Raw genomic sequence first — 277376 nt, 5'->3', positions numbered from 1 at the left:
TTCGGCAGCTCAGTGAGGGCGCCGGGTTTCCTGGCTGGGAGCAGACACTGATGCCAGGACACTAGGCACACCAAGCAGGGGCTAGGGCTTCTGCTGCATGAGACAAATTCAAACCCCCCACCCCCCCCACACACACACGACCCCAGGGCCCGTGACCATTCAGCAGCATAGGCCAACCCAGCTCCACGGGAGGGAAATCTAGGGCCCAGCTAGTGACAGATCCCATGGCACCAGCTACGTGGGATAAAACCCCAATGGAACCCCCCAGGACAGGTTCTTTGAACAACCTGCTGTGGGCCCAGGGATCCCAACATGAGCGGCCACTGAGCAGGACCGAGCCGGTTCCCCCTCTCATTGAGGAATGGGCCTGCTCCGCCCACTCATCCAGTGCAGAACAGAACGGTCAACTCCAGCCACCTCGACACCCACAGCGGCAAACAGCACGGCACTGCCCAGCACCAGTGAGTCAGCAATGAACCCAAACGGAAACCCAATTCACCCCTTTCCATCCTCGCTGCTCAGGAGCAAACTAGCTCCAGGGATGCTCCCGCTGACAGGCCAGCAGGTGCTCCCAGTCGACGGGGCCCTGGGAAGAACAAGCTGGATCCTGCCCAGAAGGAGACAGTCGCAGCGACCTGCCCACAATACTGGGTGTCAAGCTAGTGTAAGCGGAGGACAGTCCCGCTATTGTAGGGAACTTTCCTGGCTTATACATGATCCCAGGGAAATGGGCTAGCGAAAGGATCTGAGTCCTCGCTCCCCCTTCCTTTACCCAGAGCCCAGCCTGATCTTGAGGGCTCCCCTTCCACTCTCCTGTGTGGCAGAGTCCTCGTAACCCCGACAAGGCTGGACCCAGGATTCCTGGGGGGCTCAACCCCCAACCTTGCCGTGGTCACTTAGGGCAGGGGCTAGGGTGTCCCCACTCCAGAGTGCTGTCTCCTCACTGGACGCTTCCCTGACCCACTGATCATTACCTACAGTTCAAAGCAAATACAATTTATTAAACAGCAACTAACTAAAAAAGGAAAAAATGGGAAAGGTTGAAGGAAAACCTATCACCCCACTCTGTGGGCACAGTGGAACCATGTGACAAAGTGGGACTGTTCTTAATGTTTCCTCTGAATAGTGTGGGGGTGCCTCAGTTTGCCCTAGGCAGTTCTTAAGTATCTAGGGGGTGGGATAAGGGTGTGTGATCACTGCAGAGCCCTAGAGGGCAGGTGTGTGCAGGGGTCTGGACACAGAGAGAAAAGGAGTACTTGTGGCACCTTAGAGACTAACCAATTTATTTGTCTCTGGAGTGCCACAAGTACTCCTTTTCTTTTTGCGAATACAGACTAACACGGCTGCTACTCTGAAACCTGGACACAGAGAATGGCCGACACCCTGTTTCCTGGCCACTGATGGCCTGGGCCCTTCCCCCCTGCAAGGTGAGAGCTAAAGGGTTGGAGAACAAAGGAACCAGGTGCCTTCCTGACCCGGGAAAGGGACAAAGCCCAGAGGAGGAGGGGCTGGGGGGAGTTTCAGTTTGGGGCTGGCTGGGGACATGGAGTGAAGTGCAGACGGGGTTGTCTGACTCACTGCCCCCCAAAATGGACCCAGCTGAGGGGTCCGGTTCTCTGCACCTACAAGCTCTGTGTTAGAACATGTTCCTGTCCTCTAATAAACCTTCTGTGTTACTGGCTGGCTGAGAGTCACGTCTGACTGCGGAGTTGGGAGGCAGGACCCTCTGGCTTCCCCAGGACCCCGCCTGGGCGGACTCGCTGTGGGAAGCGCAGGGAGGGGCAGAGGAGGCTGAAGGCTCCGAGGTCAGACCCAGGAAGGTGGAGCCGGGTGAGCTGTGTGTCCTGCAGACGGGCTGCTCCCAGAGAGGAGACTGCCCCAGAGTCCTGCCTGGCTTCATGGGGAGCAGTTCCAGAGCATCTCCCAGGGACTCCATGACAAACCCCAAACAGCCGGGGCTGGAATGTCAGGGAAGTTCACGGTCTGTCCCTCACACAGCCCAGGCCTCCTGCCCAGGCCCTGGCTGTGCTTCAGGGATGCTGCAGGCTGGACAGTTGCAAGGAGACAAGGGAGGCTGCTGGGTGCTGGAGAGCTGGCAGAATGCCTTGTGGGCACCAGAATGGCCCAGCTGCAGGGACTGCTGTGGGCAGAGGGAGGGAGTGGGGAGGAGTCAGAGCAAAGCTGCACACTTCCACAGAACGCAGGCAGCAGGAGGCTAGTGTCACTGTCTTCACGTGACAGCTGGGGAAACTGAGGCATAGAGAGGGGAAAGCTTGCCTGGGCATCCTGCAGAGACAGCAGTGACTAGCTTCAAGGAGCCCGTTCCCTGCCTGCGTTAGCCTCTCGACCAGTCTCCCTGCAGTGTAGTATAGACTCGCCTGTGCACCCTGGAGGGTAGAGCTCCTGTTCCGAGGTGGGGCCAGCCCCTCCCTCCTGTGCCCCCCAGGGTACTGGACAGATCCTGCTGAGGGGGCAAGGGGGCTAGTGCATTGGAGCAGCTCCAGCTGGTACCTCAGCTGAGAGGCACCGCCTCTTCTCTTTCACCAACACCTGCCCCACTAGTTCTTCGCATCATGATTTGCTCTGAGTCTCGGCTGCACAAATTAGATGCTGCAGCAGCTTTAATCTGACCAGTCAGGGTTCCTGGCTGCGGGACAGATGGGACCAAATTAATCTAAGCCTCAGGAACCAGCTGCCCAGCCCTCCAGCCTGCTCTGCATGATTATGTGTGAGTGCTTCCTATTATCCTCCGGCAGCCACTTCCGGACCCGGGAGCTGGGGGGGCCAGAGCCAGAGGGCTGGGGGAAGGGCAGTCTGCGCCCATACAAACAGTGTCAGTGCGAGGCCAGCTCTGCAAGCCATACCTGGGACAGCCCCACAGAATCGCTGTCTGTGTGGGGCCAACAGGGGCCAGAGCATGCGGTCTGACTGGCCTCCCCCAGGGACTGGGCGGGAACAACATTAGTGCCCACAGGGACCCTGTAGCACCAGCGCTTGTCCTAGCTGACTCCCCCCCCGTCCCAAGACCCATGGTCACATGCACTGTGCCTGGCCCCAGGGGGCAGGCCTGGGAGCCTGCTTGAGAGCTCCTGGCATCAGTGGGGCGGAGGGGCCAAGCACAGCCTGGGGAGGCCGGGCCACCCATGGAGGGAGTGCTCCTTGCTCAGCTGCACCTGCCCTGCACCGTGCCCCCGTCAAACACCCTCAGCTGCCGGGGGTATTTTTAGAAGCAAAGTGCTGTTTAATTGTGAACTGCAAAAGACCAGCCATGAAGGGAAATGGGGCAAGGGCCTATAGGGGAGTTAATTCCTGGAAGCACCTCTCTCCCTCCCTGTGGATGAGCAGGGCACCACGGAGCCAGCTCTGACCACGGGGCCAAGGAGCAAGGCTCTTCCAGCTGCACAGAAGGAAGGGTGCAGGGCATGCCACGCCAGTGCCATGCAGGGGAAGAGGCTGTGGGCTGCAAGCAGGGCCAGAAGTGTCAGCACAAGCCCCCCTGCCCCCTCTACGCCATCCCAAATGGCCTGGCTCCCTCTCCCACTGACCTTTCTCTGCCACTCAGGCCCGGGGCAGCCATGGCCCAGGCTTTGGCCGGGACCCAGCGGGGCTCACCAGCTGTGCAGGGACTGGACAGTGCTTGGATTGCACTGGGGAGGCAGCTGGGGCCCTGCACTCACCCCCAGGGCTCCCCAAGGGCCAGGCCACAGCAGAGGGAACATCCCCTCCCTGCCCCCTACCCATCCATGCCCTAGCTTACCCCTTCCATGCCTGGGGATTGGCCCAGGGAAGATGCTTCTACAGGAGAGTGGGGAGGGGGAGCGGCGACCCTGCAGATGGGAATGTAAGACTGGGGGGCACTGGGGAAAGACCCTGACAAGGAATGAATACAAATGTGGGATCAAAACACTCCAGAAACATGACCAGTCAGGAAGGCTGCAGGAGGTGCCAGGTCCCTGGGCCAGGGGACTGGAGGGGGGCCAGGTCCCTGGACCAGGTGATGGATGGTGCCAGGTCCCCGGGCCGGAGGGCTGCAGAGGGCCCAGTCCCTGGGCACTGCATCTGGGTAATGTCCATGGTGCACTCCCCCAGCTAGTGGCCCAGGCAGGATCCAGGTTCAGTACTGGGTGGGGGCTCTGCTGTGCCCAGGGTGAGCTCTTTTGGAGACGCTAGAGAAGTGTGGTGGGTTTTCAGTGCTGATGCTGCAGTGGCCTGGAGGCAGCCCCACCCAGGCTCCTGCCTCCAACAGAGGCTGGAGCAAGGGTGGTGCCAGGAGCTCTGTAACAAGCAGCCCCCGGGAAGTTTGCTTCCAGCTGGCTGGTCAATGGGTGGCTCGGGCCTGGCAGGATGGGCCCTATCCCGCTCCAGGGCAGCGGTGCATTGCTGGAAGGCAGGCCTCAGCCAGCCTGGCCCTGCAGAACGGCTCTGAGCTATGGCCTCTCTGTGCTTGGCAGGGGAAGCCGGCCGAGAACATCGCAGACCCCAGGAGGACCTCGCCCCCCCAGCTAACAGCTCAGTGGCCGTGCTGTGCGTGGCGGGGGCGGAGGTCCAGTACCTGGTGCTGCCCATCATCTACTGCACGGTGTGTGTGCTGAGCCTGGCCGGGAACGGGCTGGCCCTCTGCAGCTGCCTGGACAGCAGGGCCCAGGCACTGCCGGGCCGTGTCTTCATCTACACCCTGATCCTCATCAACCTGCTCTTTGCACTGTCACTGCCACTGCAGACCATGTACCATGCCCACCGCAATGACTTGCTGTCACGGGGTCCCCGGGCGATGCTCGGGAACTGCTCCCCACGAAGACAGGCAGGACTCTGGGGCAGTCTCCTCTCTGGGAGCAGCCTGTCTGCAGGACACACAGCTCACCCACCTTCCACCTTCCTGGGTCTGACTCGGAGCATTCAGCATCCTCTGCCCCTTCGTGCGCTTCCCACAGCGAGTCCGCCCAGGCGGGGTCTTGGGGAAGCCAGAGGGTCCTGCCCCCCAACTCCGTAGTGAGACGGGACTCTCAGCCAGCCAGTAAAACAGAAGGTTTATTAGACGACAGGAACATGGTCTAACACAGAGCTTGTAGGTGCAGAGAACAGGACCCCTCAGCTGGGTCCATTTTGGGGGGCAGTGAGCCAGACAACCAAGTCTGCACTTCACTCCATGTCTCCAGCCAGCCCCAAACTGAAACTCCCTCCAGCCCCTCCTCATCTGGGCTTTGTCCATTTCCCGGGTCAGGAGGTCACCTGGTTCCTTTGTTCTCCAACCCTTTAGCTCTCACCTTGTAGGGGAGAAGGGCCAGGCCATCAGTTGCCAGGAGACAGAGTGTCGGCCATTTATGTACCTGGCCCTTTGCTCTGCAACAATTACACCCCCTGCCTTATCCCACCACCTAGAGACGTAAGAACTGCCTAGGGGAAACTGAGGCACCCCCACACTATTCAGAGGAAACATTAAGAACAGCCCCGCTTCGTCACACCTGCCTTTCGAGGATGGCCTGTGCAAAGCCACCAATGCCCTCTTCCTGGCCAACACGTGCAGCTGCACCCTCTTGCTGCTCTGCATGTGCCTGGAACGCTACCTGGCCGTGCTGCACCCTGCCCACTACCTGCAGCCCAGAGGCCGCTGGGCCGGGTGGCTCTGTCCCTCGCCATCTGGCCACTGATTGGGGTCAGGCTGTTGACTGTCTTCTCCTCTGGCTCCGTGACCAACCGCTTCCCAGATGCGTGCACAGACGGCATGGAAAACTTCCCTGCCCGCGTATGGAGCAGGCAGCTGGCAGCCACGGCCCTGGCTTCCGCCGCACTGGGCTTCTTCCTCTTCCTCATCATCCTGGCCTGCTACATGGCCATCGTCTGGCACATCCTCAACCTGAGCGACTCCTTGGCCAGGGCCCGGGCCCTGAAACAACGTTCCCTCTGCTCCATCCTGCTGGTGCCTGGCCTCTTGGCCCTCTGCTTCCTGCCCTTCCACCTCGTCCATGCCCTGCACACCTTGGGCAGATCGACGTCATCCCAGCGCCCGGGCTCCTGCGCTTCACCGGCACCGCTCAGCATGCGGGCATGGCCCTCGCCAGCCTCAACTGCTTCCTCAACCCGCTGCTCTAGGACTTCAGCATGGGGAGCGTCCAGTGTCGGCTGCCCTGCCAGAGCAGAGCCTCCATGGGCCTCGGGGCTGGGCTGCAGCCAGGCAGGGAATGCGATGCAGCAGCCCAGACCGGGAGGCCCCCTCAGGCCCAGACCGCTGAGGGTTCTGGGGTGGCAGAGGGGCTTAATAGCTTCCCAGAGAACCGTCTGGCATGAGTGGGAGAAGGCTGAGGCTCGCCGGGGCCCCGCTCCACCGAGCACAGGGGCAAGCAGACAGGCAAGAGGCCAGTGACGGCAGGTAGGGCCGCAGGGAGGCCGAGCACAGGAGGACCAGCTCACGTGAGGGGGGTTGTAGCAGCTGTGCCAACGGGGCTCTGTGTGTGCAGCGCTGGGGGGCTGGGCCGGGCCTGCAGCCCCACCTCCCCACCCAGCACCCACAGAGCACTGCTGAATAAGACTCTTCTTCCTGCTCACTGGCTCCCGCGCTGCCTCCTGCTCAGGGCCGGGGGGGAGGGGAGTCACTTGGCACCTCCCTCACACCAGGCTGGCCTGGGCAAGTCCTCTGCTCTTTCCAGGAGCAGCAGTGACGGGCACGGGCACAGAAGGCAGGGGGCACAGGGGCTGCAGCACAATGGACAGCCAGACATGAAGGGCAGGGCATGCCCTCCGGGGTATGCTTGGTGCCCAGCATGGGACAGCCTAGCCCTGCCTTGGGTGCCCAGGGGCAGGGGCTTCCTTCCCTGGGGCAATGGAGCACTGGCCCTCCTTGCTGCTGACCCCACTGTCTGCGTGAGGCTGCAGTTCCCGCGGCTTGCAGAGCTGCCTCCCCAAGGACAGGCTCTAGCTCAGCCAGGCGCATGTCAGACAAGCCCTGAGCCTTGCCCTGCCCCAGGTGTGGCGCTAGGGTGATCTGCTGGCGTCACTTGTGGGGCAAGTGGGCCTTGGCACTGCAGTCTGCTTCTATGGCTGCATATTCCAGCCAGGCAAGAGCAGGAGCCAGGCAGATGCTGGCCCTGGCCAGGGCAGGGCAGTGCCCTTTCCCCATGCCATAGCCTAGCACCCCGACAGCAGCAAGCCGGTCTCGGCCGGCAAGGGGCATCTCCCAGGAGCTGCCAGCTCCAGGGCAAGGGGAAGGCCAGCCCGGCCCTGCCAGTTGCCTTGTAGCCCCTCGCTATGCTGGTGGGGTGAGTCCTTGTTTGGTTGCTGGGCAGTGGGCAAAGAGAGGGTCACAGCGCCCCAGGGCTGGCCCTCTGTGGCGGTGCAGTGCAGACTGCTCTCCCAACCCAGGGCTGGCGGGAGCTGGGACCATTCCTCAGCCCTTCGTGAACATTCACCAGCTCATCCCCCAGGCCCAGCACTCTCATTTTACAGGTGGGGAAACTGAGGCAGCGAAAGGGGAAGGAACTGGTGCAGTGCACGGGGGCAATGGGATTGGGGCGCAGGACTTCCTGTCTCTCAGGCCCCTGCTGTCACCCTGGACCACACCCAGACACAGCCCCCCCATCCCTGCCCCCCAGCAGCCCTGGTTAAATCCCACCCTGCCACAGAGACCCTGGGCAATGCTCTAGAACTGCTCCCCATGAAGCCAGTCAGGACTCTGGGGAAGTCTCCTTTCTGTGAGCAGCCTGTCTGCAGGACACACAGCTCACACTGCTTCCACCTTCCTGGGTCTAACCTCGGAGCATTCAGCATCCTCTGCCCCTCCGTGCGCTTCCCACAGCGAGTCCGCCCAGGCGGGCTCCTGGGGAAGCCAGAGGGTCCTGCCCCCCAACTCCGCAGTCACACAGGACTCTCAGCCAGCCAGTAAAACAGAAGGTTTATTAGACGACAAGAACATGGTCTAAAACAGAGCTTGTAGGTGCAGAGAACCGGACCCCTCAGCCGGGTCCATTTTGGGGGGCAGTGAGCCAGACAACCCCGTCTGCCCTTCACTCCATGTCCCAGCCAGCCCCAAACTGAAACTCTCTCCAGCCCCCCCTCCTCTGGGCTTTGTCCCTTTCCTGGGCCAGGAGGTCACCTGATTCCTTTGTTCTCCAACCCTTTAGCTCTCACCTTGCAGGGGGGAAGGGCCCAGGCCATCAGTGGCCAGGAAACAGGGTGTTGGCCATTCTCTGTGTCCAGACCCCTGCACACACCTGCCCTCTAGGGCTCTGCAAGGATCATACACCCTTCTCCCACCACCTAGATACTTAAGAACTGCCTAGGGGAAACTGAGGCACCCCCACACTATTCAGAGAAACCATTAAGAACAGTCCCACTTCGTCACACCCCTATTCTCACAGGGGTTCGGCTTGCAGGGATCTGCAGACAGAGAGCGGAGTCAGCTGTGCTGGATGTGACGAAGTGGGAATGTTCTTAATGTTTTCTCTGAATACTGTGTGAGTGCCTCAGTTTCCCCTATGCCTTTCTTAAGTATCTAGGTGGTGGGATAAGGGGGTGTGATTGTTGCAGAGCAGAGGGCCAGTGTGATGGTGTCTGCACAGAGAATGAACTGTCTCCTGGTAACTGATGGCCTGGGCCCCTCCTCTGCAAAGGTGCCAACTGAAGGGGTTGGAGAACAAAAAGATCAGGTGGCCTCCTGGCCCGGGAAAGAGACAAAGGCCAGAGGAAGGGTGGGAGAGTTTCAGTTTGGAGCTGGCTGGGGAAATGGAGAGAGGGCCAGATGGGGCTCTAGCCTCCCTGCCCCCCAAGATGGACCTGACTGAGGGGTCCTGTTTCCTGTACCTACAAGCTCTGTGTTAGATCATGGTCCTGTCGTCTAATACACCTTCTGTTTTACTGGCTGGCTGAGAGTCACGTCTGACTGCGGAGTTGGGGTGCAGGACCCTCTGGCTTCCCCAGGAGCCCCGCCTGAGCAGACTCACTGTGGGAAGCGCACGGAGGGGCAGAGGAGGCTGAATGCTCCGAGGTCAGACCCAGGAAGGTGGAAGTTGTGTGAGCTGTGTGTCCTGCGGACAGGCTGCTCCCAGAGAGGAGACTTCCCCAGAGTCCTGCCTGGCTTCGTGGGGAGCAGTTCCAGAGCTTCGCCCAGGGACTCCGTGACACTGGAGGCCCCAGAGGGCCCAGGTACAAAGGCTCCAGGCTGGGGGGGCGCCAGCGCCAGGATCACCAGGCCCTGCCGGGACTTAGCCCTGAGGCCTGGACGAGTGCCTGGGAGGGAGCTGGTCTGGGTAGAACAGTGGGAGGGGCCGGTGGAGCCTGTTGTGGGTCCAGGGCTGTCTTAGGGTTGGGCGACCCCGGGTGACCGCCCAGGGACACCATAGCCAAGGGGGCGCTGTCAGCGTAAAGACAGAAACTGCTCCCGGCTGGCAGGGGAGCGCCGCGGGGGGAGAGTGCCCAGATTTCTCCCTGCTTCCTCCCGGCGGAGGAACATGGGGTGGGGGTGGGGGGGGTGAGTGGTGACGCACAGATGCTGCTTGTCCCACCGCCAACATTCCTCTGTGCCCCCCAGGGGGCTGGGGGTGGGGCGGAGCAACACCAAGCGCTCTGGCCATCCAGCTCACTTTTCCCACCTGGGCTGGGCTGAGGCATCAGGACCTGCTGTTCTCTGCCCTGCCCTCACGCGGCCCAGGCAGGGAAAGTGACCTGGCTGCAGGGAGCCCTGACAGCACTCCTCACTCCCCCCCTCACAGCCCCCTAGGGGCGCGTGGGCTGGAGGAGCAGCATTTGGGGATGAGGGAGTGAGCAGCAATGCCAGCAGATCCGTCTGTGCGTCCAAGTCACTTTCCCCACATGGGTGCAGGGATTAGGGGTTCAGGGGGGTGGGGCACCCCCAGGGGCAATGGGGGGCATCATGCCCACAGGGGGACAATGGGGGGCACCATGCCCGTGGGGGCTAGGGGTGCAGAGGTGCCAAAATACAAGTTCACTCAGGATGCCATTTTCCCTAAGCCCGGTCCTGGGTGGGTTAGCGAAGGGCAGTGGGATATGTGGCTGGAGCAGGGAAATCTTATTCCCCTCCCACCCCCCGCAGGGGTCACTTGGGCTTGCATTGGCCACCGCACCAGTCAGTCTCTTGTCCTCCCCACAGAGCGTCCACTTGTGGTCCCGGTCGGTCGTAGTTCTTGGTGGTGGCGCACCTGCCGTGGGAGGCGACAGTGAGGGGGAGCGACGGTGTGCGGCCAGGGTGCTTGGCCTGGTCCCTGGCTAGACCGGAGCTCTCTGGGCATTGTGTGGAACATGCTGCCCAAGGGGCCTGTGGTGGTGCCAGGCACTGTGCCCTTGCCCGGGGGCCGAAGCCCTACCCCAAGGACGTGAATCCCAGCTCCCCAGAGGGCTCTGGTCTCCCTGCCTCTCCCGCCTGGGGCTGGTCGTGGGCATGGAGAGGGCAGCTGTCCTGCCTGCCCCCACACTCTGCCCAAGAGCGCTCTGTCGGGATGTCACCCTCCTGCAGATGAGGGCCGAAGCAGGGCCCTTCTTTGGCGTTTGGGGTGCAAGGACGGGGCAGAAGGCTCTTACCAGGACTGGCGGCCATGCAGGCCGTCCCGGAGGCAGGAATGGGGCATCTTGCGCTGGTAGCAGAAGGAGAAGTGGCAGGGCTCCCCACTGGCTGCTGTCAATGCAAGGCAAGGGCAGAAGGAGAGCTGCCCTGAAACAGTCCCCCGTGGGGGGCTTCAGGCCCCTTCTCTCCCCCACCCCTGGCAGGAGGGAGGGATGGACAGTCTCCCCCTGCCCCCATCTCACCTAGTGGAAACCAGTTCCCAGCCCCGCCCCAGCCCCGAGGGGAACTGCTCCCAGGGGCTGCCTCTGCTGCCCTGTGCTCGTGCCAGTGACCTCCCCCCAGGGCAGCCCCTCTAGCCCCAGCCCCTCTAGCCCCCAGCGTGGGCAGGCCCAGGCAGCAGCGGGCACGTGCTCTGGGATCCAGGACCCCCAGGCGCCAGGCTGGAGCTGCTCTCACCCATGACAGACACTCACCTCGCCCTTCATCCTCGGCGGGGGCTTGGCACCCCGGTCCTGCGGGACATAACCCAGTGAGCACGTGCAGCGAGCCGTGGCCGCGGGGGCCCCTGTCCTGTGTGCCCCTGGGGACAGGGCCTAGCACGCGCCTGGCTCTGAGGTGCTGCTGCTCTCTGTGGCCGCCCAGCCCTTCCCCCTGGGGGCCTCATGCCCCCTTCTCGGGGGGAAAGCAGGGGCCGTCCCTGGCCAGAGAGGCGTTGAGAGCAGGAGCCAGGGCCAGCGGCTGCCTGGACTGTCCCTCTCCAGCTGGAGCCAGGTCAGAGCATCCCTCTGGGCTGGGCCCCCACGTAGCACCGGGTCGCACCAGGGCCCCCAGTCTCACAGGGGCTGGCAAGGAAGGAAGCCGGGGTCGGCATGCAGGGCCAGCCCTGGGGGGGCACAGCAGAGAGAGCTTTAGCGGGCGGCAGGCTCTGGGGTGCATCTGCGCTGGGAAGGGCAGACCCAGGAGAGCAGCCTCCTGCCATGGCTGGGGGCCCAAGTGGGGGACGCGCCTTATGAAGGGCAGTGCCTTGGCTCAGAGGGGTCGGGGGAGATGTTCATGCTCAGCGGGGGAGGGGAGGGGAGATTCCGAAGACTCACACTTAGCGGGGGAGGGGAGGGTCCCTTGGGCTCACGCTTAGCGGGGGAGGGGAGGGTCCCTTGGGCTCACACTTAGCGGGGGAGGGGAGGGTCCCTTGGGCTCACGCTTAGCGGGGGAGGGGAGGGTCCCTTGGGCTCACACTTAGCGGCGGAGTGTCCCATGGGCTCACACACTCACTGTGCTCCACAGAGTTGATGTGAATTGCCCCAGCGAGCCGGGGGTGGCGCTGGGACTAGAACCCGTGCCTGGATCCTAGCCCCACACTCAGCGAGCCAGGCCACAGGCCTGACCTGGGCACTGTGAGCCAGGACTAGCCAGGGTCCAGTGGGACGCTTTGGGGATTAAGGTTGCATGGGGCAGGGAGGGACTGGGGGTCATGGTCAGAGGGGGCTGGGGGTCAGCAGCTTGGGGGCGCTGGGCATGTGGGAGGGTTGAAGCCAGAGTGAAATGTTGTGATCCTCGGGGGGAACCTTGCCGGGACGGTTGCCCCCGGACTCAGCAGCAGAACCAGCAGCAGGGACATCATGGCGCTGTGCAGGGCAGGGGCTGCGCCCGCTCCCAGGCGGAGCAAACAGTCCCCAGTCGATCCAGCCCAAAGCAAAGGCATCCCGACACGCAGACCTCCCCGCCCAGCCCCCCGAGAGACCCCCCACTGCCCAGCATCCCGACACGCAGACCTCCCCCCCACCCCCCCCGCGGAGACCCCCCACTGCCCGGCGTCCTGACACACAGACCTACCCCCTGCAGAGACCCCCCACTGCCCGGCGTCCCAACACGCAGACCTCCCCCCCGCTCCCCGCAGAGACCCCCCACTGCCCGGCGTCCTGACACGCAGACCTACCCCCCGCAGAGACCCCCCACTGCCCGGCGTCCCAACACGCAGACCTCCCCCCCGCCCCCCGCAGAGACCCCCCACTGCCCGGCGTCCCGACACGCAGACCTCCCCCCCACGGAGACCCCCCAGTGCCCGGCGTCCCGACACGCAGACCTCCCCCCCGTGGAGACCCCCCACTGACCGGCGTCCCGACACGCAGACCGCCCACCAGCCCCCCCAAGAAACCCCCCACTGCCCGGCGTCCCGACACGCAGACCTCCCCCCCGCCCCCCGCAGAGACCCCCCCACTGCCCGGCGTCCCGACACGCAGACCTCCCCCCGCCCCCCCACAGAGACCCCCCACTGCCCGGCATCCCGACTCGCAGACCTCCCCCCCGCCCCCCGCAGAGACCCCCCCACTGCCCGGCGTCCCGACACGCAGACCTCCCCCCCGCCCCCCGCAGAGACCCCCCACTGCCCGGCGTCCCTGTCACGGAGTGTGGGGGAGTCCAGGCCCTGCACCCCTCTTCCTGGGATTCACTGAGACTCTCAGTGAGCCAGTAAAACAGAAGGTTTATTGGACAACAGGAACACAGTCCAAAACAGAGCTTGTGGGTACACCCAGGACCCCTCAGTGAAGTCCTTCTGGGGGAGCAGGGAGCTTAGACCCCAGCCCTGGGGTTCCCTGTGTTCCTCCACCCAGCCCCAAACTGAAACTAAACCCACCCAGCAGGTTCCCTGCTGCAGCCTCCGTCCACATTCCTGGGCAGAGGTGTCACCTCCCCCTCCCCCTCCTGGCTCAGGTGACAGGCTCTCAGGTCTCCCGTCCCCAGGGCACATTCCCAGGTCAACACTCCCCCCTCCCTGCTGCGTCACATCGTCACATCTCTCCCCCCTTCGAGACTGAACTGAGCGGGGTCACTGTGACCAGTGACCTGGGGAAGTTCGGGGCCCCCTCTCTGGGACAGCGCATCCGCTATCAGGATGGCACTTCCCTTCACGTGGACCACGTCCATGTCGTAATCCTGCAGGAGCAGGCTCCACCTCAGGAGCTTGGCGTTGGCTCCTTTCATCTGGTGCAGCCAGGTCAGGGGAGAGTGGTCGGTGTACACGGTGAAGTGTCGCCCGAAGAGATAGGGCTCTAGTTTCTTGAGGGCCCACACCATGGCCAGGCACTCCTTCTCGATGGCCGCGTAGTGTTGCTCCCGGGGTAGCAACTTCTTGCTCAGGTACACGATGGGGTGTCTCTCCCCCTTTTCATCCTCCTGCATTAACACCGCCCCCAGTCCCGTGTCGGAGGCGTCGGTGAACACCACAAAGGGCTTGTCAAAGTCTGGGTTTGCTAGAACTGGGCCACTGACCAGAGCCTCCTTCAGCGCCCGGAAAGCCTCCTGGCACTGCTCGGTCCAGACCACCTTGTCTGGCTTCCCCTTCTTGCATAGCTCAGTGATGGGGGTGGCTATGGCGCTAAAGTGGGGCACAAATCTTCGGTAGTATCCTGCCATCCCAATAAAGGCTTGGACCTGCTTTTTGGTGTGGGGAGCGGGCCAGTCTCTGATCACCTCCACCTTGGCCGGTTCCGGCTTTAGGCGGCCGCTCCCCACCCGATGGCCCAGGTAAGATACTTCAGCCATCCCCACCTTGCACTTCTCCGCTTTGACAGTCAGCCCAGCCCCCTGGAGTCGGTCCAGCACTTGTCTAACCTGGGACACGTGGTCCTCCCAGGTCTGGCTAAAGACACAGATGTCGTCAATATACGCCACGGCAAAACTCTCCATCCCCCTCAGGAGCTGGTCCACCAGGCGCTGGAAGGTGGCCGGCGCTCCCTTGAGGCCGAAAGGCAGGGTCAGAAACTCATAGAGCCCCAGAGGGGTGATAAAGGCCGATTTCAGCCGGGCATCTGCATCCAGCGGCACTTGCCAGTAGCCCTTTGTAAGGTCCATGGTGGTAAGGTACCGAGCTCCTCCCAGCTTGTCTAGGAGCTCGTCTGGCCTGGGCATGGGGTAGGCATCCGATACAGTGATGGCATTGAGCTTCCGATAGTCCACACAGAACCGGACTGACCCATCCTTTTTGGGGACCAGCACCACCGGCGAGGCCCAAGGGCTGGCCGATGGCTGGATCACCCCCAAAGCCAGCATGTCCCGGACCTCTCTTTCCAGGTCCTGAGCAGTTTTCCCTGTGACTCGGAAGGGGGAGCATCTTATCGGCGGGTGCGACCCTGTCTGCACCCGGTGGACAGTCAGATTAGTGCGTCCAGGCTGGTTGGAAAACAGCTGTCGGTACGGATGCAGCACCCCCCTGACCTCAGCTTGCTGGGCAGGGGTGAGCTGATCCGAGAGGGGGATTGTTTCCAGGGGGGAACCAGCTCTGGTCCCAGGGAATAGATCTACTAAAGGGTCATCTCCCTGCTCCTCCCACTGACCACACACAGCTAACACCACATTCCCCCTGGCATAATATGGCTTCATCATATTCACATGGTACACCCGGCGGTGGTGGGCCCGGTTCGACAGCTCCACCACATAGTTTACCTCATTGAGCTGCTTGACGACCTTGAACGGGCCCTCCCAGGCGGCCTGTAGTTTGTTCTTTCTCACGGGGATGAGAACCATCACCTGATCCCCGGTGGCGTAGGCCCGGGCCCGCGCCGTGCGGTCATACCAGACCTTCTGCTTCCTCTGGGCTCTGGCCAGATTCTCCCTGGCCAGGCCCATGAGTTCAGCCAGTCTCTCTCGGAAGGTCAGGACATACTCCACCACTGACTCTCCATCGGGAGTGGCCTTCCCCTCCCACTCGTCTCTCATCAGGTCCAGGGGGCCCCTCACCCTCCTTCCATATAACAGTTCGAAAGGCGAAAATCCGGTAGACTCCTGGGGCACCTCCCTGTACGCGAACAGCAGGTGAGGTAAGTACTTGTCCCAATCCTGCGGGTGCTGGTTCATAAAGGTTTTCAGCATCATCTTTAGCGTCCCGTTAAACCTCTCCACCAGCCCATTGGACTGGGGGTGATACACTGAGGCCCAGTCATGCCGGACCCCACATTTCTCCCACAAGCACCGGAGCAGGGCCGACATGAAGTTGGAGCCTTGGTCTGTCAAGACTTCCCTGGGGAACCCCACTCGGCTGAAAATGGTCAGGAGCGCATCTGCCACGGTGTCTGCTTCAATGGAAGCTAAGGGCACTGCCTCGGGGTAGCGGGTGGCGAAATCTACCACCACCAGAATGTATTTCTTCCCCGACCGGGTCGTCTTGCTGAGAGGCCCCACGATGTCCATGGCCACCTTCTGGAAAGGCTCCTCTATGATGGGCAAAGGTCTCAACGCCGCTTTCCCCTTGTCCCGGGCCTTCCCCACCCTCTGACAGGGGTCACAGGATCGGCAATACTGCCGGACGGTGGTAAAGACCCCGGGCCAGTAAAAGTTCTGTAGCAACCTCTGCCGGGTGCGCCGGATTCCCTGGTGCCCTGCGAGGGGGATGTCATGGGCCAGGGACAGGAGCTTGCGGCGGTACTTCTGGGGGACCACCAGCTGCCTCCTGACCCCACAGGACTCCCCTTCCCCTGGGGGAGCCCATTCTCGGTACAGGAACCCCTTCTCCCACAGGAACCTCTCCTGGCAGCCTCTCCTCATGGTCCGTCCCTCACTGAGGTCGGCCAGGTCCCTGAGCTTCTGCAAGGAGGGATCTTTCCTCAACTCGGCCTGGAACTCAGCGGCTGGGGAAGGGATGGGGCCCGGTTCCCCCTCCGTGGCCAGGTCTGAGGCCGCAGCCTCTCTGAGCCGTGCCCCTCGGCGCTCCCTCCCCACCCGAGTAGGGTCTCGCGCCTCCAGTGTGGTACCCTCCCCAGGGTCAGGTCGCAGTGCCCCTCGCCGGCTCTGGCTACGGGTCACAACCAGGGCGGTCTGGGGGTCGTTTGGCCAGTCCTCTAGGTCTCCCCCCATCAAAACTTCAGTGGGCAAATGGTGGTGTACCCCCACATCCTTGGGGCCCTCCTTGGTCCCCCATTTCAGGTGTACCCTTGCCACGGGCACCTTAAATGGGGTCCCGCCCACCCCCGTCAGGGTCAGGTAGGTGTTGGGCACCACCCGATCTGGGGCCACCACCTCGGGCCGGGCCAGCGTCACCTCCGCGCCCGTATCCCAGTATCCATTGACCTTCCTCCCATCCACCTCCAGGGGAACAAGGCACTCTCTCCGGAGGGACAGCCCCGCACCCACCCTGTAAACCGAGCACCCTGAGTCCAGAGCCTCCAGCCCTCTGGCGGGGCTGGCTGGGGGTACTCTTCCCTCCTGAGCAGGTGGCAAACTGGTAGCCCCCCTTTCCTGGGTCGCCTGCCCCTCGTCCAGCTGAGTCCCTACCCAGTTAACCCTGGGTAGGTTGGGTCTGCTCAGTTTGTCCCGGAGCCCGGGGCACTGGGCCCGTACGTGGCCTCTCTGGCCACAGTGATAGCAGCTCAGGTCACGTTGGTCCCCTCGAACGGGTCGGAGGGGCCCGACACCAGGCGTTCCCCTTTGGAGGGGGTTCTCCCTATTTCCCCGCTGGGAGGCCCCATGGTGACTCTCTCTCTGCATCGGGGGGGGCCTGTTCTTTTGGGACTCCTCCCGGCTACCCCCTGACCGACTGTTCACAAACTCGTCGGCCAGCTGCCCTGCATGCTGGGGGTTCGCGAGCTTTTTGTCCACCAGCCACAGCCTCAGGTCGGAAGGGCACTGTTCATACAGGTGCTCCAGTACAAACAGGTCAAGCAGGTCCTCTTTAGTTTGGGCCCCCGCTGTCCACTTGCGGGCATATCCCTGCATCCTGTTGACCAGTTGTAGGTAGGTGACCTCAGGCGTTTTACGCTGACCCCGGAACCTTCTCCGGTACATCTCGGGGGTCAGCCCAAACTCACGGAGCAGGGCCTGTTTGAACAGTTCATAGTCCCCTGCCTCTGCCCCTGTCATCCGGCTGTAGACCTCCACGGCTTTGGGGTCCAGTAAGGGGGTGAGGAACTGGAGCCTGTCTGCAGGGTCAACCCTGTGCAGCTCGCAGGCATTCTCAAAGGCCGTCAGGAAGCTATCCATGTCCTCCCCCTCCCTCCGCCGGGCCAGGAAGCACTTATCAAAGCTCCTTGCAGTCTTGGGTCCCCCCTCACTCACCGCAGCCGGGGCCCCACTGCTCCTCAGCCTGGCCAGCTCCAGTTCATGCTGTCTTTGTTTCTCCTTCTCCTGCTGCTCATGTTGACGTTCCCTCTCCTTCTCCTGACGCTCCCTCTCCTTCTCCTGACGCTCCCTCTCCTTCTCCTCCTGCTCATGTTGACGTTGTTTCTCCTTCTCCTCCTGCTCATGTTGACGTTGTTTCTCCTCATGTTGACGTTGTTTTTCATGATCCTCCAGCTCCCTCATTTTCCTCTCCCTCTCCATTCCAGCCGCATCCGCTCCAGGGATGGGGAGCTCCGCTGGGAGGATCCCCTGCTGGCTGCTGGGGTCAGGGGGCCCTCGGTATTCGCTGGGCTTCCCACAACCCCTCCCCCAGGCATAGGTAGGAAGGGTCTCGGGGTGTCCTGGGCAGCAGTCTGACCCCTCCCAGCCTGGGCAGGCCCCAGGGCCCACGCTGCGTCTGCCGGGCGGCTTCCCTCAGGGACAGGGATCGGGTCATCCAAGCGATCCCTCTCCTCCAGCTGGGCAATCAGCTGTTCCTTGGTGGACCTCCCGACGCGCAGCCCCCTCTGCCTGCACAGCTCCACCAGGTCGCTCTTAAGGCGTCTAGCGTACATCTCCCGGCTGGCCACTCGCAGGCTGGGCAGCTGTCCACGGTTTCCAGGAAAAGCCCCTAGTGTGCCAGTCCTTCTTGAGGTCACCACCTCTTTGCCAGGGTCGAGCTGCAGACTCCTCCGCCCCTGGGACCGCTCGCTGCAATCCCCCGGGGGACCCTGTTAGTGCAAAAGTTCTTCTCTCTGGTCACATACTCCCAGGGGTTAGCCGCCCCCTGAAACCGTCTCTCTCTAAATCTTCAGCACACCTGGTCCCCGTCAATCCCCCTTCGTTTTACTGTTCCCCAGTCACTTACTGCAGGAAGCGCCGTTCACGGGGTGCAGTAGATCCCACCACTGCCACCAGTTGTCACGGAGTGTGGGGGAGTCCAGGCCCTGCACCCCTCTTCCTGGGATTCACTGAGACTCTCAGTGAGCCAGTAAAACAGAAGGTTTATTGGACAACAGGAACACAGTCCAAAACAGAGCTTGTGGGTACACCCAGGACCCCTCAGTCAAGTCCTTCTGGGGGAGCAGGGAGCTTAGACCCCAGCCCTGGGGTTCCCTGTGTTCCTCCACCCAGCCCCAAACTGAAACTAAACCCACCGAGCAGGTTCCCTGCTGCAGCCTCCGTCCACATTCCTGGGCAGAGGTGTCACCTCCCCCTCCCCCTCCTGGCTCAGGTGACAGGCTCTCAGGTCTCCCGTCCCCAGGGCACATTCCCAGGTCAACACTCCCCCCTCCCTGCTGCGTCACATCGTCAGATCCCCGACACGCAGACCTCCCCCCCGCCCCCCGCAGAGACCCCCCACTGCCCGGCGTCCCGACTCGCAGACCTCCCCCCCGCCCCCCCGAGAGACCCCCCCCACTGCCCGGCGTCCCGACACGCAGACCTCCCCCCCGCCCCCCCGAGAGACCCCCCCCACTGTCCGGCGTCCCGACTCGCAGACCTCCCCCCCGCCCCCCGCAGAGACCCCCCAGTGCCCGGCGTCCCGACACAGCTCCCGGGCAGGGGCTGGGGTGCTCTCCGAGTACCTGCAGGAAGCTGTGCTCCCCATTATCCCCCACGAGCAGTGCTGCTCCCCCGGGCTGCATGGGGCCAGGGTCACCGTGGACATTTTATGTGCCGGCTACCTGGAGGGGGGCACCGACGCCTGCCAGGTGAGACAGCTGGGCAAGAGGTGCCGGGGGTGGGTCAGCTCCGATCTGGCTGCAATTCAGGAAGGGGCAGCCTCTCCAGCAGCCCCTTTGTGAGCTGAGACACCGCTTTGTCACGCTACCCTGAGCACCCCCACCCAGTGCTGGGCACCCCCATGCCAGGGGGAGGAGCCCTGGGCACCCCCATGAGACAGACCACCCTCTGCACCTGATTCACACAAGCGGGCCTTGCTCTCCAACTCGCTGCCGGTGACTGGCAGCGTGCGGCAGGGTGGCACTGGCTCATCCTTGGGGAATCCACCTCAAAGGGGAGAGCCAGGGGCTGATTTCCCAAGGGCACTGGTATGCCCTCTCTCTCTCTGCTGTGCCCACCCTAAAGCCATCGGGGCCCCCGTCTGCCGCGCCCACCCCCAGTGCCAGCAGGGCTCCTGTCTGCCGCGCCTACCCCCAGTGCCATTAGCCCCCTTTGACTGCACTGCAGGGTTCCCCAATGCCATGGTGCCCATGGGGAGGGGCCAGCCCCAGGCCTGCCAGCTGCTCTGAGTGATGGAGCAGGGCCTGCCTCCTCTGACTGGTCCCCTTGTGCTACAGGGAGACTCTGGCGGGCCGTTGGTGTGTGAGGAGCAGGGCCGGGCCACGCTGCGCGGGATTGTCAGCTGAGGCATGGGCCGTGGCGAGCAGGACAAGCCCGGCGTCTACACCGACGTGGCCCGCTACCTCGCCTGGATACAGGGCCACGTGGGCTAGGGCGGCCCAGAGCAGGATCTGCCCCCCATGCCCACCCAATAAATCCCCTGCCTGGGGGCTGTCACACCCTCGCTTGGCCTCTGCATCTCTGGGGGCGCACCCCATCAGCTGCCCAGGTGCCAGAACCTGGTGATGACTCGCTCCCTGCTTAGCGCCCGAGCCCTGGAGCAGCTGGTGCTGGGAGCTGGAGCTCAGGGAGGGACTGAGCAGCTGGAGGGAGCCACCTCTGCCCTTTCAGAGCAGCAGGGGCTGCGGGACCAACGGATGCTTGGTCTTCACACTGTGGGGGCTGCCGGGCCCATCGGGGCAGGATGCTCTCAGGGAGCCGAATGGGGAAGAGCTGGACGCGCAGGTGCAAAGTTCCCCAAGCTCCAGCCAGGATCGAGACTTGGCCCCTCCACGCACGCCCAGCCTGGGAGGTCTCTGGGTGTGCCTGGCTGGGCGGGCAGCGTGGGGGGACACTGGAGGCTGTGGAGGAAGCTGATCCTGCTCCCCGTGGGACAAGGGATTGTTCCCTGGCGCCGAGCCCACCCTGCCGCACCACAGGGCCTGGGAACTGGAGCAGCCGGGATCTTGGAGCTGGGCCTGTTTCCACGGGATCCAAACTCCCGCGCTGGCAGCTGGTTTTAGCCAGAGGAAGGTTTGATGCTTGGGGATTTTCTATTTTGAGCTACGAAGCTGGAGAAGCTGGACGGTGACTGACCCCTGCATGTCTGAGCTGAGCGGCCCGGCCGGGCCCTGATTGCAGCCTAGCCCCCGACTAGCCCGGCCTGGCCCCGATCTCAGACCAGCCCCCAACCAGCCTGGCCACGATTGCAGCCCAGCCCCTAACTGACCCAGCCCAGCTTCAATCCTAGCCTTGGGTTCAGCCCTGGCCTGCACAGTGTAGGCTTAGTGCAGACCCTGTCCTGGCCCAGTTCAGACCCGGGGGGTGAGTGGTAGGGGTAGGGTTTAGGGCTGGGCATGTGGGAGGTAGGGGCAGGGAAGTCCTACAGAGCAATCTCCTGAGCAAACCTTGCACTGATGTCACATGCTGCCCCTGGCGGGCACAGTCCCAGGCATCACTACCCCAGCTTCCTCAGGCCCCACTCCCCTGGCCTGCCTGGGCTGACCCCTCCCTGCACCCTCAGGGGCTGGCACCTGCTCAGAGACTTTCCCTTTGAGATGTTTACAGGATACACGTTTCAGCTATTGCCAGAACCCCGTCCCCGGGGAGACAGGGCCTTCCAGAGAGGGGACCTGGGGGCATGGTCATCTGCCCCCCACGCACTCACACTTTGGGGAAGCAGAACTCCCCAGGAAGCTACCCTGCTGAGCGATGGGAAACAGCCCAGGTGGGTGAGCCATGGAGCCAGAGTGGCTGACTCCTTGCCGCCCGGAGGCTGGGGAGGGGGTCACCTGGCCTCCTGCTGCTCAGAGATGGGGGGGTATCCCAGCCCCACGCCGCTATTTAGGGTCTCAGGAGAGCCCCAGGTGCTAGGTTGTTGACAGGCCCCAGCAGTGGCGCCATCACTCCAGCCCAGCTCCCTCTCTGGAAGCACTTGTGGTGTGCGCCCCGTTCCAGGCCCTGTTCTCTGTCCAGAGCCCAAAAATGGCTGTTGAGCTGGACCCAAGGCCAGAAAACGGGGCCATGCATCTGCGAGCTGCTGCCCCTGTTCCCCCAGGCCTGAGGGACTTCTCCTGAAGCCCCCTTCTGCCCCACCATGCCTCAGCCACTCCTGTGCCCCCCGCCCAGCCCCCCACTCTCAGCCGCTCCTGGCAGCTCTGAACTCCTGCAGAGAGGCTGTGGCACAGCGAGCTGGGGCCTGGGGTTCCCGTATTTCGGATTCCCCCAGAGAGGACACTGCCTCGGGGAGGGGGGAGCTGGGGGCATAGCTGGGGGGTATCTGTGGTGGGGTGACTCGCTGGAGGCGGAGGCCAGTGTCACTCCCTGTCACGGTGGCAGGGCGGCTGGTGCAAGCCCGGGGTGCAGCACCAGCTGTCAGTCAGCGCCTCCTTGCCGGGACCTCCCTCCCCAGGGCTGGGAGCTGGGCCCTGGGTGGGCGGAGCTGGCAGCTGTGGCGGCAGGGAAATGGACCAATCAGCCGCAGAGGCAGGGGAGGGACCAATCGGCACTCTGCTCTGTAGAAAGCCCGGACATTGCCCGTTATTTGACAAACCTGCCAGCCAGAGAAAAGGGGCCGTGTCTGGAAGCCCAGACGTGGGGTAACCCTGCCTCTGGGCAGCTGGGTAATTTGGGCTAAGCTCTGCCCAAGCCCATGAGGTGGGCAGGGAACAGCTCCTGGGGCCTTCTTCCCACCTGGGGGGCAGCACAGTTTATGCCACACACCGTTAGCCTGTGGAACTCCCTGCCACAAGAGAGCATTGGGGCCAAGAGAAAAGTAGGCTTCAGGGCAGACTCAGCTGTTGCCCTGGCCAATGAGAACAGCCATGGACATTAGAGAGTAAAAACAGAAAGGCCATGTTTTTACTCTGTAATGACCAGCTCCAGGGCACGAGCCCGCTGCTAACTCTGTGGGCAGGTTCCCCCTCCCTGTCAGCTGCAGGGGTCTGGCACCTCCCTCTGCAGCAGCTGGTGCTGGTCTCTGTCAGTGACAGGACCCAGGACTGGGTGTTCCTGTGTCCCTCTGGAACAGCCCGCAGGAATCCCTAGGGCTTAGGACCCCCTCCCCCTCCTGTAGGAGGGGCTGGCCAGGGCAGGCTCAGGCCTGGCTCCAACCTGCCGAGATAATTGCCCCACACCGGAGGGGCTGGACACTCCAGAGCTCCCCGAGCCGCTGGACGTGTCCCTCCCTGCGCCAAGCCCTCCCCACACTGCAGAGCACTCGGGCCGAGTCCAAGCGCACGGCCATTCTCTGCAGAGCAGAGCCTGCTGCAGAGAGAACAGGGCCTTTGGGGCAGATGGAGGGGACACCCGCGGGGGCCATTGGTCCCCTAGGCCAAGCACAGGACCAGTCTGCTGCCTGATCTCCAGGGCCAGGCTGGGCCCAAACACCTCCACCCTAGGACTGTGAGACCCCCACACCCTCCCCACCAGGGCTCAGATTCAGGCTTCTCCCTGTGTGTCCCTGGATGCCAGGGTAGAGAGAGCTCCTGCTCCCAGTGCTGCCTCTGCTGACTGGGCAGGGGCACCCTTCCCCCAGGGGTGCTCATGCCAGTGCTCAGCTGCTGCCTGGGACCCCATGGGCCCAGCCTGGACCAGGAACCAGAAACGGAGCCCCAGCCCAGCCCAAGAGCCAGCCGGTGGAGTCCTGGCCCGGCCCAGGAGCCGGATGCTGGGGCCCGGCCCTGCCCAAGAGCCAGACACTGGGGCCTGGCCTGTGATTCAGTCTCTTTTATTAAAATACCCAAAATCTGCATTTTTGAAAATACCTGAAAACTAAAATTGGCAGCTAGAGTTTCCAGCCCCCCTCCGCTCACAGCCTGGGCCACCCAACCCATAATTGCAGAACTCCTAAACCCCAGGCCAGGACACCAGCCCCACACCCAGGCTTGTCTCCTGTGTCATATAGCCCAGGACAGGGAACCCCAGCACGGGGGCTGGAGGCCAAGAGCAGTTTGGTGCCCCCCTGGAAATGGTCTCAGCCCAGCACGGGGCAGCGGTGCAGGGGCCTTGCTGGGGTCTGGTCCGGCGGGGGAGCAGTGCCAGGGTCCAGCCCAGGGCGGGGACAGTGCGGGGCCTTGGAGAGGAGCCTGCGGAAGGCTCTGCGGAAGGCTCTGCGGAAGTCCCTGTTGAAGACTGTGTAGATGACTGGGTTGAGGCAGCTGTTGCAGTAGCCAATCCAGAAGAAGAAGCTGAAGAGGGGCTTGGAGATGCGGCAGCCGTCCCCGCACAGCGACCCCAGGCTGTAGGTGAAGAAGAAGGGGAACCAGCACAGGACAAAGGCACCGATCACCAGGGCCAGGACAAAGGTGAACCTGCGCTCCCGCGCCTGCACCAGCCGGCTCCTGGAGATGGACATGCTCTGCTGCTCACTCCACCGCCGGGGCCCTCGAGCCAGTGCCCAGGAAGGCCTCCTGGGCCTTCTCGGGCTGGCACTGGCGCCATTGGCCTCCTCCTCCGCCCACTGCCTGGAGAGACGAGCTGGCCCCAGCGTGTGGGCACAGTGGCTGCCCTGCTCTGTGCTTGCGTCCTGCTCTGCAGGGCTCCGGGTGGCAGTGGGCAAGCAGGAGCTGGCGCGGGAGGGGCGCTGGGCCATGCCAGGCCTGGCGGAGATGATGCCGGAGCACCTGTGCTTGGTGATGTAGTAAATCCTGCAGTACACAGCGAGCATGATGAGGCAGGGGGCGAAGAAGGAGGCGGTGCAGGAGGCCAGCACGTACCAGGTGTCGTCATTCAGCAGGCACTCCTTGGCCTGTGGCTGGGTCGTGAACAGGGCCGGCAGGGAGACCAGGCCAGCGATGGCCCACACGGCACCGATCATGCCCTTGACTCTGCTACGGCTCCTCTGGAGGTTGAACCTGGCGGCCCTGGTGACGGCCCAGTAGCGGTCCAGGCTGATGGCGCACAGGTGCAGGATGGAGGAGGTGCAGAAGAGCACGTCCAGCGCCAGGTAGAGGCTGCACCAGAGGCTGCCGAAGCCCCAGGAGCCCAGCAGCTCGTTGGCCAAGGAGAAGGGGATGATGAGGGTGGCCACGAAGATGTCAGCCGAAGCCAGGGACACCAGGAAGAGGTTCTGCGGGGCCTTGAGGGCCCGGCTGGTGCAGACGGCCACCACCACCAGCGTGTTGCCCAGCAGCGTGGCCAGGATGACAGAGAGCACGGCCAGCAGGATGAGCGCCGAGGCCAGGGGGGAGTGTGGGGCCACCCCCAGCTGCCCTCTGCTGCCGTTTCCAGATGTGTTGAGAGGAGCAGGGGGGGTGCTGGCCTTCTCCATCCCAGCTACATTCCCAGGCCAGGCCGGACCCTCCATGCAGGGAGCTGCCCGTGGGAGGGGGCAGCACAGCCCATGCCCGCCTGGCAGGCCGCAGTGTCCTCACCTGCCGACAGCCCCGTGTACGCCAGAGGAGCGGGGCCCGCCCAGTACTGCCTTGCCTGGCCTGGGTGCCCAGATGGCACGGTGCCGTGGTCAGATGTCTCCAGTGCCCAAGGGGGAGGGGGTGGTCCCAGCACGCGGCAGAGCCAGTGGGGGTCTCACCCAGGTGCTGGAAAGGTCTGTCCTCCCAAAGGCTGCTGCCCTCTTCCTTCCCGTCCCCTCCTGCTGGGGGAGCCGGCGTGCAGCGGGCCAGGGGCATGTGGATCTCGGCAGCACTGCTCCAGCACTGAGCAGCCTGGGCCCAGCCCCAGGACGGGAGGGAGGGGCTGACATGACTGGCTGGAGACCAAGCAGCTGCCGGCAATGGGGAGGAAGTTTGCTGCCAACATTTAAAGGGGCCGGGAGTTCCTGCCGTGCACCCTGCCCCCAGCCCCAAGGGGGGCAATAATGGGGGGAGGGGCAGAGCAGGAGGATGATACTGGGGCCTGGGCAAAACTGGTGGGGGGGAACAATACTTGAGGGGAGGGACTGGGGAGCTACAGATGGGGGATGATACCAAGGGGATTGCAGTGGGGGGCTAATACCTGAGGTGTGGGGGAGGGGCCCAGTTAGGTGGATGATACTGGGGGAGCACAATAGGGGGACAATATGCAAGGGGGGGGCCCCAGTGGGGGGCGATACTGGGGGTGCGCAGTGGGGGGGACAATACCTGAGGGGGAGGGGCCCAGTGGGGGGATGATACTGGGGGTGCAGCACAGCAGGAAAGGGCCCCAACGTGGGATTCTGCCTGGCTGACCCCCCCATCCCACACATTGGTGGAGGGTTGCCCAAATTGGGGGCTGGGGGCAGCTGGTTTGGGCTAGGAGGAGTGCACACTGCCAGGCCTCGGGGGACCCTGGGCACTGCCAGGGCTGTCTGCAGCTCTTTGCTGGACAACCCCCTCAGCCATTGGCACGAATGGGAATGCAGCAGCCACAGCTCTGGGTCCCTGCACTCTGGGGGGCATTTGGGGGTTGGCCTGGGGCAGTGGGTCTGGGGTCTGAGCTCTGCCCAGCCCTGGGGCCCTGCTGGGGGTGGGGGCCACATGGGGAACAGCCCTGGGGCTCCTCTGCATCCATCCCAGCCTGAGATGGGACACAGGGCTCAGAGAACTGGGTGGGGGGCCCTGGGAGCTGGATGGGGGTGCAGGGAGCTGGGCGGGGGCACCAGGAGCTGGGGAGGGGGGCACGGGGAGCTGGATAGGGGGGTTCAGGGAGCTGGGTGGGAGCACTGGGAGCTGGGGAGGGGGCACAGGGAGCTGGATGGGGGGCACTGGGAGTTGGGGAGGTGGGGTGCAGGGAGCTGGGGGGGGGCACGAGGAGCTGGGGAGGGGGCACCGGATGCTGGGGAGGGGGGCGCAGGGAGCTGGACGGGGGGCACAGGGAGCTGGGGAGAGGAGTGCAGGGAGTTGGGCAGGGGGCACCAGGAGCTGGGGATGGGACGTGAGGAGCTGGGCAGGGGGCACCGGATGCTGGGGAGGGGAGCACAGGGCAGGGGGCGTGGGGAGCTGGGCGGGGGGCACGGGGAGCTGGGGAGGGGAGTGCAAAGAGCTGGGCGGGGGGCATGGGGAGCTGGGCGGGGGGCACCAGGAGTTGGGGAGGGGAGCGCTGGGAGCTGGGGAGGGGCCCTTTCTGTGACACTGTGGAGTGGGGAGGGCTCAAACTGTTTCCAGGGCACCTCTCTGGCCGGCCGGGGGGGCTGCTGAGGTCCCAGTGTGCGCAGGGCAGGGTGGACAGGGCTCTGTGTGGCAGCCATACCCACCATGCCAGGCATGGCAGGATGGCAGGGAGTGGCGGGAGGGCGGAAAGGGTTGAAAAGCAGAGGGGAAAGCCCAGCCCCCCAGTGGGCGAGGGGGCAGAGCCCCAGCACCCCCTCTGCACTGATTGCCCTGGCAGGGAGTGAATAGCGAGGGGGGGACACTGCCAGACAGGATGGACAGACAGACAGACATTGCCCTGGCAACACATGCACCGCGGGCGCCAAGACTCTAGCTCTAGCTAGGGACCACGTCCTGCCACCAGCATGGGGGCAGCTCCTGCCCCCAAGTCTGCTCTGGCTGGGCGGCGCGAGGCACAGACGTGTCCTAGGGGCGCAGAGGAAACAGGCTAAGGGCTGACACAGTCACCTCCATGGGGCAGGCACCCCACCCTGGCCACTGCCCACTGTCCTGCCACCCTCAGCCCCCACCCGGGCACTGCCCAGCCACCCTCAGCCCCCGCTTGGGCACTGCCCGGCCACCCTCAGCCCCCGCCCATGGCACTGCCCAGCCACCCTGATCCCCTGCCCAGGCACGGCTCTGCCACCCTCAGCCCAGCCCACCCAGGCACTGCCTGGCCACCCTCAGCCCCCACCCATGGCTCTGTCCTGCCACCCTCAGCCCCTGCCCGGGCACAGCCCAGCCACCCTCAGCCCCCACCCATGGCACTGGCCAGCCACCCTCAGCCCCCGACTGGGCACTGCCCTGCCACCCTCAGCCCCCACCCATGGCACTGCCCGGCCATCCTCAGCCCAGGCCCCTCTAGAAGGTCCTGGCCCCTTTCTGGGCTCGGGGTCCTTGTGGGTGCATCCAGACCCACCTGAGGCTTGCCAGGCACATGGCCCAGGAGCAGGGTCCACCTGGTTCCTGGCCAGGGCAGGCTCCTCGGGACTAAGAGGCAGCGAAGGAGACGGCAGGTACCTGGGAGCCGCTGGCATCCTCCTGGCTGGGGAGAGACTTCTGGGGCGTGTGGAACGCCTGGGAAGAGAGCACAGAGTGCACAGCACGGGCCGCAGAGCCAGAGCCCCACCAGCCCCAACCCACGGGAGGGGAGAACCAGCCCAGCCCGGTATGGGTCCTCAGAGCCCCCCGCCCCCCGCCAAGGAGAACCAGCCCGGCCCAGTGTGGGTCCTCAGAGCCTCCCGCTATGGAGAACCAGCCTGGCCCGGTGTGGGTCCTCAGAGCCCCCCGCCCCACCATGGAGAACCAGCCCAGCTCGGTGTGGGTCCTCAGAGCCCCCACCCTGCCATGGAGAACCAGCCCAGCCCGGTGTGGGTTATTAGAGGTCCTCCCCCCCCCCCGCCATGGAGAACCAGCCCGGCCCAGTGTGGGTCCTCAGAGCCCCCCACCCTCGCCATGGAGAACCAGCCCAGTCCGGTGTGGGTCCTCAGAGCCCCCCCACCCCATGGAGAACCAGCCTGGCTCGGTGTGGGTCCTCACTCAGAGGCCCCCCCCACCCACGGAGAACAAGCTCTGGCTGGGCATGGAGTCCCTGCTCAGAACCCCTCCCACCTCTCCCGGCACTGAGCATCCCGTGGGGGCTGATTACCTTCTTAGCGGCCTGGATCTCCTCCATGGACTTGGAACGGCCTTTCCCGGTGTCACAGTCAGATTCAAGACCCACTGAATTTGTCAGACCACTCTGTTTATTAGCAAAGCGCTTTGCCAATGCACCCAGATAGATGTGAGCCCCCTGCAAAAGCTCAACTAACTTATTTATACAAAGAAGCCAAAGCCAATAGGAGACAAAAGGAAGCAGAAACTGACAAATATACATACATATCTTATTTGCATACTAACGTTTACCAATCTCCTAGCTCAGTAGGAGCTCTAAGTTAATTAGTTTGAGGACCCATTGTCTCACACTCCTTAATGTTTCTCTTCCTGACAACTATATTTCAACAAACTCTTCAAGAAGCATTTCTTTTATAATTTCAAAATAATTCATTCTACTTTCACACCGCTCTGCCTCTGTGGGGAGCTGGGTGGCTGCTGGGGACACAGGAAGGGCCCGTGTCTTACAGAGGGGAACACTCACGCCACAGGACCCTCGGCCGGCTCTGGCTGGCCCAGCCCAAGCGTCACTGGCCACATGGCGGAATCAGCAGCTGGCTCCAGGTGCAGGTGGTTCGGGCGGGCACCAGCTGCCAGGACCCCTTGCAGCCAGCACTGTTGCTCCTGCAGCCACATTGGGCTGGGCGCCGTGTACAGAGCGTTGTGGAGCACTCTGCAGCCATCCCATAATGTGCCCGCAGCAGCTGGCAGCACCAGGGATAAGCAGAGTGCACTGCAGGGCATTGGGGTCAGCACTGACTCCGCGGGGCACTGCTCCTTTCTGCAGGAGTCCCCTGTGATGCGACACCCCATATTCTTCAGAGACATCTTGTTATGATATGAATAGGGCACACTAAGATCTGTTTTATACTAGATGGGTCATGTGAGGTGTCACTGAAAAATTATGATTTACTGAATATGTTTATCCAATTTGTATGCATGTATCATTTCTGTATCTAAAGTCAGGAATATTTTCTAGGTACCAATTACAACTGCGTGCTTGGGAAACCAGACAGTAAGCAATCAGCCTTAATGGGCCATTAGGAAAAGACAACGAGTCTTCAAAGATGTGGATCCCCCATCTTCCCAGGAGTTCCTTCCTGTGGACCTTGCAAATAAACATCGTCTCATGGTTGCTCTGACACCTTGGACACTGCTGGTACTTTTCCACTGGAAAGAAAGGCTTCCCGCCTTATGTAAATTATCTTTAAAGCTGGGAAGCAAGGCATTCAGCGTTCTCCATTTACCTCCCCATCCAAGAAGGGAGATGGTTGAAAGCACTTGCAGAAACCAAGGAACTAAGCTACGGGAAGGCAAGGGCTGAGTCCAGGCTGAGACCAGGGGTTTAGCCTGTAAAGAGACATAACTGGAACTGTGAGCTGCAAAAAGTCTACAACCTTTCTAAACAACGTTTAGGGTGAGAAATTACGATGTGTGACCCGTTTCTGTAGTGTATGAAGCTTAGTTTGTGTGCTTTGTTTTATTTGCTCAGTAAACTGCTTTGTTCTGTTTGCTATCCCTTATAACCACTTAAAATTTACCTTCTGTAGTTAATAAACTTATTTCTTGTTCATTTCAAAACCCAGTTTGTGCAATTCACACCTGGGGAGGCAAAAAGCTGTGCATCTCTCCACCTTGAGGGAGGGGGAGATTTTTATGAGCTTGCATTGTGCAAATCTCTCTGAACAGTGCAAGACAATATTATTTTGGGTTTACACCCCAGAGGAGATGTGCACATGAGTGCTGGATACATCCCTGAGCTGACTCTTCCCACAGAGTTGATTTCAGTCTGCGTCTGCAGCTGGCTGTGGCCTTACCTGTGTGCGCTAGGGAAGGCTTGAGGGCCTGGCACAGCAAGGACAGGGTGAGGAAAGCCAGGCTGGTGGAACAGGCGGACGCAGTGGGACCCCAACACATCAGGTAGCACCCTGGATGGGGGTCCTACCAGTCACACCCCCTCTGCTGCAGCTTGGCTGCACTGATGCCAGAACCCCCTGCTCCTTCCCCCGCGAAAGCCCAGCCTGGGTCCAGGGCCTGACGGGTGCTGCAGTGACAGGCTTAGCACCTCTGCCCGGCTGCAGGCCCCCCCCCAGCCTGTGGTACCTTTATGCTGGGCTCCATGGCTCTCTGCTCCCCAGCTGCACTGAGGGCTCACTCTGGCGCAGCAGAAGGCACTGGCCTGGGGTCCTGCAGGAGAAAGGCCTGTCATGGGACTGCCAGCGACTGCCGGCTCTCCCTGCTCACAGCTGTCTGCCCGTCTGGCCTTGTGGGCCAGGAACCGGGTCGGGCTCAGGGACCCAGTTCAGTTCTCAGCTCCACCATAGATTGCGCGACCTTGCAGTGTCTGGGCTGAGCTCCTGTCCTGTGACAGCGAGATGATAACCAGCTCATGTGTCTCGACTGCAGGGCAATGCTGCCAGGGCAGGGCCTGCTTCCCTGTATCCAGGCACCGCCACAATCCAAGCAGCAGGACAGCCCAGCCGCTGAAGGGTTCCAGTGAATGCACCTGGCCTGGAGGCCAGCACCTCCAAGGGAGCCCAGCTTTGGGGCTGGGCAGAGCTGCTCGGACCACAGGGTGGGGAGGAGCTGTTTCTGATCAGCCTTGAGGGGGTCAGGAACGCCCAGCCAGCCCTGCCCCCCGCTCCACCCACCTGGCAGTGTAGCCGGGAGTAACCATGCAGCGTCCCTTGCCCGCTTCCTTGGTCCTACCCGGCCCCATGTCCACTGGCTTCCAGCCAGGGCTGTTCACTGCGGGTGAGCCTGGCCCAGGGACAGCTGCCGCGTGGTACCTTGGAGGCCATCTCCATGGGGATAAGGAGAACTCACCAGGGTAACTCTGCCTGGTACCTGGGCAGGGCCAGCAGGTCTGATGGCATCTACACCTTGGGGGCACAACAGGACAGGGCGAACCCAGACCCCACGGTGGGGGAACCAGACCCCACCAGGCCCCTGCAGCCTGCGCAGCTAGTGGGATTCCCAGGATGTTAATCCCTCCCTCCCCCATTTACCCAGCCTTTGGCACTAGGGTACAGGCTCCCTGGGGCACTGCTGTGCTACCCTCACTGGCTCGCAGACCTGCCCCACAAGTGCCCGGGGGAGGTGGGTGGATCGGATGCCCCCAGGATCCCAGGAATATCACTATCCAGACTGGCAGCAGCATCCCCCCAAACTAATGCCCCCCCCCCGCCAGCTCCACGGGGAAAACTGAGCTGCCCCAGGACCTGCCCAGAGTAGGCGGGTCCTGCCCTGCACAGAGCGAGGGGGAGGCAGCCTCGGAACCAGGGCACAGCTCACTGAGAAAACAGGTTCCTCGCCCATCTCCGAGCCATGGTGTCCTCCCCACGCACTCACCCCCTGCTGGGTGCCTTTTCCACAGCTGCTCCAGGCTGGCAGGGCAGCCCGACCCCCCCTGCCTACACCCCCCACCGGCCAGCATAGCCAGCCTCTCAAAAGCTCCCTGCGGCCTGGTGCCCGCTGTGCAGGGTGGGGCATGTTGGCTGGGGGGCTCAGCAAAGAGCAGCACCGTCGGTCAGCGACTATAGGATCCACCCAGACTCTTTCTCCTGCTTCTCTGGGGCAGAGCAAAGGGTCAGTATGCAGCCCCTGCCCCAGGAATGAGGCTGCAGCTGCCTCTGGGCTGAAACACAGCGGCTACTGGTTAGCACATGGGAACATGCTCAGCCACTTAGGCTGGAAGTGAAGTAGAAAGCTACAGGGAGAAGGGACAGTAGAATAAGCACCCACCTCCTGCAAACTCCTTCACCACCCCTGGCCAGGCACCACAGCGCCCCCTAGCAACGCCCTGGGACACTGGGACAGATCTCGCCCTACTCCCTGCAGCACAGGGCCCCCTAGCGCCGCCCTGGGACAGACCTCGCCCCGCTCCCGACAGCACAGCGCCCCCTAGCGCAGCCTTGGGGCCCTGGGACAGACCTCGCCCCGCTCCCTGCGGCACAGCGCCCCCTAGCGCCGCCCTGGGACAGACCTCGCCCCGCTCCCTGCAGCACAGCGCCCCCTAGCGCCGCCCTGGGACAGACCTCGCCCCGCTCCCTGCGGCACAGCGCCCCCTAGCGCCGCCCTGGGACAGACCTCGCCCCGCTCCCTGCAGCACAGCGCCCCCTAGCGCCGCCCTGGGACAGACCTCGCCCCGCTCCCTGCGGCACAGCGCCCCCTAGCGCCGCCCTGGGACAGACCTCGCCCCGCTCCCGACAGCACAGCGCCCCCTAGCGCCGCCCTGGGACAGACCTCGCCCCGCTCCCGACAGCACAGCGCCCCCTAGCGCCGCCCTGGGACAGACCTCGCCCCGCTCCCTGCGGCACAGCGCCCCCTAGCGCCGCCCTGGGACAGACCTCGCCCCGCTCCCTGCGGCACAGCGCCCCCTAGCGCCGCCCTGGGGCAGACCTCGCCCCGCTCCCTGCGGCACAGCGCCCCCTAGCGCCGCCCTGGGACAGACCTCGCCCCGCTCCCTGCGGCACAGCGCCCCCTAGTACCGCCCTGGGGCCCTGGGACAGACCTCGCCCCGCTCCCTGCGGCACAGCGCCCCCTAGCGCCGCCCTGGGACAGACCTCGCCCCGCTCCCTGCGGCACAGCGCCCCCTAGCGCCGCCCTGGGACAGACCTCGCCCCGCTCCCTGCGGCACAGCGCCCCCTAGCGCCGCCCTGGGGCAGACCTCGCCCCGCTCCCTGCGGCACAGCGCCCCCTAGCGCCGCCCTGGGACAGACCTCGCCCCGCTCCCTGCGGCACAGCGCCCCCTAGCGCCGCCCTGGGACAGACCTCGCCCCGCTCCCTGCGGCACAGCGCCCCCTAGCGCCGCCCTGGGGCAGACCTCGCCCCGCTCCCTGCGGCACAGCGCCCCCTAGCGCCGCCCTGGGACAGACCTCGCCCCGCTCCCTGCGGCACAGCGCCCCCTAGCGCCGCCCTGGGACAGACCTCGCCCCGCTCCCTGCGGCACAGCGCCCCCTAGCGCCGCCCTGGGACAGACCTCGCCCCGCTCCCTGCGGCACAGCGCCCCCTAGCGCCGCCCTGGGGCAGACCTCGCCCCGCTCCCTGCGGCACAGCGCCCCCTAGCGCCGCCCTGGGGCAAAGCTCGCCCCGCTCCCTGCGGCACAGCGCCCCCTAGCGCCGCCCTGGGGCATTGGGACAGACCTCGCCCCGCTCCCTGTGGCACAGCGCCCCCTAGCGCCGCCCTGGGACAGACCTCGCCCCGCTCCCTGCGGCACAGCGCCCCCTAGCGCCGCCCTGGGACAGACCTCGCCCCGCTCCCTGCGGCACAGGGCCCCCTAGCGCCGCCCTGGGACAGACCTCGCCCCGCTCCCTGCGGCACAGCGTCCCCTAGCGCCGCCCTGGGACAGACCTCGCCCCGCTCCCTGCGGCACAGCGCCCCCTAGTACCGCCCTGGGGCATTGGGACAGACCTCGCCCCGCTCCCTGCGGCACAGCGCCCCCTAGCGCCGCCCTGGGACAGACCTCGCCCCGCCCCCTGCGGCACAGTGCCCCCTAGCGCCGCCCTGGGACAGACCTCGCCCCGCTCCCTGCGGCACAGCGCCCCCTAAGGCCGCCCTGGGGCAGAGCTCGCCCCGCTCCCTGCGGCACAGCGCCCCCTAGCGCCGCCCTGGGACAGACCTCGCCCCGCTCCCTGCGGCACAGCGCCCCCTAGCGCCGCCCTGGGGCAGAGCTCGCCCCGCTCCCTGCGGCACAGCGCCCCCTAGCGCCGCCCTGGGGCAAAGCTCGCCCCGCTCCCTGCGGCACAGCGCCCCCTAGCGCCGCCCTGGGGCATTGGGACAGACCTCGCCCCGCTCCCTGTGGCACAGCGCCCCCTAGCGCCGCCCTGGGACAGACCTCGCCCCGCTCCCTGCGGCACAGCGCCCCCTAGCGCCGCCCTGGGGCATTGGGACAGACCTCGCCCCGCTCCCTGTGGCACAGCGCCCCCTAGCGCCGCCCTGGGACAGACCTCGCCCCGCTCCCTGCGGCACAGCGCCCCCTAGCGCCGCCCTGGGACAGACCTCGCCCCGCTCCCTGCGGCACAGTGCCCCCTAGCGCCGCCCTGGGACAGACCTCGCCCCGCTCCCTGCGGCACAGCGCCCCCTAGCGCCGCCCTGGGGCAAAGCTCGCCCCGCTCCCTGCGGCACAGCGCCCCCTAGCGCCGCCCTGGGGCATTGGGACAGACCTCGCCCCGCTCCCTGTGGCACAGCGCCCCCTAGCGCCGCCCTGGGACAGACCTCGCCCCGCTCCCTGCGGCACAGCGCCCCCTAGCGCCGCCCTGGGGCATTGGGACAGACCTCGCCCCGCTCCCTGTGGCACAGCGCCCCCTAGCGCCGCCCTGGGACAGACCTCGCCCCGCTCCCTGCGGCACAGCGCCCCCTAGCGCCGCCCTGGGACAGACCTCGCCCCGCTCCCTGCGGCACAGTGCCCCCTAGCGCCGCCCTGGGACAGACCTCGCCCCGCTCCCTGCGGCACAGCGCCCCCTAAGGCCGCCCTGGGGCAGAGCTCGCCCCGCTCCCTGCGGCACAGCGCCCCCTAGCGCCGCCCTGGGACAGACCTCGCCCCGCTCCCTGCGGCACAGCGCCCCCTAGCGCCGCCCTGGGGCAGAGCTCGCCCCGCTCCCTGCGGCACAGCGCCCCCTAGCGCCGCCCTGGGGCAAAGCTCGCCCCGCTCCCTGCGGCACAGCGCCCCCTAGCGCCGCCCTGGGGCATTGGGACAGACCTCGCCCCGCTCCCTGTGGCACAGCGCCCCCTAGCGCCGCCCTGGGACAGACCTCGCCCCGCTCCCTGCGGCACAGCGCCCCCTAGCGCCGCCCTGGGACAGACCTCGCCCCGCTCCCTGCGGCACAGCGTCCCCTAGCGCCGCCCTGGGGCAGACCTCGCCCCGCTCCCTGCGGCACAGCGCCCCCTAGCGCCGCCCTGGGACAGACCTCGCCCCGCTCCCTGTGGCACAGCGCCCCCTAGCGCCGCCCTGGGACAGACCTCGCCCCGCTCCCTGCGGCACAGCGCCCCCTAGCGCCGCCCTGGGACAGACCTCGCCCCGCTCCCTGTGGCACAGCGTCCCCTAGCGCCGCCCTGGGACAGACCTCGCCCCGCTCCCTGCGGCACAGCGCCCCCTAGCGCCGCCCTGGGACAGACCTCGCCCCGCTCCCTGCGGCACAGCGCCCCCTAGCGCCGCCCTGGGGCAGACCTCGCCCCGCTCCCTGCGGCACAGCGCCCCCTAGCGCCGCCCTGGGGCAAAGCTCGCCCCGCTCCCTGCGGCACAGCGCCCCCTAGCGCCGCCCTGGGGCATTGGGACAGACCTCGCCCCGCTCCCTGTGGCACAGCGCCCCCTAGCGCCGCCCTGGGACAGACCTCGCCCCGCTCCCTGCGGCACAGCGCCCCCTAGCGCCGCCCTGGGACAGACCTCGCCCCGCTCCCTGCGGCACAGGGCCCCCTAGCGCCGCCCTGGGACAGACCTCGCCCCGCTCCCTGCGGCACAGCGTCCCCTAGCGCCGCCCTGGGACAGACCTCGCCCCGCTCCCTGCGGCACAGCGCCCCCTAGTACCGCCCTGGGGCATTGGGACAGACCTCGCCCCGCTCCCTGCGGCACAGCGCCCCCTAGCGCCGCCCTGGGACAGACCTCGCCCCGCCCCCTGCGGCACAGCGCCCCCTAGCGCCGCCCTGGGACAGACCTCGCCCCGCTCCCTGCGGCACAGCGCCCCCTAGCGCCGCCCTGGGACAGACCTCGCCCCGCTCCCTGCGGCACAGCGCCCCCTAGCGCCGCCCTGGGGCAGACCTCGCCCCGCTCCCTGCGGCACAGCGCCCCCTAGCGCCGCCCTGGGGCATTGGGACAGACCTCGCCCCGCTCCCTGTGGCACAGCGCCCCCTAGCGCCGCCCTGGGACAGACCTCGCCCCGCTCCCTGCGGCACAGCGCCCCCTAGCGCCGCCCTGGGACAGACCTCGCCCCGCTCCCTGCGGCACAGTGCCCCCTAGCGCCGCCCTGGGACAGACCTCGCCCCGCTCCCTGCGGCACAGCGCCCCCTAAGGCCGCCCTGGGGCAGAGCTCGCCCCGCTCCCTGCGGCACAGCGCCCCCTAGCGCCGCCCTGGGACAGACCTCGCCCCGCTCCCTGCGGCACAGCGCCCCCTAGCGCCGCCCTGGGGCAGAGCTCGCCCCGCTCCCTGCGGCACAGCGCCCCCTAGCGCCGCCCTGGGGCAAAGCTCGCCCCGCTCCCTGCGGCACAGCGCCCCCTAGCGCCGCCCTGGGGCATTGGGACAGACCTCGCCCCGCTCCCTGTGGCACAGCGCCCCCTAGCGCCGCCCTGGGACAGACCTCGCCCCGCTCCCTGCGGCACAGCGCCCCCTAGCGCCGCCCTGGGACAGACCTCGCCCCGCTCCCTGCGGCACAGCGTCCCCTAGCGCCGCCCTGGGACAGACCTCGCCCCGCTCCCTGCGGCACAGCGCCCCCTAGCGCCGCCCTGGGGCATTGGGACAGACCTCGCCCCGCTCCCTGCGGCACAGCGCCCCCTAGCGCCGCCCTGGGACAGACCTCGCCCCGCTCCCTGCGGCACAGCGCCCCCTAGCGCCGCCTTGGGGCATTGGGACAGACCTCGCCCCGCTCCCTGCGGCACAGCGCCCCCTAGGGACAGACCTCGCCCCGCTCTCTGCGGCACAGCGCCCCCTAGCGCCGCCTTGGGGCATTGGGACAGACCTCGCCCCGCTCCCTGTGGCACAGCGCCCCCTAGCGCCGCCCTGGGACAGACCTCGCCCCGCTCCCTGCGGCACAGCGCCCCCTAAGGCCGCCCTGGGGCAGAGCTCGCCCCGCTCCCTGCGGCACAGCGCCCCCTAGCGCCGCCCTGGGACAGACCTCGCCCCGCTCCCTGCGGCACAGCGCCCCCTAGCGCCGCCCTGGGGCAGAGCTCGCCCCGCTCCCTGCGGCACAGCGCCCCCTAGCGCCGCCCTGGGGCAAAGCTCGCCCCGCTCCCTGCGGCACAGCGCCCCCTAGCGCCGCCCTGGGGCATTGGGACAGACCTCGCCCCGCTCCCTGTGGCACAGCGCCCCCTAGCGCCGCCCTGGGACAGACCTCGCCCCGCTCCCTGCGGCACAGCGCCCCCTAGCGCCGCCCTGGGACAGACCTCGCCCCGCTCCCTGCGGCACAGGGCCCCCTAGCGCCGCCCTGGGACAGACCTCGCCCCGCTCCCTGCGGCACAGCGCCCCCTAGCGCCGCCCTGGGACAGACCTCGCCCCGCTCCCTGCGGCACAGCGCCCCCTAGCGCCGCCCTGGGACAGACCTCGCCCCGCTCCCTGCGGCACAGCGCCCCCTAGCGCCGCCTTGGGGCATTGGGACAGACCTCGCCCCGCTCCCTGCGGCACAGCGCCCCCTAGGGACAGACCTCGCCCCGCTCTCTGCGGCACAGCGCCCCCTAGCGCCGCCTTGGGGCATTGGGACAGACCTCGCCCCGCTCCCTGTGGCACAGTGCCCCCTAGCGCCGCCCTGGGACAGACCTCGCCCCGCTCCCTGTGGCACAGCGCCCCCTAGCGCCGCCCTGGGACAGACCTCGCCCCGCTCCCTGCGGCACAGCGCCCCCTAGCGCCGCCCTGGGACAGACCTCGTCCCGCTCCCTGCGGCACAGCGCCCCCTAGTGCCGCCTTGGGGCATTGGGACAGACCTCGCCCCGCTCCCTGCGGCACAGCGCCCCCTAGCGCCGCCCTGGGACAGACCTCGCCCCGCTCCCTGCGGCACAGCGCCCCCTAGCGCCGCCCTGGGACAGACCTCGCCCCGCTCCCTGCGGCACAGCGCCCCCTAGCGCCGCCCTGGGGCAGACCTCGCCCCGCTCCCTGCGGCACAGCGCCCCCTAGCGCCGCCCTGGGGCAGACCTCGCCCCGCTCCCTGCAGCACAGCGCCCCCTAGTACCGCCCTGGGGCCCTGGGACAGACCTCGCCCCGCTCCCTGCGGCACAGCGCCCCCTAGCGCCGCCTTGGGGCATTGGGACAGACCTCGCCCCGCTCCCTGCGGCACAGCGCCCCCTAGGGACAGACCTCGCCCCGCTCTCTGCGGCACAGCGCCCCCTAGCGCCGCCTTGGGGCATTGGGACAGACCTCGCCCCGCTCCCTGTGGCACAGCGCCCCCTAGCGCCGCCCTGGGACAGACCTCGCCCCGCTCCCTGCGGCACAGCGCCCCCTAGCGCCGCCCTGGGACAGACCTCGCCCCGCTCCCTGCGGCACAGCGCCCCCTAGCGCCGCCCTGGGACAGACCTCGTCCCGCTCCCTGCGGCACAGCGCCCCCTAGCGCCGCCCTGGGACAGACCTCGCCCCGCTCCCTGCGGCACAGCGCCCCCTAGCGCCGCCCTGGGGCAGACCTCGCCCCGCTCCCTGCAGCACAGCGCCCCCTAGTACCGCCCTGGGGCCCTGGGACAGACCTCGCCCCGCTCCCTGTGGCACAGCGCCCCCTAGCGCCGCCCTGGGGCAGACCTCGCCCCGCTCCCTGCGGCACAGCGCCCCCTAGCGCCGCCCTGGGACAGACCTCGCCCCGCTCCCTGCGGCACAGCGCCCCCTAGCGCCGCCCTGGGGCATTGGGACAGACCTCGCCCCGCTCCCTGTGGCACAGCGCCCCCTAGCGCCGCCCTGGGACAGACCTCGCCCCGCTCCCTGCGGCACAGCGCCCCCTAGCGCCGCCCTGGGACAGACCTCGCCCCGCTCCCTGCGGCACAGGGCCCCCTAGCGCCGCCCTGGGACAGACCTCGCCCCGCTCCCTGCGGCACAGCGCCCCCTAGCGCCGCCCTGGGACAGACCTCGCCCCGCTCCCTGCGGCACAGCGCCCCCTAGCGCCGCCTTGGGGCATTGGGACAGACCTCGCCCCGCTCCCTGCGGCACAGCGCCCCCTAGCGCCGCCCTGGGACAGACCTCGTCCCGCTCCCTGCGGCACAGCGCCCCCTAGCGCCGCCCTGGGACAGACCTCGCCCCGCTCTCTGCGGCACAGCGCCCCCTAGCGCCGCCTTGGGGCATTGGGACAGACCTCGCCCCGCTCCCTGTGGCACAGCGCCCCCTAGCGCCGCCCTGGGACAGACCTCGCCCCGCTCCCTGCGGCACAGCGCCCCCTAGCGCCGCCCTGGGACAGACCTCGCCCCGCTCCCTGCGGCACAGCGCCCCCTAGCGCCGCCCTGGGACAGACCTCGTCCCGCTCCCTGCGGCACAGCGCCCCCTAGCGCCGCCCTGGGACAGACCTCGCCCCGCTCTCTGCGGCACAGCGCCCCCTAGCGCCGCCTTGGGGCATTGGGACAGACCTCGCCCCGCTCCCTGTGGCACAGCGCCCCCTAGCGCCGCCCTGGGACAGACCTCGCCCCGCTCCCTGCGGCACAGCGCCCCCTAGCGCCGCCCTGGGACAGACCTCGCCCCGCTCCCTGCGGCACAGCGGCCCCTAGCGCCGCCCTGGGGCAGACCTCGCCCCGCTCCCTGCAGCACAGCGCCCCCTAGTACCGCCCTGGGGCCCTGGGACAGACCTCGCCCCGCTCCCTGTGGCACAGCGCCCCCTAGCGCCGCCCTGGGACAGACCTCGCCCCGCTCTCTGCGGCACAGCGCCCCCTAGCGCCGCCTTGGGGCATTGGGACAGACCTCGCCCCGCTCCCTGTGGCACAGCGCCCCCTAGCGCCGCCCTGGGACAGACCTCGCCCCGCTCCCTGCGGCACAGCGCCCCCTAGCGCCGCCCTGGGACAGACCTCGCCCCGCTCCCTGCGGCACAGCGCCCCCTAGCGCCGCCCTGGGACAGACCTCGCCCCGCTCCCTGCGGCACAGCGCCCCCTAGCGCCGCCCTGGGGCAGACCTCGCCCCGCTCCCTGCGGCACAGCGCCCTCTAGCGCCGCCCTGGGACAGACCTCGCCCCGCTCCCTGCGGCACAGCGCCCCCTAGCGCCGCCCTGGGGCATTGGGACAGACCTCGCCCCGCTCCCTGCGGCACAGCGCCCCCTAGCGCCGCCCTGGGACAGACCTCGCCCCGCTCTCTGCGGCACAGCGCCCCCTAGCGCCGCCTTGGGGCATTGGGACAGACCTCGCCCCGCTCCCTGTGGCACAGCGCCCCCTAGCGCCGCCCTGGGACAGACCTCGCCCCGCTCCCTGCGGCACAGCGCCCCCTAGCGCCGCCCTGGGACAGACCTCGCCCCGCTCCCTGCGGCACAGCGCCCCCTAGCGCCGCCCTGGGACAGACCTCGCCCCGCTCCCTGCGGCACAGCGCCCCCTAGCGCCGCCCTGGGGCAGACCTCGCCCCGCTCCCTGCGGCACAGCGCCCCCTAGCGCCGCCCTGGGGCATTGGGACAGACCTCGCCCCGCTCCCTGCGGCACAGCGCCCCCTAGCGCCGCCCTGGGACAGACCTCGTCCCGCTCCCTGCGGCACAGCGCCCCCTAGCGCCGCCCTGGGACAGACCTCGCCCCGCTCTCTGCGGCACAGCGCCCCCTAGCGCCGCCTTGGGGCATTGGGACAGACCTCGCCCCGCTCCCTGTGGCACAGCGCCCCCTAGCGCCGCCCTGGGACAGACCTCGCCCCGCTCCCTGCGGCACAGCGCCCCCTAGCGCCGCCCTGGGACAGACCTCGCCCCGCTCCCTGCGGCACAGCGCCCCCTAGCGCCGCCTTGGGGCATTGGGACAGACCTCGCCCCGCTCCCTGTGGCACAGCGCCCCCTAGCGCCGCCCTGGGACAGACCTCGCCCCGCTCCCTGCGGCACAGCGCCCCCTAGCGCCGCCCTGGGACAGACCTCGCCCCGCTCCCTGCGGCACAGCGCCCCCTAGCGCCGCCCTGGGGCATTGGGACAGACCTCGCCCCGCTCCCTGTGGCACAGCGCCCCCTAGCGCCGCCTTGGGGCCCTGGGACAGACCTCGCCCCGCTCCCTGCGGCACAGCGCCCCCTAGCGCCGCCTTGGGGCCCTGGGACAGACCTCGCCCCGCTCCCTGCAGCACAGCGCCCCCTAGCGCCGCCCTGGGGCCCTGTGACAGACCTCGCCCCGCTCCCTGCGGCACAGCGCCCCCTAGCGCCGCCTTGGGGCCCTGGGACAGACCTCGCCCTGCTCCCTGCGGCACAGCGCCCCCTAGCGCCGCCCTGGGGCCCTGGGACAGACCTCGCCCCGCTCCCTGCAGCACAGCACCCCCTAGTGCCACCCTGGGGCCCTGGGACAGACCTCGCCCCGCTCCCTGCGGCACAGCGCCCCCTAGCGCCGCCTTGGGGCCCTGTGACAGACCTCGCCCCGCTCCCTGCGGCACAGCGCCCCCTAGCGCCGCCTTGGGGCCCTGGGACAGACCTCGCCCTGCTCCCTGCGGCACAGCGCCCCCTAGCGCCGCCCTGGGGCCCTGGGACAGACCTCGCCCCGCTCCCTGCAGCACAGCACCCCCTAGTGCCACCCTGGGGCCCTGGGACAGACCTCGCCCCGCTCCCTGCGGCACAGCGCCCCCTAGCGCCGCCCTGGGGCATTGGGACAGACCTCGCCCCGCTCCCTGCGGCACAGCGCCCCCTAGCGCCGCCCTGGGACAGACCTCGCCCCGCTCCCTGTGGCACAGCGCCCCCTAGTGCCGCCTTGGGGCTCTGGGACCGACCTCGCCCCGCTCCCTGTGGCACAGAGCCCCCTAGCGCCGCCCTGGGACAGACCTCGCCCCACTCCCTGTGGCACAGCGCCCCCTAGCGCCGCCCTGGGGCAGACCTCGCCCCGCTCCCTGCGGCACAGCGCCCCGCAGCGCCCCCTGGCGCCGCACTGGGTCACTAGAGATGCCTGATGAGGGGAGTGTGCCCTCTCGTGAAACCCCCTACAGCCAGCTCTTTGCAGTATCACCTGCCATGGTCTCTGCTGCCCCTTGCCCCTCTGCATGGCCAATCATGCCCCCACCCCTGCCTACCGGCCTGGTCCGTAATCCCTGGGCTGTGCAGCAGGCTGCAGGCAGCTGGTTGCCTCTCCTACTCCCCATTCACACGCAGCCCGATGAGGTGCTGTCACATGCAGACGAGGCAGCCAATGCGGAGCAGCCACCTCCACAGCTGCCCTTAGCATGCAAAGCAGCACCACAGCCAGCAAGCTGATGTGGCCTGGGGGGCTCTGGGCTCCCCTCGCAGCCCCATAGCTACCCCCAATGGGCATGGGGTCTGGCTCCCAGGAGATGCAGCCTGTCCAGCCAGCCTGGGCACTGGGGACTCCTGTACCCTGGAGCTAGCGCACGGGCTCTCACTTGCTGGGAACAGCCAGGCCCTGCTGCAGCCCTGTAGCAGCCGAGGGTTTGGGGTTTGCTTGCCCGCACTTCTGGAGCTAAACAGGGGCAGGTGTCTGGCCGAGACCCCAGTGAGACGCACCTAAGGGCCACCCTAGGGAGCTGCTCCTGCCCTCGACACCACGCCAAAGTGCCTCCCCATCCTCCTCGTCCTGATGCGCCACCATCCCCCTCCCCACTGGCAGGTTACCCCAGGGAGCCTCCTCCCCCAGGCAGCTGCCAACTCTCCATGGCCCCCTCTGTGCAGACATAGGCAACGCTGATCTGGGGGCTGCAGGCTCCCATCCCCTGTTGTCCCCATGGCAAGGACTGGTGACAGAAGCACAGAGGCGCTGGGCCACGCAGGTTGTTAATCAGGCATATCTTACATCGCAAAGTGCTTTACAAACAACTGACATTCAAACTATATACAGGCTCACTTCACTTGCCACTGAGATGCAGCCACCTCTAGCGTGGAACGTGGCAGCTGTTTAACAACTCACTGCAACACTACACAACAGTTTAGGACAGGAAGTGGAGAATACTGTAGTTTCCTGAAACCGCCAGAGCAGTTTAGGGAGGCAGGATTTGGCCAGGGCACTGGGACTGACCCCAACTCAGCGCTAGCTCTGAAGAAAGTGCAGCATGGGGCTCAGTGCAGTTCAGAATGGACAGGTGGCTGCACCAGTGCAGGATCCAGGGGGCAAGGGGCACCAGCCCCCTTTGGGGTGGGGCTGGCATCGCAGGGGCCATGCTGCTGCTCAGAGCTCTTGCTGGGGCCAGCATCCTGTCCCGGCAGCTGCAGGAAGTCGGGCAGGACCAGGACCTCTTTAGAGAGCAGCCCACGCTGGTCGTTGGCCCTGCAGCTCTGGGCCCGGTTCAGCAGCTCCACCAGCCCTGGGGGAAGGAGGGGAGAGTGAAGTCATTGGGCAGAGCCAGACTTCCCCAGAACACCCCCAGACCCCTCCCGTGCCCCAGAGCCCCCATCCTGCCTCAAACTCCCCTCCCCTGCCCAGAGTCCCCCTCCCACGCTCAGACTCCCCTCCCCCACCCCAGAGCCCCCATCCTGCACTCAGACTCCCCCTCCCAGTCCCCATTTGCCCCTGCACTTCCCCACCTCCCACGTTTCCTTCTGACACTGAACATACCACAGACGCCCTCTGCCCCCAGCACCCCAGATATGCCCCGTGTCCCTGCCCCCTGCACATGGGGCTGGTTTAAGAGCGTGCCAGATGCCAGGGCTGCCCACCTTCCAGGTCATACGTGCACCGGTTCACGCCCCTCGGGGCTGCTGGCCTGGACCTGGTGAAGGATGGGGGCACTTCTGACAGCATGTCTGCTTCCACCTCTGTGTCTGTGGGGGCGCCCTCCTGGGAGTGGGGGACAGAGCATGTGAGGAGCAGGAAGAGTGAGCTGGCAACCCCAGCCCAGCCCGGCAGGGAGACCTGCCTCCCCTTCATGGCACAGAGATGCCCCAAAGCCAGCCTGGCCCAGAACTGCACCCTGCTCCAGCCACGGGGCTCACCGCCCAAGTGAGCCAGAGAGCTGCACTCCCAGGGACTCCCAGCCCAGCCCAGCCTCAGCGACAGCCTGGGCCTAATCTAGTGCTGCCCCCCTTTGCTGGGGCACCCCCTCAGCCCTCCTGCCTGGGCCCCTCTTGGTGCTCAGGACTCACCTTGCACCGAAGGGGGGAAGTGGCCACGGCAGCATCACTGGCACCCGTCACTTTCACTTCTGCAACACAAGCACCGCAGCAAGTCAGGCCCAGAGCCTTCTGCCCACGGGACAGGGCAGGAGCAGACACCTGCCATCACAGGAGCCCGGGCCCACCAGGGAAGAACGCACCACCACGATAACTGTGGAACTCACTGCTGTGGGATTTCACGGCAGCCAATAGCCAAGGCACATGGCACCCCACTGGTGCAGAAACTGGGGCTGACTGGGGAGGAGGAAGATACCCGACTGCTCGGGCCCACGCAGTGCTGTGCGGGGCCCACAGGGCCCTGGGCCGGACACAGACTTAGTGCTGGCCTGGACAGGCGGCGGGACCATGGGGGTGCTCCAGCCTGGCTGCTCTGCCCTGCGGGCCATACCTGTTGCAGCTTCCAGGATGAGCTTCTGTGCAGCCACGGTGCTGACCAGCTTCTTGAGGTCCAGGGCTCCCGGCTCCCCCTGCTGCAGCAGAACAGAGTCGGGGAGGGTTGCATGGGATGGTGCATAGTGGGGAGCAAGAGCAGGCTCTGGCCATGGTGTGAGGGGCAGTGAGGGCACAGGCCACACAATGGCTGGAGGTGTGGTCCCCTGGGGTAGGAGCTCTGCCCACAGGAGGGCAGACAGCCCAGTCCCTGGGGTAGGAGCTCTGCCCACAGGCGGGCAGGCAGGCAGCCTCTGGGGAAAGCCATGTAGCCAGCTCCAGGCTCCATGGGTGGGGCACTGCCTGCAGGACAAGGCACAGTCTGGCCTCTCCTACCTGAGCAGGGCTGAGTTCTGCATGGGGGCAAAGGACTCCCTAAGATCTACCCCTGCAGCCCCAGGTGGGTGCTTATGCCCAGCACTGAAAGACAGCAGCCCCCTTCTGCAGGTTCCTAGGACTCCACCAGTGCGGGGGAAGGCAGCCCCCTGCCCAGGCTGCGGGCCAGCTCTCACCCGCCGCAGCAGTGCCCGCTCCACGTCCACACCATACTTCCCCAGCACGGGCTGCAGCGCCTCCCGTAGGCACTTGTTCGACTTTGCGGTGATTCGCACAGTTTTACTGAGGGGGGAAATTTCCAACCTAGGAAGACAGAGATGAAGGAAACACATGGGCCATGCATGGCAGGATGTGGCAAGACCTGAGACAGCATCTGGAATGATGGGGCAGGGCTGAGCCTGGCAAGGCGGGGCGGGGCAGGCAGGAGCTGAGGAGGTGGGGCTGGGCCGAGCAGGGTGGGGCAGGCCAGAGTGAGCCTGGTGGAGCTGCACTGGGCACTGGTGAGCCCAGGCTGCCAGATGCCCGCTCCAGGCATGTTCATCCTGGGGTGAAGCCGCCTTCGCTGGCCAGTCAGGACGAGTGCTGCCAACACCCTGCGGCGCCCAGGCCAGCGTGTGCAGGGGCGGGACAGAGCCATGCTCCCATCTGCTCTTCTGAGGGCCCGCCCCAGAGTCGGGGAGGATTGCCACCCCAACGAGCCCCACTGCACTTAGCACCAGAGCCGCTGCCTCCTTCCCATGGCCATGGTGCTGGTGCCATGGGGAGCCGAGGCATGGAGCACAGGGAAGGTTTGGCAGAGGCAGGGATATTGCAGAGCCAGTCCTGCAGGCGCTGGCCCCACGTTCACAGGGTGCAGCAGCGTCTGTCTTTCCAGCAGCTCCTACTCACTCGAAGCTGATTCTGTTCTCCAGCTTCACCTCCTGGTCCATCAGAACCACGCTGTCCTGGTCCAGCACCAGCGCCTTCTGGGAAGAACCAAGCCAAGAGGAGACACGTCAGAATCAGGAACATGGCTCCACCTGAGACACAGACCCTTCCACGGCCCTGGCTCCGCCCCCAAAGCCCTGCCTCATGGAATTCCTGTCTGCAGGGAGGTGCCTCAGGTGGGCAGCGCCTGTCAGTGCGGGGCCCTGGGGTCCCTCGGGCGAGGCAGCTCCAGGGCCTGCTCCTGATGCAGCCCCCAGGCCGTCCTTGGCCTGCTCAGCTCTCTCCTCCCCACGCCAGGACTGTCCCTACCTGTTCGTTCCCAACCAGGTAGACCTTGATGTCAGGGAGGCTGAAGCCGCGCTTCTCACAGAGGCCTGCCAGCATGTCGCGGATGGAGACGCCAGCCCGCACCGAGGCCAGCGAGGCCGTGCCATCTGGCAGGTACACACAGCAGTACTTGCTGGGCCTGGCCTGCGGGTCAGGCTCTGCGCCTCCCAGGCTCTTCCTGTGGCTCTGCAGGGGAAGAGGCGGTGTCAGCCCGGTGGGCGGCGTGGCTACGCAGCAGGCCCCGCGGTAGGGCACTTACCTCTGCCCGGGAGCTGCTGGCCGTGCTGCTGCTGCTGCAGGATGATGAGAGGAAGCCCAGGTCCAGGCTCGCAGAGGAATTCAAGGAGCCCTGGGACTCACGCCACAAGGACAAGCCCCCATTGCTGTCTCCCACCTCTAGGACAGACAGACAGATGGACGGACATCAGGAAAAGAGGCCAGCTCCAGGGCCCTTTGGGAAGGGACAGCCACAGGCCTGAGGGGCTAGTGAGATGGCAGCCAGGTGGGGCCCAGCGTGGGGTTTACCTGTCCACGAGGGCTCTCTCCGCTCCCCTCTTCTGAAGGACCTCTGGGGGCTCCTGCCAGCACAGCTGCCGGCCACCTCCACCCCCAGCGGCAGGGACTTCCCCGGCTTCAGCTTCACCTTCTAGGGGACAAGAGAGGCAGATCTCAGCTCAGGGAGCTTCTGGGGCTCCCCCCTAAGAAGGGGAACCCCCCATGAGAGGAGGGCATTGCCTCCCCACTTTTGAGCCCCCCTTGGCTCCTGAGCAGAGCTGGGTGATGAATGGGGGAGCCCTTCCCTGCTGGCATGCTGGAGGAGCAGCCAGGTGTCAAGACCCCAGGTGCCAGGTGTGACGCAGCAGGGAGGGGGGAGTGTTGACCTGGGAATGTGGCAGGGGAGTTTCACTGGGGATGGGAGACCTGAGAGCCTGTAACCTGAGCCAGGAGGGGGAGGGGGAGGTAACACCTCTGCCCGGGAAACTGGACAAAGGCTGCAGGAGAGAGCCTGCTGGGGGGGTTTTGGTTTCAGTTTGGTGCTGGGTGGAGGAACACAGGGAACCCCAGGGCTGGGGTCTAAGCTCCCTGCCCCCCAGAAGGACTTGACTGAGGGGTCCTGGTTGTACCCACAAGCTCTGTTTTAGACTGTGTTCCTATTGTCCAATAAACCTTCTGTTTTACTGGCTGGCTGAGAGTCACAGTGAATCCCAGGAAGAGGGGTGCAGGCCCCGGACTCCCCCACACTCCATGACAACTGGTGGCAGAGGTGGGATGTACTGCACCCTGTGAACAGCGCTTCCTGAAGTAAGTGACTGGGGAACAGTAAAACGAAGGGGGATTGACGGGGACCAGGTGTGCTGAAGATTTAGAGAGAGACGGTTTCAGGGGGCGGCTAACCCCTGGGAGTATGTGACCAGAGAGAAGAACTTTTGCACTAACAGGGTCCCCCGGGGGATTGCAGCGAGCGGTCCCAGGGGCGGAGGAGTCTGCAGCTCGACCCTGGCAAAGAGGTGGTGACCTCAAGAAGGACTGGGACCCTCGGGGTTCTTCCTGGAAACCGTGGAAAGTTGCACAGGCCTGCGAGTGGCCAGCAGGGAGATGTACGCTAAACGCCTTAAGAGCGACCTGGTGGAGCTGTGCAGGCAGAGGGGGCTGCGCATTGGGAGGTCCACCAAGAAACAGCTGATTGCCCAGTTGGAGGAGAGGGATCGCTTGGATGACCCGATCCCTGTCCCTGAGGGAAGCCGCTCGGCGGACGCAGCATGGGCCCTGGGGCCTGACCGGGCTGGGAGGGGTCAGACTGCTGCCGAAGACATCCTGAGACCCTTCCTACCTATGCCTAGGGGAGGGGGAGGGGTAGGGGGAAGCCCAGCGAATACTGAGGGCCCCCTGACCCCAGCAGCCAGCAGGGGATCCTCCCAGCGGAACTCCCCATCCCTGGAGCGGATGCGGCTGGAATGGGAGAGGGAGATGAAAATAAGGGAGCTGGAGGATCATGAAAAGCAGCTTCAGCATGAGGAGAAGCAACGTAAGCATGAGCAGGAGGAGAAGATGAAACAGAGGTAGCATGAAGAGAAGCAGAGACAGCATGAGCTGGAGCTGGCCAGGTTGAGGAGCAGTGGGGCCCTGGCTGCAGTGAGGGAGGGGGACCCAAGACTGCAAGGAGCTTTGATAGGTGCTTCCTGGCCCAGCGTAAGGAGGGGGAGGACATAGATAGCTTCCTGACGGCCTTTGAGAATGCCTGCGAGATGCACAGGGTTGACCCTGCAGACAGGCTCCACTTTCTCACCCCCTTACTGGACCCCAAATCCGTGGAGGTGTACAGCCGAATGACAGGGGCGGAGGCAGGGAACTACGAACTGTTCAAAAAGGCCCTGCTCCATGAGTTTGGGCTGGCCCCCGAGATGTTCCGGAGAAGGTTCCGGAGTCAGCGTAAAACGCCTGAGGTCACATTCCTACAACTGGTCAACCGGATGCAGGGATATGCCCACAAGTGGACAGATGGGGCCCAAGCTAAAGAGGACCTGCTTGACCTAATTGTACTGGGGCAACTGTATGAACAGTGCCCTTCCGACCTGAGGCTGTGGCTGGTGGACAAAAAGCTCGAGAACCCCCAGCACGCAGGGCAGCTGGCCGACGAGTTTGTGAACAGTCGGTCAGGGGGTGGCAGGGAGGAGTCCCAAAGGAACAGGCCCCCCACGATGCAAAGAGAGAGTCACCATGGGACCTCCCAGCGGGGAAATATGGAGAACCCCCTCCCAAAGGGAACACCTGGCGTCAGGACCATCCGACCCGCTCGAGGGGAGCAACGTGACCTGAGCTGCTATCACTGTGGCCAGAGAGGCCACGTACGGACCCAGTGCCCCAGGCTCAGGGACAGACTGAGCAGACCCACCCTACCCAGGGTTAACTGGGTAGGGACCCAGCTGGAAGAGGGGCAGATGGCCCAGGCAAGGGGGGCTGCCAGCTTACCACCTGCTCAGGAGGGAAGAATACCCCAGGCCAGCTCCTCCAGAGGGCTGGATGCTCTGGACTCAGGGTTCTCGGTTTACAGGGTGGGCACGGGGCTGTCCCTCCGGAGAGAGTGCCTTGTTCCCCTGGAGGTGGATGGGAGGAAGATCAATGGATACTGGGATACGGGTGCGGAGGTAACGCTGGCCCAGCCCGAGGTGGTGGCCCCAGATCGGGTGGTGCCCAACACCTACCTGACCCTGACGGGTGCCCGTGGCAAGGGTACACCTGAAATGGGGGGCCAAGGAGGGCCCCAAGGACGTGGGGGTGCACCACCATTTCCCCACTGAGGTTTTGATGCAGGGGACCTACAGGACTGGCCAAGCAACCCCCAGACTGCCCTGGTTGTGACCCGTAGCCAGAGCCGGCGAGGGGCACTGCACCCCGACCTTGGGGTGGGTACCACACCGGAGGCGCAGGACCCTACCCTGGTGGGGAGGGAGCGCCGAGGGGCACGGCTCAGAGAGGCTGAGGCCTCAGACCCTGCCAGTGAGAGGGAGCCGGTCCCCATCCCTTCCCCAGCCGCTGAGTTCCAGGCCGAGTTGCAGAAAGATCCCTCCTTGCGGAAGCTCAGGGACCTGACCAACCTCAGTGTGGTACGGACCATGAGGAGAGGCTGCCAGGAGAGGTTCCTGTGGGAGAAGGGGTTCCTGTACTGAGAATGGGCTCCCCCAGGGGAAGGGGAGTCCTGTGGGATCAGGAGGCAGCTGGGGGTCCCCCAGAAGTATTGCCGCAAGCTCCTGTCCCTGGCCCATGACATCCCCCTCTCAGGGCACCAGGGAATCCGGCGCACCCGGCAGAGGTTGCTACAGAACTTTTACTGGCCCGGGGTCTTTACCACCGTCCGGCAGTATTGCCGATCCTGTGACCCCTGTCAGAGGGTGGGGAAGGCCCAGGACAAGGGGAAAGCGGCTTTGAGACCTTTGCCCATCATAGAGGAGCCTTTCCAGAAGGTGGCCATGGACATAGTGGGACCTCTCAGCAAGACGATCCGGTCGGGGAAGAAACATTCTGGTGGTGGTAGATTTCGCCACCCGCTACCCCGAGGCAGTGCCCTTAGCTCCATTGAAGCAGACATCGTGGCGGATGCGCTCCTGACCATTTTCAGCCGAGTGGGGTTCCCCAAGGAAGTCTTGACAGACCAAGGCTCCAACTTCATGTCGGCCCTGCTCCGGTGCTTGTGGGAGAAATGTGGGGTCCGGCACGACTGGGCCTCAGCGTATCACCCCCAGTCCAATGGGCTGGTGGAGAGGTTCAATGGGACGCTAAAGATGATGCTGAAAACCTTTATGAACCAGCACCCGCAGGACTGGGACAAGTACTTACCTCACCTGCTGTTCGCATGCAGGGAGGTACCCCAGGAGTCTACCGGATTTTCACCTTTCAAACTGTTATATGGAAGGAGGGTAAGGGTCCCCCTGGACCTGATGAGAGACGAATGGGAGGGGAAGGCCACTCCCAATGGAGAGTCAGTGGTGGAGTATGTCCTGATCTTCCGAGAGAGACTGAACTCATGGGCCTGGCCAGGGAGAATCTGGCCAGAGCCCAGAAGAAGCAGAAGGTCTGGTGTGACAGCATGGCACGGGCCCGTGCCTACGCCACCGGGGATCTGGTGATGGTTCTCATCCCCATGAGAAAGAACAAACTACAGGCCGCCTGGGAAGGCCCTTTCAAGGATGTCCAGCAGCTAAATGAGGTAAACGATGTGGTGGAGCTGTCGAACCGGGTGCACCACCGCCGTGTGTACCATGTGAATATGATGAAGCCATATTACACCAGGGGGAACGTGGTTTTGGCCGTGTGTGGACATTAGGCGGAGCACAGAGATGACCCTTTAGTAGATCTATTCCCTGGGACCAAAGCTGGCTCCCCCCTGGAAACAATTCCCCTCTCGGATCAGCTAACCCCTGCCCAGCAAGCTGAGGTCAGGGGGGTGCTGCATCCGTACCGACAGCTGTTTTCCAACCAGCCTGGACGCACTAATCTCACTGTCCACCGGGTGCAGACAGGGTCGCACCTGCCGATAAGATGCTCCCCCTTCTGAGTCACAGGGAAAACTGCTCAGGACCTGGAAAGAGAGGTCAGGGACATGCCGGCTTTGGGGGTGATCCAGCCATCTGCCAGCCCTTGGGCCTCGCCGGTGGTGCTGGTCCCCAAAGAGGACGGGTCGGTCCGGTTCTGTGTGGACTATCGGAAGCTCAGTGCCATCACTGTATCTGATGCCTACCCCATGCCCAGACCTGACAAGCTCCTAAACAAATTGGGAGGAGCTCGATACCTTATCACCATGGACCTTACAAAGGGCTACTGGCAAGTGCTGCTGGATGCAGAGGCCCAGCTGAAATCGGCCTTTATCACCCCTCTGGGGCTGTACAAGTTTCTGACCCTGCCTTTCGGCCTCAAGGGAGCGCCGGCCACCTTCCAGCGCCTGGTGGATCAGCTACTGAAGGGAATGGAGAGTTTTACCGTGGCGTATATTGATGACATCTGTGTCTTTAGCCAGACCTGGGAGCACAACATGTCCCAGGTTAGACAAGTGCTGGACCGACTCCAGGGGGCTGGGCTGACTGTAAAAGCGGAGAAGTGCAAGGTGGAGATGGCGGAAGTATCTTACCTGGGCCATCGGGTGGGGAGCGGCCGCCTAAAGCCGGAACCAGCTAAGGTGGAGTGATCAGAGACTGGCCTGCTCCCCACACCAAAAAGCAGGTCCAAGCCTTTATTGGGTTGGCAGGATACTATTGAAGGTTTGTGCCCCGCTTTAGCACCATAGCCACCCCCAATCACCAAGCTATGCAAGAAGGGGAAGCCAGACAAGGTGGTCTGGACCAAGCAGTGCCAGGAGGCTTTCCGGGCGCTGAAGGAGGCTCTGGTCTGTGGCCCAGTTCTGGCAAACCCAGACTTTGACAAGCCCTTTATGGTGTTCACCGATGCCTCAGACACGGGACTGGAGGCGGTGTTAATGCAGGAGGATGAAAAGGGGGAGACACACCCCATTGTGTACCTGAGCAAGAAGTTGCTACCTCGGGAGCAACATTACGTGGCCATCAAGAAGGAGTGCCTGGCCATGGTGGGGGCCCTCAAGAAACTAGAGCCCTATCTCTTCGGGCGACACTTCACCGTCTACACCGACCACTCTCCCCTGACCTGGCTGCACCAGATGAAAGGAGACAACGCCAAACTCCTGAGGTGGAGCCTGCTCCTGCAGGATTATGACATGGATGTGGTCCATGTGAAGGGAAGTGCCATGTCCCGGAGAGGGGGCCCTGAACTTCCCCAGGTCACTGGTCAGAGTGACCCGCTCAGTTCAGTCTCGAAGGGGGGAGAGATGTGACGCAGCAGGGAACGGGGAGTGTTGACCTGGGAATGTGGCAGGGGAGTTTCACTGGGGATGGGAGACCTGAGAGCCTGTAACCTGAGCCAGGACGGGGAGGGGGAGGTAACACCTCTGCCCGGAAACTGGACAAAGACTGCAGGAGGGAGCCTGCTGGGGGGGTTTTGGTTTCAGTTTGGTGCTGGGTGGTGGAACGCAGGGAACCCCAGGGCTGGGGTCTAAGCTCCCTGGCCCCCAGAAGGACTTGACTGAGGGGTCCTGGTTGTACCCACAAGCTCTGTTTTAGACTGTGTTCCTATTGCTCAATAAACCTTCTGTTTTACTGGCTGGCTGAGAGTCACAGTGAAACCCAGGAAGAGGGGTGCAGGCCCTGGACTCCCCCACACTCCGTGACACCGGGTCACACTGCCACTCAAATCTGGCCCATTTTGGTTGTATGGTGCCCACAATTGCAGTCCTTCCAGCAACCCCACCCCTGGGCCCCACCGCTGGGCTGGGGAGCTGGACCTGGTACCTTGCCAAGGTCGGGTGGGGGGCTGCTGTTCCGGGAGTGAGCCCACAGGTCGGGGAGCGGCTGTCCCTCATTCTCGGCCCTCACACATGCCTGGTACAGCAGGGACTTCACGAAGCGTGCGTAGCTGTCAAACTTCATCAGGTTAAAGATCTGAACGAGGAGAGGGATGCGCTTAGTGCCGTGCCTGTCCCGTGCCCAGCGCCTGGCACGGCCCCTGGGCACAGACCTGGTTAGCCCCTCCCCCCGCCCAGCACGGTCCCTGGGCACAGACCTGGTTAGCCCCTCCCCCCGCCCGGCACGGTCCCTGGGCACAGACCTGGTTAGCCCCTCCTCCCGTCCAGCGCCTGGCACGGTCCCCAGAGACAGACCTGGTTAGCCTCTTCCCCTGCCCAGCGCCTGGCACGGCCCCCGGGCACAGACCTGGCTAGCCCCTCTCCCACCAAGAGCCTGGCACGGCCCCTGGGCACAGACCTGGTTAGCCCCTCCCCCCGTCCAGCACCCCAGCACAACCCCTGGAGACAGATCTGGTTAGCGCCCTCCCCCCGCCCAGTGCCCCAGGACGGCCTGGGCCTCCTCATATTCTCAGAGGCAGAGGGACAAGTTCTAGAATCAGGAGCTCTGGAATACTGCCCACTATTCCCAGCTGAGAGTTGGGGGAGGGGATATGTCCCCAGCTCGTCCATCCTGAGTCTTGGGGGATGGCTCCATGGCCCCTCTCACCTGGCTGGGGAGCTGGGCAGGGGCAATGCTCACCTGGAGCTGTTGGACTCGGAACATGTCAGGGGTGGGCATGGCCAGCATTTCCTCCCTGATCCAGGCCTGCCGGTCGATGTTAACAGGGCTGACTGAGTGGCTAGACAGGAACTCGTCATAGATCCGCCGGGCCTCCTGGGCCAGCTGGGGAGACAGAGTTATCGCAGGGGAGGCCGAGCCCCCTTGCCAGTGTGCATGGAAGCACACGCAGAGCAGGGTCACCAGCCAGTCTCCAAGCGCTGGCACCACCTTGCACCGACACCTGGGAAACCCAGTGTGATGTCGCATGCCATAATGCTTTTTAGAAATATGCTTGTGAGTGAGAATATGACATAACTGGAATATGTTTTATGCTAGATATGCCATGTAACATATCTTTGCAAAGGTTATGTTCTACTGAATGTATTCATCCTATTCATATGCATGTATCACCTTTATATCTGGAGTTATAAGCGTTGGCTCTACGCTTGTATTTAAAGTGTTTGCTGTAGAAAGCACCTAAGGCAGATTTGGTCAACATAGTGTGAAGGGGTTACTCAAGTAAATGGAAGTACTTGGCTAACAATGGACCTTGATAGACGCCAATCCACATCTGAGCTTTCCTGGGAACATTCAGGCTAACATATGGGCAATGGCTCGGCCTGTAGAGAACTGAGTCATGCATGGACATGTGACTTGCCCATGTGACTCCAAAACTCCATCTTGTAACTGTGATTGTACAGGGGGGGGTTTCCACCCACGAGAGGAGCTATATAAGCCCTGCATTTTGTCTTCAGCTGGCACAAGAGATAGCCTCTCTACCCCAAAGAAATGCCTGAAATAAACTGGAACAAAGGACAATAATTGCAGGGGTGTGAGTGATTCCTGGACCCAGACTTGGAGGAAGTCTAGTCTGTCAAAGAAGTTTATTGGAACATCTTTGAGGGTGAGATTTACCTGCATTTAGTTTCTTAGTGTATTAGGCTTAGACTTGTGTGTTTTATTTTATTTTGCTTGGTAATTCACTTTGTTCTGTCTGTTATTACTTGGAACCACTTAAATCCTACTCTTTATATTTAATAAAATCACTTTTTAGTTATTAATTAACCCAGAGCAAGTAATGCAAGTAATTAATTCCTGGGAGAGCAAACAGCTGTGCATGCCTCTCTATCAGTGCTATAGAGGGCAAACAATTTATGAGTTTACCCTGTATAAGCTTTATACAGAGTAAAATGGATTTATTTGGGGTTTGGATCCCATTGGGAACTGGGTATCTGGGTGTTGGAGACAGGAGCACTTCTCAAGCTGTCTTCAGTTAAGCCTGAAGCTTGTGTGGATGTGGTTCAGACCTGGGTCTGTGTTTGTAGCAGGCGAGTGTGTCTGGCTCAAACAAGGCAGGGCACTGAAGTCCCAAGCTGCCTGGGAAAATGGGCTCAGAGGTAGTCCCAGCACATTAGGTGGCAGTTCCCAAGGGGGTTTCTGTGACCCAACCCATCACACCCAGGAACGGCCAGACTGGGCCAGTCCTGCGGTCCCAGCAGCCATTGCCTGCCGCACCCAGCACCAGATGCTCAGAGGAAGGTGTAGGACCCCTGCTCCTGACCCCTAACAGTCAGAGACTGGCCTAAGCCCCAAGGCAGGAGGTTTTAGCCCTTCCAAATGCCATCTGTACTGTTATAGCTCTGCATACCTGTTATCCATTCACATGGCCAGCTCCTCTTAGGCTCTCACTAGTTCTTGGCCTCACTGACAACCTGTGGCAATGAGTTCCACTGGCAATTTACACGTGGGGGTGGGGGGAGGATTACCTTTGATCAGTTTTGAATTTCCCCTTGTTCTTGTGTACTTGACAAATGGTCCCGAGGTTCCATCTCTAGACCATGACCCCATTTCCTCATCTTGCTAAGGGAACAACCCCCATCTGTTCTGTCTCTCTCCAGCCCTTGATCATTGGCATTGTCCTTCTCTTAGAGCCCATCAGTTCTGCACGGCCCGCAGGGGTGATCGGTGCAGCACACAATGGCCAAGGGAGCTCCGTGCTGTTCTCCATCCCCTCACCCCGTTAGCTATTGGCTGCAGCTCCCCTCAGGGTCTCCATTGAGCTTCCTACTGATGCCCAGGTCCCTTCGGATGCCCTGGCATGTGCTTCCCTGCGGGGGGCAACCCAGGTCCAAGCCTCAGCCTATGCTTTGTGTCAGAAGTGGGGCATGGCCAAGCCCCTAGCCCTCCCCTGGGCCTGGTACCTGCTGTGTGTTCCTGGCTGGGATCTGCTGGAATCGCTCACACGCCTGCCAGAAGTAAACGTTCTCAGCGCTGAACTCCTTCTTCAGGAACTCCTGGGGAGCAGGAGAGGAGCACGGTGGTATCAGCCTCACCAATGCCACTACCCTACAGGGGGGCCATCCCAGCCCATGCCCGGGGGGGCCAGCCCAACCCTCCCCCAGGGTGCCAGCCCAGGCCCTGCCCTCTGCCCCCCGGCCTCACGCTGTCTGGAGTCCCTGCACAAGCCAGCAGATGGAGAATGGGGGGAACTGAGGAGGGTGGGATGGGAGGGCCCGGCGGGGTCTGACAAACCCTGGCACTCACAGTGAAGTAGGTGACGGCCACCCGGTCCTGCAGCAGCGTCTCAAAGGATTCGGCCCAGCTAGCCACGGGCAGCTCTGCAGCGCAGCCTGCGTTCTGGGCACCAGGCAGGCTGTGTACACTGTGGCTACTGCCACGGGCCCCGGAGCTGTTTAACTCTGAGATGCAGAGAGAGAGGTCAGGCCCTGCCCCGCTCCCTGGAGCCAGGCCTGCTCCCCGCCCAGCCGGAGGGGACAGCATGGGGAGGCGCTGTCCGGGCAGGGCAGGGCCGGGAGCCCTAAAGCCAGGCACTCCAGAGCAGGGGCACCAGATCTAGGGCCCACGGGCCACACTGGACCTGTCTGACACGTCAGAACCACCAGGACGCTGGCAGACAGGGCAAGAGACTCTGCCAAACATGACCTGAGCAGGAGCACGGCAGCTGCAGAGAGCCTGGGACAGCTTGGAGAGGGCGCATGACGTTCAGTGGGCTTGGGCTCAGGTACGGGCGAGTCTCCCTGTCAGGAGAGGGGCATCAGCCTTTGCCAACAGCCCAGGGGTCCAGAGGGAGGTAGGCAGACACTGGGCAGGGGGCCGGGCACTGCCAGAGGAGCAGCCAGGCTAGTGCCTGTGCATCCAGGCATCTCCTGGGTGATGCAGGAGGGGAAGGATAGGAGGGAGCTCTGCCCCTCACAGGGAGTCCCACCTCGCCCCCCATGGCCCCCGGTGCTGTGGGTGAGCCAGGCAGGGGCTCTGTACCATCCAGCTGAGCAGCCATAAGGGTTCCTGGTCCTGTCCCACTGGGGCCGGGCACTGAGTCAAGCTGGTTACCACTCTCGGGCTCCTCCTAACGCCACCCCCACATCTCCCAGGCAGGGTGTGACTCACCTCCATCTGACACAGCCAGGCCCTGCAAGGACAGGAGGAGGAGAGGTCAGCCAGGATCCCAGGCCCTGTAGCTATGGGGAGCAGGGAGGCCAGCCCAGGCAGCCCTTGGGGCGAGGGATGAGTCAGCCAAGGAGAGTGCAAGGACACCGGCTGCCAGGTGTCTCCCCACCAGGGTGCTTGGTCTGTGCAGGAGCCATTCAGTGCTTGCATGGAGCTGGGATCCTGCAGGGCTGGGGCGGGAGTCAGCTGGCAGGCTGGGCGCTCTGTGACCTGCCCTCCTGGCTCAGCTCAGCGAGGTGATTGAGAAAGGGCTGATGCTATCAGCTGCGACACTGCAGCTACCGGGGGAGGAGAAGTGTAGCAGCCTCCAGGGCACAGGAAGGGGAGGGAGGGCAGGAAAAGGGAGAGGAAGCCACAGCCTCCAGCAGGCCAACAACTGCAGGCCACCTCCCAGCTCTGGGGCTGGGGGAGACCCCAAACCCCTTAATGTGGGCGTTTCTATGGGGCAGCACCCAGCCAGTCGGCTAGGGCAGAGCTCCCAGATGGGGCTCATGGCACAGACCAGGGGGAGTGCTGTACGCTCTCTCCTGGCTAATGTCTGGAGATGCCGCCCCCGGCAGGCCAGGCCCAGCCACAGCCCTGCCAGCCCCAGGGCACCCCTGGGCTCCTAGCTCTGGGGACAAGGCTGCCAGGCACCCCTTTTAAAGCCGGGCTCACGTCCCAGCAGCAACAGAGAACTGCTCCCCTCCTGGGTGCTGAGGAGAAGGGCTTTGCACAGCATAGGGGGCTGCCTGTGATGGGGTGATTAGGTCCTATGATTAGGTAACAGATCTTGGGAGACAGGCCAGTCCTTGCTTACAGACAGCCCCCCAACCTGAAGCAAATACTCACCAGCAACCACACAACAAAAACAGGTTTCAGAGTAACAGCCGTGTTAGTCTGTATTCGCAAAAAGAAAAGGAGGACTTGTGGCACCTTAGAGACTAACCAATTTATTTGAGCATGAGCTTTCGTGAGCTACAGCTCAAAACACTAACCCAGGAACCTATCCTTGCAACAAAGCCATTGCCAACTCTGTCCACATATCTATTCTAGGGACACCATCACAGGGCCTAATCACATCAGCCACACCATCAGGGGCTCGTTCACCTGCACATCCACCAATGTGATATGTGCCAGCAATGCCCCTCTGCCATGTACATTGGCCACACCAGACAGTCACTACGTAAAAGAATGGACACAAATCAGACGTCAAGAATTATAACACTCAAAAACCAGTCTGAGAACACGTCAATCTCCCCGGTCACTCGATTACAGACCTAAAAGTCGCAATATTACAACAAAAAAAACTTCAGAAACAGACTCCAACGAGAGACTGCTGAATTGGAATTAATTTGCAAACTGGATACAATTAACTTAGGTTTGAATAAAGACTGGGAGTGGATGGGTCATTACACAAAGTACAACTATTTCCCCTTGCTAATTTTTCCCCTACTGTTACTCTCACCTTCTGGTCAACTGTTGGAAATGGGCCATTATGATTATCACTACAAAAGGTTTTTTTTTTCCTCCTGCTGATGATAGCTCACCTTAATTAATTAGTCTCGTTATAGTTGACATGGCAACACCCATTGTTTCATGTTCTCTATGTATATAAATCTCCCCACTGTATTTTCCACTGCATCCGATGAAGTGCATTTTAGCCCACGAAAGCTTATGCTCATATAAATTTGTTCATCTCTAAGGTGCCACAAGGACTCCTCGTTCTTTTTGCTGATACAGACTAAGACGGCTGCCACTCTGAAACCTGTTAGACATTGGACCCCCAGCTCTGCCCTGCCCTGCCCGCCTGCTACCCCCGCCCCAGACTCCCCACCCAGCTCTACCCCGCCCGCCTGCTACCCCCGCCCCAGGCTCCCCACCCAGCTCTACCCCGCCCGCCTGCTACCCCCGCCCCAGGCTCCCCACCCAGCTCTGCCCTGCCTGTCTGTTACTCCCGCCCCAGACTCCCCACCCCAGCTCTGCCCCACTTGCCTGCTACCCCCGCCCCAGACTCCCCACCCAGCTCTGCCCCACTTGCCTGCTACCCCCGCCCCAGACTCCCCACCCCAGCTCTGCCCCGCCAGCTACCCCCGCCCCAGACTCCCCACCACAGCTCTGCCTCGCCCGCCTGCTACCCCCGCCCCAGGCTCCCCACCCAGCTCTGCCCTGCCCGTCTGTTACTCCCGCCCCAGACTCCCCACCCAGCTCTGCCCCGCCCGCCTGCTACCCCCGCCCCAGACTCCCCACCACAGCTCTGCCTCGCCCGCCTGCTACCCCCGCCCCAGGCTCCCCACCCAGCTCTGCCCTGCCCGTCTGTTACTCCCGCCCCAGACTCCCCACCCAGCTCTGCCCCGCCCGCCTGCTACCCCCGCCCCAGACTCCCCACCCAGCTCTGCCCCGCCCGCCTGCTACCCCCGCCCCAGACTCCCCACCCAGCTCTGCCCCGCCCGCCTGCTACCCCTGCCCCAGGCTCCCCACCCAGCTCTGCCCTGCCCGCCTGCTACCCCCGCCCCAGACTCCCCGCCCGCCTGCTACCCCCGCCCCAGACTCCCCGCCCGCCTGCTACCCCCGCCCCAGACTCCCCACCCCAGCTCTGCCCCGCCCGCCTGCTACCCCCGCCCCAGACTCCCCACCCCAGCTCTGCCCCGCCCGCCTGCTACCCCCGCCCCAGACTCCCCACCCCAGCTCTGCCCCGCCAGCTACCCCCGCCCCAGACTCCCCACCACAGCTCTGCCTCGCCCGCCTGCTACCCCCACCCCAGGCTCCCCACCCAGCTCTGCCCTGCCCGTCTGTTACTCCCGTCCCAGACTCCCCACCCCAGCTCTGCCCCACTTGCCTGCTACCCCCGCCCCAGACTCCCCACCCCAGCTCTGCCCTGCCCGCCTGCTACCCCTGCCCCAGGCTCCCCACCCAGCTCTGCCCCACTTGCCTGCTACCCCCGCCCCAGACTCCCCACCCCAGCTCTGCCCCGCCCGCCTGCTACCCCCGCCCCAGACTCCCCACCCCAGCTCTGCCCCGCCAGCTACCCCCGCCCCAGACTCCCCACCACAGCTCTGCCTCGCCCGCCTGCTACCCCCGCCCCAGACTCCCCACCCAGCTCTGCCCTGCCCGTCTGTTACTCCCGCCCCAGACTCCCCACCCCAGCTCTGCCCCGCCCGCCTGCTACCCCCGCCCCAGACTCCCCACCCCAGCTCTGCCCCGCCAGCTACCCCCGCCCCGCCAGCTACCCCCGCCCCAGACTCCCCACCACAGCTCTGCCTCGCCCGCCTGCTACCCCCGCCCCAGACTCCCCACCCAGCTCTGCCCCACTTGCCTGCTACCCCCGCCCCAGACTCCCCACCCAGCTCTGCCCTGCCCGTCTGCTACTCCCGCCCCAGACTCCCCACCCAGCTCTGCCCCACTTGCCTGCTACCCCCGCCCCAGACTCCCCACCCCAGCTCTGCCCTGCCCGCCTGCTACCCCCGCCCCAGACTCCCCACCCCACCTCTCTCCCGCTCGCCTGCTACCCCCGCCCCAGACTCCCCACCCCAGCTCTGCCCCACCTGCCTGCTACCCCCGCCCCAGACTCCCCACCCAGCTCTGCCCTGCCCGCCTGCTACCCCCGCCCCAGACTCCCCACCACAGCTCTGCCTCGCCCGTCTGCTACTCCCGCCCCCAGCTCTGCCCCGCCCGCCTGCTACCCCCGCCCCAGACTCCCCACCCCAGCTCTGCCCCGCCCGCCTGCTACCCCCGCCCAGACTCCCCACCCCAGCTCTGCCCCGCCCGCCTGCTACCCCCGCCCAGACTCCCCACCCCAGCTCTGCCCCGCCTGCCTGCTACCCCCGCCCCAGACTCCCCACCCAGCTCTGCCCTGCCCGCCTGCTACCCCCAACCCAGACTCCCCACCCAGCTCTGCCCCGCCCGCCTGCTACCCCCGGCCCCCACCCAGCTCTCTCCTGCCCACCTGCTATCCCCGCCCTAGACTCCCCACCCCAGCTCTGCCCTGCCCGCCTGCTACCTCTGCCCCGGACTCCCAACCCCAGACTCTGCTGGTGCACCATGATCACAACCTGCAGCCACCCCCACCCCTATTATTCCATGCCCCCCCAGCTGTGCTAATGCCCCTCAATCCCAACCCACAGACTCCTCCCACCCCTCCACTATTTCAGCCCTGGGTTCTGCACACACCCAGTGTTGCCAGGGAATCCCACTGGGGCTGCAGCCCTATGGCCCCAGCCTTCTTGGCCTAGTCCCTACCCAGCATGCCGAATTGTGCAACAGGCTGGTCGGGACCTGGCTCAGACTGACAATGCTGCTTCTGCCTGGAGCGGGTGGCTCTGAGCTGCTGGTGTCTCTGGAAGGCTGCCAACACCTGGCACAGACCCCACAGGTCCCAGCAGCCACCCCAGCCAGCCCATGGGCAGGCCGAGGACCTCACTGTCTCTGGGCCCATGGCTCAGTGCCTTCTGAAGGCAGGCAGAGCAATGTAGGGGAGGGAGGATGGGCTGCACCGAGCCATCCTTGGGGCAGGGGAGCCCGAGACAGCATCTCCCCAAGGGGCAGGGTCCCTGCTCGCCATTCCCGCTCTCTGGAGCAGAGTGGCCCAGGGTGGGGGCAGAACCCTGGGGCTGGGGCCTCCTCGTGACCCAGCACCAGCAGCCTCCAGCCAGGAGCAGATCCGCTGGAGGGGGGGTGCAGCCCCCCTTGTCCCTGGGGGAGCCTTGCCGGCCAGGGCGAGCCAAGGATCACAGAGACTGGGTGTGGCTCGGTCGCACCTCCAGAGCAGCTGAACTCCGTTCCCGCCCACACGCCCCCCGCAGGCCGGGCACTCACCATGTGGCTGCTTTGAACACCCAGGTGCTTTGCTTTCCCAGGCATGCCTCAGTGGGGGGCTGTGCAGGCAGGGAGCATGGGGCTCGGCGGGCAGGCCCCGCGCAGGCCAGCAGGCTGCGGGCGTCCCCGGCGGGAGGAGCGGCACGGCACGCTCACTGCCAGGATCACAGGGCTGCTCACTACCTCTTTTTGCTACCGCAGGAAGTGTCACTATGGAAACCAAACCGCAGCTAGAACTGGGGTTTGCAGAGGAGCCTCCCTCCCTGCAGAACAGCCCCCCCCCCGAGCAAGGCCAGCCCCCCGCCCCAGGGCCGCACGCCCCGGGGCCCGGCTCTGAACCCCAGCACCGCCGCTCCCGCAGCAGATGGGGCCTGGGCGCTCAGTGGTGGCAGCTGGCCCTGGCCGAGGCCCCTGCAATCGAGGAAAGGAGAGCCACAAATGCAGGACAAAGCCACGGGGCTCACGGGAACATCCTGCTGACGGGCATGGGGGCAACTCAAGTGATGAGAACCTGGAGAGACCAGATCCCTCTAAGGTACGGCACTGTCAGAGCCCCTCACCGCAGCATCTGAGCCCCTCACAGCCAGTACCGCATCCCCTCGCCCCCGTCGCTCCCCCAGGCAGCAGGGCTGGGCCCTCGCCCCCGTCGCTCTGCCGACGCCCCGGGCAGCAGGGCGTGGGTGCTCAGGACCATAACCTCCTGGCTTCTCTCGCAGTCTGCTGACCAGCTCAGTCTGGGCCCAGGATGGTCAACTCGTCCAGAGGCTCCACCACTTCACCGGGACTGTCACTGCGTTCTGCTGTGTAGCACCTGTGCACACCTCCAGCATGTCCTCCAGCCCCACTGCCTTCCAGGGCTCTGGCGCCGTACCCAGTGCACCTGCTCCCTGCTGGCATGGGCCCTGCCTGGGGGCTGCTGCTCTCACCTCTGTCCCATAGGGCGTGGCAGATGGGCTTGGGTGACCTGCCTGGAAGGCTGGTCCGGGCAGCCAAGGCCCCTTGATGCTGGGGGGAGTTCACCTGCCGTGGGTCTGGGCTGGCTCCTCCCCTCAACTGGAACACAGTGGTATCACCAGTGGGGCTCTGAGCCTCACGGACCCCGCAAGGGTGGGAAAGGGGCTTTGCCCCAGGCTGTTCTCCTTCCCCTGTGGCTCAGGGCTGGGCCGCTGGGAGGGGCTGGCAAGCTGGGCGACAGCTGGCTGGGGGATTTTCCTAGGGAGGTATTTAATGCTGTGGGTAAATGGAGGAACAGCAGCTAATTCTGGAGCTTTAATCCTCTTGACCATGCTGGCGAAGGGACGTGTGTCAGGCACGCAGCCGCGGGACGGGACCTGGCCCCGAGCCCAGAGGAGCAGCCAGCGCCCTGCACCCTACAGAGGATGTAGAGTCTCCCAGACCATGGGTGAAGTACAGAAGGTAAGTGGGGCCGGCTCCCAGCTAGGTCCCTGTGGGGCTGCCTCACAAGAGGGTGGGTGCTCAGTGTGACTGTTCCAGCACTGGGAGCTGGGAACCCCAAACCCTCCCCACTGAGATGGCAGACCCGGGGCCTGGTACTCCCAAGAGTGGGACTTGTCAGTGTGTGTGGGATGGGGGGGCACTGGAAAGCTGCCCCAATTTAATCTCTCCAGAGCGAAGCAGCAACTGGAGGGCAGGGCCTAGGCAAAAGGGGGCAGAGCCTGGCTCACAGTCGGCAAGGGGGGCAGGGCTGGGATCAGCAAAGTGGTGGGAGGCCAGGAACTGGAATTGCCCTGGGTGCACCAGGATGGAGTCAAAATACACCATGAGGCCAGAGGCTGAGAGCTGGGATGGGGCCAGGTGGCTGGGGGCCTGAATCAGGCTGGGATTAGCCCAGGGCTCTCATGGGGCCTGGCTTGAATTGCAGATGAAAAACCTGCCGAGCAGCAGTCCCAAGGGATGGGGGCAGCAGCAGCCCTTGGCTTGGTCCCATGAGGTTCTGGGGCCAGCCCCAATTGTCTCCACAATTTCCTACAAGCCTCCCCGCCTCCATTACTGCCACGTTTCTGTGCCAGCTATGGACTGGCTCCAGAGATTCACTCTTAGCACAACACGGCCGCTGTGCTACTCATGAGACCCTCTAACGTGCCGCCCCGTCTGCCCGAGGGCGGCTTGAGAAAGGTGCATTACAGCTGAACAGTAAGGGACAGTACCCCTCCCCCTTTCAGTGCTACATTCCTACCATGTCCAGGATTTACAGTGGCGCGCTGTCTCTGAAGTGCTGTATGGATCACTCTGTTAAGTGTCCAGGTGGCATACTGGCGCTCTAATTACGTGACCTGAATGTGTAACAACTTGGTCCTCTGCCTGTCTGTTAGTTTCACCGACTGGCTGTAGCAGGTTTGGAATCTCTGAATCTTCTTATTCTGCACCCACCATCTGTAGAGTTTGCTCCATTGATGGCTCTTTCCAAGGAACAAACTGTAGATGTTGATGGTTTCTGTTGAACTCTCCCCAGTCAGTCTGGATCACATGTGGTCTGGGCGATGAATTCTTTTTCTTTACAAGAGCTGGAGTTGTCAGGTTTTTTTCCTCCATCAAGTTTGCCAAGAACATGGTCCCCAGGTGCTAGACCCAGCAGTTCTCTGAGTGATGTCTGTTGCAAAGCTGTTCATAAGCTCTTTAGCCTTCTGATCCGGTTGGGCTGCTCTCTTCATGTATGGCCATGCTGGAGATTGTTCCAACTTTGGAACGAAACCTGTCGCTCTGAGTTGTCTTCCCATCAGGAGTTGTGTGGGGCTATCTCCAGGAGCTGCTATCGGTGTTGATCTGTAACTCGGAAGAGCCAGGAATGGATCTTCCTCCTGTGGGATTTTCTTGGCTGCCTGTACAGCTCTCTCAGCCTCTCCATTTGCTTGTGAGTAATGTGGGCTGCTAGGAATTTAATTGATTTAATTGGGGATTGGCCCTGCTTTGAGCAGGGGGTTGGACTAGATGACCTCCTGAGGTCCCTTCCAACCCTGATATTCTATGATTCTATGAATGAGAGCAAAGTTGTGTTTTCTACAGAATGACTGAAATTCTGCAGCAGTCAGATGGGGTCCGTCATCCATCACTAGTTGCTCTGGAATATGGAAATGAGCAAAAATGCACTTCAGTTTCTTGATAACACTGCAGTATGTTATTTCTGTACACCTGGAAAAACTGTCAGTGACAATAAGATAATGCTGTCCTCTGAACTGGCATAAATCTGCAGCTAGTCTCTTCCAAGATCTGTCTGGCAGGGGTGTTGTTGTTAAAGATTCTACGTGTTGTATTAGTCCACATGCTCTACTCTATTCTTTATGTCCTTGCTGATACCTGGCACCGACACCGACTGGATGGCCCATTCATGGCATTTAGTTAGTCCTTTATGTCCTTCCTGGGTGAGGTTTAGGATTTCTCCTCTCCTTTTGTTGGAATTACAGTGCAGTTGCTTTTAACCATGAGTCCATTTGACTCACTTTAACTGTCCGTGTGTTACGAAGCGTGGGGGAGTCAGGGCCCTGTACCCTTGTTTCCTGCGATTCACATTCACCGTGACTCCCAGCCAGCCGGTAGAACAGCAGGTTTATTAGAGACAACAGGAACACAATCCAACCCAGAGCTTGTAGGCACGAACAGGACCCCTTAGTCAGGTCCTTCTGAGGGGTAGGGAGATTAGACCCCCGCTCTGGGGCTCTCCCCTAACCCATTCCAAACTGAAAGAAAAACCCTTCAGTGTCTCACCCAGAATCCCCCCAGCTCCTCCTCCAGCCTTTGTCCAGTTTCCCTGGCAAAGGTGTCACCTGGCCCCAACCCCCTCCTGGCTCAGGTGACAGGCTCTCAGGTCTCCCATCCCCAATGAAACTCCCCTGCCACATTCCCAGGTCAACACTCCCCGTTCCCTGCTGCGTCACATCTCTCCCTGCTTCGAGACTGAACTGAGCGGGGTCACTCTGACCAGTGACCTGGGGAAGTTCAGGGCCCCCTCTCCGGGACAGCGCATCCGCTATCAGGTTGGCACTTCCCTTCACGTGGACCACATCCATGTCATAATCCTGCAGGAGCAGGCTCCACCTCAGGAGCTTGGCATTGGCTCCTTTCATCTGGTGCAGCCAGGTCAGGGGAGAGTGGTCGGTGTACACGGTGAAGTGTCGCCCGAAGAGATAGGGCTCTAGTTTCTTGAGGGCCCACACCATGGCCAGGCACTCCTTCTCGATGGCTGCTTTGTTCTGCTCTCCGGGTAGCAACTTCTTGCTCAGGTACACGATGGGGTGTCTCTCCCCCTTTTCATCCTCCTGCATTAACACCGCCCCCAGCCCCGTGTCTGAGGCATCGGTGAACACCATAAAGGGCTTGTCAAAGTCTGGGTTTGCCAGAACCGGGCCCCTGACCAGAGCCTCCTTCAGCGCCTGACCAGAACCTCTGGGGCTCTGAGTTCCTGACCCTGCCTTTCGGCCTCAAGGGAGTGCCAGCCACCTTCCAGCGCCTGGTGGACCAGCTACTGAGGGGGATGGAGAGTTTTGCCGTGGCATACATTGATGACATCTGTGTCTTTAGCCAGACCTGGGAGGACCATGTGTCCCAGGTTAGACAAGTGCTGGACCAACTCCAGGGGGCCTGGCTGACCGTAAAAGCAGAGAAGTGCAAGGTGGGGATGGCTGAAGTGTCTTACCTGGGCCATCAGGTGGGGAGCAGCTGCCTAAAACCAGAACCAGCTAAGGTGGAGGTGATCCAGGACTGGCCCGCTCCCCACACCAAAAAGCAGGTACAAGCCTTTATTGGGATGGCGGGGTACTATTGAAGATTTGTGCCCCACTTTAGCACCATAGCTGCCCCCATCAAATCTTCGATAGTACCCCGCCACCCCAATAAAGGCTTGTACCTGCTTTTTGGTTTGGGGAGCGGGCCATGTCCCTCAGCACTCCCTCCCCTCCAGGGCAGGGTCTCACGCCTCTGGCAAGGTACCCTCCCCAAGGTCAGGGCGCAGTGCCCCTCACCGGTTCTGGCTACGGGTCATGACCAGGGCACCCTGGGGGTTGCTGGGCCAGTCCTCTCGGGTCCCCCCCCCCCATCAACACCTCAGTAGGCAAATGGTGGTGCACCCCCACATCCTTGGGGCCCTTCTTGGCCCCCCATTGCAGATATACCCTCACCACAGGCACCTTGAATGGGGTCCCGTCCACCCCCGTCAGGGTCAGGTAGGTGTTGGGCACCACCCAATCTGGGGCCACCACCTCGGGCCGGGCCAGCGTCACCTCCGCCCCCATATCCCTGGACCTTCCTCCCATCCACCTCCAGGGGAACAAGGCACTCACTTCGCAGGGACAGTCCTGCGCCCACCCTGTAAAGTGAGAATTTAGAGTCTGGAGCATCCAGCCCCCGAGAGGTGCTGGTCTTCCTCCCTCCTGAGCAGTTGGACAGCTGCCAGCCCCCCTTGCATGAGCAGCCTGGCCCTCGTCCGGCTGGGTCCCTACCCAGTTAACCCTGAGTGGGTACAGTCTGCTCAGTCTGTCCCTGAGCTTGGGGCGCTGGGTCCGTACGTGTCCTCTCCGGCCACAGTGATAGCAGCTCATTTCCCGTTGATCCCCTCGAGCAGATCGGTTGGACCTGACGCCAGATGTTCCCCTTGGGAGGGGGTTTTCTATATTTCCCCTTTGGGAGGTCCTATGGTGACTCTCTCTTTGCATCGTGGGGGGCCTGTTCCTTTGGGACTCCTCCCTGCCACTCCCTGACCAACTGTTCACAAACTCATCGGCCAGCTGCCCTGCATGTTGCGGGTTCTCTGGCTTTTTGTCCACCAACCATAGCCTCAGGTCGGATGGGCACTGTTCATACAGTTGCTCCAGTACGATTAGGTCGAGCAGGTCCTCCTTAGTTTGGGCCCCATCCACCCACTTGCAGGCATATCCCTGCATCCGGATAGTCAGTTGTAGATATGTGCCCTCAGGGGTTTTACACTGACTCCAGAACCTTCTCCAGTTCACCTTGGGAGTCAAACTCGCGTAGCAGGGCTTTTTTGAATAGTTTGTAGTCCCCTACCTCCACCCCTGTCATTCGGCTGTACACCTCCACGCCTTTGGGGTCCAGTAAGGGGGTGAGAAACTGGAGCCTGACTGCAGGGTCAACCCTGTGCAGCTCGCAGGCGTTCTCAAAGGTATTCAGGAAGTCATCTATGTCCTCCCCTTCCTTACGCTGGGCCAGGAGGCCCTTATCAAAGCTCAGTGCCGTCTTGGGTCCCCCCTCACTCACTGCAGCCGGAGGCTTGCTGATCCTCAGCCTGGCCAGCTCCAGCTTATGCTGCTGCTGCTTTTCCCATTCTGCTCACTCCTTCAGCTCATCCTGTCGCTCCTTCTCTCAATCTTCCAACTCTCTCAGTCTCATCTCCCTCTCCCATTCCAGCCGCCTCAGCTCCAGGGATCGGGAGCTCCACCGGGAGGATCCCCAGCTGGCTGCCGGGGTCAGGGTGCCCTCGGTATTCACTGGGCTCCTCTCAGCCCCTACCCTAGGCATAGGCACGAGGAGTCTCGGGATGCCCTCGGCAGCCATCTGACCCCTCCCAGCCGGGTCAGGCACCGGGGCCCACGCTGCCTCTGCTGGGCTGCTTCCCTCAGAGACAGGGATCGGTGCATCCAAGTGATCCTTTTCTTCCAGCTGGGCAATCAGCTGCTCTTTGGTGAACCTCTCAGTGCGCAGCCCCCTCTGCCTGCTTAGCTCCACCAGGTCACTCTTAAGGCATTTAGCATACATCTTCCTGCTGGCCACTCGCAGGCCTGTGTGCTCTCAGCTCCCCACGGCTTCCAGGAGGAACCCCTAGTGTGCCAGCCCTTCTCCAGGTCACCAACTCTCTCCCCGGGTCAAGCCGCAGACTCCTCCGCCCCCGAGACTGCTCGCTGCAGTCCCCAGGGGGACCCTGTTATTGCAACAGTCCTTCTCACTGGTCACACACTCCCAGGGGTTAAGCGTAGCTCCTCCGCCCGCCGAAACCGCTCCTCTCTGAATCTTCAGCACGCCTGGTCCTCATTAACTCCCCTTCATTTTACTGCTCCCCAGTCACTTACTGCAGGAAGCGCCGTCCACGGGGTGCAGTAGATCCCACCTCTGCCACCAGTTATTACGAAGCGTGGGGGAGTCAGGGTCCTGTATCCCCGCTTCCTCTGCGATTCACATTCACCGTGATCTCTCAGCCAGCCAGTAGAACAGAAGGTTTATTAGAGATGACAGGAATACAATCCAACCCAGAGCTTGTAGGCATGAATGGGACCGCTTAGTCCGGTCCTTCTGGGGGATAGAGAGCTTAGATCCCCTGCTCTGGGCTCTTCCCTAGCCCACTCCAAACTGAAAGAAAACCCTCCAGTGTCCCAACCAGCCTCCCCGCAGCTCCTCCTCCAGCCTTTGTCCAGTTTCCCAGGCAAAGGTGTCACCTGGCCCCAACCCCCCTCCTGGCTCAGGCTCTCAGGTCTCCCATCCCCTATTAAACTCCCCAGCCACGTTCCCAGGTCAACACTCCCCCCTCCCTGCTGCGTCACACAATGTACCACAAAGTAGTGTCTTGTAATGTCCTTCGTGTCCTTTAGATACTTGGGCCAGCCGGCCCTCAGGGAGCATAGAGCTGCCTGAAGTTGCAAGTCTGCTGAGGTTGGTTTTCTGTAGCAGGTCTAGCCTCTTTTGTGACGCTGGTCTATGTGTGCGCACAGCATCCACGTAGGCCTTTGCAGCATCTGTGAGCTCGGGTGGTTCGTGCAATGCTGGCTCTCTCACAGAGTGTCTGCAACCAACCGATTTTTCCCAGGAACATACTCCGCAATCGGGTTACATTGTATTAACCTTAGCAAGAGATGCTGGCACCTCCGCAGTGCTTGATCCAGGTCTTTTCCGTTGAGGAGGGTAAGACAGAGTTCACTCATGACTGCGGCGCCTCCTGCTGGCTGTCCTGGGGATTAGCTCTGCTAGCCGGTGCATCCTCTTCTGGTGGTGTCTCGCTGCTGTCACTCCCGCCCCAGGACTCATGTCACTCCCAGGAGCATGGCACCCTCTTCATGACCCAGCTCTCTGGACGTGTCATGCTCTGATCTCCCTGCTTCCGGGGGCCTGCAGTCTGCTGACGTCCAGCCACTTCCCTCAGTGGCTACCGCAGCCAATTTTCTGGCCACTTCTTCAGTGGCAATCGGCCGGGGGGGGACCTGGGCCCACCTACTACTCTGAGTCCCAGCCCAGGGACCCTGTAAATGGCAGCCACGTGCTGCATCCCCTCAACCTCTCAGTACCTTTCCCTGAGCCATTTCCCCATGGCCCCCAGCACCCTCTTTGCCCTTCCCTCAGGGCATCAGCCTGCAAATTCCCACAGCCAACCCAGAGCTGTCTTTAGCTCCCCCTGGTCACTGCTAGTAGCACTGCTCTGTCCAGGGTCCTGGCTCTCCTTCCTCTGCTAGGAGCCTGGCCTGACCTTCCCTCCTCAAGCTCCAGGCAGCTGTGGAAGCTGCTCTGCCCTGCAGCTCTTCTTCTATGGGCCTGCCAGGCCCTGATTGGCTGCTCCTCACAGCCCCTCTCTAATTGGCTGCCTCCTGCGTAGACTCCCTAGGGCTCTATTAACCCCTTTGGGGCCAGTGTGGGGCAGTCACCCCATCACAGAGGGCTACAAGTGGTTTATGGTCTGTTATCAGTGTAAGTGAATACACCTAGATCTCTGCAAAGTTCTCATGTGCTTGCCAGCCACTCCTTTTCAATCTGTGCCAATCGTTTTTCCACTTCTGTGAATGTGCAAGAGCAAAATGCAGCTGACTTCTACTCAGAGCCACGTTGTTGCAACAATTCACCACCTAGGCCAGAGCTCCTTGTGTCTCCACTGGTCCCGATTGTGGGTTTATTCCCATAGAACTTGAGAGCTAGAGCTATTGAGGTCATTTATTTTACCCTTTGAAGACAATTTCTTGATTTGGCCCCATAGCCAAGATGTGTTGGACTTCAATAGTTTATTCAGTGGTTTTGTCACTGCAGAAAGGTCGTGTGGGTACCAACCAACGTAATTCATGAGCACCAGCAGGTGTCTCAGTTCTGGTACATTCAATTCTCAAATTACTTTTCTTTCTCAGGTCTAGGACTGATTCCATCTTTGTTTATTGTCTCAGTTTGGGGTAGTCAGAAAACAAACTTCTCCTTGTTTAGCTTTAGTCCAGACTAAATGATTAGCCTTGGGACCTCGACAGTTTTGGTGTGTTCTTCCCTCAAAGACCCATATATCAGAATATTGTCCATGCAAATGACAACTCCATTTGTGTTCATTAACAGTTCTGCCATCTTTCTTTGGAAAATTTCAGGCACACTGGTAATCTCAAAGGTAATATTGGAAATCAAAATCTACCAAAGGGTGTGATAAATGTAGTCAGTTTAACACTTTCTTTGGCTACTGGAATTTGCCAGAGTCTCCTTGAGGCACCCAGCTTGGAGAATCCTGTACTTCCTTTCACTTTGGGGAGGAAATCAGCCAGTGCTGGGAGGACATATTTTTTTCCCTTACAACTGCTTCACCGAGTCTTAAGATCCACACCGATTTGTATTTTCCTATTTTTCTTTATAGCCAGTACCATTGGGGCACACCGTGCTGTTGGCTCGGAGATTTTTCTCGGTTATGCCAATCCATTTAATTCTGTTTAACTCAGTTTCCACTCTATGAAGTAAGTGGATAGGAATCCTGAGAGGGGTATGTATGCTCTATGGTGCAGCATTGTGTTTTAGGATTATCTGTACTGGATCTCCTTTCAAAAGTCCAATATCATGAAATATCCCATCGAGTTCTTCCACCTTTCTCACTAGGCCATCCTGGCTGCCATGCTGCGGCTGAGGAGGCTGTTGGTCTGTGGTCCTTTCATCACATACACACTGAGTGCTCAGCTTGTGTCTTTGAAAGCTATTTCTGTGGTGAACTGGCCCACGCAGCTCAGAGTACCTCCAGGGCTAGTCAGAGTGGGTTGGGTGACTTCAGCTCTGGGAGGGGTTGAAGGTGATCATAAATCACTTCTGAGATGGCTGATGTCAGCTCTTCAGTCAATTTTCAAGTCCAATTGTCTTGCCATAAATATTCAGTTTCACTCTCCAGGCAGGTTCTATGTCATCACATGTGATAGATCCCAGAAACAATGGCTCTTGGTTGTCTGGTATCAGTCAACTCCCTGACTGCACCCCCAGCATGTCTTCTGAACCAGCTCAGACCCACCCAGCCAAGGATTCTGCAGCACCCGAGGCATACCTGGGGGGCTCTGGGATGCAGCCCCATCCACACAGGGTCCCCATGTCCTTGCAGGGGCTGCTCGCTGTCATCCAAAAGCTCAAGGGCTCCGTGGAGCAGGAACTGCGGATCGTCCTGCTGGGGCTGGACAATGCCGGAAAAACCACACTCCTGAAGTGCTTGGCATCGGAGGAGGTCAGCACCATCACCCCCACGCAGGTAGGTGCAGAACCCCAGACCCAGCGCACAGTGGATGAGGTGGGCTCTCCTTCCCTGACTGGACTTACAGCCTGGTTTGCTTCCCTGTGCAGGGGTTCAACATAAAAAGTGTGCACTCGCATGGCTTCAGGCTGACTGTCTGGGACATCGGTGGGCAGCGTGCCATCCGCCCCTACTGGAAGAAGTACCTGGGCCACACAGACATGCTGGTGAGCATGGGGCCCAGCCCCCAGGTAGGCAGGGCTGGCCCAAGGGGTGAGTGAGCCCCACGGTCCCATTCACAAGGCAGTGTTGGATGCTGGGCCAGCTGGGGTCTAATACTGGGGTTCCACAGCAAGAGCCGTTGTCCCACCTGCAAAGGGAGAACTGGTGGACGCCCACCCTGGGGTGCCTGGGGGACAGGGTGCCCATAAAGGTGGGACTGGCAGGGTGCCAGGGGAGCAAGAAGTGCACGGATGACTTTCCCTTTTGTTCCTGTGGCAGATTTACGTCATTGACAGCGCTGACAAGAAACGCTTTGAGGAGACCGGGCAGGTACAATGCGGCTGTGCCCCCGATCAAATTTCAGGGGCCTCCCTGAAAATACACTGACTGTGGGCAGATTGCTCTCTTGACAGTGCATGTGCTGAGGCAGGTCACAGATGTGCGTGCTTCTGGGGGTCTTTGGGACCAAGCCTTAGCCATGCTGCTGGAGCAGCTGCTTTGCCCAGTATAACAGTGTGTACTGGCCATTTAAGACTTTTCTGGGGAGAGGGCAGTGGTGAGCTGGAGCCGGTTCGCACAACCGGTTGTTAAATTTTGAAGCCGGTTTAGAACCGGTTGTTAAAGGGGTGGCCAAACTCCGGCCCACGGGCCACATCCGGCCTGCAGGACTGTCCTGTCCAGCCTGCCTGAGCTCCTGGCTGGGGAGGCTCCCCTGGCTGAGAATCCCTATTTAATTTTCACTCACCTGGCGGCGCTCCAGGTCTTCGGCAGCACTTCGGCGGCAGGCCCTTACTTGCTCCAGGTCTTCGGCGGCACTTTGACGGCAGGTACTCCAGTGCCGCCGAAGACCTGGAGTGAGTGAAAGACCCGCTGCCGAAAAGACCCAGAGCGACTGAAGGAACCGGTTCTTCAGATTTTGGCAGCTTATCACTGGGAGAGGGAGGTATATCTATGGGGTGCAGAGAGAACCAGGGTTGTTAACTACTCATTTCTGAGAATAAGCTGGGCTGGATCCCTACGCCTGCTGAACCTCCCCCAGTCCCCCACAGAGGGATTGCTGGGAAATGTATCTGAGTGGTAGCCGTGTTAGTCTGTATCAGCAAAAAGAACAAGGAGTACTTGTGGCACCTTAGAGACTCACAAATTTATATTTAAGTCTCTAAGGTGCCACGAGTATTCCTTGTTCTTTTTGCTGGGAAATGTAGTTCCCTGGCAGCCAGTTGTATCCTGAGCTGAAGGAAGGCATGGCAGGCAGCAAAGGGGCTCGTGGTGAGGAATGTTTCCTCCCCAGCTCGTGAGCCCCATGACGCTGATGGGACCTGAGGCCCAGACCAGAACACACCTGAGGTCACAGAGTCCAGGACAGAGCCAGGACCTTAACCCACATCCCAGGCCATAGTCAGAGGCCGGGGTAAAGGCTACCCACTGTCACGGAATCCCCAGGCGATGCTGTGGAAATGCTCCCTGCGAAGCCAGTCAGGACTCTGGGGCAGTCGCCTTTCTCTGAGCTGACTGTCTTCAGGACACACAGCTCACACAGCTTCCACCTTCCTGGGTCTGACCTCGGAGCATTCAGCATCCTCTGCCCCTCCATGCGCTTCCCACAGCGAGTCCGCTCAGGCAGGGCTCCTGGGGAAGCCAGAGGGTCCTGCACCCCAACTCCGCAGTCAGACGCGACTCTCAGCCAGCCAGTAAAACAGGTTTATTAGACGACAGGAACATGGTCTAAAACAGAGCTTGTAGGTGCAGAGAACGGGACCCCTCTGCTGGGTCCATTTTGGGGGGCAGTGAGCCAGACAACCACGTCTGCACTTCACTCCATGTCCCAGCCAGCCCCAAACTGAAAACTCCCTCCAGCCCTTCCTCCTCTGGGCTTTGTTCCTTTCCGGGGCCAGGAGGTCACCTGATTCCTTTGTTCTCCAACCCTTTAGCTCTCACCTTGCAGGGGGGAAGGGCCCAGGCCGTCAGTGGCCAGGAAACAGGGTGTCAGCCATTCTCTGTGTCCAAAGACCCCTGCACACACCTGCCCTCTAGGGCTCTGCAATGATCATACACCCTTACCCCACCCCCTAGATACTTAAGAACTGCCTAGGGGAAACTGAGGAACCCCCACACTATTCAGAGGAAACATTAAGAACAGTCCCACTTTGTCACACCCACCGGTTACACATGCTGGGCTTTCCCTTTGGAAGGGGACTGATGTCAGGAAGGGCTGTGCCAATTCCAGTCAGCCTCAGGGAGGGTGAAACTCCCTGCCCTTAGGGGTTTGGCCTCTGGCCCCCAGAATCCTGCTGGGTTGACAGTGTCCCTGGGATCCTTGCAGAGAAAGTGCCAGCTCAGTGACACTTGGTGTGGGATCTGGATAATGAGTTGTGGGGACATCCCTCAAGGTGACAAGGTGGGTGCAAGCTCAAGGTGACAAGGTGGGTGCAAGCGAATGAGGCTCGGGCAGCAGAGCCCGGCAGCTGTCTGCGCTCAGGGCCGACGGCTCGCGCTGTCTCTCGGCAGGAGCTGGCGGAGCTGATTGAGGACGAGAGTCTCACCGGGGTCCCTTTGCTGGTGTTTGCCAACAAGCAGGATCTGGCAAGTGCAGCACCAGCTGCGGAGATCGCAGAGGGACTGAACCTACTTACGTACCGGGACCGCCAATGGCAAATCCAGGCCTGCTCAGCCCTATCTGGGGAAGGAGTCCAGGTATTGGGGTGAGGGCCAGAGGGGCAGAGGAAGTCCCAGGGTTGGGGAGGTCAGCGAAGAAGCCTAGGGGCCAGTGATGTGGCAAAGAGACCCCCGCAAGGAATCAAGCCAGGGGACGCTGAGAGGGGCCAGTGCTCACACAGGTCTCTTGTTTTTAATAGGATGGGATGAACTGGATTTGCAGCCAGATCACAAGCCGGAAGAAGTGACTGAATCAAATTGCAGTTCGCACAGCCACGCTCACCAGCTCCCAGAGATTCCCAGTAGTAGGCCCTCCCTGTGCCCCTAGCCCCAGGCTGCTGAGCTCAAAGGGCCTTTCTCGGCCAAGCTCTCATTGCTCATCAGCTTCTCTGCAATGCCTCATCCTCCTGGGTTTCATTTGGTCACTGGTGTATCTGCAGTTCCTGAATTGTGGAGGGCACTGGCAAGCCTCTAGACCAGCGTTTTTCAAAGTTCGGGTTGCGACCCAGCACTGGGTCGCTCTGGCCAGCACGGCCAACTGTGACGTTAAAAGTCCCGTCGGCGGTGCTGCCCAGCAAGGCAGCCGTGTGTCTACCTGGTCCGACACCCCGGAAGCAGCCAGCAGGTCTGGCTTCTAGGCAGGGGGCCACGAGGCTCTGCGCGCTGCCCCCATCCTGACTCTGTACTCCCATTGGCCAGGAGCTGGGGCACTGCCTGCAGCCGAGAGCCACGCGAAGCCAGACCTGCTGCTGGCCACTTCAGGCACAGCATGGTCCACAGAGCTAGGACAGGTGGGAAGCCTGCCTCTGCACACCCGCCGTGCCCCAAACCCCTCATCCCCAGCCCCACCCCAGAGCCTGCACCCCCAGCCCAAAACCCTGACCCCCTCCTGCACCCCAATCCTCTGCCCCAGCCCTGAGCCCCTCTCACAGCCTAAACCCCTTATCTCCAGCTCCGTTGGATCACGGGCATCAACAATTTTCTTCAACGGGGTCGCCGGAAAAAAAGTTTGAAAATGACTGGTCTAGACCTGCAGTTCTCAAATTGTAGGTCGGGACCCCAAAGTGGGTCACAACCCTGTTTCCATGGGGTTGCCAGGGCTGGCATTAGGCTTGCTGGGGCCTGGGGCTGAAGTCAAAGCCTGAGCCCCACCACCTGGGGCCAAAGCTGAAGCGCATGGGTCTCAGGCTTCAGCTTCATCCCTGGGCGGCAGGGCTCACATTACAGGTCCCCCTGCCCAGGGTTGATGTCCTTTGGCTGTAGGCCCCCTCCCCACACAGGGCAGTAGGGCTTGGGTGGTCTCAAGCTTCAGTCCCCGCTTTGGGATCATATAGTAATATTTGTTGTCAAAAGGGAGTCACGGTGCAGTGAAGTTTGAGAACCCCTGATCTAGACCTAAAGTCCAGCCAGGCTCTCCGTAGTGTGGTGTGCAATTGTTAGGAAGGCTGCAATTTTATGCATGTGTGCACAGCATGCAAAGTCACACAGGGCGGAGGATGTCATTTTGTAGAGCAAGATGGCATCCTCCATGCATTTCTGGGGGGCGGCCGGAACCATCCCCTGGGCACACAGTCAGGAAGTCAGAGTCAGCACGTAGCCACACAGGCGGCACGCTACTGCAGCGGCTTAACCCGCAGGCTGCGTTACTTATCTGTACCCCTGCAGCATCCCGGCAAGCCGATCCCACAAGGCAACGCTGCCTGAGAGTAGTTACTGGGAACCGGCCAGTTCAGAGCTTCTGAAAGGCCGGACCCGAGGGGCCGCCTGAAGCCGGACAGTCCCATGCCGAGCCCACTGGCTCTGCACAGTGACATGACACCCGCCGGGCACGGGCGTGCGGGGGCTGCAGCCTGCACCGCAGCGAGAGGGGGCCAGGGAGACACTGCCCCAGCCCCCAGCCGCCCTCCCGCTCCCCCCACCCAGCCCCGGCCCCGCCCCTCCCGCTGCCCCTGCCCCCGCCCCCACCCAGCCCTTGCCCCGGCCCCTCCTGCTGCCCCTGCCCCCACCCAGCCCTTGCCCTTGCCCTTGCCCTTGCCCCTGCCCCGGCCTCAGCCCTGGCCCCGCCCCAGCCCCGCCCCTCCTGGCCCCAGCCCCGGCCCCTCCCACTGCCCCTGCCCCTGCCCCTCCCGCTGCCCCAGCCCCCACCCAGCCCTTGCCCTTGCCCCTGCCCCTGCCCCTGCCCCGGCCTCAGCCTCTGCCCCGCCCCGGCCCCAGCCTCAGCCCCAGCCCCGGCCCCTCCCGCGGCCCCGCCCCAGCCCCAGCCTCTCCCGCTGCCCCTCCCACTCCCCCCACCCGGCCCCGGCCCCGGCCCCAGCCTCTGCCCTGGCCCCGCCCCGGCCCTGGCCCCTCCCGCTGCCCCCGCCCCTCCCGTTCCCGCTGCCGGGGGGCGCTTGCAGCTCCGCGGGGCCGGCCAGGCAGGCGCCCAGAGCCCACGCGGGTCGCCCCCGGGCCAGGGCTGGGGCCGCGGCCGACACCCCCAGCTCCGCGCGGCCCGGGCTCTCTCGGCACCGCCAATAAAGCTGGCTGGGCTCCGGCGGCGGCTCTGGCTGAGTCATTGGCGCGCGGGGACCCGGGCGGGGCGGGGCGGGGCGCTGCCGGGGGAGGGGCGGGGTCACTCGCGGTCCGTGGGGAGGGGCGGGGTCAATGGCGCGGGAGCCGAGCCGACGCCGAAGAGATGCGGCCCGACAGGCCTAGCCCAAGTGCATGCCGGGAGTTGTAGTCCCCCGGGCGAGTGCCTGCTGGGAGAAGCTATTCACGCCCCACCGTCCCAAGTGCATGCTGGGAGCGGTATGAGCCTCGTTAGCCCCGCCTCTCGGCTGCCATGGATACCGAGCGTGACGTGCGGCTCTCGCGCTAGCTGCGCTGCGTGGGGGCGGGGTCTCCTCCGGAAGCCCCGGCAGGCCGGGCTCTAATTGGAGGGCTGGCGCGGCCCTTGCTGGGAGTTTCCGGGCGGCTGGTGCGTTCCGGTTCCGGCCGGAAGCAGGGGGAGAGGGATGGCGGCGGGTCCGGGCGGAGGCGGCTGCGCGCGCCGCGGGCGGTGGGGCCGAGGCTGCCCCGTGCGCGGCCTCCTGTGCGGGGCGCTGCTGCTGCTGGCGTCCGGGCTGCGGCGCGGGGCCGCCGAGCTCACCGACGGGAACAACGAGCACCTGAAGCGGGAGCACTCGCTGACCAAGCCCTACCAGGGTGAGGGGCAGGGGCCTGGGGGGAGCGGGGCTGGGGACGCCCCTCTGGGACAGGCCCCACCCTGCTCCGGCCGCTTCTCCCCTACCAGGGTGAGGGGCAGGGGCCTGGGGGCAGCGGGGCTGGGGACGCCCCCCTGGGACAGGCCCCGCCCCGCTCCAGCCGCTTCTCCCCTACCAGGGTGAGGGGCAGGGGCCTGGGGGGTGCGGGGCTGGGGATGCCCCTCTGGGACAGGCCCCGCCCCGCTCCGGCCGCTTCTCCCCCTCCGGGAGCAGGGCAGAGATGTTGGGAGGCTCGCTGGCCCCACCTTCCCATTGGGTCCCCACAGGCCTTTCTCTGGCGTTTGTCCAGCTTGGCCTGCCCCCAGCACGGTCATTCTCTGCGGCTCCCAGAGCCATTGCAGCCCTTCCCTCTCGGCTTAGCTTGTGATCTCCATTGTACTCGTTCTCTCTGCTCTAGGGGTTGGTTCCAGTTCAATGCCCCTCTGGGACTTCCAGGGGAGCACAATGCTCACCAGCCAGTATGTCCGCTTGACTCCTGATGAGCGTAGCAAAGAGGGCTCCATTTGGAACCGTGTGGTGAGTGCAGCCTTGAGATGGAGGGGATTCCATTTGGGTAACTCGGGAGCTGGAGTTCCAAGCCCTGAATGAGGGTGAATGCTGCAGCTTCTGTGGGGACTATAGCTGATGTCCCTGAAAGGAAAGAGAGAGGGTGCAGTGGCTAAGAAGTTCTTTCTTGGAGTCCCCATGGGGGGGGGGAGGTGTCCATGAAATGCTATCCATGGTACTGAGTGTGATTCCTTCTCACAGCCCTGCTTCCTCAAGGACTGGGAGCTCCATGTCCACTTCAAGATCCATGGAGCAGGCAAGAAGAACCTACACGGGGATGGCTTTGCCCTGTGGTACACCCGGGAACGCCTCATGCCAGGTACATAGTAGGGGATGGTGCATGCACTCCTAGAGAGAGAGGTGTCTCTCCCACTGCGGGGGTGGGGTGGGCAAGTTTCCTGTCATAATGGATTCTACACTTCATCCTTTCAGTAATTGCCAGCAGCAGCTCAGGAGGGGGAAATGTAACTAGTGTGCCACAGAGCACTGGGGTGCTCCCTTTTGAGTCTACTTCTAGGGCGCAAAGAGTGGGGGTTGCCAGTCCACTCTGCCGAGTATCTCTATCCAAAGTCGGAGAGACAAGGTGGGTGAGGCAATATCTTGTATTGGACCAACTGCTGTTGGTGAGAGAGAGAAGCTTTCAAGCTACACACAGCCCTTTTTCAGGTCTGGGAAGCTAACTCCAAAGTAAAAACAACGAGGAGTTCTTGTGGCACCTTAGAGACTAACAAAATTATTTGGGCATAAGCATTTGTGGGCTAGAACCCAATTCATCAGATGCATGGAGTGGAAGATACAGGAGCAGGTATAAATACGTGAAAGGACAGGAGTTTCCTTACCAAATGAGGGGTCAGTCTAACGAGACAATTCACTTAGCAGCAGGATACCAAGGGAGGAAAAATAACTTTTGAAGTGGTAATGGGAGTGGCCCATTTCAGATACAGATACATGATCCAGTTCTGCGGTGACCTGGAATCCTACTTTCGGCGTCTCTGACTCAAGGAATATTTCCAGCACACCTCTGAACAGCACACTAATCCACAGAAACCTTCCCACCAACACTACAAAAAGAAGGATTCTGCGTGGACTCCTCCTGAAGGTCGAAAAAACAGACTGGACTTCTACATAGAGTGCTTTCACCGATGTACACGGGCTGAAATTGTGGAAAAGCAGCATCACTTGCCCCATAACCTCAGCCATGCAGAGCACAACGCCATCCACAGCCTCAGGAACAACTCTGACATCATAATCAAAAAGGCTGACAAAGGAGGTGCTGTTGTCGTCATGAATAGGTTGGAATATGAACGAGAGGCTGCTAGGCAGCTCTCCAACACCACATTCTACTGGCCATTGCCCTCTGGTCCCACTGAGGATTACCAAAAGAAACTACACCATTTGCTCAAGAAACTCCCTGAAAAAGCACAGGAACAAATCTGCACAGACACATCCCTAGAACCACAATCAGGGGTATTCTATCTGCTACCCAAGATCCATAAACCTGGAAATCCTGGACGCCCCATCATCTTGGGCATTGGCACCCTGACAGCAGGATTGTCTGGCTGTGTAGACTCTCTCCTCAGACCCTGCGCTACCAGCACTCCTAGCTATCTTCAAGACACCACTGACTTCCTGAGGAAACTACAATCCATTGGTGATCTTCCAGAAAACGCCATCCTGGCCACTATGGATGTAGAAGCCCTCTACACCAGCATTCCACACAAAGATGGACTACAAGCCGACAGGAACAGTATCCCTGATAATGTCACGGCAAACCTGGTGGCTGAACTTTGACTTTGTCCTCACCCACAGCTATTTCACATTTGGGGACAATGTATACCTTCAAGTCAGCAGCACTGCTGTGGGTACCCGCTTGGCCCCATAGTATACCAACATTTTTATGGCTGACTTAGAACAACGCTTTCTCAGCTCTCGTCTCCTAATACCTCTACTCTGCTTACAATACATTGATGACATCTTCATCATCTGGACCCATGGAAAAGAAGCCCTTGAGGAATTCCACCATGATTTCAACAGTTTCCATCCCACCATCAACCTCAGCCTGGACCAGTCCACATAAGAGATCCACTTCCTGGACACTACAGTGCTAATAAGTGATGGCCACATAAACACCACCCTATACCGGAAACCTACTGACTGGTATACTTACCTACATGCCTCCAGCTTTCATCCAGACCACATCACACGATCCATTGTCTACATCCAAGCTCTGCGGTACAACCGCATTTGCTCCAACCCCTCAGACAGAGACAAACACCTACAATATCTCTGTCAAGTGTTCTTAAAACTACCATACCCCACCTGCTGATGTGAAGAAACAGATTGACAGAGCCAGAAGAATATCCAGAAGTCACCTACTCCAGGACAGGCCCAACAAAGAAAGTAACTAGCCGTCACCTTCAGCCCCGAACTAAAACCCCTCCAGAGCATCATCAAAGATCTACAACCTATCCCGAAGGACAGTCCCTCACTCTCACAGATCTTGGGAGACAAGCCCCCAACCTGAAGCAAATACTCACCAGCAACCACACAACAAAAACACTAACCCAGGAACCTATCCTTGCAACAAAGCCATTGCCAACTCTGTCCACATCTATTCAGGGGACACCATCATAGGACCTAATCACATCAGCCACACCATAAGAGGCTCGTTCACCTGCACACCTACCAATGTAATATATGCCATCGTGCCAGCAATGCCCCTCTGCCATGTACATTGGCCAAACCGGACAGTCTCTACACAAAAGAATAAATGGACACAAATCTGACATCAGGAATCATAACATTCAAAAAGCAGTAGGAGCACACTCTGGTCACTCAATAACAGACCTAAAAGTGGCAATTCTTCAACAGAAAAACTTCCAAAACAGATTCCAATGTGAAACTGCAGAACTGGAATTAATCTGCAAACTGGACTCCATCAGATTAGGCCTGAATAAAGACTGGGAGTGGTTGGGTCATTACAAAACCTAAACCTAATTTTCCCCAATACTAATTTCCCCCTACTGTTACTCACACCTTCTTGTCAACTGTCTGAAATGGGCCACTCTCATTACCACTTCAAGTTATTTTTCTTCCCTTGGTATCCTGCTGTTAAGTAACTTGTGTCGTTAGACTGACCTCACACTTGGTAAGGGAACTCCTGTCCTTTCATGTATTTATACCTGCTCCTGTATCTTCCAGTCCATGCATCTGGTTAAGTGGGTTCTAGCCCACGAAAGCTTATGCCCAAATAAATTTGTTAGTCTCTGAGGTGCCACAAGGACTCCTCCATTGTTTTTGCTGGTACAGACAAACACGGCTACCACTCTGAAACCTAACTCCAAAGTGTGTGTCAAGATTCGCCTCTATTTGCTATCTATGCCAAGCTAGGGTTCTGAGCTCTGAGCCATGCCTCACTTCATGACTTACCCTGACAAAAGCTGGGCTGGTTTGTCCCTGTTGTATAACACGTGGCTTTCGCTGCTTCTTCTTGGTATCAGTCTTACTAGTCTCTAGCACCTAAGATCTCCAGTAGCGCTTTCCTCTATAGAAGTTACTTGTAACAATGAATTAAAGACTACTTATTCACGTTGCTTGGGTAGAAGCGGCTTGAAAGGTGTGATTTTTCTGTGTGGGAGCATTTCATAAAACCCAACTGGCGGATTTGATAGCTACCTTAGTCTGTTCATTAAAAGCGTAGCCAAATGTTTGACTACACTTGCTGATTGCTCTTAAAAATGTTCAAGAGCCCAAATAATAAACTTAACCAAATTTATTTTCTAAAGACCAAGCATTACAGTACGAAAAGTAAACATTTCCCTCCTTTTGGGAAGCAATTCTTGTCTTGTAGCATGTTCATCTTACACAGAATGTGCGCTTCAGGGATACACCCCCAAAACCACTTCTACGTAGAGAACAGTTGCTGACAAGTAACAAAGCATTTTATGAGGTACCTAAGATTCAACCCACCAACTTGTACCAGTTCCTGAACTTGTTGTTCTGTACCTTTATTTTGTCTTTGTTTTGGACATTAACATTCCAGTTATTGATCCATGAAGTTAGCTGCCCAGCTCATACCAGGGCAGAATATTAATGGATTTTGCCTTTGACAGTATTTCTATCCACTTAGGCCAAATGCTGAGTTGTCCTGTTCAAAGGTATTGTGCAATATACCAGTGAATAAGAGTGAACAGCATTGTTGGGAAAAACAAGTACAAGTCAGTTGGCATAAATAGCCAACATTTATACACAGAGTATTCATAACATGCACTTCATAGATAGTGGTATCAGTAATATGTATAACACACGTTGGCTAACAGTGGGGTGAGACGTTCACCAGAGACTGGTCACTGCAATGCAGAGTTGGAGGGTCCTTAGTGCCCTTTTTCCTCCATCTCATGTCGAGTTGGAAAAGTGAATCTGCCTTGTGTATCATGAGTGGTAGGTGTGATTTGAAGATCTGCGTAGCCCCTCTGTCAGAGCACTATTAACCTGTGCTGCTTTGCTTCTCTAGGCCCTGTCTTTGGTAGCAAGGATAATTTCCATGGCTTGGCCATTTTCCTGGACACATACCCCAATGATGAAGCAACAGAGGTAAGTGGTGACAGGAAGCCTGGGGAGGTCTCAGGCTCCTGGCAGCATGGACAGGGCTCATTGTGACTAGCACCAAGGAGCCATCTTTTCTTGCTGTGTGGTCTTAGCACATCACCTGTTGTGGGGGCAAGGGGCTGTGGCTAGCCTGACTGTACTTCCTGCAGTGGAAGGGAGAGGAAGAGATGTATGTAGTAGGAAAAAGGGGAGGGTAAGGACATGTTGAGGCACTAGCACAGGCCAGATTTCCTAGCTAGAAAGAACCTATTTTCAGGGTCGCTGATTCCTGCTGACCTGGGGGAGAGATGCAAGGAAGAAACACGACCCTCGCGCCACTTACTAAATATATAAAGGAAAAACTTAAAATTGCAGATCAAAGAAAACCTGCCCTGAGTTCCCCCACTTCATCCAGGTCTCTCAGGGAGCTTTCAGCCCTTATGACGATTTAGTAAATGTCCGTTGCTAGATCATAGGTTAATCCTGCCAGATTAGTCCTGCCCTTGGTTGCAAACACACACAATGGAAATGGAAAAGAATAGTAAAAGGAAAACTTTTGTCTAATCGTTCCTGTACTAACTCTTAAGCCCACAGCTCAGCTTGGCAGAAAGCCATCCAAAACGTGCTCACCAGGGGGTGTATCTTTGTTGTTGATTCTCCTCCTTTCTCCCATGTGTGTGCAAGTCTTGTTACATCTTCTGGCTGCCATGGTAACTTTCATCTAACAAGATCCACTGGCTCCATCTTCTCTGTCTCATCAAACACAAGCTGCTTGTCTTCACTTTCAAGGCCCTTCGTGGCCTCTCCCCACTACCTGTCCTCCACTAATGATCTTTGGATGCTCGCATCTGAGTGATTCATGATGCCCACTTCCACTGCTCGTTTGTCTACATTTTCAAATGAACACCTTTGTGCTTTCTCCCATGCTGCCCCTCATATTTGGGAGGAGCTTTTCCTGAGCATCCGCAAAGCTCCTTCAGCATTCTCCCAAAGGCTCTCTTTTTCTGTGATGTCTGCCAAAAAAAAAAAAAAAAAAAAAGCTTGACAATGGTTAAGCCACTAGTGTGCAGAGACCGCTGCCTTTTATGCCAACCAGTATTATCTTGTTTGCTTGTACTTCCACATCTGTCTATGACCATCTGGTGTTTCTTGTTTTATACTTCAATTGTAAACTCTTTGGAACTGTGCTTGTACAGTGTGATCCTGGTCTCCTAGGTGCTACTGGAATCCAAGTAATAAATATAATCAAGATCTGAGGCGGCCCATCCTGTATCAAAGGGGTCAGAAGCATGTTAGGGAGGAGGAAAATGCTAGGAGGGAGGTTTATTTCTCAGTACAAACCTGATGGAGCTGGTCATTGTCTGTGCTCAGGATGGGCAGGCAGAAAGAACTGCTCCCTTGCTTGGAGCCTTCCTAATTCTGTGCTCATCTGATCGTTTTGTGTGCTCCAACTGAGACACTTGGGAAATGAATGGCCTAAGGACTGGATAGAAGGATCTCTCTATATCTGTTTCCCTCAACAAAATACATCCTGACGTCAACCTAGAAAAGAACCTTTGACTTATTTGCTGCTCTTCTTCATTAGGCCCCTTTAGGCAAAGCCATAGCTTCAGTGCCACAGGGGATGGTAGGTCTGTGCCCCGGTTAGGTGCCTAGTCCTATGGGGTATGCACACGGGCCCTGTTAGGTGGAGGCTCAGGCTTGTGGGACACATCTGTCCCGAATGCAGATCTCTCCCAGCTTGTAGAAGGCTCAGAGTAATGTTCTCCTTCTCCGCACCTACAGCGTGTGTTCCCATACATCTCTGCCATGGTGAACAACGGCTCCCTGGCCTATGATCACAGTAAGGATGGGCGCTGGACAGAGCTAGCTGGCTGCACGGCTGATCTTCGAAATCAGAACCATGACACTTTCCTGGCAGTTCGTTACTCCAGGGGCCGGCTGACGGTGAGATGTGTTTGGAGATGGCGCTGAGCTTCATGCCTGTTGTAGGCTTTCTGAGCCGTGCAGTTGAGTTTGTGCTGGGAAGGACAGTGGTGGGAATGGCAGCGCTGCCAAGGCCAAGGGGTGATATGCTGAGAAAGGGCTGTCCTCCCAACACCTGGATCAGCCAACCTGCCCTCTTGCCACTGCGCCTCTAGAGAGGATGAGGCTGGGCTGGGCAGGGCTCTGCACCGTGGTGCTAGAACAGAAGGGGCCAAGGCTGTCCCACTTTTTCAAAGTAGACTTTTGCTGGGGCAGACCCACCCCCTTCCCCTCCTCTTCCCCCTCCCCCACCCCAGGACCCACCACCACCACCAGGCTACCATGGAGTCCAGCCGGGGAGGGGAGCCCGGGCAGTTGTGGGAGCCGTGCATGTGGACCCTCCACCTGCCTGCATGGGGCCGGGGGCTGACAGCAGCCCCTGGCCTGTCCCCCAGGCTCCCAGCCCGCTGGAAGTAGATGGTCCATGACTCTGTGCCGGCTCACCACAGCCGCTCATGTCTCCCCCTGACCTGGCTGGGTGGGGCAGGCCTCAGAGCCACAGCCCGGCCATGCTAAGAGCCGCACAGACCGCTGTGGGGAGCTGCAGCCTGGACCTTCTGCCTGCCCTGGGGGGCTGGGACAAAGGCCAGGGGCTTCTGTTGGTGGACACCTGACACCACCGGCAGGTGGAGGATCCGTGCCGTGCCTCCCCACAACTGCCTGGGCTGCAGCTCTAAGGCCCCTGCTGGAGCTGGGTCAGGGAGAGCCACACGGGTGGCTGTGAGGAGCCAATACAAACCCTCCACCTACGCTTACGATGGGCCGGACATGGAGCCAGGGCAGGGGGCTGCTTTTGGCCCCGGATGGGAGGTGAGGTGGGCTCCCTGGCCCCACTCCTGCTTCCGGCTTCAGAAGGCTCTGATGCCCTTGGTTCTACGCCCTGAACTGACATTGCCTTTTCCTGGCAGGTGATGACCGATGTGGAGGACAAGAATGAGTGGAAGAACTGCATTGACATTGCAGGAGTCCGACTGCCCACTGGCTACTTCTTTGGGGCTTCTGCTGGCACAGGGGACCTGTCTGGTGAGAGCACCTTTTGAATTGGAGTATGTTCTCAACCCAAGCCAGCTCTGGGGGCTGGGGCATGGTGCTGTGGGTGGAGTGGCTTTCCAGTGCTTTCTTGCAGCGGGCTGAGCACTTGGAGTTCTTAACCATGCAGGAGAGGAGACAAGCAGCCTGGGAAAGAGAGCAGGCTCTTTGGTTAGGCAGTGGGGGAAAGCCTCCCCAATGGAAGCCAGGTCTCTGAGTCAGGGAGGGTGGGCCTGAGGGAGACCAGGGCATGGCAGAGCACGAGAGGAATCTTTTCATGTGTCTTTGAAGGCATGCAGCTCAGAAAGGGCTGTGCCATCATCTAATAATTGATGCTTGTTTCCTAGACAATCATGACATCATCTCAATGAAGCTATTTCAGCTGATGGTACAGCATCCACCAGAGGAAGAGAACATCGACTGGACAAAGATTGAGCCCAGTGTCAGCCTCCTTAAGTCACCAAAAGGTGAATCTTCTGGGCTCTGGAGACCCATGATAAATGCTTCCTGTGTCATTCATTCCTTCAGGCCTGCTGAGCGCTGACCTAAATAGACCAATGCTGGGCCCTTGGCCACAAGCAGTGTGAGATCCAACACTGCATAGCATCGCTGGTGGGAGGGCATTTCTTACATACAGCTTGGGGGTGTATGTGGATTTTTCTACCCCAGCCTGCGCAATGGGATCTCCCTGCCTGCTCTTAACACAGTAATGATAGACATTGACTTGTCCAAAAGCCACTCTCTTGGGAGGGGGATTTGGCAGGTCAGCATTAGCCCGTTTGTTAACTATGAGAGATCCCAAGCTCAAGGTGGAATAGGAGACTTGGTGGAGGTAAATCTCTCTGCTCTAAGCCTTGTTCTTTCCTGCCCACAGACAACGTGGATGACCCGACAGGGAATTTCCGAAGTGGGCCCCTGACTGGCTGGAAGGTGTTCCAGCTGCTGCTCTGCGCCCTGCTGGGCATCATTGTGTGTGCTGTGGTGGGGGCTGTGGTCTTCCAGAGACGGCAGGAGCGGAACAAGCGTTTTTACTAGTGGAGGAGCTGGCCCGGCCCCGGCCGGGACCTTTTCTATGGGGGATTGTACAAAACTCTGGTTTCTAAAAAGCTGTTTTTGGAGAAATAACAGTTCTGGTATCTTGTTTCTGCCTTAGCTCCTCCAAGGTAGCCTGTGTCAAACAAGCGGCAGGGGTGAGCGAGCCCTGCCCCTGGCTCTGCGGGGTGGGCGGGGGGCACAGACACGGGCGGGTTCTCCCCCGCGGCTCCGGCCTGCCCTTGGCTCGTGCCGTGCTGGCCGGTGCCGCCCCCAGAGCGGCCCGGGAGGGCGGTGAAGGTCCGCGGCCAGCCGAGCCTGGGCGGGGGCCGCGCGAGGACTGTTGCCGGGCTCGCGCCGCGCGGGGCCGCCGGGAGTTGTAGTCCCGTCCGATGAGCTGCGCGCGGCCTGACGTGGCGTTCGGCGGGGAAGATGGCGGCTCCCGGCGGACCGGTGGGCCTGGGCCTGCTGCTGCTCGCTGGCGCCGTGTCCCGCGGTTTCGGCCTCTACTTCCACCTGGGCGAGACTGAGCGCCGCTGCTTCATTGAGGAGATCCCGGACGAGACCATGGTGATAGGTGCGGGGGGCGCATCGCCGGGGGGAGGGGGTAGGTGCCGCGGGCGGGGACAGCATGGGGGTAGGTGCCATGGCGGGGGAGGGACAGCATGGGGTTACGTGCCCGGGGGGGGGAGGGACAGCATGGGGTTACGTGCCCGGGGGGGGGAGGGGACAGCATGGGGTTAGGTGCCATGGCGGGGGGGGGGAGGGGGTAGGTGCCGCGGGCGGGGACAGCAGGGGGGTAGGTGCCATGGCGGGGGAGGGACAGGAGGGGGTAGGTGCCATGGCGGGGGAGGGACAGCATGGGGTTACGTGCCGGGGGGGGAGGGGGGAGGTGCCATGGCGAGAGAGGGACAGCATGGGGTTACGTGCCGGGGGGGGGAGGGGACAGCATGGGGTTACGTGCCGCATGGGGGCGGGTATGGAGATAGGTGCTGTGGGGAGACTACTGGGGACTCTGTAGTGGGGAATAGGAGGAAAGTTCGGGGGGGGGGGGTACACGGGCATGGTGCTGGGGGCTATGTGTTTGACCAGGGTGGTTCTCCTAGTGTTGCCCTCCCCTGCAGGGAATTACCGTACCCAGCTATATGATAAGCAACGGGAGGATTACATGCCTGCCACACCTGGGCTTGGCATGTTCGTGGAGGTGAAGGACCCTGATGATAAGGTACCTGGGTTGGGGGAGAGAACATACTGGTACATCTTTCAGCCCAGGATCAGAATAGGTGCTCTGGTTCCCCAACCTGAATATGTTCTCCTACCCATCCCATGGGGCCCAAAAGCTACAGCATCACGGTAATGGGACTGAGCAGCCCAGAGCCAGTGCCCATGGTGAGGGGCACCCCTTCTGCATCTGCTTGCAGTTCCACTGAATTGTCTTACTTAGGCTCTAACTTTGATTCTATGAAACAGAGCAACCATAGGATGGAAAGGACTTTGAGAGGTCATCTTAGACCAGTGCCCTGCATTCCTGGCAGGACTTAGTATTATTCTAGACCACCCCTGACAGGTGTTTGTGTAACCTGCTCTTAAAAATCTTCAGTGATGGAGATTCCAGAACCTCCCTGGGCAGGTGCCACATCCAGACCATTAAGGCTTTGTCCATGTATCCTGTTGACTTGAGACACGACATTTCCCTGGTTTGAAATCACCATAGATACTGGTGATTCTGCCTTGGCTGTCTTTGCGGCACGTGGGCAAGCTGTGGTTTTAGGTCCATCTGCCTGATTTTTCTATTGCTGCCTGGTTCTGAGAGGTTTTTAGCAACATGATGCTGAATCTAGAAAAAAATCTAGAAAAGAAGCCCTTGAGGAATTCCACCATGATTTCAACAATTTCCATCCCACCATCAACCTCAGCCTGGACCAGTCCACACAAGAGATCCACGTCCTGGACACTACAGTGCTAATAAGCAATGGTCACATAAACACCACCCTATACCGGAAACCTACTGACTGCTATTCCTACCTACATGCCTCCAGCTTTCACCCAGACCACACCACACGATCCATTGTCTACAGCCAAGCTCTACGATACAACCGCATTTGCTCCAGCCCCTCAGGCAGAGACAAACACCTACAAGATCTCTATCAAGCATTCTTACAACTACAAAACCCACCTGCTGAAGTGAAGAAACAGATTGACAGAGCCAGAAAAGTACCAAGAAGTCACCTACTACAGGACAGGCCCAACAAAGAAAATAACAGAACGCCACTAGCCGTCACCTTCAGCCCCCAACTAAAACCTCTCCAACGCATTATCAAGGATCTACAACCTATCCTGAAGGATGACCCATCACTCTCACAGATCTTGGGAGACAGGCCAGTCCTTGCCTACAGACAGCCCCCCAACCTGAAGCGATTACTCACCAGCAACCACATACCACACAACAGAACCACTAACCCAGGAACCTATCCTTGCAACAAAGCCCGTTGCCAACTGTGCCCACATATCTATTCAGGGGACACCATCATAGGGCCTAATAATATCAGCCACACTATCAGAGGCTCGTTCACCTGCACATCTACCAATGTGATATATGCCATCATGTGCCAGCAATGCCCCTCTGCCATGTATATTGGTCAAACTGGACAGTCTCTACATAAAAGAATAAATGGACACAAATCAGATGTCAAGAATTATAACATTCATAAACCAGTGGAGAACACTTCAATCTCTCTGGTCACTCGATTTCTGATCTAAAAGTGACTATTCAACAAAAAAACTTTGAAAACAGATTCCAACGAGAGACTGCTGAATTGGAATTAATTTGCAAATTGGATACGATTAACTTAGGCTTGAATAGAGACTGGGAGTGGTTGAGTCATTATATAAAGTAAAACTATTTCCCCTTGTTCACCCCTCCCACCCCCCCCACTGTTCCTCAGATGTTCTTGTTAACTCCTGGAAATGTGCTGCAAATGGCCCACCTTGATTATCACTTCAAAAGGTTTTCTCTCCCCCCACCCCACTCTCCTGCTGGTAATAGCTCATCTTAAGTGATCACTCTCCTTACAATGTGTATGATAAACACCCATTTTTTTCATGGTCTGTGTGTATATAAATCTCCTCACTGTATTTTCCACTTTATGCATCCGATGAAGTGAGCTGTAGCTCACGAAAGCTTATGCTCAAATAAATTGATTAGTCTCTAAGGTGCCACAAGTACTCCTTTTCGTAGTTCAAAACTGAAATTAGAAAAATCTCGTTTTTAGCTGCTTCTCTGCAAAGTCAGCTACTCTAAGCAGTGCAGTGACTGCTGACCCCTCTGGTACATAGTGCCCACTCACTTCCAGTCATAAGAACAGCCATACTGGGTCAGACCAAAGGTCCATCTAGCCCAGTATCCTGTCTTCCGACAGTGGCCAATACCAGGTCCTTCAGAGGGAATGAACAGAACAGGTAATCAAGTGATCCATCCCCTGTCGCCCATTTCCCAGCTTCTGGCAAACAGAGGCTAGGGCCACCATCCCTGCCCAGTCTAGTTAAACTTCATGATCTAAGATCTTAGACTTATTGATGGTCTGGTCCTGAACATAGAGCTCCATCTAAGACCAACCTTCCTTATCTGGCAGTTCCCATCTCCTCCTCCCCAGTGCATTTGGTTGGAGCCCCGCTTGTTTTGAAATTGCTAATGAACAGATTCTAAGGTTCAGTAGAATGGAATCTCAGGAGAGCAACTAACTGAAATGCTGATCTGGCTCTATGCTCTTGGCCCGATATGATGCTTTAACTGTCACCTGGGCAGACAGCACAGGGGATTTGAAGACTGTCTCTACCCCTGTAAATCTGCCTTGCTACCTAGATCTCACCACTAAACCATTTGCTTTGGGCAGACAGACCCTTTAGCTGTAGTACCAAGTGTTCTGCCAGAAAGCTTGATGCACCCTGCTGTCAGACCCACAGACATACTGCATTCAAATTCTCCTGGATTGGCTGTACTCTGGAGCCTGCCATTACTGCCCTGTCCTTCTCTTCCAGGTCATCTTGTCGAGGCAGTACGGCTCTGAGGGCAGATTCACCTTCACCTCGCACACTCCTGGAGAGCATCAGATCTGCCTGCATTCTAACTCCACCAAATTCTCCCTCTTTGCAGGGGGTATGCTGGTAAGGGGGGCCCATGCGGGACAGAGAGGGGAGGGGTGGCCCAGTCCATGTAGCATTGTGCTGGGGCAGAACACCTGATTGTGTTCACTTGTCTTGCTGCAGAGGGTACATCTGGATATCCAGGTGGGGGAACATGCGAATGACTATGCTGAGATTGCTGCCAAGGACAAGCTGAGTGAGCTGCAGCTCCGGGTGCGGCAGCTCATTGAGCAGGTGGAGCAAATCCAGAAGGAGCAGAACTACCAGCGGGTGAGGAACCTGAAACAGCCTGGCCAGCCCAGTGCAGCGCTCTACACGGGAGATGCAGCAGGGGCTGTGTTCATGGTTTGGGAAGGAGGTTCCTGGGAGGGGGGGCCTACCCGGCTGGACAGTGACTATTAGAGAGTTCTGAGGGCCGTGGGAAGCCACTGGTCTCTGGGGCCTGGGAGGATCAGTCTGTATTTGATTCTCTGACCTGTTGTTGTTTCCTTGCTGCAGTGGCGAGAGGAGCGGTTCCGCCAGACCAGTGAGAGCACCAACCAGCGGGTTCTCTGGTGGTCCATTGTCCAGACCCTCATTCTCGTTGCCATTGGTGTATGGCAGATGAGGCACCTCAAGAGTTTCTTTGAAGCCAAGAAACTGGTATAAAGAGGGCACACAGCATGAGCAAACAGCCCTCTCTTAACAGAGCCAAATATCTGAGTTTCAGCAGCTTGGACTGGTCACGCCCACCTTCCCCCAACTGTCCAGCTGACTGGGCTGAGTGTCACCTGCCTCTACCACTTCCCTCACTTCTAGTTTGGGTGGGATTTCCTTGTATTGGTTTGTTATGGCGTTTCAGTCACTCACATTCAATCTGTGGTGCTTACATGGCCCCATTGGTGTACTATCTGAGAGCCTCCCAGTCTTTAATATATTTATCCTCAGCACCCCTGGGAGGCAGGCATGGCTGCTATTGTCATGTTACAGATGGGAACTGAGCCCTAGAGACTAAGTTACTTGCCTCAGGTTCTGCACAAAGTTTCTGGCAGAGCAAGAACTTGAATCCAAGTCTCAGGCTAGCACCCTAACTACTGGACCGTCTTTCCTGGGAATAAGGGGTAGAGTGTTTATCCTGCATGGATTCCTCTGAGGGCACACTAACCTTCTCCAGGAGGTCTGGGCCTTCCTTCCTCTGAGTGGCATTTGAACTCTCTCTGGGAATGTAGGTGGAGTCTGTCTGTCTGCCTGTGGATTTCCTCCTGTCCCAAGGCTCACCCCCTACAATGAGCTGTGCTCCCCTTTCCAAGAAGGCTGGAATCCTCATCCCTTCAACGAGAACCACAAGTATTTTCTTCCAGCCAAGAAGCTGGTATAAAGAGAGGCAAAAGCTCCCTTGTACACAGAACCTTCAGCCAGGTGCTGAAATCTGCATGACTGTGTCCTGAACTGGCTGCTCTATGCTACCATTGGATCACCCTAGAGAGGACAGAACTGATTGTGATGGCACGGGGGGCTCTGCGCTACCACGCCACCCTGAGGCTCCTGGTCTGTCCCAGCACTGAGTGTTTATTAATCTGTGTAAAATGCATAATGTGAAGGGACTGTACAGGGGTTGGAACTAGCTGCCTTGGGGCTGAGGCAACAGCGTTGTGTATCTGCTGTGGGTATTTCCAAGGTGCTGATCACTGTGGAATAGGAGGACTGTGGGATTAGAACCCCACAAGTTTCTGTGCAGGGATGGCTGCATATTTTAGTGTAGTATTTGTTTTCCTATTTTGTTAGCAGGGATCTGGGCACACAAGGCAAAGCTGTCCTATCTTCCCACTTCAGCAGTCATTCCTTTTCCAGGTGGTGTAAGTGTGCCACTTAGCACCATTCTCTGCTGCTCCTAGGGGAATGGTGAGGGGTCATACTCAGCTTCCTGTTCCCCAGCGCTGCAGCCAGCTTTCCCCTTCCACGGGGCTGCGGGGCATCCCTGGCCCCAGCGTGGTGCGCGTGCAGCAGTGAAGTAGATGGGTTGGTGCATCCTTTCTCCGTACAGCGGGGCGGCAAAGGGGGTGTTGGGTCACTTGCTTACTGACTTTTGAGTACTGTCTTGTATCATGGATTCTTAATAAAGAGCGCTCTGAGGACGGGCTTGTGTGTGGCCCCAGCTTCTTGCTTTCTGAGCCTGCTTGGTGGAAAAGGGAGAGGGAAGTCTTTCTCCTCGGGCCTGGCAAGCTGCCCCGTGTAGGGGGTGGCGGCGGGCAGCCCTTCTCTCGGGTCCCTGTAACGGCACGTGGCCCTCCCGGGGCACGCCCGGCCCGGGCCGCTGACGTGGCGGCAGGTCGCGCCTCCCCGCCGCCTGGGAGCCCCTGGAGGCGGAACGGCGGGGCCGGGCCGTGTTGCCGGGGGACCCCGCTCGGCGCCGGACCTGGTGCCTGAGCCAGCGTGCCGGGCAGCCCCGGGCCCGGGGGAGGGAGACGGGAGCCGCCCCCGGCGCCGCCTGGGAGCATGTTCCCGTCCCGCAGGAAGCCGGCGGTGTATGGCCGGGAGGGAGCCGGGTGAGAGCGGGGCGGGGCAGGCGCCGGGGGGCGGGACGGGGTCTCTGGGGGGGTAGGGAGGGGATTGAGGAGAGCGGGGGGGGGCAGGGAGGGCGTTGAGGGGATCGGGGCAGGCGCCGGGGGGGGTTGAGGAGAGCGGGACGGGGTCTGTGGGGGGGCAGGGAGGGGGTTATGGGGATCGGGGCAGGCGCTGGGGGGCAGGGAGGGGGTTGAGGAGAGCGGGACGGGGTCTGTGGGCGGGCAGGGAGGGGGTTATGGGGATCGGGGCAGGCGCCGGGGGGCAGGGAGGGGGTTGAGGAGAGCGGGATGGGGTCTGTGGGGGGGGCAGGGAGGGGGTTGAGGAGAGTGGGACGGGGTCTGTGGGGGGGGGATCGGGGCAGGGAGGGGGTTGAGGAGAGCGGGACGGGGTCTGTGGGGGGGGCAGGGAGGGGGTTGAGGGGATCGGGGCAGGCGCTGGGGGGCAGGGAGGGGGTTGAGGAGAGTGGGACGGGGTCTGTGGGGGGGGGTCTGTGGATGGAGGAGTAGGACGGGTCAGACTCTGGGGGTCTGGGAGGAGGTCTGAGAGCGGCGGGGGGCAGCGCACTCTGGGCCTGGGCTCTGACTCCCCCTTGCCCCAGGTCCCGCCGGCTGCTGGCCCTCCTGCCACGGAAATGCTCCGTCTTCCAGCTCTTCTTTGTCACGCTACTTCTGGGCTTTGCCTCACTGCTGTGGCTGCAGCTCAGCTGCTCGGGCGACGTGGCCCGTCGGGGCCGTGGGGCAGCTGCCCCCGACCCCCTGAAGCCCTGCCTCCCGGAGTCCCGGGCCCCATGGGCTGAGGACCTGTCGTGGGGCCCCCACCGCCTGGCGCTGCTGATCCCATTCCGGGAACGCTTCGAGGAGCTGTTGGCTTTTGTGCCTCACATGCATCACTTCCTCAGCAGGAAGAGGATCCGCCACCACATCTTCGTGCTCAACCAGGTGGATCATTACAGGTATGGTCCTTTGCCACCCACAGAGCTAAGCTCTGCCCCAGGTTCTATCCCTGTGCTGCCAGAGCACTTTGGAGGCCCAAGGTACCAGGCTTGGGGCAGCCCCTTCCCCAGGGCATTGTTTGTACTACGGAGGGTTCTAGACTCGCTCTGTGACCCCGAGCAACTCACTTTGCACCCATATCCCAGATTTCTCAGCTATAAAATGGGGATCACACTCTCCTCGGATGGGGGAATTTTGACCTTCAGGGCTTAGTGAGGACCATTTCTTTTCTCTTTGCTGGTCTGAGCATGTGGGGACTGGGGAGAGCTGGGGTGTGAGCAGCTGGAATTTCAGCTACTCTGAGCCTGGAGGTGTCGTGTTGGGCCCAGTTTTGGAGACGGTGAAGAGTTATGATAGTCTGTGTGGAAGAGCCTGTAGAAAGGTAAAGGGTTATTTTCCTTCTCCATCGTCCTTTCCCAGGGCCAGACCTGAGCAGGAGAGGAAAATTTAACTGTAGGCCACTAGACTTTCTTCCTGACTATGAGCGCTGTGAGGCTGGAGCTCTGAGGACCAGGGGAAAGCTGCAAGACGCAATATTCGCTAGTGTCCTCAGAACAGCCTTAATACTCCCCCATATGCCCACCCATCTGGGTCATCCCTTCCAAGAGCCCACTTTACCTGGATGGTGGTACCAGTGTTTAGCCCTCCCTGCTGGCCACACCATGTTGGCTTTGCCTGTCCTCCAGGTGGCCCTTACAACATGCCAGCCACACTAATGCTTTGTCTCTTACATGTCATCTCCTTGCTGAACATCTCTCCAGTCTCCAGCCCACTTTCCCAAAGGGCTTCCCTTAGAACAGGCACTGACTGTTAGTTGCTTTAGCCCCTTACTAGCCATAGTGGCCAGGTGCTACTGTCCCCCCTGCATGGGTGTAATTTCAGTGTTGAGGTGCAGCACCTGGGGCCTGAGATCCCAGCTGTGAAGCCAGGAGAGACTGCCGGTGCATAGGGTGGGCTGGGTAATGATGTAACGGTGACTAAGCCTGTCTGGAGGATGACTGAGCCGCCTGCTGCTGCTGCGTCTACGGAAGGCCTGATGCTCCTGGTGCTGGGACAAGATTTTCCTGGTGTCTTGAGCAGGTTTAACAGAGCATCTCTGATCAACGTCGGCTTCCTGGAGAGCGGCAATGACACTGATTACATTGCCATGCACGACGTCGACCTCCTGCCCCGCAATGAGGCGCTGGACTACGGCTTCCCGGAGGCAGGGCCCTTCCATGTGGCATCCCCAGAGCTGCACCCACTGTACCACTACAAAACCTACGTGGGCGGCATCCTCCTGCTCACCAAGCAGCACTATGAGATGGTAAGTCCCGGCGCACAGTGGGGTGACGTCCTCGTCTGTTTGGGGGAGGATTCCTTGTTCACGGATCACTTTTCTCAACCCTGGAAATATGAAAGGGGCGACACGAAAGGGAGGGAGCTACAGGGTGTGTTAGGAATGGGGGCTCATGGGCTGAGCTGGTTGGGCTCTGTCTGTGGTTCCCTGTGCTCTGGCCATGGCTCTCCCCCATGGGACTGCTCTCCTGCCTGGCTGCAGAGGTTAGGCTGGGTGTGTGCATCAGGCAGATGCTGAGGGAGGGGGACATCACAAGCTTCTACCCCTGTGACACTCTCTCATTTCAGTGCAATGGGATGTCCAACCGCTTCTGGGGCTGGGGGCGAGAGGATGATGAGTTCTATCGCCGGATCAAAGGAGCTGGCCTCCAGGTAGGGATGCTCTCCAGGCTCCTGGCCAGAGAAAACACCCTGTTCCCCAGGCATGGCCACCAGGATCTTTGCCAGTGCCTGGGAGAGGACAGCCTAGCTCCCTGCTGGCCCCTCTGCCTAGCCTCCCACAGGTCCTGCTGAGCCCAGGGGAGGAGGTGATGGGGTGCAGGAAGCTTTGGGCCTGGGCACCTGGCTTAGGGCAGGGGCTCCAGTGACTAATGCACGCTCTGCTCTCCCCCCAGCTTTTCCGCCCCTCGGGAATAAAGACTGGATACAAGACCTTCCAGCACCTGCATGACCCAGCCTGGAGGAAGCGAGACCAGAAGCGCATTGCTACCCAGAAGCAGGTGTGAGCTGCTCCCTTGGGGCGGGGCAGGGGCCCTTCTGACCTCTGCACTGGAGGGGAGGGGAGAAGGGGCGCCCAGGGAAGTGGTGTCTCTCTGTGACCTGCATGCGGCTGCATGGGTCTGAGCCAGCCCAGCTTGTTGCTCTAGCCCTGTCCCTGCTGGCTCTATGCACTGTCCTTTCTGCTGTGTGTGAACTGAATGCCGTGTTGTCTTCCTCAGGAGCAGTTCAAGGTGGATCGGGATGGGGGGCTGAACAATGTGAGGTATCAGATCGAGTCCCGGACGGCGCTGAGTGTGGCTGGAGCTCCCTGCACTGTCCTCAATATCCTGCTGGACTGTGATGCCAGCAAGACCCCCTGGTGCACATTCAGCTGAGCAGCCTGCCTGAGGCCCCAGTCATGCCTGCCATGCTGAGATGCTCAGGGACTGCAGCGGGGCCATTCGGTGCAGGGCAGGTTCACTGCAGCAGCTGAGCGCGAGGGCTGGGGCATGGAGGCGACAGGCTGGAAGAGGGCTAAGGAGCCAGCCCAGCTCCTCGGTCAGTACAGCTGGGAGGGCAGAACTGAGACCAAGACACTGTGGCCCCCAGCACAGGTGCTGGCATCACCGCAGGAAGGCCGCTCCCTCCTTGCGCTGGCCATGGCAGAGCCGCCTCCGTACTCCCAGGGGACAATAAAGACACATCAGGACCATGTGATGTCAATGCACCTAGCCACGCCCTACTTTCCATACCAGTGCCCATATGCCAGCCTCGGGCAGGCACCATCCCTGCTCCTCCTGCTCCTCGCTCCCCTACTGCTCTGTGATTCGAAGAGGAAGCAGAGATGGAAACTGGGCTGTGAGTGTCTGACAGTGCCCCAGCTCCTTGGCAGGCCCACTGGAACTGCAGCCGTCAGGGCAGGGGGCCAGTCACTCAGGAGGCTCACAAGAGAGGTTTGGTTGATGCAGTGGGGCCCTGGGGCCTAGAACCCCATTAACACGGGCTGGGATTTCAGCAGAGAATGGGACGTATTGGCTACAATACTGCCCAGAACTTCCCATTCCCCTTCATGCGGCTTCTAGGGCCTGCTGCCCACCCCTGCTTTCTGTGGCGTAAGGTCATGTTTCTGTTGAACCCCAGCTAGTGAGCATGTCACTGCTCACCTGCTGCATCCCCCAGAGCACAGCAGTGCCAGTGCCACTTCCCACAGTACAGACCATACCCCAACCTTCTCCATGGGACTTGAGTGAGTATCTGGTGCCTTGGCCTCTAGTGCCCCCTGGCCCTGAAGGGACCGAGCCTGGGCCCTGCCCTCTCCCAGCTCTGGTTAGGAAATCCTGTACTGTGTGTTCCCCTGGAATGTAATGGCTGCTAATTCACAGCAGTGGTGGCATTAAAGCCAGTGAAGCCATGGATGGTGTCTGTGCAAGAATCCAGCCCAGGGCTCCTCCCCAGCATCTAGAGACGGGGCTTCCTGTACTGCAGGGGGCAAGGTTCTGAGACTGCCTACCCCAGGGAACAGCACAGGCCAGTGAATGTTTCTGGTTAGAGAAGGACCAGAGGGGTGGTGTTTGTGTGTAATTAACCACAGGAACAACTTCTCCGGGGCCCTGGGGGACTCTCCACCACTGACCATTTTTAAATCCCAGTTGGATGTTTTTCTAACAGCTCTGCTCCAGGAATGGTTTGGGGATAGGTCTCTGGCCCGTGCTATACAGTAGGGTTGACTAGACGATCACTAAGGTCCCTCCTGACCTTGGAATCTCTGAACTGAGCCTCCTTCTTGGACCGAGAGATTGGCCAGCCCCTCCAGCTGCAGCCAACAGCAGCTGCTCAGTAGGCTGGGTTCTGCTAGCCCAAGAACCTGCAGCCCTATAACTGCCAGCCCCATGGCTTGTAGAGCCAGGACTGCTGGGCTTCACTCCTGCAGCCTCTGGAGGCTCAGTGCTGCAGAAGGTGGCTTCTTCTGCTGGGTCTAAACCTCTCACCCCCAACCTGTTTTCATTGTTATGAGACGGGGGGAGGAAGCAAAGCTAGCTCTTCCAGCCCGCAGAAGGGTTTCACTCCTTCCTTCCATGCAGCCATCAGACCAGGCATGACAGTGTCCTGCTGGGTGCATCACACAATGCTGAATGCAACAGCAACCTTGCAGCTGGAGGTCTTGGACCAGCTGTGGGGCCTGCCCACCCTCCTGCCAGGCTCTGCTTTGGTGGAAAAGCCCACTTAGCTCAGGGCCTGATATCAGCTCTTAGAGAAGGGCCATGTTCTGCTCAGAGTGGGGGGCTGCACGTGGTGGGGGTGGGGTTGGTACTACAAGGCTCAGCCCATGGGCTAGGCCCCCACAAGCTGGACTGGCCCCTGGTAATACCCCCTAAAGCAGGGATCTGCTGCCCTCCTGCAATCCCCTGCAGGAGCATAAGGGAGCAGCTCCAGGGAACAGGACGGATCTGTCGCTTCATGGCAAACTCAAAAGGTTTTTTCTGCGCATCTGAACTGGCACCTGGGGTAGTTGCTGTGAGGGGGCGGGGTTCCTTCCCTGGGATGGGGCAGGTGGGGGAGGAGAGCTCAGGGGGTGAAGTGCTTAGCTCCACCCTGAGGAATGCATAACCATCATGGGACTGGTGGGGTGGGGTGATGGGACACGCCTGTCTGGGTTGGATAGAGGGGAAAGCTCTGGGTCCAGGAGGGAGTTAAGGGCTCAGAGGGTCAGCTCTAGCTCTGGCTGGGCAGAAAGCCTCCTGCCTGGGTCCATGCCATCAGTGCTGAGGGCTGGGGTGACTGATTGGTAGAGCTTTGGGTGGGGGTATCTCATGCACTATGGAATCACCAGTCTTGCCAGCACTTCCTGCTCCAAATAGTATGAATTTGTAAAGCTCCCAGGAGTGGGAACGGCGGGAAGCCACAGCACTCGGGTCAGGGCTTGAGTCTCAAGCCAAAGCATCTCAAGCAGACGTGGCAGCCTCTGAGCAACTGTAGCTGGCACCTCTGGGTGCAGCTGTGCCCAGAGCCTGCAGCAGCGGTGCCCAGCAACTTAGTGCTGGTAGGGTGGGAAAGGCTCATCGTGAAGGCATGTAGGGTTTGTGACCTCTGTGGGGAGCTGCCACCCTCCTGTGTCCCACGAAGGGGTGGGCTAGTGGTCTGAGGTGTCTCGGGGGAGTTGCCCAATGACTCTGTGTTCCCCTCCTCCAGCAGCTGGGATTTCTTAGGGTGCTGCTGCAGGGTGACCCACTGGTCAGGCTGGCTGTGGGAGGAAGCTGGGTGCTTAGCTGCGGCAGAGGGGGCCTGGTAGGCTCTCTCTTTGGAGAGGTAGGTCCTTAGCTGCAGCTCAGTGCACGGGGAGGGAGCCATCAGAGCAGGAGCTGCTGGAGAGGAGAGAACACAGGGGTTACATTGGGCGTGTGTCTGGGAGGACAGAGGGGAAAGAGACTCGAGCTGGTCACTGTGTTTTGGAGCTGCATGTGCAGAAGCACTGGATGGGAAGGGAAAGCCTGTATTAGGGCTGGGACCGTACCTGGAATGCTGTGCTCCTTTCCCTCTGTGTCATTATACTGTGCCCATCACTGAGGTATCTGGGTACCACGTTACCAAAGACACCTATGACTAGAGGCAGCGCCAAGAAGGGGGTGCTGGAGAGACCAATTCCCAGAGCTGGATGCCCATCTTGGCATAGCAATGGATAAATGCAGGATAAATCTACACACCTCACAAGGGGGTGAACCCCTTGGGAGAAGAGGGATTAGTTACGTGGGTGCCTGGAGCTGAGACAAGGAACAAAGGGTTGGAAATGAGTGAAGGAAAAGCTGCCCAGTAGTCCATGAATGCAGCCATGGAGGTGTGACAGAAAGGGTAGGAACCCATTGCATGGACAGATCCCTGTACAGGTGTGAACCTGCCCTAGCTGTGCTGAGGGTGTACGGTGCTCAGCATGAGCCTCTAGGCAGTACCATAATACAGAGGGGACTTACTATGACTTTCCCCTGAGGTCTGAGGATCCCAGGAGCAAGTCATCTGTGGAGCCAAGTCCAGGGCTGCCTGATCCCATCGGCCAGCTCACTCGTCCAGCCATGTCAGGCTCTCCCAAAGCACTCAGGGCAGAAGGCGGGGAGCACAGGCAGCACGGGGGCAGGAGTCTGCCCTAGAGAGTCCCATCAGCTATGCGGTTCCCAAGGCCAAATTTAATCTCTGAGCTCTGAGGGGGCTGGTGACATGCCAGAGAGGCACTCGCCTGTGAAAAAATCGGGCAGTGACCCAAATTCTGACCCTCTGCTATTGGTTTTGGGGTCTGTGCAGAATTAACTGTCTTGGGGCTGTTCCCAGAGGGCAGGTGTCCACTGGCCCCCTTGTTCCCAGGGGCTGAACTCCTCTGTCTTGGTGTGGGGGCAAGTTGTTTGGCAGAAGGGAAGCTCCCGGTGCTGGCTGTGCTACATGTGTTGGGAGGACAAAGGTCTGCAGGGCTCTCATCGGCCCATCCTGGGATCCCCCAAGGAGCTGAGGGATCAAGGCTAGTTCTAGTGAGAAGGCCCTGCCTGGCAGTGCTAAAGGCCCATCTTGAGGGCTGCTCCTACAGCTGCCACATCTGGGAAAGGGAGGTTCTTTGGGGGTCTCCCCATTACCAGATCAGACAGCCATTGGGTCTCTGCATTCACATAGTTGTCTGGCTCTGGACATAGCCAAATCCCTATCTCAGGGCCTATTGAGCCGACAGTGAGGGTGAGAGACCACATCCACTGGGAACAGACTGAGCCCTTGTCTGCTCCCTGCGCCCGTGGAGCTACTCACCTCCAGTTGCATGTGTGAGGCCCACAGTGCTGCCCCTGGCCATCAGTGCTGATAGATCCGGTTCAATGGGCATGCTGGAGGAGGAAGAGGAGTCCTCATCATTGGTCTGCCCAGAGGGAACAAACAGGGTCAGCACAGCAGAGTCAGATGCCGCGAGCTTTGTCTCCCTAAGCCTGTTCCTTGAGGAATGCTCTTAGCACTGCTGTGTCCCTGGGGCCACATGATCCTAAGCTTCTGTGGCCACCATGCCCTTGTCCAATGGCTGTGTGCAGTCCTGGCAGGCTGGGCACTATCCCCCATACCCCTCTCACCTCCTGGCTCCATAATTTCAGTGCCCACTTCAAATCGTGCTGCTAAATTGCTTTCTCTGAGAAGCTCATGGGGCAGCCAGGGTCACCCTTGGAAGCCCGGTAGCCTCCAGGATTGCAGGGAGATGTGCCCGTAGTCGAGAGGGAGGCAGGGAGTTCTGTTCTTCTCCACAGCCACTTGCCAGACTCCACAGGTCAAAGTCTCCAGAGACACGTTCCAGGATAAAATGCCTATTGCTCCTGTCCCCCAGGCTGAGATTCTGCCCCCGACACTGAGGTGAGCTGTTTAACTCCCCAAGGAGCCCACTTGCTACCTCCGGGTAAGCAACGTGGTGCTAACAACAGCCACGCTCAGAGGCCCAAGATGAGGGGAGTGAAACTCCCGGCTGGCCAGAGAGATGCCACGTACCGAAGACAAGGAACGTGATTGGGCCTCATGATAAACCTTGTTTCTTCTGCCCTTCATGCTGCTGCGGAACTTAGTGAAGAGGGACTGTGGTCCTTGGGTGCTGAATGCTGGCTCGCTGCCAGGAGACAGGATCTGCACGAACTGGAGGTCGAGCTGCAGCTGCCCTCGCACCTTGTCAGGTCTGCCGCGTCTGGATTGCAGCCTGAACCATCTGCGCCAGACAACGCCATGAACCATGGAGGAAACTGCTTGAGCCTTCACTGCTCTATTTGTCCTGAACTCACAGAGCTCAGCCCACTAAGGACTGGGGCTGCGGGCAAAGGGAGCTAAATATTGTGCTGAGTCCTGCTCTTAAAAGTTGTATCTTGTGGCTACACCTCACTGCCCCGCGGAAAAGCCCCCCGGCCCCTGGCCACACAGGCTCCCCAGTCATGTGCAGAGGAATTTGTGCCTTCCAAGTCCCCTGCCTGGAGGGCTATTTACTTCTAGGCCAGCATGGGATCCTCCCATTTCAGAACTAGGGCCGGGAAAGCCCATCCTGTGTGGTGCAGCAGCTCTGCTCTCACCCACCCCTGGTTCTGGTCTCTAGCTCCCTGAGCCACTTTCTTCTGCCCTCTCCTTTCCCTCCAGCCCTTCTCCTTTCCCCTGGTCACAGCCTTTCTGCACCCGAGCTAAGACAGCGCTTTCTAGGGGTCTTTTACCAGCTAGTCGGAAAGGCCCACACCCACCGCACACCTGGCCAGGTGCATTTATGGCAGGCTTCGGCTTCCTCTTGACCAGTCCTTGGACCCTGCCAGAGAGGAGATTCCAGAGCCCCCATTCCTCTGTATGTTGGCACCAGAGAGCCCAGCCCCACACGGTAAAGCTCCCTGTAGAGTAGCTCTGTGCTCTGGGGCACCAGGGGTCATGAGAAGCCCTGCTGCACCGCACACAGACCCCAGGAGAAAGTGCAGGAGGAAGAGGTGACTGAGTCCTGGTAATGTGTCTGGCTCATAGGTCAACCACAGAAGGGCAGGAGGTGCATGGTTCCCCAGGACACCTCCATTCCCTGGCCCCAGGTCTCAGCCCCATGGATGGGGGGCCCTGTGACACTCACTCATTCTTCCTCCTTGCCTTGTTGCAGAACAGCTGTGCCAGGGGAAGGCAGAGCCGGCCCAGGAATTGGTCGGGGCGATGGAGAGAGTGGTGCATGGCGGTGAGGATGAGACTGTGCTCTTTCGTGTCATCCAGCCGGCTGGGCAGCTGGAGTGTGCACTCCTCCCTCCACTCAGGGGTCAGGCTGTGGGGTACCACTGACGTCATGTATTTCTGCTTTTGCAGCTGGATGACCACGTAGGGGCTGCTGGAGCCAGCACCCCCCTTGGCCCGCAGCGACCGGGCACTCAGGACGGCCACGCGAAGGTGAGTTGGATGCCACTCCTCCGCCTCGGCCACCCTGCAGGACACGAGCCCATGTCAGTCCCCAGTGACCCCTCGCCCACCACGGGCTGAGAATCTGCATGAGCCAGCAGGGATGTGGGGGGAGTGCCCCCACAGCCCCTGCCCATGCCCCGAACGCAGACAAACTGGAGATTGGTGTCAGGAGGTGGCGGAGGGCAAGACCCTGGTGAGGGATGGGGGGGAGAGTGGGGCTAGTCAGTGAGGAGTAGGCCAAGCTGCCCTGTAGGGGTGGTGGTGGGGGCTAGTCAGCGAGGGGATGGGCCAGTCAGTGCGGGGGCGGGCCAAGCTGCCCTGGAGGGGTGGCGGGGGGGGGGGGCTAGTCAGCAAGGGGGTGGGCCAAGCTGCCCTGGAGGGGGGGGGCTCCTCAGCGAGGGGGTGGGCCAAGCTGCCCTGGAGGAGTGGCGGGGGGGGGCTAGTTAGCAAGGGGATGGGCCAAGCTGCCCTGGAGGGGTGGCGGGGGGGGGCTAGTCAGCGAGGGGGCGGGCCAAGCTGCCCTGGAGGGGTGGCGGGGGGGGGCCAGTCAGCGAGGGGGCGGGCCAAGCTGCCCTGGAGGGGTGCCGGGGGGGGGCCAGTCAGCGAGGGGGCGGGCCAAGCTGCCCTGGAGGGGTGGCGGGGGGGGGCTAGTTAGCAAGGGGATGGGCCAAGCTGCCCTGGAGGGGTGGCGGGGGGGGCTAGTCAGCGAGGGGGCGGGCCAAGCTCCCCTGGAGGGGTGGCGGGGGGGGGGCTCTTTACCCCGGGCGGGGGCTCTGGGCTCCGTGCTCCGCCTCCATGGGGGCTCCCCGGCCCGCCCACGTGTCACCGACACGCCCCCTGCGAACGTCACAGAGCCACGGGAGGCGGGGCCTGCACAGGCCTGAAGATCCTGGGGCCGGAGTCTTCCAGGAGGCGGGGCCAAATCGGGCCATTGGCCCCGCCCACGGACCTCTTGAGCCTGCGCGAGGCCTGCCAAGGGGGGCGGGGCAGAGCCGGCGAATGGCGGAGAGAGCTGGTGAGGGGCGGGGCCCGGGAGGGGGGGCAGAGGGCCTCGCTGACTAGCCCCCCGCCACCCGTCCAGGGCAGCTTGGCCCACCCCCTCGCTGACTAGGGCAGGGCGGGGCGGGGCGGGGCGGGGCCAGGGACGGGGGGGGGGCAGAGCCGGCGGGGCGGGGCGGGGCGGGGCCAGGGACGGGGGGGGCAGAGCCGGCGGGGCGGGGCGGGGCCAGGGACGGGGGGGGGGCAGAGCCGGCGGGGCGGGGCCAGGGACGGGGGGGGCAGAGCCGGCGGGGCGGGGCCAGGGACGGGGGGGCAGAGCCGGCGGGGCGGGGCCAGGGACGGGGGGGGGCAGAGCCGGCGGGGCGGGGCGGGGCCCGGGACGGGGGGGGCAGAGCCGGCGGGGCGGGGCGGGACCGGGAGGGGGCGGTGTCCGAGCCGTGGGCCGTAGGGACCGGCCGGGCACCGGGGCGCGGTGGGAACAGCCGCCCGCCCCGCCGCCCCGGGCACAGACTCCCGCTCCCAGCCGGCTGCGGGCTCACGCGGGCGTTTGTCATTTATCGTTTTCCTGCGTGAGGGACACGGACAGCGCAGTGGCTGTCTAGTTGCACTTGCCGCTGGGACATGCAGGGTACTGGCTGGGGTACACCACGCGCTGTGACGGGCGTGTGTAGGACCCGTGGGTCCTGAGTGCTGTGTTGTGGGGGGGCTGCTCACTGTAGCATTAGAGACTTGTCTGCAGGCTTTGCATCTGTTGCCTGGAAGGGTTTGGTGCTGTTTTGGGGTGTGCTGGTCTGTAGGCAGCTTGTTTCTGATGATGAGCTCGGGAAGTTGTTTGAAGGCCAGAAAAGGGGGTTTGGGAAAGGTTTCTTTTGGGATGGGGTCCCCATTGAGAATGGGGTGTAGTTATTTGATACCCCATGTGGGTTCCATGTGGGGTGGTAGGTGGCAACGTGGGGTGTGCCGTTAGAGGTGTTCTGTATTGAAGCAGGTTCTCTCAGGGTATTTGGGAGGCTCGTTCCATGGGGTGCAGGCAGAATCCTCTGCTGATTGAACCCTAGTATTACGGGCTCTTATGCCTCAGCCCAGCCCTGGACAGAAGAAGGAAGGGATGGACTGGGCCAGGGGCAGGGAGACAGGCCCATACAGCTCCCCATTGCCTGGGGAAAACTCCCATTTGACTGCTGTAGGGCAGGGGTAAGTCTGCAGCATTCCTCAGCAAATCACTGGCTATTGCACTAGCTCAGGTTTCCCCCAGGGGGGGCTGAGGTGCCAGTGAAATCTGCTGTAAGAGCTTCAGGGACCAGCCAGGTCAAGTCCTGGCAGCTGAGAGATGGGCTGACTGCAGAGTTCTACCGTGTATTCTGGTCCGTCCTCAGCCTGGCCCTTGCCACCATCTGGGCTGAGTCCTTAGGGAGCAGGGTGCCTCCCTGTCGCGCAGGCAAGCTGTGCTCACCCTGCTGCCGAAGAAGGGGAAACTCTGAGCTAAGGAACTGGCACCCAGTTTCGCTCCTCAGCATGGACTACAAGGTCGTAGTGAAAGCCATCTCACTGCTCCACCTCAGCCACTCTTACGCTGTCCCGGCCAGACCGTCTTCAATAACCTCCAAGAGAGGAGACCTAAAGGACCTGTAGCAGCAGGGTCCCAAGTACGACTAGCTCTTTCTACCTGCGCCCCCCAAACCTGCCCAGGCTGAGGCAGTGGGGCTGACGGCATTACCACTTGCTCCAGTACGTACCCATCCATCCTGGCCTGGGAAGCTGAGGGATACCAAGTGGGCGTGTGACTAATGCCCGTTCTGTGTGCACACATGGGGCTCTAGACTGTGCTGCCAGGGGAATTTAACCTACTCTGAGACTTTACTATTATTGATCCTACAACACCCCAAACTGGGGCTGCATGTCACATAACGAGGCAGATCCATGTCCCAAGGGATCACAATTGAAATAGACAACCCACTGATGAAGGCAGGGAGGGGAAGAGATGGCCTTTGGGCCAGAAGATGCATTGGACAGACTGCCCTGCTTTCCAGACAAACTGCTGTGCTACTCAGGTGTCTGCGCAAGGTGTAATCAGCACGGGGGTGTGAGAGTGTGTGTGTGTCTGTGAGCACTACCTAGTGCAGGTTTAAATTGTGTAAAGGGGCTTGTGCAAACTGGGTCTCTCAACATGTTATGGCATCCACCCCAGAAAACTATAGTCACACAGAGAGCCAAGACGGGGGGGGGGAGAGGAGTGAAGACGCATTTTACTGAGATTTTAAAAGAGATGGGGAGTTGCTGAGGCAAATTATATATGCACACGGTTGCAAGTGAGTGTGTGTTAAGAGGCTTACCGGCCATTTCAGGGCTGCAGAATCAGCAGGATGTAAGAACACTTTGGCTAGACCTCCTTCCACCCCAGATCCATCCCTCCCTCCTCTGGCTCTTCCAGCCCCAGTTGCTTCCTGCACTGGGGAAGAGGGGATACTGTGGACCTTGGTGGCAGGGCAGTTCAGAGCCTATGGGACTGGGGTATTCCTCAGGGAAGCTCACGCCTTCATTTTGCCCCTTGCTGCAGGGCAATGTTGATGTGCCCCTCCCTGGTGCCTAATTGAGCATTAGCAACCCCAACCGTTTAAAAACCAAGTCAGGCCCCAGTAAATCAGGCTCTTGGCTTCAAAATGGTGAGCTTCTCAGAACCAGTAGCCATGGTCTCTGCCTGGAGGCATGCATGTGTTGCGTAGTGCATGTAATTACTGAGTTAGAAGGTGCTGGTGCTTTGCTTGGGTCCCTGTTTCGGAATGAGCTCGGCTGGTGCTTGCATCCTTGTCTCTGCTGCAACCATCATCATGTCCCAGAATCCTGACTCCCTGAATGGTGACAGCTGGGGAGGGGACACAAAGTAGCAAAACCAGGCAGGGGCTGGGAGGGAGCAGGTCTGATTCAGAGGCATTGATTGTATCATGTCTCATGACTAAAGCAGGCAGGTGCGGCAAGGAGAGAGCTCATCTCTGTGCTGTGCTCTGTGTAACTGACAATGGAAGCAGTAGAGGCTCCCTGGGATTCCCTTTGAAACACCTCAGCTGCCCTCCCCTTTGAGCTGGTGAAACCCAGTGAGCCCGGAGCCACGCTGGCTGCATGCTGAAGAATGTTTAGCAAAAACCCTTATGCTGCTCTGCTCCTACCCCACCCCCGTCCAGCACAATCAGGGCTCTGCATGCAGCCTCCTCTCAGGCAAGGCCACATTCTAAAATTACTGCTGCTGATTAAAGGGCTGTCACTGATCTCGCCCACGTGTTCTCAGCAATCAAGACTTCCATGGAGAAGTGAGAGAGGTGCCACTGAGTCTGGTGTTGACAACATGGTCTTTATAAACGGGGCAAAGGAGGGAGCCCCTGCAGTTCCATTACCACTGAGCCCATAGCACAGCAGCTCAGTAATGTGTGAACAGGAATGCTAGGTGTGCTTCCAGGCTCTGAACTGTGCATGGCTGGAAATTCTGGATGCTTCATACAATCAGATGTTTCATCCCTGGCCAGTTCTGTTTCCTGTCATCAACTTGAATGGGTTTCACAATACAAATCCCAATGATACATGTCCAGTGCCAAGCCCCAGGGCTGTGCAGCGAACAAGTTCTGGCAGCACTGAACTCCTCACGTAGACCTTCTCTGGAGAGCCAGGGCCTGTCACCATGCTCCACCAGGGCCAAGCATACATGCAGGTGGCTCCTATTGCAGCAAGGTGAGCCAGGCTCTCCCCACAGTGCTGTATGCTCTTTGGGTTTCCTAACTGTGGGACAGGGCACCTGCTGATTACTGAAACAGATCACAGTTTCCTGCTTGTGAGCTCCCTTCCCCTTTTAAGCTGCAGATTTTCTCCTTTAGGGAGTGGGCTGTGAGGCCAAGCATAATTTCACCTTGGAACAAACTGACCCTTAGGGACACAGGCTCCCTGCTGCTATGGCTGTAATAAAGGACACAGATGTGCAAGGACACACACTGCCCACGAGTGGATGTGGTGACGCTGCCCCTGTAAACAGCTGAAGGCATGGTTTGAAGCAGCCTACAGTACATGTGTCCCTGCCTAGCTCTGCCTGTACCCTTGCAACCTTCTGTGGGGACAGGGCTTGTTCATGGCAGAAATTCCAGTGCCTGGAGGGCATGGGAGCAGATCTGTCTAACTCCTCTAGTAATAGTACTTGCCCTCTACCCATCTCTACCACCTGCCAGCCAAGGGCTCCAAGCACATCGGGGATGTCTATTCGTAAAGCTTCATAATCACCGCCCCCTCCCCTGGAGGGAAGGATTGTTATCTCCTTTGTGCAAAGGGGGAAACTGAGGCACAGGGAGGGGATGAGATTTGCTCCACCAAGGTGAAGCAGAGTTGGGAACAGAACCCCCTGTACCTTCTTTCTGGGAATAGTAGTGGCATGGAGGGATGGATCAGACATTTGTAATGGGGGGTTCTGGGTGACCTGTTCCAGGACTCCCTAGCCTGGTCCAGCTGGAGCCCTAGTCTTTAGGTTGTCTTGAGTCCTGGTGCTGTTTGTGAAATGGGGACCTAGACAGCTGTGAAGGGCAATAATCAAAACAGGCCCCATCAGCCAGCTGGAATCACACCACCCTTCCAGAGGACCCCCCCATGACAGAGCCCAGTGTTCTGGTGCAGGGTGTGAGCATGGGGCTGGCAGAGAGGCCAAGGGGGCACTAAGACTGAATACTTGTTTTGCTCCTGAGTCCCTGACATATAGGGCAGGGGCTCATAGCATGGAGCACATGTGGATGCAGCCAGTATCCGGGGGGCTGCCTCTGCTCCCAGTCAAGACCCCCAGCACCTTTGCACCAACAGCAGCAGTCCGCTAGTAGCAGAGCAGTGCTGCCCAGCGTTAGTGCATTTCTAGCTGCCTTGCATGTGCTGGAGCGGCTGGAAAGAGGGAGCGGGTGCTCTGGGGCCGGCAGCTCGCTGCAGACCCTGGCAAGGACGGGTTAGGCGAGGCTTTCCAGTGACTGAGGCAGTTAAAAGTTAACTGGCATACATTGCAAGGCTGGGCAGTAGGGGCTGCGCAGGGCTCTGTGGATCGGAGCCTCCATGTGCCTCCCCGGGGGTGCCTGCGGGCAGAGGCCGTGCTAACGGGGAGGGGCACTAAACAGGATTACCCCTCCCCCCAATAAAAAGCGAATAGGGGCCCCCTGAGCTGCTGGGGCTCTAAGGAATTGCTTAATCTGCTCCGGCCCGCAGGGCTACGCGGCTGTAGGAGCCAGCGGCTACTTCCCTGCGGAGGGGTCCAGGTGCCGGCCGAGCCCCCCTCGCACGTGCCGGCCCCTTTGCAAACCGCGGCGGCCCCGAGGGGAGGGGCGGGGCGGGCAGCGCAGGGCCCCGCCCCCGGGCTGCGATCCAGGCCGGGCTTTGCCGCCCCGGGTTAGGTTCCCAGAGCGGCCGCGATGCGGCTGCGGGCGGGAGCGGCATCCAGGCCGGGTTTTGCCTCTGCCCCGGCTGAGCTGCAGCCGCTGCGCCGAGGCCGCGCCGCGAGCATGGTGAGTCCCGGGGCGCCCGCCGGGCACGTGTCCCGCCGAGCCTCGGGCCCGGTCCGCGGCGCCCGGCCCGGCCCGGCCGGAAACTGGCTTTGTTCGGGGTGCGCTGAACCCCCTGCCCCGCCAGCTCCGGGCCGGCCAGGGCGTGGGGGCCCGGGGCCGAGCAGGGTGGGAGGCTGAGCAGTCGGGTCGGCCCGGGAGAGGAGCCGGCGCGGGGCTGGAACAGCTGCCGGGCGGCGGGGGGAGCCCGGCCGGCCGGGGCAGGCAGGGCGGGCCGGGCCCGGGCTGCGGAGCGGCTCGAAGGCAGGGGTCTCTGCCTCGCTTACCCCGGCGCTGGGGGTCTCCGGGCCGATTTGGCTCGGCCACGCGTTGCTGGGCTCCCGAGCGGGAAATCTGGTCCCCGCAGCCTGCGGGAATCCGGGTGAAGCGCTGGGCTCCGGCCTGCAGCCGGGGAGCTGGGCTGCCCCAGGACGGGTAGCCGAGAAACGGCCTTTCTCCGTCACCATGGCTAGTGCCGGGACTCCGGACCGGAGGGCGCTCCTGCTCGGCAGCCGCCCGCCTCCTGCCCAGCCTGTCTGCTCCGGCTGGAGGGACCCGCCCCCGTTAAAAGGCTGCTCTGGGCTTGAGCTGTGAGTCAGAACTCCGGACCTGCGGCCCCCGGGCCCCACCTGGCTCCGGGTTCCTCCGCATGCCCAGAGCCCCGCGCTGCGGCGGCCCCCACGCCGGCCCGGTGCTGCCCTCTTCAGCTCAGGGTCTCTGGGGCCGCAGCTCTGTGATTGCCGAGTTTAAGACTTAGATTTTCAAAACAGGTTCTTTCCTCTCCGGCCACGTGAAAGACCCTGTAAATGGGGGAAAAACAACAACTGGACGGGGGAGACAGGGGAACAGGCTGTACCAGGTGCTGTCAAGCACACAGAGACCACACAACAGGAATGTCTCCTCCTCCTCCAGTCCTTGTGTTCTGAGCTGTTACTTGCGGGGATAGGACATGAGCAGTGTTCAGACAGGAGTGTGGGTCTGGAGCTAAAGGTGACCCCCTTCAGCACGATGCGTCCGTATTTCAGCCTGGATTGCTTCACAGAAATCCCCAGGCCTCCTGCGGCTGTTCTGTGGTGCGGGGGAACCAGGGAAGAACACCAGCCCTTCCTGCCTCTTTGCATGGGGTCTTCACACCAGGCGCCTTACGCGGGATGCTCAGGGTTTATGGTGTTGGGCAGTGAGGGTTTGCTGACTTGGACTCTTGGCTTATACAGCATGTGTTGGATTTTCCTGGGATTTTACGCTTGCAGATCCCCCACCTGTCCCCGCAGATATGTCCCTCGTTCTGAGCGCTGCTGGTCATTTTAGAGCTAGGGTGATCAGGCTGATGGGGAACGCAGGTGTTGTCTCCCCGTCACCGTTGAGAAGTGGTGTGTCTGTGGGACTCAGGTTACAGAACCTGCTAGCATGTCTCTGTTGCATATGGAGTCTGACAGCAAGGCTTTGGCGAGTGGGGGTGCAGGGTAGTGGCAGGAGTCATCCCTGGGCCGTGTGGGAAGGGTATGGGTGGCTGAATGCCTTGTCCGGCGCTTGAACAGTTCCTAGGCTGTGCTGTGCTCTGGGACTCCGTGTGGGATAGTAGCTGGGGTGCTTAGGTGGGGGTCCCAAGTGGTGCTGTTCACCTGCCCTGGGGATTTCACAACCCACAAGATCTGGCTGAAGAAACCAGGAGACGCCTGCCGTTTTCATGGTCTGGAGCTACTGCCTCTGCTTGCCACAGGCATCTTGTGGCTGCCCATGGAAGTGCCCATCTTCCTTTGGGGTTGATGATGTTGCGGGTTCCTAGTCCTTCCAGTTGGAGTCAGAAGGAATGGGTGGCCCTGTGCTGAGCATCATGTCGCCGCTCGGCACCTGGGGCTGGTAAATAGCTCGTGGCTCCCAGGGAGCTTGCCCAGGGTAGGGAGATGGAGCAGCAACTGTCTAGAGCAGGGGATTCTCAAACTTCATTGCACCGAGACCCCCTTCTGTCAACAAAAATTACTACATGACCCAGGAGGGGGGACTGAAGCCTGAGCCTGCCTGAATCCCGCTGCTGCTGCTGGGAAGCCAAAGGAGAAGCCCAAGGGCTTCAGTCTCAGGCAGGGGGCCTGTAATCTGAGTCTTGCCACCCAGTGCTGAAGCTCTTGGGCTATGGCCCTGGGTGGTGGGGCTTGGGCTTTGGCTTCTGTCCCAGGTCCCAGTAAGTCTAAGCCAGCCCTGTCAACCCTATTAAAACGGGGTTACGTCTCACAGTTTGAGAACCACTGGTCTAGTGTTTCCAGCCAGTGCTGAGATTCCTGTCAGGTTTTGGAGAATAACCCCCAGCCACCCTGCCTGGGGCTGCTGGATTCTTGCTGTTCATTGTGGCTCCAGGGTATGGGGAGGAAGCCTGGCAAAGCCAGTCTTCAGGAGCCAACAAAGCCCAGCTCCCTGGGGTCTGCAGGACTCAGGGGATTGGGCCATTTCCTTCCAGGTTGCTGGCATGAATGCAGCCCAGACTGCAGGCTTGGTGGCCTGCGTGAAGAGCTGTGGGAGGGGGTGTCAGGATAGTCCCCTAAGGCCTGAAAGCTGAATCTACTTTTAAAAACTCCATCTTAAGCGTGGGTTGCAGAGCCTGCCCCTGTGGGTACAGCCACTGATTGGGCCCTGGTCTGGGCTTTTTGCTGGCCAGCTCTAAGTCCCAAGCTATGCTGTACTGGCCTCGGCAGCATCTTCCCAGCTCGAATGTTCCCTCTGCAGATGCCACCGGGCTGAAGTGTTCCAGCTGTGTGGCCGTGGGATGGTGCTGCTCTCTCACCCTGCCTCAACGCTTCCCACCCCACTCCCATGCTGCTCCAGGGCAGCTTGTGTCATCACATGGCTGGTCCCTGTTTGTCCCTGCCCCTCAAGCACAGCACTGCTGGGTGGATGGGCCCCTTCCCTTGGAATGCAGCCCCAGCTTCAATGCGCCTCCGTGAGTCGTGCTGTGGCCATGACCCTGGGGAGGTGTCTGTGGTTTAATTCCACCCAGGGTCTCTCCTGCAGTCCCGGTGCCTGTCCCTTTTGTTCCTGAAGAGACAGGCTCTGCTGATGCCTGCCTCTCCAAAGCTAGGGCAGGGTACCAGGGCCCTGCCTGCTCCTGATGAAGTTGTGGCCAAGCTCCTATTGAATCAAGCCCGCAAGCTCTGCTGCATTGCACGAGCCCTTCCCCAGGCTTGCTCTGCAGAATGCGTGTGCACCTGCTGCACGGACCTGCCCAGTCCGGAAGGGCCCTTCGAGCCCAGTGGGATTGGAGCCCGGCAAGTCCCAGACACTGATTTGAAAGGAACTTCCAGACCAATCGGGATACAGGCCCAGGTCCTGGCAAGACTCTGTGGACTCCAGAGGGATTGGGGCGTGTCCCATTGGCACCTGGAGGGAGTGGATATCCTTGCTTTGTGGCTGCCAGGGCAGGGCTCTGATGGCTATGCAGTGTTTTGTGCAATGGACAAACCTCACTAACCTGCTGCCACCCAAGGAAGGGGCTGGGGAGTCACTCACTGAGCATTCCCTGTTCCCAGGAGCAGGTGAGACTGTTCCTCAGGTCCGTGTGTCATGGATACCTTCAGGCTGCTCCCTGTCTGCGTCTGCAGCGGGGGCTGGGAGTTAGCCAGGCCTCCTGAGCCTGTGATCTCTGAAGTGCTAAGCAGGACCAGTGCAGCTCACCTGCCAGGAACAGCCAGGTGCTTCGGGACAGTACGGGATGTTCTCCCTTCGCAGTAAGTGCTGACCCCACTGCCCCAGAGTGACGTTAGGGAGTGATGTCAAATGGCACCTGACCGCTTGGGATCATTGTATCCGTAGCCCAAATCACAAGAAGCTGGCTGGACAAAGCCGGCTCAGAGGTTCTCTGTGCTGCAGGATTGAGCGAAGCCATGAAGGAACGGGACGCAGTGCCGGTCCGTCCCCTGGCAAAAGGGGGCTGCCTCTGGGCCAGCTGCCCCATGGAGCCAGGGGCTCCTCACAGCCCCAGGTGCTGTGGTTACAGCTGTCTGTCCTAAGGCATCACAAGGTGGGGTGTGTGAGGGACAGAGCCTGACCTCTGCCTCCCCTCTGGGGTTCGGGGCTCAGCTGAGTCCCCCGGAGGGTAGCTCCGTACCGCTGGCTCAGCTCTGGGAGCGCATGGAGCTGTAGAAGGGAGAGTGCCTGACAGGGGGGATTCGTAGAGTTTAAGGCCAGAGGGATCATTCTGACCATGCAGGCGGAACCTCTGTGGAGCACAGACCATGCAGCCCCTCATGGTTCCCGCAGCCAGCCCAGAACTGGCTGAGCTAGAGTTGGGCTTTTACAAAAAGACACTCAGTCTTGATTTAGAGCCTACAATGATGGAGAATTAACCCTGCAAGTTGCATCAATGGCTAATTCCCCTCCCTGTAAAAAGCTTGTGCCCTGTGTTCAGTCTGAAGTGTGTTATTCCTGTGTGAAAGTGTGTGGGGTTACCCTAGGGCCCAAGGAGGGCAGCTGTGTCCCGGCTGGGGCTGAGAGTTACTTTCCAGTGCAACATACCTGGAAATCCAGCTCAGGGCCCATCCCCTCAATGGTGGTGTGTACAGGGTTGTTCTGGGGTGGGCCACCCCACTGACATGGCTCACCCAGAGAGGCTGCTGCAGGAGGGAGCAAGGGGCCAGTGGGCTGAGAGGCCTGGAACTGCATGGTGCCTGCCCCTGCCATGTGCTCCTCAGGCAGCCAAAAAGCCCCTTCTAAGAAGGGGAAGGGGAGGAGGCAGTGCGCTGGCACCTGGGTACCACTTGCCTTGGTCTCCCAGAGCAGTGCCCTCACAGGGAGATGACCACTGGGCACAGGTGTCAGTGGCATCTCGGGTACAGGGAGGAGATCGGGCCCAGGAGCTCCTGCAGGCTGAGCTGCTCCGCAGACCATCCCTGGCCCACAGAGGCAGTCTACCCCTTCTTGGGCTGCTTGTGTGGTTCTTAGGGGGAATTGGCTGTGGGGTCTGGTCCCAGCAGCTTTCTCAGGATGTGGGGTCTGCTGCTGGAGAATCTGGTGCTTGAGGTGCAGGGAGCCCTGCCCAGCCTCTGAGGAGCGAGAACCCTTGCAGACCCCTCTGAGCTCCCAGCGGCATCCAGGGTGGCCCAGCTCCCCTGAGGAGCGTGGGTCCCTCCTCCCCAGGTTGAAAGCCGTATGTAGGCAGCTCGTGGGAGCAGATGCTGGGTTCCCTAGGAGGGAGATGACCTTGCAGGGCAGGAGCTGTCAGACAGGTTTGTGCGTGGCAGTGATTAAAGGGGAGTTGTGTGTTTACACAGTGCCTGGTGCAGAGAGCTGGGGCGTTACACCGGAGCTGGCAGCTCCTGACCCAGGGCCCCCAGCAGGGATCTGTCGGGCACTGGCAGTGCTGGGCTTGGAGCAGGCTGAGATCCCTGCTCTTGTCTCCCAAGCTTCAGCGGTGCAGAGACTTGTAACAGGTTCCCAGCTGCGGGCCTTGGACAGCTTCATCTTCTCACCCCCACACTTGGGTGTCCTGGTCTCACTGGGGCTCTGAAGGGAAGATCCCCACCCTCCGGATGCTCGGGGATCCAGGGCTGAGTGTTGGAGAACCCGGGGGTGAGACTCATGGCACAGTCTGTGCTCTCCTGGCACAGGCAGTTCTGCCACATGGGCAGCCTGGCAGCTGTGCTGTTTCCGTGGGAGCCTTCGCTCCCAGCTTAGCCTGTTCATTTTTGGCTGTCGTGACGTTATTCCCGGGCTGGTTGGTCTTTGCTGGGCAAGTCATTTAACTGCTTTGCCCCACTTTCCCCGTCTGTAAAATGGGGCCTCTAGCGAACTGTGCCCCCGCTGGCTCTGCAGTCTTTGGCAAGGGGAGGGTGTTGGAGGCAAGCCCCTGGAGACTGTCTTTGCCAGTGGAGATGCCACTGCTGATTTGGGTGCCCAAGGCAAAGCATGAGCCTGCAGTGAGTGGGCAATGGCCTTCGGGGGCATTGGGCTGAGTTCCGCAGTCCGGGCAGGTGGAAATGCTGCCCAGAGCGAGGAGCTCTCCCAGCTGGGCACTTGTGGGCATCATGCCGGTTCTTAGGTTGGGCTGGGTTACCTGTGCTCCCTCCTGGTGCGGCAGCAGGCCCTAGAACTGGCTGGTCTCGCTGCACCCGCTGCTGCCCAGGGTTGAAGGGCAGGGCACTGAGAGGGGAACAGGCAGCTGCTCCCTCGGCGGTGGAGCCAGCCTGGGGAGTGGACCAAGTTGGGGGTGATGCTAGGGTCGGTAGCCCTATGCACTGAGGGGGAGGCCTGACCGCTGCTCTGGGCTGGGTAGCACTGGGGAGGTAAGGGCTGTTCCTGCCTGCTGCGCCTCAGGGGAAGGGTGAGGGGCTTGTCAGTTGCTAGCAGCATTGTCCGTTTCCTCCTGGGCTTCCTCCCAGGCCCAGCAGGGCCCAGAGTGTGCAGCCCGGAACCTGCTCAGGAAACTGCCACTTCCTGCCTCATGTCCTTCCTGTTCCTGCCTCCCCCGCTTGTGCCATCTGGCCTGTGCCCCACAGCCCCCATGCCACAGCATCTACTTCTGTTCGCTGCCTGAAATGGAGTGTCTTAGCCCTTCCCCTCCTCGGGGCTGGGGCAGGACTCTCCGGAGGAGCTGGACGCCTAGCCCCTGTGTCCATCCTCGAGAGGATGGAGTGCGGGGGCGGGGGGGATCACAGGGAGTGCAGGCCATGGGGCCTTGGCAGCCCAGGCCTCCATGTACCCATTTGCCTTGCTCCTCTTGGTGCAGCTGGTCAGGCCCAGAAGGTCGAGGTGGGGTAGGAACCCTGTTCTGAGCCCATGGGACTTGGCAAGAGTTTGTCCATTAAGTGCAGTGGGGGCAGGATCAGGTCCGAATGGAAAAAGAGTTTCTGGCTCATGTGCGGAGCTTCTCCCCAGCCAGACTTTCCATCCCAGCCGCAGCAGTGCCCTGCTGCCCTGAGGGACAGTCTGGGGGCACCTTGCATCTGCCACCTGTGGGCTCTGGCATTGTGCTGTCGTTAGGGAAGCACTCGGCATGATCAGTGGCCCAGCCTCCAGCAAAGGGCCATGTTTCCCCTGTGGGGGATTCCCCTGGTACCTTGCACTTGCACCTCAAGGCTGAAAGGTGCTGGGCTTCTTTCCCCCAGCCCCAGCTCCTGAGCTGGGTTCTGGCCCTTCCTCTGAAGGGAAAGGAACTGCACTAATGGGGAGGTGAGGTGCTGGCCTGACAACCCTGGGGGAGCCAGTCATGCCCACAGCAGGCACAGCTCAGAGAGGAACACTGCCCCCCTCCTTGGGAGCCAGGGGGTAGCAGTCTCTGTAGCCCAGCCAGCCCTTGGCCCCTCTGCTGCAGCTGCCAACAGGGAGCTAAGCTGGATGCTGGATTTTGTGCTACTGGGACCCCAGTTTGCTGGTCCCAGGCCTCAGAACAGCCATGGAGGGGTGTTGTCTGCTCAGCTGGGCTGGATCCCCTGCACCCCTCTTGACTGCTCTCCCCTGAGCCGGTCTGAGGAGCCCCACCCCAACTCAGTGCTGCGGCCTGGGTCTGCAAAGGCTCCTGGAAGCACCATTGGCTGCTGGGTGTGTGCACGCGCACAGTACATGAAAGGTCATGCTGCTGGCCCAGGGTCCCGTCTGAGCTCTGAGAGGGCAGCCGCAGCCCCGTGCGGACCAATTGTCCAGGAATCAGCCTGGGGACGCAGCCCAGGCAGGTGACAGGAGCTCTGGAGCTTGCCTGCCTGGCTGGGTGGCATGTGCTTGTTTTGGTTTCCCTCCCCAGCCCCCCAGGCGGGAGGAGGAGCTGGGTGTGGGAACCACCACGTCAGATAGGAACGAGCAGTTCAGCCTTGGCTGGGTGGCAGGGCAGATCGACTTCCAGCCGGATCCTCCCGGCGTGCTGCTCCCCGGGGCTCGGCTCTGGCTGCCTGGGGGGAGCAGGTGAGTGGTAGAGTGGCTTTATCTCTGGGGAACATGCTGGTGTCCAGCTGGCTCCTATTGGGGTTCCCAGCTCCAGAAGTTGAAAGAAGGCACCTGCGTCCTCAGTTTGTAGGCCTGAAGGGAGCAGCTGGCTCGGTACAGACCCACTTCCGCCAGAGGCTGCTTGTAAGCAGGGGGCGGGGTGGGGCTAGGATTATGGTCACATGGACACTGACTCCCCTCCCTGCAAGGGGACCCTGGATGATTCTTTGGGGCCCTGCTGTAAATGCTGGGGTGATCAGGGACTTGTCAGGGGGGAGCAGTAGTGGGCGCTGCGTGACACAGGGAGATGTGGCTGCTCTGCCTTCCCTCTGGCTGGCTGGGCATCCATGGGGATGGGGGGGAGGGAGCACGGCTCTCCCTCTCAGGGTGGGGCTGGTGGACATAGGGTGGCCCCAGCCACTCACACCCCTTTGCTGATTGTCTGTTCCCTCCTTTGGCAGTGCTGGTACCACGTGCTGGTCTAATTCTCCATGGCAACAGCACAGGTCCCTCATGTGACCTGTGACCCTGGCAACTGCTTCCTTGACTCTTCCCTAGCCTCTGCGCCCGGGAGCTACGGCTGCGGCATGGGCAGCGTGGGCAGCCTGGTGGAGAAACAGGACTTGACGCCTGTGGAGCTGAGGGCGGTGCTGGGGGGCTCGCGGGGGTTCCGGCAGCCGGACGGCCTGCTCCGGAAGGGCCCAAGCCAGCGGGAGCTCTTCAGCTACCTGCACAGCGCCAGGAAGGAGCCCCGGGCCGAGAGGAAGCACCAGGCGCCGGGGGCGTCTCGGGACTACGAGAGCGACCGTGAGAACTGGTCCCCTGACCGCTACTCCCGTGAGCACCACCGGGGGGCAGACTTCTCCAAGAGCTCGCTGCCGGAGCGGGGCCGCTTTGACAAGGTGAGGCCCCTGGGTGCTGGGCTGGGGCAGGCAATGTGGCTAGGGATCCACATGACTAGTTGTAGGGATGTTTTCCAGGTGTGCATCCCACCAACCGCCCCTGAAATGCAGCTGCCTCCAGAGTGGAGAGCAGCCACCAAATGGGAGCTGGCTGGCGCAGAGCATGGGAGGAGGGGGCCCTTGCGGACAGCCCCCTAGCTCTTGGCAGGCCAGGTGGTGATGGGGCCCATGTAACTGCTGTGACAGATGGAAGCTGGGAGGTCCTCGTACATAAGCCTCATATCTGTGTCCAGGGCAAAGGGGTGGGGCAGCGCTGAGCCATCCTGCAGCTGGGGACACAGACTGGGGATCCCCAGCTCTTCTCCCTGCTGAGCGGCTCTGCTGAGACCAGGTTGATCCTTGGCTCCCTTGTCTTTCAGTGTCGGATCAGGCCATCGGCCTTCAAGGCAGTGGCTGGGAAAGGCCTGGTGTCCATGCAGGGCCTGGCCTCATCCAAAGGGCAGAAGCTGTCGAAGAGCAACGGGAGCCTGCACACCCTCCTGTCTCAGAGCAGCACCAGCACCGGTCCCTCCTCCCAGCATGGCCCCCTGCGCACCCACCTGCTGCACGCCATCAGCTTAGACGAGGCCTCCAATTCCAGCCACAACTCCATCCAGAGCTTCCCCATCTACCCTCCCCACTTCAAACCTGCCCAGGGCCAGTTCAGCGCCTCCATGGGCCAGATCAACCACATTGGGGGCTCCCTTGACAGGGCCTCCTGGGGCCCCAGAGACCCCCTGGCAGTGGAGAAAGCGCCTCTGTCCTGCAAGAGCATGGCCACGCTAAGCCGGCTGCAAAGCTCTGGGGAGCCCCCACCCCCCTATGAGTTCACCTGCTCCCTGGAGGACATGGTGAAGCAGCTAGAGGACCGGCTGCACGAGAAGAGTGGGGGGCTGTGGCAGTTGAAGAGGAGCCTTAGTGAGACTGAAGACCCCTTCACACAGGTGAGTGCAGTGGGGCTGGCCTGAGGGTGCAGGGCCCTGGGCCTGCTTCTCACCCCATCCCAGTGCCCCCTCCGCCCCCCAAACAGGGAGGCTAGTGTCTCATGCATTGCGGGAGCCTGGGCTCTGCTGCTCCCAGTGCCAGAGCATCAGGCTTGCTCCAGAGCGATCGGACTGGGAAATCTCCATGCACGAGGAACCTTTTCCCCTTGCACCAAGGTGGTGGTGGGAGGAGGCTGGGGTGGCCAATAGGAGCAGCTGCCCAGCCTGAATCTGCTCTCTGAGAAAATGGAGACATTTAGTCTCTGGACTACATTTCAGAAGCACGTACTAGTGTGAAAATGGTCCAGTGCTGTCCTGGCTGAATCCTTCTTGGAGATGGATTGTGTGTTGCTGGGGGGTGGCTCTTAGAGCTGCTGCTTCCCATTCCAGGGTCATGGGGGCCAGGCTGCTCCCTTTGAGGCCCTGGGGCTGTAAGGAGTGATGGGATCCTTCACCCTAGACCTTGAGCTGCTGGAGGGGGCTGGGCTGCCTGGCACTTTGTCCCAGGAGCTGGGCACAGACTTTTCCTTGTGCCAGCAGGTTTTTGAGGACAAACAGCATCTGTGGATGGATGCGCTGGACGAGCTGAAGCAGATGTATGTCGCCAAGCTGCAGCAGGTGACCCAGCAGGCCCAGCGCAGCCAGCGGGCACTGCAGCTGCAGCTCTACAAAGCGCAGCAGGAGAAGAAGCGGCTGCAGGAGGAGCTGAGCCTGCACCAGGGCCAGTGTGAGGAGCTGAGGCAGTGGCAGCAGCAGTGTGAACGTGTCAGCCCCAAACTAGAAGAGACCAGGTGGGAGGTGAGTAAAGGAGAGCTCTGCAGCTCTCCTCCACCCTTCTGCCCCAGCAGCTGTCCCAGTGCCCCTCAATCCCAACCCGCAGCCTCAGCCCTGGGCACAGGCTCCAATTGTACCGTGCTCCGGGGTTTTTGTGGGGGAACTTTCTCTCAGGATGAAGCAGAGAGAGGTTGAGCCACTGTCATCCATGGCTTAATGCAGCTATGGACCCGGCTCTAGAGCCAAAAGCCTAGTGGACCCCCTGCATATCCTCCCGCCCCGCCCCATCCCTTCTCATTCTTCACACCCCTGCAAAGCCTCCATTTCCTGCCTGTGGAAATCCTGAGAGTGCTGTCTGGTAATGGCTGCCACATGGCAGGTTTAATGCTCTATGCCCCTGCCTGGCAGAGTTGGGATTGAATGGGGGTTTCCTATCTAGATGCACCCAACAACTCTAAACCCCACCCCAACTTTTCCTGTGCATCTTATTTCTTGCTCTGTCCCTCCCCACCCTTTCTCTGCATCTCCTGCAGGTTTGTCAGAAGGCAGCTGAGATCTCACTGCTCAAGCAGCAGCTTCGAGACTCCCAGGAGGAGATGGCTCAGAAACTCAGTGAGATCTTCAGCTTGAAGACCCAGCTGCGGGAGGCCCGGGCGGAGGTGCAAGCCAAGGACTCGCAGCTGGCCCAGCTAGGGGACTCCTTCCAGGCCCCACCAGAGCCCAGCCCCTCCCTCCCTTTGGGGGATGCTCCCATGCCAGTCTGCCAGGACTTCTCTGGCTGTGAAACTGACGACTCCAAGTGTTGGGGTCTTCACAGCGAGAGTGGGGAGCCCCCGGAGAGGCAGGTGGAGTGGCTGTGGACAGAGCTGCTGCGCGAGCGGCGCCAGGGCCAGCTGCAGGCTGTGAACTTTGAGCTGGAGCGGAAAACCTGGCAGGAGGAGAAGGAGAAAGTGCTGCGCTACCAGAGGGAGATCCAGGCAAGCTACATGGAGATGTACCAGCGCAGCCAGGCTTTGGAAAGGGAGCTGCGGCACCTGCGGGCTGAGCCCAGAGATGCTGACGCCGACTCACCCTGGATCGAGAGAGTCGAGTCTTCAAAAATCTGAATAGGAAGCCAGCAGCCTGGACTGGGAAGGGGCAAGAGCTCTTGGGATGGTACCCAGGCTGCACCATGGACTGACTGGGTTAGCTAAGGGGGCTTCTCCATCTCAGACTGATGAATCTGTGACCACTGCAGGGCCATCCCTGTGGGAGTCTCAAGAGCAAGTATTACTTCTGCCTCTGCAGCAGGGGCATGTGCTCCAACAGCTGCCTTTGGCAGGGCGAGTTTGCACCATGATTCTTACTGTCCAGCAAACAGAAGCCCAGCATCAAGTGGGATTTCCTGTTCCTCCTCCCCCATCCCCTGCTGCTTCCTACCCCAGTGAGGGCTCTGGTCCTGCTAGGGAAATGCCCAACTTCGTCTCCTTACGCTGTCCAAGCTGCATGCCTGCCAGTCTTGCTCCATGCCCTTCACACTGTGCTGGGGCCAGTGGGCAGTCCAGCCTGAGAGCTGCAGGCAGAGTGAACCTGCCCTGCTGTGCCTGTGCTGGGTGCCCATGCAGGTAGCCTGGCCTTGGGCTTGAGGCCTGGGAAATGTGAAACATGGATGCTGGGAGCACTTCCTGCCAGGGCTAGAGCTGCCCTGGCACCTGGCTCTGCTGGAGTATCTGCAGCAGGAGAAAAGGAGTGACTATAGGGCTCATGTCACGGGGGACAGGTGCAGGGGCTTTGCATGCCACCCAGGGCTGTGGCCTCTGTGCTGGGGCTTCTCGTGCTGCTTCAGAGATGGAGAAGAGCTGGGTCGGTATCCTGCCATAGAGAAGGGGAGAAGGAAAGCAGCTCCTGCCAGAGAGCATGCACCATCACTCAGGCCTATCCTCACCCCCTGCCCAGCCGACATCTGGGTATGAAGCTTGCCTCGCAGAGCCTTCTTTCACCAGGAGGCAGGCTGTGGGTTGGTGCTGAGGGGTGGGCAAGGGCTGGCTAGCACCATGGGGTGGGGCGGGGAGCTGGGTGCTCTGGATATGAAGGTCCAGGCCTGGCAAGGCTCTCCTCAGCCTCTCCTGGAATAAATCTGAATTTGGTACTTCTGGCTCCTGTGGCTGCTTCTTTCTCTCCCTCCATGGGGGTGACCCCAGCAGCTGTCCTTGGATGCTCACGTGGGTGAGTTACAGGCCTCCCAGCTGACAGTATAAGGCAGCAGTGAAGCTGGTATTTGCTCTGCACTCCAGGAGGTTGCTGGAGCCAAAGTTCCATTTGCTGCTGACCAGGGAGGTTGAGCAAAAGGCAGGAGAGTCTGGGAAGGGGAGCAGTGCTCCCAGCGTGGGGACCAGGGGCCCAGTTTCTGAGGATGATGCAGACAGGGCTCCACATGGCCTGGCCCCTGGCTGCCCATGCTGGGCCCCACCTACAGGAGCTGCCTGCTCCATTGTCCATGTTGCTGCTGCAGTGTGGGGCTCTGGTTTGTCTCTAATGGCCTGGCAGTGACATGCTGCTCTTTAAGGTCAGACACAAGCCCCCACGAGCAGTCCTGGTGCAGCACCACTTGCCTCTCCCACCTGCAGGTTATTTGATGGGTGGAGAGGAACCAAACGGGCTTCCTCGAGTTGATCTACTCAGTTCTGCTGGGCACAGGTGCTGCTGGGCTGGCAGGGTCAATCTCTCTGGCCTTGTCCTGGCAGCACCCTCTCAACTCTGTTTGGAACTGAAATACACAAGATGCCAACAGCTCTAGTACCCTCAACCACTGGCCAGGGTCTCCTTTTAAATCACCTCTTGTCATGGTGGTGCCTGGCACCTGTCTATGCCATAGACCTGGCTTGGCCCTGCAGTGACTGAGGCTGTGTGCACACAGAGCAGTGCTCCCAGCTGCTAGCCCAGTGGGGCTTGGCTCTGAGGAGCTGGAGCTGGAACTCGGGATCTGTTGAAGGTTTGTTGTTCTGGGCCAGCTGGCTGTTGAAATCTCATTTGTTTGCTGGTGCCCACATCAGGCCAGGGCTCTGTGGTGCCGGGCTCTGATCCTTGCAGCAGGTTTACACCCAACAATTAGAGCCGTGGGGAGGTGAGGTGAGACCCAGGAGAGGGCGGCACCAAAACTTGGCAGGGAAGCCAGAAACCAAGCTCCTGCTGCAGATGCCACAGGGCAGAGTTGTGGCGTCTCAGGAAGAACCGAGTGTTTAGATTATTGGGTTGGTGGTGAAACCGGTTTACTGAATTCCACAACATTGATTCACCCTCTGTGAGAGATGGGGGCCCTGCTGCAGGGGCCCTTCTCCAATAGCACTGCAGAGCAGCTTGCCCTTGCTTGGGACCCTCAGGCTACGCCAGCCCTTCCTCCACATGCTTCTAGCCGGTGCAGACACCCTCATGCTACCACCATCTCTCTTTGACCCAAGCACCATCACTGAACCAAAGGGCACCTGTGGAATCCTTTCCAACCCACCCTAGCAAAATGCTCTCTTCTTAGGGCACTAGGAAGAGAGGCATGAATGCAGCTGGTGTGGCCAGGGCAGCAGTGCCTTCTACAGGGCTTGGTCCAAAGTCAACTGAAACAGGCCGGTGCTGCAGGAGCTTGATCAAGCGCAGGGGCAGTTTTTCCTGCTATTCAGCCTGCCAGCTCCATTGCCTGATTCCAGCCCCTCACTCCTAGTTACACCCCCATCTAGCTCCTGTACAACTCCCCTCCCCCCTCAGGTAGGGTTATGGCCAGTGGAAACGTGAAGTCCTAACCTGCTCCCTCCACCCTGGATGCTGCATGTCTCCTCTCTGAAAACAGATCCAGATCTGCATATGCCACTCCCTGTCTGCTCCTGGCCGGGAGGGTCAGTGCTGGCCCTGGGGCCCCTCATTGGTCTGGCGCTCAGACCGTGGTATGCGCAGCACTGCTCAAGGTGTGCATGCCTCCAGAGGAGCCAGAAGTGCTTCCTTGGCCTGGCCTGGCAGCCCAAAGCTCTGAGCTGAGGGCTGGGCCCACTGAAGAATCCTGGGCCCCTTACCAGCTCCTGTATTCACCTGGGCCCAGGGAACGCTGGTCACTGTCTCACCCTTCCCCAGGGCCTGGCACGAGGCGGGAGCCCCAGAGTGCAGCTGCAGCACCTGTGCTGTGGGCGTGAGGCAGGGAGCACAGGGGAGGGTGGGGGGGCAGGGACGCCCACTCCAGGCCCTTGGGGCTGGTGGGGCCAGGATGAAGGTCAGGAGATCACAAATGGTATTATGGGTTCCCTGCTAGGTTGCTGACCCACCAGGTTTTGTTCCCTCCACAGGAGCAGAGCTGGTCTGGGCCTTGATACCCTCCCCCCAGCACTGACCCCTCCCCTCCCCTGTTCCCTCCCCCCAACACTGAAACCCCCCCCCCCCGGCACCATTCCCTGCCCCCAGGACTGAAACCCCCCCCTCCAGCACTGACCCCCCCCCCACCGGCACCATTCCCTCCCCCCAACACTGAACCCCCCTGGCACCGTTCCCTGCCCCCAGGACTGAAACCCCCCCCCAGCACCGTTCCCTCCCGCCAGAACTGAACCCCCCCGGCACCGTTCCCTGCCCCCAGGACTGAAACCCCCCCCCCCAGCACTGACCCCCCCCCGGCACCGTTCCCTCCCGCCAGAACTGACCCCCCCCCCGGCACCGTTCCCTCCCCCCAACACTGAACCCCCCCGGCACCATTCCCTGCCCCCAGGACTGAACCCACCCCCCCCAGCACTGACCCCCCCCGGCACCGTTCCCTCCCCCAAGCACAGGACCCCCCCCCCCAGCACCGTTCCCTCCCGCCAGAACTGACCCCCCCGGCACCGTTCCCTCCACCCCTTGCCCGCCCCCGCCAGGAGCCGTGCGCTGCGCGGCAGCTTGGTCGCCCGGACTGTCGGGTTAAACACCCGGGAAATGGTACGTTCCAGCGCCCTCCCCTTCCCCCCGCCCGGTGAGGATGGTTTGCCCGCACTGTGGACGGGCGGTACCAAGCTCGGGAGACAGAGGGCCGGTCTCTAGGTGAGCCCCTCCCGTAGGAATGGGCCAGTCTCGCCCCCTCCCACGCCGGCTGCCGTAGGAACCTACCACTGCGCGCCTCCCGGGGAGGGGGATCCCGCCGCGCAGTAGGACAGTCCGGCCCCCGCACTCGGCAGCTGCCGGAAGCGCTGAAGCTGCCCAGGCGCCGGGTGAGCGGAGCGGGCCGGGCCCGGCGGGCCTCGGCGCTGGAGCCCCCCGCTCGGCGGGGTCTGGGCGGGGCAGCGCGCGCTGACGGGGGCCGGGCTGCGGGGGGGCCGGCGGCGGCGGCGGCGGCGGCGGGGGAGTTCGTCGGGGGGGCGCGCGCTTGGTGGTGGTTTGCTTCCCCCCGTGGGCTCCGTCGGATGATGGAGCCTCGCGCCTGCGCCGTGCGCTTCCCCCCCGTGGGCTCCGTCGGATGATGGAGCCTCGCGCCTGCGCCGTGCGCTCCCCCCCCCCCCGTGGGTCCGTCGGATGATGGAACCTCGCGCCTGCGCCATGCGCTTCCCCCCCCCCCGTGGGTCCGTCGGATGATGGAACCTCGCGCCTGCGCCGTGCGCTTCCCCCCCGTGGGCTCCGTCGGATGATGGAGCCTCGCGCCTGCGCCGTGCGCTCCCCCCCCCCGTGGGTCCGTCGGATGATGGAACCTCGCGCCTGCGCCATGCGCTTCCCCCCCCCCCCGTGGGTCCCTCGGATGATGGAGCCTCGCGCCTGCGCCGTGCGCTTCCCCCCCGTGGGCTCCGTCGGATGATGGAGCCTCGCGCCTGCGCCGTGCGCTCCCCCCCCCCGTGGGCTCCGTCGGATGATGGAGCCTCGCGCCTGCGCCGTGCGCTTCCCCCCCGTGGGCTCCGTCGGATGATGGAGCCTCGCGCCTGCGCCGTGCGCTCCCCCCCCCCCGTGGGTCCGTCGGATGATGGAGCCTCGCGCCTGCGCCGTGCGCTCCCCCCCCCCGTGGGTCCGTCGGATGATGGAACCTCGCGCCTGCGCCGTGCGCTTCCCCCCCGTGGGCTCCGTCGGATGATGGAGCCTCGCGCCTGCGCCGTGCGCTCCCCCCCCCCCGTGGGTCCGTCGGATGATGGAACCTCGCGCCTGCGCCATGCGCTTCCCCCCCCCCCCGTGGGTCCGTCGGATGATGGAGCCCTGCACCGTGCGCTTCCCCCCGCCCCGTGGGGTCCGTCGGATGATGGAGCCTCGCGCCTGCGCTCCCCCCCCCGTGGGTCCGTCGGATGATGGAGCCCTGCGCCGTGCGCTCCCCCCCCCGTGGGTCCGTCGGATGATGGAGCCCTGCGCCGTGCGCTCCCCCCCCCCGTGGGTCCGTCGGATGATGGAGCCCTGCGCCGTGCGCTCCCCCCCCCCGTGGGTCCGTCAGATGATGGAGCCCTGTGCCATGCGCTTCCCCCCCCGTGGGTCCGTTGGATGATGGAGCTCTGTGCCATGCGCTTTGCCCCCGTGGGTCCGTTGGATGATGGAGCCTCGCGCCTGCGCTGTGCACTCCCCCCCCCACGGGTCTGTCGCATGATGGAGCTGCACGCCTGCGCCGTGCGCTTCCCCCCCGTGGGTCCGTCGGATGATGGAGCCCTGCGCCGTGCGCTTCCCCCCCGTGGGTCCGTCGGATGATGGAGCCCTGCGCCGTGCGCTCCCCCCCCCGTGGGTCCGTCGGCTGATGGAGCCCTGCGCCATGCGCTTCCCCCCCGTGGGTCCGTCGGATGATGGAGCCCTGCGCCATGCGCTTTGCCCCCGTGGGTCCGTCGGATGATGGAGCCCTGTGCCATGCGCTTTGCCCCCGTGGGTCCGTCGGATGATGGAGCCTCGTGCCTGCGCCGTGCGCTCCCCCCCCATGGGGTCCGTTGGATGATGGAGCAGTGCCCCTGTGCGGTGTGCTTCCCTCTGTAGGGTCTGTCGGATGTCTCCCTGTGGGGTCCGTCGGATGATGGAGCTGTGCGCCTGTGTGTTGTGCTTCTCCCTGTAGGGTCCGTCGGATGATGGAGCTGTGCGCCTTTGTGGAGCGAGAGCTGGACAAAGTGCTGCACAAGTTCCTGAGCTACGGGCAGCACTGTGAGCGGAGCCTGGAGGAGCTGCTCTGTTACGTGAGCCAACTGCGCCAGGAGCTCAGCAGCACAGGTACCACCCAGCCCGCCAGAGTGAGGCCGTGACACAGCACTGTGCTCCTCCTGCAGCCGGGCCTGTTCCCAAGCCGTAGCATGGTGCTCAGGGGCAGAGCGCCGGGTCCAGGTGGGGTGGTCACTGACCACAGATCTATGGATGGAGACTGACCTCCACTTCCATCTGCTGAGCAGACAGCGCTGTGGCTCAGCCCTGCTTCTGGCTGGGGTGGCTGTAGGCCAGTGCGGGGACACACCAGCTCTTGGGGGGTGAAATCCTGGCAGAGCTTTCTGTCAGGGCGTGAGCTTGTGAGGCATCTGCCTGCAGAGGGTGATACTGAGTATCTGAGGCTGTTGCTCTAGACCAGCACTGGTCAAAGTCCTCGGCTGCACCAGCCATTTCCAGCTGCTCCCAATCAGTTCTGCGTTATCTGGCCCCCGGACGCTCAGGCTGCTCCTGACCCCAGTCCTGCAGCGGGGAGCAGTTGCCCAAACTTCATGGTGGATTAGAGTGGTGCTTAGTTAAACAGAAGTCACACTGAAGCCTAGCCTAGTGGCTTATTGTTCTGGCGGGGGAGGGGGAGTTCTGGTGCATGGTGCAGTGTTTGGCAGATGTAGCTCAAAGCTGCTGCTTTTCTGGTGCAAAGCCTTGGCAGTAAGGGACTTGCACTTCCTGGAATAGGCTCCTGGCTAGTCCCCGCAGCTAGGTCTGAAGACCCTTTCTGCTGCAGCCCTGCAGGGGGCACCGCTGTCTGCCACACTCTCCCTGATGATGGCCCAGTGCTGTCGAAAGATCAAGGACACGGTGCAGAAACTGGCCTCGGACCATAAAGATATTCACAGCAGTGTCTCCAGGGTGGGCAAAGCCATCGATAGGGTGAGTACCCCCTTTTGTCTAGAATCCAGGGGTTGGACCTGGGGGCCCAGATGGGAATCCCTGCCTTAGTGATGGCTTTCACTTCCATTGGTTCTTTGGCCCTCTGCAGGCTGGAGTATGGGGAGAAGATATCCCGCAAGGTCTCCCTCATCTGCTGGTGCCCAGTGGCATCATGGTGGGAGCCAGTTCTCATGGTGTTGGGCTTTCTGTGGTCCTGAGTGCCTCCTGCTCCTGTGGGTTCATGCCTGTTTTATGTGCTGCAGTCAGGATCGGGGCCCTCCTGTGCTGATGTGTTCTTGGCCCTAAGGAGCTCACGTTTCACCTCTGTGAAGGACTCCCCAGGGTACAACTTGGAACTGGGGTACTGCTGTGCCCCCTTAGCTCTCCAAACTGGGCTGTCTCTCACAATGCTTTGCTAGTGAAAAGCAGCAAACCCCTTCAGGCGCTGTTATCACTCAGTACCCTAACAGTATGTGGACACCACACCTAGCTAAATTGCATGAATGCTCCCTGAACCACTCATGAACCACTCATGAATCAGTAAATCTTCCAAGCTCCCAGCCTTGCACCCCAAAGCTGTTCCGTCTTGCCCTGATTAGAAGCCTGACCAGTGTATGTTTATTACCCAGTCTGCCCCTCCCTCGATGTGGAGAGGACAGTCACTAGCCTTTGTAAACTGAGCTGAGATTTACGAAGCACTTCAATTGAAACACACTGCTTTAGGTAAAATATAAAACAGATTTATTAACTACAGAGAGATTTTAAGTGATTAGAAGTGGTAGCCACAAAAGGTCAGAGATAGTTACCAAAGGAAATAAAAGATAAGTGTGCAGTCTAAATCTTAAACCTTATTACATTAGGCAGTATTTGGATCAAGCAATTTTTCTCACCCCACTGGATGTTGCAAGTAGGTTATAGTTCTTAATACATAGGCTTCCTCTTTAAGCCTGGGACCAGTCTCCTCAGTTCAAATCTTTGTCTTCCCAGTGTTCTTGTTGCTTCCAGCATAGGTGGGGGAGGAGAAAGGCCAAAGCATGAGTCCACTGTCCTCTATTTTATATCCTCAGTCCATGTGCATGGAAAACATTAGCCCAGGTGGGCTTTGCTGAGTCACAGAGTTGAGCAATCCCCCTTTGTGTGATGCTTGTGCAGCCCTCTTACTGCATTGTAAATCCCTTGTTTACAACTCCTCTGCTGTTTAATGGACACTTAACACCCTCCTGGGTGGGGATCACCTCCTTTGTTGTCACTAGAGAACTAGCAACATATTTCAGTAAAAACCATATAGCAAAATCTCACAACTTCATACACAATAACGGCATACATATTTGGACAGAACAATGGGTTTCTGCGGATCATGACCTTTCATATGATTCCTTACGTGACATACTTTGTATGAAATAGATCATACTTATATGATGGGGTGTATATGGGGGGTCCAGGGTGCTGCTTTGAGGTACAGAGTGTCACGACTTTCTACTACTATGCCACCCAGAAATGAGATGTTGTGGCTCTGAGGCTGTGATCCAGTCAGCCAATTGAATGCAGCTCAGTGCAGGGGCTGTAGTGGTTTGGGTGGGAGCGTGCTGTTGTGGGGTGGCTTTGCAGGAAGCTGCAGGGGGTTTGTTTGTGAGCATGTGATCAGGCCGGAAGGTGATAGATGGGGGGGCATCCCCTCATTCTCAGGGGCACCACTGACTCCTCTCATTCATCTCCCAGAACTTTGATGCCGAGCTCTGCAGCGTGGTCTCGGATTCGGTGTGGGAGTCGCGGGAGAAGCAGCAGCAGCAGCAGATTCTGCAGATGGCGATTGTGGAGCACTTGTACCAGCAGGGCATGCTGAGCGTGGCAGAGGAGCTGTCCCAGGTACCAGGGCTGCTGGTCACGACACTGGCGCTAGCTTGCCACACAGCAGCATTGTGTGAGGGAGGGTTGTGGCCTCCCTGGGGCAGGGGGCACCAGCAGTGTTGTGGGCCTGCTCTCTGGTGAGTGGGCCTTACTCAGCATTCGCCACTGGCAAGGTTCGCTCCAGGCCAGCACCTCTAGCCGACCCAGGCCCGTTGGTATGAGGCCCTCCCCAGCTCTGCAGGGACCGAATTGCGGCTGCCAAGTCTGCTGCTCCCCTGCATGTGTTCTGTGCTGCAAGGAGGAGGGCCTCTCTCCATCATGCAGGGTAGGAAATCTCGCCCATCTCTGGCTGGGGAGCCTCTCCTGGCACCACCCCTCTGCCCCGGTGCTGCCTGCTGTATGCCGCCCTCCCCAAGAGGCTGGTGGGATGTGACCACTGGCTCTCATTCTCCACAGGAGTCCACCCTGAATGTGGACTTGGACTTCAAGCAGCCGTTCTTGGAGCTGAACCGGATCCTGGAAGCGCTGCACAAGCAGGACCTGCGTCCAGCTCTGGAGTAAGAACCAATCATCTGGGAGCGCTGAGCATCCCAGTGCTCCTCCTTGCCCACAGCCTCCGCATCCTTACTGAAAGTGGCCCCTCCCCTTCTGCTTGACTCATGCACCGAGTCTGGGTTGGGGTATGAGGTGCTTTGGCTAGTCAAGGGGGAGCACGGTGCACCCCAGCTAACATGATGATTGCACTCACCCTGCCTGCTGGAGCATGCTCCTAGCACCTTGCATCCCAGTCAGAACGAGGCCTACAAGCACAATGCTCCTTAACACCCCAACCAGCCCTCCTGGGGCAGCGCCATCTGCAGGGCCTGACACGCACCCTCTTGCCCATGAGCCACTTACGTTCCTTTTTTCACCCCAGCTGACTCTGGTGCTACCTGGGTAGTCCCTGGAATTACAGACACTGGAGGGAAAGGAGCCCTCTAGGCCAGCCCGGCCAGGGGCATTTCACACAGAACAGTCTCCAGGAAAGGGAACAACCCCACCCTCGTCTTGTCAGGTTGGGCATCAGCGAGAACTTCCTGGCTGTCCTGGCCCACCTTCCCCGGACAGTCAGGCCTTAGCTGCCCCCTGTTCTTTCCTATCCAGCTGGGCAATCTCAAACAGGCAGCATCTGCTGGAGCTGAACAGCTCCCTGGAATTCAAGCTGCATCGTCTCCACTTCATCCGGCTCCTGGCTGGCGGCCCTGACAAGCAGCTGGAGGCCCTGAGCTACGCTCGCCACTTCCAGCCCTTTGCCCGCCTGCACCAGCGAGGTGAGACTGTGCCAGGTGGGGCCCTGCCACTGGCCTCCCGAGTGGGGCACGGAATTGTCCGCTGGGTAGCCCCGTTCCCAGGCTATAGGGGGCCCCATCACTAGCCCCGTACTGGAGGCACTGGCAGGACAGGGTGGGGGGCTGTGGCCATGTTGCTTCTTGAGGCCAACCAGGGTGTTGTTTTGTTCAGAGATCCAGGTCATGATGGGCAGCCTGGTGTACCTGCCTCTGGGCATTGAGAACTCCCCGTACTGCCACCTGCTGGATGCCCGGCACTGGACAGAGATCTGCGAGACCTTCACCCGCGATGCCTGTGCCTTGCTGGGACTCTCGGTGGAATCCCCTCTCAGTGTCAGGTAAGCCCCAGGCCAGGGCCTGCGGGGCCCCCCTTAGCAGTACCACCAAGTTCTAAGGCGTCTCCCTCTCATGCAGCTTTGCGTCCGGATGTGTGGCACTGCCCGTGCTGATGAACATCAAGGCGGTGATTGAGCAGAGACAGTGCACAGGTGTCTGGAGCCACAAGGACGAGCTGCCTGTAAGTGCCATCTCGTGGGGCAGCGGGGTGTGGTGGGGCAGTGGGGCTGACCTCCCTGTGCTCTCTTGGCAGATTGAAATTGAGCTGGGCATGAAGTGCTGGTACCACTCAGTGTTTGCCTGCCCCATCCTTCGCCAGCAGACAACTGACTCCAATCCACCTATCAAACTCATCTGTGGGCATGTCATCTCCCGGGACGCGCTCAACAAGCTCATCAATGGGGGGAAGTAAGTTTGGTTTCTTGATGCTCACGCCGTGGACCCTGACCCACCTCTGCCCTGCAGCCCCCGTCCCGCAGGCTGGGCCTTCGCCTGGCATCACTTTGTGTGATGCAGCCTGGTGCCATGGGAGTGTGAGTGCTCTGAAGATCCCTTGGCCTGTGCCCTGTACTGCCAGGGTTCCTGGCTGGCCTTGTGCTAGTCTGGGCCAGATCACCTTCCCCAGCCCCCCTGCTCTCCTGCAGCTGGGTGCTGCAGGTAGCAGTGAGCCTGAACAGGCTGGGTGCCGTGGATGCTGATAAGCAGGGCTTGTTATCTCTGGTGCTGGGAAGTAGGGTGCACAAGCAGTGCTGCTGCCTGCCCATGGCCAACCCTGTGCCCCTGGGGGATGCCAGGCCTTCCTTAGACTGAGCCTTGGGGACTGGGCTATGACGGGAGGGGCAGACTTCTGCTGCCGTCGGCCCTGCAGTGCCCCAGAGCTCTGCCATTTTCTCTGTGTTCCCCGGCCTTCCCACCTGATGCCTTTGTCTCTGGACCTCTCCTCAGGCTGAAGTGTCCCTACTGCCCCATGGAGCAGAACCCGGCTGATGGGAAGCGCATCATCTTCTGACGCTGGTGCGGTTGGAAGGGCTGTGGCAACAGGTCACTGCTCTTCCCCTTAGGTGGCCTGTCCCACCCTCGCAGTGCGAGAGGCGGTGGTGCTGCCCACGGCAGGGCGTGGGCTGCCTCTTAGGCTGTGGGTCTGAGAGCAGCTCTGTCCACTGCAGCCCCATTGGGGTCCCTTCCTCCTGCAGAGCTAGGGCAAAGTCCAGAGCAGTGGACCTGAGCCTGACCGCCGCCTGAGAAAGGGAGCTGAAATGGACAGAGCAGCAGTGTGACGTGCTTGCTGCGGTGAGCTGCGGGAAGCCTCAGTGTGTGCTCTCCTAGTCATCTGGCTTACGCTGCCCTGCTCACTCTGTGCTCCCATCCTGTCGGTCTGGCCTGCTGGGCAGCTGTCTTTCTGCTCAGTAATAGGCAGAGCCCCTCCTGGCCTCAGGCATGGCTACAGGAGCATTCCTAGCCCTCTGCCAGTGCAATGGCCATGCTGTACAGTCCCTTGTGCATTTACTGATATTTTTTGCATTGTAAATATTAAAGCGGGAGCTGCCTGGAGCCATTTTATAAATTCCAGAAAATAAAGCCTGTTAGTCTTTCCCCCTTGCTCTCTGAGCGCCTTGGGAGAAAGGAGGGCTGGGTCCTTAACAGCTTGGGGCCAAAGATGACATGAACCCCACTGTAAGAGGGGGCCCACTTTCTGATGTGGGGGCTGGGGCTAGCTGTCCCTCTGGGACTGTTCTCCCGCCTCCCCTGCATCAGCCTATGAAATAGGGCACAGAAGTGAGGGGGAAGAGCTGCTGTTAGATCTGAAAAATGGAGGGGTGAGGTGGGGGGCATGTAGAGGGGGTATAAGGAGACAGAATGGGAGGGGGCACATAGGGGCTCCAGGACACTAAGTCTGGGGGTGGGGTAGCAGCTTTATGACAAGCAGACCAGTGTTGAGATAAACCCTTTATTCTAAACAGAACCAGGTAACAAACGTTCTACTGTGACTGCCCTGTCCTAGGCTCCTTTGGTTCTTCCCCAGCCGGAGGGATCACGGGGAAACCAAAGACTGGATAAAGTGTACAGGAGTGTGGCATGGCTAGCCGTCCTGGCAAACTTATTCTCTAGCATGTGGTCCCTCTTTTAGATCTCTTTACTGAACTAAAACACTGTTATCTTTAAACTATAAACAATACAGTACTGATGTAACCACCTTCAGGTTGCTTTAACGCTTAATATGTCTCACTCTGTCCCTGAGGGCATTTCAGCAGTCTTCCCCATCTGCAACCTCTCTTTGGGCAAGCCCTGGTCTGTAAGGCTGGTCCACCTCATGGTCAGTTTGTGGCTTGTTTCCATCTTGTGTCTGCTCTCACTTCACTTGTCGTGGCCACGTTGTTGGGTATCATGGCAGATGCTTACAATTCCAGGGTAAGATTTTGCTTTGACTGTACTCACTGAATCTAAGGTGACTCCTCTTTGGTCACTGCTGCTTTGACTGGCCAGTGCCCATCTTGCCACTCTCTCTCCAATCTTTGTGTTTAAGTGGGGCAGGCTTTGCCTCACTTTCCCAGACTCCTTAGTCGTCCTTTGTTTGTCCTATAGCTGCTAATTGAGTATTCCGAAGAATCAGAGAAATGTGGGGCTGGAAGGGACTTTGAGGCCATCAAGTCTAGCCCCCTGCATTGAGACAGGCCCAAGTAAATCTGGACCATTCCTGGCAGGTGTTTGTCCAACCTGGTTTTAAAACCCTCCAATGCCGGGGATTCCACAACCTTCTCACGAAGCCTAGTTAGGAAGTTTTTCCTAATATCTAACCTAAATCTCCCTTGCTGCAGATTATGCCATTTCTTGTGGTCCTACCTTAGGTGGACATGGAGAACAACTGATCCCTGTCCTGTTTATAACAGCCTTTCACAGCTTTGAAGCGTGCTTGGGTCCCCCCTCAGGGTTCAGTATCCTTGGTGATGCTTTTCAAGTCTCTTTATGTGTATTGCAATCAGTGATTTGTGGTCAGTTTTTACTTTGAAGCTACAACACTAGAGAAAGTAGTGAAATATGCCAGACCTAGTGGCTCTGTGTGTGTATACAGCCTCTCTGCGGCTGTCATACCCCTGGATGCATAAAAGACTGGCAACCAGTCAGTCCCCTGATACACCCAGCCTTCCTTTTGAAGCATCTCTGCAGATGGGGCAAAATATCACAGCACTGAAGCTGAAGTCTGAATGGGCTTTAAATCATTGACCAAGTGCCTGAATCCTGGCCATTTCTTTTACTCATGCTGGTTTCCAAATCACTGACGTCGTTTTCTGCTTCCATTTTTCTGTCCCCGCCCAATTTTAATTTCTGTGACCTTTTGCCTTGCTGATTTCACTATGGTATTCAGTCACATGCTCTGTGCCTTTCCTTCGGCATCTTTTGTGTACGTTCTGCTGCTTGGCATGTCAGAGCCATCATACTTAGTAATCGTTCAGACTCACTTTTTGTTACAAGCGGGACGATCTAGTCTTTGAGCGTTTATTCACAGGACTAACCTAAAATTAGTCTTGTGACAAATCCCTCTGTTTTCCCTTTGCTGCGTTCTTAGCCTGAACAGCTCTTTCCCAAGTAACACGTTTTCTAGGGAGACACTGATCCTCAAATATTTTCATTATTTATGCACCCCTTTCCTGCCTGCCCCACCATCTGCATGGGATGCAGTGTGTACAGCTGGGGCTTCTGGGCCTGCCACTGCTGAGTGCAGAGCAATCGTTTCCTCAGCCTCCAGTGGCTTTCCTGCTTCCAGGCACACAGCATTTCCACGCATGCTTAGGGCTGCAGGGGCGTTACCTGCAGGTGCCCAGGCACTGTAGCTGCCATTGTAATACTACCTCTCCCTGGGTCTTCCAGCTCACGGTGACTTCCCTGCTGGTACTTACTACTGCCCTGTTGATGAGCAGATACTCAAGGGCTGTGGTGCCATAACATAAGCACTTTCTACAGCAATGGCGGGTCTTTCTGTGCCTAATTTACCTCCCCGAGCAGCAGGAATTAGGTTAATGGAACAATTCTTCTGTTGTCCGAGCTGCATCTTGACTGAGGGTTTCGTTCGTCTGAGCGCTGCAGCTGCACTGAGCTATGCACAGAAATGATTTACTGCCTTGTGTAGCTGCAGCCGGAGTGTGCCCTGGCTTGGGCACCTTTGGTTCTGCCCCAGAGGCAGTATCAAAGGCTGCAGAGTGTACAGAAGTGGGGCATGGCTATACCTGGCAGATTTAGTCTAGAGCTCGGGGCGCTGGGGCTGTTCTTGGGGCAAGGCTGGCCTGGCCAGCAGAGACTGGGCTGGGAGCCTGGCGTTGACTCTGCAGCATGAGCATGAGGACAGCAGTAGCTCTGCAGCCCTGTCTCCCATCACCCAAACCTGGTGGTGAAGGATGGAGTCCAGTAGTGGTGAGGGTCCAGCCTGTACATCCAGGATAGCTGCCAGTACCTGCTGCTAACAGCAGAGCAGTCAGTTTCTCAGAGTGCAGAGAGTGCTGCTCCCTGGTACAAGGTGCCCAGTAGTTGGTCAGTACCTCACCCCTGGGTTCTGCTGCTCTTTGGACCCAGCTGAATCAGAGGCTGGGGTGGTTCATAAATTGTTGTCATTCCAGTTTGCCCCTAGACCCAGCCAGCACTGCAGTGGGGCACACTGGGGCAACGGCAGGAAAGGATGGAGGGGTTTTTTTTTGCACCAACTAGGATAGAATCAATACGTGTCACAATGCTGCACAGTCACATCATGCGTGGCTGACTGCAGCGCTGAGATCCCAGCCCCACTGCCTGGCAGACACCCCACATGCTGGAGCCATCTCCCCACCAGTGGTGAGGAGGGAGAAGAAATGTGTCCGAGACTTCAATACATCTCCACCCCCCTCAGCAGGCTGGGCATAGCCAAGGGTTGTGGGGACTGGTCATAAGCAGCGGCCCGCAAGGACATGAGTCCAAATTCCTCTCCCCCCCGTGATCCTGCAAGAGGCTGATATTTTTGATGCAGAGAGGCCACCAGGCAGCCATGTGCCATGGTTGGGGAGTGCATGGTGCAGTAGCTAGGCACAGGTGCTGCCTTACATTCATTTAGCCAATTTCACTGTAGCCTTTTGTTCACTGAGCCCAGGCTCCACTTTGCCTCCTAACACAGGCCCCAAACACAATGGTTCCCACCTAGCTGGGGCTGGACTGAACTGAACTGAACGGGACACCAACCCTCTCCAGCCCCTTCTGCACCCAGAATGGCCTCTATTTATTCCAGGGCAAACGCTGGTGGGCCAGAAAGAAAGTGGTTTCTGTGCTGTCAATGTCACTTCTACACAGTCACCCCTGTTCCTCCCCCATTATCCAGCCTTCAGGCCCAGCCCTGCTGATGCTGGAGCATCGGCCTCATGCTCTGATGTAGCCTTAAAGCCAGGGTGCCACTGACACTGGCCTAGCTGCTTTACTAAAACCCACAGCAAACAGCTGTACAAATACATTTATTTCATCCACCACAGAACAGGTCTGACTTGCTGCTCATGGCATGGACTCTTCCCCCACAGGAATGCTAGCCTGTCCAGTAAGCCTGCTGTCCCCCTCCCTTCAAGGGGGAGGTCAGTCACCATCTGCCCCCACCCTCAGCAGCTGCTACTCAATTATTTCAGAACAGGTTTTTTTTGGTTAAAGGTAAAAAGCCCAGGGTCCATGCAGCCCCCTCTCCCGCACACTGAGCACCCAGCAAGTAGCTGCAGGACCAGCTCACGTTTCATTTTGTAAAGTCCTCGGAGGCCACCGAATATTGCTGGGGCAGTGCAGGCCCAGCCTTCCAGAAGCTCCAGAGCAGGCACTCCCCATGTCCTTCACAGGGGGATAGGAAGAGACACAACCTCCTCCCAACACTCCTTATATGCCTCCTGGTACTCCTCATGTGGCTTGATCATTATCACACAGGTTGGGCGCTTTGAGCCTCCAGCTGCTCCCAGATCCTGAACAAGAGGAAGAGGATATCAGAGATGCCCAGGAAAGCTGCTGGTGACCTCCACCCACTGGGGGGAGTGCGAATCCTACCACTCCTCTGTGGAGGAGAGCAGACCCCTGCACTCCACCCCACAGGGGAAAGTACAGCTCCCCTGACCCTACAGTCACCCCCACCGCTAAGTGACTGAACCAAATTGTAAAGCAACCTTCCCACAACTGAGCAGTCTCTCACCCTCCCACCCCCCTAGATTAGAGCAAGGGGTCCCAAACTTTTTGTGGGACAACCCCATTTGAATTATTTCCTTCTGGGACCTCAGAGGGTACAGAGTACCTAATTCTGAAGCACAAAATGGCATCCTCCACACAGCGTGACCTCGTAGCTGTGTGGCATGTGAGGTCATGCTGTGCTTAGCATGCCATTTCATAGAACAAAATGGCATTATCCATCTGCCGTGACCTTGCACACACCAGAGGAGAGGTCACGCTGTGTAGAGCAAGACAGCATCCGTTGCACAGTAGGGACTGCCAGGCCCCATCTGCTCAGGGCACGACCCCATTTGGGAACGGCTGCCTTAGAGGGACTTCTTATCTTCCCCAACTCCTCCCACAGCCTGTCCTTACTGATCCAGAAACATCCAGCACCTGGCCTGATGGGGCCCAGCAGTACTCTGCAAGGATGGCATGAAGTCAGCAGGGCCAATGTCTTGCCAGGTTGGAGGAATATTAAAGCCCTAAGGATGCCAGCTGGAGACACCCTCTTAGAGAAGATTGTGCAGGGCTCCCCTTGGGGTTAACAGAACATCGATATCTCCTGGCTGCAGTGGGGAAAACTGGATGCTTTAGGAACAAAGGTGAAAGCTCTTTGACTAGAACGCACTTCACAGTATTACCCCAGGCAGCTCAAAGCATTTGCCTGGCTGTGTTACCTCTGGCAAAATAACAGCTTCAGTGGTAGGCAGCGTCCTGCCTTCAGCGCCACCCTTGAAGCAGGATGACAAACAGCCCGTAGAGTGTCACTGCTAGAGATCCCTTAGCTCAAATGGGCGATTTTAGGGAGTTGTGCAGGAGGCCAAGCAACACCCGTGTGTTCAGTCTGACTTTGGGAATGGGGGAGGAGCAGCAGAGACCTGGGTTTTATGCCCTGGGCAAGAGCTTCTTAGCACCAAAAAGAGAAAGGGGGGTGTGGGGGGGAGGTAGGAGGCACCACCTAAGCCACAGCTTGTTATCCTGCTGGAATGTTTCATGCCCTCTTGCTGCCCACGAAGGGGAGATTCCCCCAACCCCTGAGAGCCCCCCGACCTTACCGACTTGGAGGGGATGTAAGCGTAGGGGAGGGACCTGTCTTCACACATGACGGGGATGTGGCAATAAACTTCAATGGGCAGCGTGTCTCCAGCAAGGACTATGATCCTGAAACAGCAGAGAGAGAGACGACTTATCAGTAGCGGTAGACAGGGAGATGGGAACCGGAACGTGACAGTCGAGAAGCACTGAGGAGGTGGTGACTGGTCACAAAGGGGGCCAGGGCCAGCACTGCTGGTGCCCCAGCAAAGCATATCCGGCCATGGGACGCAGCCTACCCGGGACGATGCCACAGGCCTGTGCTGTCGGAGCGGAGTACCCACGGGTCTGGTCCTTCGGCCCCGGACAGCGCCTGTCTTGCCGTCAGATACCACAGCAGCGCAGGGCCCAGCTTTGGGGTGGCTGCAGCTGGGCTGCTGGGTTCTTACCCCTTCTCGCCCTTGTTGACGAATTTCTGAACTTCCTTTACTCCCCGCCGGATCTGCTTGTGTTTCGCCGCTGGAAGAGAAATAAGCGGCCATCAGATTCAGCACGGGCTCCGCGGGGCTCCCCCTCCGGCCCCGCTCCCCAGGGCCGTGCACGGGGCTCTGTCTCGTTCCCGCGGCGGGTCTCTCCAGCGCCCGGCCCCGCTCCCCAGGGCCCGGCCCCGGCCCCGGCCCCGCTCCCCAGGGCCGTGCACGGGGCTCTGTCTCGTTCTCGCGGCGGGTCTCTCCAGGGCCCGGCCCCGGCCCCGGCCCCGCTCCCCAAGCCCGTGCACGGGACTCTGTCTCGTTCCCGCGGCGGGTCTCTCCAGCGCCCGGCCCCGCTCCCCAGGGCCCGGCCCCGGCCCCGGCCCCGCTCCCCAAGCCCGTGCACGGGACTCTGTCTCGTTCCCGCGGCGGGTCTCTCCAGCGCCCAGCCCCCCCCAGGGCCCGGCCCCGGCCCCCCCCCGGGCCGTGCACGGGACTCTGTCTCGTTCCCGCGGCGGGTCTCTCCAGCGCCCGGCCCCGCTCCCCAGGGCCCGGCCCCGGCCCCGCTCCCCAGGGCCGTGCACGGGGCTCTGTCTCGTTCCCGCGGCGGGTCTCTCCAGCGCCCGGCCCCGCTCCCCAGGGCCCGGCCCCGGCCCCGGCCCCGGCCCCGCTCCCCAGGGCCGTGCACGGGGCTCTGTCTCGTTCTCGCGGCGGGTCTCTCCAGGGCCCGGCCCCGGCCCCGGCCCCGCTCCCCAAGCCCGTGCACGGGACTCTGTCTCGTTCCCGCGGCGGGTCTCTCCAGCGCCCGGCCCCGCTCCCCAGGGCCCGGCCCCGGCCCCGCTCCCCAAGCCCGTGCACGGGACTCTGTCTCGTTCCCGCGGCGGGTCTCTCCAGCGCCCGGCCCCGCTCCCCAGGGCCCGGCCCCGGCCCCCCCCCGGGCCGTGCACGGGACTCTGTCTCGTTCCCGCGGCGGGTCTCTCCAGCGCCCGGCCCCCCCCAGGGCCCGGCCCCACCTTTCTTGATGCACTTGTAGAGCTTGCGGGTGAGCCTGCGGGAGGCCAGCGGCCGCGCGATCGGGTTCAGGTTCCCCAGCAGCTCCTGGTACGATCGCTCCGGCGCCACTTCGGGCTCCGGCGCCGCCTCCGGCTCCAGCGACTTCTCCCGGGCCATGATCGACAGACACGTGGCCCGCCCCGGGCTCCACTTCCGCACGCGCGCAGGGCGCCCTGGGAAGGGCCTGGTTACAGACTCCGCCCGCCTCCACGCCAGCCAATAACAGCCCTCCCTGCGGTGCCCCGCCCCTCGCGGCGGCGGCCTGGCGGCGCGGTCCCACGTGCCCCGCCTGCGGGAAGAAGGGACGCGCGTGACCGCCCCGCGCGTCAGAGACACGCGCCTGCTGGAGCCACGTCCGTGCGCGTGCCCCGGGTCTCCCCGGGCCGGGCTCTGGCTGCAAGCCCGCAGCTGCAGCCCGGGCTACCAGCGCCCCGCCGCAACCGGGCCACGCACCCGGCGGGGAGGCGCCAGGCCCGGCGGGGATGGCAGGGAGCGGGCCCGGGTGGGGGGTGCCAGGGAGCGGCCCAGGGCGAATCCAGATCGGGACCAGATTCCCTAACCTCTGGACACCAGCCAGGCTTTTCACCAGAACGGAATTCAGGCATCAAGTCTGGACTCCAGCTCGTCCCCCCAGCCCAGTCTCTCTGGCTCCTCAGCACCGGCAGGGAACAAGCCCTGGAGCACTGCACAGCCTCTCTCCCTGGGAAGTTTCACGGCAGCAGCTGGCTGGGATAGGACCGCTGGGCTGAGACTGGGCACGTGCGAGTTCCAGAAACTTCCCCCGGTAGCAGTCACGGAGTTCTTTCTGGGGACAACTGTGTGAGACTACCACAACTTCACACACCGCAGATTTATTAAAAGCAGAGAAAATGGAGATAAAAGCAGAGGCTTTACCCTGTTTACAAGCTGACTTAGATTCCAAGCCAAAAATGCAGTTAAAAGCAAGCACACGTATTAGTGCTGGAAGGGTAAAAACATTTACAGAGCTGTTGTAATGATCCCAAACCAAACATTACAAACTCAGGAAATTCAAGTTTAGATTACACTTAAATCCAAACGTGTTAAGGGATGGAAATGCACCATTAAACAACCTTAACTCTGGCCTGTGGTGACATCCTGCAGTAGCCATATGATTATGATTAAGGCACTTCAGTGTGTGAGACCTCAGGTTAAACAGATTTTTAAAGGCCTTGTAGTTTTTTCCCCTCATGTCCTCATTACAGGGATTACACTGTAGAAACAAAGAGCTGTAACAGCCACCTTTCAAAGGCTTAAATGACCTTACTCAGAGCCTGCATTTCACGAACAGTCTGCATAGCTCTGCCTCTGCCAATTTTGGTATTGTCCTTTCAACTATGCAGACTGACAGAGTCTTCCAATACACCCTTCCTTCCTCATTCTCCACTGTGTTAAACGATGAATCAGGGACAGAAGTACAGACACACATCACAGGAACTCTTAAAGGGACCAAGGGCTATACAGCTCATTTCTTTGGGGACAGCATCTTTCTTTACTGGCCTGGGAAAGGTCCCCAACCCTTGGGAACATCACCACCACCCTAGCCAAGGAAGGAGGCATCCAGCTCAGGGAGTGTGTGCTCGGCCCCACCCCAAGCCAAGGAAGGGGATGTCCTTTCCAGGGCAGAGGAGGCCCCAGGAATCTAGAAATTGCATTTAGTTTTTTTAATCCATCTTCCTGGGCTGTGAGAAATGGTTGCTAGTGCAGGGCAGGGGAACAGGGTCTGGAAGAGTGCTGGGGGAGGGTACTACCCCCCAAAACTGGCCCCTCATCTGACCGTCTTCCTACATCCTCCCAAAGCCCAGCCTCTCCTCTGAGCACAGGAGAGCCTCACCCAGTAGCTGAAGCTGCTCCAGGACATCTCGTTGCATCTCCACAGCCATGCGGTGCACGTGATGGTCAGAGCTGTTATACATCACTGCATTCTGGAACATCAGCATGAGGTCCCGCTGGAATTGGGCTGTGGTCCAGATCTGGCCCTTGGACAGGCGCCTCTTTATGTTGGTTAAATCCATGGGTCTGGAAGGAGGCATGAAACTCAACTGTACATACCTAAGGACTCCCCTAACCTTGCCTGGATGGGGGTGGGCACCCTCTCCCTGAGATGGAGGTCTCATTTTTGTCTCCCTGCAGCCCCAAACACTGGAATGCTTAGGCCCAGTTCTCAAGAGGAAAATGGCAAAAGCTTAAGAAAGCCAGAAAGAAACTGCGGATTTGGGTGATCTATATCACACAGCTAATTAACTTGCCAAGCCACTAGCAATTATTTCTGAAAAGCCAAATGTGACACTGAGCAGAAAATGAAAGAGGTGTGATCCTGGTAATTAGCACCTGTCAAATCAACCCCAATTCCCTTGTGATTGAAAATGGCACATGTTAAGAAAAATATCTATAAAGAACGAGAATCTAATGGTCCCAAGGGAAAAAGCAGTGGTGGTGAGGGGGTGTGTTATAAGGACTAAATCTTATTTACTTTCTTTTGAAATCATTACAGAATTGATGGGTGAAGCAGGAGGTGGAAGAGGATGACCGTGATTAGAAACACGGGCCAGAAATAGAATGAACATCATCTTTAAAAAATGTACTTAATCCATCTGGGGGAAAAAGGATCTGAAACTCAGATCCTCAGTTTGCAAGGTTTCAGAGTAACAGCCGTGTTAGTCTGTATTCGCAAAAAGAAAAGGAGTCCTTGTGGCACCTCAGAGACTAACCAATTTATTTGAGCATAAGCTTTCATGAGCTACAGCTCAAGAAAGCTTATGCTCAAATAAATTGGTTAGTCTCTGAGGTGCCACAAGTACTCCTTTTCCTTTTTCACTTTGCAAGGGGAACCTTGCAAAACGGGAGTGATTGGGAGACTAAGGAGAGGAGAACTGCAAATGAGACAAGTTTACAACACAATATGATGATACAACAACATCAGTGCAATTCCAGGGTAGCCTGTACCTGGCCCTCCCCATACAGCCCTGGAGCCTGCACTTGGAGTACTGCTGTCAGTGCTCGGCACACATTACTAGAACCCCAGACAAACTGGAGGGAGCACAGAGAAGCGCAACCATATGGTGAAGCAGTGAGGGGGCGAGAGAGTGTAAAACAAGTCCTGGACAAAAGGCTAGATTCACAAAGGGACTTTGGGTGCCTAAGTCCAACACCTAGGCACCACTGAATGTCACAAGAAAAGAGGTCACTCACTCTGTGCAGTAATTGTTGTTCTTTGAGATATGTCCCCCTATGTGTGTGCCTCTTCAGCTATGCCCGAGCCTTGCAAACCCTTGATCAGAGCTTTTCCATTAGCAGTGTATGGTCGGCCCACACATGCACTCTGTACAACCTTGTGCTGCACACTGAGGGACTATAGGGCTGCACGGGTGAACTGCCCCCAGTTCCTTCTCTATCTGACTGCCCAAGAAAGAGGGGAAGGAGGGTGGGTAGTGGAGCACCCACAGGGGGACACATCTCACAGAACTACCATTACTGCACAGGCACTACTCTCCTTCTCTGAGTAGTGTCCCCACGGGTGCCCCACTTCAGGTGCTTCCTGAGCAGCACCCCACAGGGAAGAGGGCGCTTCAGAAGGGAGTCCAAGGCTGAAGCAGTACTGGGGGACCAAGTGCCACATCAGCTCTGATGCTGTGGACCAAGTGTTTAGACAAAGTATACACTGAAGCCCAGTAGCAGCTGGGCATATCTCAGAGTGTTTTTGAGCCAAGTGGTGGAAGTTGCCTGTGATTGGCCAGAGGGTGCTTTTATCCTTTGGGGTAGGAGGCAGACCACCATCTGCATTGTAGCAAGCGACTACACACCCGAAGCGCCATCTCAACAGTCTCTGCGTAAAGATTGTGAACCACTTGGTCTTTCTGTGCTGGAGTCAGTCTAGGTGATTTCCAAAATAGCTTGGTCCTATCTAGATAAAAGGCCAGTGCCCGTCTAACATCTAAAGTATGAACAGATGTTTCATGCTGAGGTTTACATCGTTTGGGGAAAACACTGGTAGACGAATCCCTTGGTTAAGATGAAAATCCAACAATACTTTAGGTAAGAATTTAGGGTGCAACCATAAAGGGACCCAGATTTGAATATCCTGTGAAGAATTTGAGAGTCCAGCTCCCATTTGTAGTCCTGGGAGAAGTGCCTGCTGATCATATTGTCTGTGACATTCTGGATTCCAGGAAGGTAAACGACTGAGATATGAAGAAGTTACTCACCTTGTGCAGCAGCGATGGTTCTTTGAGATGTGTGTCCCTATGTGAGTAACTTCCTCTTCTTCGTCAAGTAGTGTCCCTGTGGATGCTCCACTGAGGTGACTCCTGAGCAGTATCCCGCACTGGAGGCTGGGGCTTCAGAGTTGAGTCTGCTATAGCTAATAGCACCATGGCACCAAATCTGGCATCTGACTGCAGCAGAGTCCCTCAGGATGGCATAGTGTTCTGCAAAGGAATGTGCTCAGGTAGCTGCTCTGCATATTTTGGATATAGGGATACCCTTGGAGAAGGCGACAGACGAGGAAACCGATGTCATAGCGTGTGTGTGGATTGTGGATGGAGGTGCTAAATTATGAATCTGATAACAGAGTTTGATCCAGTTTGAGACCCATTTGGAGAGTCGTTGAGCTGAAATTGCTGTGCCCTTAGACCTGTCCATGATAGAGAGGAAAAGTCTCGGAGATTTTATAAAGTTTTTGTCCTGTCCAAATAGAAGTCCAAGGGTCTCTTTATGTCAAGTGTATGGAGGATGGCTTCCCTATTATCCTGATGAGATTTGGGATAAAAGGTCGGAAGGGGAATGAGCTGGTTTATGTGAAATGCTCAAGTCGCTTTGGGGGTGAACTTCAGATGTGGTCTGAGGGTGACTTTGCCATGGAAGAACACTGTGAAGGGTGGATGCGCCATCAGATCCACTATCTCCCCAATCCTTCTTGCTGAGGTGATGGCGATCAGGAACACCGTCTTCAAGAAAAGGTGAGTCAGAGAACAAGTGTCCATGGGTTCAAAGGGCAGTATAGTCCTTTTAAAAGTAGACTGAGATCCCATTGTGGGGTAGGAAGCCTGGGTTGGGGAAAGAGGTTCGCTAGGCCTTTGAGAAACCTCTTTGTTGTCAGGTGGGAGAAAATTGAGTCCCTTCTATTTGCTGGAAGGTTGCTACTGCTGTTAAGTGTACTTATAGTGAGCTAATAGAGTCCCAATATCTTGAGATTCAGCAAATAATCTAAGATTACAGGTAGAGTGGCCGTATCCGGAGTGACTCCTATGGGCTGGCACCAAATTCGAAATCTGGTCCACTTTTGTAGGTAAGTATGCTGGGTAGTCATTTTCCTGCTGTGTAATAACACTTCCTGTACCTTTTCAGAGCAGTATGATTCTATGTGCTGGAATCATGAAGGAACTAGGCTTTGCTGTTGAAGGGGCACCTCCATTAGGAGAAGCTTAAGTCTCAGTTCTCTAGCCTTTCTGCACCTGAGCTTCAGTTGTTGACATAAGCCACATTTATGTGGTTCTCTCCCAGACAGCAGAGCAGGGATGCAGACACATCTACAGTGCAGCACCCACAGGGACACTTCTTGAAGAAGAATCTGATGGGCTATACACCAGTTCCACAACTTTATAGCTTTGACACACAGGGAAAGGGATCTTGCACCTCCCCATTTGTTGATACAGAATATGCAACCCACACTTTCTGTCATGATCCTGATTGATTTGCCCCGATGAAGCATCGGAACTGAAAGCAGGCATTCCTGACTGCCCTGAGTTCCAACAGGTTGATATGAAGACCTGTTTACTTAGATCACCATCTGCCCTGAGTTGTGAGGGTACTGATGTCTGCTTCCCACCCTCACAGTGACGTGTCCATCGTCACAGTTATCAATGGAGCGGAGCGGATGAAAGGGACGCCCACGCAGGCACTGAGTTGATTTTTTCCACCAGTCTAGGGAGTCCTTTACCTGGAGGGGAACTGTGACCTGTTTGTCCAAAGCTGTCTCTGGTTGAGGAATAGAACCTTCTGAACCAGCCCTGAAAGCAGTGGTGGTGTAATCTTCCATGTTTAGTTAAAAGATGCAAGCTGCCATATGATTTCAAAGTTGTAAATAGTTCCTTATAGTAGTTTGGGGACTTCCTTGAATTATCACAGATTTGCCTAGGTTATGAATCCATTCACAGGAAGGAAGGTTCTGGCTGCTAATGAATCCAAGTATGCCCTTATGAATTGTATTTTCTGTACTGGAACTAACATAGATTTTTTTTTACATTTAGCTGGAGACCCAAGACCTGGAAGAGAGCAAGAGCTGTCTGGGTGGAGGTCCACACTGCTGTGTAAGATCGGCCCTTGAGTAGCCCGTTATCGAGACACAGGAAGTCTAAAATTTCCTGTCACTGAAGGTTAGCAGTTATTATTACTAGAACCTTTGAGAACACCCTTGGGGCCGAAGGGAAGTACATGGTATTGAAAATACTCCTCGCCCATGGTAAAATGTAGGTATTTCCTGTGAGCAGCGTGAATCACTGTATGGAAATAAGCGTTTTGCAGGTCAAGGGCCAAAAAGCAATCTCCTATCTCCAGAGAAGGACTTATAGTTGCCAAAGTCACCATCCTGAACTTCTGAGATGTCACACATTTGTTCAGTCAACTTAGATCTAAGATCAGTCTCCACCCTCCGTATGAGAAAATACTTTGAGTGAAAAACTTGCCCCCTGCGAGGAGATGGGAGCTGCTCTATCACTCCTAAACAAAGGAGACAGTGCACTTCTTGACTCAATGTAGTCTCATAAGAGGGTCTCTGAAGAGGGATAAGGAAGGGGGATGGGAGGGAAGAAGGGATGTAAAGTGGATGGTGTAATCTGATGTTATAACCTCCATGACCCCTTGTCTGTTGTAATATGCTGCCAAGTCTGTTACAAATGGGAAAGATGGTCTCCAAAAGTGGGGCGGAGGCCAAAAGGTTGTAGCTTGCAAACTAGAGGTGAGGGCAGAATTGAACCCTCCACTGACCTGTCAAAATGGTTGTTCTGATGATGACTGGGTACTCGATGAAGGAGAGTGAGGAGCTCTCCTCCTCTGGAATCTTTCTAGTGGGTTCGGCGGTTCTGTGAAATCCAGAGAACTGGGCAGGGCACAATCTCTGGGCAGTCTGAGACCTGCTAAATCTCTTGTTCATAGGGGTCATATATGTCCAGAGACCCCAGTGTGGCCCTGTAGTTTTCGAGAAGAGCTTCTGACCATCAAATGAAAAGTCCTCACCAGTATTCTGAACCGCTCTCGAAAACCCTGATAGATGCAGCCATGAAACCCTGTGCATAACAACTGCTGTGGAGATGGATCTGGCGGTCATGTCTGAAGCATCTAAGGACACTTGGAGAGGTTCTGGCTAATCACTGACATTTCCTGATGATGGCCTGAACGAGTTCTCTATGTTCCTATGGAAGATGTTCAATAAAGGCTGCAAACTAGTTGTAATTCATGATGTCGTACTTGGCCATGATCATCTGATAGTTTGCGATACGAACCTGGAGGGTCATGGATGAGTAAGCCTTTAGGCCAGAAAGGTCTAACCTCTTCTGGTCTTTATCATAAAGGGTAGACCTAGAGCAGGGGTCGGCAACCTGCGGCATGCGTGCCAAAGGCGGCACACGAGCTGATTTTTAGTGGCACTCTGCTGCCAGCCGGGGTCCCGGCTGCCGGCCCCGCTCAGCCCGCTGCTTGCCTGGCTGAACGGAACCCCAGGCCGGCAGCGGGCTGAGCAGGGCCGACGGCTGGAACCCCAGACTGGCAGCAGGCTGAGCGGCTGAGTCCACTGCCGGTCTGGGGTTCCATCTGCCAGCCCCTGCCAGCCAGGGTCCTGGCTGCCGGCCCCGCTCAGCCCGCTGCTAGTCTGGGGTTCCAGCCGTCGGCCCTGGCATGCGAAACCTTAAATTACAGTAAACAAATGAAGACTTGGCACACCATTTCTCAAAGGCTGCCAACCCCTGACCTAGAGTAATGCTGTTTACCACTCTCATTTACAGCATCTGTTATCAGAGAATTAAGCAGAGAGTGTGAGAACAAAAGTTCTGAGTCCCTGGGAGAAACACAATGTTTCTTAACTGCCTATTTGCAAATTGGCAGGATGACAGCAGTAGTTTGCCGCCCAGTCTTCACTGGATCTAGGAGCGGTTCATTAATGGGTAGTGCAACCCAGGTGGGTGTTGCTGACTGCAGAATGTCCAGGAGCTTGTTTAATCGACTCAAGAGGTATCTGAAGGGCGTCAGCAACCCTCTTCACAAGGTCCTGGAAAAGCAAAAATGGTCAGCCATTGATGGTGGTGGAGGCATGAGTACCTCATCCAGAGATGAGGATGACATAGGGGTTTGAGGGCAGCCTCCTTATCCACTCTAGTCTCCTGCTCTTCAAAGGTCTCCTCGTGTTGGGAGTTTGGTAGAAGAGACTGTGTAACCCTAGTCTCTCGGTGCATTGGAGCCTGAGGTCTAGAAAATTGCTGACGATATGCCACCCAAGGATCCCAGGCCACTGAGGGGGCATAAGGGAGAGGGGGTGGCATCCAGGGCTGATCCCACCATCCCTGTTGTGGATGCGGATCCTTGTTGAAGTATGGATTCCTGTATGGATGAGGAGGGGAACCCTGCACTGCTAAAGACAAGACTGATTGACTGTCTCCTTCATCCTCCTCAATGTCTTCCAATGGTGTGGGTCAGGGGAGGCAGTAGAAAAAGGCAGAGACACTTGTAGTATCAGGAAACAATGGTAATTCAAAGACTGGGTCTCGGTACCAAGAGCTGTCTGGTACCGCTAAGCAGTGGGGGCACTGGCTTGTTGAAAACGGACCAGTCCCTAGAGTAGTGGAATTCCTGCAATACTGAGTGGGTCAGTGCCACTGCATTTAGGTGGATGGTACCATTGATCTGGAATGCATCGGCACCGGGACTGAAGGTGTCTGGCATTTCAATTTTCCTGATACCAAAGGTGCCGAGTGAGAAGGCACTGATGTTATGTCTGATGTAGATGGTGCCATTCTAGAGAAGTATATGTCGTGGGCCTCCCATCCTTCAGAGACAGTACCAGGGGCCTGCTGGACCCATGCTTCTCCAAAATGCGCCGCGTCTCCTGGACCCACCAGTACAGGAGAAAGAGTCTTTTGCCTCCACAATACTGAACCAAGAGGTCAAGGCCTCCGACACTGTAGACTTAGTGGGAGATTGGGGTCTTTTGGGAGCCAGCTCCTTGTAGTGGAAGACCAAGCTCTGCTTCTTTGGTGCTTTCCCTGAGTCTTCTGAAGTCTTCTCCCTCTTAGGGGACATCTGGGCCAAGGTCAGAGGGGTGTGTGGTGTGTGTGTGGTTGTCTCCTGACTCAGAAGTGGGCTGCAGGGCATGCATCATCATCAGAAGCCTCAATTTGGTCTCCCCATTCTTATGTGGTCTAGATATGAGAGCCAGGCAAAAGTTACACTTTTGAGAGAGTCCTGCCTCTCCCAAGCAATAAATACATCTAGGGTGGTCGTTGCTGACCAGAACAGCCTCCTGACAGGCGAGGCGGCATCTGAAACCTGGTGAGCCTGGCATGCACAGCCAAGCCAAATAGGCTCCCCGGGGAAAAAAAAAGGCAGGGAAAAAAGGGAGAAGAAAAACATCAGTCCTCTCACAACTAGCTAACGAATGATGCATTAACAACTACCACTAACAGAACAACTGCAGAACACGCTGAGGCAGGCAGAAGGTGACATGCCAGAGCTGTGTGCCAGGCCGAGGTGATAGAGACGGCTGCTCACCTGCACAGCCCTATGCCCCCTTGGTGTGCAGCATGAGGCACATGTGCAGGCCAAATGGAAATCTCCAGTCAAGGGCTCGAGAGGCGCACGCGCACCTGAAGTGGAACACCCATTAGGACACTACTCAAAGAACCGCTGCTCTGCTGCTGACTAACCCGGTAGGCACCTGAGTTTCTGCTGATGGGGATGTATGTCCTGACACTACCAAGCTCCTTGGCCCTCTAGCTCACACCTAAGCCCCAACAGCATGCTCCAGCAAGGCACTCTCCTGCCTACCTCAATGTGGTAGGTGTACTTTGAATATGCCTACCCTACATAAAAGACTGCTGGGGTAAGAGTTTTTTGGGCAGGTTGGCTGATACAGGTATCCCAATAGCTCAGAGGTTAGGGGCCTCACCTGGAATGTGGGAAAGGTAGGTTCAAGTCCATGTGCCAAGAAATTAGCCTTACAAATTAGAACATTGCCAGCAGGAGAGAGTGGGAGACACAGCCCCAAACAGTGAGTAGCCTAGCAGTTAGGGTGCTCCCCTGGGATGTGGGAGATCCAGGCTTGAATCCCCATGCTTGCCTGATTTGGAGCTGTGACTTGAATCCTGGACCCTATAGCGCAGGTGAGAGCTATCACTCCTAGCCCCTTGGCTACAAGGGGTGTGTGCGTTTCTCTTTATCTTCCCCCACCATGAGAAAGATCTGATCTGGCTCAAGCACCTAGCTCCAGGAGAGGGCTCACAACTCAGCAGCCTGAGTAGAGATGATGCCCTAAGCCTCATCCCCGTCCTCTGAATTTCACTCCAGCGGTACCCTTCTCAGCTTGCTGGCTCCATGACTCCCTTTCTGAGGTGCCTAGCTCTCCCCAGCCAATGCATGGCTAACATGGGCATCTAACTCAGGGCTGCGAATGCCACTAGGGGCCTGGGAGTCAGGCTTTGCGCCATCCAAGAGCCCATAAAGCTGTAGCTCAAGCTGTTCTCACACAGCTCCTTTTCTGTGTCTTGCCCCACCCTAGCTGTTCACTGCTCAGACTCTAAGCTGAGAACGCCCCTGCCCCATTTGTTTGGAAAGCCCCCTCTGGGTGATAATACAGCCATGCTCAGGGGCTGGAAGAGCCCGCTTTGTGAGGCAGGACTACGTTAATTTTGCATAGCTTGGCTCATTCTGGTTGTAGCATGTAAAGGCCCCGTCAGGACAGGGCCCTGGTGCACTGAGTGCTGTACAAACACATCGTCCTGCCCATAGCAGCTCACAAACAAACTGGCATTAATGACAAACAAGGGGGAGGGTGGGCATAATACATGGTGCTGTTGCAGGGTCACTGCACAAATCAATGGTCCCAAATCACCTGGAAGGGGTTTCTATGAAAATAAATTAAATCAGCTCTCCCCACCTGCCACCGTGCCTGGCTGGTTCCTGGAGGCATCGCAGCAGGGGATGGGGCTAAGAACAACTTCAAAGTATTTGAAGGGTCTAAACCCACAGGAGGAAGTGGGAGTATTTTAGGTGCACCAAAGGTGTGACATTTCAAAAAGGAATATGGATGCTGAAAGGCAAAATGGAGGCTGTATATAAGAAAAAGTTTCTGAAGCGTGAGGTCTATTCAGGGACAGGAGAGTCTCCTCAGGAGAGCTGGGGCAGGATGGGAACCCCACTGCTTTGGACTAAGCAGTCCAAAGCAGTGTGGATGTGTTTGTACAGCACTCAGTGCACCAGGGCCCTGTCCTGACGGGGCCTTTACATGCTACAACCAGAATGAGCCAAGCTATGGAAAATTAACGTAGTCCTGCCTCACAAAGTAGGGGCATAGCGAGCAGATCGAGGGACGTGATCGTTCCCCTCTATTCGACATTGGTGAGGCCTCATCTGGAGTACTATGTCCAGTTTTGGGCCCCACGCTACAAGAAGGATGTGGAAAAATTGGAAAGAGTCCAGCGGAGGGCAACAAAAATGATTAGGGGACTGGAACACATGACTTATGAGGAGAGGCTGAGGGAACTGGGATTGTTTAGTCTGCAGAAGAGAAGAATGAGGGGGGATTTGATAGCTACTTTCAACTACCTGAGAGGTGGTTCCAGAGAGGATGGTTCTAGACTATTCTCAGTGGTAGAAGAGGACAGGACAAGGAGTAATGGTCTCAAGTTGCAGTGGGGAAGGTTTAGGTTGGATATTAGGAAAAACTTTTTCACTAGGAGGGTGGTGAAACACTGGAATGCGTTACCTAGGGAGGTGGTGGAATCTCCTTCCTTGGAAGTTTTTAAGGTCAGGCTTGACAAAGCCCTGGCTGGGATGATTTGATTGGGGATTGGTCCTGCTTTGAGCAGGGGGTTGGACTAGATGACCTCCTGAGGTCCCTTCCAACCCTGATATTCTATGATTCTATGATTCTAAGCCTTGGAGAAGACACTGTAGGGAACCTTCCCACCCTGTTCCCTGATGGGAGGCAGATACCATGGTGACGAACATGGGACAGATGTCACAAAGTTGCCCCATAGCTTTTTCCTCTCTACATGCTGGGGCTCTGGGAAGGTAGAGGAAGCAGATGAAAATGCTCTAGAGCAGCCTTCCTACCTTCTCACCACATCCTTGTACCCAGGAGCCTGCTTGTCTGACACCGGCTTCAGGAATGGGCCACAGTACCTAGAGGGACAAGCCCAAAGAGGCAGGATAGAATCAGGTTTGTCCCCCACTGTTCACGTGACTCTCGAAGAGGGGGCAGCAGGCCCACTGTTCCTCTTCCCTGGTGCCCATGAAGGTTGATGTGGGGTCAGTGACTAGCAATCCCTAGGGGAAACACAGGAAGGATGGCAAGAAACCTCGGAGTCCACTGTTGGTGGTCGCTAAGGCAGGAATCTGAACTCCGTTTCCTGCTCGAACCAGTGGCTGCCAAGTTAATCAGATGGAATATGCAGGGCCAGCGCCTCGCGTTAGTCCCATCCCTGTAGCAGGAGGCATTCCTGCTACAGAGACGGATGTGGGTGAACCCAGCGAGAAATTATCCATTTTACTCTTGCCCTCATGGAAGGGCCCTGGGGTTAGAGTTAGGGACAGTGTGGACAGGGGCCAGGAAGTTTCATTCCCAGCTCTGCTGCTGCCCCGCAGTCCCAATCTGCAGCCCCTCTGCTATTCTAGCCCTGGACTTGTCTCCCACTCCCCCCAGCTCTGCCACTGCCCTCAGCCCACAGCCCCCTGACACTTCAGTCCTGCTCCCCACACCTCAGCTCTGATGATTCCCCTCAGTTCACTGATTCAAAAAGTCCAAGGCCAGAAGGGACCATTGTGACCTTCTAGTCTGACCCCCTGTATAACACAGGCCAGAGAACTTCCCCCAGATAATTTCCGGTACGAGCTGTCCCCCAGAGATACACACCTGTGGCTGGCTATCATCTTCCAGATGGACAGCAGCGTCTTTTTGAAAAGCAAGTGTCGCAGTGAGTTAGCGCAGCTGAGCGGCACCCTGCACAGAGGAGAGGTTATCAACTCATCATGCCAGATAAGGAGCAGGGGGATGAACTGCCACTGCTGGCCTCCAGGGCACTCGGGAGGAGGGAAGGTCACTGCTCTTTAGCTTGTAGTCTAAACAAAACACCTTCCAGGTAGCTACAGGGCAAGTCTCCCCATCAGAGATCTATGGGGAAGTATTTCCCAAGGCACTTCCTTTGTTTGGGTCCCTCCAGAGACTCTCTTTGGGGTTCAGCTCCGCCGCAACAGTTGCCATTGGACCCACAACTCACAGGCTAGAACAGGTCTTTAGCAGTGGCTGAGCCACCAAGGCACCATGTGCAGAGTTTACTAAAGGCAGCAACACCTGGGGAGGAGTCACGGAGCTCCCGCGGGACCTCGGAGCTCTCTCGGTCTGGTGGTGGAGGGTCTCTTTTGCTCAGATCCACAAAGGGACTTTCAGCGCTGCTGTGATCCACACAATTCCTGCTCAGCTGCCACCTAACCCTCTAGGTGCCTAAACTCACCAGGCCATAAAGGTTCCCTCAGCACCAAAGTTTCTGCCTCTGGGAACACGCTCTGCTGCCTCAGGCAGGTGTCTGGAGCCCCGCCTCAGGTACAAGCCTCAGTGGGACCCTCAGATGGACGGAAACAGGCACGCCGCTGTGTAGCTTGCCTGCGGGGCCCACGCTGGTAGGCATGCTCAGAGCATGGCTGCCCTGCACAGCATGGCCAGGGGGGAGAGGGCAATAACCTCTTTTATGGCCTTTAGCTTAGGGGCTAAGGTACGCACCTCCAGACCCAGGTTCAGTGCCCCTTTCTACTTGGTGAGGCAAAGGGCTTTGCTTTCAGGTAAGGCCCCTCGTCAATGGCCTGTCGGAGAGCCCAAGGTAGGGGTCTTTCAGTCTCTCATGTTGAGGCCATTCCACTTTGTATTAATGAATTAAATATGAACGAGGTCAGAGCACAAGTGAGTATAACTCTATACTCCAGGGGTTAGGGCCCCTATCTGATTAGGGAATCCCTCTTCATGCTTCAGAGAGGGGACTGAACAGGGGTTTCTCACATCCCAGGGAGTACTCTGAGATTAGCTCTGCTCCAGGAAATATTTTGGGAAGTTATCTCGTTAATGTGTCACGGCGCTAAGCAGCAGGTCAGACTAGATGATCACAGTGGGGCCTTCTGGCCTTGGAATCTATGACCCTGTAAGGAAGGCCTCAGCCACCTGACTCCAGGAGAGGGCTCCTGGCTGTGGATCGCAAGCAGAGACAAGTACCTCCAGGCACCCTGGATTTAGGAACTGAATGCTGTGAGGGGGTGGGCCTTAGGATACTTCCCTCTCCTCAGCCTATCCCATTGGCCAGTTTAGGTGGTGCCTGCATAGTGTGCTGATGTTCTGTGGATCCTCATTGTACAGGGATCCGCGGCACCTCACCCAGGCTTTGTGGATGCCGAGGATATTCTAGGCACCTGACATTAGTTGTTGCAATGTCTAAGTCCCTTTGTGGATCGGGGCCTTGTCCCTGCTGCAGCCCTCCAGTTCCCATGTTCCATCCCACGGCCCTACATCATACCTAGCCTCCTGCCACCCAAGTGCACAGAACTCACGTGGGAGTCTATGCGATGGTGGCCTGTCACTTTAAGGGTGTCTGGCTCCTTGTGCTACAAGTGTGGGAATGGCTGTGAAATGAATGAAGCAGGACAAGGAGTCCAGTCTTTTGTCTTTCTCTCCACAGAATGAGACGCAGTAATTGGTGTGAATATCCCCATAGGAGGAGGCAGTGATAGCTCTGACTGGTGGGTATTCGGTGTGCAGCGTTACCACAGTTAGACCACTACTAAATCACAGTGTAGCAAACTGGTAATGAGCCAGGACTTGAGGCACAAGAAGACGCAGGGTTATAGGTAGCAATCATAGAAGGTGAGGTGAGCTGAATCAGGGCAGCCCTGAGGAGAGGCCAGGAAGCTGGGTCCAGAACTGGGCAAGAAGCCGCAAACCACACTGGGGCAAAGGGCTTTATTGTGGTGACTTTTGTTCTCGTTCCTGTCCTGGAAGAATAGATTTTATTTTATGTTCTGCTGCATCCTTTTCTTTGGAAAGCCAAACCAGCTTCTCCAGTGTGTAACAGAGCCTGTCTGTCACACACCCTCCCCAGGGCAGGGCTGGCTCGGCTGCCTCAGCACATCTCCACCTGGGAGCGGGACTGGACTCTTGTGCCTGGCAGAGCATGCCAGGTAACCCCGAAAGAAACACTGGGGTTTCCTGTACATTTGGTTCCCACCCCCCATTTCACTTTACCTGCATTAGGACTAGCATCCAAAGGTTGGATGCTCTATTATCTGCCAGGCATCCAGGGCCCTCTCCTTCCCCCTGTTCCCTGGTGTTCGCTCACCTTCCCTGAGATGACCCCCTCCATGTACATGCTCTCTGTCTTGGGCCCATGGAGACAGGTCCACGCTACGGCATGCAGGTGGAGTGAAGGGGCCACAGCATCAGCAGCACCTACCAGACCCAGGGCTGTGCTACTCACAGCTGTAAGGAGGCTGGGCTCATGAGACTGGAGTCCACCAGGGATGCTCTAGAAGGACTGTAGCTATCACTGTTATCATGTGCGGAGAGATCGTTGTCCTCCTCCAACAAGTGGCTCTCGCCCTGAGCACGTTCTGCAGGCTGCTCCAGAACATCACCCTGGAAACAAACAGAAACGAGGAATAATGCCTGCAGGGGTGGGTACCTCAGTGACAGGGATGCCTGGCAAAGCAGCAGATCAACTGGAATCCCCCAGCCAGGGGACAGACTTGCTGCATGTGCCCGTATTACAGCCAAGCTTCAAGACAAGGTCTTTATGGTCTCCTGGAAGCTGTTCTCTTAGGTGGGCAGAAAGGAGCTGTGAGTCTCCCTCTGTGCATCTGACACTCACTTTCAGCCTGTAGGAGCTGTGAGTGTCCCTCTGAGCATCTGACATTCACTTTCAGCCTTTCAGTCCAGTGGAGACTGGTGGCCAATATCCCCTCACCACACCTTTCTCGTGCTACCAGAGCGGCCACACTCTGTCCATCAATAAGGCAGTCTCCAAAGAACAGCCCAGATGGATGTTACCTTCCGCCGGTCAGTCCAGAAACTAGGAGTGGCGTACGGGGAGGTCCAGGGGCAGAAAAGAAGCAGAATGACCAGTGGCTAACAGAGTTTAGCAAGGGAAGGGGCCTGACCAGTAGCAAAAAGGAAATGGCTGTGAAGGGAAAACTGTGCCATAGGGAGTTTGTGTGGTCTATTGACACAGGTTTGAGCTGGTTCCAGCTCTGGAGGGAAAGGTTGGGGGCTTAGATAGCAGGTTCAGTCACCAAGAGAGGCCACACGGGTACTGAAAGGGAGGCAGCAGACACATGGCAGGGGGAGATGATGATGGACTAGCTGAGGAAAAGGAAGACGGGAGGATGTGATAACTAAGGCACGTGGTCAATCAGGAAACAGGTACTGGTACCTTGGCAAGGAGGGACAGCAGGCCAAGGAGGTTGTAGCATAACTAGTGATCAAGAAGCTACTAAAAGAGCCCACCAGGAAACTGAGATGTGATCCTGACTGGTCAGAGAACAGTGAGGTCACTGGCCTGCAACCCACAATGGAACCCTGAACTTTGCTGAACTGATCGTGCACAGTCAGGAAGGCTTCTCAAAACGCATGGGCCCTCTCCTCTACAGAACTGCTTGCACTCCCAGAGTCAGGACGGTCACACCTTAGGAAGTTCTGGACACCATAAAAGAATCTCGACTCAAAATGTGTGAATCTGAGCCAAAACTTTCCTGGATGTTGTAAGAGAGTCATGGGCCACTCCTGACCAAAAGAGCCAATCCCAAATTCAGGGAAGGAATCTTCCCTTCCTCTTTCAAACATGCAATAGTCCAACCAACACTGAAGAATCTTAGCCTGGCTACATCAGTTCGAGCCAACTACCAGGATCAGTATCCATACCAAACCTTCGGTTCCTGAGCAAGCTCACAGAGAAGCTAACCAAAGGCCAACTACAAGCTCACCTAGGAACACAGGCATTGCCATATTGGATCAAACCCAAGATCCATCTAGTCCCCTGTCCATCTAGATCAGAGAGAAGTGTTACTTAGGGTGCTAGAGGGGGGCGTAACTAGGGGTAGCGGATTGACTCAGAACAGGGCACCTTGGAAAGCGCCAGAGGGTGAGATTTGAGGCTGTGGAACAGGCTCCCCAGGGAGATGGAGGACTACTCCATCATATGGGACTTTGGAAATTGGAGCGAGCCCTATAGATACATCTCCAGGACACCCTTGGCCTGGCTGTACAGGAGAAGCAGGTGGACCCTCAAAGGCACTTTTCATCTCTCGTATCTGACTCTGTGACATGGCAAAGCGAAGAGCTTGGCCACAGATAGCAAGGGTACTGTCCTACCCAGCATTATCATTGCTTTTATTACAGTAACACCTAGAGGTGTGAAACTGAGATGGCCTAGCCTGAGCCCTGCATGGACACACAGGAGACAAAGAGTCTAATACAGAAGACAAAGTAAGGATCATTATCCCCATTTTACAGATGGTGAACTGAGACCCAGAGAGATTGTGACTTGCCCGAGATTTATTAATTGATTTATCCTGTTAGACTGACCTCACACTTGGTAAAGCAACCCTCATCCTTTCATGTATTTATACCTGCTCCTGTATTTTCACTCCATGCATCTGATGAAGTGGATTCTAGCCCACCAACGCTTATGCCCAAATAAATTTGTTCGTCTCTAAGGTGCCACAAGGACTTCTCGAGATCACACAGGCAGTCTGAAAGGAACCCAGGTCTCTAGACTCTGAGTCCACTGCCTTGATAACAAGACTAGGTGTTTTCATGCATTTACCTCCACACTGCCTGGGAGCACCTCCTCCAACGCACTCATGTCCGAGGAAGTCTCATCCAGAAGCAGCTTCCTGTTCTTCTCTTCCTCCTCCATTTCTCCTCCATTCTCCACTGGAAACTGCAGCTCTCTCTGCTCTCCTGAATCCCCTTCCTCCCCTCCTGGAACTTGGGGCTCTCCTGTCTCCTCTCCTAGAATCTGTTCTTCCTCAGCTTCTCCAGCCTCCCAGCCCAGGACCTGCAGCTCTCCTGATACCTGTGGTACCCACTCTTCCCGCACCTCTCTTCCTGGGATGTGCAGTTCCCCAGCCTCTTCTATCAGGAGTTGCAGCTGCCTTTCCTCCTCTCTTGGGACTAGTGGTCCTGCCATTTCTTCCTTGAAGCTCAGGACTTCCCTTTCCTCTTGCTGCCCAGAGCCACAGAAAGCCCAGTGATTCTGTTCTGAGTCTGTGCCACTAATGCAGAGGGGTTCCATGAGGTGGGTCACCTGTAACACAGAGCAATTTATTACCAACTTCAAACTACGAGAGCATGAGTGATTAGGAGGAGGGAGGGATCAGCAGCATGAACCACATAGGGCTCCTCCCTTACAGCTGCCTTTTCACCTTCAGGGACTTCTAATAAAGCACAGTGTCCAAATCAAGAGCATTATTAAAAGAGCGTCAGCCCATCACTTTTTAAATGGTCGGCTCTGCATCAGGATCAGGAGACCCACAGGCAAGACAACCAGCCAGCCACTGTGCCCTCTTTAAATATGGCAGACTTGGACTTTCCTTTGAGAATACAAAAAGAAAAGGAGTACTTGTGGCACCTTAGAGACTAACCAATTTATTTGAGCATAAGCTTTCGTGAGCTACAGCTCACTTCATCGGATGCATACTGTGGAAACTGCAGAAGACATTATATACACAGAGACCATGAAACAATACCTCCTCCCACCCCACTCTCCTGCTGGTAATAGCTTATCTAAAGTGATCACTCTCCTTACAATGTGTATGATAATCAAGGTGGGCCATTTCCAGCACAAATCCAGGTTTTCTCACCCTCCGCCCCCTCCTCCCCCCACAAACTCACTCTCCTGCTGGTAATAGCCCATCCAAAGTGACCACTCTCTTTACAATGTGTATGATAATCAAGTTGGGCCATTTCCAGCACAAATCCAGGTTTTCTCACCCCCCCTCCCTTTCCAAAAACCACACACACAAACTCACTCTCCTGCTGGTAATAGCTCATCCAAAGTGACCACTCTCCCTACAATGTGCATGATAATCAAGGTGGGCCATTTCCAGCACAAATCCAGGTTTTCTCACCCCCCCCCCCAAAAAAATACAACCCCCCCCACACACAAACTCACTCTCCTGCTGGTAATAGCTTATCCAAAGTGACCACTCTCCTTACAATGTGTATGCTAATCAAGGTGGGCCATTTCCAGCACAAATCCAGGTTTTCTCACCCCCCCCACAAACTCACTCTCCTGCTGGTAATAGCTCATCCAATGATGATGGATGAGCTATTACCAGCAGGAGAGTGAGTTTGTGTGTGTGTGTGGGGGGGGGTGAGAAAACCTGGATTTGTGCTGGAAATGGCTCACCTTGATTATCATACACATTGTAAGGAGAGTGGTCACTTTGGATAAGCTATTACCAGCAGGAGAGTGAGTTTGTGTGTGTGTGGTTTTTGGAAAGGGGGGGGGTGAGAAAACCTGGATTTGTGCTGGAAATGGCCCACCTTGATTATCATACACATTGTAAGGAGAGTGATCACTTTAGATAAGCTATTACCAGCAGGAGAGTGGGGTGGGAGGAGGTATTGTTTCATGGTCTCTGTGTATATAATGTCTTCTGCAGTTTCCACAGTATGCATCCGATGAAGTGAGCTGTAGCTCACGAAAGCTTATGCTCAAATAAACTGGTTAGTCTCTAAGGTGCCACAAGTACTCCTTTTCTTTTTGCGAATACAGACTAACACGGCTGTTACTCTGAAACCTTTGAGAATACAGTCATTCATCTAACTGGGCTCTAGGGGTCTCTGTTGCTCCACACTAACAGTTATACATGGCAGAGATGCTCAGAGCATCAGTGTTTCCAAGGCATTGTTCTAGAGCAGTGCTTCTCAAGCGATCTGATGTGGGGGACCGGCAATTTTTTTTCCAATGTGCATGCAGATCGGCAGCTGATGGCTTGCGGACTGGCACCGGTCTGCGGACCACCACTTTGAGTAGCACTGTTCTAGAAGATGGGTCATGCAGACTCTTCTCCAGCTACCCACTGCAGCAGCCCTACCTCCAAGAGGAACTGCAGAAGACTGTCTTGTTCACACTGCCCTGCCTCTTCCTGGAACTCTTCTCTGCCATCCTCCCATACTAGAGGTTCCCTGGACTCCAGCCTGCGATCCTCTTCTTCTTGACTGCTTTCCTCTTGTTCCTCCACAGCGGCCTCTTCACTCATCCTCCAGCTCCCCACCTCCAGCTCCAGGCTGGAGTCCCAGGAGCTGCTGAGAGACAGGCAGCCACTGCTCTTCACAGAGTCACTGGGAGATTCTCTGTTGGACTCCAACCACAGCCACGCACGACCCATCTGCAAATACACACAAGGGGACAGGTAAAGCCATTCGTTTACAAATTAATCCCAAACTGCACAGACTCCAGCTCATTCCCTTGCATGCTCAGAAAGCCGAACATTGGAAAACCTACATTCGGAGCAGAACCTACTCCTGACCCCAGAGGTCACAGCCCATTTTCTGCTGCAATCAAAGGCTCCCGCTGCACCACAGAAACTGTAATTTCTGAGTGATTGGACCTAAGTTTTTATACTACTCTCCTCTCTGGCATCTCAGCACCCAACCCCTGAGGGCACTCATCCTACTGCACTCAGAGGGGACTGGGCAGGAATGAAGCTTGCAGCTTTGTCTGTCTTGTACAGAAGGGGTGCAGGAATGTGAGAATGCAGCTGACAGAAGCAAGAGTTCCCCGGAGGAGTGGTGCCTAGGGAACTGGAATGCTATTTAGGTACTGTGAATAATCCCTGATTTCAAGGAATGCTCACCATGACAACCTCAGCTCCCAAGGGAGCACTTTGGAGTCTCCTCAGAACAAGAGCTATAGAAACACTTGTTTTAAGTGAAAGCTGTGATTAGATGGAGAAGGTGGGGTCAGTTGTGTGTGCCAGCCCTACGGGAGTTAGAACAGAAGAAACATAACCACCCATTTGTACTCCACTGGGGGAGAATCCTATGGGCACTTTAAGAAGATGAAAATATTTTGAAAAAGTGAAAAACCATTTCTTCAGATTCTCCTCAACAGCACAGACCCTGCTCATTTAAATGGTGTAAATCCTGTATCATGCTAAAGAAGTCCATGGAGTTGCTCCAGATTCACATTAGAGTAACAAACAGGACTGGCCTATCCTCAAATCCTGAATCCTTGCAATGCAATTCTGACCTGACAGTCCATCAGAAAAACTCGCTTCTAAGCTCTTCTGGATGGACCACAGACCAGTGCAAAGCCCTTGCGAGGCAGCTCTGAGCAGTGGTGTTGGAGTTTCATATTAGTCAGGTGGGGCCTGATTTGCAGAGGTGCTGAGCAGCCACAGCTCCCACTGACTGCACTTGGCACTGGCGGTGCTCAGCATTCTGCAGATCAGATCCCTGGCACCCAACATTCCATGTGGCCTTGGCACCAGGAAAGCTGTTTGTTTACTTTCTGGAGATGGCAGCAGGAGGAGTTTGCTATTGAGACCCTCCTTCAATTTTACTGTTGGAGGAAACAGATGGAATTTGATTCTTGAAATGACAATGAGACAACATGATGACTCAAATTGGTGCTAAGTGAGTGGAAAGGCACAACACAAAAACCTTATTTATCTCCTGTGAGCAGTCTGGACTCTGAAATGTACCGGAAGGCTGAGCTAGGTCTACATTTCTGAAATGTGGCTAGGTTACTGCTACTGCAAGAAACCCCATCATATTGTATGTATAATTGGGGTTATTTTTTCCAATGTGCATTACTTTACATTTACATTTACATTACAGTCAGCAGTGTGCCCTTGTTGCCAAGAAGGCCAATGGCATTTTGGGATGTATAAGTAGGGGCATAGCGAGCAGATCGAGGGATGTGATCGTTCCCCTCTATTCGACACTGGTGAGGCCTCATCTGGAGTACTGCGTCCAGTTTTGGGCCCCACACTACAAGAAGGATGTGGATAAATTGGAGAGAGTCCAGCGAAGGGCAACAAAAATGATTAGGGGTCTAGAGCACATGACTTATGAAGAGAGGCTGAGGGAGCTGGGATTGTTTAGTCTGCAGAAGAGAAGAATGAGGGGGGATTTGATAGCTGCTTTCAACTACCTGAAAGGGGGTTCCAAAGAGGATGGCTCTAGACTGTTCTCAATGGTAGCAGATGACAGAACGAGGAGTAATGGTCTCAAGTTGCAATGGGGGAGGTTTAGATTGGATATTAGGAAAAACTTTTTCACTAAGAGGGTGGTGAAACACTGGAATGCATTACCTAGGGAGGTGGTAGAATCTCCTTCCTTAGAGGTTTTTAAGGTCAGGCTTGACAAAGCCCTGGCTGGGATGATTTAGTTGGGGATTGGTCCTGCTTCGAGCAGGGGGTTGGACTAGATGACCTTCTGGGGTCCCTTCCAACCCTGATATTCTATGATTCTATGATTCACTTTAGCATTGTGTGACCTGTGGATTTAAAAATAATATAGCACTGCACAAATCTGCTCCTGAACTAATTTAATATTAAAGTTTATGTACATGTATAATACATGCCCCGGAAAAAGACCTGTTAGACATGATATGTCCCTGCTGCTTCCTTCATTAAGAAGTGTGTATTGTGGAGAAATTCAGCAGTTTGGATGGTAGGATTCGAGGGCTGAATCTATCAGTTACATACAGTGCATAGTACATGTCCTATTTACTTCCACTTACAATTTCACTTTTGTCTCTCCCTTCCCCTCCAAATACAGGGAAGCAAATATTTGCCAAATTATATCATTTAAAAAAAAATCAGCTGTTTTGGGGTTGAGCACAAATAGCCCTGAATTCTTTATTTACAGTGGAGTCTCCTTGCTCATTCCAACAGCCGAAAGGGTTTTATTTAAGCTCTCTAGAAAAAGCTGAGAAGTGTAAGCCCCAAAAGTAAGTTTTCCAAGAAGATAGTGTGATGTGTGTTCGGAGCAGAAATGCCACCTCAGACTTGCAGGCAAACGCCCCCTGGAGGGTGAGAGACTTACTGCTTGGATATATTTTCAGCCCAGTTTTGAAAGATTTTTGGTCACTTTTAGTATCTTCATTTAGTGACTGGTGCTGTTGCTTCTTTGGGGGACCTAACATTCTCATACTGTTCTTGTCTCGCAATCTGCTTAACATCCAGGTCACACAATGTACAACTCCCATCAGAAGGAGGCACAGCTGGTGGCAGATAAGTTCTATTTTTCCTCGGTTTGGTTAAACTAGACAAACTTCAGTGCATTGTTTCCTGTGCCTTAATGTATCTGCAGCAACCTGGGGGTTACAGTGGACGAGAAGCTGGATATGAGTCAACAGTGTGCCCTTGTTGCCAAGAAGGCCAATGGCATTTTGGGATGTATAAGTAGGGGCATTGCCAGCAGATCGAGGGACGTGATCGTTCTCCTCTATTCGACATTGGTGAGGCCTCATCTGGAGTACTGTGTCCAGTTTTGGGCCCCACACTACAAGAGGGATGTGGAAAAATTGGAAAGAATCCAGCGGAGGGCAACAAAAATGATTAGGGGACTGGAACACATGACTTATGAGGAGAGGCTGAGGGAACTGGGATTGTTTAGTCTGCGGAAGAGAAGAGTGAGGGTGGATCTGATAGCTGCTTTCAACTACCTGAAGGGGGGGTTCCAAAGAGGATGGATCTAGACTGTTCTCAGTGGAAACTGATGACAGAACAAGGAGTAATGGTCTCAAGTTGCAGTAGGGGAGGTTTAGGTTGGATATTAGGAAAAACTTTTTCACTAGGAGGGTGGTGAAACACTGGAATGCGTTACCTAGGGAGGTGGTGAAATCTCCTTCCTTAGAAGTTTTTAAGGTCAGGCTTGACAAAGCCCTGGCTGGAATGATTTAGTTGGGGATTGGTCCTGCTTTGAGCAGGGGGTTGGACTAGATGACCTCCTGAGGTCCCTTCCAACCCTGATATTCTATCATTTGAGACATATTTAAATCATTCTGCTAGTTGACTCTTTCATCATTAGATGCAGGGAGCAGCATTTCATTTCACGACAGTTTCTTTATCCCATTCTCCAACGTTGGGGTAATAGCCCCAAGACAGGTCAGAGCCAAAATCTCCCACTTCCACTTTCAGCTTCCTTTGGCAAACTTAGAGGGAAGGAAGAGGAACAGAGTATGGACAGGATGAAAGGTGATTGGTAATAATGGAGAGAGTAGAAACTGAAGAAGCTGACTGTCAATTTGTGACCAGGATGGGAAAGAGAACCAGGAAGCATTCAACCTGGCTACAGGTATCAAAGAGTTCTCAGATAACCCAGCGAGTCAACAACTGAGGAACCTGTCTTGAGGAAAAGAAGAGAAAACTATAGGGGACAAACCTCATGGGCATCCTTGTGATATGAAGCAAGCAGCTACTTAGAGAGGTTCTTCAAACCGCCTTAGAAAGCAAGCAATAGTAATCAGCCACTCCTTATTAAAAAGAGTGCAGAGAGACCTCAGGAAGAGACACACAGATAATAAGCTGATGTGCTGTCCCCCTGGAGCGAAAATATGAGATGCAACTGCCAGATGGACAGGGCTATTAAGTTGTCTGGCAAGTCTTCACTGATAACACAGTAGAACCATTATGGGGAACTACAGATTTTCTAAGACTTCAGAGATCTTAAGTGGAAAGTCAAGTTATATTCTCCAGAATCCTTTTGGTCCAACAAATGAAGGTGGAAAATACTGGAGATGAACCATTAGCTGCCTGGCTGGTGTGAAGCTGAAGGTTTTGGTTTTGTGGAACACTGGGCCACATTACAGTGGGAGAAGAGGCTGTATGAACAGTTAGGATGGCTAATTTAGATTAATAGATTCCCAGGCCAGAAGGTACCATTGTGATCACCTAGTCTGACCTCCTGCATAGTACAGGCCAGAGAACTACCCCAAAATAAGTCCTATAGCAGATCTTTTCAAAAAACATCCAGTCTCGATTTAAAAATTGTCAGTGATGGAGAGTCCATCATGCCACTTGGAAAATTGTGCCTAGGGTTAATTACCCTCACTGTCAAAAATTTACACCTTATTTCCAATCTGAATTTGTCTAGCTTCAACTTCTAGCCACTGGATTGTGTTAGAGTTCTCTCTGCTAGACTGAAGAGCCCATTATTAAAGATTTGTTCCCCATGTAATCTTAGACTGTAATCAAGTCACCCCTTAACCTTCTCTTTGTTAAGCTAAAGAGATTGAGCTCTCTTTGAGTCTGTCACTATAAGGCAGGTTTTCTAATCCTTAAATTATTCATCACTATTCTCTGAACCCCTCTCCAGTTTGTCAACATCCTTCTTGAATTATGGGCACCAGAACTGGACACAGGATTCCAGCAGTGGTCATACCAGTGCCAAATCCAGAGGTAAAATAACCTCTCTGCTCATACTCAAGATTCCCCTTTCTATGCACCCCAGGATTGCATTAGCTGTTTTGGCCACGGTGTCACACCAGGAGCTCATGTTCAGCTGACTATCCATCAGGACCTCCAAATCTTTGTCAGAGTTGCTGTTCCCAGGGTAGAATCTCTCATCCTGTAAGTGTGGCCTGCGTTCTTTGTTCCTAGCTGTATACATTTAGTTATACCAAAACACACATTGTTTGCTTGCACCCACTTTACCAAGTGATCCAGATTGCTCTGAATCAATGACCTGTCCTCTTCAGTTATCATTCCCTCAATTTTTGTATCATCTGCAAATTTTATTAGTCATGATTTTATGTTTTTTCCAGGTGTGACAATGTGGGAATATTTCATAATATTTTTATGAGGCCAGCTTGTGCCTCAGTTTCCCCATATGCTGTTATACAGTAGGTGGAAAAGGACTGTTTGTGCTCAGAGCAGGATAAGAGACATGGGTGCAGGTGTCACCTGTCTGGGGATAGATCCCCATATCAATGGAGCATTGAAAAGACAATGGCAAAGCTAATTGACCAGACACTGACACCCAGCAAGCAAGGACCCAAAGGGATTTGGATCTCCCCACTTCTCAGCAGGGAGGCTGAGCAACTCTCCCCATCTGGAGAACAAAAGACTGGGAAGGTGCGAGGTGGGGGATCAGAGTTGGGGGCTGGAAGGAGATAGGGCTCTCCCTGGAGGCTGATGAAGGAGGTTAGACTGAAAGACAGAGCTTAAACCAAGGGGTTCAATACAGTTTGGCTGGGCTGACCAGAATGGACTATTCTTTAACCTTAATTCCTCTGTGCTACCCTAAGGACTTCCTGTGCTGTGTTCCAGTTAATGAATAAACCCTACTGTTTTGACAATGCTGTGTGAGTGTCGCTGCAAATGCCTGGTGAGGCACATTAATCCCTGAGGAGTGTACAAGTCTCCAGTAAGGTCTGTCCCAGCTGGACTTGCTGAATGGAGCTCACATTGTAAAGCAGGGGGGCTGAAGGCTCAAAGGTCCAGTCTAAGGAGGCAGTGAAGCCATGTGGCTTACCCTGGAAGAAGAGTGAGATGTCTAGGGGGTCTGGCACACTGAAGGGGGTCCTCCTAAAGACAGTTTCAAAGCACCGATCCTGTGGATCCATGACACCAGGTTGTTGATAAAAAATGTTAAATAGCATACGGCCTAAAATCAATCCCTACGGGACCCAACTGGAAACACAGCTGCTTGATGACAATTCTCCATTTACAATTACATTTTGAGAGCTAGCAGTTAGCCAAGTTTTTAATCCATGTAATGTGTGAAATATTAATTTTACATTGTTTTAGTTTTTTTAATCAAAATATTGTGTGGTACCAAGTCAAATGCTATTCAGAAGTCTAAGCATATTACGTCAACACTATTACTTTTAATCAAACTGGTAATTTCATCCAAAAAAAAAAAACAAACCAGTTAGTATGACAGGATCTATTTTTCCATAAACTTGGCTGGCAGAAGACTAGCTAGAGCAGCTAGGTACCATTAAAACAACATAAGGGGAAGGTGCTAAGTCGTCACAGGTGATATAAACTCAGTGTGTCACAAACAAATTGAAATGATGTGACAAAGAATGGAGAAATCTTTCAGTTGCTTATGTCTGAGTAACAAGCAAGAGGAACTGAAAACTCTCATAGATAAGAAGAAATTTGATATAATTGGCATTACTGGAACCTGATGGGACAATTCATGTCAGGAATGTTAAAATCCCTGGTTATAACTTGCTTAGGAAGGACAGAGAGGGTAAAAGATGGGTGTGTGTGATATGCTACATTAAAGACAACATTACATGTTTAGCATTATTGATCACTCAGGCACAGAATCTTGTGGGGTATGGAAAGAAATATGGTATTATGGGGGCCTTCAATTTGGAAGATGTATGCCGAAGTCTCATGCTGCCAGTAATAAAACATCATTAGAGTTCCTAAAAATGGTACATGACAATTTTCTAGCCCAAAAGGTATTGCACCCAGCAAAGTAACTTTTGGACATTATAACTGATAAAGATAATTAACTACCGGACAGGAAGTTGGTGCTTGTCTCGGGACCAGTGATCATAAACCGATTACATCCAGTGTCAGCAAATAGAGGACAGTCCCAACTATCTATCTATATTTGGTGCTACAAAAGCTCATTTCCCAAAGCTGAGGAAAATGATCAAAATTGATAGGGCAGAAAAAACTCAGACAGAAAAATATGAATGAAAATTGGAAGTTTTTATTAAATGGCAAAAAAAGCCACATTTGCATGATCCAGAGAGAAGAAATGTTGGCTAAAAGCCCACCCCCGTTCAGTGGTAAAATGAAGGCAGAAATTACAATACAAAAACAATATATAAATGGTAAAAGGGGACATACAGAGCAAGCAACATCAACTAGAAGTTAGGCGCTGCAGAAAATTGATAAGGAAAGCTCAAGACATCAGGAAAAAAATTGCTGTGCTTAGTTCTGCCAATCACAGGAGGTTTTTTAAAAAGTCTATAAGGAAGTAAAAACCTCGGCAATGGTACAGACCCTTTATTAGACAGTGACTTGTTAATAATGATGCATGTTGACCTATGATCTAGTCATATCTGAGTTACATTACAGTATATTGGCTGACAAATATTATAATGCAACTAAGGGGTAGATGCGGATTGGTTTATAATGCTTGTTAGAGTGACATATGCCACAAAAGGGAGTCGGAGAACGAAGACAGTAAAAGTGTAGGGCTTTGCTGTAGTATAAAGGTAACATTTATGTAGTGTGAGGGCTAGTGCAGCAGGCTTAATTTTCAGTTAGCTGAAGTAAGCCTGAGGGTTTGACCTAGAGGTCAAATAAGTGTATACTCTCATACTATGGTCACAAACAAGTTAACTGCAGAAATACAGCACACAACAGAATTGCTTAAATAAATTTAAAATAGATGTTTAGGTGTTTTTGCAACTAACAACTATGGAAATAATTGTATTAATGCAAATGATTTATTAAGGACTTAGCTGACTCAAACAGCTTTCTGACTACGGACATAAGTTAAGTGTGGTCACATGGAACACCACACGTGAACAAAGGTAGGGCCCACATTTATTATGGTCAAATCTGGCCATAGATCTGTATGGGCTATATACCTTAGAGGTACAGGAGATTGAAATATTTGCTTAAATCCTTGGGTGCACTGCATTTGCCAACCAGCATCAACTGGATCAGGACTTGCTCACTGAAGGGCTCTACTGAATGATTTTGTCTATTGTTGTTTTCCGTGAATCTTAGGAATATGTTCATAACCCTACAAGCTCTCTCTTTAGTTGTAGCTTGATGTTGTTTGGCTATATTAACAAGTGGACTTATTTGGATGTTACGTAAAGCATTTACCTACATCTTATGTAGAACTGCTTGGGAAAACTGTGGGGTAGTAAAATAGCGTACCTTTCCAATTTCATACACAGAGCAGGCTACATGTAGAAAAAGCAGAAGTATCAATAAATATTTCTGTTCTTTATTTGGAAAGAAGCAGGAGGATTATACTAATATTAGACAAGGATATTGAAATAAGTTCCAATCCACGAGTAATTAAGAAGGATGTTAAACAATTATCTACAAGAAAAACATTGTTAAAAACACGTCTGGGTAACTTGCACCCTCAAGGAGTTGGCTGAGATCTTTGGCCCACTATTGTTAATTTTCCAATAAATACTGGCATAGAGGGAAAATTCCAGAAGACAGCTACTGTTGTGCAACTATTCAAAAAGGGCAAGTAGGGTGATGCGGGTACTTATAGGACAGTTTGCCCATCATCAATCCCCGCTAAAATAATTTTTTTGGGGGGGGGGGGGGGAGGGAATCTGAATACCATTAGTTCTATAGAAAAAAGGTCCTGTAATACCAAATTCCATTCTTTGATGAGATTACTTCCTTTATCAGTGAAACTTGTAACTGTGTTAATGTAATAACCTTAAACTTTTGTAAGGCATTTAAATTAGGTCTTTGACTTAGGCAGAGTAATTACTCTTTTCTGGAGTCACTCTTATTCTGCAATACAGCATCCACAGAAGGAGTTATAACAGTATAATTATTTCACTACACTTATGCCAGTCAATTTTCCCATGTAGGCACATCCTTAGTACTGTACAAAAATGATTAAAAAATTAGCTCTATTGAATATCAATAAAACCCATGGTAAATGGAGTAAGAACTGGCTAATAAAAATTAAAAAAGCCTCAGTAATGGGGGATTTCAATTGTCCCCACATTGAGTAGGTACATGTCACCTCAGGACAGGATGCAGAGATAAAGTTTGACACCTTAAATGATTGCTTCTTGGAGCAGCTAGCCCTGGAACCCACAAAAGGAGAGGCAATTCTTGATTTAGTCCTAAGTGGCAAACAGGATCTGGTCCAAGAGGTGACTAAAGCTGGACTGCTTGGTAACAGTGACCATAATATAATTAAATTTAATATCCCTGTGGTGGGGAAACCACCACAACAGCCCAACACAGTAGAATTTAATTTCAGAAAGGGGGACTACACAAAAATGAGGAAGTTAAACAGAAATTAAAAGGTACAGTGCTAAAAGTGAAATCCCCGCAAGCTGCATGGAAACTTTTTAAAGACACCATAATAGAAGCTCAACTTAAATGTAAACCCCAAATTAAAAAACAAACATAGTAAGAGGATCAAAGAAGAGCCACTGTGGCTAAACAAAAGTTAAAGAAGCAGTCAGAGGAAAAAAAGGCATCCTTTAAAAAGTAGAAGTTAAAGTCTAGTGAGGAAAATAGAAATGAGCATAAACTCTGGCAAATGCAGTGTAAAAATATAATTAGGAAGGCCAAAAAAATTTGAAGAACAGCTAACCAAAGACTAAAAAAAAATTGCTATTACTTTTTGAAGTACCTCAAAAGCAGGAAGCCTGCTAAACAAACAGTGGGGCTACTGGACAATCAAGATGCTAAAGGAGCACTCAAGGACAATAAGGCCATTGCAGAGAAATGAAATGAATTGAATTATTTGCATCGGTCTTCCCAGCTGAGGATGTGAGGGAGATTCCCAAAACTGAGCCATTCTTTTTAGGTGACAAATCTGAGGAACTGTCCCAGATTGAGGTGTCAATAGAGGAGGGTTTGGAATAAATTGATAAACTAAACAGTAATAAGTCACCAGGACCAGCTGGTATTCACCCCAGAGTTCTGAAGGAACTCAAAATGTGAAATTGCAAACTAATTGTAGTTTGTAACCTACCATTTAAATCAGCTTCTGTACCAAATGACTGGAGGATAGCTAATGTGACGCCAATTTTTAAAAAGGGCTCCAGAGTGGATCCCAGCAATTACAGGACAGTAAGCCTGACTTCAGTACTGGGCAAACTGGTTGAAACTATAGTGAACAAAATTGTCAGATACAGAGATGAAGGAAGAGTCAACATGGTTTTTGTAAAGGGAAATCATGTCTCGGCAATCTACTAGAATTCTTTGAGGGGGTCAACAAGCATGTGGACAAGGGTGATCCAGTGGATATAGTGTACTTAGATTTTCAGAAAGCCTTTGACAAGGTCCCTCAGCAAAGGCTCTAAGCAAAGAAAGCGGTCATGGGATAAGAGGGAAGGTCCTCTCATGGATTGTTAACTAGTTAAAAGATAGGAAACAAAGGGTAGGAATAAATGGCCAGTTTTCAGAATGGAAAGGGGTAAATAGTGGTGTCCCCCACGGGTCTGTACTGGGACCAGTCCTATTCAACATATTCATAAATGAATTGGAAAAGGGGGTAAACCATGAGGTGGCAAAATTTGCAGATGATACAAAACTACTCAAGATAGTTATGTCCCAGGCAGACTGCGAAGAGCTACAAAAGGATCTCAAAACTGGGGGACTGGGCAACAAAATGGCAGATGAAATTCAATGTTGATAAAAGCAAAGTAATGCACATTGGAAAACAATCTCAACTATACCTGTAAAATGATGGAGTCTAAATTGGCTGCTACTACGCAAGACAGAGCTTGGAGTCATTGTGGATAGTTCTCTGAAAACATCCACTCAATGTGCAGTGGCAGTCAAAAAAGCAAACCGAATGTTGGGAATCATTAAAAAAGGGATAGATGAGTCAGAAAATACCATATTGCCTCTATATAAATCCATGGTACACCCACATCTTGAATACTCTGTGCAGATGTGGTCGCCCCATCTCAAAAAAAGTTATTGGAATTGGAAAAGCTTCAGATAAGGGCAACAAAAATGATTAGGGGTATGGAATGGCTGCCATATGAGGAGCGATTAATAAGACTGGGACTTTTCATCTTGAAAAAGATGACTAATGGGGGATATGACAGAGGTCTATAAAACCATGACTGGTGTGGAGAAAGTAAATAAGGAAGTGTTATTTACTGCTTCTCATAACACAAGAATGAGAGGTCACCAAATGAAACAAACAGGCAGCAGGTTTCAAACAAAAAGGAACTATTCTTCACACAATGCACAGTCAACCTGTGGAACTCCTTGCCAGGGGACATTGTGAAAGCCAAGACTAACAGGGTTCAGAAAAGAACTAGATAAGTTCATGAAGGATAGGTCCATCAATGGCTATTAGCCAGGACAGGCAGGGGTGGTGTTGCTCACCTCGGTTTGGCATAAGCTGGGAATGGGCAACAGGGGATGGATCACTTGATTACCTGTTCTGTTCATTCCCTCTGGGGCACCTTGCATTGCCTCTGTCAGAAGACAGGATACTGGGCTAGAGGGACCTTTCGTCTGACCTAGTATGGCCGTTATGTTCTAATAGATCTCAACAAGTAGTTGTCAATAGGAAATCGTTGACTGGTGGAGTTTCTATTGGGGTTCCACAGGGATTGGTACTAAGTCTGATGCTATTCAACATTTCATCAGTGATCTGGAACCAAATATAAAAATCACAATTTTAATAGATGACAAAGATTGGCAGAGCAGTAAACAATGATGACAGGGTAGTGAAACAGACCCATCCAGATACCTCAGTAAGCTGGACCTATTCAAACAAAATGCATTTTAATACAGTCAAGTACAAGGTCATACATCTGTGAACAAAGAATACAGGCCATACCTATAAAACGGGGGACCACGCTGGAGGGTAGTCACTCTGCAAAGGACTCAGTCATAGTAACAAGCAACTAAACATGAACTTCCACTGCACTGCTGTGGCAAGAAAGGCTAATGTGATACCTGATGTATCAACAGGGGAGTAGTAGTTGTGAGATCTTGCCTCCGTGTATGGCTTTGGTACCCATACTGGAATACTGTGCCAATTCTGGTGCCCATCTTTGCAAAAAGGACGTTGAAAAAAAAAATGTAGAGGACGCACAAGAGAGCTACAAACATTATTTCAGGGCTGGAAAAATGCCTGAGCTCTTTGCCTTTCACTGTAAATTTGTTTAGTTTACCAAAAAGATTGAGAGGTGACAATTCTAGTCTAAAAAGTACCTTCGAAGGGAGAAAACACATGGTTCTAAAAGACACTCTAATTTGACACAGATGGGCATAAAAAGGACCAGTAGCTGGAAACTGCAGCCAAATTCACATTAGACAAATTTTAACGGTGAGGTTGATTAACGATTAGAACTACCAACAACAGTTGTAGATTTGCCCTCTCTTCAGGTCTTCAAATTAAGATTGGATGCCTTTCTGGAAGTTATACTTTAGTGAAACAAATTATTTGATTCAATATAGGGGTAACCAGTGAAATATAGGTGGCCAGACTAGATGATCTAGTGGTGTCTTCTGGCTTTAAATTCTTGACTCTCGGGCGGGGGGCGGTGGTGAAGGGAGGAATTGATCTATGTACGTCGACTTCAGCTACTTACCGCGGTGTCTTCACTGCGATGTGTCGATGGGAGACGCTCTCCTGTCAAGTCCCCTTGCGCTTCTCGTTGATGCGGAGTACTGGAGTTGATGCTAGAACGATTGGTGGTTGATTTATCGTGTTTGTACTAGACATGATAAATATCGACCCCCACTGGATCGATTGCTGCCCATTGATCCAGCCGGTAGCGTAGACAGGCCCTCTGGCTCCTGCATCCCTGGGTGAGAGGACTAAATACGGTGCAAGGTATAGGGTGGGTAAGTGCGTAAAGCAGCCCATTCCCCTGTCTACTGCAAACTCAGGAAGCAGCAAGTACAGTCCAAAACAAAACCTGCAGAATTTACGGCCTATGGGATCACATGAGGAATGTACATTTACAGTGCGTATGTCTCAAATTAGACTTTAAATGCTGAGGTTCTGACAATTTCTTGCAGATTAAAGAGCCTCTGGTCCTCTTCATAAGAGCAAGGTCATATCCTGATGCACTTGTCCGAATTGCCTCTCCTTTCTACCCCACTATGGTGCAACATTCTGGGCATTAGATGCTGTTCTCCAATCCAGAGGTGGCCACATTTCAGCCGCTGGTGGTATATGCAAACAACTGGAAAGTACTTCATGATCCATGAATATGAGAAGTGCTATGTACATGATTCTAAATCACTTTAATTTCCTTCAGAGGTCAGTGATGCACACAGACATGAGTCAATACAAACATTACACACACAAACCCTGGATTCTCACCCATACTTTATTATACACATTTACACTTCACTAATAAAAATCTGTACACTTCACATTACAGTATGTCCTAGCCACCAGCTAGCTAGCTAACACTGGGACACAGACGTGGCCTGAGACTGCTGCCCTAGAACAGGCAGTGGGGGCTGCTCTTCCTTTCCAGAGAAGTTTCTTCAGCTTACACTTATCAGAGAGGACACTGTTTTCCATGTAGATGAGCCAGGACAGTGGAACAGGCCTCAGCAAGAATCCTGCCTGCATTCAGCTCTTCCCCTGTTCTGTGAGATGGGCAGGCATGGTGCTCACGCCTTGCCTCCTGCTTACAGCCTTATTTCTTCATCTTCATGTCAGCCTCAATGGCACAGCGACGCCCTCGGGTTCCCCCATCCTAATCAAATGCAAACAAAAGGAAAAAAGGTCTAGTATTAGCAAGGATGGAAAACGCTTCCTTCCCTACTCAAGGAACTGGGAAACTGCACAGATGGAAGACAAAGCTCTCTGCTTACTGGAAGCTAGGGGAGGGAAGTACACTGCAGTCTGCTGTAAGATAGGCAGGGGAGACTTCCTTGAAGACCTTCCTACAAGAGTCAATGTGGGTCTAAATATATGAAGTCCCACTGGGGACTCAGAATCCCAAAGCCTCTATGGTCTACTGAAAGCAGGAAGAGACAAAAAAGTTCAGCTGCTTCTCACCTGGAGAGACAGGCTTTTTGGGGCCAATACAGTGCTGCTTTTTATTATGTGAAACATTCCAGATGAGCTGTTCAAGTGGGAAGAGGGGACTGCGGGCTAACATACCTGACCAGCTGCTCATCCCTATAGGAAGTGTTCCTCCAGCTTGGTGACCCTGGCTCTAGCTCCCTAGCTTCTCCGCACAGCTACTCTCCATGAGTGCAGGGCAACTGGAGGGCTTCTTCTCATCGGATCCCTCTCCCTCTGGCTGACAAGCATTTCAGCAGAGGCAGCATCTCTATCTAACAGATGTGTGAGAAAACAAACCCTCAAAACTTCTGTTCCTTTCCTGGGAGCTCAGGCCCTTGAGCAGGGAAGTGCTTTTCCAGGCTCTCCCAAATGAGCCGAGAGGCACAGCAGAGGTGCCTATAGAGGACTGTGGTTGCGTCCGGATCCATGAAACAAAGATCAGAGTAGATCCCCCTAGTCCTGTAGCCTGCTCTCAGTGCACACTGTCCTGGATGGGAGGAGGAGGGCTCCTATATAGGCATGAACAGGGTGTGAAGTGTATAAGAATCTGCAGTGCTGCATTTGACCCATTGTAATAATTTGGGATCTAGCAGGCCAATCCCAATGGGGAGCTCAACTGGGGAAGAGTGCATAAAGTTTATTAAATGTTCCAGTCTCCCCTAAAAAAAAGCGTATAGGAAAAGGTACGAAACTGAGACAAAGACTGAATTAGTCTAAACAAAAAGGCCAACTGTATTATCATCATCATGTTTGGTAAACAAGAGTTTGGGACTGGAAATCAATAGACCAAAATCGATGTGTGGGAAATTAGGCCTAAGTGGTGTACAAGACCACCAGGGTACCAGATATTCCGCCCATCACTCCCTCTTGGGTCCTTCAAAAAGGACAGACAATGGGGAGAATCAAGGTGGCTGGCTGAAGTACCAGTGGACTGGTTGGCGCTTCATCATCATGGCTGCTGCCACCACCACCGTTTCCTAGAACCCACTGTTACGCCTGTGTCATCTTGATCCTGAGGGGTGTCCTGATCAGACCTGGCTAGAGAGAGGGACCCAGATTACACAGACCTCCACCGGCTCCAGCTAAATCCTAAATCCCACCTGCTACGGGAGGTTTTGGTTCCTTTTGCCACTCCTCTCCTCAGGTATCCTTATCCTTTTCCACCTTATTTCTTCTCTTTCCTATCCATCTCCTTTTGTCTTTTGTTTAACAGACTGGCTTCGCCGGCGAAGACTGCGTGTTTTGTAACACTGCGATCAAAGGGAGCTAAGAGCAATGCCCTAAACAGCCCAACAGAGGTACAAGTTTGCCAGGTTTTGGAATGGTTGATAAGGCCACATGCAGGGCCTGTGTTTCTCTAGCAGAGAAGCAGCAAGTCAGAGTCAGCACCAGAAGCTGCATTTCCAGAGAGGCTGGTTCACATAATGATCATAGAGCTATTCTAACCAGTGTCTCCATGCATCCAGCATCTGAGTATTTGACCCTCTTTTGACTTTGCTGTTCTTTTCTCTCTCTCCCCACGTGTCTTGTTCCAAAGCAAACAGCATCGGACTTTAAAAGACAATTACCACCATTCTTTAATACCATATAAAAGACTGGCAGTTTTCCTTAAACACTCTAGTGCTAAAGGGAAAGGGAATAGGGGATACTGTTAAACTGACAGCCCTACCTAATACTTCACATGTTTTTCCTTCTTTATTGCATCTTTAGTAAAATGTTAAAAAGATTTTTAATGAACTAAGGTGGCGAAGGTCTCTGTTACACCCCAAGCCTTGTGTAACTGTTTAATGTTGTACTATGACAGGGTCCCTTTAACACAGGGGTAGGCAACCTGCGGCACGCAAGCTGATTGTCAGTGGCACTCACACTGCCTGAGTCCTGGCCACCGATCCAGGGGGCTCTGCATTTTAAATTTAATTTTAAATGAAGCTTCTTAAACCTTTTAAAAACCTTATTTACTTTACATACAATAGTTTAGTTATGTATTAGAGACTTATAGAAAGAGACCTTCTAAAAATGTTAAAAATGTATTACTGGCGCACAAAACCTTAAATTGGAGTGAATAAATGAAGACTTGGCACATGGCCACTGAAAGGTTGCTGATCCCTGCTTTAACACCTTTGACTCTCTGGGCCCACATATTCCACAGAAAACAGCACAACAGATCTGTCTTCCCATTTACGTGGGGAGAAACTAAGACAAAAATCATGGGAGAAAAGGGAAGTAGATGACTGTGCTGCAACCCCGCAAACCAGAAGGAAAGGCAAAAGCCGCTCCTTACCCTGAGGACCATGGGATTGAGAAGTCTCTTATTCGATGACCCTAGATGTACATCCACTAGTTTAATGCATTGCTACAATGCCACAGATTCTGTGACAGTGCCACAATCCCCCAGACAAGGAGCCAGCAATACCTTCCAACTCAGTTACCTACCGCAGTCACTCAATACTTACAAAGAGAGAGAGAAGGAAGGCAGGAGAGCCCATGGGGACGCTGTCCTGTCAAAAGGCCAAAGAGATTTACTGATCAGATTGCACAGATATGAACATGCAAACACCCTACAGAAGCCACACAACCTGCATGCTCATAAAGGCAGAGAAGCAGGCACCCGGAAGTTTCCCTCCTGCAAGATATCACACAGAAACAAATAATTAGGGGAAAAAGGACGGACCAGCAAGTGAGGATTCTGTGACAGCAAGAACACTAGGACAGGAATTTCCCTTCACTCCACCATGTCGTTTCCAATCAAGGTCTGCTGTGTCCCAACACCACTTTGGAGCTCTGTGCACTCAGCCTCTATTTCCCACAGCAGCTATGTAGCTCCCAGATGACAGGATACATCAGTTACTACCATATGAAATGATTTAATCAAGACTGGATGCCTAGCTAAGATACACATTACTTCAGCAACAAGTTAAGCTTGATGCAAGAATTATTGGGTGAGGTTCTCTGGCCTGCGTTACACACGAGATCAGACTAGATGATCACAACAGTCTCTTCTGGACCTAAAAATCGGCAAACCAGACCATCCAAGGGAAGGACACTGGAGCATTTCTCCAGTTCTTGATTCTCCACCCCAATCTCCCTGCCAGACAGGGACTCCTCCAAACCACCCCCTGCTTCTTTAAGGTTCCGATTACTACTTTAATACAGACAAAAGGACAGAACTATCACAATTGCTGGGGTGATTCACAAAAGTTGTCTCTGTGGTAACCTACAGCTGCCACTTCTAAACTCTAACTGAAGGTCACATTTCCAGAGAGGTTTGTTCACATAAGGATCTCGGAGCTAGTCTAACCCCAACTGCATTCACGCACCCCAGGGTCTGATTAGGTGACCCTCTTTTGCAGCTCAGTAGGATCCTCCTGAAGGAATCACTCTCACACAAAAGCATAAATCACCAGCCTCCTTTTCCCCCTCACCTTCTCTGAAGCATCTTGTTTCCGAGTGGAATCTCGCCCACGCAGGCTCTTTGCACTGATCCCGGACTCTGATGTCTGCATGATCAGCTGCGTGGCCAGAAATTGCTGCATGAAACCACATATTCAGTTATGGTATCAAGTGAAACAAGCTCAGTTAGTGGCATTACTCCCACAAACCATAAGGTCGAGAATGACCACTTTGGAGGAGACTTCAATTTCTAGTTTGCTTCTCATCATAAGCTCCCCCCAGCCCTAAAGAGCTACAAGTCATTCTGAGGGAGAGTAAAAAAGCCACACAAACTCATCAAGTTAACTTTAACTATCAGCTGGGACTTGCCAACCCAGTGGGAAATTCTAGAGGGCACAAAAAAGCAGCAGGCACTCAGAGCCAAGTAACCTCTTCCTACAGACCTGCTCAGTACCTCCCATATCAACCAGTGCATAAGTTCTGTTCAACACTGCCCTCAGCTCAAGCCTTTACCTGGATCTGCTCCAAGACATCTCGCTGCATCTCCACAGCCATGTGGTATACATCATGGTCAGAGCTGTTGTACATGACTGCATTCTGGAACATCAGCATAATGTCACGCTGGAACTCAGCTGTGGTTCGGATCAGCCCATTCTCAATATTTTTCTTAATGGTAGATAAATCCATTGGCCTGTGAATGAAATGCAGTTAGAAGCAGCAGTAAGAAAAACTAACATGGTCTATCCTCCACAACTCTTCTCTTCCCGAGAAGCTTGGTCTAGATAATTAGTCCTGCCACGAGAGCAGGGGACTGGACTCGGTGATCTCTCGAGCTTCCTCCCAGTTCTATGATTCTATGTCAGGAGTCCAATAACTCCAGCTAGTCTGTCTAGCACCATCATGGTCAAACAGGCCTTCCCTGACATCAATGGTTCTAGACTCAGGACAGGAAGTGAGATGACATGCCATCTTCTGAATGGGTTCAAAGAGAGCGTTAATCCTTAGCAACACGGGCTGTTCTGTGGGGTGCCCAACAGAGGTGTTTGCTCCTGGCATTAATGGGAGGGGAGCTAGTGCAGAGCCCACAGATGGTGCACGAGGCACTGCTTGAGCTGGCAGGTGGTTCTAGTAATATATTTGAAGAGACAGTTACCTGGCAGGATGTAGATGACAGCAGATTAGCTCTTTAAAGGAGCTGAGGGGTGTGTGTGGGGGGGTGTCGCTAACCCATCATGGGGATGGTATGAGGAGGCTGCCTATAATGGCATATGGCTCATCCACAATTGCTAACTGCAAGTATCTCCAGTGGCTGGAGACAGCATACTGGCGGGGGGGGGGGGGGGGGGGGGCAGGCCTCTGAATTACTACAAAGAATTCTTTACCAGATGTCTGGCTGGTGGGCCTTGCCACATGCTCAGGGTCTAAGTGATTGCCCTATTTGGGGTAGGAAGGAATTTTTCCCCAGATTGGCAGAGACCCTGAGCGGTTGTCACCCCCCTCTGCAGGGTGGGCATGGGTCACTTGCAGGTTTGAACTAGAGTAAATGGTGAATTCTCTGTAACTTGGAGTCTTTAAATCAAGACTTGAGGATTCAAATAGCTTGGCCAGAATTTATGGGCCCATTACAGAAGTGGGTAGATGAGGTTCTGTGACCTCCGATGTGCAGGCGAGACTAGATGATGAAAATAAATGTACAGACTAAGGCCAGCAGGGACTAAGTTGGGACAGGAGGGCAACAGCCATTTACTGTACCACTGACACTGTTCTGAACACAACTGCTGTGCACCCCATCCAGTCGGAGAACACAGACTCTTCTGTAAATGAAGATGTACCTGTCCTGGGGAAGCCTTTTTCTCACTGACTGACAATGGTAATGAGCTTCTTTTCCCACCTTGCAATCTGACTGCGTGCTGAGGCTTAGTAATCCCCTGCCAGAGACTCCAATACAGACATTGGAAACAGAATCTGACGGCAACGACAGCTGGGCCACTTACCTCTGCACAATACTGTGGTAGCCTGGTGCTATATCATCGGTCACAGGCTGTAGGAAGACATTGGCATATCTGCAGGGAGAAGAAGGCAACTGTGAGCAGTCAGTCTCCTCGCTGGTAACAGAGTGAACCCCTGGTCTGAGGGTGGAGCATGCTCTGCCAGACAGAACCACTAAGCATTTGTTTCACACACAGATGCCCTTCTGGTCAACCACCACCAGACAGATGTGGGGAGTGGAGAGTCCCCCACCCAAGCACTAGTGGAGACCAACCTGGGGAACAAGAGAGCAAATAATTCCCCTCTTCAGCTTGCTGGGCACAGGCCCCGACTTCCTACCAGTCCACACGGGATCAAGTTCACTTACCTGTGATTGGCTGCTGCTCTCCAAACTAGCATAATAGCTTTTTTCCAGATCTTCTGGGCTTGAATCGCTTCCTGGTCCTCACTGCAAACAGAGCTAAGAAGAAAAGGAGGACTGTCAGAGTGGGATGCACTGGAGCCCCTAGCCAAATACACAGGGTCATTGCCAGGTGCAAGACTTCCTTCAACAAGCTCCAATGTTGCATTGCGGCAGCAGCCTAATTTCAGTCAGCCCTGGATCTACCCACATTGCTCCATGCAAGCCAAAGGAAAGGAAGCCACACCTGTCTCCTGTGAGCTGGCTCGATGGAGTTGTCTGCACAATGCTCCTGGGAGTAAGGAGACCACAGGAGCCAGACAGATCAGCAGCCAATCAGCCAGCAACACATAGAAATGAGATAATCCCATACTCTTTCCCCAGCATAGACTGAGATTTGCATTGTGGGTGGCTGAAGGTTTCACTGATACTCACAACTGCGAGGAGGCAGGGCTGCTGGGGATGGAATCAGCTAGCGTGTGTGACTGCAAAGGTGCATTATGGATACTGAAGCCATCATCACTCTCACTCACGGGCGGCTCATTATCCATTTCCGATAGGTACCCCTCACCCTGGTCTTCCTCCTTGGGTTCCTCCAGACTGGCAGCCTCACTGGCACCATCCTCATCATCATCTTCACCCTGAGCATCCTGAGATATAAGATCAAATTCCATCAATTTAACCTAATCAAAATGCAGCTATCAGTAACAATGCCTGTGTCACAGCCTCCAAAAGATTACTGTTTCAGTAAGCAGAGTGGAGCCCTGTATCACAGCTGCTAGCCAGTTCTAGGGGCATTTGCACAAACACTGAAATCCTTGCCACAAAGCATTACAAGGGCCTAGAGTGAGTCCCTCTAAGCTACAGATATCAGATGCAGATACATACTGGCGCCCTCTCCTACTGGGGGGGCGGGCGGAGAACGCGGCGCCCACTGGTTTTCCTATCCACTGTGTGGGAGCTGAGAGGCAGCAGCAACATAACGGTATCAAACTCATTTTAACCACTGGACTCAAGTAGTTCAAGGCCATTTACCTTCCCAAAAACAGCTCGGGTCTCTTCCTTCATCGACTCTGGGAGGAAAAGACAGAGCAAAATTTTCATTTCCAGGAGCAGTTTTTAGAACTTCCCCTCCTGCACCAGTACCCTCCCCTTCCAAATTAATTATTCCCTATTTCTGCATAGATTATCTTCACCCCATGCTGAACCAGACCACACTAGCTGAATGGACTTTAAAGTTGCAGGTAAAAGATATCCTAGCCCAGTTAAATTACCTGACAGCTCAAATTTGTGCTGAACATCAGCCTGTGAGGAGTCGTCACTTGCATTTAGGACATGTGGAGGGGATGAATCATCATCAGGCGATATCTGGAGGGAACAGAAATGCACAAATTTAAGTATCTCACTACCCCAAACCCAGTCCCAGACAGACAGTGGGTTTTCACAGAATGCCACGACAACAGCAATTCTGCACATGGACTGGCAGCAGACAGCGCAAAAATCTACTTATTATACATTGAGGGCTTCAAAGATCAGCACAGCAATAGTCATAACCCACAAGGAAAGTCACTACTCTGCTCCAAGCGTACTCACTGAAGAGACATCTCCAGAGAAGGAATGGACCCCTAGGTTTGAACTGCTTTTCCTTGCCTGCCAACGGTTACCTGCTTTCAACCATACCAGTCCAACACAGCCTCCCCACCTATGTACCTCTATCTTCACCGTACTGTGTGTTGCTGCTTCTCCCTTGGTGGATTCTGTCTCCGTTTCAGAGTTCTCTCCCACAACAGCAGCTGCTTTCTGCTGCTCCTCTGTCTCTCGACTCCTGAGCTCAGGTGTTTCTGCTATTTGCATGGCTCCTGCAGAGTCCAATTCGTTCTGCTCCAGCTCTGCAGATTCTGTCTTTATTTCTGACCCCAGCTCCCCAATGCTTATTAGGTCTTGGATTTCCTTTGCCTCTGGTTCGTCACAGTCTCGCCTCTCCTGCTTCACAGTCACTGCCACATGGGGGATCTGTGCCTGTTTCTCGTGGTCCTGCTGAATCGGATGCTCCCATGGGCCAGTCAAGGCCTGAGGGTCATCAGTCTCTTCACAGAAAGACAAAGCAGCTTCAACTGCTGCTACATCCAGGACTTCAGGATGGTCATCTACCTTTACCAAAACAAAGACAGCAGCACAAGCAAAGGTCAGCAAGGAGAGCAGAACCCCTGCACTGGTTCAGCCAGAGAGCCCTTCCCACCCCAAATACATCTCTATCTAACAGGCCAGGGCCACAGTGACCCAGCGCTGAGGAAGCTGCAATGGCTGCATCAGTTTAATTCCTAAACAATAAACCAGCATGCATGGGCAGCGGGTATCATAGGTATGGGTAGGCTGTGCCTCCCCAAACAGCCTAACATGGCCCCACCCACGGTCCACCCGCAGGCCAGGCCCCTTCTTCCTGCGGTTCCCAACGCTCTGCTCTGGCTGGCCTGCCTTCCGCAGGGATTCAGGGTGGCTGGGGCTGTGCCTGGCCTGGTGCTCTGGAGCCTTGCCCCTGGCTGCCCAGCGCTGGGGGCTGTGTGGGAGTGCTCTGGCTCTTGAAGGGGAAGGGGGGGCAGAAGGGGAGGGCCTAGCGCCCCCCCCCCCCCCAATGGCTGGGTCACCGGCTGCCCATGCTAACATGGCTTCCCAAAACCGTATGAGCTGGCTGTTAAAACAGGGGTATTAAGGAGCTGGGAAGAGCCATTACTGAGAAGACATTAACAGGTCCTGACACCCATGGACAGGCCACATATATTGTGTCTTCAGATGGGTAACTCCCACTTTGGGCCAAGTACATCACAGATTGCTAGCAACGATTTAAGGCTCCCTACTAGCCACTCAGTACCAGGTTCCTTGGTCTTGTCAAGTACTGAATGATATGGAGAAATGAGATTCACCTGCCTGTACTTGTGGCCCAGGAGACTCCTTGGCAGAGCTTGGGGCCTTCACGCTCAGAAACATGGGGTTTCCGGGACTACACAGTGCTAGTAGCACTTATCTGTTTGCCTGTCTGGGATCTGTTCCCCATTCAATGTTGGTGCCAGCTGAAACCCAAGGGTTTCCTCTGAGTGCAACACCACATTACACAGCTGTTGCCAGCATACTAGGGGGTTGCCAGGGGACTGGAATTTAATAACTTGGACAGAGAGGGAGGAAACAGGCAGGTGAAGATTGTTGAATGAGCAAGAAATACTTCCTAATCCTGCTTCTGTGTAACAACTGAGATAAATACATCCAGGCCCTGGAGAGAAATGCAGTTGGCTTCCCAGCCTGCTTTGACATTTACCTTGTCCTCAATGATGGCTATAATATCTCCAACAGTTTCAAAGTCCAGCTCTTCCCCAGTATAGGAGACTGCAATGTCCATCTTCTCAGCAAGATCCAGGTCTTCTTTCCCATCCATGCTGTGATCTTTGGAAGGCCCAGCAGCACTGCCAGTACCAGTACCCAGACACTCCTTCTTGATGGAATCAATGATCATGGAGATTTCACTGCTGTCCATAGACACCGTCACTGTGTGGGGATCAGACACTGCCTCCATGGAAACACAAGTGTCTGACTGGCTCACTGGATAAGGATAAGAGAGTGACAACTCAGAGACCAGTCAGGTGAAAGCCTGCCAGCATCAGTGACCATTAAGGTGGAAAAGAGCAGCAGCCTCTCTCACATAGCCCAAGCCCACCCACAGCAGTATGGCCAAAAAGGATAAAGACACACACAGGGCTATTTGCTTGCTACCCAATAATGGATGCAAATCAGGAACCTAGTTCTTACATCATGATCCAGCACACCATGCCAGCAGCCAGCCCACCCAGCATATTCCCTTGTAAACCCCATCTAGTGCCTCTCCTCAGGAACCCCAGCTTGGCCACCCATCTAGGAATCAGCTTTACATGCCCATGTTCCCTCGTCCCCTTCTGGGAACCAGCATCTGAGGTGAGGTAGAAGCCCCAGCTCACATCTCCCTATCTGTTTGAGCCTTTGGGAAGCGCTGCTTTCAAGTACTAAGCCACCCATGAGTGCGTAGTTCAGGAACGCACCTGTCGCTATGCTTTCTGGAGTTGCAGCTGGTGGCACAACGGATGGTGCTGACAGCGTGGGCATCATGGCAATGGTTGCCTGGGACACAGACTCTACAGGGGGTGGCAGGAGTTTAGCTGGAGGTTCGCTGGCAACAGCAGAGAAGGAAGCAAGAGGTGTGGTGAACTGTGCAGGACCAGCTTCTAGAAGCCGAGAAAGAGTAGGAGCACCTGACAGAGTACAAGAGGGAAAAAGCACATGAGCAAGAAGCAACAGCCATTGAGCTCTCCAATGCAATCACCAGACTTCACGGACTGACTGCTCCCTCCTGAGGCCAAGGTACTGTAAATGACCTATGGGCAGAGAGAGCCATGCTGGTAGACTGTGTCAGAAATGCATGACTCTAAGGTATGCAGTCTGAGCCAGAACCATGCAGAGACTATGGGAACACCATGAGTTTAGTGTAAAGAGACTGCAGAGGCTACACCACACATGCAAAAGATGTTAAGGGCCCTCTTTAAAAAACCTGCCGCAAACAGAGAGCCACATGGTGTGAACTAGGAAGAATGCAGTTCCTTGTGATCAGAGTGAGGGAAGAATAAAAGAGGGAGATTCTCTTTGCAAATTAGTTCTGACAGCTGCCTCCTGGTTCAAGGGCTGCTATGCATCTTAAGTCTTACTTCCAGCACGAATTTACTGAACCACTTCAGCTCCGATAGCAGGATTCAAAAGATCAGACATTCAGAAAGCAGAAGGAGAACATTCACATTGGATAGGATAAAACATGTATAAAAGGCATAACCTCTCCTGCTTCGGAAAGCAAGAGAAAACCAGTTAACTGGCCAAGGGCAGGAAGAAAGCTTCCCATGGACAGGTTGTTCTGTAACTGTTCACTGCAGATATTCTTGCACCTGTGTGTCTACCTGTTCACCTGGCCCTCAGCACCATGATATCCAAATGCCTCACAATAATTAGTGGGTTTTTTCCATCACAATACCTCGGAACTGAGGCAAAGGGCAGATTAAATGACTTGCCAAAGTTTACAAGAAATCCGTAGTTGAACCAGGTTTCCTATCTATTCGACCATCCTCCCTATCCTGAAGCTTCTGGTGTTGGCCATTGTTAGAGACAAGAGACCAGACTATAAGACCATGATCTGATCCAGCCTGGCAATTCCTATCATCCAATGCTTTTGCAGCTTCTTTCTCTGCCAGGATTAGAGTCATTTTAAAGAAAGCAAAGAGTGTCAATGAATTTCTTAATGGACTGTGATGAGCAGACAGCCTGGCTGTCTTTGGTCCCATCCTGAAAAGGGTTTATTATAGAACCGTCTATGAAACTATATTTCGCAGACCAAAGCCTCAGGTGCCCCAGAAGAGAGAACTATGAAGAGAGTCTGTGTGGGTTACCTGAAGCAGCAGGGGATGCAGGGACAGCACCAGATGCCAACTGCATTTCCCCACCATGCAGCACTGGAAGGACCCCTCCTACCTCCAGGAGGACTCCTGAGCTATTCATGTGACCAGAAGTCACTGCCATCTCGTTTTCACCAACCTGCCAAAGGAGGACACAGATGAAGCTCCTGGGCTGTAGACATGTTCACATCACTGATTCTCCCCTAGATATGCACCCCGTTAATATATCCACCAATCTGTGAATCAGAGCCTCTTCTACACATTTCAACCCAGTCCAGCCCCTGACTGAGGTGCATTTTGCTTTGACACACAAACATGGCTGGTTGAAATATTTGATTACAATCATTTGAAACAGATGCAATGTGGCTGTTGCCTTGGAAGTCAGATTGAGTGCATTATTTGCTGTGCTCTAGACCCTCTACCCAAGGATCCCAAACTGCTTTACAAATATCAGTATTTAATCTCACAATCCCTTAAGTGGCAGGGAAATAGCCTCACTTTGCAGATGGGAAAACTGAGGCAGTGAGAGGGGCAGTAACTGGCTCACTGTGTAACCTCGAGCAAATGACAGAGTTGAAAATAGATGCCAAATGGCATTGTTCATGCAAGAAACCCCCTGTAATACTTCAACTGCCACACGCCTTACCCGGTTTTCCCCATACCTTAAGTTGGCATACTGCTGGATGAGAACTCCAGAGAACAGCACGGAAGAGTTACCCAAGCCAACTGCATTTCTGCAAGTGGAGGGGACTGGAAGTGAGGCAGCAGCAACACCTGCCTCTCTGATTGAGGTGGTCCTACCCCTTTCTCTAAGCCTGTCACTTCTTTGTGAGCCAAACTTCTCCGCACCTGTCAGAAGTCCTCAGCCTCACTGGCCACCCATCTACATGAGGGACAGTTTTTAGAAGTTTCCCATATTAACACCTATTTAGCTCCACCAAGGTTAACATTAGGAACCAAAGCGGAGACAGGCTGATGACTCCATTTTCAGAACAGATCTAAGAGACAAATTACTGAAGAGTGTCAACAACTGGTTGTCCCTCTAATACTAGGGATCCCAACATCACTAACACCAGTAGGGTTGAACTGGTGTTAGCAACAGTGGTGATTTTAACAACTGTCTAGGCTATGGACATGAGCCATTGAGGGATAAGTCCAGGAAAGGACAAACCTGTCAATCCTGGTCTCAATTTTTATTTGCATAAAGGGCATTTGTTTGACCTCCCTACTTATAAGTTAACCTGATTTTTGTTGAAAATTAAAATTCAACTTTGGGCTGAGATGCGGACAAGCAGATACAGATACAAGGCCTCCAAGTAGACTAACTAGGGGTTCTGCTCTGATCTCCCTTCTGAGTGCAGTGTCACTCAATGGCAGTCTGCTACTCCAACTCTTCAGGTCCCAAAGGGGACAGTTTGCTTTCAGAGGGCTTGTCTTCACTACCAGGGTAAGTTGGCCTAAGTTACGCTACTCCAGCTATGTGAATAATGTAGCTGAAGTTGACGTAGCTTAGGTCGACTTATTGCGGTGTCCACACTGCGCTGTATCGACAGGAGAAGCTCTCCAGTCGACTTACCAAGAGGTGGAATATCAGGGTTGACCAGAAAGCGCTCTGCCATCGATTTAGTGGGCCTTCACTAGACCCGCTAAATCGACAACCGTTGCGTCGACTGCAGCAGCTGATAGCAAAGACAAGCCCTGAGTTACCCAACCTCTTTAGTCCTGAATTAACAGTACCACAAGGAAAAAGTTCCACCTTTGTGGCTCACAGGGTTTAATGACAGCTTTAGGATTTTCCCTGTGCTGGAATCTTCAAAAACTATCCAGATCTTGCAAGCCCTTTACAGCTCTCCTATTCAGTGCAAGAGTCTGAACCATAAATTCATCAGTATGCTTGTATATGTGAGCAGAGCGCTCCATACCAGCCTGGGGCTTGTGGGGAGGAGGCTGCCCTTCTTCAGTAGCTCCGAGAGCAGAGGAGAAGGAGGCGGAGTTGCTTTCTGTCCTAGTATCTTTTTCTGGGGTGAATCATCAGTGACTGGGGTTATGGGGGCATCCAGGGGAGCTGAGCCTGGAGGGGTGTCAGGGATCCCAATGAAGGAGGCAACTGGGGTGCTGGGCAATGTCCCTGGAGTTACCTGAGAAAGAGAAAAACCACACTGTTCAAAGCCACACCTTCACCATACTGACTAGACCCACTTATCCCTTCCCCCAAGGCCACTGACCCAGCACACCCCAGGGACCTGCTCCATTCATTCACTGCACCGCTCCAGGCATGTGCCTTCACCTTTTCACTCCCTGCCTTTGCCCCAGACCTGCTCCACTACCTCATCACAGACACTGAAGGGAATTTGTATCCTGGATGATACTGCACACTGGCCATACTACAGCACTAAGATAGGGCAAGGCAAGGGGCCCTCCCAAGCTGCACAGAGCTCCCCAGTCCCTGCTGCTTTCTCTCTTACCAGGGGAAGCATCCTTACCCCTGGGCTGGTCTCCTCCACAGCTTGCTGAGACAAGTCCCCCAGAGCATAGTCTCTTCCAGGGGAGGATGAACCTGCAGGAGAGCGGACCATCACACCGGTCAACCTTCGTGGGGGGTTCTTAACTGCCTGACGAGCTGGAAGAGAATGGAAAGGAAGTGAGACCCCAAGGCTCCAGCTGGGAAACTTCCTTGGAATCAGTTCTGCTTCTGGCCTAGCAAACACCACCAAATCAACCACTTCAGTTACAGTGATTGCCACAGAGTCACCTAATTCAACTCCTGCACCACAGCAAGGCTGACCATCATATGCCATCCCTAATGAATGGCTGATGGATCCCTGCTTTGAACCTGCCCAGTGGCAGGGTCTGCACAAGCTCCCCTAGCACTGGTTCCATGGCTGAACTGTCCCGAAAGCTACTAAGTTGTTCTGAATATTTAACCCATCTTTCTGCTGCTGCACCTTCAGGCATGAATGTAAGTTTTATCTTCCATGACTAGTGAGTCTTACTCCTGGTCTATTTCTAATATTCTTTATCAGGCCATTCTCCTGCTTCCCCTCAGGTGCCTTTTCTGCAAAGGAGTGCATCCAGCTCTCCCCCTTGCCTAATGGGGCATTTTTACTTTATGGGTTCCTCTTTCAACTCTCCTCATTTTGCACTTTTACAATACGGTGTTGAAAATTGCGTGCATCCCTCTTCCTCCTAACCAGCCTTAAATTCACCCCAGATTTTTTTTAAATAAGCAAGCGCTCCTGTGTGTGCATGTACGGGTGGGGGGAAGCAAACATAGTCCCATCTTACCCTGATAAGCAGCATCTGTAGCCTTCCTTTTCACCTCTGCCTCCTCTTCTTCCATTTTTTTCTTCCTGAACAAAGTAAACAAAGTACTTGGTGGCACAATGCCCCCGGGACCCAAAAGCCACCTGGTGCCTCCCCCAGGGCCAGCAGGTCAGATACCTGTTCCATAGTCTTCATATGTCAATGAGACGTCCCTCCTAGCTAAGGCCTGATTGCCCTGAGCAAAGGAGTAGTCAGGCTCCAGTCAGGGAATGAGAGACATTCCAGGGAGTCTCACTCATCTCTACACCCAAGATGATGCCAACAGGACACTGCAAGCCTGCACCAGGCTCCTTATGCCAATGCTGGAGAGCTCCAAGAGACACTCCATATTGGCTTGCGCTCCCATTCCAAATTTAACCCTTAAAAGCCAGAGCATCTGTCCAGCTTAGCTATTCCTCCCAAGCCTGGGAGTGCAATGACTGAAAGAGACAGAGAGAAGGGGGAATATCCCCAAGCCCAAGGGCTCTGAGAAGTACAATCTCAGGGGGAATTGGAACAGGGAAATAATAAGTTAACCCACACCACAATGTCATTGCACAGCTCCTCCAGTCTGCTATCCATGTGCCCAGCCTGGATCAGCTCTGCATCCTTCTTCAGCTGCCTGCAAACAGACACAGCGTCACCTCAGCTCCACACCAAGCCTGCAATGTACACCCTGCAGTTCCCTCTGCTGTAGTCACTCTCTCAGGGCAGCTTTGCTGTTCACAGCCTTCAGTCAGACCAGAGCCTGACCCCTCTAATATGTACCTATACTTCTCCTGTGTCTCCTTGATAACTTTCTTCAACTCCTCAACTCGTTCTGCTGTCAGTTTCCGTACGATGACATCTTCCACAGTTTCCACAACCTCTCCTTTCTCACCACGTTTTCTCCTACAGAACAAGGACAGGAAAATGATACAAGCACCAACCACAGGAACCCCCAGACCTCCTATAAACACCATCTGCTGCCCACACAACCCCACCACTCCAACCATGCCCTATCAGCTTCTTCCTTACCAACTAACCCGGTCCCCAGTTTACCTCTTCCCCTTCTTTTCCCAGAGAAAATACTGGAACTCACACTGCTCAAACACCCTCCTGCTGACCAAGCCAGGTCGCCTGTCTCTGACAGTGGCCAGCACCAAATGCTTCAGAAGGTGCAGAAAACCCCATCACAGGGCAAGTTTCTTCCTATCTTCAAACAAAAAGTGAATGATTCATACCATGAAGCAGGAGGGTTTGCCTTCCTGTCAAATTTTTACCCTAGCTAGTATAACTTCACATAAGATTCTTACTATCCATAAATGCTCAATCCCGCTCTTGAATTCTACTCTGTTTCAGTAACCTGTGCAGTGAGTTCCACATGCTAATTATGTGTAGCATTGAAAAAAAAAAGCGACTACTAGGAAATGTTTTCCCTCTAATTTCATTGTGTGTTAAGGGCCAGCATAAGCACCCTAGCTCAGAACTCGGGCCTATGACAAGCACAGACTGAAACGTTTCAGTCTGAACGGCTGTAGTGTTAGTATAGATGGAAAGAACAGGAGGTTCAGTTGCTCCTCCCTGCACAATCCCAAAATGCTATGAGTATATAAAGAGCAGCATATAGTGAGAAGTGGAAAAAGCTTGGTCTTTTATAATCCCAGATTCCTTTCTTATTCTGAACTGTAGTTTTATGCATACAGCTTTTGGTTTATATAGTCAATGCATGTGATCAAGACTTTTTTTGTATTAAAAAACAAAACTATTTGGGTGCAACACCAGTGCCATATTTTATGAAGTACACCCTTGTTTAATATTACTCTCTTACTGGGATGCATTGTGTTACATTATCTTTCTAACTGTGGACTGCAACTACCATAAAATGCTACTTTGGGGAGCTTTGCTGAGAATTCTGGCCAAGATAATTCAGGAGCTCCACAATGCGCTATATTATAAAGGTTGCAGGAAGTGATATATATGAATGAACAGTACCATTTCACGAATAAATGTTACAGTAACCAGTTACAGAAACTTTTAGATCTGAAAGGGTCTAGTCCTCTAAAGTAGGAAACTGGATGAACAGAAAGAGCATTCTAGGTGAATATTCCTATGCTTCCTTCTCAGCTGCTCCTCCCTTGGCAGCAGTCACCCTCCCTGCCCAGATATCACATCTAGATTTCCCTGTCCCTGCCTGCTCTTCCTTTAACAGTTCGGGCAAATGCACTGCCAGATAAACTGTTGAGCCCTTCAAGAGCTGTTGCAGAAACCACATGCCTCATCCTTTGCACTCACTTGGGGGTCTCTGTGGTCTCCAAAAGCTCCGAATACTGAGATGCACAGTGCTAGGGAAAAAACAAAGGGAGTTAGAGCACACAGAGAATAGTCATCGCAGACAATTCTATCAGCAAAGCTCATGTGGGCACTGGGCTCCCCTCTTCAAAGATCTATCACCCACTGAGTGTGTTCTCAGAGGTATGGATAGGGACACAGCTGCACACATTGGAGTCACATTTATGACTGCAAGTGGATTCAATGTACCAGGATTTCCTCCCACTCCCTGCTCCTGTCCATACTGATCTGCCAGAAGAAAAGCAGATTCCCCAGCCTCATAACGTATGCGTCTAAGAAGGGAAACACTACAGTTATGAGCAGCAGCTGCAGGATGTTCTCAGAGTTGGTACAGGCCAAGAATATCTCAAAGGTATTGGGTTGGCTAGAACTGGACCAAGACCAGTTCTTCATAGGACATAACTGGGACTAGAAAAATGACAATATTAAAAAAGTGACTCCCCATCTCCTCCAGATAAACACCTCCTCCCCTGATATCTCAAGTTACTGACCTTCAAGCAGCCATACCCCCAAAAGCCAGTCTTGGCAAGTTGTAGCCCCTTTCCAAAATTCAAAAGCCAGCATCTTACCTTCTGAGAGAACCAGTCAGGTGGGCGGCCTGGCTCTGCAAAGGGTTTGATAGCTCTGCTGACTGATACCCTGCAAGAAAGAGCAGGTAAATGACTGGAAACTTGCCTTCCTGTCCTCACCAAACACATGGCAGAAGGGTGCTAGCCTGTCTCACTACACATGCTATGGCCAAGTGAGCAATGTACAGAACTTTCCTAGCTACTTAAGAGTATAAGCTCTTTGGGAAAGGTACTGTCTTTGTACAAGACCTAGCACAATAGGGTGCTGGTCCCTGACTTGGGTCCTAGAGACTTTCGTAATACAAATAATAAGTTAGCTAGTGCATTCTTGGGAATTGTCCAGTTTTAGCCCTAGGACTGTTGAAGGTATCTGTCCATTTCCAAACAAACTAAAGCTTCCTTTGGAAGAAAGTGAGTTTCAGACTCCTGATAATACCCTAAGGACAACATTACACTCACTCTGCAAAAACATGCACAATCGAGGAAAAAACTATGGTAATAAGTAGGGCTGTCAATTAACTGCAGTTAACGCAAAAAAATTAATGATTAATCGCAATTTTAACCACACTATTAAATAACAGAATACCAATTGAAATGTATTAAATATTTTGGATGTTTCTCTACATTTTCATATATATTATGTTGTAACTGAAATCAAACTATATATTATTTTTGATTACTTCTTTTATCATTTTGACAGTGCAAATATTTGTAGTGTTTTTCAATTCACCTCATACAAGTACTGTAGTGCAATCTCTATTGTGGAAGTTGAACTTACAAATGTAGAATTATGTATAAAAAAAGCTGCTTTTAAAAATAAAACAATGCAAAATTTTAAATCCCGCAAGTCCACTCAGTCCTACTTCTTGTTCAGCCAATCACGAACACAAACAAGTTTGTTTACATTTACAGGAGATAATGCTGTCCTCTTCTTATCTACACATGTCCCCTGGAATGGTGGTTCAAGCCTGAAGGGACACATGAATATTTAGCGCATTTAGCGTGTAAATATCTTGCAATGCCAGTTGCAACAGTGCCATGAGAACGCCTGTTCTCACTTTAAGGTGGCATTGTAAACAAGAAGCAGACGCATTTTGTCTAAAAAATGTAAACAAACTTGTTTGTCTGAGCTATTGGCTGAACGAGTAGGACTGAGTGGACTTGCAGGCTTTAAAATTTTGCCTTGTTTTATTTTTGAACGCAGCTTTTTTTGTACATAATTCTACATTTGTAAGTTCAACTTCCATGATAAAAAGATTGCCCTACAGGAATTATATTAGGTGAACTGAAAAATACGATTGTTTTTGTTTTTTTACAATGCAAATTCTTGTGATCAAAAATAAATATAACGTGAGCACTGTACACTTCCTATTTTGTTGTAATTGAAATAAATATATTTGAAAATGAAAAAGCATCCAAAAGTATTTAAATAAATGGTATTCTATTATTGCTTAACAGTGCGATTAATCATGCAATTAATTTTCTTAATCGCTTGACAGCCCTAGTTACAAGTCTTGAAAGACACAGTTAATGGATCCAGCCAATTGCCGTGACGGATAGTTGTTCGATTCTCAACCCCCCTCTACTCTGCTTTCAGTCCTTCCCGGACATGGGCCCGCGGCTCAGTCACGACGGGTCCTTCCCCCCGTAGCGAAGAGCTCCAGGAGACGCTCTCCCTGCAGGCGCTGCGGCTGCAGCAGGAGGTTTGTGAACCGGGGCTCTGGTCCGTGTGAACTCTCCCAGCCCCACCGCGGGTCGGGTTCTGGAGCGAGCGGGGCAGCGGCGCGTGGGGCCGGCGCCCGGGAGGCGGATTTTAGCCGTGGAGAGACTCTCGCCGCTTACCAGTTCTGGTCCCCACTCCGCATGACCGAGGAGGCGAGGCAGAGCTTCTCCCGGACGGACCATGGCTCCGTGGGGCCGGCGCCCAGCAGCTTATGCTCTGCCAAGCAGAAGGGAAAGCTCAGGGTGCTGCTCCAGAGCCCCCGCCCCCCGAGTCTCTCCCCCTCTCCCTCCAGAGCCCCCGCCCCCCGAGTCTCTCCCCCTCTCCCTCCAGAGCCCCCGCCCCCCGAGTCTCTCCCCCTCTCCCTCCAGAGCCCCCGCCCCCCGAGTCTCTCCCCCTCTCCCTCCAGAGCCCCCGCCCCCCGAGTCTCTCCCCCCTCCCTCCAGAGCCCCCGCCCCATTCCACCCGGCCCCGGCCCCGCGCGCCGCGGCCCCGCAGGCGGCATCTCCCCGCCGCGCGCCCCTCACTCACTCCCCGTCCCGGCCGCCATTTTCCCCGACAGCCCCACCCCGGGAAGGGGGTGGAGCCAAGCGCAAAGCTCGCTGGGAAACACTCGCTCACCGGCCTGCGGGCGCCCATGGGCGGGTGGGAAATAAACGCGGTCACCTTGCCCCGCCCCCAGCCTCGCTCTGACTCCCTCAGCCCCGTCCCAGCCTGTGATTGGCGGTAGGGCTGCTCGCGCTCTGATTGGTTAAGCGGGCAGACCGCGAGGTTTGAACAAGCAGCAGGTCGGAGTCGCCCCCAAATTTAAAGTGAGTGGGGGGCCGTGAGCGGGGGGGGATCTTGGGGCGGGGGGGGCCTCGAGGGGACGTGTTGGGCTGGGGGGAAGGAGCTGGGGGAGCGTGGGGGGGCCTGGGGCTGGCGGGGGCAGGGGCTGGTGGGAGCGTGGGGGGGGGCTGGGGCGGAGGGGGGTGGGTAGGGGATGCCGGGAGCGTGGGGGGGGGCTGGGGCGGAGGGGGATGGGCAGGGGATGCCGGGAGCGTGGGGGGGGGCTGGGGCGGAGGGGGGTGGGTAGGGGATGCCGGGAGCGTGGGGGGGGCTGGGGCGGAGGGGGGGCAGGGGATGCCGGGAGCGTGGGGGGGGCTGGGGCGGAGGGGGGGCAGGGAATGCCGGGAGCGTGGGGGGGGGGCTGGGGCGGAGGGGGGGTGGGCAGGGAATGCAGTCGAGCTCACCTTGTCTGTTCCCCTTCCTGGTCGGAGCCACCTGTGAGGACCATGGCCCAGGGACTCCTCTCCCCGCAGGGGCGGCTCTCTGACGAGGAGGTCACCGCCTCGCCCCTGCTCGAATCCACAGCTGCGGAGTTTGGGTCCGGCCTGCGCAAAGATTTGCTATCAGATTTCTCTGCTATTTCCCCAAGCCTGGGGGAATCCCAGCAGGTGAGTGGGTTAAGGCTGCTTAATGCTTTTGTTTTTGGAGCTCTGATGTTCTCACTGCTAGCAGCTAGCATAGCCTGCTAATTTAGCAGACCTCCCTGGTTCTTGTAGAGAAAGACCACAGGCGCAGTTCCGTGATAAAGGCACTTTGCCAGGTGTATTGCCCTTATGGTACAGTTCTAATGACCTGCACAAGTACGTTAACATGAGTGCCCCATGGCAAGCGTGGCTTAATCAGCAGTGGGAATTTTTGCTTCTGCCTTGGCCACACAAAGAATTAAGGCGAGGTACCCCGACATTTATAGACTGAGACAAACAACTTATGTACCACCTTGCATGCTTCATGATGATTATCATCTCCCCTTGTTGCCGATAGTTTGACAAAATAAAGGTTTTTTTCAAACTAGCTTTTTAGTACTAGATTGGGATGAACATGTACTAGCTTTTTGAAATGTATTTACATAAATATTTAGTGCCTAGTACTTACAAATGTATGTTTTAGCAACACTAGCAGCAGCTTTGCCAAGTTTATGTATTGGGCAGTAAACCTGTAATCATTTGCTTTAATACTGCTTGAATGGTCTGACTTTGGTTTACAGTCTTTGGTTCATGCCTCAGCACCAGGTCTAGTGCTCTAGGCTCTCTTTCTCTAGTTCAAGGGTCAGAGATCTGACCTAGGGGTGACTCATTTGCGGAGGGGGCTGCACATTGAGCTTTGGCTTGTTTGCTGCACCAACAGGTTAAGATATCAGCCCAACAGAGTGGGAACCAAACCAGGGGGGTCAGGGCTGGAGTTGTAGTCCAGGAACCAAGCCAGGGGTTTGTAACCTTTATGATGATAATGTTCCCAATTAATATTAAGTGACTAAGATAAGGGTGTAATCAAACCCAACTCCGTTTTCAGGTTCAAGCCTCTCAGCTGGTTACCAAAAACTTATTTAATAGAGGACCACTAAGTGACACTTTGAATTATGCAGCCAAAGTTTGCTTAATTATTTTCTTTTTAACAAACATGCATGCAATTACCACTTTCACTAATGATACTGTTATACTCTCACTTAAAGATAGAATGGTGAATCAATGAGTGATCAGTCCACTAACAGGGAAGTACAGCCTTATAATCCCGGAACCAAACAGTACCATTTTGACAACTGGGGCTCCCTGCAATATGGCAAGGCTACTCATTTTATACTCTAATACTAATTAACATTAAACTGCTCTTTACCATAATTCTATTTCTATCACCTTCTTATTGGCTTTTTTTATTAGACATTATTTAAATTAACATCTGCACCAATGTCCTTCCCATACTATCAATATAGATAGCATTTTAATAAATTCATAATTCTCAGAAACCTTATAACCAAAACATAACCCTGGGTCATGCACTTGCTAACTTTTATTTTCCCATAACATTTTGTCTCCAACTTACCTCTAGCTTTCTCAGTGTAGTAACTTCATTTTCTCATACTCCTCTACGCTTAGGCCCAAAACCTAACTTCTGCTTATTTCTTCATCTAAACCATTCTACAGGCCAGAGCCAGAATAAGTCCAGGGATCAAACAAGAGTCAGGTCTGGTACGCCCATGAGTCAGGAAGTCATTCAGTTGCTCAGTCAACTTCCTGTGCTGCCTCCTGGCTTAAATAGTATGGTCTGGCCCGGGACATCATTGTCCCCAATCGGGATCTGTGTGGGTGGTGCCTCTGATGGGGTGAGAGTTGTGCTAGTTCCTCACTTCCAGTACTGCTGGATGAGCTGCCTAGTGGCTGCCTGGGAACCCAGTGGATGAGCCTGAGCAAGTTTATTTCTTGAACTTCTGGAGCACTTGAGGCTGAAGCTGGAGCAGGTACCAGTAAAGTGCCCAGAAGCTTCTGAGGCATGAGTCCTATGAGCTACCTGTGCCGCATGCTATGGTTCCCATTGGTGCACTGTATTTTACAGAACTTTCTGGTACTTCCCCTGTGGCTGATGTATCTAACCTGTGTGGGGTTTTGCAGGCTGCATCTGAGGACAATAATGGGAAAGTGAAGGTGTATCTGAGAGTCCGGCCCCTGAAGCCATCTGAGCTGGAGAAACAGGAGGATCAGGTGAGAGCCTGGGGCCAAGCAGGAGCTGCATGTGGAAAATACAAGAATCCATTTCCCCAACCCAACGGGAACAGGGTGGTTGTGCTGCACGTGGAGATTCCATAACCTCATGCTGTGTCTGTGTGGTGGAGTCGCGGGTGGGGGGAGATTTCTCTTCTGAGCCACTGCAATGATGGAGTTTTGTTTGTACCCCTCAGGGCTGTGTCTGTATTGAGAATTCAGAGACCCTCCTTCTGAGAGCGCCCCAGGACTCTTTCACCATGCGGAGCACTGCACGGGGGGTAGGCCAGGCAGTGCATAAATTCACCTTCACCCAGGTAGGTGCTCAGGCCCAGATCATGCAACCCACCTTAGCGGGATTTGTTTCTCTCTCTAAAGAAACATGTAACCATAAAAGTACTGGATCAAGCATAACTGGCAGCGTGTGCTCAGGAAAGGCTGGGACTGGAATAGCTGATAGGGCTGTGTGTCAGGCTTGAGGGGTATTGGCAAAGGGGGAGCGGGGGGAAGGGCAGCACTGGAATAGCAGTGGGTGCTTCAGCCAAGGGAGGGAAGCCACCATGTGGTGTCATCCTTGCTCCCCTGTGGTGTTTGTGGTTGCAGATCTTTGGGGCAGAGGTGGGGCAGAAGGCATTCTTTGATGAAACAATGGGCGAAGTGCTAAAGGATGTACTCCATGGGCAGAACTGGCTGGTTTACACCTATGGCATCACCAACTCTGGGAAGACGCACACCATCCAGGGTAAGAGGAGCCCTTGCTATCCAGTGATAGGTTGATGATTTCTGCCTGTATGAGTGCTCAGCTTGCTGCTGCTCTCTCCTCCAGGGAGCAGCAAAGATGGTGGGATCTTGCCTCGCTCCCTGGCTGTCATCTTTAATAGTGTGGAGGATCGGCTCTACAAGGCTATGGATCTGAAGCCCTCACTTTCCAGTGAGGTGGCCTGGCTGGACAGCAAACAGGTGCATCAGGAGGAGACCAAGAAGCTGGTTCTGCTGTGCGGGGGGCTGCGGGAGGTGAGTGTCCCTTCTGGGTCTCAGGGCAGGTAGAGAGCATGTTGGTTGTGTCGGACTCACACTGTCCATGGTTTTCCAGGAGGAAGTGCTGACTCCACTGAAGAAGAGCCACAGTGCAGAGTCCCAGCTCCAGGCTGCCACTAGTGCCAGTTTTGACAGTGGGGTTGGTGGCCTCTCTTCTACCAGCCAGTTTGCCAACCAGTCAAGCATCAGCCAGCTAGAAGGTACATCCAGCACCCTGCTGTCCTTTGCCACCCATTCCTCAATTGGGGAGGAGTGGATTTTTCACCCTTGTTATTGGATAGTTGTGCTGTGGGAGGGGCAGTAAGGATTCTGCATTCTCTGGGGCTCCCTGTTTCTTTTGGGGGAAGCTCTGTTTTTGGGAAATTTTGGGCTGTGAATACCTCTCTTCTCTGTTCTGTACGTTGCCCACCTAGAATCATAGAATATCAGGGTTGGAAGGGACCCCAGAAGGTCATCTAGTCCAACCCCCTGCTCGAAGCAGGACCAATTCCCAGTTAAATCATCCCAGCCAGGGCTTTGTCAAGCCTGACCTTAAAAACCTCTAAGGAAGGAGATTCTACCACCTCCCTAGGTAACGCATTCCAGTGTTTCACCACCCTCTTAGTGAAAAAGTTTTTCCTAATATCCAATCTAAACCTCCCCCATTGCAACTTGAGACCATTACTCCTCGTTCTGTCATCTGCTACCATTGAGAACAGTCTAGGGCCATCCTCTTTGGAACCCCCTTTCAGGTAGTTGAAAGCAGCTATCAAATCCCCCCTCATTCTTCTCTTCTGCAGACTAAACAATCCCAGCTCCCTCAGCCTCTCCTCATAAGTCATGTGCTCTAGACCCCTAATCATTTTTGTTGCCCTTCGCTGGACTCTCTCCAATTTATCCACATCCTTCTTGTAGTGTGGGGCCCAAAACTGGACACAGTACTCCAGATGAGGCCTCACCAGTGTCGAATAGAGGGGAACGATCACGTCCCTCGATCTGCTCGCTGTGCCCCTACTTATACATCCCAAAATGCCATTGGCCTTCTTGGCAACAAGGGCACACTGCTGACTCATATCCAGCTTCTCGTCCACTGTCACCCCTAGGTCCTTTTCCGCTGAACTGCTGCCTAGCCATTCGGTCCCTAGTCTGTAGCGGTGCATTGGATTCTTCCATCCTAAGTGTAGGACCCTGCACTTATCCTTATTGAACCTCATCAGATTTCTTTTGGCCCAATCCTCCAATTTGTCTAGGTCCTTCTGTATCCTATCCCTCCCCTCCAGCGTATCTACCACTCCTCCCAGTTTAGTATCATCCGCAAATTTGCTGAGAGTGCAATCCACACCATCCTCCAGATCATTTATGAAGATATTGAACAAAACCGGCCCCAGGACTGACCCCTGGGGCACTCCACTTGACACCGGCTGCCAACTAGACATGGAGCCATTGATCACTACCCGTTGAGCCCGACAATCTAGCCAGCTTTCTACCCACCTTATAGTGCATTCATCCAGCCCATACTTCCTTAACTTGCTGACAAGAATACTGTGGGAGACCGTGTCAAAAGCTTTGCTAAAGTCAAGAAACAATACATCCACTGCTTTCCCTTCATCCACAGAACCAGTAATCTCATCATAAAAGGTGATTAGATTAGTCAGGCATGACCTTCCCTTGGTGAATCCATGCTGACTGTTCCTGATCACTTTCCTCTCATGTAAGTGCTTCAGGATTGATTCTTTGAGGACCTGCTCCATGATTTTTCCGGGGACTGAGGTGAGGCTGACTGGCCTGTAGTTCCCAGGATCCTCCTTCTTCCCTTTTTTAAAGATTGGCACTACATTAGCCTTTTTCCAGTCATCCGGGACTTCCCCTGTTCGCCACGAGTTTTCAAAGATAATGGCCAAGGGCTCTGCAATCACAGCCGCCAATTCCTTCAGCACTCTCGGATGCAACTCGTCCGGCCCCATGGACTTGTGCACGTCCAGCTTTTCTAAATAGTCCCTAACCACCTCTATCTCCACAGAGGGCTGGCCATCTCTTCCCCATTTTGTGATGCCCAGCGCAGCAGTCTGGGAGCTGACCTTGTTAGTGAAAACAGAGGCAAAAAAAGCATTGAGTACATTAGCTTTTTCCACATCCTCTGTCACTAGGTTGCCTCCCTCATTCAGTAAGGGGCCCACACTTTCCTTGGCTTTCTTCTTGTTGCCAACATACCTGAAGAAACCCTTCTTGTTACTCTTGACATCTCTTGCTAGCTGCAGCTCCAGGTGCGATTTGGCCCTCCTGATATCTTTCCTACATGCCCGAGCAATATTTTTATACTCTTCCCTGGTCATATGTCCAACCTTCCACTTCTTGTAAGCTTCTTTTTTATGTTTAAGATCCGCTAGGGTTTCACCATTAAGCCAAGCTGGTCGCCTGCCATGTTTACTATTCTTTCGACTCATCGGGATGGTTTGTCCCTGTAACCTCAACAGGGATTCCTTGAAATACAGCCAGCTCTCCTGGACTCCCTTCCCCCTCATGTTAGTCCCCCAGGGGATCTTACCCATCTGCTCCCTGAGGGAGTCGAAGTCTGCTTTCCTGACGTCCAGGGTCCGTATCCTGCTGCTTACCTTTCTTCCCTGCGTCAGGATCCTGAACTCAACCAACTCATGGTCACTGCCTCCCAGATTCCCATCCACTTTTGCTTCCCCCACTATTCTACCTGTGTCATCCTGGGGCAACAATCAACATGAAAGAAACAGGCATGCCCCTCCCACAAGGGGGTACCTACCCGAGTAGCTGAGTGTTCTGCCACACCCAGCTGGCCGATGGCTTGGGCTCTGTCAGCCTACTAAGGAAGCAGGCTCTGGAGCTGAGGGGCCCCACTGAAAGCATTTGTTCCCTAGATTGGGAAACATAGGGACAGTCAGCTGATCTCATCTGATAGACTTGAACCCAAGGAGAGTAGGGAGTCTTGGGTAGCCAGGACCAAAGCCATAGAGGGATCCAGTATAGAAGGTTGTGTGCTCCCCCAGTTCTCCAGATCAGAGACAGGGCATGTAGGAAGTTCTTGACAAGGGAAAGATGTGAGAGCTAAGGGGATACCTAGCATATCCTGGCTTGAAGTCCATGTTGGGGGTGGGGACTCCAAGGCAGGGCATATGGAGTGCATTTTGGGCTGGGGTAGAGAGTTTCTGTTGGGCGAGGGGGTGTCTGCAGCCTCTCCCAGTCCCAAGCTATTCAGCTGGGACATGCTGGGCACTGCTGCAAATCACTACCATCCTTTTTACCTCTCCCTCCCAGAGCTGGGTCCTCGCTGGGCTGATCCAGACCGCATCTCGCTCCTCACGGGGGATGTGCAGGTCTCCATCTGGGTCTCCTTCTTTGAGATTTACAATGAGCAGATCTATGACTTGCTGGACACGCCGTTGCCTGGCCAATATCGCAAAAGGCAGATGCTGCGGCTGTGCGAAGACCAGACTGGCAGCCCCTATGTGAAAGGTAAAGCTACCCAGTCTTGCGCTCTGGGGACATCTGGGGAAGGGCCTTGCCAGCTCAGGTTTAGACTGAAGGGAGCTATAGACCGAGCGGGTGACAGAGCAGTAACTTGGGGGTGGAGGATGTGATGTGTGTGAAGAGGGGCACTAATAGGGAAGGGAGCGTGCTCTGTGGTATCTTCTACCCAGTCAGCAGCTGCTCTCAGTTGTGCTGTTGTGTTAATGTTTGGTCCCGGCAATGGATAATGTTGGGGGAGCTCAGACTGGCTCCTGGTAATGGAGCCTGGGCTGAGGTAGGTAGCCGGTGCCTGGGAAGGCAACCCTGGTCTCTGTCACTCTCCCACTTGCCTGGCCTGATCTGTGTCTGCTCTTTCAGATCTGAACTGGATCAATGTCCAAGATGCTGATGAGGCCTGGAAGCTCCTGAAACTGGGGCGGAAAAACCAGAGCTTTGCCTGCACCCACTTGAATGAGAACTCCAGCCGCAGGTCTGAGACAGGGAAGAGTATTGGCGTGGTGTGGTGGTGGTCTTACTCTGAGGCTGGGAGCTATGGAACTGGGGTGTTTTCCAGGAGCATTTGATGCATGTTCCTTTCAAGCTTCTTTTGTCTTTGCTCCCTGCAGTCACAGCGTCTTCTCAATTCGGATTCTGCACTTAAAGGGAAGCAGCAGTGAGATGCTCCCCAAAATCAGCGAGTGAGTCCTGCACTTCTTTGTATGGGGCAGGGAAGTTGGCAGCTCCTGTGTGCTCAGTTCTCCCATTTTTGCTGCCGTTAAGGATGGGGGTTTGCTGTTGGGGTTGGCAATTGGGTGGGGGGAGAAAAGGGAACTGCTATGAGAGGTGTTGGAAAGCACCATCTGAGTCACCAGGTCCCCACTGAATTGGTGTGAATAGGGTGTCTTGCTCCCATCTCGGGGTTGTGGGGTTCCCTGTGGCTAAGCTGCTGTTAATGGATTTGCCTACCAGCAACGTAATAAACTACAAATGCAAGTTGGCTCTGTGCTTGGAAAGCAGCTGCCACCAGGGAATCAGGGATTTCTGGCTGTCTTGGTCCCCAACCCTGATTTTGGTGGCAGTGTTGACTGGCCTCTAGGTTTGTAATGACAGCTACCCCATCAGCTGTCCTGGGGCCCAAGCAGCTTCTGCACCTTCTCAAAGAAACTGGAAGATGGGCTTTTAAGGGGAGGGTGATCTTAGAGCAGGGATCATGGGATATTTGGAGTGTGGGGTTGGGGCAGAGCCAGTGGGACCAGATCACAGATATCTCCCTGGGCTTTCCTCAGGTTGTCCCTCTGTGACCTCGCTGGCTCGGAGCGCTGCAAGAACCAGAAAAGCGGGGACCGCATGAAGGAGGCAAATAACATCAACACCTCCCTGCACACGCTCGGCCGCTGCATCGCTGCCCTGCGCCAGAACCAGCAGTCCAAGTGAGTGTGCACAGGAGACGAGGGGGAGGAAGAGGATTCCCCAGGTGCTTGGCTGTTGGGCTGAGCAGGTTCTCCTTTCTCCCTTCAGGCTGAAGCAGAGTGTTGTTCCCTTCCGGGACAGCAAGCTGACCCGTGTGTTTCAAGGCTTCTTCACGGGACGTGGGCGTTCCTGCATGATTGTCAACATTAACCAGTGCGCATCCACGTATGATGAGACCCTGCATGTGGCCAAGTTCTCAGCCATAGCCAGCCAGGTCAGTGGGCCAGTGCCTAGGGGCCAGGGTGCCCAGTAATGCAGAAGTTGCTCTGGATCTTCCAAGAGCCTGTAGCCTGGTCCACAGGCCTTGTGGGGTCATAACCATGGACTTCTTTTGTCTCTTCAGCTTGTTCAAGCGCCTCCCACAAAGCTGGCACTACCATCTATCCAATCATTAATCAAGGAACACACCAGGCGAGACAGTAGGAGTTCAGGGGCAGGCTCAAAGCAAGAAGTGGAGACTGATGAAGAGAGCGACGATGATGCAGAAGTGTCCATGTATGATAAGGAGGTGGGTGATGGTTTATCTTGTACCCTGTGAAGCCACCCTGACCTGCAGGGATGGAGGGGTGAGTTGGTCTCAGCCCCAGCCTTTGGGAGCAGGGAGGTGGGACTGGAGCTCAGGCACTGTAAATTATTGGGAATGGGAACAGCTCCAGATGGCTGCCAGCACAACTATTGAATCAGTGAACGCTGGGAGGGTCAGAGAACCATTAGTACTAAGCCTCACAGGTTCTCTCAATACACAACGGACACTTGCATCCATGTCTCAAATCAGCTTGGACATGACACTGTCCCATGAGTGGAGCATCTGCTGACCAGGAAAGGGCAACAGCTGACAGCAAAGGGCTACTGGAAAGTGTGGAGTTAGCCTCATTTAACAATCTGCCCATTGGGAAAAGGGTACTAAGCAGCAGATCCACTGACTCAGTGACGTGAAATTGGGAGGAACTGCAAATCCTAGTGAGGACAAATAATGCATAGTAAGAATGATACTCAGCCCTTCACAAAGAGCGGGGAGTGAACAGTAATTCAGTGGCAGAACCAAGATCAAGGGCCAGCCCAGTGAAATCTCTACTGGGCCAGGGAAACCTTTTCTATGCTTGGATTCTCTGATGCATAAGCATAGGTAGAAGGCTCACATCATCTTGTGCCTCCTTGTAGGACCTTCCGCGAGCGGTGGAGGCCCTGTGGGATCTTCTGGCGCAGGAGCGGCAGGACAGGATGCATCTGGAAATGCGCCTCCGTGAGGAGCTCTGCAATGAGATGCTAGAGCAGCTGCAACAGAAGGAGCAGTGGTGCAGGTACTGTCATACCGCAAGGGAAATGGGAACTCATCTCTGCGCCTCCCCTGTACATCCCTTATCTGGTACGCACGGCATCAATGTCACATTGTGCCTCTCTGCAGCCAACACGTGGACACGCAGAAGGAGCTACTGGTGGAACTGTATGAGGATAAACTGAACAATCTGAAGGAGTCACTGACTGATTATTACCAGGAGAGGATTCAGGTATATGTGGGGGAAATGGACCCACTGTAGGGAGGGGGCATGAGGAAACCAGGCTTGGGAGCAGAGCCAGAGATGTGAGAAGAGTTTGTCTGAGCCCAGGAATCTTCTGTGACTCTCACAATAGCAAGGCTTTCCAGCCTCCCATTTTATGTGACCGCTCCAATTGTATCTTCTGCTCCTCCCTACAGGCCTTGGGCTCTGGCTAGTCCCCAGTTCCAACTTCTTGGCTGCTGTTTTATGTAGCACAGCATCACGGTCTGCTTGGGCCTAATTTTTAGGCCCAAACTGGACCAAAACGTAAGCAGGTTGAGTTACCACTCGACCTGAGCCAGAGCTGCAGTCACCACCATCTCCTGCCCTGGGGCCAGCATGCTGGGACTCCTTGGCACACTCACTCCATAGCACGTGCAGCACAGCCAGGTGGTGGCAGTGGGCAGGAGCAGAGCACGCAGCTGTTACTGACCCACACTTGAGAGGGTCCAGGTTTTACCCACCTGAACCAGCCTCAACACTTGTCATCGGATCCCATTTGGTTGCAGGGCTCTAGCACGGCCACGGGCTAACAGGCAGCCAGTCTGCTGAAAAACAGCATCTTTGCTTCCTGTGTTCTGAACACGTTGCAAACGCACCCTCCAGTCTTAGTGTACATTCTGGAGAAAATAGTAAAATTGACAGATTAATGTTAAGGATTGGTAGATTTCTCTTCCCACCCATTCTTATTGGCGATGGTGGGTAGCTACAGAACTGTTTGGTTTCATTCAATTGAGCAGGCGGGTGTCTGGGGATATGCTGCAGACCCCTCTTGAAGGTGCAGACCTTTAAAATGCCCAGCTAGGAGTAGCTGGAAGCTGTGTGTGTTTATTACAATTTAGTGAACTGCAGCCCACATGCCACTTAGGTTTCCTCATGGGAAAGTTTGGCAGCTCTTCCTAGTAACGGGGCTTGGCTCTGAGCAAATCCGCCCTTCCTCCTCAGGAGCGTGATGAAAAGATTGAAGAGCTGGAGGCTGCTCTGCAGGAGGCAAAGCTACAGTCAGAGGCCCTGGAGAGGAAACAGCAGGAGCAGCCCCTGCGCAGATCAAAACGAGTAGTAGCAGCTACATCCACTCTGCAGCAGGAGCTGCTGGAAGTTAAAGCCAAGCTGGAGCAGTGTCAATCAGAGCTGAACACCACTACTGCAGGTGTGGCATTAGTGCCTTGGTGGCTCTGAATGGGGCCTGGGTTCTCCTCAAAGAGCTCTGATTAGAAATGTGCTCAAGGCAGTGGGACTGGGAATCTTGAGACCAGAGTTCTAGTCCCAGCTCTACCATGTGACCAGCCACTTCACTTCTCTGTGCTGCTACTTCTCCACCCACCCTTTGTTGATTTAGATAAAGCTGGTTTTTGGGGCAGAGGCTCTCCCTATATGTACGAATAGTGCCTAGCCTACTGGGGCCTCTAGGCACTGTAAATAAGAGTTGGAGGGCAGAGTTAAGAGAAGAAATTTCCCTCACCCAAATAAAAGGAGAAGCCCTGAGTATGAGGAGTCTCAAATGGAGCAGTTCTAGATCTGAACTGCTTGACCTGTGCAATTCTAAAGTTTTGGTTCAGTGCACCTGTTGCTGCTTCCAGGTGTTTCACAGGGCCCTGGATTATACAGAACCTAGATCTCTGTGCTGGGGTATGTGCATGAGATGTTCTTTTTCCCCACTCTGCTCCTGGTTGTTTTCAGAGTTGCACAGGTACCAGAAGCAGCTGGAGCCGCCTCCTTCTGCCAAACCCCTCACTCTGGATGTGGACAGGAAGCTGGAGGATGGACAAAAGGTAACTGCACCCCTATGAGGATATGGGAACCCCTTTGGAGGGCTCTTACCAGTTCACAATCAGCACTGTGTATTTCATGATCACCTGCTTAGCTTCAGCCACACCCTTATGGAAGCCAGTGTTCTGCTGGTAACATTCTCCTCTGGAGTGTGGGATGTATGCCTCCCCAGTTGTTCAGGGAGTTGCTGTACTGATCCCTGCTCCAGGGGGATCTTTGAGGGGTGAGATGTAGGTCAGTGCTGCTGTGGTATGGCTTTGCCTTGAGGACTGGGTGTTTGTGTCCTGCCTTGCTGAGTCTCTTGCTTGCACTGAATTTCCCACCCTCCTGCAGAATGTGAAGCTGCTGCGGTCAGAGCTGCAAAGACTTGGGGAGTCCCTCCAGGCTGCTGAGAGAGCATGTTGTCACACCACAAGTGCAGGAAAACTTCGAGAAGCCCTCTGCACCTGTGATGACATCCTGGCTAGACAGGTTATGTGACAATTGCTCTTTGTGGGGTTGCATGGGATTTAGCCTAGGCACTTGAATGTCACCAAAAACTTGGCTGCTTAAATGTATGGAAATATACGTTTATTGGGGGCAGGATGGAGAATAGAAAGGAATCCCATGTCCGTTTCCCCTTCCTTTCTCAGTTGCTGGAGGGCAGATCAGGATAAAGAAAGCCACCAGTTAGTACTGTCCCTTATTATTCCATGGGACCATATGTGTAAGAGTAACCATAGTGCTGGCTTCCCCCTCTCAGGACCAAACACTGGCGGAGTTGCAAAACAACATGATGTTGGTGAAGCTAGATCTGCGGAAGAAGGCAACCTGTATTGCTGAACAGTACCATACTGTGCAGAAGCTCCAGGCCCCTTCAACATCTACTTTAAAGAAACGCTTCTGTGCTAATAGGGAAAACCTGCAGCCAAGTCAGCCTCCTGGCAAGAAACCCTTCCTGCACGGCTTTCTGTCCCGCTCACCCGCACATCCTCGTATGGCAGAGAGCAGCCCCTATAGCCGTATCCTGCGTGCCCGGCGATCACCAGTACTCAAGGCCCTGCCCTCTAGTAAAAAATATTAAGTGGGGCCTGTGGGTGAGTTGACCCATCAGCAAGGAGTTACTTTCCCTGTCTGTGTGTATAAACTACCATAGTTAGTAATTCTTCACGGGCTTGTGCAAACACTGCATGTGACTCCCAAAGATGGCTTCAGGTAACCTACTGTTTCAGGCCAGCTGCTACTCCAGTCTCTATGGAACAGGGCCTTAATTCCAAAGTGTAACATTACCTTGCCTCTCAACTTGTATATTCTGTTACATGGTCTATGCATGACAATAAATATACAAACTTACTTAGTGTTTTACCTGTGCAAAAATGTGCCTGTAACAAGTGTCCTAGATGATAGTACCAACCCTGTGATCATCCAGAAACATCACCTGTTTTAGCCTTTCTACAGCCATATTAGCATAAAGTAGATTTGATGATTTTTTTGTTTTTGCTCAAGGGCCACATCTGGGTGGGGAAATTGTATACAGGGCCATGAATGTAGGGCTGGTGTGGGAGGGGGTGCAGTGTGCAGGAAGGGGCTCAGGGCAGGGGGTTGGGGGGCAGGAGGGGTTCAGGCTCTGGCCCTGCTTACCTTGAGCAGGTGCAGGGTGGCAGTGGTCTGCAGCAGGGCTAAGGCAGGCTTCCTGCCTGCCATAGCCCCACGCCACTCCTGAAAGTGGCCAGCATGCCCAGCAGTGGCTCCTGGGGGTGAGGTGGGGCAAGCCACTCTGCCATGTGCTACCCTTGCCTGTGGGTGCCACCCCTGAAGCTCCCATTGACCATGGTTTGCTGTTCCCAGCCCATGGGAGCTGCTGGGGGGCAGTGCCTGCAGGCAAGGGCTGTGCATAGAGCCCTTTTCTTCCCCCCTGCCCATAAGCTGCAGGGATGTGCTGGCTGCTTCTGGGATTCCAGGGCAATTCTGTGCTCCCAACTCCTCCCAGGATTCTAGGGCAATTCTGTCTCAACTCCTAACAGAAAGCAGTCACAGGAAATACTTGTTTCCCACTCCCAGTACAGAGTTTTGCCTTCGCTATAGCTCCAACAGTTTTCACCCAGTGTCTCTCAGCAATAAGCAGCTCTTCTAAGGAGAAAAAGATAGAAAGGAGACATCTTGATGACCTGCTAATTCAAAGATTAACCCAACAGGTGACCAACAAAGCACAGCGTCCTAAAATTTTCCCTTGTTACGTTTCAAAGTCAATAAATTCACAGCCCTCAGGTCACACCATAGAGTTCATAGCTGCACTATCAGACTCTATCTTCCACAGCAGGGATTTCAGACAAGAGATCATCATCATCAACAGACTTCAAACCCATCCAGGAATACCAGTGAGATCACGCTCTGACTTCTAGGACACATGATCTCATGCACTTTTGTCACACAGCATGCCAGACTTCCATGCATGGATCAAAGGTGGTGTTGAGAGTGGTATGTCTACCCACCAGGCACCCCATGGATACAGTCAGTCCCACAGTGGAGGACAGAACCCCTGCAGGTGTTCACTGGTGTTTCTTTTTCCATACCATTAATTACAAAGACTATCTCCGAGTGGAGCTATGTTATCAGAGAGGCCTCATCTGGCTTCAAATTCAGGGACTATGGTCCCCTCAGGAAGATTGTTTGCACATAAACATTTTAGGGCCAGCTGCCTGGCATGCAAGATTTTTCTGACTCTTCTCCAGGCTGTCAAGAAGCCCCAGCTGTGGGAGGGGTGGAGTATTCTGCACAGATCACACCAGTAGCTTGGCACCTTCCTGGATTTCAGAACATCCTGGCAGACTAGTTCAGCAGGGACTTTTGTGAAGCCACAAGTAGTCTCAGACTCAGTTGTACACAGCTTCAGGCAAAAACCCAGGCTCCCTGAACGAGGACTTCCCCAATCCTTGGGCGTTAGGGTTTATATACCCATATCCACCAATCCCTGTGAAAGTGAGGGTCCTGAGAAACCTGAGGCAAAAAGCAGGTTACGTTGTCTTGACAGCTCCAGCATGGGCCAGGAAGTTTGATTTGATAGATTTACCAGATCTAAACAGCCACAGATCGTGTTATCCATTCTATGCAACAGTCTCCCAAGTCAGTTCTCAGAAACTGCATTTGGGCTCAGAAAAAAGTTACCTACCTTTTGTAACTGTTCTCCGAGATGTGCTGCTCATGCCCATTCCACTCTAGGTGTGTGCGCGCACATGTGCGCAGCTCTGAGACTTTTGCCTTAGCCATATCTGTAGGATTGGCTGTGGTGCCACGCTCACATGTTGGTCTACTGGGTGCCGTCGAGCCTATGCCTTCTCCGTTCCTTCCAGCTGGCAACTCTGGTAGGAGGGTGGGTAATGGAATGGACAAGAGCAACACATCTGCAAGAACAATCGTTAAAAGGTAAGTAACCGTTTTTTCTTCGAGTGCTCACTCATGTCAATTCCATTCTAGGTGACTCACAAGCAGTATCTTTGGAGGTGGGCTCGGAGTTAATAGTTTAGCGGCTTGTAGTACTGCCCGCCTGAAGCCAGCATCGTCCCGGGCCTGCTGGATAGGTGCATAGTGGTACGTGAACATATGGACAGACAACCAGGTCGCCTCCCTTCAAATGTCATGGATAGGCACTTGGGTCAGAAAAGCTGCAGAAGAGGCCTGTGCCCTGGTTGAGTGGGTGGTTACAAATTGCTGGGGATGGCATCTTTGCCTGATCACTGCCTGAATTCGCTGCTGCTATGATCTAAGAAAAAATTCTTTGAGCAGACACTGGGCGAACTTTTGTCCTATCAGCCTGTCAAACATACAGCTAAGGATAGCATAAAATCCCTCCTTTACCTGTAAAGGGTTAAGAAGCTCAGATAACCTGGTTGGCACCTGACCAAAAGGACAAATAAGAGAGAAGATACTTTCAGATCTGTGGGGGAAGGTTTTTGTTTTGTGCTTTTGTTGTTCACTCCAGAGACAAAGAGATACCAAGCAAATAATCCAGCTCCTACTGATACATCTAAAATTACAGAAATAGTAAGTAATAGCAAGGAAATGCGTTAGTATCTTTTGTTTTAGCTTGTGAATTTTCCCTATGCTAAGAGGAAGGGAACTTTAACATTTTGCCTAGAGGGGAATCCTCTGTTTTAAATAATTTTATGGGGTAATAAGATCTTCCATCCTGATTTTACAGAGGTGGTTCTTTTACTTTTTTCCCCTTTATAATAAAAGATCTGTTTAAGAATCTGATTGGGGTTTTTAGTGTCCTAAAAACCCAAGGGTCTGGTCTGTGCTTACCTTGTTTACCCTCAAGCCTCCCCAGGAAAGGGGGTGAAGGGGCTTGGGGGGATATTTTGGGGAAACAGGAACTCCAAGTGGTCCTTTTCCTAAATCTCTGTTTAACTCACTTGGTGGTGGCAGCAATACTGTTCCAAGGACAAGGAAGAATTTGTGCCTTGGGGAAGTTTTAACCTAAGCTAGTAGAAATAAGCTTAGGGGGTCTTTCATGCGGGTCCCCACATCTGTACCCTAGAGTTCAGCACTGCAGTGAACAATTGCGTTGATTTGCGGAATGGCTTGGTCCTTTCAATGCAGAAGGCCAGAGCGCTCCTGACATCCAGGGAATGCAGCCAATACTCCTCCTCCACCTTATGCGGCTTTGGAAAAAAAGACAGGTAAGAAAATGTCCTGGCTCATATGAAACAGAGTGATCATGTTGGGCAGGAAAGCAGAGTGCGGCCGCAGCTGGACCTTGTCTTTGTAAAATACTGTATAGGGCAGTTGGTTCCAAGGTGAGCACCCTAATCTCAGAGACTCAGCGGGCAGATGTTATCGCAACTAGGACCACGACCTTCTAGGACAGGAGAAGGAAGCAGGAAGCCAGAGGCGCGAAGGTGGGTTCCATGAGCCACGACAGGGCCAGATTCATGTCCCATGGAGGAACGGGGTCCTTGACGTGCAGGTAAAGGCGCTCAAGGCCCTTGAGGAACCTGGCAGTCATGTCTTGGGCAAAAAAGTGACCTAACCTCAAGTGGCAGATGGAAGACTGTGATAGCTGCCAAGTTGACTTAGATAGATGAAAGGGATGGGCCTTGGAGCTTGAGATGCAGAATGTAGTCCAGGATTAACTGCAGCAACACTCGCTTGGGCTGAATGTCTTTATCCAAGTTCCAGCAGGCAAACCACTTCCATTTGGCCAGGTAAGCTGCTCTGGTGGAGGGCTTTCTACTACCCAGCCAGACCTGTTGAGCATCGGCCGAGCACTGCTGCTCCTGCTCATTCAACCATGCAGCAGCCAAGCTGTCAGGTGCAGCACTGCCAGGTTCGGATGCAGAAAACTGCCATGGTTTTGGGACAGCAGATTCGGCCGGAGCGGGAATTGTAACAGAGCAGCCACCAAGAGGTTCAGCAGTGTGCTGAACCAATGTTGGCACGGCCAAGCCAACGCTATGAGGATCACCTTTGCCCTGTCCTGCTTGATCTTCTTGAGGACTCTGTGAATTAACAGTACTGGGGGGAAGGCTTAAAACAGAGCTCCCGATCACGGGAGCAGAGAAGCATCTGACAAGAAGCCTCCGTCAATCCCCTAAATCAACAGAAAACGTGGCATTTCCTGTTCTGTCTGGAGGCAAACAAGTCCACCTGGGGAGTTCCCCACTTGTGGAAGATGAAGCTGACCACTTCTGGATGGAGGGACCACTCTTTGTGAGACGAGAAGATCCTACTGAAGTGATCTACCAAAGCGTTCTTGGCCCCGGGAAGTTGAGCAGCTACGAGATGGATGTTGTGCTGCAGACAGAAGTCCCACAGCCTGAGGGCTTCCTGGCAAAGGACAGACGATCTGGCTCCGCCTTGCTTGTCGATATAGAACATAGTTGCTGTGTTGTCCGTTAAGACCTGGACCATCTTGCTTTCTATGTGAGGTAGGAAGGCTCGGCAGGCCAGGCGAACCACTCTGAGCTCCCTGATGTTGATATGTAGGAAGCGACTGTGACAAACTGCAGGGTGTAGCCTGAAGAAATTGTGTCACGCATCCAACGGTCTGAGGTTAGCAGAGACCAGGCTGATCAGAAAGGGCGGAGGCGGCTGAGAAAAAAAGAGGGAGAGTGGATCCAGTGAAGTGACTGGGGTGTCATCCTCGAGTGCACCCTCAAAAATGCCTGCTTCTGGCCTCCCTGGTTTCTGGGAGGGTCAGGCTGAGCAGATGGGTGGGAAGATGACGAGTGTCGCTGCTTAGACCCCTTGTCTCGGTCCTTTCTCCTGTAGGAACCAAATCGGGGAGTTCCCCGGGATCTAGACTACAGGGGTGGAGGAGGTGGAGCATGGAACAGCTTCCTGGCCTCCTAAGGAGTGTGAAGGCCCAAGGAGCAGAGAGTGGCCTGGGAGTCTCAGGCTGCAGAGCCTTGAGTCCATGAGCTTGGAGAAGAGCCCCGCCCCCTCAAACGGAAGGTCCTGTATAGTGGCCTTCCTCTCTTGGGACAACCTGGAGGGCTGTAACCAGGAGCTGCGCTTTATGGACACCGCGGAGGTGACCACCACAGCCACTGAGTCTGTAGCATCCCAGGCTATTGGGAGGGTTCCCCTTGCCACCGCTGTGCCCTCGTTCTCCAAAGCAGTGAACTCCTGGGCTCGATCCTGTGGAGGGCCTCTCTGAACTCATTAAAGGAATCCCACAGGTTAAACCTGTGCCTGCCTATCAGTGCCTGGTGGTTAGACACCCTGAATTGTAGGCTGGCCGCCGAATAAATCTTTCTGCCAAATAAATCAAGTCTCTTGGCATCTTTGTTCTTTAGTGTGCCACTAATGTGGCCCTGCCTGTCCCTTTCATTCACAGTGAACATGACCAGTGATGGCACCGGAGGGTGCATGTAGAGGTATGTGAACCCTTTTGCAGGGACGTAATACTTCTTTTCTGCCCTCTTAGCAGGTGGCGGAATGGAAGAGGGGGTTTGTCACAGCGATTTGGCAATTTGGAGGACCTCTGGGTGGACAGGCAGCACAACCCGGGCTAGGGTGGCAAAGGATATAACATTAAAGAGGCTATCGGACTCCTCTGCGATATCCTCAATCTGTAGGTTCAAGTTAGCAGCCACCCTTTTAAGGAGGGCCTGGTGCTCCCTGAAGTCATCGGGGGGACAGCCTGTTTCCAAGGGACCTGCTACTGCTTTGTCCGAGGATGATGACTGTACCACCTGTGGAGAAGCAGATTCCCCCGCTCTCTCCGGGGACAGCTCCTTAGGTGCTGGGGTTCGGAGTGCTGCCCTCGCATTCCGACTCCAGTGCTGGGACCAATTTGTCCAAGGCAGCTAGGGAGGGCTTAGGGGAACATGGGATCGCCCTTACTGACATGTCCCACAGGTTCTAATGTGACCTCTGAGCAAGCCACTGTCCCTGCTGCCACGATGTCACTGTAGGTGCTGCGCTGGTCTCATGAGTCGGCTGCAAATCACCTTGTCTTGGCGACGGTCTGAACTCCTGGTCTGACTCAGACCACGGCCCTTCCAGCAACCAGGGTGAAGCTGTCGAGGCCTGAGTCTGACTACTCTGGTCAGCGACTGGCAAGGTGAGGGCGAGGAATGGTGCCTGCCTGATGAACGGCACCAGTGTAAAGGGATCGGTGCCATGACAAGGAGTGGCCCCGCCTGGGCAGGGACCAACATCTGGGAGACTGTCCGGGTGAACGTGACCTGGCCATGGCGATCTCTGACAGGAAGCTCACCAGTACTGGTAGTATGGGGACTGGCACCTCAACTCTGATGTTCCACGTCTTGTAGGTGGAGAGCACATCAAAGACCTGGGCTTTCTAGTCAGAGACCTAGGATACGGTGCCCGGGTCGAAGGTCGTGGAGATCTGTGCCTGCAGTCCAGTGACTGAGGGTGGTCCACTGCCCTATGAAGTGGTCCCATGATTAGCTTGCCCTTAGATGTTGGGGTCTTAGCTGAGTCTGCTGCCTGGTGTGGGGCCTGCGGTGCCAGTCGGCCTACTTGTTCTTTAGCCGCCAGGGCTGCTTCAGGCAATGAGTGCCCTGGGAGATACCGGGGTCCACTGCCGCTCCCCCCTGTCAGATCCCTGGTTGGGCTGGGGTGTCTGACCGCCGTGGTACCCGTGAAGCCCCCAGGTAGGCACATGGCCTGATGTTTGTCCTTTGCCCAAAGCCCCATTTCCTTCCGTGCCGGGGGGCTCCTTCTCTTTTGCCACTTTTTAGGCACCGGTGAGGGGGAATGATGCTAGGCAGAGCTCAGTGCTGGCGGTGCGCTCCACATGGAATCCAAAGTGCTCGGTGTGGGGTCCGAATGGGAGGGCTCCAATACAGGACAAAGCGCAGCCTCCATGAGGAGGGCCCTCAAGTTAATATCCTGCTCCTTTCGGGTTCTAGGTCAAAAGGTTTTACAGATGTGACAACTGTCTTTTCTATAGGATTCCCCCAAACACTTCAAGCACGGTGTCACTGATAGGCTTGCTGCTTGTCTACCATGGTTTGAACCTAGGAGAGCGGGGCATGCCCTGTTTTAGGACGAAGGCCCAGCCAGGAGTAACTACAGTAAAAGCTGTAAGAAGAAAAGGAGTACTTGTGGCACCTTGGAGACTAACCAATTTATTTGAGCATAAGCTTTCGTGAGCTACAGCTCACTTCATCCGATGAAGTGAGTTGTAGCTCACAAAAGCTTATGCTCAAATAAATTGGTTAGTCTCTAAGGTGCCACAAGTACTCCTTTTCTTTTTGCGAATACAGACTAACACGGCTGCTACTCTGAAACCACTAAAAGCTGTGTTATCTGGCACTCTACCAACCGGAAAGCTGTAGAAACCGGCATTTCTGATATCTCCCAATATAAAACTTCAATCTAATTACAGGGACCAATGCCAAAGCTAACCGGAATCGATGCTGAAACTATTCAGGACCCATGTATTTCCGAGAGCAGTCAGACAACACTCGAGTTAGCAGAGAAGAGCTGAATGCTGTTCTTTCTGTTTGTATCTGCCCTTGTGATCAGTCGGTTTATTATGTGGTGTACTGTCCTATGTTTATCATAAAATATCAATGCCATCCTACCCTTATGGCATCAAAAATACCAGCAAAAAGCATAAGAGTTATGTTGTCATTAAAACAGAAAATAGATATTTATACACATCTTGAAAACCGTGAGAACAGGAATGTTTATTCACTTTATTTTATTCTAATTCTTTGAAAATTGGAAATCCATTGGTAATTATAACTCTTAGTTAGCTGGAATTTTTGACTAACTGGCACCTCCCCAACATGCCAGATAACAAAGCTTTTACTGTACTAACTAACCTAACACTTAATGGCTAAGTACCTACAAACTATATACAAAGAAGATAAAGGCTGTAAAGAACTGCTTATGTTCTTGCGATCTGCAAGACAAGGCATTCCAACCAACTGTCACAGGCAGTAAGAAAGGGTGTAGGATTGACAGTGCCTAATATATGGATGCATGAGCGTGGCACTCAAGAGGGCACCACAGCCAACCCTGCGGATACCGCTAAGGCCAAAGTCTCCTACAACTGTGCACGTGGGTGCGTATACACCTAGAATGGAATCGACATGAGGAAGCATTTGAAGAATCTTTATACGCGGCAGTGAGATGGTGTTCACCAAATGATGCTATTGGGCTAACATTCAGAACATTCTACTCCAGAGCAGGAAACCTTCAACCAGAAGGACTGGCAGAACTACATGAAATGTTTGCTATCTGGCATTTCAGCACCAGCTTTCTCCCCTGACAGCAACACACGCATCACTACTCCACTAGTTGGTAATCCTGAAGCAATTGGGAATTTCCATTAGCTTTAATAAGAATCCACCTAGCAGCAGTATTAGGCAAGTCACCCTCCTACCCAGGGCCACACTACATTTTCCCCTCCCTACAGTGGGAAAATTCCTGACTAACTCTCGCATGTTTTCCCCCCCAGTTTGAGGCCCCATGATCCTTTCTGGGATCTTAGTACCAAGAGGGTTGATGGGTCCCCGCTTCTGAGCTTACTCCCTTTACTATGTGTCAGTGCAAACTCTTAGGCCTGGATGCACAAAAGAAGTTAGGTGCCTAAGCCCCAGTTTTAGGTTCCACAGTGATGCACTACAAGGACATCAGTTAGGAGGGTAGGGGAGATTCAGGCCCTTATGCCAGATCCCCCTGATATGGCGTTTCAAAAGGACAGAGTTACTCTTAGACCTCACCCAAAGTTCCTGTTGAAGGTTATTTCAGAGTTCCAGATAAACCAGCCCATTCACCTCCTGTTTGCTTTCCTAAACCTCACTATCCCAGGTGAAATGAAGTTTCACACATTCAATACAGTGAAAGCATTCTGTCTAGACAGAAGATCATTCATAACATGCCCAGGGCAACCTATATCATTCTATGTTGTCACAGGTTATCCAAAAAGAGCATCTGGTTGCATAAGAACACGTTATGATTTAGCTATGAAAGGTGCCCTAGCCATTTTAGAACACATTCCTCTAGGGCAGGAGTGGGCAAACTTTTTGGCCGGAGGGCCACATCGGGGAATAGAAATTGCATGGCAGGCCATGAATGTTCATAAAATTGGGGTTGGGGTGCGAGAAGGAGTGCAGGGTCTGGGATGGGGCTGGAGATGAGTTTGGGGTGTAGGAGGGTGCTCTGTGCTAGCACTGAGGGGTTTGCAGGGCAGGAGAGGGATCAGGGCTAGGGCAGGGAGTTGGGGCATGGGGAGAGGCTCTGAGCAACGCTTACCTCAAGTGGCTCCCGGAAGCAGTGGCATGTCCCTTCTCCGGCTCCTACGTGGAGGCGCAGCCAGGCAACTCTGCACGCTGCCCCATCCACAGGCACCGCCCCTGCAGCTCCCATTGGAGCCTGTAGGAGCCGGAGGGGGCCATGCCACGGCTTCCGGGAGCTGCATTTTGCAGCCCTGCGCCCTGGCCAGAGTGGGGCTGAGCTGCTGCGGCCCCTGACCCAGCGCCCCGGCCGGAGCGGGGCCAAGCCACGTGGTGCAACTCACAGGCCAGCTTAAAACAGCTCGCAGGCTGGATCTGGCCTGCGGGCCATAGTTTGCCCACCCCTGCTTTAGGGCTCAAGCAGCCTTTGCTGCCTGCTTGGTGAATACTTCCATTACTGACAATATCATAGAATATCAGGGTTGGAAGGGACCTTGGGAGGTCATCTAGTCCAACCCCCTGCTCAAAGCAGGACCAATCCCCAATCAAATCATCCCAGCCAGGGCTTTATCAAGCCTGACCTTAAAAACTTCCAAGGAAGGAGATTCTACCACCTCCCTAGGTAACGCATTCCAGTGTTTCACCACCCTCCTAGTGAAAAAGTTTTTCCTAATATCCAACCTAAACCTCCCCCACTGCAACTTGAGACCATTACTCCTTGTCCTGTCCTCTTCTACCACTGAGAATAGTCTAGAACCATCCTCTTTGGAACCACCTCTCATGTAGTTGAAAGCAGCTATCAAATCCCCCCTCATTCTTCTCTTCTGCAGACTAAACAATCCCAGTTCCCTCAGCCTCTCCTCATAAGTCATGTGTTCCAGACCCCTAATCATTTTTGTTGCCCTTCGCTGGACTCTCTCCAATTTATCCACATCCTTCTTGTAGTGTGGGGCCCAAAACTGGACACAGTACTCCAGATGAGGCCTCACCAATGTCGAATAGAGGGGAACGATCACGTCCCTCGATCTGCTCTCTATGCCCCTACTTATACATCCCAAAATGCCATTGGCCTTCTTGGCAACAAGGGCACACTGTTGACTCATATCCAGCTTCTCGTCCACTGTCACCCCTAGATCCTTTTCCGCAGAACTGCTGCCTAGCCATTCGGTCCCTAGTCTGTAGCGGAGACTACAGACTAGGGACCAAGCAGCAATATACAGAGCAGCAATGTGGAGATGAGCTACATATTTACCATTGACTGTTCCTTCCTACAGACTGGATGCTCATTTTGGAAGGGCTATCCTGCAATCTCTATTCAAGTAGGACTCTGAGTCCTCAGACCCACCCCTAAGTGGTCACCAAGTGTAGAATCTGTGTGGACAACCACCCAAAGAAGAACAATTCCTTATCCTACAGTAACTGTGGTTCATGATGTGTTGTCCACTCGGCTTCTAGAGCCTGCCCTCCTTCCCCACTATTTCAAAGTCCTACTCCTCTGAGATTCCATAATGATGAAGGAACTGAGGCAGTTGGAGCAGTTCCGCCCTCAATGCCCTTAGATTGGAGGGGCACAAGCTCATGCAGAGAACAACCCCAACAGACACTGCTAGCCAAAAAAACTGTTCTCATGAGCATGGGGCACATGTGCACCAAGAGTGGGATCTGCATGGACAATGTGCAGAAGAACCAAAGTTACTGTAGGGCAACTGTTCTTTACAGCTCCAGACCATGAGCAAGAGGCTCACATAAAAACAGGTTTGTTTCTCTTCTAACAATCTTCCCCAGGCTCTGTCCAACAGAGTGCCAAGATAGGATGTAAGTGAAGATACTCTGCCCTTCTCAAACCTCTATCTTCTGGGATGTGCATAGAAACTCCAACCATTGAGCAAACCAAGCACCTGTAGAAATAGCTCCATATACTCAGTTTAGAGAATGAAACTGAACAGCAACTGAGTGACTTGGCTGAAGTCAGACGGCAGGTCAGTGATCAAATTGACACTGTTCCAGGCCCGTCTAAACCACTTCTGTCCCAGGCAGTTCAAGTCCAAACAAGATGCTGCATTAGTTTGAAGGACTCTGACTGCCACACAGGACACTGAACAGGGCTACTCAAATCGGAGCGAGGTAGCTACTAGCCACCTTTCCCCCTCCCTTCCCCTTAATGAACTTATGGAATATTGGATCTTTTCTGTATTTAGTTCAATTGCGTTTGTTATAATGGGAAGGAAATTCATGCCATGACAATACCCAGGGACAGTAACATGCCCACCGACATTTAATGAGGTCATTCCCACTAGCTGCTTTGTCACTCACCAGCAAAGCCAAGACATTTATCTGAGCCACAGACCTAACAGCAACCAGTTACTGGGGAGGCCACTTAAGATGGACACCTCTCAATCCCCAAATGCTGTTTCCCTTTCACGGCAGCAGTGAAGCTGAAATGTCCCTCTTACTGTGCTTGCTTAGGTGCAGCTGCAGAAAAAAGTCCACAGAGAAGCCAGCAGGGGACAAATTCTTGCAGTAGGCAGTAGCAGTCCCACTGTGAGGCCCTTGAAAGAAGTTCAGGGGTAACAGAGCAGAGACAACAAGTTTAAACATGTTTCAGCTCAGGCAGACAAAACCCCCTCATCTAGGGAGCAGCTGCTTCTCACACACTTGGAGCGTGACAGTGAGAAGCATAGTGGTTTCTGACATCTCAGCATAGGCACTTCACATTGGTTCCACAATGATCTTTGCCTGCATTGACACAACAGCTAGCTTCAGCTATGGGTTCTCAGGATTTCTGCCTTCAACAGAAGGCAGTACCAGACCAAAGCTTCACAGGAGTGAGGTGGTTGTTTCTGGAAGATGGGTTCAAGTCCCCACTTGCCCTAGGGTGGCCCAGAGAAGTATCAGCACAATTCATGGTGTAACTGAAGACAGGTTGAGTGGGGATACTCTCCGTGTGGGAGTGTTGTTGGATGACAGCGATGCAGGGAGGAAGAAGGGAGCAGAGATCTCTGTAGAGGAGGTTTCCCCTTGGTTGCGTAGTTGTAAAATCTGTCTCAGCAGGGCCTTCCCTTCTTCTCTTGTCTGAAGGGAGTCAGAATACTGCATTAGTAGGTCAATTCCATACTTAAATGTAGGTTGGGGCAAAGAAGCTTCTAAGTCAAATTCAGCAAAAAAGTGAACAATCACGCAACACTACTAGTTTGGCTCTCACTGGGATTGCAAGATACAATATCACTAGTAAAGATGTTGGTTTTACAGCTATTAACAGCAAGGTTTAAGATAAAACAACCCCCCCCCCCCGAATATCCTCTTCCCAGTCCTTTGATATGTAGGTTACTTGCTTTGCACACCTGATTATCTTACGTGTCTATACTGCCACCTCACCATAACGTCTAGGCACCTTCCACAAAATAGACTGGCAATAGCAAAGACTTTAAGGGACTCGGGCTCTGGTCTTCTCTTCTCAAGTTCTAGACAGCTTTGCTTGGGAGAAGGGGCAAGTTTTATGCTGATGATGGCCACAACATCCCCTCCTGGGTTGACATGGAAATCCAGAGCACCCAACTAGGGCCTGAGAGAATCTCAGATTCCACACATGCCAGGATACCAAGTACTTCTGTATTCTTTGCACTGTCAGTGTGGAAGAAACACAGGGGATTCCAGGAGCACACTGTACAGTAAGTCCATTAGTTCCTGCAGAAAGATTGCAGATCTCTAGCAGGAAACCCTGCTGACCACTACAAGTTTTAAGTTATTTTTGTACTACTGAATGCCAAGCCAGTGCAACCCTTAGCCCCAGATCTTCAACTAGTTACTAAGAAGCAACAGCAGGAAATAGGTGAGCAGCAGCACTGGGGGTCTTCTCACATAGCTGAAGATCGTCCACTCCAGGTGGATGCAGCCCATGCTCCTTCAACAGAAGTACTGCTCTGACTCCCAGAAGAGATCAAGGTAAGAATCCCCCGTAAGAAAGGGACAGTGGCTACTCACATCATTGAATGCACAGCATTTCTGAGCACAGGCAGAGGCTTCATCCCAGAGTTTACACTTGAAGTAATATTGGGCTAGGTAGCGGAAGGCAGTGCTCACCTCCAGGTGCTCCACTATCTCCTACAGCACAGTAAAGAAACAGCAACAGCTGGTATGGAAGGTAGTTCTACATCATTCTCCCTCACTTCTCCTTCCTGTCCCCCTACCATTGACTCACCCCACAGGAATAGATATCCTGGATGTATTTGATGTAGCACTGAGCAGCCTGTTCTGATTCATTCAGCTGTTCATGCAGCCTGGGAAAGGAGAGAAAAGGGGTCAAAAACATAGCATGGAAGAGACCCAAAAGCAAGAATTTCTGTCTGTCCTGGACAGGCCTTTAGAAAGGGCCTCTCCCAAATAAGAGCAAGTTCTGGACTGTGCTTTACTAGCTGCCGCCAGGCCCAGTCCCCTAGAAGCAGACAGACAACACCCTATGCCTGAGGGACAGGGTAACAGACCACCCACGAGGATAGCAACTAGTTACTAATATTGCCTGCCAATGTTATTATGGATTTCTAGGTTCTTCAGCCGACGACACATGCAAACAGAGGCTCTTTTTCAGAGCTAGGGCAGGACATTAGGATAGGAATTGCACTTTCCATAGACCTAGGGATACCACGAATAGCACATCTAAATAATACCTAGCCCTACAGATCTCAAAGCGCTTTTCAAAGAACACTGAGAATAAATGCTGAGCCATACTCACTTGGCTAGTTTCACCAATGCCATTTTCTCCACATCTCCCACAGCATAAGCTCTCCAATAACACTGCCAAGGAGGGAAAAGGTCACACAAGCACCTCAGCAAAATGTCTTCTCTAGCCTGCAGTGGGTTCAAGCTGATCATATACAGACCCAGTCACTGCAATGCCCTCAAGCAGAGACGCATGAAGAGGGCTGGTTTTCTGGAAGGCCGCAGCAGACAAATTCACCAACTGCTCACAGCAGCTGGTTAGTGAAGAACTTCCCCTGAAGTCACAATTATAAACAGGAACCTGCTAAGATTAGGCCCAGACTGCACACAGCTCCCCACTCCCACCCTGGGATCAAGGTCAGGACTGAAGAGGACTAAATAGCCATTCTGAGCACTATCCCACATCCATTACTTCTTAGGTGTTCAGAGGAAGACAGCTCGGGACAATCTGAAGTACTAACAAGACTTGTGCCTTTGTCTGCTTCCTTGGCAGCCACCTGGATGCCCAGCCTGCCCCACAGCACATCTGAGCCCTCAGTTACCTTTTTGGCTTCCACCAGCTGATTGAGTTTCTCATAACACTCTCCCAGAGCAACCAGCATACGGGAATCATTGGGCCTGTGAGAAATAACAGACAGTCAAGCTACCTCAGAACGTGGTATTGTCTCAAGCTAACTGAATGATGGACCCTACCACTGAAATCCAGCCCTAAATACACTACCTAACCACACTCTTCTATACCCTGATGATACATGGAGTACTAAACCTTTATTGATGCCTCTAAAGAGACTGAATAGAATCTCTACAGAATGTAATCACTTCAATGAGACTGCATACACTAAGTAATTGATACCTCCTGCACCTCAGCTTATAGCGTTCATTCTGAACTGCCAACAGTTATAGCTGCGTTCCCAGCTTTACCTCAGCTGGTGGGCCCGTCGGTAGTAATACAGACAGTAAAATGGCATCTTGAGGATCTCATAGGTTTGCCCCAGTCCATACCAGGCTCTGTAGTCCCTCTTGTTCACCTCTATTGCATGTCTGCCAAAGGAAAGAGAAAGTGGTGTAAGTGTTCCGAAACAGGCGGGATCCAAAGCAAGTCAGAGTTCACAGGGTTAGGAATATGGACCAACAAAAGAGCTCCTAAAAGGCCACAAAAGATACTCCTCCCCTTCCACCCAAATCAGTCACTACTTCATGCACACCCAGAGGCCATTCTCTGCCTTGCATAGTTCCTGCACACACACCTATAAGCCTGGATAGCTGCAGATGTGTTCTTCATTTCCATGTACTCATGTCCCATGAGGGTCCAGGCTCCAAGATACCGAGGATTCAGTTTCAAGGCTCTCTGGAAATAGAGTGCTGCTTTTTCATGCTGAGAGCGTAGACTATAGTAATTTCCTAGAGGAAGGTCAGAGGAATAAGGTGAACAGGAAAAAGCAGCAGGGGATTAGGAAACATACAAGCTGCGGCATCTATTATTTTTTCGTATAAGTTAGAGAAGGGACAAACCTATTAAGTCAGATCCAGTTCATTGCATAACTCCAAGCCCCAGTCTGACCTCAGTTTGGTCTCCAATGCTCTTGTCCAATCTATTTCATTTGTGCAAACCAATGAAGCTCCCACCCCTTACCCTGGAAAACTATCCTACAAACTAATAAATTCCACTTATCTATTTGGGTACTAAGTCCCCAGAACCAAACAACAGTATTCCAGTATCTCAGAGCTGCATAGAGAACCCACCACCAATACGCCCTACCAAAGGCCTGCATCACCACCTCTGTGCACTGCCAACACTGCATTGAGTTCTTTTGCTGCTATATCATTTCATCTACTGTTTTACCGTGACTGAGAGCTGCTTCAGCCAGCCTAGCCTCAACAGACCTGCTAACAATTCCTGTGGAGAGGGATCAATAAGCCGCCTTGCCACTCCCTGAAGCCTGGGTGGCAAACTAGTAGAAGAGCTGCCTCTCACCTATCACACAGCAGGTCTCCACACGATACTTGTCAATCTCACACAGATTGTGAGCCAGGTAGCTCAGCTCAGGCTTCATGCTCTGGTAGAAAAGAAGGAGATTGCTGTGGGGACAAGTGTGACACCACTTCAGAGGGAAGAGGTGGTAGGGAGATTAGAAATACACAGCTAGCATACCAGTCCATGGGGAAGAAGGAGAAAGAAGACAGATGCAAGTTTATGTCCAGAGAGACTTGTTAGCATTCATATGATTGGACAGACTTAACTCAGGTATTCTGCTAAAAAGCCATAAAATGCTTGCTGTGTGAGCTGGTGTAATTTACTGCAGAGGATTGTGGGTGAAAGGAATGGGTGCTCACCCGGACATACAGCAGGTTGGAGAAGGTGTCCATGTTTTCTATCCTGTATGGGTCTTGTTTCCTTAGTTCATTGAAGATAGAGAGAGCTTTGTCTATATCTGCAGACAGAGGAAGGCAAACATCAGTGAGTGCTGCTGATTGATGCAGTTTGTAGCAGGAAGCACTCCCCTTAGCTGAGTTCACTGACCTCTGATATTGTGGTAGGCAACTGCGATCTGGGAAATGATGTAGGTGCTCTTGGAGAATCCTGCATCAATGAGACTCTGGTACTTCTGCAGAGCCTCTTCTATCAGCTGCAGCTCTGTGTAAATGTGCGCCAGGAAGAACTCCTTCATCCAGGTGTCTGGCAAGGACAGGCACTTCAGCTGGCAAACAAAAACACACACTCAGAGGACAATCCACATCACCTCAATGCCTCCTGCAGAAAAGGGAAAACCATCAGCTCTCTCTTCGCCCAGTGGCTGGATCTTTAGAGGACAAAGGGCAACACTTCCCTCTTCCTGCAACAAAGCCTTCTCCTTAGACAGTAACTCCACCCAGCAGTGCAAAGACCAAGAAACAAAAGCGTGAACTAAAGGATTCTATCAACTTAATATCAGACATTTTATAAAAGGAATTCAATCTTGACCACAGATTAATAGTTTGGTTTTTGTTTTTTTTTAAAGCCAGAAGGGAGCCTAGCCCAACGTCCTATATAAAACACAAGCCATAAAAATGTCATCCAGTTATTCCTGCGCTGAGCCCAATAACTTACTTGGCTAAAACATATCTTCCAGAAAGACATCCACCATTGATCTGAAGATTTCAAGAGATGGAGAATCCGCAGCTTCCTTGGCAATTTGTTCCTATTTTTAAATCATCCTCACTGCTAAAAATGTATGCCTTATTTCTAATTTGAATTTGTCTGACTAACTTCCAAGGATTGTTTCTTGTTATGACCATCTCCACTAGATTAAAAGGCCTTTTAGCACCTGGCATTCTCTCCCCAGTAAGATATTTGTACACGATAATCAAGTCATCTCTTGATCTACCAGATTGAGCTCTTTAAGTCTCTCGCTCTTAGGCATTTTCTCCAGCCCTCATGTCATTTTTGTGGCTCCTCTCTGGACCTCTCAATTTTTTCAATACTCTTTTTAAAATATGGCCACTAAAAAAAATAAAAAAAATCAATCAATCATACACAGTATTCCCATATCAGTCTCAGCAATGCCATATCCAGAGGTAAAATCATCTCACTACTCCCTTGTTTACACAGCCAAGTATCACATTAGCCCTTTTTGCCATACCATTGTCCTGGGAGCTGATGTTCAGTTGCTGGTCCATGTGAGGGGGTGTACCAACCCCGCACTGGGCCAAGGGGGATGGACCAATCACTGTGGGCCCAGGAGGCCGCGCCCTGCTGCGCATGCTCCAGGTGGAAGAGCCAGATAAAAGGAGGCAGCCCAGCTCAGGGCTGGCTGCAGAGGAGGAAGGATGTGTACTGCAGGCTTCTCCAAAGGGTCCGTGACTCTCCAAGCAGCAGAGCCTGTGGACCCGGACTACGCTATGGGCAACTCGCCGACTGCAGAGACTGACAAGAACGCCAAGCTGCCACCAGCTGAGGAGATGCCTGGGATGCAAATTGTGGTAGGAAGTGACCCAGGGGATGCAGTGGAAGCAGATACCTAAACCCTCAGCGGGGGAAGTCCCTGGCTTTATAGGGCCTTGGGTCGGAACCTGGTGGAGAGGGAGAGGCCGGGTTCCCCTACCACACACCACACAGATCACTAGGCGTGGCTGCTGTTTGCTCTCAGTCCCAGCCCGGGACTCAGGGACCATAGAATGTCTGTTCTGACCCACCCAGGGGCTATAGACGGATTGCTGTTCTGCCCTGCCCCAGAGGCTGATCCCCCAATTGCTACTGTCTGCCCCAGCCAGGAAGCTTAGGGGCTACAGATTGTTTGTCCAGCCCTGCCTGGGGGCTGCAGGCTGACCATTGTTCCATCCTACCCAGACGACCAGAACTCCAACTGTTCTTGTCGACCCCAGCCCAGAGACTCGGGGGCTACTGACTGTTTGCTCAGCCCCACCAGGCATTCGGAGCCCACTGTACTGCAGTTACCTGATCTAACAGGGAATCCTGACAACTGGGTGGCAGGATGTACAAACCCCGCTCTGGGCCAACAGGGGTGGCCCAACTCAACAACAGGGCCCCCCCATCACACATGCTGGAGAATGCGGGCAGCGGTCGGGTCCTGCTAAGAAGACTAATACGAGGAGAGCTGAGTGAGAAAACCCCACAGCCACTATGGATACTGACAAGATATTAAAATGGATACTGGAAAGCCAGCAGCAGCAGGCTACCCAACAACAACAAGCAGCCCAGCTGCGACAGCAAATGGCCACCCAACAACAAGAACAAACGGCCCAGCACTAAGAGCAACAGCAGCAGTTGATTAAGGAGCCAGCAGCACAGCATCCATCTCAGGAAGAGCGTTTAGTTCGGCAAATGGAGGCACTCCTGTAACCGAAGGGGACCACCCAGACCTGCTGGGGTGAGCCAGGGTTCGGAGAGCACTCTGACTGGGTTACCAGTGAGGCTGGCCAAGATGGGGCTCGGATACGACCCGGAGGCCTTCTTGGTCACATTTGAGCAGGTTGCCAATGCGGCCCGTTGGCCTCCAGAGCACTGGGCTACCCCAGTGCCCCACAGTTAACTGGACCTGCACAGACTGCCTATCTGAGTCTAGACCCTACAGAAGCTCTCAATTATGCCAAAGTAAAGGCCGCCATCTTAGACCACACAGGGGTGAGCCCCGAAATGTTCCGTCAGGGGTTTCAACAGGAGAGATATCCCCTTGGAGCACGACCCCAGGCAATGGCTCAGCGGCTCTGGGATTATTGCTGGAGGTCTTTGGAACCCGAGAAGTTGACTGGGCCTCAAGCGGCAGAGGCCATCGTCCTTGAGCAGTTTACACAGATCTTCCTCCCTGGGGAGAAGAAGTGAGTACACCGACATCAGCTGACGACTCTCGCAGAGGCGGTGTCCTTGATGGAGGATTACTTAGCTGCAGAAGGCCCCCAACTTCCATCTCCTAAACCAGGGAGCCCTGGAGGCCACAAGAGGACACAGATGAGAGACAGCTCAAATTCAAAGAAGTGGGACCCCGGAGTAGGCCTGGGCCATGGAGGGTAACCTCCCACCTGGGAATTAAGCAAACCCCAGCATGAGACCCCAAGGGGAAGAGGCCCCATCTGGTGGGCCCAGATGAGCACCACAGAACTCCACGATGGAGATACTGAAGGATCGATGTTATGAGTGCGGCCAGGAGGGGCACTTCAGACATGACTGCCCTTTTATGGGCTGCAACTATGGCCAGGTCTGGGTAGCAGGCACTCGGGCCTGGAAGAAAGACTCACCCAAATTGATAGTCCCTGTGTGGGTCAATGGCACTCAAGTAACAGGTCTTGTCAACTCAGGGTGCAGCCAGACACTCGTGTGGGCCGATCTAATGAAGTCACTGGATCAGACAGAGGCCTCTATATACCTCCAGAGCATCCACAGGGATGTACAGCCGTACCCCCACCACTAAGGTAAAGCCGAGGTGGGCTGTCACGAGGAGACCTGCCAGGTTGGCCTGGCCAAAAAGCTAGTGTATCCCGTGGTCCTAGGTCATGAATGGTGGTGGTTCGGGGAGGTTATACAAGAGTGGGGGCAGCGGCTGCCAGTGGAAACGAACCCAAGATCACGAGCGAGGGAGCTCCAGAACCAAAGAGAAGAGGAAGGACGAAAGGAGGAACTCCCTGATCCTTTACAAGGTCCTGACAGCGTCCCATGGGAGGAGAGAAGCTGGAGGAGGCGGAGCATGAATGGCTGATGGGGACCTCCTGAGCAAAAGAACTCTTGGAAATGTTCGGCCAGGTCGGGATACCAAAAGAGATATCGACTGACCAGGGAGCCAACTTTTTGTCCCGACAAATGGAGGAACTGTGCAAGCTACTAAACATCCAGGCCCTGAAGACTTCTGTCTACCACTCCCAAATGGATGGCCTTGTCGAGAGGTTTAACAGGACCCTGAAATCAATGCTCTGCAAATTCGCTGAGGATGACCCAAGACACTGGGATGAACTGTTACCCGCCTTGCTGTTCACAGTGCTGGAGGCACCCCAAGCATCCACAGGGCTCTTCCTATTTGAACTGTTGTATGGGAGGCAACCCAGGAGGATCTTGGACCTCCTCAAAGAGACCTGGGAGGAACAAGAGCCTCGGCTTATGGGGTCAGTTCCATATTTATTGCAACTACTGGAGCGCCTTAGGAGGCTCGGAGGATTTGTTCATGGGAAGTTAATGAAAGAGCAACAGACCCAGCAGCAGAGATACAACCAGGGAACCCGTCTCTGGGCCTTCGAACCCAGCGATCACATCCTGTTGTTACTCCACTCATCCCCGGCCTAACAACATGGCCCCCATCACAGTCCACTATGACGCTTAAAATCTTTTCAGAACAGAGGTGTCCAGGATACAGTCCGCCATTCTATAGGAATAACCTGCATTCATTGTTGCTAGATATAGGACCTTATATTTGACTTTATTAAAATGCATTTTGTTTGAATGGGTTCATTTTACCAAGAGATCCAGATTGCTCTACAAACAAGACTGCCCTTTCCTTATTTACCATTCCATCAATCTTTGTGTCATCTGCAGATTTCCAAATTACTGATGAAAATGTTGAATAGTATCAGGCCTCATACTATTCCCTGTGAAACCACATCAGAAACATCTCTATTTGATGAAGATTCCCCTTTGACAGCTACTTTTTGAGATCTGTCAGTTCGCCAGTTCTTAATCCAGTTGAGATGGGCTTTACTGAAATTGTACGGTGCTCTTTTTTTAAATCAGAATGTGATCTAATGTCAGACACCTTATAGAACTAAGTATGGTACCACCTCTTTGTTCTGTTTGTAGAGCATGTAGCACAATGGGGTTCTGATCCATGACTAGGGCTCTGAGCAGTGCTTCATTTGTGCCAGGGCTGAGCCCCAGCACCCCTCGGCTTGACAGTTCATAGCCCTGGTACCTCTGGGCTTGCCACATCAGTTATGAAGTAAATCACTGCTTGAGCCCAGGAACTTGTTTCATGACAAATTAAGCACTGGCTCCAAGGCACTGCAGCAATACAAAGAGTGAACAATAAGTTACATCTATGCAGTTACCTTCATCAGCCAAATTTATCATCACTTCAAAAAATGAAATCAGGTTTGTTTGACAAGAGATTTTCCATAATAATAAAAGCCAATCAACATACTGAATCAGATTTTCCATTATTTTGTCAGGCCAACTGGCCTATTTCTATCCAAGTCAGACAGACAGGTACTCTTTGAATATTGGCACAACATTAGTATTCTTCCAGTCTTCAGGAACTTCCCCCTATGCCAAGATTTATCAAAAATTAACATTAACAGGCCAGAGAACACCTCAGACACTTTTTGTAGGACTCCTGAGTCTAAGTTATCCAGGCCTGCTGATTTAAAAATATTCACCCCTGGCAGATGCTGTTTAGCATCATCCTTAGTCATTAATGGACTGGAAAGTAGTTCATCCTCATGCAATATGAAATAATTCTGCTTTTTTCCAGCAACAGAACAGAAAACGTATTGAGCACGTCTGCCTTTTCACTAACAATTTTACCACTGGCATCTAGTAATGGGCCTAGACAGTGTTAGGATTTCTTTCATTCCTGATATACTTAAACTTCTTGATGTCCTTGGCCATGATAGCCAGAGATTTTGCCCTGAAGTTATTAGCTTCCCTTATCAACTTTCTACACTTCAATAACTTCTAATTTATATTGACTGCTGTCTACTTTTGCATTTGTTGTTATCTTTTGTTTCTAAGTGCTGCCTTCACTTACATAGGGGGTTGGACTCAGATGGAAAAGTCAAAGATAAGAAAAATCTGTACCAGATCCTGCCTGCAGTAAAGCATTCCAGACTACATGGCAGTAAATAGGTGCGGCATAGCAGCGGTTTCAACAAGATAAACAATCTGATGAGCTTCTGAACTAAGAATAAAACCAAGTGCAATGCCAATTCCAGGACATTAATTTTGTGATACAAGACAATGGTTGATGGAATAAAGCTAAATTTTACCATCTCTTTGTCTGTGATCAGATTACAGAGCTCCAGCCAGGCTCCCCAGTGCAAAGGCAATACATGGGCAGCTTCAACAAACACATCAATGGCCTCTTTCACCAGGTCCAGCTTCCGCAGCACAACGCCATACCTGAGCAGAGAAAGATACCAGTATAACTCTTTGCATCACCCACCTCTATTAGCTGTACCCATCTAGTCATAACCTCAAACAAGTGACAGGGCTACAAGAAGGGAAAAATCAAATTCCCCAGTGACAAATTCCCCCTTATGGTGCAGCAAAAGCACTAGAGTTCAGTTTAACAGGAGCCTCTTACTTCTTTATTCTGTAAAAATCAAACTGAAATAGCAAAAACCAAGCCACAGCTCATAAACTTTGAGCCCTATTTGAATTTTTCATAGTGGTTTGAAAAATGGTACAGAGACAAGCATTAAAAAGTCACCCTTCTGGCAATTTTTGATAAATCTCACTTTTCTTTGTCCCCCATTTTGCAAAATACCTATTTTATGCCGGAACCTGTCTTTTGGCCACATGGTTACTTCTCCCGTGTTGATTCCTTTAATACCAGTTATACATAGGTAATGTTTGTCTATAGAAACTTTCATAAAATTTTAGCAGAGAGCTGTGAAATAGGAGGCCAGGAGTTCAAATCCCATGCCTCCTAACTGGTTGAATTCTCATGCAATTAGCTAACCTTATCATTGAATAAGGCCATAAACCCCAACCTAAAACCCAGGGAAGAGTTTCTGAACACACCACATTTTTAAAAATAAGTTAGCAGAGAGCTTATGCAAGGTCATTTCAGGCCCAACAACCGGGGTCTCTAACAAGACTAACAGCTGCTCCTGGCCCACCTGCTTCCAGGAGTTCATGAGAGGGTACAGAGTGTTTCCACACACTCCTTCAGAGGTTCCCTTCGGCCAACAAGTTATGTCTTTATTACTAACATAGAGGGTTACTCTTGCTGTACTTACAGTACTGTATGGTTAAAAATTGACTTGTTTAAAAAAATTAAAATGGAATTTTATTCAAATCATATTTTCTCATTTTATTTATAGTAAATTCTTTTTAAAATCAAGGTTTTAAAAATGAAATCTGAATTTAATACAAAATATGTTAAGGCCTTAATTTATTATAATCTCTTAAAACATTTAAATAAAATAAATATGCTGAATCCATGAACCTCAAAAATCTTTGAGTTAAAGGCTGTTTTTCTAAATAAAGGAAGAATTTGGGGAAAACCATCTAACTTGAGGTCAAGCTTTATAAATTTGGTACAATAGGTCATGCACAGTATTATGGTCTTGCTTTGTTTAATAAAAATATATTTTACATTATATTTTGCGTGTTTAATTAAAGTCCAGTTACTATCCTCATGCAGCTTGGCACAAATCATGAGCAAAAAGTTAATTATCTAGTAAATAAGCAATGTGTCATTCACCATTTTTTATCATATTAAAAACCATAAAGTTAATTAATAAGAACCTGAAAATATTAAGCTATATAATTGCTTAAGTGTATATAGTTTTAGTATACCTTCCCTGGTAGCAAAGAGATATACCAAAGTTAGTGTAAAGTCTCTATTTAGTTGTAAACCTACATGTTTTAATGATTATATCAACCAATGAGAATGCATCTTATTTAGAAAATAAGAGATGTACAAATGGAAGCATTAATTTACATCATCAATTTAAATCAAGGCTTTCCATTTGGTGATTTCAATTGTAATTTAAATCAATCCACCCTGTTACAGCAATTTTTAAACAGGGATAAAAATGTACAAAGTAGTGCAGTTTCCCCCATATTCCCCAGCAGGGGCAGTTTCCCTTCTCCCTGAATCTAGAGAGCCATGAACTGAGGTACAGCAAAGCTGTATATATAAAAAAAAAAAAACCATACCACACAAAACACCACATACACACAGCTAAGAAATTAACAGACAAAAAAAGCCCTAAATTTAGTGGCATTTACTTTTGCAGCAGGACATACTATTGACCCCAAACCTTAAGAAAGTGGAAATAAGTTAAGGGGAAAGACTTATCAATATGAAGATGGAAAGGAGTATACAATGCTGTCAATAACACATCCACACACAGAGTAAGACACTCACTTCCATCTCCAGATATCAAAAAGCATTAAGAACCACAACTTCAAACTTGCACTCTAATGCAAAATCTTAGGCAATGATGGATAGGAATACATTAGTCTTTCCTTTTAATGTGGATAGGGCATGTCCTGCTGCAATCTTACCAGCCACTAAACAAGATGTTTGCTAATTCTCCAAAAAGATACTACTTCTCCCTTAGGAAAAGGGAAGAGGAAGAACAGAGTGCTCCAGAGGTTACTGCATCCCCATCGCACCTCCTCAGGGAAGGGTTCATATGAAAACTCCCAGACAGACACTTACAGATAAAGGCCAAAACCATCCAGCTCCTGTGCTTTGTGTTTTTTGCTAAGCTCCACCCTTAGCTCTCTTAGTGCTTCATTCTTCACCTGTCCTTTCTCCAAGGGGCCTGCAAAAAGAAGTACACAACTGGCTTTCAGGATCCTTCACTGGCTTGTGGCTTCACCAGTTTAGAGAATCAGATTTTTGAAGACCAGAAAAGTACCATTACAATCACCTAATCTAATCTCATGCATAACAGGCCATAGAATTTCACCTAGTAATTGCTGTATCAAGTCCATAACTTCTGGTGGAACCAAAGCATCTTTTAGAAAGACATGCAGTCTTGATTTAAAGACATCCAAGTAATAGAGAATCCACCACATCCTTTGGTAGTTTGTTCCTATGGTTAATCACCTTCACTGTTAAAAATAACGGTACTTATATACTAATCAAGTCACCTCAATGTTTTTGGTAAACTAAACTGATTTTAAAATGTTGACACCAGGATTGAACATAGTATTGCAGAACTGATCTGACCAGTACTGTATACAGGAGGTAAAAGTCACCTCCCCCTGTTTATACATCCCCTCCCGTTTATACATCCAAGGAACACATTAGCTCTTTTTGCTACAGTATCGCAGTTGCTTGTCCATTGTGACCTCTAACCCTTTTCAGTCACAGGTGTGTAGGCCTGGTCGCTGCTAAGGCCAGATCTCCTCTACCGCACAGGTTGTAAAACTTCCCCAAAATAATTCCTAGACCGTATCTCTTAGAAAGACATCCAACCCACCCCCCCATTCTTTAAGCATGACCTACTTTCTTTAGGAATGGGTCAGCCATTGAGAATCTGTGGCATATGCCTTTAGGAATACGAGACCATGCATAGGCCCAGCAGACAGAGCTACACTGCCCAACCACAGTCTCTCAGGACACAAAGCAAATATGGTTTGCATAAAGAGATGTTGGCAGTTCTGTTTTCATTAGCTTGGGCTCTCTGTTCCAGGTGAAAAAAGCAGATCCTTACCCAGACTATCCACTGTTTCATCATCTTTCTTCTTTTCTCCTGACTGTAAAAAGAGAAGAAAAAACCTAGTTTTACAATACATTATTCCACAGATTGCAGTATAATTCTGCTAACAGCATCTGAGTCGAGCTCCCAACAGCACCAACAAAAAATTACATTAGGTTTAGCAAAGAAACAAGGGATTAACCTGGCTTTCTAGATTGTTGCTGGGAAGAGAATACGTGGAAGACTATAACCCGCAAGACTCTGTGGGAAGACAGAAGGGGCAAATTCAATATTGAAGGATAGCTTTCCTCCTTGTCTTACCAGGTATCTGGAGTACATGTACAAGAAGTAGGCCTTCTGGCTCTTGCATCCCCGCAGAAAGTAAGCGGCCCTGTCATACTCCTTCAGATCGAAATACGACTTAGCTAATGTGTAAGCATCCAAATCACGAGCATCCTCCTAAAGAGGAGAGAGTTCATGAAATCAGTTTTGAGTTCCTTGGAAGTCGTCTCATGGTGACGAATGGTTAGGAAGGAAAAAAGGAAAACACTGCTCTGGAAGGTCAGATTTAATTCTCTCAGCCACACCAAATAAAAATTGAATACTTTCAGACATTCTCCCCAACCCCTCATTTCATCCCAACCACCCAGTTCTTTTATGTAAACATTTAAATCTTAGTTTGAAACAATGTATCAAAACAGTGAAATTCCAGAAAATAAAATATTAAGTGATCAACCACGAGAATAGATGAGTTAGCTGAATGCCGAGCACGAATGAATGCAGAGTATAACTTTAGGTGGGGGAAGGGAGAGACAGGGGAAAGCAAGTAATTTAACTGAGAATTTCAGACTGCAAATTTAAACTTAAAGCCAGAGAACTCTAAAATCTCTTTCATTATACTGCCTTCATAGAGCCTTATAACGCATCAATTATAAACTAAATTGGTGTAGTCAGAAACCAGATTATCTTTTGCAGAAGCACATCTTTAATCATTGCCCAATTATTGCCCCACTCTCCCTACAAAATGGTGGAGGCCTGTACACAATTTGTTTCTTGCAGAATGGTCTTGAGCCACTGAAAATGCTGGTTAACAATAGTCTACATGTTTCACATTAGGAATTTTTTCTTCTTGGCTTATACTGATTTTGGTTTTTAAAAGAGTGGGAAAAGTTGTGAATAATATTAATAACCATGATTTCCACGTTCAGTCTGCATAATGTGATTTACTATGTCATTTTATAAATCAGTGGTATGCCCTCACTTGGAAAACTGTTCAGTTCTGATCACTCCATATTAAAAAAAAGATACAAAAGAAACAGAAGGGGTCTAGAGACAGGCTAGGAAAGTTAACAGAGACCAGAAGACTTCCATGTCTGAAATTAAGATTAGAACCATTCAGAGAAGAGATATGACAGGGATAGGTAGGATTAGGAAGAAACTTCCCCTGTAATCAGGTATTCCACAGCTTTACAGAGATTATAGCTTCCTTTGATCCCTGTAGAAAACAGGACAATGTACTAGATGCATCACTGATAGGTTACAGCAATAACTACATTCTTGTTTTTATGATTTTAACTTTGCTGCATTAATGCTGTGTTAACAGGTTTTGTTCGCATTTGGACAACCTTGAAAAATGGAGTAGTAGATATGAGATGAAATTTAATAGTGCAAAGTCGTGCACTTAGAGACTAAAAACAAGAATTTTTGCTGTAAACTGAGGACTTATCAGTTTGAAGCAACAGAGGAGTAGAGAGACTTGGGTGTATTGGTGGATCACAGATTACTATGAGTCAACATGATGCAGCCATGAAAAAGGCTAATGCAATCTTAGAATGCATCCGCTGAGGTATTTCCAGGAGAGACAGGGAACTGTTCGTGCCATTATACAAGGCATTGGTGAGATCTCATCTGTAATACCATGTGCAATTCTGGTCTCCCACATTTAAGAGAGAGGAATTCAAACTGGAACTGGTACAACGAAGGGCTACTAGGATGATCAGAGGAATAGAAAATTTACTTTATGCAAGGAGACTCAGAGGTAGAAGCAAAACTCGAACAGCTTAATGGGACTAAATCGGGGGGCCCAGATAATCTTCATCCAAGAATATTAAAGGATTTGACAAATGAAATTGCAAGCCCATTAACAAGAATTTTTAATGCATCTGTAAACTCAGGGGTTGTACCATATGACTGGAGAATTGCTAACATAATTCCTATTTTTAAGAAAGGAAAAAAAAAGTGATCCGGGTAACTACAGGCCTGTTAGTTTGACATCTGTAGTATGCAAGGTCTTGGAAAAAATTTTGAAGGAGAAAGTAGTTAAGGACATTGAGGTCAATGGTAAATGGGACAAAATACAACATGGTTTTACAAAAGGTAGATCGTGCCAAACCAACCTGATCTCCTTCTTCGAGAAAGTAACAGTTTTTTTAGACAAAGGAAACGCAGTGGATCTAATTTACCTCGATTTCAGTAAGGCGTTTGATACGGTGCCACATGGGGAATTATTAGTTAAATTGGAAAAGATGGGGATCAATATGAAAATTGAAAGGTGGATAAGGAACTGGTTAACAGGGAGACTACAGCGGGTCATACTGAAAGGTGAACTGTCAGGCTGGAAGGAGGTTACTAGTGGAGTTCCTCAGGGATCAGTTTTGGGACCAATCTTTTTATTACTGACCTCGGCACAAAAAGTGGGAGTGTGCTAATAAAGTTTGCAGATGATACAAAGCTGGGAGGTATTGCCAATTTAGATAGAGACCGGGATATCATACAGGAAGATCTGGATGACATTGTAAACTGGAGTAATAGTAATAGGATGAAATTTAATAGTGAGAAGTGTAAGGTCATGCATTTAGGGATTAATAACAAGAATTTTAGTTATAAGCTGGGGGCGCAATAGTTAGAAGCAACAGAGGAGGAGAAGGACCTTGGAGTATTGGTTGATCACAGGACAGCTATGAGCTGCCAATGTGATATGGCTATGAAAAAAAGCTAATGAGGTCTTGGGATGCATCAGGCGAGGTATTTCCAGTAGAGATAAGGAGGTTTTAGTACCATTATACAAGGCACTGGTGAGACCTCACCTGGAATACTGTGTACAGTTCTGGTCTCCCATGTTTAAGAAGGATGAATTCAAACTGGAACAGGTACAGAGAAGGGCTACTAGGATGATCCGAGGAATGGAAAACCTGTCTTATGAAAGGAGACTCAAGGAGCTTGGCTTGTTTAGCCTAACCAAAAGAAGGTTGAGGGGAGATATGATTGCTCTCTATAAATATATCAGAGGGATAAATACTGGAGAGGGAGAGGAATTATTTAAGCTTAGTACCAATCTGGACACAAGCACAAATGGATATAAACTAGCCATCGGGAAGTTTAGACTTGAAATTAGATGAAGGTTTCTAACCATCAGAGGAGTGAAGTTTTGGAATAGCCTTCCAAGGGAAGCAGTGGGGGCAAATGACCTATCTGGCTTTAAGATTAAACTCAATAAGTTTATGGAGGAGATGGTATGATGGGATAACATGATTTTGGCAATTAACTGATCTTTAAATATTCACGGTAAATAGGCCCAATGGCCTGTGATGGGATGTTAGATGGGGTGGGATCTGAGTTACTACAGAGAATTCTTTCCTGGGTATCCAGCTGGTGAATCTTGCCTATATGCTCAGGGTTCAGCTGATCGCCGTATTTGGGGTGGGGAAGGTATTTTCCTCCAGGGCAGATTGGAAGAGGCCCTGGAGGTTTTTCGCCTTCCTCTGTAGCATGGGGCACAGGTCACTTGCTGCAGGATTCTCTGCTCCTTGAAGTCTTTAAACCATGATTTGAGGACTTCAATAAGCTCAGACATAGGTGAGAGGTTTATCGCAGGAGTGGGTGGGTGAGATTCTGTGGCCTGCATTGTGCAGGAGATCAGACTAGATGATCATAATGGTCCTTTCTGATCTTAATATCTATGTAGAGCTTGGCTTGATTAGCCTAACCAAAAGAAGGCTATGGGGAGATAAGATTGCTCTCTATAAATACCTCAGAGGGATAAATACTAGGGAGGGAGACGAGTTACATTAAGGATCAATGTTGACACAAGAACAAATGGATATAAACTGGCTATCAAGAAGTTTAGGCTTGAAATTAGATGAAGTTTACCATCAGAGGAGTGAAGTTCTGAAACAGCCTTCCAAGGAGAGCAGTGGGGCAAAAAACCTAACTGGCTTCAAGACTGAGCTTGATAAGTTTGTGGAGGGGATGGTATAGTGAATTGCCTACAATGGCACGCAGCCGCTCTGCAACTAATAGCACCAAATATCTTCAACGGACAGTAACGGGACACTAGATGGGGAGGAATCTCTGTTACTACAGAGAATTCTTTCCCAGCTGTTGGGTCTTGCCAGAATGCCCAGGGTCCAGTCGACTGTCATATTTGGGGATGGGAAGGAATTTTCGCTCAGGCCAGATTGGCAGAGACCCTAGGGTTTTTTTCACCTTCCTCTGCAGCATGGGGCATGGGTCACTAAGAGGTCTGAGCTCTAGTAAATGGTGGATTCTCTGTAACTCTGAAGTGTTTAACTCAACCAGAGGTTATTGGTCTATTACAAAAGTGGGTGGGCGAGGCTCTATGGCCTGCAACATGCAGGAGGTCAGACTAGATGATCATGATGGTCCCTTCTGGCCTTGAAGTCTATGAATCTACTGTTAGATGTATGGCTTAATATACTGTTACAAAAGAAAGACATAAAATTCTGGGAATTTACGTTATGGTTCCCAGAACAACTTTCAGCCACTCTGTGTGTGTGTACACACACACACTAAAGCAGCAGTCCTCAAACTTTATTGCACTGTGACCCCCTTCTGACAACAAACATTACTACATGACCCCAGGAGGGGGTACTGAAGCCTGAGCCCTCCCAAGTGGGGGGCCAAAGCCGGAGCCCCACTGCCCCGCGTGGGCAAGCCGGCCAAAGCTGAAGCCCAAGGGGGCCTGTAACCAGAGCCGAGCTATCCAGAACTGATCTTGGGCTTCAGCTTCAGCCCCGGGCCCCAGCAAGTCTAACGCCAGCCCTGGCGACCCCATTAAAACTGTGGGTTCCCAACCCACAGTTTGAGAACCGCTGTACCAAAGCATACTCTTAAGGTAACAGTATACATTGAAATTAAGTACACATAAATGGAGACCGAGTTATGGGACTCAAATTTGAAATTTCTGATTTTGTGGAATGCACTTCTATAATGTTGTTTTAATACACATTTTTACAGTTTTCCTGATTAAAAATAACTAAGAAAAAAGCACAAATGATTGCATATTAGAATAAATCTCCCACATGTATCTGGATACTGTCATTAGTGTGACTTTAAATCATCAAGGATATCAACTAACTGTGCTAGTTCCAACCATTCATATTTTATTTTACAGCCTTGGCAAAATATATTCCTCAGTAAAGACTACGAAAAGGCTCGGGTTGAACTTGATGTTGAAGAGTTTTTGGCTAGCCGAATACAAACACCTGAAATGTTCTTGACGTGAAAGACACCATCATCTCTCATATATATTTGATATATATATCATATATTTTATATATATATAAAGAAGAGCTGAAGAGAAAGCTATATAAATATAGCTATATAAATATATATAAAAAAAGATATATATATATCATATATTTTATATATATATAAAGAAGAGCTGAAGAGAAAGCTAATTTTCCAATAGAAATTCACCTTTGGGCAGAGAACAAACTTTCCCAAATATGAGCTCAAAGAGTAATTGTTTTAGAAAGTTTAACACCCATCTGAGAAAGGGCTCTCAATGCAAAGCCCTCTACACTACAGGGAGCGGCCCTCAATTAGTTATAACATGATTCTATTCCACAGCACAGATAAGACCTCAATCGTATTCCCTAGACCAACAATTTTAAACTTGTGTCCGGAGTTTTACTGTAGTTCAGAAACATAGCTGAGGTACCATCTTGGATGACATTGTCACTAGGTCAAAGAACAAGAGTGCGATAAGATGGTCTCCCGCCTTGGTCGTAATACAGCAAGGGCAACAACACAGCAGTCCTAATGCATCGGTAATAAAAATGGAGTTGCTGCTGTCAAATGGAGCATAGCAAGAAGCACTACTAGCCCTTGAGGTCTCCTCACACAGGACCATTCACAGAGAATCATAGAATATCACGGTTGGAAGGGACCTCAGGAGGTCATCTAGTCCAACCCCCTGCTCAAAGCAGGACCAATCCCCAATTTTTGCCCCAGATCCCTAAATGGCCCCCTCAAGGATTGAACTCACAACCCAGGGTTTAGCAGGCCAATGCTCAAACCACTGAGCTATCCCTCCCCCCATATTAAAGGCAAAACATTTTGGGTGTAAGGGGAGGACACCCAAGAGAGACAGTCCCTTCTGCTCATTGTTGGCTGGTATCATCGTCTTTGCATCCATACCTCTGTGAGCGCAGGAGCCGCAGGCAGCTCGCTCAGAGGCAGAGGATCCAGGGCAAACGCCAGCTCAGAGGCCCTGAAAGCAAGAGACCTCAAACACATTAGCACCCCACAGAGCGCACCGCGCACACATCCCCAGCCCTCACGCAGGCACGGCGCCAGGCCCCACGGCCCCCCACCCCAGAAGCAGCTGGGCTCAGCAGCTGGGCAGGGCTCGGCAGGGACCCCAGGCACCTGGCATGCCCGAGCACGGGGGAGGAGGTATTGGCAGCGGGGCAGACGCACACCAACACCATCCCCATGGCTCCCGGTTCCCGCTGTGCCGCGCGCCCCGCGCCCCCGTCACCATTTCCCGCTGTGCTGCAGGCCACGCTCGCGACTCCGCTCCGCCACGCTCAGAAGCTGCTTCTTGATCTCGCGCAAGTCAGAGAAATCGCAGCTTCCCAAACCGGGCACAACGGCAGTAGCCGCCATCTTGCCCATACTCTCTCCGACCAATCACAGCCCGACATCCTCAACGCGCTTAGCGGCACTAACAACTGTTATTTCTATTGGGCAGCAGCCCGCGCATCTCATCCAGTCAAAGCGGGAGACGCAGATTCCTGACTGCTGATTGGCTGAGAAATGGAATGGTTTGGGCGAGAGATCTGAAGGGGGTAAATTGCACCCCCTTGGGCGCCTCCCTCCCTCGGTGGGGAGTCGGGGTTAGGCTGGGCTAGGGCTTGTCTGGCGAGTCATTGCCCCCCCCCTCCTCCCCACAGCGTGACCCTGCACCTCTCGGAGCCCCCTCCCACTGGGTGTCCCTGTACCTCTCATTGCTCCCCCACAGGGTGACCCTCCACCCCTCAGGGACTCCCTACAGCGTGACCTTGGACACCCCCCACAGGGTGACCTTGCACCCCTGAGTGTCTGCCCACAGTGTGACCCCATGCCCTTCCTACAGGGTAACCCTGCACCTCTCATTGCTCCCCCACAGGGTGGTCCTGGAACCCTCTGCATCCCTCAGTGTCCCTTTCACAGGGTGACCCTGCACCCATCAGTTCCCTCCCCGACAGGGTGATTGTGAACCCCCAGGTGCCTCCCTCACAAGGTGATTCCTGCATCCACATAACTCCTATGGAACAGCCCACCCAAGGAGCTGTTTGGGGGCTTGAGGAACCCAGCACAGGGCACTTCTCCAACCATTTTTCTTCTGCTGTCTCTGACTGCTCCATCTGTCCTGTGTGTTCATATCTGTCTCTCTTTGTCAACCTCCCTTCCCTGATTACCTCCATTTCTCCCCTGTCCTCTCATGCTACCTGCCAAATCATTTACCTCCCCATCTTCCTGGCCCATTCAGTCATTCCATGCACCCCTTTGCCATCCTGTGCCCCTCGGTCACTGAGTTCCCCTGTTGACGTTTGCTTGTGTCATCTCATGCTACAATCATCATCTCACCACGAGGCTTAGCACCGAGATGATCTTTTCAGGGTAAGCTTTAGTGCTCGTTTTTCGTATTTAACTTTTCTCTGTGTTGTAATGGTAGGGAACAGATGTGCAAAAGAACACAAAAATACTTAAAACCGATACATTTTTTTTACACAACACATAAGTGCTGGGACTATCATTGGGACAAGGATCTTAGTAGTACTCAAAATGACATTTTATGGATAATGAGAACATCCACAGTTACATTAGACTAGTGAATGTAAGAGATGTAAATCCTCATTTTTTCAGGGCATAAACAATCATTAACTGGCCACAGTCAGGAAGAAACTTCCCCTCTGGGTAGGTTATTCCAAAATTATCTGCTGCAGAGTTTCTTGGACTTTTGTCTTCTCTATCTCCCCTTCCCCCATCACCTCTATTTCTCCCCCTTTCTCTCACCCTACCTGCCAAATCACTTCTCTCTCCTTCTGCCAGGTCTGCTTGGTCACTCTATGCACCCTTTTGCCATTCTGCTCCACTCAGTCACTGATTTCCCCTGGAGACAGGATACTAGACTGAATGGACCATTGTTTTGTTTTGGTATGGTAATTCCTGCGTTCCTCATTTGCTCAGCCTGTGGGTATCCTTGGAAATTAGTAGTAGTTATGGAAGCACTAATAGCAGTCAGGACCAACACCTGCAACCCTGGCTTTGTCTACTCAAGAAAATTGCACCCATTCAACTTATATCAGTTTTTAAAGCAGTTTAGTTAAACTGTAGAAACCACCTGCATGAACACTTTTCTTTTGGTTTAAGGGTGACTTATTTCAATTTATCTTAAATCTATTCCAAATCAAATTAAGTGAAACCAAAATAAGGCACATTTAAACTGAGATAAGTGTCCACATGGTGATTTGCACCAGTTTAACTATAATAATTTGAAATTGCTCCTTAAATTTAACTGATGCAATTTTCTTGTTTAGACATCTTGTGTATAATCTTACTCTCCCCATATTATTCAACATATGTATAAAGCCATTGGGAGAGCTGGTGAGACATGGGCTGCAGTGCCAGCATTATGAGTATGCAAACAATGCCCAACTTTACATTTCCTATACACAAAACACAAATAGCATTATATCCCAGTGTTCTCAGTGCCTAGTTAATATTAGCAATTGGCTAAAGATGAATCTGGGCACAACAGAGGTGATGTTGCTAAGGAGAGAGCAACTGCTTTGAAGAACATGCCTCTATAACATTTCCCAGTATCGAAGGCATTTAATTTCAGAGTAAGTAGGTTCACAGCCTAGGGAAACATTTGGATTCCTCAGTACTTCTGGATGCCTAAATAACCATGATAAAAAAGCATCCACTTCCATTGTGACTGGCTTTCCTATTGTACCTAAACCTGTTAGACACAAACCTGTCAACAACAAACCACCTTTTGCCACCTTTAGGTTTAATTATTGCAGTTTGTTATAACAATAGTACAGCCGCAGTCTGAAAAAGCTCCAAATGATACAAACTACAGTAGTTTCTGAGAGCCTATAGAGTGTGTCTAGGCTAAGACCAAACGTGGAAACTTCAGCCCAAAATAAGTTTGTCTGAGAATGCTATCAATGGCCAAGGGGAGTATAATGGAGGCTGCATTTCACCCTAAATGATAGCAGTTGCTACTGGTCCTCCTACAACAGAGTTGAGAGTCAGCATGTTTTCGTGGTTTGTATTCACAACAGGGCGACAAGAGCTCCTGAGTTCTAATCCTAACTCTCCCAGTGACTTGTTCTGTGCCCTCAGTTAAGTTTTAACCTCTGTGCCTTGGTTTCCTCATCTAAAAGGAAGATATTTACCTATCTCACAGGAGGGCAAGAATTAATTTATTAATGTTTGTCAGGTACTACATAAGTGCTGGGTATTACATCATAATCAAGAACGTACAAAAAGAATTCGGTCCTCCTTTTATACAAACTGATTTTAACAGGAAAGTCTGTTTGATCTGCTTTTCTGTATTTATATGCACCTGCCTCTCCCAATCACCATAGTATTGAAGTGCCTACCAAGTACCTTAAAAAAGAGACAATCTCTCTCATGTCTATGTGTATGAATTTAGGGTTCAAAATTAGTTTTGTATTTATTTCTGAACATAGTGAGCTCTATGGTCATTCTTATTCCTTACAAGAATGAGTTCCATAGTTTAGATCCAGTTTTCAAAAAAGTTCTGTCTCCAAAACTCACAAGCCTCCCTCTATAATCAACAGTTTAATTGTTCCCGTGGAACATAGCTGCCAGGGGAGATCATGCTCATGGAAGGAGAAGAGAGATTTCAGGTTGCTAGGGCCAATTCCACAGAGGGCTTTGAATACCAGGAGGCAGGCATCTTGAACCTGACTGTATATTCATTATGGAGCCAGTCCAGAGAACGGAGCACCAGGGTGCTGCATTAACAGCAATGCTATTGTTTAGGGTGAAATGCAGCTTCCATTATACTCCCCTTGGCCATTCATAGCATTCTCAGACAAATTTATTTTGGGCTGAAGTTTCCATGTTTGGTCTTAGCCTAGACACACTCCATAGACTCATTGGTGTTACACTAGAGAATAATTTGGCCTAGCATGTTTTTTACGTTGGTTATACCATTACCGAAAAGTGAGCTGTGTAAAGCAGATGTTTCCACGCCATTCTACACAAGTCTTCCACTGCACCAACATCTTGTTAGCACTTTCTCTAAGAAAGGTAGTCAGTATGTTAATGTGCACAGGCTGGCCTAGCTGCATAGATCAGCAGCTTTGCTTAGTCTCTAAAGAGAGGTGATAAAAGAGTATTGTGGAAATACTTTTTCCTGTTTGGCTGCAGTGTCGCGTCCTAATGTGGTTGCTGCCATCTCTTTTCATGACCATGAAGGCTCCATGTTATCTGTATCAGGGGAAGCATCGGTTCCTCGACTCTGCTCACGTGTCCTTTCTAACATAACAAAAGTGACTTCAGTCAGAGGTCACAGAACATGAATTGGTGATAAAAGGAGAATAATTGATTAGCATGATGTCACCATACTTTATTCATAATTATCATAATGGAGGAATTTTTCTGTGATCCTTTGTAAAGCTGCTATTGCTGAATGTCATCTGTTTCTTGTTGCTGTGAATCCAAATTAACTTCTATGCCTGCCACCACCGGTTATTCAATTGTCTGTTGATGAGAACTGTACAGAGATAGTGCAGTTGTAATTGTACAGTGATTCAGGCCATGTCTTCTGGAGCTGTCTGCTGAAATGAGGGTTGTCTTGTCTTTTACAGATTGACAGAAATGGATAGTTAATTTGTCTTTAAAATGGAAAATTGTGAGGTATTTTTAGTCTCTCTTGCTCTTTCAAATAGACCAAACAAATCAGTATGGTGGATGATGGGGGTCTGTTTTAATACTACTACATTTTTGTTTCTATTTCAGATTAGTTCCCATGTCTAATTGCTAAAGATTTAACAGAACTTGCAACTTAAATATTTGTATTGCTTTCCAGACTCTTTCAGCCTATACATTGGAAATGTAAATGGAATCTTAAATGCTTGTGGACTGGCACATATAACTCTGGTACTGAGAGTACTAAAGGATCTGTCTCACTCCCCCCACAGAGGTTTTTTAATAATATATTTATTTGGGAATGTGAGGTTTAAGAAGTTGGTGTTATATTTTGTTCTGTAGGTATTTAATGTTGTCATTCCGCTTTCGGCTCTCTCTTCACAGTGCATTCCAAAGTCATGGACCATGTGCTAGGGTAGCTCCCATGCTCTCTCAAGTTTGGTAATTTCATTGTTCTAGATTAGAAGTGGGCAAACTACAGCCCACGGGACCCTCCTGCCCGGTCCTTGAGCTCCCGGCCCGGGAGGCTAGCCCCAGGCACCTCCCCTGCTGTCCCCTGTCCCTCGCAGCTTCAGCTCGCCATGCCGCCAGCACTATGGGCTGCGAGGTCCTGCGGAGCAGTGTGACTGCGAGAGCCACTGACCTGCCCCAGTGCTCTAGACTGTGCGGCGGTGTGTCTGGCTCCGGCCGGGCAACACTGCTGCCAGTCCTGGTGCTCTGAGCGGCATGGTAAGGGGGCGGGGAGCAGGGGGGTTGGATAAGGGGCAGGGGGTTCCGGGGGGCAGTCAGGGGACAGGGAGCGGTTGGATAGGCGTGGGAGTCCCAGGGGGCCTGTCAGGGGACGGGGATGTAGATAGGAGTCAGGGGACAGGGAGTGGGAGGGGTTGGATAGGGGAAGGGGTCGGGGGGGGGGCGGTTAGGGCGGCAGGTCCCAGGAGGGGACAAGGAGCAGGGGGTTGGATGGGTCAGGGGTTCTGAGGGGGGCAGTCAGGGGGTGGGAAGTGGGAGGGGGTGGATGGGGACCAGGCTGAATGGGGACCAGGCTGTATGGGGAGGCACAGCCTTCTCTACTCAGCCTCCTTTTTGCCCCGATGTGGCCCTCAGGGCAAAACGTTTGCCCTCCCCTGTTCTAGATGGTCTACAAATGGCTGATTGAAGGAGCATGAATTTTGACTGGTATGGCACATATAGATGAGTTTAATAGAAAACTTTTTTTCAATTGACAACCAGATAGATCATTTATGTCAGCAATTCTCCTCCGTCAGAGTCCACTGCCTACATCATTAGGTTTGGTTCCAGTGATTGAGCAGAAGGTGGTGCTCTGGTCTTTTAGTTGCAGCTGTAGTAAGAGGGTGAAAGGGTACCGATTGCTAAAAGTTCAGTAATTCAATTTCTCAAGACAGGCTTCATAATGAGAAATCGTAATTCATTCTGTCACTCCATTGTGTAATAGATGCATCTTTTAAGTGACACCCAGGGCTGACTCTTAAAGCAGGAGGCTAATTAAATACTCTGCATGAAAATGATAACATCTCAGAGAGCTGCAGATTAACTTAGCTGACACTAACTGAGGGACTGTTGGAAAAGCAGAAGTTTTGTTCATCACATCATTGCACAATTGCATGATTTAGACTAATAATCTCTAGTCTCCCTTAGAAAATCTGATAACAAAAAAAATCTACTCGAGGTCAATGGAAAAATGAAGGCTAACGTGACTATTAGACAAATATATTGCTAAGAACACAGTAATTGCCATGTTACAAGGGTTAATTTTTAAGGTTAAAGTCTTCAAACCCACAGCGTTAGCTAAAAGAAATGTAACTGAGTGAGCTTTATAAGTGGTAAAGAGCATTTTGCAGACATGGAGAGCATCATACAGTTATAAACATGATTCCTAGCCTTCTGAGAGAGTTGGAAAATGTGTCCTTTTGCTGCAGCTAATAATTCACATCTATCTACATTAGGCTTGTTTTGTTAGTTAGGTGGCTTACATTGTAAAGGGTTTTCTAACCTGTACAGAAAAAACTATAGTGAATGCAATTTTTTGCTCAATTGTACCAGATTTCTCAGTGTGAAATTACACATAATTTTTTGTCTGATAGCGTTTGCATTCCCTGTTTGGTACAGTCATGTGACTGTTATCTGTACCTATAATACAGTGTCTGCCAGGATATGATTCAGATTAGATCTTGGAAACCACATGACCCTAAAATGTAAGGGAAACCATTTGTATTTGATTTACACCCTGACTGAGGAGCAAACCCTCATAGATCAAGGATGGTAGCTACAATCTACTGTCTCTTGTGAGACAGAGCTGACACAGGTCATTTGGGAATCCGTGTCAGCACTTTGAAAATTGCTATTTTATGGAGGGTTGTTTGTTTTTAAAGGGGTGAGATTTTTCAGGTTTTTGAATCCATGGGGACAGGTCTTTCCTTTCCCACTGCCACCACTCTAATCTGCCCCTATGTGGTAGGGCTGCTTCCCCCCCGACCTCCAAGAGGAGGGTGTGGGGCACGTAGCTGTATATACATAGTACATTTGTACTAGCCCTTCCCCAGGTTAGGAGATGTTAGTGAGAATCTACATGTGCTGGTTTTACCAGGGTAGTCCAGATTTTTTTTCCCATATGACATCCTGGAATCTTCCTTTGGGATGTGTGAAATATCCTGGTTTGTAATTTCATCAAAGTTACTTTTTACAGCTACAAAATGTTTTAACAAATATAAAATATTGTGTTCACGCCCATGTCTCCCTCATGGCATAGTGTTTTTTACATTATCCATTGTTCAAGGCCAGAGCATGTCATAGCTTGTCAGGCTTAAGCACAGTGGAGCTCTGCCATTCACTGTGATATTCCTCTTCTACCCTGTGGTCCAACACGGCATGCAGCTGTTTTCACACTGTCTCCCACATTTTTCAGCAGTGGCTGAAAATTCTGTCACCTTTTTTCACAGCTCAGTCTCTACATAGTGAAACATCAAGTGTGTCTGTCCTGGCACTGCTGAAAAGACACAGAAAGGGACTGTGCAAGTTTTCAGATCAGTCATTCTTGTTCTTTCCGCAAGTCCTCTCCCCCTGGCACTTGGTTGGAGGTAGGGGATATGGTGGCCTGTGGCCTAAGTTCCTGGGAAAAAACAGTTTTACTAGGAGCCATTCTCAATCCTTCTGTGTCTTTAGCAAATTGACATAGAATCATAGAAATGTAGAACTGGAAGGGACCTTGTTAGGTCATCTAGTCCAATCTCCAGCACAGAGGCAGGACTAATTATCATCTAGACAAGCGGTTCTCAAACTGTGGGTTGCCATCCTGTTCTAATGGGGTCACCAAGGCTGGCATTAGACTTGCCGGGCCCAGTGCTGAAGCCTGAGCCCCACCACTCTAGGCCAAAGCATGAGGGCCTCAGCCCTGGGTGGTGGGGCTCAGGTTACAGGCCTCAGGCTTGGGGCGCTGCTCCTGCCTGGAGCGGTGGGGCTCGGACTTTGACCCCCCCCGAATGGGGTGGTGGGGCTCAGACAGGTTCAGGCTTCAGTCCCCTATCCTGGGGTCTTGTAGTCATTTTTGTTGTCAGAAGGGGGTTGCAGTGCAAGGACATTTGAGAACCCCTGATCTAGACCATCTGTGACAGGATGCACCTACCCTGCACCAGCCCTGAAAGGGTTAACTGTGCTTTTGCAGGTTGAGTAAGCCCTGCCCCTCCAACTCTGCTGGGCATGCTCAACCAGGAGGCAGAGTATAAAAGGGAGCAGCCCAACTCAGTCCGGGCAGGCTGCTGAAACCAGGAGGATGCAGACTCTCTCCAGGAAGCTGCTGCAGGCTCTGACTATAGAGCCACAGCACGCAGAGTTCCAGATGGACTCCAGGCTGCCTAACGACCCCAGAGAAGGGACTGCGCTGGCAGAAGTCATACCACTTGAGGACTCCAGAGACCTGGAGGAAAACTGTGGAGCCTTGCCAAGGGAGAATGGGCTGCTTGCTACCCTGAGGACTTAGACTTTTCTTTGGTGAGTGAGCCAGTCAGTGTGTTTTGGGATGATCCCTGCTGACTTGGTGGAAAGCACCACCGCCAAGGCCCTGGGCTGGGATTTGGAGGAGCAGGGAGGGCCTGAGTCTCCCTACCCTGGGCGCCACACATCTGAGTGATGCCCCACTTCCCCAATCCGCCACACAATCTTTACTGACTCCAGTCATTAGGCCACACTACCCTGAGTAGAAGGGCTGCTTTGTGGACTCTGGCCACACTGCCACGTTTTATAGTCGTGGTCATGAACATAGGACCTAATTGGCTGCTATACAGTTTCTCTTATCACATGGAGTGTACCTACCCCACAACACTATCCCTGACCTGTCTTTGTCTAACCTGTTCTTAAAAACCTCCAATGAAAAAAAGATTCCACAACAGTCCTAGGTAATTTGTTCCAATATTTAACTACCCTTACAGTTAAGAAATTTTTCCTAATGTCTAACCTAAATCTTCCTTGCTGTAATTTAAGCCCATTACTACTTGTCCTGTCCTCAGTGGTTAAGGAGACCAAGTTATCACACCTTTTTATAAGAACCATTTATGTACTTGAAGACTTGTGTCCCCCCTTACACTTCACTTCTCCAGACTAAACAAACCCAGATTTTGCTTTTTCAATCTTTCCTCTTAAGTCATGTTTTCTAGACTTTTAATCACTTTTGTTGCTTTCTTCTGGACCTTCTCCAGTTTGTCCACATCTTTCCTGAAGTGTGGTGCCCAGAACTGGACAATACTCCAATTAAGGCCTTGTCAGTGCTAAGCAGAATGGAGGAATTACTTTGCGTCCTGCTTACGGCACTTCCGCTAATACATCCCAGAATAATGTTAATGTTTTTTGCATTATTACATTGACTCATTTAGTGTGTGATACACTATAACCCCCCAGATCCTTTTCTTCAATACTGCTTCTTAGGCAGTCATTTCCCATTTTGTATCTGTGCAATTGATTATCCCTTCTGAAGTATAGCACTTTGCATTTGCCCTTATTGAATTTCATCCTGTTTAATTCAGACCATTTCTTCAGTTTGTCAAGATCATTTTGATTTGTAGTCCTAGCCTCCAAAGTGCTTGCAACCCCTCCCAGCTTGGTATCATCTGCAAACTTTATAAGTGTACTCTGTGCCCTTATCCTAATTTATGAAGATATTCAATAGAACCAGACATAGGACAGATCCTGGCAGGACCCCACCAATATGCCTTTCCAGCTTGATTGTGAACCATGGATAACTATTGAGTATGGTTTTCCAGCCAGTTGTGCACCCACCTTTTTGTAGGTTTGTCCCTCTAGACTATTTCTCTAGTTTAAGGTCATGTGATACAGTATCAAAAGCCTAAATAAAGTCAAGATACCACATCTACTGCTGCCCCCCCACCCCCCAAGGCTTGCTACCCTGTCAAAGGAGGATATTTGGTTTGACATGATTTGTTCTTGACAAATCTGTTGACTCTTAATTACTAAGGCCCTACAAGAATTGCAGGATGATTGTCAAAAAATTGCAGCTGAATTACAGATAAGCCATGGAAGATTGTGGAAAAGTAATAATGGACATTGGTGGTAATAAAGTCCATTATTACTTTTCTGTGATTTTCTGCTGTCGGCCACCCAGGGTTGAGAATGAGGGCTCTTGCTGTCATTGAGGAATCATCACTGAATGGGAGTGTTTCTAAGGGGGTCCTGCAGGGATTGGGATTAAGCCTGACAATATTCCACTGTTTCAATGATCTGGAAGTAAATATAAAATTGCTAAGGATAAAATTTTGGATGACACATTTTGACAGAGTCGTGAATGAGGATAGGGATGTAACAAGGATCTGGATCACTTGGTAAACTAGACCCAGTCAAATAAAATGTTATTACATCCAAATGCAAAGTTATACCTCTAGGAACAAGTGCACAACGGGGGACTGTACCCTGGAAAGCAATGCTTCTGAAAAGGTTTTAGGGGTCATAATCCACTAGCAACTGTACATGAGCTCCCAGTGCAATGTTGTGGGGAAAAAAAGTTAGTGATCCTGGGATGTATCAACAGGGGAATAATGATTACGAGTAACAAAGTAATTTTACTTCTGTATATGGCTTTGGTGAGACTGATACTGGAATACTGCATCTGGTTCTGGTGTCCATATTTAAAAAAAATATGGAAACATTGGATTTTTGCAGTTTTACACTATTATTGGAGGGCTGGAAAATGCCTTTCAATGAGTCACTTAAAGCTCAAGCTGTATAGCTTTTCAAAAAAAATTAAGATGCAACTTGATTAGTGTCTAAGTACCTTCATAGGGCAAATATACTAGCTATGAAAGTTAATGAATGTATAACCAGGAGCTGGAAGCTGAAACTAGACAAATTCAGATTAGAAATAAGACAAATTTAACAATGAGGGCGATCAATCACTGGAACAAGCTACCAAGGAAAGTGATGGATTCTCCATCTCTGATTTCTTCACAAAGACTGGATACCTTTCTGAAATATATGCTTTAGCCAAAACATACATAGTGCTTAGTCAAGCAAACACAAATTAGTCTCAGTATGGGGTACTTGGGTGAAATTTAATGGACTGATATACAGGAGGTTAGACTAGATGATCTAATGGTCCCTTCTGGGCTCAAGTCTATGAATAAATCTCAACAAGGCTTTGACATTAACAGGTGAATGGGGGATATTTCATTAAAATTAAATTAGGATTATTTGCCTTAGGAGACAAGAAGGTGAATGATTAAAGTGTATACAAAATTGAGTGGCATAAGGCACTGCTAATCACCCTTATGATACAAGAACAAGCAAGTAAATTGAATGGGAGAAAATTTAAAACCAGACAGAAAGAAATACCTTTTCCCACAAAGCATAATTAGCCAGTGGCGCTCATTTCCTCAAGATATACTTGAGGCCAAGAGCTTAGCAGGATTCCAGAAGAACTGGGCATTTATATAGATAACAGGGATATGCACAGTTATAGAAAGATTAAGAAAATAATTTTGGGTGGGATGTAAATGTTTCAGAGCACAAACCAAGCTCTGACAGTTTAGGGTTAGAAAGAAATGTTTCCTCTGGGCAGGTCATCCTGTAACTGCCTATTGCAGGATCTTTCACCTTTCTTGTGGCAGCTGGTCCTGGCTGTTCTCAGAGGCAAGATACAGGACTAGATGGATCACTGAGCACTATGGAAATTCTTGTGTTCCAGAAAGTCCTTTACATCATGATATCTGCACACTTTTCTCACCTGTAATTTGTCTTCCGTCCCTACTGCTTGTAGCCCAGTCCTCACTGAGCAGTGAAAGTTGAGAATCTGACTGTCTGGTCCTAACAATGTGGAGCTGCCAAAGTGAGGTGAACAATGAGAATCCTTCCGCTCAAATGTAATTAAGGCTCTGAGAGAGTTTGTGTGATTGAAAGGGGTGGGGACATAATGGTGAAGAATGTAAACCAGACAGGGATAGGAATTTAGGGTGAGTAGTAGCATGAAATTGAACAAAAAAGTTTACAATTAAGGAGACTAAGAAAACAAGTTCTACTGGTGAGGTGCATTGGTTTGTGTAATCTCTATGGGATTAGTGGAAACCCTGCCATATGGGACACTTTAGACTGGAGAAGAGACTTTAGGGAACAATCCCACGTTCACCTCAGGCTGAATGGAGCAGCTGATTTAGTATGGCATTTCCTTCTCCATCTGCCTTTGCCTGCACCCCACCACACATACACACTTACCTTGTAAATCATGGGCTCTGCATAACAAGAGGTTCTTTCACTTGCTATTTGCTGTTGCCTGGATGTCCCATGTGACTGAAGGGCACAGTCAGCAGTGGCTCTCCATCTAAAATATCTAGTATCTAGAGAGCCTGTTAACATGAGTAATAGAGCACAGAGTTTGATTTTTCCAATCACTGGATGCAATGCTATCTAGTCTCCAGCCCTTAAGGGACAATCAATGATAGAATACACTTAAGGGAAAGCATAGAACAGCCCTGATTGAAAACAGACTGTTCCTTATTACAGAAATGGCAGGAGCAAACCATTAATTGCAACAGTTTAGTCATTTTTTTTCCTTATACAAGGTAAAAGGTGCTAGGCTGACAGCCCTGGAGACCAAGTCCTCCATCTGCTGAACTGAAGCACGGGTAGCAGAAAAGCAAGCTTTCCCACCCCACCACTGTGTCTGCCATGTTTTAGTGTGAGCGCAGAAAAGTCAGGCCTAGGATACACTACAAAGTTTTGTTGACAGAAATTGCCTTTTGTTGCCACAGGTTTGCACACTTCCATACAAATTTAATTCCAGCCTGTCACCAAAAACCACCATCTCTCTGAACACTACAAGTCCACCAATGGAGAATTGTTGGCTGAGGTATGCCAGTGTGGAGGCCACTGCATTACCGGTATCAGTGAAAACGGTCCAGCAATAGCCCACAGCGTGCTTCTTCCTGCTCTCACCACAGTTCTGACCTTTCCTGCCCAGGGGTCAGTTACCAGAAACCCAGCCCTCCTTACAACACCCAGCATGTTTTAGAAATGCCTCTTTTCTTATTAGCCCACCTTTGTGTGAGCACACAGGTATGGCTCAGCATGAAGAAAAAGCTCCAGCTAAACTTCATGCCACTGCCTGAACGAGGAAAGAAGTCCTGGATCTTCTCAGCCTGACAGGAGAAGAGGCTGTGCAAGCCCAGCTGCAGTGCAACCACAGGACTAAGGAAGTCTGTGTGAACATTGCAATGGGGATGCAAGTCCAGGGCTATGAAAGGGACAAAAAGCAATGCAAGGCAAAGGATCTGCAGTAGGCATACATGGAGCTGGATGCACTGCATCTGAGAGTGCTAAAGGATTTGGCCAATGGCTCTGCAATCACATCCGCCATTATGTTTGAAAACTCACAGCAATCGGGGGAGGTCCCGGACGACTGGAAAAAGGCTAATGTAGTGCCCATCTTTAAAAAAAGGAAGAAGGAGGATCCTGGGAACTACAGGCCAGTCAGCCTCACCTCAGTCCCTTGAAAAATCATGGAGCACGTCCTCAAGGAATCCATTCCTGATCACTTTCCTCTAAGTGCTTCAGAACAGTCAGCATGGATTCACCAAGGGCAAGTCATGCCTGACTACTCTAATTGCCTTCTGTGATGAAATAACTGGCTCTGTGGATGAGGGGAAAGCGGTGGACGTGTTGTTCCTTGACTTTAGCAAAGCTTTTGACAAGGTCTCCCACAGTATTCTTGCCAGTAAGTTAAAGTAGTATGGGCTGGATGAATGGCTGATAAGGCGGATAGAAAGCTTGCTAGATTGTCGGGCTTAACCGGTAGTGATCAATGGCTCCATATCTAGTTGGCAGCCGGTATCAAGAGGAGTGCCCCAAGGGTCGGTCCTCAGGTCGGTTTTGTTCAATATTTTCATTAATGATCTGGAGGATGGTGTGGATTGCACCCTCAGCAAGTTTGCAGATGACACTAACCTGGGAGGAGAGGTAGATACGCAGGAGGGTAGGGATAGGATACAGAGGGCCCTAGACAAATTAGAGGATTGGGCCAAAAGACATCTGATGAGGTTCAACAAGGACAAGTGCAGAGTCCTGCACTTAGGATGGAAGAATCCCATGCACTGCTACAGACTAGGCAGCAGTTCTGCAGAAAAGGACCTAGGGGTTACAGTGGATGAGAAGCTGGATATAAGTCAGTGTGCCCTTGTTGCCAAGAAGGCCAATGGCATTTTGGGCTGTATAAGTAGCGGCATTGCCAGCAGATCGAGGGATGCGATCGTTCCCCTCTATTCAACATTGGTGAGGCCTCATCTGGAGTATTGTGTCCAGTTTTGGACCCCATACTACAAGAAGGATTTGGAAAATGTCCAGCAGAGGGCAACAAAAGTGATTAGGGGACTGGAACACAACTTATGAGGAGAGGCTGAGGGAACTGGGATTGTTTAGTCTGCAGAAGAGAAGAATGAGGGGGGATTTGATAGCTGCTTTCAACTACCTGAAAGGGGGTTCCAAAGAGGATGGATCTTGACTGTTCAGTGGTAGCAGATGACAGAACAAGGAGCAATGGTCTCAAGTTACAGTGGGGGAGGTTTACGTTGGATATTAGGAAAAACTTTCACTAGGAGGGTGGTGGTGAAACACTGGAATGGGTTACCTAGGGAGGTAGTGGAATCTCCTTCCTTAGAAGTTTAAGGTCAAGCTTGACAAAGCCCTGGCTGGGATGATTTAGTTGGGGATTGGTCCTGCTTTGAGCAGGGGGTTGGACTAGATGATCTCCTGAGGTCCCTTCCAACCCCGATATTCTATGAATGTTAGTGAGGACAACAAACAAGCTGGGGCCACCCTTAGCCCCCAGAGCTGCTGCTTCTACAATGAGCTCCATGTCTTAATTGGTGGGGACTTGACTGCCACCCTCAATGTGATGGTGAGAATTTCAGCAGTGGTCAGCGAGCAGAGTGGTCCTTACCCATATGCAAACTACACAGCTGTGTAGGGCACCAGGAAACTTGGGGCACCAAATTGCCCCAAATTTCCTGGTGCCCTATGCAGCTGCCAGCGAGGAAAGCTGCCCCTGCCCCGCCTCTTCCCCGAACTACGTCCTGGGGGACTGCAGCAGGGGTCGGGTGCGCCCTGCACTAATGGGGCAGCGGGAAGTGGAGCGACCCAGCCCCAGCCTGCTCCGCTCCACCAGCTCCCAGCCATGCCACCAGTGAGTGCTGGGGGGTGGTTACCCCTACCCCCCCAAGTCCCAAGGATGGGAGCCAGGGGAGCAGAGCGAGCTGGATCACTTCACTTCCCGCCGCGCCTTGAGTGCAGGGTCAGGCCTGCCCTGCAATCACCAGGAAGCAGGAAGTAGAGTGACCCGACCCCAACTCACTCCACTCTGCCAGCTTGTGCTGGGGGAGTGGTTCCCCGTTACTGTCCAAGCCTGCTCCTGCCTCCCACAGACCTTGGGTGCAGCACATCCCCCCACCCCCACGGAGGCCTGGGGCCAGCTCCTCCCTCCCCACAGGGGAGAGGGGGCACGCTGCATAGGGCACCATAATGTCTAGGGACGGCCCTGTCAGCAAGGACAAGCTGCCAGAGGGAATGGGATGTGGAGCAGGGAGCAAATGAAGCAAAGAGCCAGGACCTCTTTGAAACAGCTGGATCTGACCCAGATGAGCCAAGAGAATGAGCCCAGTGAGGAAGGGGGCTTAGGCATATTGATTCATGAATCTTTAGAAAGTGTTTTTCCCCTTTGTGTTGCCTGCCCCTGCCTCCATCTCACTTCTCCCCTCCTTCAAAATGGCACCTATCTGCACAGTCAAAGAACTAAGGAATTTACTTTTGAACCAGCTAGTTGATTTTTAAATCATGTATGGCAATAAAATAAGAATATTACAGTCATTTAGTGGCCAACATGTTCTGGCATGCAGATAGAATTTCAGCTAGCATACAATCCTAGCAAATTAGAAAATCAGTTAATTACAAGTGAACAGAAAGATACACTGATACCTGGCCATAAAAATAAGTCACTTTAGTGGCTGTCTAGGCTATTATTTAAGAGTTTACTTTAAAAGTAAACATGTAATGTAAACATTGCAAAACAGTGCTTCATTTTAAAGTCCAATTTCCCCAATCCAAAATAAATCACTCTTATACAGTGATTGGATGGAAGTAAGTTATTCCTGGCTCAGGTGATTTAATTTCCTTGCCATGTGGTTTTAGGCAGTGGGGATAATCCTTCTTCCCTGGTGGAAGAATGTGTAGATTTGTGCACAAATGCCCCTTGTGTCCTCTGGAACAATCTCAACATTTTACAGGAGATAACCAAGTTCAGGAAAGGGTCAGGTTTAAGGACTGCAGCCTTGTATCTCCCTCCCATCCTGAGAGGAGACTCTGTAATGGTCTCCATTAGCACGATCATTGCAAATGGCCTGGCAGCATAAAGGCCAGGATGGCCTCACGCTTTGTGGAGCAGATGCCTTCTCTGGGCCTTTGTCACCCTCAGGAACAATCACCCATAACTAGCACTGCCTGTAACAATTTTAGCAATATTTACTGCACTGTTTCTACATTCATACTCTGGGATATGCAGTAGGTACTCCTCCCCTTATGACCACAGGTTTATAATAGAATCACCATGTTACTTACAATCCCAGCACCTGCAGAGTGCTTCTGAATCAAGCTGTCCCAAAGGTACAGACTCTGCATATTTTTATGCATTTCTTTATGGATTAAGGGGTCAGAAGAGATTTTGGAACAAATTGATACATTAAACAGTAATAAGTCACCAGGACTAAATGGTATTCATCCAAGAGTTCTGAAGAAACTCAAATGTGAAATTGCAGAACTACTAATTGTGAGATGTAACCTATTGCCTCTGTACCAGATGCCTGGAGGATAGCTAATGTAACACTTTTTTTTTTTTAAGATCCAGAGGCGAACCAGGCAATTATAGGGCAGTGAGCACAGGTAAATTAGTAGAAAGTATAGCGAAGAACAGAATTATCAGATGCATGGATGAACACTATGTTGGGGAAGAGTTAACGTGATTTCCCTTTACAAAAGCTAAATCATGACTCACCAATTAGAATTATTTGAGGGTGTGCACATGTTTGTTGACAAGGGTGATCCAGTGGATATAGTGTACTTAGACTTTCAGAAGGCCTTTGGCAAGATCCCACAACAAACTCTTAAGCAAAATAAGAGTCATAGGATCAGAGGGAAGGCCCTCATGGATCAGTAACTGGTTAAAAGATAGAAAACAAAAGATAGGAAGCAATAGTTTTCACAACAGAAAGAGGTAAATAGCGGGTCCCCAAGTATCTGTACTAAGAACAGATCTGTTTAACATTTTCAGATAATTTGAGTAAGAGTTTAACAGTGAGGTGGCAAAAAGTTTGCAGATGATACAAAATTAAATCCAAAGCTGACTTTGAAGAGTTACAAAGGGTGTTCTGACAAAACTTGGTGACTGGGCAACAAACCGGCAGATGAAATTCAGCATTGATAAGTGAAAAGTAATGCACATTGGAAAAATAATCCCAACTATATGTACAAAATTATGGGGTGTAATTTAGCTGTTACCACTCAAGAAAGAAATCTTGGCGTCCTGGTGGGTAGTTCTCTGAAAGTGTCTGCTCAATATGCAGCAGCAGCCTAAAAAGCTGACAATGCTAGGAACCATTAGGAAGGGATAGATAAGATAGAAAATATCCTAATGATACTATCTAAATCCATGGTTCACCCGCACTTTGAATACTGTGTGCAGTCTGGTTACCCTGTTAACAAAAATGTATTTGAATTGCAAAAGGTACAGAGAAGGGCAACAAAAAGGATTAGGGGTATGGAACAGCTTCCATATGAGGAGAGATTAAAGAGACTGGGACTATTCTGCTTAGAAAAGAGATGACTAAGGGGGGGGATACGATAGATCTATAAAATCATGGATGGTGTGGAGAAAAATGAATAAGGCCCCCATTTCTCTCTGGCCAATATATCTGCTGTCAGTCTTTTTTTGGGGCAGCACCCACCTCTCATGGGCAGTCCCCTTTGGTTGGTATGAGCACGCTTTTGGTTTTAGTTCTTATATCAGGTTGTCACCCCTCTCTCGCAAGCACCCCCGCCAGCTGATGGTTCTCTCTGCAGGTCTTCAGTGACTCAGCCCTCTGGCCAAGCCGCCTACACTGTCCCCCCTTCTGGGGTACACAATCCAAGTTCTTATCTACTCCCTGGTATGGGGCCAGAGCCTAAGGCTTCTCCCAGAGGCACTGCCTTCAACCACCTATCTGGGGCCCATCACAGTACCTACAGCTGGTGGCGTTTCAGCAGGCCTCCTTGGGCTCAGTCTTCAACCAGACCAGCAGGGCCCAACTTGGTACCCTCACCTGGTCTGGCCAGGTCCTGGGCTCAGTCCCCTGCTGATTGAGAGAGCAGGGAATGGAAGGACTGCATGCTTGAAGAAAAGCAGAGAGACAGAAGAAAGGCAGAGACTAAGATCATAGAATATTAGGGTTGGAAGAGGCCTCAGGAGGCCATCTAGTCCAATCCCCTACTCAAAGCAGGACCAACACCAACTAAATCATCCCAGCCAGGGCTTTGTCAAGCCAGGCCTTAAAAACCTCTAAGGATGGAGATTCCACCACCTCCCTAGAAATCCATTCCAGTGCTTCACCACCCTCCTAGTGAAATAACGTTTCCTAATATCCAACCTAGACCTCCCCCACTGCAACTTGAGACCATTGCTTCTTGTTCTGTCATCTGCCACCATTGAGAACAGCCTAGCTCCATCCTCTTTGGAACCCCCCTTCAGGTAGTTGAAGGCTGCTATCAAATCCCCCCTTACTCTTCTCTTCTGCAGACTAAACAACCCCAGTTCCCTCAGCCTTTCCTCGTAAGTCATGTGCCTCCGCCCCCAAATAATTTTCATTGCCCTCTGCTGGACTCTCTCTAATTTGTCCGCATCCCTTCTGTAGTGGGGGGGACCAAAACTGGACACAGTACTTCAGGTGTGGCCTCACCAGTCCCCTGGGCTCAGCCTACCCAACTGACCTTTTCATGGTCCTGCTGCTACTCTAGCCAGCCAGCCAGCCACCTAGTCCTTAGCAGTCTTTCCTGGGCTCTGTTCTGTCTGCAGTGAGCTGTCCACAATACTGCTTGAGCTCCACCCAGCAACTGAACTTCTCTGCTCCGCTGCTTGTCTTATATAGGGTCCTTCTGGCCCTGGATTGGTTACTCCTTCAGCCCCTCTGATTGGCCACTCTTCTGCAGCCACTCTAGGTTGCCTGGAGGACTTCTCACTGCTCTATTCTGCGGCAGGGTTATGCAGGGCCACAAGGCCTCCAGCAGGACCTAGTCCACCCTGCCACATGGACACAGTGTTGGTGTATATAATACTCTAAATACTTTTACTGATTACAATATAAACCCCATTCACTCCACATTCACACCCCAAACATACTGCACCAGAGTTCGAAGATTAGAACAAAGTCCCCATGGCCAGTCGAGGTTTGGTCCAATCATAAGGCATGGGGAGCCAGCACTGTACACCTCTTCAAAATCAGGACTCTGGATCGATGTCTGACTCCAAATTTATTTCCAAAGTGCTGGAAGGTGCTCAATCCCCGGCTCTGCCCCAGGCCCACCCCCACTCCACCCCTTCCCCAAAGGGTCCTCCCTTGCCACACCTCTTCCCGCCCCTGCTCCACCCCCTCCCCTGAGCATGCTGCATCCTCGCTCCTCCCACTCAGTCTCCTGAACGCCACAAAACAGCTGATTGCTGCAGGCGGGAGGTGCAGGGAGGGAGTGAGGAGCTTCTGATCTGCGGAGCTGCCGGTGGGCGGCGCTGGGGAGGGGGTGAGAGGAGCTGATAGGGAGGCTGCTGGCCCACCCTGATTCCAAGCCCACACAGCCAAACAACCTTATAAGCAAACATTGCGCAACTTTACATTAGTATATTCTCTAATAGATCAGCGACGTAACAACGAAACAGCTTTAACCAGGACAACATGAAGTGAGGAGTCACTGTACTCATGTCAAGCACACAACATTCATACTAGGCCTCAGTGGCCTGTAACACATTACAACGTGTACTACTATATATCCCAAGAGGACCATTGGTCTGACACAGTATGGCCATTCTTATGTTCTTAAAAATTTCAGGAGTTTTGCGACTTATCTTTTCCTTTCTGCTACCACTGTAATTCAAGTAATGGCTCTATCACTTTATCAGCCTCCTTGACCAACGTAGCCCTGGGAGGTGAACTCTCCATGACTGAAAGATTAGCCCTGATTAGGAAATTAAAGAAGTGGATAAAGGAGGATATGTTTTCAGAACTTCTCCAGTCCTCAGAGGCTGCTGATTGAGAGAGCAGGGAATGGAAGGACTGCATGCTTGAAGAAAAGCAGAGAGACTAAGAGATCATAGAATATTAGGGTTAGAAGAGACCTCAGGAGGTCATCTAGTCCAATCCCCTGCTCAAAGCAGGACCAACACCAACTAAATCATCCCAGCCAGGGCTTTGTCAAGCCGGGCCTTAAAAACCTCTAAGGATGGAGATTCTACCACCTCCCTAGGAATCCATTCCAGTGCTTCACCACCTTCCTAGTGAAATAGTTTTTCCATAGTATCCAACCTAGACCTCCCCCACTGCAACTTGAGACCATTGCTTCTTGTTCTGTCATCTGCCACCACTGAGAACAGCCTAGCTCCATCCTCTTTGGAACCCCCCTCCAGGTAGTTGAAGGCTGCTATCAAGTCCCCCCTCACTCTTCTCTTCTGCAGACTAAATAACCCCAGTTCCCTCAGCCTTTCCTCGTAAGTCATGTGCCTCCGCTGGACTCTCTCCAGTTTGTCCTCATCCCTTCTGTAGTGGGGGAGACCAAAACTGGACACAATACTCCAGGTGTGGCCTCACCAGTGCTGAATAGAGGGTAATAATCACTTCCCTCAATCTGCTGGCAATGCTCCTACTAATACAGCCCAATATGCCGTTGGCCTTCTTGGCAACAAGGGTACACTGCCGACTCATATCCAGATTTTCATCCACTGTAATCCTCAGGTCCTTCCAGCTCTGATGCATGAACAACAGAGCAGGAAGGATAGTCCAGTTATTAGGGTGCTGTCCTAGGCTGTGGGGAGGCCTAGATTCAATTCCATTCTCTGCTATGAACTTCCTGTATGACCTTGGGCAAGTCACTTAGCTTCAGTGCCTCAGTTCCCCATCTGTAAAATAATGCCCTACCTTAAAGATTGTGACACATTTTGAGATCTACAGGTGAATAGCACTATACCAGAAATAGTCATTATAATTAGTAGCAGGCACACTAGACTTTAATGACTCTGTGTAAGCAACAAAAACAATTTTTGCACAACATTTATGGAGCAAAATATCCAGAAACCTCCTACCAGTAACTTTTGGACTCGATGGAAAACTTAATTAACACTGGCCCTGGCACTCAAGGCACAAACATGTCCTTCAGATTTATAACTACCACTCCACTGTAGCTGAAAATAAGGAGAACTACAACTATGCATACACTGATCTGTGAATAGTGCAGGATCAGACAGCAAACACAGAGTGCTTTCCTCCTTCAGTGTATGTAATAAAGGTCCAAATTTTAATAAGTTTGTGTTTAAGGCTTTTTAAGGTGTTACAACTGTTGATAACTGTAAAGTTGGCTGTTAATGAAGTGTTCAAGACTCTGTATTCAGCTAAGACAATGCAAGTAATTTTGCCATCTCATCATTGTTCTAGAACACAGACTCCGGGTTTAGATAACCAGAAAGCATTCCAGCACATATGGAGATAGGAGAGAAGGCAGAACAGTTGTTTTAGAAAGGTTGTTCATACACAGAATGTATACAGAAGAGGAAAGGGGAACATGTGAAGGCTAAATCCTGTGTTAAGAAGATGCTGATTAAAACATTTCTTTTACTTGCAATAGAAACAATGGCAACTTCATCAAGGGCTCATGAGTTCATCACTGTCCTGATTCACTGCAGCTTAGGTGGCTCTTCCTCTGTCTCTATCTTGGATCCTGTTAGTTTCTACTATTCCACTTTCAGCACTTAACTACAGGCAGCCAGTGGCCTGTCTATGACTTCAGCATTACAGCATTATGACTTCATGGGAGGCTTTTTACATGTCATCAATATTATAAATCTTTTCTGTTTGATTCCAAACTGCTCCCTGGTGAGGTGAGTGATATAGTTAATGTACTGAGACAGAAGTGCCATAGGAGCTGCCTCTGGGGACCCATGAGTCATGCAATACAAGGGTACTTACCATATCTAAATTATTCCATTTAAATATCTGAGGTGAGTGAACTAGCCAAAAAGACTTTGTTACCATCATCACCATTTATCATGGGTGCTCAGTCCAAGAAACGGACAGACTAGCTTCCCGAGGACAGTCTCAGTGGGCTCTGTTTGCTCAGCATTTTGCCACCAAAAACCATAGAATTATAGAAATGGAGGTCTGGAAGGGACCTTAAGAGGCCATCTAGTCCAGTACCTTGAGCTGAGACAGGACCAAGTAAACATAGACCATCCCTGGCAGGTATTTGTCCAGCCTGTTCTTAAAAACCTCAGATGACGGGGATGCCACAACCTGCCTTAAAAGCTTATTCCAGAGCTTAACTACCCTTACAGTTAGAAAGTTTTTCCTAATATCTAACCTAAATCTCCCTTGCTGCAGATTAGGCCTTTTACTTCTTGTTGTACCTTCTGTGAACATGGAGAACAGTTGCTCACCATCCCCTTTGTATCAGCCCTCTCAGGTCCATCCTCAGTCTTCTTTTCGGAAAACTAAACATCACCGTTAAAACAGTCCAATATAGTGGTCTCACATTGCTGGATCTTAGTGGTACTGTCATGCCCTCTGCTTGTCCCTCTATGCCCAGGCTGCCTAGAATGTCAGTGCAGCTGGACAATCTTGGTCTTTGTCCAAGGGAATTAAACTAACTTTCATCAGAAGGGAAATCTGGGCTGGGTAATAGACATTAGAGAGGCAAAAGCTCTGTTGGATCATACCTAGAGCACCCCGTTACACTTCTGGACGCCAATGCAGAAAAAATTAGGCTGAAGCCAACGTATAGGGCTGATGTCTGTAAGTAGCTACCATGAGGTTTGGCAGCTGGTGTAATGGCACAGCACTTTCCATACTGGTGTGTCTTACTTGCAGCAGGAGTTACTGATGTGTCGTGACGTCACAGGAACTGAACATGGCGATCGAGTAGCGCCCTTGAAGCTGCTAATAGGTGGATAGAAAGCTGGCTAGATTGTTGGGCTCAACGGGTAGTGATCAATGGCTCCATGTCTAGTTGGCAGCTGGTATCAAGTGGAGTGCCCCAGGGGTCGGTCCTGGGGCCGGTTTTGTTCAATTTCTTCATAAATTATCTGGAGGATGGTGTGGATTGCACCCTCAGCAAGTTTGCAGATGACACTAAACTGGGAGGAGTGGTAGATACGCTGGAGGGTAGGGATAGCATACAGAGGGACCTAGACAAATTGGAGGATTGGGCCAAAAGAAATCTGATGAGGTTCAACAAGGACAAGTGCAGAGTCCTGCACTTAGGACGGAAGAATCCCATGCACCGCTACAAACTAGGGACCGAACGGCTCGGCAGCAGTTCTGCAGAAAAGGACCTAGGGGTTACAGTGGATGAGAAGTTGGATATGAGTCAACAGTGTGCCCTTGTTGCCAAGAAGGCCAATGGCATTTTGGGATGTATAAGTAGGGGCATTGCCAGCAGATCGAGGGATGTGATCATTCCCCTCTATTCGACATTGGTGAGGCCTCATCTGGAGTACTGTGTCCAATTTTGGGCCCCACGCTACAAGAAGAATGTGGAAAAATTGGAAAGAGTCCAGCGGAGGGCAACAAAAATGATTAGGGGACTGGAACACATGACTTATGAGGAGAGGCTGAGGGAACTGGGGATGTTTAGTCTGCGGAAGAGAAGAGTGAGGGGGGATTTGATAGCTGCTTTCAACTACCTGAAAGGGGGTTCCAAAGAGGATGGCTCTAGACTGGTCTCAGTGGTAGCAGATGACAGAACAAGGAGTAATGGTCTCAAGTTGCAGTGGGGGAGATTTAGGTTGGATATTAGGAAAAACTTTTTCACTATGAGGGTGATGAAACACTGGAATGCGTTACCTAGGGAGGTGGTGGAATCTCCTTCCCTAGAAGTTTTTAAGGTCAGGCTTGACAAAGCCCTGGCTGGGATGATTTAGTCGGGGATCGGTCCTGCTTTGAGCAGGGGGTTGGACTAGATGACCTCCTGAGGTCCCTTCCAACCCTGATATTCTATGATTCTATGAATACTGTGACTGCCTCAGAGGATGGCCACTGGGCAAGTCCACACAGATTTCTAAAGTAGCAAGAATTTTCTTAAATTCCTTTGAAGGGCACTATTAGTATTTGCAGTGTCCAGACCCTGTGCAATTATATTTCTCCCCTCCACCCTTCTCCCCCAGTGATTTAAATTATCATCTGGGACAGCTGGACGATATCACTTTGTGTGACTGGCATGCCATTAGCAGGTTTCATGGCAGACTTGTGTATCATTATGAGCACTAGTTTTATGGTTTGATTTTCAAAGGTACCTGCAGCTCATATCAACTACAGTGGGAGCTGGGGTTGCTTAACAGCTCTGAAAATCATACCACTATTAGGAAAATGGGAATGATGTTTTGTTACAAGAACTTCCAAAGGGATCTTTTTAATGGCAAAAGAGGATAACTTGACCTGTTCAAAATAAAAAGCAGTATATCTCTAGTATTCTTCTAATAATCAGCTGTGTTGGTGTATATTCTCTGTGCAGTTCAGCAGGAATAAAATAAACACTGTAAATTATTAGAACTTGAGGAAAAAAGAAAATAGAAACCTGCTGTGAGTTCCCCTCTTGAGCAAGAGTACCTGTTGTGCTGGGCCTCTCCACAGCAGTGCTTCCCTGGAGAGGATGGAGAGAGGAACACAAGGTAGAACTATTTATATCAGAAAATAGAAACAAGATAAAGGTACAGGGCTATTAAGGGGTTCCATGGTTCCTGCGGTGCTGAAGTCATTAGTGTTCTGGTTTCCCTCTGTGTAGGTTGATTGAGAAGCCTGCTGATCTCCATGACCAGCAGTGTAATGAGCCATACGCACCTTGTTTGATTACATTCACCTCCTCTGGGGCTTTCTGGCCTGATACAGTGCATTTTGTTTTGAGGACAATCTAAATTACAACTCGTTATAGTCTGAGAAGGGAAGCTAGTTTGTAATCTGTCTATTTCAGAGGACACGTACTGGCAACATTGGTATTTGACAGTCCTTAAACATTTGCTATCAGTACCCTCTGGAAATCTATCATTTCACTGGGCAAAATGATTCCTGTTAAAACTACTTTGGAATAAAATAAACTTCTTGACCTTCTGGAATCTGATAAGAGCACAAACCTTTAAATCTGATGAGCGAAGCAAGGGCCAGGTGCCTTTTTTATTTTATTTTTAGTTTACTGAGTGTTGCACCAAACCCAGAGAACAGTTTGTCCCCTAAGGAGCTTACAATGTAAATTAGACACACCAGCGGTTCATACATACAACATACTGATGACCAGATGATGCCTTAAAGTCAAAACAGGACAAAGACTCTGATTTAGTACTAAATTTTACTTGATTGTGTTGATGCTGCTTTAGATGGACCATTGGTCTGACCCAGTATGGTCATTTATGTTCTTAAAAGATTTAGATCCTATGTGCGCGGTATTGCACTGTTACTGGGTCACTTAGAGACTCCAATTTAAGATTCCTAGACTCCTCTCTTGTTTCTGGAAGAGACAATATTTTATCCAGCCTAACTGAGGATACCATGCAAACATCTTCTGGGTCCCAGAGGAAGCAAGGGAACTGTTGGCAGTTTCACCATGACAGAAGAGCTATGTCTTTCTATCCCTAATTGTAAAAATCAGAGCTGGCATAGGAGTCAAATACCACTTGCGGGATTATCTGAGTTTTTTTCTCCACGTGATTAATATTTTGTTCACCCTAACAAAAGTTAATTTGATTAAGAAAAAAGGAGTAAAAGAGAATTTCCTGAGGGTGAATACTGTAGCCTGTGTTCTGTTCATATGAGAAGGAAATTTCTGCTGAATGCTATAGCAGAACTTCTTTTTTCCTAATCCATCTCCACTGCATCCCTTCACTATCTCCATTGCTAACTCTACTGAGTTCTCTCTGTATGCATTGCTGGCGGATAAGAATGTGCAGATTTCCTTGGAAAGAAACTAATCCCTACTTTGAGACAAATGCAGACAAGGCTGGTAATTTCAGTGTGCTTCAGAATGAAAAAGAAATAAAGCACATCTATCTCACTTGAGAATTAAAAAGATTCTGTTAGAATATTCCCACAATTAACTAAATAGTAGGCAGGAATTCATGCAAATTGATGCAGCTTAAAAGATTTAACAGAGCCTTCTAAATCTGCAGCCCTTAAACTTGGTCTACATTACCAACTTATGTCTGTATAACTCTGTCACTCGGGTGTGGAAAAGGGGAGGGCTTCTCCTACCGCCATAGCTACTGCCTCTTGGGGTGCTCCCCCTTTGCCATAGGTAACATCTTCACTCAGCGCTACAGTAGAGCAGCTGCACTGCTGCAGCACTAAGTGTAGACAGGCCTTTACTAGCTCTTTTGAACCTAAAGGAACAAAAGAGGCTGAAGTTGCTAAACAGAAAAGAACATGCATGCCCTACAGGAAAGTAAAGTCCCATGTCCACATGACTACCTGCTAGCTGCATTTTCTAAGCATGGCTTACGATAAGTATTGAGCCTGTCATTAAAATGCTCCATGTGTCACTTTGTGACATTCCCCAGGGTACAGTCTGGACCGTTGAACAGCGGTTTCCCCTTAATTCTCTAGCCTGCGGTGTCTTTTACACTGCTTTTCTGTCAGAGCATCCACTCCTGGTCTACTCACACAGCCTACAGCATGCAAATTCACTCCCAGATAAATACATCAGTACTCTGATCTGTCACTTACTGGTTAAGATAAAACAATAAGATAAGTTTATTAACTACAGAAAGATAGATCTTAAGTGGTTACAAGTTATGATGCATAAAAGTCAGGATTGGTTACAAAAGAAAATAAAAGGGTAAAACGCAAGTGTGATGCATGACCAGAAAGGGTTAAGCATCCTGCAGGATCAATGACTCAAATTCAACCCTTAAAAACATATGGGGAGATAATGTTTGTGTTTTTGTGTATTTACATATACATTGGTCGTGGTCAACAATGTCCTGGTCTGCGCTGTATTCTGTTAATTCAGAGATCAAAAGAACACCTTAACATTTAAATGAACTGTAAACATAGGATATCGCTGTACTCATCCCTCTTTGAAATGTATAGCAAATCGTCTGCGAATGGTGGAAAAACAGGCAACTGCCTTATGTTAATCTGTGTGGATAATTACCAGCGATGCTTAGGAAAAGGGTGCCTATTGTTCAGCGAGGGACTCCAAGCTGTCAAAGAAGGCCTGAAACTGTATTAAAAAATGGCTTGGGTCCTGATTCTGTTTATCTCAGTTCTGCTTGAGGCTTCATGCAGGGGAAGCCTATGCCATAAGGACTGAGATCCCAGTCCTGACTGGGCCACCCTGAATACAAACATTGGACTATAACCTACGGACTGTTTCTGAAAGAACACTTTGCATCTACAAAGCTCTCCGTCTCTGCGATTTGAATCTGAATCTCAAGGTTGACTCATGTCTGTGTGTATACTGTTCTTTTAATCATGCTCTTTCTCTTTTCTTTTTTAATAAATTTTAGTTTATTTAATAAGAATAATCTGTAAGCGTGTATTTGGGTAAGATCTGGAATATTCATTAACCTGGGAGGTAATGTTTCCGATCCTTTGGGATTGGTAGAACCTTTTTTATATGATGAATAAGATTTTCAGTAATCTTCATCATTTTTGGCTTGGATACCTAGCAGGCTGGCTAACCTAGTGAGGAGGGCTTTAAACTAGGTTCACCGGGGGAAGGAGACCAAAGCCCTGAGGTAAGTGGGGAAGTGGGATACCGGGAGGAAGCACGAGCAGGAGCACGCGAGAGGGCAGGGCTCCTGCCTCATACTGAGAAAGAGGGACGATCAGCGAGTTATCTCAAGTGCCTATACACAAATGCAAGAAGCCTGGGAAACAAGCAGGGAGAACTGGAAGTCCTGGCACAGTCAAGGAATTATGATGTGATTGGAATAACAGAGACTTGGTGGGATAACTCACACGACTGGAGTACTGTCATGCATGGATATAAACTGTTCAGGAAGGACAGGCAGGGCAGAAAAGGTGGGGGAGTTGCATTGTATGTAAGAGAGCAGTACGACTGCTCAGAGCTCAAGTATGAAACTGCAGAAAAACCTGAGTGTCTCTGGATTAAGTTTAGAAGTGTGAGCAACAAGGGTGATGTCGTGGTGGGAGTCTGCTATAGACCACCGGACCAGGGGGATGAGGTGGACGAGGCTTTCTACCAGCAACTTACAGAAGTTACTAGATCGCAGGCCCTGGTTCTCATGGGAGACTTCAATCACCCTGATATCTGCTGGGAGAGCAATACAGCGGTGCACAGACAATCCAGGAAGTTTTTGGAAAGTGTAAGGGACAATTTCCTGGTGCAAGTGCTGGAGGAACCAACTAGGGGCAGAGCTCTTCTTGACCTGCTGCTCACAAACCGGGAAGAATTAGTAGGGGAAGCTAAAGTGGATGGGAAGCTGGGAGGCAGTGACCATGAGATGGTCAAGTTCAGGATCCTGACACAGGGAAGAAAGGAGAGCAGCAGAATACGGACCCTGGACTTCAGAAAAGCAGACTTTGACTCCCTCAGGGAACTGATGGGCAGGATCCCCTGGGAGAATAACATGAGGGAGAAAGGAGTCCAGGAGAGCTGGCTGCATTTTAAAGAATGACTAATACCTGACTAATCTAATTGCCTTCTATGATGAGATAACTGGCTCTATGGATGAGGGGAAAGCGGTGGACGTGTTGTTCCTTGACTTTAGCAAAGTTTTGACACGGTCTCCCACAATATTCTTGTCAGCAAGTTAAAGAAGTATGGGCTGGATGAATGGACTATAAGGTGGATAGAAAGTTGGCTAGATTGTCAGGCTCAACGGGTAGTGATCAATGGGTAGTGATCAATGGCTCCATGTCTAGTTGGCAGCCGGTATCAAGTGGAGTGCCCCAGGGGTCGGTCCTCGGGCTGGTTTTGTTCAATATCTTCATAAATGATCTGGAGGATGGTGTGGATTGCACCCTCAGCAAGTTTGCAGATGACACTAACCTGGGAGGAGAGGTAGATACGCTGGAGGGTAGGGATAGGATACAGAGGGACCTAGACAAATTAGAGAATTGGGCCAAAAGACATCTGATGAGGTTCAACAAGGACAAGTGCAGAGTCCTGCACTTAGGACGGAAGAATCCCATGCACCGCTACAAACTAGGGACCGAATGGCTCGGCAGCAGTTTTGCAGAAAAGGACCTAGGGGTTACAGTGGACGGAAGCTGGATATGAGTCAACAGTGTGCCCTTGTTGCCAAGAAGGCCAATGGCATTTTGTGATGTATAAGTAGAGGCATTGCCAGCAGATCGAGGGACGTGATCGTTCCCCTCTATTCGACATTGGTGAGGCCTCATCTGGAGTACTATGTCCAGTTTTGGGCCCCACACTACAAGAAGGATGTGGAAAAATTGGAAAGAGTCCAGCGGAGGGCAACAAAAATGATTAGGGGACTGGAACACATGACTTATGAGGAGAGGCTGAGGGAACTGGGGATGTTTAGTCTGCGGAAGAGAAGAGTGAGGGGGGATTTGATAGCTGCTTTCAACTACCTGAAAGGGGGTTCCAAAGAGGATGGCTCTAGACTGTTCTCAGTGGTAGCTGATGACAGAACAAGGAGTAATGGTCTCAAGTTGCAGTGGGGGAGGTTTAGGTTGGATATTAGGAAAAACTTTTTCACTAGGAGGGTGGTGAAACACTGGAATGCGTTACCTAGGTAGGTGGTGGAATCTCCTTCCTTAGATATTTTTAAGGTCAGGCTTGACAAAGCCCTGGCTGGGATGATTTAGTTGGGGATTGGTCCTGCTTTGAGCAGGGGGTTGGACTAGATGACCTCCTGAGGTCCCTTCCAACCCTGATATTCTATGATTCCAACTGTGTTGTTGACTTCTGAGTAAGCAGTGAGGTATAATAGAAGCTGTTTTGAGCTGGCTTGATAAATCTAAGTATTAGAACATCCACAAGCTTTGGGGATTGCCTACCCCATTCTTTGCAGTCCATCCTAATTGAGTGATCTCAGCTGGCTTCCCTGGGATTCCAGTCACAGCATGCTACTACCTAACTTAACAAGGTACGTGAACTTAAAATCAAAAGGTTTTGTCTCACCGTATGCTGCAGTAAATTTCACAGCCTGGGCCTCCTTTCAGCCTGGGACCCCTTACCCTTAGCTCAGTTCTTTGAGAGTCATTGATATCATGAGCAAAGATGGAGGAGAGAGGTCCTTTGTGCTGTGTGTCTCCTCCATTCTTATACCATTCCCCCCCCGCCCTGGAGGATTATACGCCCGCTGGTGTGCAGGCGACAAATAGTCTCTTGTGGACATGAGGGTTAAACTGTATCTGTGATTAAATGTAAGTTTCTTATTTGCATGTTCCCGTTGCTGGAGAATGGCTGCTTAAGCGGATGATAGCTCTTTAACACCTGGCTAGGTGTCAATGTGTCTTTGTCTCTGAAAACTGGTTTGGGCCTGCTTTTCTTAATCTTGAAGCATGTTATAACAGCAGAATTTATAACTTCACATACAATGTTAATACACATATTTTACCAGAACAATAATGTTCAGCAGATTATGACATTTCAAATGATACCTCACAAGGCCCATTTTGAACAAAATTTATCATAGACTCATAAAAGTGGTTGTGACTGGTTCCACCCACACACCTGGAACTGGGGTACCCCTGAGCCCTCTGATTCACCAGCCTGGGCTCCCTCTCACACTGTGCTGCTGTGACAATTTTCAGACCCGCTCCCAGTCCTACACTTCCACCAGGATTCACCCAGGTAGGGTCAACTGCAGTTATATGCAGGCTCTCTGACCAGACGCTGCATGAACCAACAATGGAGAGGCTACAGCCAAGATAACCCCCAGCTCCTCATCATGCACCTCCCCACTAGAGTATAAACCCAAAATTATACTATACAGCGTAAGGTCATAGAGTTCACTTTCCCTAAATGTGGAGAGGAAATGCAACAGCCACCTGAGCTAAGATTCCCAAGTACTTCACTCCAAACTTACTGGTTTAGATTAAAACATAAAATAAGTTCATTAATTACAAAAAGATAGATTTTAAGTGGTAGCAAACAGATCAAAACAGATTACTTAGCAAATAAACAAAAATGCAAACTAAGATTAACATGTTAGATAGATTGGATATGAATTAGCAGTCTCTCACCCTGTCTGATGATACAAGCAGATTGTCAGGGCACAAACTTTACTTGTTTTGCAGCTTGGGATCCCCAGTTTCCTTACACACGCTAGAAATCCCTTCAGCCTGGGTGTAGCAGTTCCCCCAGTTCAGCCTTTGTTCCTCAGGTGTTTCCAGGAATCCTCCTGTGTGGGGAGCGAAGAACAACCGAGGATGTCACTCACTGCCTATATAGCTTTAGCATATGGCGGGAACCCTTTGTCCCAAACTCAGTTTGTGGAAAAACACTGGTATACAAGATGAAGTTCCGTGTCATGTGGCATGGTCACATGCCCTTGCATACCTTGCTGACTCATAGCAGCCATTACTTACAGGGTGTCTGGAGCTTTCTCAGGAAGGCTCACCAAGTGGGGGATAAGCTTCTCCTAAGGCCTATTGTTCTTCCTAATGGTCCATTTCCTTGAATAGGCCCTTCACAGCTGGCTATCTAGACTGGAAGCATTTTACCTAGTGGGTGTCACCCAGGTGTGACTACATGTGAAATACAGACACATGGTCAATATTCATAACTTCAGATACAAACATGATACATGCATATAAATAGGATAATCATATTCAGCAAATAACTTTTCCAGTGACACACCTTATATGGCCCATCTTGTAAAAAATGCATCACAATTATGCCATAATTATAATAATATTACTAGGATGAATATGGGGTGTAGTGTCAGGCTGGCAAATGCAGTAGTTTAGACTGTCACATACACCTGGCTCCTAAACCCTCACTGCCCTCATTAAGTGATAGAGTAGAATAAGTATTAGAGAGACAAGGTGTATGAGGCAATATCTTTTAGTGGACCAGCTTCTGTGGGTGAGAGAGACGAGCTTTCAAGGTTAGACAGTGCTGCCTATCGGTCCCACCTTGTATTTAGCAGTGACACTCTGAGTTAGTGTCCCAGACCCGAAGAAGAACTCTCTGTAAACTCAAAAACTTGTCTCGCTCACCCACAGAAGTTGGTCCAATAAAAGATATTACCTCAACTACTGTGTCCTCGCTAATATCCTGGGACCAACATGGCTACAACAACACTGCATACAGTAGGATAAAGTATTAGGATATTCTGAGGAAGATGAAGTTATAAATGTTACAAAATCATATCATGCACATTACCTACTGTCATTACAGTGATCATCGACATTGCTCTCTTCATCAGACCTGAGGACCATCTAGCCCAGAATCCTGTCTCTGGTGATGTCTGTCACGCTGCCTGGTATGGGACACAGTTAAGAGCGCCAATCTTAGATCAGACTGCCAGAATAAATGGCATAAACTCCAGACTGGTGGTGTATTCTATTATGAGACTTCACCAAGCCAGTAACAAATGTGTGCTTCCAAAATACTATACTAGTTATGAAGCCACAGATAGTCTCCTTCAGGCCCTCTGCCCCTCATGCACCACCAGACAAACCAGATTTCTGTGATAAATTATTATTAAAATAAAAAATCACATATATTAGGTTCTTCCAGTTGGAATGAACCAGACTGCCACCCCAGCTCAGAATATACTTCAGATCTTACCCCAGAACCATGTTGGTAGCCAGTCCTTTAGTAGAGGAAAAACTAAAGGTTTATTAATATAATAAAAGGAAGAGATTTATTAAATGATTAAAGTGAATCATATACATTACAAAAAGAAAAGGAGGACTTGTGGCACCTTAGAGACTAACCAATTTATTTGAGCATGAGCTTTCGTGAGCTACAGCTCACTTCATCGGATTCCACAGTATGCATCCGATGAAGTGAGCTGTAGCTCACGAAAGCTCATGCTCAAATAAATTGGTTAGTCTCTAAGGTGCCACAAGTCCTCCTTTTCTTTTTGCGAATACAGACTAACACGGCTGTTACTCTGAAACATATACATTACAGTTGATTTCAGGGTTTGTAGATAGAATAATTGCACTGATGTTAAATCTGCCAGTTTGTAACAAAGTTACTGTCTCAAACATGGAGTCAGGGATCACATGTTCTATGTGCCATGCTGAGTCACTGGGCCTCCATTGTCCATATACTCTCTGAGGCGTCCTCGAGAGGGGCCCACTGGAAGATTTCGTTGTCTTCATGGCCTATCAACTTGACTGACTGGTCTTGATGTAAATCTGTCTTGTGGGTGTTACACAGGAACACAATGTGTTAAGGATACAAACACATAGCAAAGATTCATAACTTCATATACAATCATAAAATACAACAGATCATAACTTTTCCAATGATACCTTGCAAAGCATACTTTGTATATGATTTATCACAATTGTGCTTCAGTCATTATACTTTAGTGTAAAACAAACATGGTCATCTTTCTTTTTATATAGTGTCAAAATGGCCATCACCATATAGAAGAAGAAAGTGCAAAAAAACTCACAGTAGCAGTTATGGGGTAACCGGCCTGTCACCAGGCCATGCTTCTCGCTGGCTCCAAAGCATGCACCACCACGCTCAGTCTTTACAAGGGGGTTTATTGTCTTATAGAGGTTAGAAAACAAACAGAAAAACAGTCTTTTAACTCCTTCCTTAGCCTCAGGCTTCAGGGCCACCCTTTCCAGGGGTCTCTGGCACTTCTGCTCCTTGCACTTTCCCAATTTCAGTCAGCTCTGCTCCCTTCTTGGAGCAGCAGCCGCAGCCGTTTCCCTGAGCTCCAGCCCCTTGCTTCAGTGACCCACCACAGGTGCTAGCTCCACTTCAGTGTGGCTTCCCCTCCTCAGGGCACCGTCTCTCTCAGTTCCTGTCCCCCAGTTGTCCCCTAGCAGCCCTTTATAGGCCCAAGGTAAGGAATGCGTTACCTAGGGAGGTGGTAGAATCTCCTTCCTTAGAGGTTTTTAAGGTCAGGCTTGACAAAGCCCTGGCTGGGATGATTTAACTGGGAATTGGTCCTGCTTTGAGCAGGGGGTTGGACTAGATGACCTTCTGGGGTCCCTTCCAACCCTGATATTCTATGATTCTATGATTCTATGAAGAGTAGCCCCGCTTGCTTTAATTGGCTGGATGGGGCTAATCTGCTCTGATCCAGGGAGCTGGGCTTAGTCTATCCTCAGGGGTCAGCTACCCTGTGACACTGCTTCAGGGAAGTTTCCTCCTAATCCTCAATAGTTAGAGGTTAGGTTAAGTCCTGAAGCATA

General features: G+C 54.2%; 11 protein-coding genes across 21 annotated transcripts; 7 read left to right on the top strand and 4 right to left on the bottom strand.

Annotated features, from left to right (window-relative positions):
- Positions 1-23313: 23313 nt before the first annotated feature.
- On the bottom strand, positions 23314-27780 carry LOC141992702 (alpha-2Da adrenergic receptor-like). Its single transcript, XM_074962035.1, has 2 exons — positions 27647-27780; positions 23314-25385 (listed from the first exon to the last, which is right to left on the bottom strand). Exon 2 carries the CDS (start codon positions 24966-24968, stop codon positions 23637-23639), a length of 1332 nt encoding a protein of 443 aa, XP_074818136.1. The 5' UTR covers positions 24969-25385; positions 27647-27780; the 3' UTR covers positions 23314-23636.
- A 15089-nt stretch (positions 27781-42869) lies between these two features.
- On the bottom strand, positions 42870-62374 carry RGS14 (regulator of G protein signaling 14). Of its 4 annotated transcripts, none has more exons than XM_074960131.1 (15): positions 62172-62374; positions 57318-57339; positions 56454-56608; positions 56111-56203; positions 53889-54032; positions 53226-53285; positions 46807-46927; positions 46541-46677; positions 46264-46467; positions 45916-45992; positions 45204-45330; positions 44651-44732; positions 44233-44291; positions 43807-43927; positions 42870-43454 (listed from the first exon to the last, which is right to left on the bottom strand). In XM_074960131.1, exons 1-15 carry the CDS (start codon positions 62214-62216, stop codon positions 43210-43212), a joined length of 1692 nt encoding a protein of 563 aa, XP_074816232.1. In that variant the 5' UTR covers positions 62217-62374; the 3' UTR covers positions 42870-43209. The 4 variants fall into 4 exon arrangements, with proteins under 4 accessions (XP_074816232.1, XP_074816230.1, XP_074816229.1 ...); XM_074960129.1 differs by having other exon boundaries at positions 42871-43454; positions 44651-44729; positions 53136-53285; XM_074960128.1 differs by having other exon boundaries at positions 42873-43454; positions 53136-53285; positions 62172-62373.
- Positions 62375-62512: 138 nt separating this feature from the next.
- Positions 62513-76407, top strand: LOC141992701 (ADP-ribosylation factor-like protein 3). The gene is made up of 7 exons (XM_074962034.1): positions 62513-62706; positions 63468-63587; positions 72448-72591; positions 72684-72800; positions 73075-73125; positions 75304-75489; positions 75651-76407. The coding sequence occupies exons 1-7, from the start codon at positions 62536-62538 to the stop codon at positions 75696-75698; spliced, it is 837 nt and encodes a 278-aa protein (XP_074818135.1). The 5' UTR covers positions 62513-62535; the 3' UTR covers positions 75699-76407.
- Positions 76408-78443: 2036 nt separating this feature from the next.
- On the top strand, positions 78444-87976 carry LMAN2 (lectin, mannose binding 2). Its single transcript, XM_074960112.1, has 8 exons — positions 78444-78633; positions 79090-79208; positions 79440-79557; positions 83752-83831; positions 85611-85772; positions 86759-86873; positions 87227-87346; positions 87754-87976. The coding sequence occupies exons 1-8, from the start codon at positions 78444-78446 to the stop codon at positions 87912-87914; spliced, it is 1065 nt and encodes a 354-aa protein (XP_074816213.1). The 3' UTR covers positions 87915-87976.
- Positions 87977-88206: 230 nt separating this feature from the next.
- Positions 88207-94166, top strand: TMED9 (transmembrane p24 trafficking protein 9). Its single transcript, XM_074960110.1, has 5 exons — positions 88207-88488; positions 89036-89136; positions 91950-92075; positions 92178-92324; positions 92553-94166. Exons 1-5 carry the CDS (start codon positions 88344-88346, stop codon positions 92700-92702), a joined length of 669 nt encoding a protein of 222 aa, XP_074816211.1. The 5' UTR covers positions 88207-88343; the 3' UTR covers positions 92703-94166.
- Positions 94167-94445: 279 nt separating this feature from the next.
- B4GALT7 (beta-1,4-galactosyltransferase 7) lies at positions 94446-99051 on the top strand. Its single transcript, XM_074962033.1, has 6 exons — positions 94446-94579; positions 95197-95550; positions 96671-96896; positions 97217-97300; positions 97543-97647; positions 97867-99051. Exons 1-6 carry the CDS (start codon positions 94530-94532, stop codon positions 98020-98022), a joined length of 975 nt encoding a protein of 324 aa, XP_074818134.1. The 5' UTR covers positions 94446-94529; the 3' UTR covers positions 98023-99051.
- Positions 99052-110943: 11892 nt separating this feature from the next.
- Positions 110944-123701, top strand: N4BP3 (NEDD4 binding protein 3). The gene is made up of 5 exons (XM_074962032.1): positions 110944-111048; positions 119448-119888; positions 120308-120871; positions 121451-121708; positions 122218-123701. Exons 2-5 carry the CDS (start codon positions 119478-119480, stop codon positions 122788-122790), a joined length of 1806 nt encoding a protein of 601 aa, XP_074818133.1. The 5' UTR covers positions 110944-111048; positions 119448-119477; the 3' UTR covers positions 122791-123701.
- Positions 123702-126644: 2943 nt separating this feature from the next.
- Positions 126645-134997, top strand: RMND5B (required for meiotic nuclear division 5 homolog B). 3 transcript variants are annotated; one of them, XM_074960107.1, is made up of 10 exons: positions 126645-126709; positions 128673-128824; positions 129537-129682; positions 131402-131548; positions 131987-132087; positions 132674-132840; positions 133031-133196; positions 133273-133375; positions 133448-133602; positions 134140-134996. In XM_074960107.1, exons 1-10 carry the CDS (start codon positions 126648-126650, stop codon positions 134201-134203), a joined length of 1263 nt encoding a protein of 420 aa, XP_074816208.1. In that variant the 5' UTR covers positions 126645-126647; the 3' UTR covers positions 134204-134996. The 3 variants fall into 3 exon arrangements, with proteins under 3 accessions (XP_074816208.1, XP_074816209.1, XP_074816210.1); XM_074960108.1 differs by lacking the exon at positions 126645-126709 and adding an exon at positions 126729-126876; XM_074960109.1 differs by lacking the exon at positions 126645-126709 and having other exon boundaries at positions 128685-128824; positions 129488-129682; positions 134140-134997.
- A 3158-nt stretch (positions 134998-138155) lies between these two features.
- On the bottom strand, positions 138156-196693 carry BRD8 (bromodomain containing 8). 5 transcript variants are annotated; one of them, XM_074960104.1, is made up of 30 exons: positions 196606-196693; positions 196197-196293; positions 194355-194424; positions 193729-193778; positions 192223-192345; positions 191996-192076; positions 191437-191501; positions 190635-190771; positions 188146-188290; positions 186757-186966; positions 186003-186283; positions 184403-184843; positions 183967-184060; positions 183728-183765; positions 183128-183342; positions 182660-182752; positions 182298-182366; positions 180817-180994; positions 180336-180440; positions 179367-179411; positions 162303-162596; positions 160025-160507; positions 157682-157839; positions 155080-155166; positions 154281-154349; positions 143797-143981; positions 141905-142117; positions 140871-140940; positions 140445-140550; positions 138331-139148 (listed from the first exon to the last, which is right to left on the bottom strand). In XM_074960104.1, exons 1-30 carry the CDS (start codon positions 196622-196624, stop codon positions 139023-139025), a joined length of 4347 nt encoding a protein of 1448 aa, XP_074816205.1. In that variant the 5' UTR covers positions 196625-196693; the 3' UTR covers positions 138331-139022. The 5 variants fall into 5 exon arrangements, with proteins under 5 accessions (XP_074816204.1, XP_074816205.1, XP_074816201.1 ...); XM_074960100.1 differs by lacking the exons at positions 138331-139148; positions 140445-140550; positions 140871-140940; ... (5 more) ...; positions 160025-160507; positions 162303-162596 and adding exons at positions 176208-176599; positions 190074-190289 and having other exon boundaries at positions 196606-196680; XM_074960101.1 differs by lacking the exons at positions 138331-139148; positions 140445-140550; positions 140871-140940; ... (6 more) ...; positions 162303-162596; positions 191996-192076 and adding exons at positions 176208-176599; positions 190074-190289 and having other exon boundaries at positions 196606-196682.
- Positions 196694-196802: 109 nt separating this feature from the next.
- Positions 196803-210109, top strand: KIF20A (kinesin family member 20A). Of its 2 annotated transcripts, XM_074960105.1 has the most exons (19): positions 196803-196888; positions 197329-197510; positions 199506-199595; positions 199793-199912; positions 200199-200337; positions 200422-200609; positions 200689-200833; positions 203898-204095; positions 204468-204579; positions 204716-204787; positions 205376-205519; positions 205608-205773; positions 205903-206067; positions 206721-206860; positions 206965-207067; positions 208043-208247; positions 208778-208869; positions 209201-209338; positions 209610-210109. In XM_074960105.1, the coding sequence occupies exons 2-19, from the start codon at positions 197349-197351 to the stop codon at positions 209928-209930; spliced, it is 2700 nt and encodes an 899-aa protein (XP_074816206.1). In that variant the 5' UTR covers positions 196803-196888; positions 197329-197348; the 3' UTR covers positions 209931-210109. The 2 variants fall into 2 exon arrangements, with proteins under 2 accessions (XP_074816206.1, XP_074816207.1); XM_074960106.1 differs by lacking the exon at positions 196803-196888 and having other exon boundaries at positions 197295-197510.
- Positions 210110-220277: 10168 nt separating this feature from the next.
- On the bottom strand, positions 220278-243013 carry CDC23 (cell division cycle 23). The gene is made up of 16 exons (XM_074960099.1): positions 242864-243013; positions 242521-242593; positions 236401-236538; positions 236095-236137; positions 235092-235197; positions 232684-232816; positions 226742-226919; positions 226555-226652; positions 226196-226277; positions 225468-225621; positions 225142-225261; positions 224763-224838; positions 224234-224295; positions 223703-223781; positions 223486-223605; positions 220278-222576 (listed from the first exon to the last, which is right to left on the bottom strand). The coding sequence occupies exons 1-16, from the start codon at positions 242998-243000 to the stop codon at positions 222406-222408; spliced, it is 1770 nt and encodes a 589-aa protein (XP_074816200.1). The 5' UTR covers positions 243001-243013; the 3' UTR covers positions 220278-222405.
- Between the last annotated feature and the right edge of the window lie 34363 nt (positions 243014-277376).

Source organism: Natator depressus, chromosome 8 (genome assembly GCF_965152275.1).
Source record: "Natator depressus isolate rNatDep1 chromosome 8, rNatDep2.hap1, whole genome shotgun sequence".
Classification (NCBI taxonomy): Eukaryota; Metazoa; Chordata; order Testudines; family Cheloniidae; genus Natator; species Natator depressus.
The sequence above is the reverse complement of the archived record's forward strand: the minus strand, read 5'-3'. Positions and strand labels throughout refer to the sequence as shown.

Excerpts from the sequence above, each read along its gene's own strand:
- LOC141992702 (XM_074962035.1), bottom strand. The coding sequence starts at position 24,968 with ATGGAGGGTCCGGCCTGGCCTGGGAATGTAGCTGGGATGGAGAAGGCC.
- RGS14 (XM_074960128.1), bottom strand. The coding sequence starts at position 62,216 with ATGCCTGGGAAAGCAAAGCACCTGGGTGTTCAAAGCAGCCACATG. Across the intron at positions 46,468-46,540 it reads CCAGCAGCTCCCGGGCAGAG|AGCCACAGGAAGAGCCTGGG; the intron begins GTAAGTGCCCTA and ends CTTCCCCTGCAG. Across the intron at positions 43,928-44,232 it reads CTTCCCCCCTTCGGTGCAAG|GAGGGCGCCCCCACAGACAC; the intron begins GTGAGTCCTGAG and ends CCCCACTCCCAG.
- LOC141992701 (XM_074962034.1), top strand. The coding sequence starts at position 62,536 with ATGGGGCCTGGGCGCTCAGTGGTGGCAGCTGGCCCTGGCCGAGGCCCC. Across the intron at positions 62,707-63,467 it reads AGAGACCAGATCCCTCTAAG|GGACGTGTGTCAGGCACGCA; the intron begins GTACGGCACTGT and ends ATGCTGGCGAAG. Across the intron at positions 75,490-75,650 it reads TATCTGGGGAAGGAGTCCAG|GATGGGATGAACTGGATTTG; the intron begins GTATTGGGGTGA and ends TGTTTTTAATAG.
- LMAN2 (XM_074960112.1), top strand. The coding sequence starts at position 78,444 with ATGGCGGCGGGTCCGGGCGGAGGCGGCTGCGCGCGCCGCGGGCGGTGG. Across the intron at positions 79,209-79,439 it reads GCTCCATTTGGAACCGTGTG|CCCTGCTTCCTCAAGGACTG; the intron begins GTGAGTGCAGCC and ends TCCTTCTCACAG. Across the intron at positions 87,347-87,753 it reads CCTCCTTAAGTCACCAAAAG|ACAACGTGGATGACCCGACA; the intron begins GTGAATCTTCTG and ends TCCTGCCCACAG.
- TMED9 (XM_074960110.1), top strand. The coding sequence starts at position 88,344 with ATGGCGGCTCCCGGCGGACCGGTGGGCCTGGGCCTGCTGCTGCTCGCT. Across the intron at positions 88,489-89,035 it reads GGACGAGACCATGGTGATAG|GGAATTACCGTACCCAGCTA; the intron begins GTGCGGGGGGCG and ends CCTCCCCTGCAG. Across the intron at positions 92,325-92,552 it reads AGGAGCAGAACTACCAGCGG|TGGCGAGAGGAGCGGTTCCG; the intron begins GTGAGGAACCTG and ends TCCTTGCTGCAG.
- B4GALT7 (XM_074962033.1), top strand. The coding sequence starts at position 94,530 with ATGTTCCCGTCCCGCAGGAAGCCGGCGGTGTATGGCCGGGAGGGAGCC. Across the intron at positions 97,301-97,542 it reads TCAAAGGAGCTGGCCTCCAG|CTTTTCCGCCCCTCGGGAAT; the intron begins GTAGGGATGCTC and ends CTCTCCCCCCAG. Across the intron at positions 97,648-97,866 it reads GCATTGCTACCCAGAAGCAG|GAGCAGTTCAAGGTGGATCG; the intron begins GTGTGAGCTGCT and ends TGTCTTCCTCAG.
- N4BP3 (XM_074962032.1), top strand. The coding sequence starts at position 119,478 with ATGGCAACAGCACAGGTCCCTCATGTGACCTGTGACCCTGGCAACTGC. Across the intron at positions 119,889-120,307 it reads AGCGGGGCCGCTTTGACAAG|TGTCGGATCAGGCCATCGGC; the intron begins GTGAGGCCCCTG and ends CTTGTCTTTCAG. Across the intron at positions 120,872-121,450 it reads CTGAAGACCCCTTCACACAG|GTTTTTGAGGACAAACAGCA; the intron begins GTGAGTGCAGTG and ends TTGTGCCAGCAG.
- RMND5B (XM_074960107.1), top strand. The coding sequence starts at position 126,648 with ATGGTTTGCCCGCACTGTGGACGGGCGGTACCAAGCTCGGGAGACAGA. Across the intron at positions 128,825-129,536 it reads CCAGGAGCTCAGCAGCACAG|CCCTGCAGGGGGCACCGCTG; the intron begins GTACCACCCAGC and ends TTTCTGCTGCAG. Across the intron at positions 133,603-134,139 it reads AAGCTCATCAATGGGGGGAA|GCTGAAGTGTCCCTACTGCC; the intron begins GTAAGTTTGGTT and ends ACCTCTCCTCAG.
- BRD8 (XM_074960104.1), bottom strand. Across the intron at positions 180,995-182,297 it reads TACCACAGTATTGTGCAGAG|GCCAATGGATTTATCTACCA; the intron begins GTAAGTGGCCCA and ends TTTCATTCACAG. Across the intron at positions 180,441-180,816 it reads ATGTCTTGGAGCAGATCCAG|CAATTTCTGGCCACGCAGCT; the intron begins GTAAAGGCTTGA and ends GGTTTCATGCAG.
- KIF20A (XM_074960105.1), top strand. The coding sequence starts at position 197,349 with ATGGCCCAGGGACTCCTCTCCCCGCAGGGGCGGCTCTCTGACGAGGAG. Across the intron at positions 197,511-199,505 it reads GCCTGGGGGAATCCCAGCAG|GCTGCATCTGAGGACAATAA; the intron begins GTGAGTGGGTTA and ends GGGGTTTTGCAG. Across the intron at positions 208,870-209,200 it reads AGCTGGAGGATGGACAAAAG|AATGTGAAGCTGCTGCGGTC; the intron begins GTAACTGCACCC and ends ACCCTCCTGCAG.
- CDC23 (XM_074960099.1), bottom strand. The coding sequence starts at position 243,000 with ATGGGCAAGATGGCGGCTACTGCCGTTGTGCCCGGTTTGGGAAGCTGC. Across the intron at positions 226,920-232,683 it reads TGATCACAGACAAAGAGATG|CTGAAGTGCCTGTCCTTGCC; the intron begins GTAAAATTTAGC and ends TTTGTTTGCCAG. Across the intron at positions 224,839-225,141 it reads CGACGGGCCCACCAGCTGAG|GCCCAATGATTCCCGTATGC; the intron begins GTAAAGCTGGGA and ends TATTTCTCACAG.